Source organism: Haliotis asinina, chromosome 1 (genome assembly GCF_037392515.1).
Source record: "Haliotis asinina isolate JCU_RB_2024 chromosome 1, JCU_Hal_asi_v2, whole genome shotgun sequence".
NCBI lineage: Eukaryota > Metazoa > Mollusca > Gastropoda > Lepetellida > Haliotidae > Haliotis > Haliotis asinina.
The window spans coordinates 30808250-31075976 of record NC_090280.1 but is presented as its reverse complement, the minus strand read 5'-3'; the positions used below and the strand labels follow the sequence as shown (position 1 = coordinate 31075976).

At 39.9% G+C, this 267727-nt stretch overlaps 8 protein-coding genes across 9 annotated transcripts; 4 read left to right on the top strand and 4 right to left on the bottom strand.

Annotated features, from left to right (window-relative positions):
• The first annotated feature begins 9599 nt into the window (after positions 1-9599).
• On the top strand, positions 9600-19418 carry LOC137271812 (uncharacterized). The gene is made up of 10 exons (XM_067804217.1): positions 9600-9977; positions 10637-10987; positions 11662-11703; positions 12137-12184; positions 12812-12856; positions 14875-15250; positions 15548-15651; positions 18614-18656; positions 18849-18898; positions 19303-19418. The coding sequence occupies exons 1-10, from the start codon at positions 9764-9766 to the stop codon at positions 19416-19418; spliced, it is 1389 nt and encodes a 462-aa protein (XP_067660318.1). The 5' UTR covers positions 9600-9763.
• A 242-nt stretch (positions 19419-19660) lies between these two features.
• LOC137271802 (ankyrin repeat domain-containing protein 50-like) lies at positions 19661-22029 on the bottom strand. The gene is made up of 2 exons (XM_067804207.1): positions 20926-22029; positions 19661-19939 (listed from the first exon to the last, which is right to left on the bottom strand). Exons 1-2 carry the CDS (start codon positions 22027-22029, stop codon positions 19661-19663), a joined length of 1383 nt encoding a protein of 460 aa, XP_067660308.1.
• Positions 22030-37734: 15705 nt separating this feature from the next.
• Positions 37735-47405, top strand: LOC137271795 (glycoprotein-N-acetylgalactosamine 3-beta-galactosyltransferase 1-like). Its single transcript, XM_067804198.1, has 4 exons — positions 37735-37795; positions 38364-38579; positions 45456-46114; positions 47265-47405. Exons 1-4 carry the CDS (start codon positions 37735-37737, stop codon positions 47403-47405), a joined length of 1077 nt encoding a protein of 358 aa, XP_067660299.1.
• A 22798-nt stretch (positions 47406-70203) lies between these two features.
• On the top strand, positions 70204-81709 carry LOC137290307 (glycoprotein-N-acetylgalactosamine 3-beta-galactosyltransferase 1-like). The gene is made up of 3 exons (XM_067821129.1): positions 70204-70585; positions 77083-77741; positions 78636-81709. Exons 1-3 carry the CDS (start codon positions 70327-70329, stop codon positions 78774-78776), a joined length of 1059 nt encoding a protein of 352 aa, XP_067677230.1. The 5' UTR covers positions 70204-70326; the 3' UTR covers positions 78777-81709.
• Positions 81710-84404: 2695 nt separating this feature from the next.
• On the bottom strand, positions 84405-174483 carry LOC137290303 (uncharacterized). Its single transcript, XM_067821115.1, has 61 exons — positions 174398-174483; positions 159773-159806; positions 157944-157979; positions 154970-155054; positions 154430-154530; positions 153871-154092; positions 153087-153182; positions 151690-151823; positions 151291-151504; positions 150506-150751; positions 149990-150141; positions 149239-149437; positions 148359-148528; positions 145913-146078; positions 145346-145537; positions 143655-143828; positions 143022-143201; positions 142406-142564; positions 140635-140760; positions 139803-139994; positions 139085-139267; positions 138462-138665; positions 137881-138075; positions 136579-136776; positions 136183-136425; positions 135121-135372; positions 134170-134358; positions 133581-133801; positions 133189-133441; positions 132529-132681; positions 132120-132275; positions 127932-128099; positions 127439-127525; positions 126767-126892; positions 122453-122591; positions 121648-121781; positions 120297-120509; positions 118574-118810; positions 114710-114727; positions 112200-112333; positions 108656-108852; positions 107618-107748; positions 106498-106611; positions 105386-105526; positions 104843-105008; positions 103465-103701; positions 102376-102659; positions 101412-101547; positions 100606-100697; positions 100159-100362; positions 99475-99724; positions 98351-98441; positions 96382-96466; positions 95517-95696; positions 94741-94902; positions 93580-93597; positions 92629-92667; positions 89798-89929; positions 87236-87296; positions 86741-86905; positions 84405-84712 (listed from the first exon to the last, which is right to left on the bottom strand). The coding sequence occupies exons 1-61, from the start codon at positions 174476-174478 to the stop codon at positions 84406-84408; spliced, it is 9654 nt and encodes a 3217-aa protein (XP_067677216.1). The 5' UTR covers positions 174479-174483; the 3' UTR covers position 84405.
• Positions 174484-182834: 8351 nt separating this feature from the next.
• Positions 182835-183740, bottom strand: LOC137271784 (melanopsin-like). The gene has a single exon (XM_067804188.1). The coding sequence runs from the start codon at positions 183738-183740 to the stop codon at positions 182835-182837; it is 906 nt and encodes a 301-aa protein (XP_067660289.1).
• Positions 183741-204710: 20970 nt separating this feature from the next.
• LOC137271773 (xylosyltransferase oxt-like) lies at positions 204711-207313 on the top strand (the record flags this gene model as incomplete). The annotated part of the gene is made up of 3 exons (XM_067804177.1): positions 204711-205080; positions 206456-206583; positions 207164-207313. Coding segments are annotated over 3 exons (648 nt in total), but the record flags the coding sequence as incomplete, so codon positions are not given.
• A 3459-nt stretch (positions 207314-210772) lies between these two features.
• Positions 210773-224920, bottom strand: LOC137290316 (uncharacterized). 2 transcript variants are annotated; one of them, XM_067821141.1, is made up of 6 exons: positions 223168-223230; positions 221400-221548; positions 220174-220264; positions 216836-217126; positions 216099-216401; positions 210773-214850 (listed from the first exon to the last, which is right to left on the bottom strand). In XM_067821141.1, the coding sequence occupies exons 3-6, from the start codon at positions 220262-220264 to the stop codon at positions 214702-214704; spliced, it is 834 nt and encodes a 277-aa protein (XP_067677242.1). In that variant the 5' UTR covers positions 221400-221548; positions 223168-223230; the 3' UTR covers positions 210773-214701. The 2 variants fall into 2 exon arrangements, with proteins under 2 accessions (XP_067677242.1, XP_067677252.1); XM_067821151.1 differs by lacking the exon at positions 223168-223230 and adding an exon at positions 224877-224920 and having other exon boundaries at positions 214643-214850; positions 221400-221501.
• Positions 224921-267727: the final 42807 nt, after the last annotated feature.

Genomic DNA, 267727 nt, shown 5'->3' with positions numbered 1-267727 from the left:
TAGTCAGGAAAACATTGACAGAGTGCATAGACTTGTGCTGGAAAATGGGCAAATCACGCTCCACGAGTTAGAGGAGACCACAGGCATTTCACGCGGATCCATCGAGACAATTCTTCATGAACATCTCGTCATGTATAGGGTGTGCGCAAGATGCGTGCCAAGAATGCTTGCAGATGAAATGAAGCAAACAAGGGTCACCATGAGCAACTCCATGCTAACCAGATACAACAAAATTCTAGAAGATTTTCACTTTAGGCTTGTAACCTGTGATGAAACCTGGATCCACCACTATGATCCTGAGAGCAAACAAGAATCCATGGAATGGAAACATGTCACTTCTCCCAGGACCAAAAAGTTCAAAGCCTCCAGATCAGTGAAAGAAGATAATGGCGACAGTCTTCTGGGATAGCAAGGGCGTCATCCAGCTTATCAAAAGGAAGAACAATGAATGGGGAATATTATGCTAACTTGTTGAGACAAGTGCGACAGTCAATCAAGGAGAAGCGCCGGGGCAAGATCAGACGTGGTATTTTTCTACATCAAGACAATGCTCCAGTACACACCTCTCGCGTTGCAGCCGCTGCTGTCCAGGAATGCGGGTACGAAATCTTGCCGCATCCCCCCTACTCTCAAGACCTGGCACCAAGTTCTCAGACCTGTTCCCAAATCTTACGTGGTCGTAGATTTCAGGAGTTCAATGAGCTTATTGCTGCTACTGAGGCTTGGTTTGAGGACCAAAATGGCGCCACAGAGATGGCATCAGCGCCTGGCAGAAAAGATGGAGCAAGTGTCTTGACTCACAAGGGGACTGTGTTGAAAAATAAATGTAGTTCATACCAATATTTTGTGTTTTTCTATGCAAGGCTCAAAACTTATTGACATCCACTCGTATACCAGTACGCCGACTTCAAGGGAGTAGACGGCGCTAAGCCACCGTCGTAAATCAAAATGTACGTGAGAAGGTTGACTGTTTTCGTATTCGTGCGAGAGGAATTAGGTGAGAGGTATAAAAATCACCAATGTTTGATATCGAAGGATTCAAACCAGCGGGAACATCATGGACCACTATTTTTATTGGGTGCTGAAGGTGGAAATCGACCAAAAGGACAGGATGGGTCAGTGGCATGTTTCTCCATTGGGTATATTACTTTCTCCTATAATGCAACGGCTTGATAGGCTTTTTGTTTGCTTGTACGTTAAATGAATTCCAGTTCATTAAGCTTGACATAGTCTGAAAATTAAACTTTATACTAATAGTGGTGACTAATTTGTTTCAGGAACAGAAGTCGCAAGTGTCAGAAACTAGAAAAAATGGACCCGTGTCATCCTTTGTGTCTCCTGATCTTCATGACCTTTCTCCCTGGAAGTAAGTACAGACACTGTGCTCCTAGACAAATCTAGCTGTCAAACAAAACAGCCTATATTTTGAAACTGCAATGGTTTGCTGGGAATCAATACACACGCGTAAATGAAGATACACGCATATATTTGTGAGAAATGCCTTATGTAAGAAACATGGGGCACACTATCCCAACTAGACAGATAGATAGATAGATAGATAGATAGATAGATAGATAGATAGATAGATAGATAGATAGATAGATAGATAGATAGAGTCTGATATAAATATATCGTAACAAACTAAGTCTTGAGTTTAGATGGATGTAAAATGACTAGATGAGATTTTATAGCATTATTTACGGCACTGGACCAGGTTTTCTTATTCATAAAATGACCATTACTGACATAGTTAGCTGGTACATCGTTTAGGTTACACTCATGTACAAGTTCCAGCATATTAGATATCGGTGATTTTCTACTATATACGATGCATGTAGAACTATCCCAACACATAAAATGACCAAGACGAACTAGAAACATTACTTTAAAAACACAGTTATACTTTGCATTGCCTAACTTTCCTAATAGGTAGAGGGTTCCTTTGTCTATGTTGTACTGTAGTGGCATAATACTGAAGGCATCCAATACAACAATACTGGAAGAGCGCTTGTGTAGTCCCTGAACTGTTTTACAACTTCGAGCATTTCATATTCTTCACGAAAAGTTATTTACGTTGCATCCATAGAGGTCACATGCTAAGATTACCCTCTCCCAGATACCTGATGCAGATATGGCACCCGTGGCGAGCCACCTTCTCGTGGTGGGTGCTGGGTAGCGCGAAGAGCTCGCCGACACCCCCGTAGTGAACCCGGGGGGATATTTGGTCCACCAACCCGTTAGCCGTGGGTTGCGGCCCTGTGTCGGTGGAGTAAGGGATCCTGGTGGTTGAGGGCAATAGGAGCCTGAAACCGTGTTCCTATTGCCTAACACACCACTTTGGCCCTGACTTCACCTAGACGGGTGGTAGAACTGGCCCGGTTCTACCAATCGGCTGGTCACGCCAAGCCCTGTGCATAGAATTTATTTTTGCACTTTTAACTTATTGGGTATTAGTCCTTTTGATCTGAAATGTACACATATATCTTGACTTATTGAGTATTGGCCTTTGTGATTTGAAATGTACAAACATATATTGATGTATTACATTGCCTAGAGTCCTATGCCAGAAGGCGGTGGCTCATGGGCCAATCTGGTAATATGGGCCTCTGAAATCTGTGGTTCTTGGGAATGATGTCATGGACCGAACCAGCCTGACATTTATTCTTTTTGTTTTCATAGCTTTTCATGTCCCAATTGCTGGAGTATAACATCCCTGTAACCCTGGTGTTGCAGTTTGGTTTCCACTCCTATGTCGTCCTTGTTGACACTCGATGGCACACCTACAATATGCTGGTTCTCGTTCTACAAATAAACGAAGACACGTAGAAACAGACACAATTTCATCGTCAGGTGATGAATGTCCTGAAGTTAACCCTAATTCCTGGCCACGATTTCTGGTTGTGGAGGGAACTAACTGTACACCACTGAAGATCAATCCGTTTGTTATTTCAAAATCTATAGAGGGTATTTGTGGTACTGTAAAAATGTCACTCGTCTTCGTAGTGGTTGTCTGCTGGTCGAATGTGCCACGAAACAGTCTGTGAACTTGCTTACTGCTCACTACTTTGCTGATTCTGAGGTCACTGTCTCTCCACACAAGTCACTAAACACATGTAAAGGCATTGTCCGGGATCGCTCAAAATGCCTGTCTGACATGTCAGAGGATGACATTGTTGCAGAACTCAAATCGCAAGGTGTTATTTCTGTTAAACGTTTTACAAGGAAAGATCATGATAAAATTGTTTCTACAAATACTTACCTTTTGACATTTGCTCTCTCTAAACTTCCAGATTCTATCAAAGCTGGATATATTTATCCCTAATCCACTTCGTTGCTTCAAATGTCAGCAGTTTGGACATGGTGCCAGGTTCTGTAAGAATGTTTCAGTGTGCTTCCGTTGTAGTGAACAGCATGACGCCTCTGATTGCACAAATGATGTCAAGTGTGCAAATTGCCATGGTAAGCACATGTAATCTTCGAAGATGTGTCCAAAATTTGAGAGAGAAGTCAAAATCAATAAAATCAAGTACTCAAATAACATCTCTTTTTCAGAAACAAAAAAAACTTGTAGCAGATCTTTCAACTGTAACTCCTTCCGCAAAATCTTACTCTGCAGCCGTGTCTTCCAGTGCTCACAAAGTGGATAATGGCTGCCAGACTGCAATATCCTGGGTGTTGAACAAACAAATAAAATTGTATACCATTTCTGGTGAATCTACATCGGAGACTCAGACTGAGACATCTCCGAAGCCTGTGACGGAGACACCTGTTGTGTCCCAATCTGATTAGTCCCAACCAGCAACAATCACAGAACGTTTGACGAAAAAAGAAAGGAAGTCGTTAAAAAAGAAAGAATCAAGAACTCTGAAACATGTTGAGGTCCCAGTGCCCTTGACGGTCCCTGTGGAGGTTCATAATCCATTTGAACCTTTACACATGGATATCACTCCGCAGATTAGTGAGCGGAGTAGAAACTGTCCCAGATCTCCTGTAGAACCTCCATAATTTCTCAAAATATAATACAGTGGAACTGTAGAGGCATACGGAATAATTTTAATGATTTACAGCTTTTAATTCAAGACTTTAAACCATCAGCAATATGTTTACAGGAAACATACCTCAAATCCACAGATAATTTTGATTTAAGGCACTATAATGCCTACAACTGTTTCTCCCCTCCAGGTGCTAAGGCTACTGGGGGGGGGGGGGGGGGTGTTCCTCTATTTTGGTGAATCATGGAACTATCCACAGCACTGTTCCTCTCAATACCCCTCTTCAGGCAGTTGCAGTGCGTGCTACTCTGCATATTGTTGTCACATTGTGTTCATTGTATATTCCGCCATCATCGTCTCTGCAGGAATCTGATCTTCAGATGCTTTATGATCAACTCCCAAAATATCTTTGACAGTATCTGGACTTCTGGTAATTTCCCACCATCATGGCGCAATCCCATAATCATTCCTGCCGGGATCATACTGATCCATCTAATTACAGACCAATTTCTTTAACTAGCTGTGTTTGCAAGACAATGGAACGTATGGTTAATAATCGTCTAGTTTGGTACCTGGAAACCAACAACCTTATCACTGACATTCAATGTGGTTTCCGGAAAAATCGTAGTACCATCGATCATTTGGTACGCTTAGAGTCTTTCATTAAACATTCCATGCTAAATAAACAACATGCTGTATCGATTTTTTTCGATCTTGAAAAGGCACATGATACGACATGGAAGTATGGCATTTTGAAAGATCTCCATGATTTTGGTTTGAGGGGTCGTTTATCCCTTTCTATATCACAGTTTTTAGAAGACAGACAATTTCAAGTCCGAGTGGGGTCTACCCTGTCTGATCATTACAGTCAGGATCAGGGTGTCCCACAAGGCAGTATTTTGTCAGTAACATTGTTTAGTGTTAAGATAAACAGTTTATCAAAAGTTTTAAACGATTCAATTGATGGATCGTTATTTGTGGATGATTTGAATATTTCTTGTCGTGGGAAAAATATGCATACCATTGAGCGGCAACTGCATTTGTGTTTAAACAAGATTAATAAATGGTGTCTTGAAAACGGTTTCAAATTTTCTAAAACCAAAACTAATTGTTTACATTTTTGTAGAAAGTATAAGCCGCATAAGGACCCTGAACTGTTTCTCAATGAAACTCCCATTACAGTTGTAAAGGAGGCCAAGTTCTTGCGTTTAATTTTTGACTCACATTTAACGTTTCTACCACATATCAAATCCCTCAAAACTAAATGCCTGAAGGCACTTGACTTGTTGAAAGTTGTTTCACATTCTAAGTGGGGAGGGGATCAAGCTACCCTCTTACAACTTTATCGATCATTGATCCGTTCGAAACTAGATTATGGTTCCATTATATATGGTGGAGCCTGCAAAAGCAACCTAAAACTTTTAGATTCTGTTCACCATCAAGGTCTGAGACTTTGTCTTGGCTCTTTTCGAACATCACCTGTCCACAGCCTCTATGTCGAGGCTGATGAACCATGTCTTCATCAACGCCGTATAAAATTAACTTTACAGTATGTAACAAAATTGTGTTCCAACAAATCAAACCCTGCCTATAACTGTGTCTTTAATCCTTTGTATGAGGATTTGTATAGCAAGCAGTCTTCTCTTGTTCCACCTCTTGGAATAAGAGTGAAACCTTTCCTTTCTGCTGCTGGCATTCAGCTAGAAAATATAGCTCCTTCCCGTTTACTTTCTTCTCCTCCTTGGCAATTGGTGAGACCACAAGTTGACCTTACAGTGACAACATTTAGAAAATCAGAGACTAATGACTTACAATATAAACAAGAATTTAATCAGTTAAAAAATAAATACAATAATATAAATCCTTATTCACAGATGGATCCAAGGGTGATGGTGCAGTGGCTTGTGCCACAGTCATTGGGTCCAAAACAATCTCTTCCAGTCTTTGAATGTCATTTAGAAGTGTAAATACATAAGAATGAAGATTTTATGGATATCAACTTCTTTATGAGAGAACACAACGTTTCGGAGTTAATGCTTACTCCTTCATCAGGTGATTGAGAAAGGGATACAGAGGTGTATTTATATGTACAGGTAAAACAATAACAAAGTAACAAGTGGAATGAGTTAACGAAAGCTAGTATAAACAAGCACTGATAGGAAGCCGATAGTTAAAGATAACAATGATGGAAGCCAACGGTAATGCATTACAGTTGATTGGATATGTTTACATAACATGATTGGGGATAAGGATGGAAGCCAATGGTGATACATTACGCATGATAGGATGATGTACATAACACACGATAGGGGGTGAGCATGTTTACATGAGGGTTGGTGATGTACAAACACAAGTATGTACTCGGGTAGATAGGCTATACATGAATTACATAGATAGAATGTACACAGGTAGATGAGATTAATTTATCAATAAGTCCCAGGCACTTGGTAGGTACACTCCTTGGTCGCGGTTGATGGCTGGTTTCTGTCTCCGGATCTCGATGGCCTCTTGCAGTTTCCTTTGGCGCCAGTTGTTGTTGTTGGTAGATAGTATCCTAGTGTCCTCCCATCGAATTGAGTGTTCAGGGTTCTTGAGAATATGTTCAGAGATGGCCGATTTCTGGTCGAGTTTCCTGACTGAGGTCTGATGTTCCTTCTTTCTGGTGTTGATTGGTCTCAGCGTTTCTCCAATGTATAGGTCGCCACAGTTGCAAGGGATCTGGTAGATGCATCCTCTCGGGTTAGGGTGTTGACAGCTGGGTCCTTTACCGTTGGCTTTTAGGTAGGTCTTGATGGTCTTGCCACTGGAGAAGGTGACATCGATGCTGGCTTTGGTCTTGATGAGGCGTGATATTTGATGACTGATGGGGCCAAAGTAGGGTATGGTTACTCTGATGGGTGATGGAGAAGGTTTGGGGCGGGGTTCTCGGTCCTTAAGGGTCTTGTTGATGGTGGCTGTGACGAGCTGGGGAGGGTACCCGTTGAGTGTGGTGAATGTCTTTCTGAGGTGGTCCAGTTCATTGTTTAGGGCATCGGGGTGGCAGAGGGCTTTGGCACGTCTGGTAAGGGTGGCGATGATAGCTTGCTTGATCTGAGGGTGGTGGCAGGAGTTGTAGTGGATGTACTGGTCGGTGTGCGTCGGCTTGCGGTATACTGAGGTTCTAAGTCCATCGTCTGTGGTGTGGAGGGATACATCAAGGAAGGGCAGGTGTTGGTTGGTCTCAGTCTCCATGGTGAACTTGATTCTTGGATGTTGGTCGTTGAGGTGGTTGAGGAGCTCATTGGGGTCGTTGTCATTCGATGACAATTCGATGGGAGGACACTAGGATACTATCTACCAACAACAACAACTGGCGCCAAAGGAAACTGCAAGAGGCCATCGAGATCCGGAGACAGAAACCAGCCATCAACCGCGACCAAGGAGTGTACCTACCAAGTGCCTGGGACTTATTGATAAATTAATCTCATCTACCTGTGTACATTCTATCTATGTAATTCATGTATAGCCTATCTACCCGAGTACATACTTGTGTTTGTACATCACCAACCCTCATGTAAACATGCTCACCCCCTATCGTGTGTTATGTACATCATCCTATCATGCGTAATGTATCACCATTGGCTTCCATCCTTATCCCCAATCATGTTATGTAAACATATCCAATCAACTGTAATGCATTACCGTTGGCTTCCATCATTGTTATCTTTAACTATCGGCTTCCTATCAGTGCTTGTTTATACTAGCTTTCGTTAACTCATTCCACTTGTTACTTTGTTATTGTTTTACCTGTACATATAAATACACCTCTGTATCCCTTTCTCAATCACCTGATGAAGGAGTAAGCATTAACTCCGAAACGTTGTGTTCTCTCATAAAGAAGTTGATATCCATAAAATCTTCATTCTAATCTCTTCCAGATTACCGGATCACAGCTCTATTTTCACAGCGGAAGCAAACGTCATATTAACAGCTCTTAAATATATTGAAAGACACCCCAAACATAAACAGTATGTAATCTATTCAGACTCTCTTTCTTGCCTTCAGGCTATTGAAAATATTTCTTCCAGACATCCACTTTTAACAGAAATTATTGAACTGTTTAATAATCTTGCTACCGGCCAATACGACATTGTCTTTTGTTGGTCACCTAGCCATGTTGGCATTTCTGGGAACACAATGGCTGATCTTGCTGCCAAGGAAGCACTCAACAAATCTGTGACACCACTTTTCATTCCATGTTCAGATTATAAAGCTATCATTAGATCTTACATCCGTGACCTGATGCAGAAGAAGTGGGACACCCAAGTAGGCATTAATAAATTACATGCAATAAAACCATATGTCGGTTACACCTACTTGGGTTGTCAGTCCAGATATGAAGAGGTCATTATACGACGATGTCGTATTGGCCACACCAGGTATACGCATGAATATCTTTTGAAAAGCAAGGATCCTCCGTTCTGCATCCCTTGTGATGAAATAATCACGGTCAAGCATGTCTTGCTTGACTGTGTTGAATATTCCATCACAAGGGACAATTATTTCAAATCAAGAACTATGATGGACCTTTTTAGTAACGGAAGTTCTCATTTAATTTTTGCATTTTTGAAATAATTAGATTTGTTATCTGACTTGTAAATATATAAACATTTTATGATTGGAAGTTGAATTAGTAACTGAGATCGTTAGTGGCTGTATCCTCGAAGGGGGTTGAAGTACCGTAAAATAATTGTCCTCCTGAGAGGGTACGTAAGTCCCAAAACATTTGAGGTCAAATTTAATCTTCCATTTTTTTGTAGCTGTAGTATTTCTGTCATTTTAATTTGTGGCTAATCTTGCATACAATCTCCAGCAGCTGAGGGGATGGTGTAAATCCTTCTCTCCTTCGTTGACAGGTTATTTACTATATATATAAATTCCTCTTTTCAAGACTGTTCTCGTCATGATATGGCTGCAAGATTGCCGATGTGACGTTAAATACGTTCACTGATGCAGATATAGGACTAAGTCCATTAAAATACAATCCATTATTATGACTAGTGTTCATGAGCACTTTTCACATGCGGATTTAATAGATTTTCTGTGTGGAACATACACATTGATACATTACTGGTTTTAACATTATCGTTTGAGCATTCAAAGTGTAGAACTCTTGCATGCATTGTATTTAGCTGCCCTCATATGAGCATAGGTTTCAGCGACATCGAGAAGATTTTGCTGTCCGTTGGTAGACGAATCCATCACAGTAATGTCATCAGCAAGAAGTTTTCCAGGGCATTTACCCCATGGCAGGATTATGCCATAGTCTGAATATCCAAGTACATACAGGTCACTGATGAATGATGTGAAGAGCCGGACGGACATTACTCTACCTTGACTTACTTATTGATTACTTTGTCTGTGTGCATGTATTCATTCTTGTTCATCCTCCAAGAATGTACTTCTCTAATGCCAGATATTCCACTTCTGTGTTCTGTAACTGCAAGCCGCTAGTTAAACATCTTGTGGAATCAGTCTTTACAAATGACGATTATCTGTACTTCTCCAAACACTGAGACCATGAATACGTAGTATCTATTTTTTTCTGTATATATTTTTCAGCCCCAGGGGCAAACCTGACCGCATCACCAAGCCAAGTAATAATCGGGGGCAATAACTCAACATCTCAGTTGACTGTCAGGTGTGGGCCAGATGCACTTGGAATAGCTATATTGTATAGTATAGAGATAGGCAAGAAATCATTTAATGACTCTAAACAGCCTATCATTCAGATGGACTGGCGAAATACATCAGTAACTGTAGTGAACACAAGTCTACAACAGCGGATGACAGCCTCGGGTTTTATCACTGGAGCAACAGGCAGTATACAGTTCATCCTGACAGATTTGAAACGTACAGATGTTTCGTCCACATACTACTGCAGCACGTTTTTCTTGGCGGAGACATCTGGAACTGCTGAGGCAACAGCCAACATCACAATCAGAGGTGCATAATGTGCAACTGAATCTGAAACGTTTCATTTCCTTCACACACGCACACACACTATATGCATACACGCACATGTGCGTGTGCGTGTGTGAGAACATTGAAACATATACAAAATATGGGAACGCCCAAAAATCTATCGTCATACATAAATAACGTCGTTAGGTCATTTATACGTATACTGAAAGGTAAATGCTAGTTTTGTGCGCGTAATGGGATTTTACAAGGCATGTTGGAACGTGCTGTGAAGCAACTGATTCAATATTCGTTGAGTTTGGGCGAAATAAAAAAATGTCAAAACCAGCGGAAAACAAGTTGCATTTACCTTACAATTGATATATTTTTGAGTTTTTAATCACATTTCTTAGTGTTCTTGTATCATTTATAATTGTAATTCTTGGTCAGTATGAAATATTCTTAATTTGTCTCATAAGTGTATTGCTTGTTTATGAATATACGTGCTGATATGCGTCACAATTTATTATTGAATGCATTTAAACAATCTAAGCAGGAGCGATTGATGCAAACCAACTGAATATCTATGCACCATTTATACAATGCCCATTGCATTCGTGTATGGCTTTAATAACTGTAATGTTAATATCGGCATTCGTCTACGTCGATTGGCCCGAATGCTGATGTACACTGCTTTCTTACAGCTTATCCAGAGCATATAGAGATGTTCCCAAGTCCTGACAGACTCAGGTATGATGATGGTCAGCGCATCTCATTCAGGTGTACAGGAAGGATTGGGAGTCAGTTTGATGAGAACAACCTCCAGAACCCCTGGACATGGGAGTGGCGATCGATAGGCAATGAGTTCAGCTCCTGGACACGGTATCCCAATGACCAAAACATCACCTACGACCCCCCTACTTCATCGGCAGAATGTCAGTATACAGGGGCGTCCACACTGGTGCATGTAATCTCGAATCTAGACAATGGAAGACAGTTCAGATGTTCTGTCCTAAGTGCAGATTACAGTGCAAACAAGACTGTTTACATTGTTGGTAAGATGTAATAGTTGTTATTTTTTCACCGTTGACATGTGTTCGGTTTACGTCATTGGTAAGATTTCACAGTTGAGATTGATCGATTATACATTGCATTTAACTGGTACAAAATAAGGTTTACACATAACGAGGACACAGGTCTCTAATTTGTTGTTAAAATGTCATTACAACCGTGTTAGGCTGCATAAAAATAATTAAGTGTTTCCCGGGCACATTTGTTTCAGAAGTGAGGAGAGCGGTAGGACTTTTTAAACAATTTTGATTGAAAAAAGATACGAGGGAGATACACATTCTTATTTTTTCTCTCAGAAATAGCGTTTGGAAAGGTAATGAGTTGTAGATTCAGTCACACTTGTTGCTACAGACACACATTCATATAGTGGACAAATTGACAATTTATTTTAATGGCAATAAAAATCTGTTATGCGGACAAATAAATGTGACGCGCCGATACACGAGAAACATATTACTTGTTTTATTTACCCTTAGCTATTCTATCTCATGAAGAGCTTCATGTCTTAGTCAAATATATCGTTTGTCCACCCAATCTTAATTAAGCCCACATCTTATTAGTAGCGTGCAGACGAACCCAAATGTCTGCCGGATAAGCCATGCAACGACAGAAACAAAGGCTCATGACTACCTCCTATATGCTTTATGTCTCTTCATAGGTCCAGCAGGACCAGTTACAGGTACACCTGGACCGAATACAGGTGATAAGTTTTGCATAACTGAAACAAGTCAAGAGTGGTTCATATATGTTTACATCCACTAAATGTCTAAATCTAAGAAACGTTCCTTTTTAAAGAAACAGTTTCATGTTCTGCTTCTGTTTCTCTTCTGTCAAATCTGTCATGTCAACAAAGGTCCCCGTCTGCTACTGCAGGGGAAATAACTCTTGATGAAGTAAAGTTCATCCCAGTCATTTCAATCCTACAAGAGTTGCTTCCTATGCTGAATAACGTACTACATGTAATGTAATGTAACACCTTTTTTAAAAGTGTATGATCAGTTGTAGGCAAAGCTTTTATCAATAATTTCTGGAAAAACTGTTTATGTCAGCCTGGTACACCATTCATATTAGCAGGACAACAGCAAAGACAAAGAATCAGAACTATCTCCTAACTGCTTTATATCTTTTGTCAGCTGACGCAGCATCACAAGTTAAGTCTCATCCCGACCTGCTTCTAAGTGGTGAGTTTTGTGCAGTTGAAAGAGCTGCTTACACGAGTTGACATTGACGATCATTATAAAGAAGTCACACTGGCACATATTTCAGACAAACGCTTTTTTATACCACGACGAAGAACAATCATACAGAATGCTATTCTTAAAATGGAACGAACTCATTTATGACCTTATATATATCAGGCCTGTACTATGAATGTGTCCTGCATATGAACCTTCATGTTAGCAGCGTATATCATGCAGGTCAGCAGGAAACCAACAGAAGAGAAAGGATCAGGTGTAATTCCTTTTTAGGTCAACAGAAAGAAAGCAACAGCGGGTATATAACTTGACACTGATAAGCATTATAAAGACTTTTCACTGCCACGTATTTCAGACACTGATGATCATACGCAATACTGGCTATCTTCAGACTAAAATCTACATTTTCCTTCTTTAACATATATTTCTTATTGGAACTAAAAACTAGTGATTGTGGTCGAGTGCAGTTCCTGTTGTATCGTCTCTGTTTACAATCAGCTTGAATTTGTTATAAATACGAACGTGTGTTAGCAGTGTATGTCATGCATGTTAGCAGGGAAGCCACAAAAGCGATATCAGATCTATCTCTTAACTGCTACATATTTGTTTCAGGTCAACAACCACCACGATCAACAACTCCTGTAAATCCCTCAAGTGGTGAGTTGTGTGTGACTAGTTAATTTGCACATGTAACCAGAGTGTGATTTTCAGAAATGTCCAAAAATATTGTCCAGTTGTCTGTTGTGTTGTCCAAAAATAATGCTCTGCTTTTAAAGATATATGCCGCGATGAGTTTTGTGTGACTAGTTAATTTACAAATGTAGCCCGAGTGTAAATTTCAGAAATGTCTTACGCATTAATAATGTAATACAGTATCATTCAAGCATATATAAGCATGAGTTTTTTTGTATTTCTAATTTCCCTAACGGTGCCTTTACACAGTGCTAGCAGTTTGAACGCGTACCTATGTATGGTAATCTACCTATAGCTGTTTGCGATCAATATCACATTTTTACATTGTATTGTTCAAAAATAATGTTCTACTTTTAAAGATATATGCTGGCTAGTTTAAACTTATTTTGTGATGATCTTTCATAATATCATAATTTTACTGACCTACGTTTAAAGGAATGAAGATTTTTATGGATATCAACTTCTTTATGAGAGAACACAACGTTTCGGAGTTAATGCTTACTCCTTCATCAGGTGATTGAGAAAGGGATACAGAGGTGTATTTATATGTACAGGTAAAACAATAACAAAGTAACAAGTGGAATGAGTTAACGAAAGCTAGTATAAACAAGCACTGATAGGACGCCGATAGTTAAGATAACAATGATGGAAGCCAATGGTAATGCATTACAGTTGATTGGATATGTTTACATAACACAGATACGGGGTAAGGACGATGTACATGATTGGGGATGAGGATGGAAGCCAATGGTGATACATTACGCATGATAGGATGATGTACATAACACACGATAGGGGGTGAGCATGTTTACATGAGGGTTGATGATGTACAAACACAAGTAGGTAAGGATGTACTCGGGTAGATTGGCTATACATGAATTACATAGATAGAATGTACACAGGTAGATGAGATTAATTTATCAATAAGTCCCAGGCACTTGGTAGGTACACTCCTTGGTCGCGGTTGATGGCTGGTTCCTGTCTCCGGATCTCGATGGCCTCTTGCAGTTTCCTTTGGCGCCAGTTGTTGTTGTTGGTAGATAGTATCCTAGTGTCCTCCCATCGAATTGAGTGTTCAGGGTTCTTGAGAATGTGTTCAGAGATGGCCGATTTCTGGTCGAGTTTCCTGACTGAGGTCTGATGTTCCTTCATTCTGGTGTTGATTGGTCTCAACGTTTCTCCAATGTATAGGTCGCCACAGTTGCAAGGGATCTGGTAGATGCATCCTCTCGGGTTAGGGTGTTCACAGCTGGGTCCTTTACCGTTGGCTTTTAGGTAGGTCTTGATGGTCTTGCCACTGGAGAAGGTGACATCGATGCTGGCTTTGGTCTTGATGAGGCGTGATATTTGATGACTGATGGGGCCAAGGTAGGGTATGGTTACTCTGATGGGTGATGGAGAAGGTTTGGGGCGGGGTTCTCGGTCCTTAAGGGTCTTGTTGATGGTGGCTGTGACGAGCTGGGGAGGGTAACCGTTGAGTGTGGTGAATGTCTTTCTGAGGTGGTCCAGTTCATTGTTTAGGGCATCGGGGTGGCAGAGGGGCTTTGGCACGTCTGGTAAGGGTGGCGATGATAGCTTGCTTGATCTGAGGATGGTGGCAGGAGTTGTAGTGGATGTACTGGTCGGTGTGCGTCGGCTTGCGGTAAATTGAGGTTCTAAGTCCATCGTCTGTGGTGTGGAGGGATACATCGAGGAAGGGCAGGTGTTGGTTGGTCCCAAAAAGACATTGAAACCAGCAGAAGTCACCTACAAGACACCCTCGAGTCTGATCTCTACCACAAGACCCAGTCCTTAGCAGAGAAGACCAAGCAGCACCTCCATGAGAAAGTGAAAACTACCCACATCACCAAGTTCACCCAGTTACGTCCTTCCACCTCCAACATTCCTGAAGCTGACAACAACAACACCAACCTCAAGACAGTCATCAACCTCAGCAGCAAGCCTCTCACACCATCTCAGACATCCCTCCTTGATCAACACAGATGCCTTCATCACCAGCATTGAAAGTGGACTTCAACAACTGGCTCCCAATGGCAACGTAGACTACCTCCGACACCAGATTATAGACACCATCAAGCAAGCTCCCAAGCCCCGCCCCAACCTCACGCACCAAGAGAGACAGGCCATCACCGAACTCAAGAAGGATGACAGCATCACCATCACCGAAGCTGACAAGGGCAAAGCAGCAGTCATCATGGACACCCCGGAATTCCTCCAGCTCGTCGACAACAGCCTCTCAGACACCACCACCTACCTCAACATCAAGAAAGATCCGACGGCCAGACTGGAAAGACAACACAAGAAAACCCTGAAGGACCTCCATGAGAAGAGAGAAATCAACGACATCATCTTCAACCAGCTGAACCCTATCAACTCCCAAGCCCCATACGGAAGAGCCACCATCAAGATCCACAAGAACCCGCCCAAAGCCCGGATCCTAGTCTGCTCAAGAGGTTCAGTTTTCTACAACACCGCCCAGTTCCTCACACGTCTCCTCGCTCCACTTGGCAAAGATGGCAAGTCCTACATCAGCGACTCTTCATCCTTTGTCAACCAGCTGAAAGAATCCAACCCCACAGGCACCATGGTCAGCTACGACGTCGTGGACCTCTTCACCAACATCCCACTAGAAGAAGCCCTGGACATCCTTCGCAGCAAGTTAGCCAACCGGATAGAAGACTTGGACACCCAGCTCACCATAGACAGCATCACCAACCTCACCCGCAGCTGCTTTGACACCTCCTACTTCACATTCAATGGTAAGATATACAAGCAGATCCACGGTCTCCCCATGGGCTCACCTCTCTCTCCTCTCATTACAGAAATCTTCATGACCTCCTTCGAGGAAGCAGCCCTCTCCACAGCTCCGTTCCAGCCCCTCTGTTGGTATCGCAAAGTCGACGACACCTTCACCACCATCGCCTATGACAACGACCCCAATGAGCTCCTCAACCACCTCAACGACCAACATCCAAGAATCAAGTTCACCATGGAGACTGAGACCAACCAACACCTGCCCTTCCTCAGTTTACCGCAAGCCGACGCACACCGACCAGTACATCCACTACAACTCCTGCCACCATCCTCAGATCAAGCAAGCTATCATCGCCACCCTTACCAGACGTGCCAAAGCCCTCTGCCACCCCGATGCCCTAAACAATGAACTGGACCACCTCAGAAAGACATTCACCACACTCAACGGTTACCCTCCCCAGCTCGTCACAGCCACCATCAACAAGACCCTTAAGGACCGAGAACCCCGCCCCAAACCTTCTCCATCACCCATCAGAGTAACCATACCCTACCTTGGCCCCATCAGTCATCAAATATCACGCCTCATCAAGACCAAAGCCAGCATCGATGTCACCTTCTCCAGTGGCAAGACCATCAAGACCTACCTAAAAGCCAACGGTAAAGGACCCAGCTGTGAACACCCTAACCCGAGAGGATGCATCTACCAGATCCCTTGCAACTGTGGCGACCTATACATTGGAGAAACGCTGAGACCAATCAACACCAGAATGAAGGAACATCAGACCTCAGTCAGGAAACTCGACCAGAAATCGGCCATCTCTGAACACATTCTCAAGAACCCTGAACACTCAATTCGATGGGAGGACACTAGGATACTATCTACCAACAACAACAACTGGCGCCAAAGGAAACTGCAAGAGGCCATCGAGATCCGGAGACAGAAACCAGCCATCAACCGCGACCAAGGAGTGTACCTACCAAGTGCCTGGGACTTATTGATAAATTAATCTCATCTACCTGTGTACATTCTATCTATGTAATTCATGTATAGCCAATCTACCCGAGTACATCCTTACCTACTTGTGTTTGTACATCATCAACCCTCATGTAAACATGCTCACCCCCTATCGTGTGTTATGTACATCATCCTATCATGCGTAATGTATCACCATTGGCTTCCATCCTCATCCCCAATCATGTACATCGTCCTTACCCCGTATCTGTGTTATGTAAACATATCCAATCAACTGTAATGCATTACCATTGGCTTCCATCATTGTTATCTTAACTATCGGCTTCCGATCAGTGCTTGTATATACTAGCTTTCGTTAACTCATTCCACTTGTTACTTTGTTATTGTTTTACCTGTACATATAAATACACCTCTGTATCCCTTTCTCAATCACCTGATGAAGGAGTAAGCATTAACTCCGAAACGTTGTGTTCTCTCATAAAGAAGTTGATATCCATAAAAATCTTCATTCTTATGTATTTTCACTTCTAAATGACATTCAAAGACTTGATACGTTTAAAGGGATTTACGGAACACATGTCTGCATATTGAATTCAGAACTAGTTCTAGTCACGATGTGGTTGAAATATTTTAAGTGACTTCAAATCACTCACTTACTCAATGAATCTGCATCGCTGTTTCTTCCATCGTTGTTGCCTCAATATTTTTAGTATAATCTAATACCCACTGCTATGTTTCGTTTGTCATATGACCCTGTCTTATTTCAATATATAGGTTGAATTGGTAATGTCAACATTCTCTTCTACAAAACGTATACAGTGTTCATTGTAAGAAATAATGAGGGTACTTAACGTTCTGTTTTACGTACCATCAAGTATTCTGTCCTTCATACAGATACTTAAAAGGGATAAACTAAAATTGTAAAGGAAGATAAAATGCACATAACTTTAGTCTGTAAGTAACTGAGTCATGTCCTGGAGATTCAGTGACTGAGCGCACTGAGAAAGATGAGTGTAAACAAGGCAACGTATCATGCAAACAGGTTGATCATGGATTTATCCCTTTGTCTTGGGCATGATGACAAAAATGAGATATACGGTATTGAGCACTTTTTCCATGACCCAGGAAGACAATTGAGAGCATTCCCAACTGTCCTAAACGAACATTTCCAAGAGATTCTGTAAAGTCTGTTTGGATATTATTGACGTATGGTCAAGGCTGGTACTTAGGCTGCAAGTAATGAACATAAGGGAAGACTTTTACGTAGGCGTATTGAAAACACGGTAATTTCATCTTCCACTGAACCTAAACAAAACATTGCATCATAACAATTATCGTAATTATTACGACGTTCGGTTACAGTTAGACTGTCATGTAGCAATAGAAATACATTTTCTGCTTCAAATGACAGTGACGTGTGTTCGGGACAACCAGCAATCCTCTCTTGGTGTAGGAGTGACTATAGGCGTGTGTGTGGTGCTGGCCGTTGATGCCATCTGTCTGAGTTTGGCCTTCGTCGTCAGAGAAAAAATACTACAATGCATATCACGTAAGTACTTAAGTGTCAAATGTTTTGAGAATGTTTTACAGTCTCACGACAAAGGGAGGTATATACGTGTACGGTTGTAACAGTGGCGATCCATCATAGACGGGAATTCTCCCTTTGAGCTAAACGTTATATTTTTAGAATTATGGGAACACCAGATTCTGGACGGGAACGATATGTTGGTACGAACACTGCATGAAATAGCGAAAAAGGAATAACGCTATGTAAGAGAAGAGAGTTTGATGGCAATAACCACAAAGGGTCATAAGGTGCGGAGTCGGACTGTTGATCTGTTGCAAATGTGCCGACCCAAAGTTAGACTTATTCACGAAGACAATGCATGCGTTTCCCCACCCAGACCTCAATGATACTCTAGGGATGGGGAGCGCGGATGGAAGTGCCAATTGGCAACTCATCTGTTCATAAATCTTACATTTCCTTGTTTCAGGAGAACAGAACACGAGTAACGCAGAGATGTCAGTATTGTCAAGGTAGGTTCATCTCTTCCAGAATTAATGATTCGAAACATTCATCTCAATATAACAGACATCCTACTTGCAAATTAACAACTTGTTTCGAGTGAGATCTCACGGGGATATAGGTTTATTAATTTGGAAATAAGACAGAACTATTCTGCAGCAAAATAAGCATTTTAAAGGAAATTCATTCTTTCTTAACTGCAGTCCACAAGCTCCCGCAACAGCGGTCGCACCAGTTCGAAACCAGACACCAGGTCAGATTTCTATCAGTGTACATTATAACTACATAAGTGAACAACAAAGAAGAGCCCAATCAGTAACACTAGAAAATAATTTCTTCCGTGCTTGGTATAAAAACTAACGAAATATGATGTGTCGTTGTGATGGACATGGGGGAAAACAAAGCGCCCTTGAGCAGTTGAGCTGGCGAACTGGATATCGGCGCTGTGCAAATGTCTAGTATAAATACTAACTGTTGATTCTTCTTGAGTCAACTGAATCTTTGTCACTTTCCCATTGGCATGAATCCAAGCTTCCTCTTTTAGTCATGGGTTTGACAACGTTTATGCCAGACGATCCGGAAAAGGTGACCCATCACCGACTGTGACTGGTAAAACGACATTGTTAATGTATTCAGTATGCACATTTCTTCTTCAAGGTGTGGGCGATGTGCACGAAGTACCAGTTGACAGGAACGACTACGATGTCCTACAGAGAGAGGCTGCCGACATCCCCAACACTTATGAGATGATACGAACATACCAAAATGTATGAAACGAGGAGACAGGGAAGACCAACTCACGAAGAAAAATCTCGTTTTTCGAACATTTGACTTACATGAAACATTGACTGTACATAGACATCTCAAAATCTGAATTAAAGACTATCCTAGTTCAAAGTATCATTATCTGAGCATGTCTAAGACAGCACGGTTTCTCGTACGACAAAATCTAAGACCTCACTCAAAGACTTTCATTATGAGAAAAATCCAAGAAACTTGGGGAATACTACATCCATCAACTGGGATCAAGAGTATTTCGTATCTCTACCGTACCTGCCATCAAGTTATCAAGGATTCCTATCAGACATAATCCTTCTCTGAGATCCTTGTGAGCTTGTGAGCCATGCTGAAATGACGAACCATCGCCGACTGTTACCGGCACAACAACATAGTTAATGTTTCCTCTGCACACTCCTGCAAAAGTGTAGGTGATGGGTACGAAGTTCCAGTGAACAGGAGCGACTATAATGTCCTCTAAAGAGGAACTGCTGACGTCCCCAATACCCATGAGAAGCTATGAACATATCATGATATGTCAAACGAGCAAACAGATCGTCACATCCTGAATGAAAGGTCACCGTAGTTCAAATGAGCACTGTTTCTGTAATATTCTCAATGTTTTCTTTGCTGACAATTTCTATAAAATGTCAGCAATCATAACTATATTTCACATGTCTGTATCATGTGTATGTATTACACGTTAATATGTCGGTATCGCTTATATGTATCCTACACGTTAACATGTCCATTTCAGTTGTATGTATTCTACACATCAATATGTCTGTATCAGTTATATGTATCCTTCGCGTTAATATTTATATTTCAGTTGTATGTATCACAAACGTCAATATGTCTGTATCAGTTTCATATATCCCACACGTCAATATCCTGTATTACAGGTATGTATCACAGACGTCAATATGTCTGTCTTGCTTGTGTTTATCCCACACTTGATTATACCTGCATCACGTGTATGTATTCTACACGTGAATATGTCTGTGTCACGTGTTTGCATCCTACATGTCAATATGTCTCTATCACATGCATGTATGACACACGTCAATATAAATGTATTACTTCTATGTATCCCGCACGTCAATATGTCTTCATCACACGTGTGTCTTTGTAGTGAACAAAAGGTCACCCTTTACAGTAAAGCATCTGTTATATGTGAGCACCGTGTGACACAAGTAGGTCCACCACGTCTTGGTGTCTTCTCGCTTTCTTGACTGCTGAGTGTCCCCTTTTGTTCTTGACGTTGATGTCCACAATACTAACTGACAGTATATATCTCACTACCTCCAAATGTCCCTTAGCGCTAGCTAAGTGAAGAATGTTGTCACCCTCTCTGTCTGTGAGTGACAGGTTAGCTCCATGTTTTACGAATAATTCAACCAATCTTTTATGCCCTTCGTTTCCTGCCACCATCACTGGTGTCCACTTGTGCGATTCCCTGCTGTTTATGTCCACTGCGTTCTGAGAGAGGACATATTTCATTACATCCACAGATCCTCCATGACAGGTGTAGTGAAGGATGTTTTCATGGTCGATGTTTCTGAGAGACAGACTAGCTCCCTGTTTTACAAGAAACTCAACCAATTCTTTATGTCCCCCAATTCCTGCTAACATAACTGGGGTCCTTTTTCTATATCCTCCACTATCGATGTCCATCGTGTGCAATGACATGATGTACTTCACTACATCAAGATGTCCTTCCCAACAGGCCGGGTGAAGGATAGTATTGTGGTTGTTATCTCTGATTGACAGACTAGCTCCATGTTTTACAAGAAACTCAACCACATCTTTATGCCCCCTCTTTCCTGCTAATATAACTGGTGTCTTTCCTACAAGTCCCCCACTGTTGAAGTTCACTGTATCCAGTGAAGTGATGTACTTGACCACATTAAGATGTCCTTCCCAACAGGCCAGGTGAAGGATATTGTTGCGGCTGTTATCTCTGAATGACAGATTAACTCCATGTTTCACAAGAAATTCAACCACTTCTGTATGTCCCCCCTCACCTGCTAACATAACTGGTGTCCTTCTTTCATATCCTCTCCTGTTGATGTTCATTGTGTCCAGTGACATGATGTACTTCACCACATCAAGATGTCCTTCGCTACAGGCTAGGTGAAGGACGTTGTTGCCGCGTTTATCTCTGAGGTACAGATTAGCTCCATGTTTTACGAGTAAATGAACCACTTCTGTATGTCCATTCTGACCTGCTATCATCACTGGCGTCTTCTTGCGATATCCTATACTGTTGATGTCTACTATATCCTTTGAAAGGATGTAGTTCACCACCTCTGCATCTCCTCCAAGACTGGCACAGTGAAGGATGTTGCCACCTGTTCTATCCACAAGTGATACGTCAGCTCCTTTGTCTACAAGGAGCTCCACCACGTCTTTATGCCCGTACTCCGCTGCCAGCATCACGGCTGTTCTTCCACAACGGACTTTGTCATTAATGTCCACCGTGCGTTGTGATAGGACATATTTCACCACCTCTACATCTCCCACGAGGCAGGCTGAGTGAAGGATGTCGATACCGAAGCCATCGATAATTGTTACGTTAGCGCCTCTGCCTACAAGTAACTCCACCATTTCTCGATGTCCTCCACCGGCTACCCATATCGTAGGTGTTCTACCAACCCATTGCTGACAATTACCATCCGAGAATTTCCCCCTTGACAGGTCCCTTGTAGTATGAGTGACACATAGTGATGGAACTGTAACAGAAAGGTAATCTCTATTCAAATCTTGGACGACAGTTTGGAATGTACAAAATTCAAACTGTTGACTATTATATCCGAAACCGGGAGACCCCCTTTGATTAGGACGATTAGGAGATTAGGATGGCACAACGGTTAGGTGACAATTACGATGATTGTTTACTTCAGTTTGACTCATGCACATTAGCCATGAGTTGTAATTGTGCCTAATAGGCAGTTTCAGAATTTGGATACTTCACTTCAAGGAAGTGGTTACTTTTTCTTAGTTAACTGTATGAACTGTAGATGTGTTAAACTGTGTGACGTTTAAGTATTAATTCACTCACTCACTTTGTAAAAATTCATGACAAGTGTAACTGCACAGTTATTATATTTCAGCGCGGCACAGGGCATGAACCACCTTGTGACCGAAATGACAAAGAACAGATAATGTTAGACAGTCATAAATGAGAATGTTTGCGATATCAGAGATTTTGAACAAAGCATATTTGGGATTCCTGAGTAACTGATAGATTTTACGGATGAATGGGTGGATGGATAGATGGATGAATTATTAGCTGTCAAACCAAAAAAAAACAACAAAACGTGGTGTAATTAACAAAGGTACGTAATCATAATAATATGAATAATAAAATTAACTTAGCTACTCAAACGAATACGATACCATATACGGTATCAGTAGAAAGAAGTGTTACAGTGTTATTTTCATTGATACTGTAATCTTTAACACTAGCAGTGATTATAGAAATTAACTTAGGCAAAACCCAAGCCCTTGGTGATGAACTGCATGCATACATGTTTTGATTTGTCATCGTTGGTTCAAAGTGTGTAGGGCATCAGAAAACCCTGAACAGAGCACTAATGCTCTCAATTTGCCTATGTTTCCATTATTTTTGGCAGTGCCTGTACAAATAATTAAAGACTATATGATGCAAATCATCACGACGACTTTAGGCCTTAGTGCCTTCAGAAGATCTACCATTAACAGCTCTCTTTACGATACCTAGCTCAACTCTTTCAAGCCATTCTGGTTAAGACTGTGTTTTTATCTTTTGTATGAGGACCTTATTATAAGAAACAAATCATCATTCCTACCCTTGGAATACTATAATAAATATCAAAGATCATTGGAAAATCAACAATAATCATGGTGATCACCATCACTTGCTAATGATTCCCAGATCTACAAGGTCTTCTTACCAACTGTGGATCAAGCGACGCCCGCGTTGAACGACCTACAACAATGCTGTGAGGAAACCATGAGCTGGATGTTTGACAACATGTTGAAACTGAACAGCTCAAAGATCGAGTGCATTCTACTGGGTCCTGCAAAACGTTGCTCCCAGTACTCATTGAATGCTCTCGATTTTGAAAGTAAGAGATCATGATGTCATCCTTGATTCCGATCTATCTTTGTATGATCACGTATCTCATCTCTTGGATCTGTTTTTGCAGCTCTACTTAATATCACTTACATTAGCAATGCCTGACTATGGAATCAGGAAAAACTATCACCTTACCCCATGTAATGACGCGCCTGGACAATTGTAACTCCCCCCACCCACCACCCCCCACCCCCCACCCCCCACCCCCCACCCCCCGCCGGTGCAAACAAATCACGAACCCAAAATGCTGCTGCAAGTGCCGTCAATAGATCGGAGACGTTTTACCATATCTCTCTCGTCGTTCAGTCTCTTCAGTGGCCTCCAATCAAGAACCGCATTACTTCAAACTCCTCTGCCTCACTTACCACTGCCTGTCTGGATGCGCTCCGGCTTATCTCCCCAATCGTCTTATGCCATACAAACCCGCTAGAAACCTTCGTTCTCAGGACAGTAACTTTCTGCTTGTTCCTAGAGTTAACAGTGTTCGCTACGGCAGGAGATCATTCGCCTATGCAGCTTCAACTGTCTGAAATTATCTGCTCCAATCTCTCCGGACTTCTCTAACTTCCGATCAAACCTGAAAACTCACCTCTTTCAAATGTCTTTCTAATTGTGCTGAACTCTTTGTATAGTGTAGCGCTTTCAGCACGCTTCAGTATGGATATATGCGCGGTAGAAATGTCCTATTATTATTACTACCTGAAATTCCTGATGTTAAATTTAACCCAATTACATTTCTACCACCGATATTCAGAAGCATATCTTTAAGATTTGGTACTCGTGAAGGGGAAGAACTCCGCGGTATGTACAAGGCAACGCTAATGACTTCGATTTGACGTCCTTGTTGATGCTATGTGGTGGGTGGGAGCAGGTATGCTGAATCTTTTTCCTTTCATCATGTTACCACAGCAAGCTGATTCAACTATAAATAAGAAAAACACACCAGATCGTCCAAATGAAACTGATTCATGAAACAGTGACTCATGGGCTTGATTTCTGGCTATTGCACAGAGTTTCTGCCAATTAAACTAAAGCCTTTTTGCCATTTTAAGGGTACTTGTGGAGAAATAAGAACTATTACTCGTCTCCGTATGGGATAGCTTCTTGTGGACTGTGCACGGAGACAGGAATCTCTGAAACTGTTGTCAGTTAAAGAGCCTTTTGCCAATACTGCAATTGTTGTTTGTTGTGTCTTTGTACATAACACTAAACTCCTGTCATGGTATCCGAGATCCGAGACAGAGCTCATTATCTATCTGATATGTCAGAGGAGGACATTGCAGCAGAACCTTACGATCAGGGATTGCCAACTGTTAGGGAATTGTAACAAAAACAAACATATTTATTGCCTCACGACCGTTCGTCTCTCCCCTAGTCAATTAAACCAGGTTATTTTAACATCTCAGTGGATGTGTATATATGTAATCCATTTGGATGTTACAAATATCAGCATTTCGGACAAATCGTGAAGTAACACTGTGTATATCGTTGTGGTTATCACCATGGTTGTTCTGTCAACAAAATAGTGTGTGCTAACTGCTTCATCAATAAGCCGCCTGTTTCAACGAGAATCTAAAATTATGAAACTAAAATATGAAAAACATGTTCCATACAACGCAACATAGCTGTTAATAAATCAAACGTCAACTCCGTCAGACGTCACCATTGCTACAGTCAATCGCTCTGTTGCATCATGCTCCATTTCCCGTCAGGAAACTTGCCATGACAACATCAACTCTTGTAGCTTCAGTCCTCCAAACGTCTCCTGCAGTCACTCAATCTACGTCCGCATCTCACACAGAAATTAAGACTGAAAAAAATCTGAAATATGTCTTCACCCAGCAAATACAAATTGAACTGAGGAATCTTTTTACCCTCCAACACCAAAATGGCGGGTTGGTCTGGGCGAGGTTATCCACTATGTCAGCATTTACAGCGTCACAAAAGAAATCTTACCCTCCACACAGACAGCGGTACCTCGACGTATCTCCACACACCGGGTGTTCAATGTACAGGCCATGAGGGCGCACGCACCTGCTGGAAACTGCAACAAACATACCAGCAACATCTCGCTGTAACAAGGTGTCTTTTTCACGTTCAAAGTATATTAATCTGACATTTCGTAGTGTATATGTTCGTTTTGAATAATGGCTAAATGTCTCTAAATTGTCAACGGCTGAAGTAATGTCGTAAATCCAACTAAGGTCCATTCAGGTTGCAAAAGTACTGTAAGTGTCTATGGTCTCTAGTAAGGCGATCTACCTTTAGTTGTTGGCAACGTATGGCCTATAGTACATTTTGTATTGTGTTGTTCTCTCTTATGATATCGTTCTGTGATAACTTGCTAGTTTTATGTTAATACCTCCGATATGCTAGTAGCTTTACCGTTTTATCTATGATATAACAATCAATTGTTATCGTCACGATAAAGTTGGAATATTACCTATATGATGATGAATGTTTTGACTCACTCACTCACTCACTCATACTTCACTGTGTGGTCAGTTACAATTCCTTTAGTAGCACGCACCTGCTAAGTGCTAGAACAAACATGTAAATCCTCAAATTCCAATCCCTCGTAACGATAGTGTTCTTGTCAGTCGTATGATTGGTGTGACGTTCATGAAAGGTAGCAAAAGAAATAAACTCACAGTAACTGCACCTGTTTAATTAACTGGTCGTACACACTGACATTTGAAAACAGCTTGAAATGTCATGGTTCTTTTTGCAAATATTCAGTTTCAAATACTAATTTAATTAATCATTGTGAAAGATGTCTTTATAATTCGACATCACTTTTCTCACGTAATTTCGTGTATCTTATGACGTGCTTTCGTTATGATGTAAGCTTTGTTTTAACCGTTTTGCTTTTTAATACATAAATGCTGAACATTAATAGTTTCATATAACATAAAATATCTTACTTTGTGTCCTTGCTTTGAGTAAGGAATATATCCCTCCGGCTCGGCACAGTCCATCCAAGTCTTGCCTGGAAGATAACAAGCAAGCTTGTCAGTGTTGTATGCAATAACCAAACAGCCTCCTCTTTCAATACATATTTGTTTGCATAGTTTGATTCCAATCCCGTAGACAACGTCCAGTCCTGCCATTTGTCCACTTGAGTAGTGGATTGCGAGGAACAGAATTAGAAGGATCATTTTCCCTAAGGGTCGATGGGTCATGTCGGCAAGTTACAGCGATGAGCCAGAGCTGTTTGGATGACTAACAGTAACCATGCACTTCATTTAAAATGTTCTCCAGTTGCAGAAGGTATTGGAACTTCTTGGAAGCGATCGTAGTGGAGAATCTACAATGTCTACCTCCTGGCAAGTGAAAACTGGATCGTCATATTTCTATAAATAGTATGATAATATCTTGCTGTGCATTATTCATTGCTGGCGTTATGAGCATGCCTGGTGTGGAGTTTGGCGCTATATAAATCGGCACAGTGAACTTTACTCATTATTTAATTAATACATGTTTGAAAAATAGAATTGCTACGTAACTTTTTATCCATGGTTTGTAAAAAGTTAAATATGTGAAAATGCGTAGCTTAATTGAACAGCTGAAATTGTTAGTGGATGTATCCTGAAAGGGGGTTGAAGTACTGTTAACCTATTGCTCTGTTGCGGTATTTAAGTTCCAAAACATTCAAATAAATTAGACTTGCCGAATATTTTAAATGCAGCATTTTAAATCATGTCTACTTTTAACAACAGTCACCAACGGCTGAAGGGATGATGTAAATGAGAGTAGGGTCCATGCACGTTAAAAAGGAATCCAGCATGGTGATCTACATCAGCATACAGGTGATCTGTTTTTATATCATATCGTTACACATCATGAGATGTTTTATAGTTAAAGGTCACATGCAACGTAAAACGCAACTTTGCTGATTCTGATACCTTTCGGTATGCACTTTCCGAAACAGATCGTCCAAAAAGCCAATTGAACCTAAAGTTGAAAAAAAATCCATGAAAAAAAAGCCTGCGAAATCAGAGTTCAGACGATTCACTGTCTGCTAAGGACAATATGCAATACACAGCTTCAATCATTGACCACATGCAATTTGAACTTAACACCTCTCAGACTATACGCCATAAACAAAATATATTGATTTATGACTCGTGCCCCCCAAGTCCTGTCTCTGTCACATTATGTAAGTAGGCAGGTGTGATACTTGTACACATGGCATGTTTTTTTTATGTGTGGGGGTTGCAAACTTACTACCTCCATTTTTCTCGGATGACTGTATCTGACGGAAACTGATGCAAACTCTTGTCAGTTTCAAGTCCTGCTTTGTACTTGGACGAATGACAGTTTCCAGTAGTTTTTACACTTATAATTTTGTTTATTTGGTTTTTTTAAAAGCAGCAATGTATATTATATGTCATGAATAAGTGATAATTGTGTTTTAATTATGTTTGATGTTTTGGGTTGCATGTGATCTTTAAATGATACGTTAAAACACCATCAGTGATACTCCAGTCAGTTTTACAGTCCTTTGATGACTGTTATGTCATGAAGCCTATATTGTTGTTATATTGTTTAACAAATTGTATTTATTGTGCAAAATCTTTCTCATCACCATATGGCGGAACTACTGCCGAGGTGGCCTTAGAGTTTACCTCACTCACTCATGATATGATGGGAATCATCTCATAGGCATCTGCTTTTGACAGAGAATGAATATGACGAATGTACTCGTGGTATTTTCGTGGTATTTTCATGTCAAGTTTATAGAGTGTGTTTTATAACTCCCATAATGTATAAGTAATGACTTTCTTATCACTGTGTACACAAACTGCAGCACGCACCAGCTGTGATTTTGCAATGCAAGTATATCTATGGGAATTTTATTACTGAGAGACCGAAAATCAGTGATGACATCAGCTTTTCTGGAAGGCGCCAGGCGTGTCCTACTCTACCGATACTACCTTGACATTTACCTAAATCGGAAAATCTTTACAGCCTGGTAATATGTCTACCTTTGCTGAATGTTGCTCAGAAGTATGTATTTCGGGTAGGTTTGTTAATATTGTTCATCTACCCTCTGTTGCTGAGCCGATGTTAACTCACTCACTCTTGTGTCCATCTCCTGACCATATCTACCCATAAAATGTGAATGAATCTTCAACACTACTTTTGGTTCGGCACAAATTCTTTGTAAATCGTTCTTGTCAATGGGTCTTGATCTGCTCTTCACTATCTAGCCCACATTCCTCTGTGCACTTGAACACGGCAGGAACAGCATAACGTGTTCACGATAGATCGCAGTAAACGTGGTTACTGAAAGAAATAAGTGTAATACACATTAACCATTAATTCATACATGATAATAAGGATAAAATAATCACGCAATGTACAGCCAGCCATATTCCCGCCATCAGTCCTACTGACCAGTAACATTCACCATTACCACCATGACAGAACAGCTACATACCCTACCAACAACCCAAGAAGGCACACTTACTTACTTTCACAATCAAAACAAGCCATGTACATATCCTAACATCATTCAGACATGACAGCTACATACCCTACCAACAACCCAAGAAGGCACACTTACCCACTTTCACAATCAAAACAAGCCATGTACATACCCTAACATCATCCACACATGACAGCTACATACCCTACCAACAACCCAAGAAGGCACACTTACCCACTTTCACAATCAAAACAAGCCATGTACATACCCTAACATCATTCAGACATGACAGCTACATACCCTACCAACAACCCAAGAAGGCACACTTACCCACTTTCACAATCAAAACAAGCCATGTACATACCCTAACAGCATCCACACATGACAGCTACATACCCTACCAACAACCCAAGAAGGCACACTTACCCACTTTCACAACCATAACGAGCCATATATACATACCCTAACATCATCCACACATGACAGCTACATACCCTACCAACAACCCAAGAAGGCACACCTACCCACTTTCACAATCAAAACAAGCCATGTACATACCCTAACATCATTCAGACATGACAGCTACATACCCTATACATACCCCATCACCATCCCAGCAGACCATTCACATATCCCATCACCATCCCCAATAGCCCAGCCACATACCCCATCACCATCCCAGCAGGCCAGTCTCATACCTCATCACCATATCAACAGACTACTCACATACCCCATCACCACCCCAAAAGGCCAGACTTATAACCCCATTATTATTTCGACAGGGCAGCCACATACCTCATCAGCAGCCCTAAAAGATTGTCTTGGATTGTAATTGTACAGTGTTTCTGTTATGTAATGGGGAAAGTCTGTACAACATTAATCGAGTCACAACTTGGAAAATGGATTGAATTTAACGAATTAACATCAGAAAGTCAAGGATTCCGTCACCAATACCGATCATTCATATACCTTATGCTGATCCAAATGTTTGGGTGAAACAAATGGTCGTTTCTACTGCGGATTCATCGACTTTTACAAGCATTTGTCTGTGGACAGGAATAAACTAGCATATGTACTAGTAGAACGTGGATGTCATGGAAACGGTTCTTTCGTTACTTATAAGTATGTACAACTCATTGAAAGGCTATGTTAACGTTGGTAATTCAAGCGTGGAGTAAGACAAGGGGTATCCTCAGTACTTTTCATGCTTTCTATGAATGAATTTATCACTGGACTGTATATGTCTTTTAAGAGTGGAGAGTTCGTTACTCAGGATATAGAATATCTACTGGTATTAATGTTTGCCACATGATTCCTTTTGCCACAGGTGTTATTGGTCTTCAACCACTACTAAGGCTTCTGTTTAAAATGGGGACTAACGCTGAACTAAAGAGAGTCAAATATCATCGCAATTCGAAATGGTGGAACTCTGGAGAAACTGGAGACATGGTTCTTCAGTAATCTGCTTTTAGGAGGTTGTAACTTCCTTTAAACATCTTGGTAACGTGAATCCATCAAGATTTATTTGGACAAAGGCGTCTGGAGCGGTTGCACAACAAACAAAGTCTATCTTATAGTGTTTAGAAACGTTATGAAAAAAAGACAAACAGGAAATAACATGTTTTACACTACGACTGCTTTGTTCTCTGGTGTAGTATAACCAACCAAAATATTGGTTATTTACTATTTTCGCACTACTTTATTCTGTTCGTGTGCTTCATAAAGAGACACGGACATGCAAAAGTTCAAATTAACCTTTATTTCGGAAATTACAATTATGCAACCTTGTCACTGGCCGTAATTCCAACTACCCAGTGTCACATGTGGTCGTCGTGGACGTCGCCCTCGCAGAGCCTTGATGACCCGTTTACTTCCACTGCTCAGAATGTTGCTCACCATCTCATCCTGTTGTTCAACACTTTTATACTCCCTGATTCCATTGCTCCTGTGCCAAGTGGTTTGTGCGATCACCTGCTCATCCACCCCGTTGTCTAGAGAAGAACGAAAATACAGTTAGAAAATATATGTTATCAACTACATATTAGCAGAAATATTGAAAGAAATAATTTCAACTTTATTTTGTATCTTTCCGTTACAAATCCAATAAATACTGTCGAAAATACTAGAACGAATTTTTCGCTACGCTGAAAATAACTGGATTACTTTGGTGGTGGGAGGTGGTGGTGGTTTGCTGGGTGGGGAGGGGGCGGGGGATCAGTCATTGAACATATCCTGCAGGATGGTCGCTTACATAATGTACATGACTCTGTAGGAAACCCACCACCCCACTAGCCATAAATGTATGAACGGTCCCTACGCCTATTGCAGTAGGGACAAATGTTCCGGTTAATTGTTGTCCATTTATTATTAACATATTTGACTTCATATACTATTTACCTGGACGTCTTTCGAGCTTGAGTCTTCACGTTGAGACGTTGAGTCTTCAGAATCATGTTGTCATCTTCATGGTTGGTAGAAGCGACAACATCGTCGCCATCTGATGAAAGGTCGTAGTTGCCGATTTTCAACTGATCACCGGCAATAACTTGAGACGAAGATGTCAGTTCATCATCATCAAGAATATTGACAAAGTAAGACACGTGTTCTCCTCCATTTCACCTAATGGTTTCATGAATACAGGCTCAAAACGACAACGTGGTCGACTGGACATGAGCCACACCACCAATGTTGATACCAACGAACGTGATAACTGTGTACCCACGATAAATTCGGCACGTGACTACAGGTGTGTCGTAGTACCTCTGGTGTGCAACCAAGCAAAACTCGTAACAGCAGAAACTAAATCCCACACTGATGCTGAGTAACAAGAGAGACACAACATTATATTCTATTGTACTATGGTGGGGACGAAACTCCTATCCTTAGATTCTACTTGAAGTCCAAACAAAGAAATTCAGGGAACATCTTGCAAGACATATTGTCTTGTGTTTAATATAGAAAATACGGTTCATTTAATACACGCGCAAGCATTGTGACAAAAGTGAGTAACGTATCAGTGTTAACGTTTATTGCTATTTTTCACCTTGATGGGGAGTTATTTCTTCATTGTCGTAGTGTAAGTAAGTAAGACCCGGGTTCGATTCCCCACATGGGTACAATGTGTGAGGACCATTTTCTGGTGTCCCCCGCCGTGATATTGCTGGAATATTGCTAAAAAGCGGCGTCAAACTAAACTCACTCACTCACTCTAACTTCATAACAATTCTTGAGGGGCATTTAGAAATTGGTACTGAAGTAGAAGACAACATGGATGACAACTTCTTGTTTATTGCATATGTATGTCACAACGTTCCTTCTCCCTTCGTCAGGTGAATTAAATGAATAAGAAGCGTAAGGTGAGAGAACGAGATTTACAGACAACGGATGTATTGTGTACACAAGGACAGATTTTATACCAGCGATTAGCAGATGCGGGTGGATATAAACTTTTATAATTTCGTAAGAGTAGACAGTTTGTTGGATGAGAAAAAATGATTTCATTCTAGTCAGGTGCTAACGGTTACAATCTGATGTCAGTGTCTAATCATTATTACAAAGATATATATTTCAATCTGTCTACTTATCCATAAACTATGAAGCTTGGTATAGACGAACGGAGTCCAGTAGCATATTTCAGAAATTTTAGGAGTATATTGTATACAATTTGTAGCCAAACTTCACACCCATAGGTGAGAATATGCAAAATTAATATGTCAAATGCTTTCAAGAGTGAATCTATCGGCACATTTAAAGTCCGGACTCTTTCCAAGAGGGAGAACATGGCTTTGGTTGCACTATAAGCGAGTTCTTTAATAGCAGTTACCATCAGTTCATTTCTATGGAAAAGGATTCCAAAGCATGTGCAACCATCGCACATTTCAATTATTTGGTGCTCATAGGTAAAAGAAAGTTTGAAGTTACGTGCTAGGCTCGCCCCAAACATTACAACTTTACTTTATAACGTTACTGCAATTCAATTTCCCTAAATTAAGGAAATCCTGGTTTCTGTGTACTTTGTCAGAACCTGTTCATTCAGTCATACCATTGCACTGGAAGAACCGCGAAGGCAACGCTCGTTGAACCATTGAACCATTGAACCATTGAACCATCTGGTAATATATTTTACTGCTCTATTTCTGTGTAATGTATTCCAAACAAGATGTGGGTCCAGATGATCACTGCACATCGATTTAATAACTGTATAACTGTATTAAAGGCCCCAAGGCCGATATTTCGTAAATAAACTGTCTCCTTTTTACCGAGTTTCGCAGGCATTCTCAATTAAATCCCGTGGACCTTCTACAGAATTGCTCTCATCCCGTAGTTTTTCTATGGAACAGCCCATGACTCTGAAATATTCTTATTTTGAAGATAGATATAATACGATCGTAAAATGCACAATGTTCAAAACTTCCAAAACATAGCGCCGATACCTAATTTTGAACATTTGCCAAATAGTTTGGCGATTTTCTCCACTAGACTACGAAGGATCGCATGAAATATCAGATTGCCAGTATGGTCTACGTGCTTTGCCCGTGCAAGGCAAGGTGTCGGATGCTAGTCGCATCCCATCTGGTTTCAACAGTATCTACAGTAAATCACCAAATTAAAAGTATATGTGACATAAAATGACATAAAAATCATACTCTGTCACTCGCTATTTCTAAAACACGGTTACACGAAACACTGACACACTGATGGCTACCGTCCCTAACAATCAAGTCAAGCATTCACCTGAAAACACAATATAGGGTATATGGCAAAAAGGTTCACTGCAGTCAGTCAAGAGCATTCATCACCCACACGGGCACGCATGGAGTTCAGTGAAGGACAGCATTCATGGTCCATTACTATCTGTACATAGATCAGTGAAAGACGAGTTTGACACGTTTGACTGCATATCAGTGTGCACCAGCCTTTCCACAGTCAGATGAGTTGTAGGTTTCACACGTGTGGGCATTTTGAAACGTATCTTTCCGAGACAAAACCCCTACAATGATCAAGGAAAATATTTTCAACCCAACAGCGACATTGATGGAAAATGGCTAAATTCCATCCTGTCACACTCTCTGCTGCTGTGTTAGGTTTAGCAACAATTGCATAAAAACGTACTCTGTCACTCGCTATTTCTAAAACACGGGGCACACGAAGACCTGTGTAGAATAGGTCCTCAGCAACCCATGTTTGTCGTAAGAGGAGACTAACGGAATGGTATTGGTTGACACGTCATCAGTTCCCGGTGGCGTAGACCGATGCTCACGCTGTTGATCACTGGATTGACAGATCCAGACTCGATTATTTACAGATAGCCGCCATATAGTTGGTCGTTTGTTGAGTGCAGCGGAAAGGTAAACTCACTCACTCTAAAAATACTTTATCCGGTAATTACTCCTAATATTGATCACCGTCTTACGAAACATCCATTCAATCGTCCATTCTCTGTTTGCTGCACTATATGCCCAGGGCTTCTTACCCGTTTATAACGCACGTTTAGTGAAACGCAGAAAGATGGCACAGTGGTATCTGTTTGACATATAGGATCCCCTTATCGTTAAATAGAACCAGGCAATCGCGTTGTCACCGTCTTCCTGAATTTCAAACAAACATAACCATACTTAACGTATGTTTTCACAAGGTTTCATTCCATGATGACACATCCTCATGTGACTGAAATACTGTTCACAGCAAACCATCTCACTGATTAGGTTGGAATAATACTATGTTAAATTGGAACTGACCATTATCGAGATGCAGGCCTTCAAGTTTGATATTTCCTGACAAGTATTGTCCCAACGACGTCTAACATTCGTCGAGTAAGTTCTTCGACTGATTCAGCATATCTCTACGTACACAGCTTGTGAAATTACAGTGTTCAGAACAGATGAGACGAAATGAAAATTGGAATGTCCTTATTTAAATAACAGAACACAAATGCACGCAAACTGAAACCCGCATGTCGAACTTTACACAGCAGCATACTATCGTTATCTGGAAAGAGTTGATATATTTGATAGTGGTGAATTTCAACAAAATTATTCACCTGCGTGTATTTCTGATTACCGTCCAAAGGGATTTTACTGTCCGAACTCGCGTTCAAAAAAATTCCCGTCATAAAGCGTACATACCTTTATCATTGTGGATTTAATCTGTAGATATATCTATGACAGGTGCGTCTCAACAAGTAGGGTATGTTAGTAGTATAGGTGACACGCTGGAGCTTTTGTTTGTTTGTTTTTGTTTGTTTTGGTTTTTTTGAATGGGGAATCCTATGTGAAAGTTTTCGGAAAGTTTTCCTTTCATACTTTCTAATACTTTTCCATACCACTAAGGCATAGGCGCACGATAGATAGTATTCTAAAATTGCTGTCACTCTCTCGAAGTCTATTTCGTCCACTTCCGTTGGTAAGTTCATTTCCCCTGCGCGATGATGTACGGACTACGGCAATAGAACGCTGTCCGAGAATATATAAAAATGTACGGGCTTCCCCATGAGTCCGGTATGTCCACGGGATGATATCGCAGTTTCTCTTACTACATCCCAACACGACTTCGTCGTCGAAATGCTTCTATCATAATACTCATGATCAATTCATTTAGAAAACCTGGCGTACAGGATGCTACTGCATTGTAGATGTTATGTATCATTTATGTGTATTGAGAGATATAAAATTTAATAACAAGAACATTCCATAGCGGGTAACGATAAATCACGTGTTGCCTCACAATGCTTCGTGATTTCAATTAGCGCTCAATACCGTGACCAAAACCTCTCACGATGCGTGCATGTATTGATAAAATATGTCTTACCTCATTTTTTCCCCTGGTGTTCCATTTTCAATGCTTTGCGATTTAGATGATGGCTCAGTACCATGCCCCTGTATTATGATCCATGTCTGTGGGACATTACTTCAGATGATGGTTTTGTGGAACCTGTGCATGATAAGACTTTTGAACATGATTCTTTATTCCTTACAGCGTCCCACTGATGAAGGTATCGGCTTGTGCGTCCTTGACATTTTTGAAACGGTGGACGCGCATATAAACCAAACGCCCGGTAATTTTAAAATGCACAAATGGCATAAATAAATAAATTAATTAAATATGCGGTTTCTTACTGTACCTTTCGTTAGTTGTTGTTGAATAGTTGTGAATATGTATTAACTCGAGAACAGGAGCTTTGGTCATTATGTACAGTGATAGATAGCGGTAGTTTCATGACCACAGTCTATAGTCTCAGTCCCGGCACCAAAATGTCTTGTATATTATCATGGTTAGTTCGTGTAGTGCACTCGTCTTCTTAGGAGACATCTTTATCTTCACAACACACTTTCCGCTATGGGTCAGAACACGATGGTATGTGTATTTCAATTTGGTTTTGCAATACACACAAGTAAACAGTCCTTGATAATCTTCACCGTTTGCGTCCACTGGTAGCAGACCCGAACACGTATTACACAGGTAGGACATGCTAAAGTGAAAGGCTCTCGAATGGCGTTGTGGCACGCGTAACACTCCTCTTTGATGAGATGATGAACCCCATATAACTCTTAAGACTCTGAGAACATAAATAATTAACTACCAATATCATTCACATTTTACTGTCGTTTCAATTTCTACAGTTCGCGTGTTCTGTTCATACTACAAGACCACGCGTGTATCTGTCTATTTAAGAGCAGTCTCATTAAAATACTTTTAGCTACGTCTCGATGTCGGATGTCTGTGTAGTCTTTTCACTTGTTACCCGGATGGTCATGAGCAATGATCTGTTTATTGTACGGTTGGGCGTATGTGTATTTCGCGATAGGTAGTATCGCGGGCTGGTGTTTGCCGAACTCGGCGATCTGTGTAATTGTGGGCGGTGTTTGCTCGCCGCGGCAGAACGCACTAATTGGGGACCTCTTTTTCCCGAAAACTTTAACATAGGAATCCCCATTCAAAAAACAAAAACAATTTACCATTTATGTTTTTTGAACCGTGAGAGCCAGATTGCTTTCTGGCGTATCATGATGTCTGGATACATCATAAAATGTTTATAACTACCTTCATTAAGTTATTAAGCAAGTCCTTTGATGACTGTTAGTAGGCTAATAGTATGTTTCTACTCAAAATCATTCGGTATTGGACACAAGACTCGCAACATAAAACCCATCGTCGTTATCAGTTTGCATTAACCGTGAGTTGGTTACGCGTACTGGGTAGAAGAAGTGCGTCCGTACCAGATCACCAAACCTTACTCGTTTTCAGGTTTGCACGATATCCAGAGCTCCGTTTGTCAGAGCGCGCTGCAAAACAGAGCACGCTGCACGACGTATTTGCAAGGATTAGAAGGAGCGTAGTGTTGCAATATTCAAGTGATTAGATTATCACAAAATGTCTATACATATTTTATGTATCCAGTTGAATGAGTTGATCTTAAACTTCTGGATTGGCTATTGTTGTATAGGACGATAGGACGCCAGTCATCAGGAAAGGGGACTGATGTGTAATCAATATTTTGAATTGTGTTGGCTGATGCTCTGACTGCGACAAGAACGGTTATCTTTGCTTAAAACGCGTGTGAATAATTTACTGTGAAACATGTGAATACGTCACTCATTCACTCACCTATCCCTATCACTCACTCACTCACATGCTATGTCGTCTTGTGTTAACGCCACCGTTTCTAGAACGCCTATGTAAAAGGCATTTCGATGTACGTTCTTCTCCTTACAAAGTGTTACCAAATGATCGTTAATGTTCTGAATTGAGCAAAAGATCCAATATGGATTTGACCGTCGTAGACATCTATTTAGGATCTTCCTTTGAGGAAGAGTGTGGTTTCAGTATGTCATATCGCGCACACCTTCTAAGAGCCAAAATATACATGTGACAGTCAACATCAAGAAACTATACCAAATTAGTGTCTTAAGATATTAGGTTGCGTTGTTCACATTTAGATAAGGTCTTGTGTCCGCGTGCGAGTGTGTGTTTGTGTGTGTTTGCACAATTACACGAAACACAGACACACTGACGGCTACCGTCCCTAACAATCAAGTGAAGTATTCCTCTGAAAACACAATATAGGTTATAAGAGAAAGAGGTTCACTGCAGTCAGTCAAGTGCATCCATCTTCGACGGGTAGTCACCCACTCGGGTACAGTTCAGTGAAGGACAACATTTATCGACAATTACTGTCTGCACATAGATCAGTGAAAGACTTTAGAATAAAATGACATGTTTGACAAGTTTGACTGCATATCAGTGTGTACCAGCGCCTTCGTAGCCAGAGGAGTTGTATTTTACACAGGTGCAGGCAAAAGCCCTGATCAAGGAAAATATCTTCAACCCACCAGCAACACTGATGAAAAATGGCTAAGTGCTGTCCTGTCACTCTATTTGCTGCTCTGTTAGGTTTCACAGTGTTGGCGTCCACTTGCTTCGTGCTCTTTAAAATGGAACGTTCTGACTTTCATTTCGTCTCGTCAATTTTGAACACTGTCCATTCACAACATGTTCATTCAAGGGAGGTGCTGAATCTATCGAAAAGCCTCCATGAAGGATTTCAGAAGTCGTTGGGACAATACCTGTCTGGAAATAAGAAACTTGACGACTTACATCTCCTTAAAGGTCAGTTCAAATTTGACAATACAGTATAATAATTAGGTTATGCCACGGCAGAGTGTATTCGAGTCAGGTGTCATACCATTGTACAAGGTTTTGTTTGACTCACTATAGCAGTGTCATCAGTACTACTGAGCCGAAGCTGAGTAACATAAAGTTTTAGTCTGATTATTACGTTTTAAGTATTACAATCCACCAGGCCTGTCACATAACTCGTCACTGGTACGGACCAGTTTTAACGGGACGCACTACTTCTACTCAGTACGCGTAACCAACTCACGGTTAATGCAAACTGATAACGACGATGGGTTTTGTGTCCAATAACGAATGATTTTGTGTAGAAACATACTATTAGTCTACTAACAGTCATCAAAGGAATAAAGTACTCATATATCCAACCGTACAACAAACAAATCATTGCTCATGACCATCCGGGTAACAAGTGAAAAAACTACACAGACGTCCAACATCGAGTCGTAGCTAAAAGCATTTTAATGAGACCGCTCTTAAATAGACAGATACACGCGTGGTCTTGTAGTATAAACAGAACACGCGAACTGTAGAAATTGAAACGACAGTAAAATGTGAATGATATTGGTAGTTAATTATTTATGTTCTCAGAGTCTTAAGAGTTATATGGGGTTCATCATCTCATCAAAGAGGAGTGTTACGCGTGCCACAACGCCATTCGAGAGCCTTTCACTTTAGCATGTCCTACCTGTGTAATACGTGTTCGGGTCTGCTACCAGTGGACGCAAACGGTGGAGATTATCAAGGACTGTTTACTTGTGTGTATTGCAAAACCAAATTGAAATACACATACCATCGTGTTCTGACCCATAGCGGAAAGTGTGTTGTGAAGATAAAGATGTCTCCTAAGAAGACACACTCGTGCACTACTAACCATGATAATATACAAGACATTTTGGTGCCGATACTGAAACTTACACGACGAATATTAGACGTCGTTGGGACAATACTTGTCTGGAAATATCAAATTTGAAGGCCTGCATCTCGATAATGGTCAGTTCCAATTTAACATAATACTATTCCAACCTAATCAGTGAGATGGTTTGCTGTGAACAGTATTTCAGTCACATGAGGGTGTGCCATCATGGAATGAAACCTTGCGAAAACATACGTTAAGTATGGTTATGTTTGTTTGAAATTCAGGAAGACGGTGACAACGCGATTGCCTGGTTCTATTTAACGATAAGGGGATCCTATATGTCAAACAGATACCACTGTGCCATCTTTCTGCGTTTCACTAAACGTGCGTTATAAACGGGTAAGAAGCCCTGGGCATATAGTGCAGCAAACAGAGAGTGGACGATTGAATGGATGTTTCGTATGACGGTGATCAATATTAGGAGTAATTACCGGATAAAGTATTTTAGAGTGAGTGAGTGAGTTTACCTTTCCGCTGCACTCAACAAACGACCAACTATATGGCGGCTATCTGTAAATAATCGAGTCTGGATCTGTCAATCCAGTGATCAACAGCTTGAGCATCTGTCTACGCAACTGGGAACTGATGACGTGTCAACCAAGACAACGGGCCTTACCACCCATTCCGTTAGTCTCCTCTTACGACAAACATGGGTTGCTGAGGACCTATTCTACACAGGTCTTCGTGTGCCCCGTGTTTTAGAAATAGCGAGTGACAGAGTACGTTTTTATGCAATTGTTGCTAAACCTAACACAGCAGCAGAGAGTGTGACAGGATGGAATTTAGCCATTTTCCATCAATGTCGCTGTTGAGCTGAAAATATTTTCCTTGATCATTGTAGGGATTTTGTCTCGGAAAGATACGTTTCAAGATGCCTGCAAATGTGAAACCTACAACTCATCTGACTAAGGAAAGGCTGATGCACACTGATATGCAGTCAAACGTGTCAAACTCGTCTTTCACTGATCTATGTACAGACAGTAATGGACCATGAATGCTGTCCTTCACTGAACTCCATGCGTGCCCGTGTGGGTGATGAATGCACTTGACTGACTGCAGTGAACCTCTTTGCCTTATACCCTAGATTGTGTTTTCAGGTGAATGCTTGACTTGATTGTTAGGGACGGTAGCCATCAGTGTGTCAGTGTTTCGTGTAACCGTGTTTTAGAAATAGCGAGTGACAGAGTGTGCTATTTATGTCATTGTTAATCCAGCGTTTGAACCGACCAAAGATGTACTTTACACATATACTTTTAATTTGGTGATTTACTGTAGATACTGTTGAAACCAGATGGGATGCGACTAGCATCCGACACCTTGCCTTGCACGGGCAACGCACGTAGACCATACTGGCAATCTGATATTTCATGCGATCCTTCGTAGTCTAGTGGAGAAAATCGCCAAACTATTTGGCAAATGTTCAAAACTAGGTATCGGCGCTATGTTTTGGAAGTTTTGAACATTGTGCATTTTACGATCGTATTATATGTATCTTCAAAATATGGGGTGATGGGGTATTTGGCTGGACGGTTGGGATGGTGATAAGATATATGCCTGGTCTGTCGGGATGGTGATGTGAAATGTGTCTGGTCTGTTTAGATGGTGATGGAGTATGTGACTGGCCTACTGTGATGGTGACGAGTTATGTGACAGGCCTGGTGGGTTTTAATACGTAAAACGTAATAACCAGACTAAAACTTTATGTTACTCAGCTTCGGCTCAGTATTATTGATTACACCGCTATAGTGAGTAAAAAAAAAACCCTTGTACAATGGTACCCCATCACCATCCCACCCGTCCAGCCACATATCCCATCACCACCCCAATAGACCAGCCAAATACCCCATCACCACCCCAACAGACCAGCCACATATCACATCACCGTCCCAACAGTCCAGTCAAATACCCCATCACCACCCCAACAGACCAGCCACATACCGCATCACCATCCCAATAGACCAGCCACAAACCGCTTCACCATCTCAACAGACCATTCTCATCCCATATCACCACCCCAACAAGCCAGCCACATACCGGATCACCATCTCAACATACCATTCTCATCCCATATCACCACCCCAACAAGCCAGCCACATACCGGATCACCATCCCAACAGACCATTCTCATCCCATATCACCACCCCAACAAGCCAGCCACATACCGCATCACCATCCCAACAGACCACTCTCATCCCATATCACCACCCCAACAAGCCAGCCACATACCGCATCACCATCGTTATCCTCTGCGACGCTATCAGATTCAATGTCACTTTTTATTTCAGGCATATCTATCAAAGCAGGATCGCTTTCATCTTGGCTTTCAGGAGGAGTTTGTTTTTATTTTTGAGAAAGGAGTGCTTCGTGGAAAGATTTATATCCCCTAGGGTGTATAACATTTTGAAACAGAGGTGCCCCTTTAAAGTACTTGGTATAGTCCACCGTAAAGATGAACGTATTACGCAGTAGATCTTCCTACCTCAGTGTAAGTCTTCTCTCAATCCATTCTTGTGTTCGTCCCTGTCACTTGTACTGTTTTCTCTGCAGTTTCATCTTGTCCAGAAACATGTCGTACACCAGCTTCCAGATGCGTTGTAAACTTACATTTTGCCACTCCTCGGCTTCCGTATCAGTGACTGTTGGCTTCCTATGAGGAGGTTTGACGGCCAGACCACTGCCTTTCTGCGAAGAGGGTGGGTCGTCATAGTTACTGTCATCGTCATCACTCTCGAGTTTAGCGTGCTTTCTCTTGGGTTGAAGGCTATTGGCCGGACACCACTGTTTGATATGTCGCTGTAGATCGGGCATGTTATCTATCAGCACCCCGCAATGTCCCCAAGCCGTGGCCATATTCAATGATGTCTCACTGCTCGTGTCTGAATCAGTTTCAGTTTGAATGAGCTGATATTGAGGCAGTCTCTCTTCTTGTCAGAGGACTATCCAGAGATTCTGTTGTAGTCATCTTCTCCCTAGGCAGATCAGGTTCAGACTGAACTTTGGCTGGCTCGTTTTCCTCGTTGAGATTGACCTGCAGTCGATCCTTATCCTTGGTGGTAGGTTTTAGATGACCGAGTTGCCCATAAGCTGTTTCAGCAACGTTTTCATACACACCTTTTCATACATAGCCATAAAGTGGTCCATATGTTCGGGGAAAATTCTACGGTCAAAGAGTTTGATTTGCTGTTTATCTGAAACAGACTAACATAATGTGTGTTCAAAGCAACGTCTCTCGATTCTGTATCGTCTCGGAAACATATTTGTTTACCAAGAGAACGATCAATGCAGTGATGGGCGGTTTGAGTAAACATCCGTGAAATACGCTTATCGTGCTTTGCTTCGGCCAGAAAATCATCCAACACTAATGCGTTCCGTTGGCCACCATCGAAGTAGTCCTCGCCCAAGATATTGTAAGGAATTCCTTTTACAAAGGTCACTTGACAAGGTGCTCGCTGATGACCTGATATAAGGGTTGTCATTGAGTATAACACCAAACAATGCGGATATGTTGGCGTTGGACCAGATCATGTTGTAGCATGTGAGAGATAAATACGGACTTTCCACACCCACTGGGTCCGAGCACGAGAACACTGGAGGGAATCAGGAACCTGAACTGTTCTTGCTGCTAGTCCTCTTGGCGAGGGGAAGGAGGGTGTCTCTGTCTCTTGGGGAGAAGGAGAAGGAGGTTGGTGTCTCTCTTGAGGAGGGGCACTACCTACGGGATGGGTGTCGGTATCGAGAGGAGCGTGCATCTGCTTCCAATGTCTCTGCAGATTACCGTTTGGTGTGAAGCTCTTCCCACAGTCCAGGTAGTCACTCCCATCATGATCCTATACAAGGGTTCAGAGGGGTTCAAGCGTTCATTTATACTGTTGACGTTTCAAGTCAGCTTCGGTTCGTTTGAAAGCAGCTTTTGTCCGATTCACTGTTTCGTGGAAGAGCTGGACGGGACTGAAAACACCTTTTATAAACTGACGGTCAAAAGAAACTAACCAAATTTCTGACTGGTACCTGCGTTTAATGCATCTTCGTAATCGCTTCATCACTGTGACGTCATCAGAAGCAACATCGTTGCGTCATGTGATCAGTCGAAGAACAGTTACCAGACGACTGAGACATTATGGTATTCGTGCTTATCGACCATTCCGTGGGATGACCTTGACCCCTCGTCATCGACGTGACAGGATGAGGTGGGCCCGCACTGTGTAGCATTGGCAGAACCGGAATTGGCAACGAATTCTGATGAAGGCCGTTTTCAGTTATTCCGTGCAGATGGTCGTTTTCGAGTCAACCGTCGTGCTGAATTCAAGATTCCTTTCGGTGGTGGACGTGGTGTGACATTTGCAGAGATTTGACGATACAGCTGGTAGTTTTCGATGCAAACTTAACAGCCCAGCGTTACATTGATCAAGGTTTGCGTCCTGTTGTGCTGCCACGTTTACAGCAACGTCAGGCCCCATACTGCCAGGATTGCACAGGACTTTTTCCAGCATAATAACGCGAATGTTCTGCCATGGCCAGTTCGACCCCAGACCCCTCGACGATTGAACACTTGTGGGATCACCAGACAAATTCGTTCACGTAACCCAACACTTGCAAATCGTCAAGTCTTGGTAAATGCATTGGTAGTGGAGTGGCAAGCCATAGGAAACAACGTTATTCGGCGACTGATTAACTCTGTTAGACGTCGTGTGCAAGCATGCCTCAATGCGTATGGAAAACATACCCGTTACTGACATTGAACTGTATCTGATAATGACTCCTCTAAACTGATCTGATCAGTATAAGTCTCTTAACAAACAGCAAATTTACAAATCACAACTTCTTCATTTCAACGTCTTTACATTTCTAATGTTAACCACACATGCTGTATTTTTCCTGAATATCCTTTGACAAATGAGCTGTTGAACCACGAATAACATAACTTTTGACATTCCTTCTTGTTACTTTTTCCCCGAGACAAATGTGTATTAGTATAGTTTCTTTTGCCCGCCAGTTTATATCTGTGAATGAGCGGGTGAGACCCCAGGCTACAGTCAGTGGGTTGTCCCCCTGTTGTGTGGTAACCAGAGAATCTGACGTACTAGGGTAGGATCTTTTGAGGGTGAGAGATAATCCTGAGTTATATAATCTTCTTCACCACAATATTCATGTGAGAATACATTCATGTGCTGCGAAAAAGATTTCTTAGTATTCTATTACAAAGTTTCTGTGAGAACCTTCCTTCTTATTCACTGAGGTTTTTTGGTCAGCATTGCTGGACTTGCTCATGTGATTTGGCACTTAATCGATATGTTTAATCGATATGTTTCACAGCTGACTGGGTACTGCATACTTCGATATTGACATTTTTTATCCTTTTAGGCTTTCCCCCATGGGGTCACACTCAAACGATAACCATATCACTTCAGCGCAACTGTGAATTGTAGTATGACGGCTGTCTGATGCAGAGGTGATATACCGGCTACTATAGAACTGTGGATACACGAATCCAACTATACGCCAATGATTTCAGACCATATCTATGTACCTTAATGGTAACTGACACAAATACAATACAGATAATGATGATGTGACATGTAACAGTGTAAGGTAGAATGACCCTAAACTATCTGACATATATAGATGCATAACATTCCTAAGATCAGATGATTACCCTTGGCAACCATATGATCAATGACAGAACTTGATCGATTGAAGAACGTGATTCGGGTATGTAGTCAAAATGCCAAGCAAATCAATACATTTCATTGTCTTGGAAAACCCAAATGCATGTAATTTGCATTTAATTTTGCGGACGTCAGTTTGATGTTTTAGACTGTAGACTGTGTGAATCCCGATTATGTTGTCTATCGGGAGTATATATCTTCCACTACCGCTGTTCGAAGTTATTTGCCAAAGTAGCTCAAGAGCTTCTATGTTCTCTATTTGAACAGATAACGATGACGTATCCAAGGTTCTATATCAAAAGGAGAAAGTGCTCTGCTGCATTTTGACGTCACCAAAGAACCTAGCTGTTAAAGCACGTGTAGTTCGTGACACGTGGGCCAGGCGCTGCAACAAAGTCCTCTTCATGAGCTCAGTGACAAATAGAAAGTTCCCTACTATTGGATTAAACGTGTCGGAAGGACGAGAACATTTGACGGCCAAAACAATGCAGGCTTTCCGTTACATTTACAAAAACCACTTTAATGATGCTGATTGGTTCATGAAAGCTGACGATGATACATATGTTATCTTAGAAAATCTCCGCTTTTTCTTGACGTCCCAAAATAAATCCAAACCTGCGTATTTTGGCCAAAATATCAAGCTTTATATGAAACAAGGATACTACCAGGGCGGAGCAGGGTATGTGCTGAGTAAGGAGGCGTTGAGAAGATATGGTGAGAAGGGTCACGATCCTAGGCTGTGCAAGCGTGATGGCGGTTCAGAAGATGTAGAGTTCGGCAGATGTATGCAGAACCTGGGGGTGAGGATAGTCGAGACAACAGACGTCCTCGGGAGGACCAGATTCCATAGCTTTCAGCCTGAGGCTCATTTTGAGGGTATATACCCAAAATGGTATCGCAAGTACGTTGCGACTGGCACTAAGAAGGTAAGGCAAACGAAATGGTATATTTAAAGGGAATCTGTATATATGTCATCAAAATCAATATACCTTGGTAAACTCTTTTGAGGAGTTCGTCGGGTGAATCAACCTGCCAGCATCGGCATTATAGTCCTTCTTTGAACTGTCTCAAAAGAAGCCGTTTGTGCCGGATGTTTTAAATAAGCCGGTTCTGCACCACTCAATTTAGGTAACTACAGTGTCATGTTGGTGAAGGACACAGAGGTGAAGCATGAACTATTGTTTTAAAAAACACTAACATTTTCTCAGTGATTTTTGTAGTTACTATGTATTATTTTGTGAAATTCAGCTGACAATCCACAGCTTTACACGTGCCAGAAAAAAGCAATGACCACCTCAGTCTGCTCTTTTCGAACATAGGAAGCTAAACAGACTAAACCCAGTCTAGTGAAAATGTTTAGTTTAGGCCGCACTCATCCAGTGCTGCTTTAAGGCCGTCACCTACTTTACGATATGGGTCACTTTCGGCACATATCATCAGTATAATTGCTGGATGGCTGTAAACTTAAAAGAGCAAAACAGATTACACAAAACCATCCAATCACAGCTGTCAGAAGATTCAATCTGCATTGATGGCTAAATTGCGGATTCTAACCTGATGTAGTGTAACATGTGGAAAAGTTAAAAAAACCCATCTGTACTGAGCAAATCTGTCATTCGTCAATGGTATATATACATTCATTTTCCTATAAAAAGCATGGCCATTGGATTAAACGTCAACAGGAGAATACAACGCTTTGTTTCACGAAAATGGTTTTAAGAATCACATAACGTATGTTTCATTAATGTTTTGGAAAACGAAAGTCGGTCTTAATTTGTGTCATAATCCATGCATCAGAGGAGTTCATTTACTTTTCACAAGAGAATGGGATCATGGGTAAATTCTATGCATGTCCGAGGCAGCCGAAATCATACCAGTTCAAATATATTTTAAACATTTTTACCAGATCTTAAAACCTCAAACCTGTAACAACAAAGACACTAATGTCATCATTAGTTGAAACACGAATGAAACAGTTATAATTATGATAATTCTTGAGTAATAGTCATGGAATGAAAGTCGACATCTAAGTATTCACTGGCTCAAAGTAATGATCTCACAAATGATATGTTCCAGGGTATAGACAGCGTTTCCGACTACACCATATCCTTCCACCACGTGCCGCCACCGCAGATGTACGCGCTGGAGTTCTACACCTACCACTTACGACCGTATGGCATTGTGCACGGCACCAAGGAGCTCAACAGAAAAAACTAACTGGCTTAATTGGGACATCAGGGGATCGATGCATACGTGAAGTGCCACAACAAATGTTATTCTGACGTCTTGGTCGATAGCGTAGTTATATCAATACACTATTGTGGTGATGCAATAAAGCCCGCACTTACTTTGTATTTACCAACATTTGGCACAAATGAAAATAGGTGCTTTTTACTTATCATAGTATAGTCTTTGACATATACTCCGGAAAGTTCTTAGTGAGGTCGACTAGGCAGAGTCTAGAGGGGTCAAGGGCCCTTAGATGATGACTAGCCTTACAAGCCTGACTCTGCCAGGATCACCCGAACCCTCTCCGCTGCATTTTTCATATGCATATTTATGATGGTTAGCATGGTAAACACCGTCCTGTCCGTTACATCTCAGCAGAGTTCCTGCAAAGGGTCATGGAAAAAGCCCAAGTCTAAAACAGCTCCGCATTCTCTTCCCTCAGGGGTTTCTTGTCATATCTTCCCTGTGAGAGAAGAGAATGACAGCTCCAGGGCCTAATGGCATTCGAAACCGGTACTGGAAACCGTTCCCCTGTGTCCAAGCACCATTACTTTACTGTTTCAATTCTCTCGTGGAATGTGTGACTTAATATTTCAGCCAAGTTCAGCTCCAAACAGATTGATCAAGAACATCGTGGTCCTATGATAACTCCTCATATCATCAAGGATGTGAGGACACCTCACACTATGAAGCACTATGACAGCCCTGTACAGACAGACATTCCTGCCCTCTCGTGACTACCGGTGACATTAATCATGATAATCATCTGATGACAGCTGATGACATCAAGGATGTTGGGACCAAAGAGGCTGTCAATACTACTTTCTGCAACTGTTGTCATGGGACAATTGTTCATGCCATCAAGGATGGAGGACCCATAGAGGCTGTGAATACTACATAGTGCAACTGCTGTCCCGTGATGGTTGTTGATGACATTAGATATCAATGGACCAGTGGCATTGTGAATACTACTTTGTGCAACTACTGATACTACTACTAAGTAGTGCTTCTTGAGCAGTTGCCATGTCCACAGCCTCAACCTCAGCCTCAACCTCAATACATTTTACACCACATTTACAAACACACTGCTTCTTAATTATGAGATTTTTCCTGTATTGTTGAACGTGATTTGTGTAGCCTGAAATGATATATTTTCGACCAGAGGATTGGGTGGTATTATAGTTTCGAAATATAACAACTGCTATATTTCAGCTACCTGCTGGACTTTCATGAAGTATTCCTGTATATATTTGAAACAGTATTCAGTATTCTGTGGTAAGACGTTAAGCAGAAGGGACAATGTCAACTGATAACATGAGCTTCTACCCCGCCAAACAATTCACTCAGATTATGCTTCTGTATCAATACCAATATTTGGGGACGTTTGTGTGAGCAAGAGGAAAATTCTGGCAGGGAAAGCGTGTGTTGAGGGAGGGGTGTTCACTCCCTCACCAAAACAAATCATTTAATATACACTGTTATGTATACCTGTATCTACCTGACCTGATCACAAGATAGTAGCTCCACAGAAGACTCCAATCTAGAACTCTTGGTCTTCTTGTTGTCCCATGCTTTAAGTCTAGCACCACTGGCCACCAGGTGACCCACTCTCTAGAATCAACTCCCACTGAAGCTAAGAAAATGAAACTAAATGAATATTTCAAATCCAAACTGCTGACAACATACAGTGCCTAACTTTTCTGTCTTGAGTTGTTTGGAGAGAGCTACTGAGCAGTACTTTGGGACTGGAATTGGCACTATATAAATGTTTTCATGATGATGATGAAGAATTATGATTACAGTATCTAAGTTGCTACAAACTGAGACAAATCTATTCTAATACCGATGCATAATGATGACAGTATTGGTAGTATCAAGAGGCTACATAGTGCTCTGGCGGTACGATAATGTTGTGACGCAATACTATTAGCATAATGAGGTCACATTATAATGCAATATGATATGTAGGTAAAAACTGTGACACAATGGTGACATGATACTACAAGGCCTGTGAGGTAACAGAACGATACATTATGATAAGGATTGTAAGGTTACAGTATGACACACAACCGCAGTAGCACATGACGTAGGAATTCGGCAATATTTTTAACAGGGTTGTCAAAACTAAGCAAAAATGTAGATGTTTTTTTGTTCTGCTTGACATCGCACGAGTACCTTTCAGGTTAACACACCTATGAATTGCTTTGAAAGCACCCAAAATATAGATGGGATGTTTCCACTTTTAATGATTAATGCTGTAGCTTTGTTGACGAATTTCAGAAATATTACTGCTAATATCGAATCTGAACAAACAAATACTGTACATTAAAACAGTATCGAATGGAGCTCAAAACCCGAACTGCTAGCTTGTACTTGTCCATGTGGCCTAAACAGTCTCTTTTAGATTATCATTATCTCGCAAAATGAACTTTGAGTCTCTATGATATGTAACATGTATACTGACTGCATTATTCAACATTATGAAATATGGGATCTTGTGCTCTGACTTTCATTGATTCTTGCTTAATCAGTTAAAATCAGTTTCCCCAGAGATCTGGGTAGTGGTGCCCTTTGCAGGTATAATATCCTTCTCCACTGGGTGCCGGTGCCAGTGGTGGGTGTAGTATCCACCTCCAGTGGGTGCTGATAGGTCTGGTATCCTTCTTTTTCGGGTATCGTGTCAGTCCTTCTCTACTGGTATCCCATGTAAGTGTAGTATCCTCTGTTGCATGGTGTTACCACAAGGTGTGGTATCCTTCTCTTTTGGGCGGTGGTAAACCCTGTAGGTGTACTATCCTCTGTTGGTGGTGGTAACCCGTGTAAGTGTGGTATCCTTTTCTATTGGATGGTGGTGCCTCGTGTAGGTGTGAGACCATGACTGTGTACTTGCTTGAAGAGTTAACTTGATGGAGAATATGGACGATTTGGGCATCCCGGTTGGGGTGGCCAAGTGGTTAAAGTGTTCGCTCATCACACCGAGGATGCGGGTTCGATTCCCCAAATGAGCACAATGTATGAAGCCCATTTCTGGTTTTCCTCGCTGTGATATTGCAGGAATACTGCTGAAAGCGACTTGAAACTCAATAACTCTCTCGACACTTAACATTGTATACACATATGAAAACGTTATTAGACAGATTTAATAGCAACCAAGTAGATTTCTTACCACTGCACCATCCACTGAAACAAAAGTGTAAAATGTCATTATCCGTCAGAAGACTTACAGAGGAATTAACATGACGATGCTCTTGGCTCATAACACTGTGTCTGGACAAAGTGACCCATGTACATAGGGAAGCAATAAAACACGGTGCTCTGGCCTTACAGTCCAGTGGTCAATACAGTACGTTAGTGAGCTGTACACGTATTGAGGGTTAACTCCAGTATGAGGTTGGTGTTAAATTCATGACGCCCTGTGCCATGAATATGGCTTTTTATCTCCATCAAACTGCACTAAAATTGGTAACTAGAGGTTCATAGTGTGACATGTTTACTTACCATAACACGTTGTCAGTATGTGTGTATGTATAAAACATTCTCCGAAATTGCTAACATCTGAAGGGATGCTGTAAATCCAGTTACGGGCCATACTTGAAGCAATACTGCACGTCTCCCTGGACGCAAGTACGGTGATCTGCCTTCAATTGCTCGCGACCCATACTAGGTTTTATATTGTATTTTCATCTGTATTAAGATGTTTTAAATTTAACTACAAGGTGTTGACTTAAACTCTTAACTCACTAGTCATGTACCGTTGCTTTGGCGGAGTAGGAGAAAAGTACCGTTTATACACACACAAAGGAATTCCTGAACCAAAGAAAGCATTCCTTAGGAGGACAAAAGAAATTCTTAAGGAGCGTATGAGCAACCTTAGGAGGACAAAAGACATTCCTACAGATGCACTGAGCTGTGTACAGAATCGCTAACTCACATTCCATAGGTGTCACATAGGTGTCTATACAAAACTGAAGTCAAAAGACATTCCTGCAGTTGCCCTCAGGTGCATGCAGGTTCGCTAACTCACATTCCATAATTACGGCATTTGTCAATACACAGGTCGCCTCATCTCGCTTCGCGTTTCATACACAGTATGGTTATAATCTGTCTCTCCAGTAGTGCATAAAATTCAAACGCAAAGTATACTACTAGAACAGTGAGTTGAATTCAGGTCATAATGTAGGATGTCTCGTCTGGCATACTCATACTTAGAATTGTTTACTAGAACAGTGAGGTAAATTCAGCTTGAATCATTCAGTTTGTTTTACACTCCTAGCCGTGCTTATTTAACACAGCCAAGTGCATTCACACCTCATGCTGTCATCACATGCTTTCATAACGTATATAATGTAGGTCGCTTTGTCACTCATACAGAGTATCGTTATATAATGTTTGCTTGCTAGCAGATCAAACATGCATTTTTAGAACTGATAAACTGGGTCAGGTGACTCTATGTATATATTTTTCAAAAGTTGTCTACAAAGTAAATAGGGTCTATGCGATACAGGGAGTGAATTGAAAGAAGTGTAAATATCCAACACTTACTGAACCGAAAACTAGACTTGCAAAGTCCTTAACATTGATAAAAAGTTCATCACTTTTAGTTTAAAATATTGTTTTCATAGAAAGGAAAACAAATAATTGTTGCTTAACGAGCATATTATAAATTTACCCACATATAATGCATACTGGTATCTATCTATCTGGTAAGAGACAGTTTTATGCTTATCTGCTTAGAGATATTGTTGAGGACAAATTCAACAGATGATATATTTGGATCTTTATCATCACAGAGAAAGAGAGAAAATCAGGTAAAAGAGAATCATGGAAGAAAAGAAAAGATAATTTAATCTACAAGAAAAAGAAGAGGAACATGAGAGACAAGATAGGAACAAAGTCTCCAAAGAAAATACAGCCTGTGAAGATAAAATATGTTTCCACAACACAAGCTGTGTTGCAAGGAGCCAAAACTAAATTGAAACGAGCTCAACCAAAATTGACACATAACAAGATGGTTGGTGGGTATAGAAGACTGCTTCAGACTCATAAACCTGCTCATTTGTAGTTGGAACACCATGGAAATGATCACCTGTCCTGAATGTGGTAACACATTTACAAGAAGCGATAACGTACAGAGACATCTGAACTAATTTCATAGGTCAACACAATTGTTTACTCCTCCGCTTACTCCTAATGGCAACATAAACACTCCTCCTCCTGATCAGAACACTCAACCTCCTCCTCCCCCTAAGAATGTATGCTCACACCAGGAGAAAGAATTCAACTTTGTAATTCCTTCAAATGTTCTTGTTGTTGGACCAAACTCTTGTGGGAAATCAATGTTCACATATCATCTCCTACGAGATGGTTTGATTGAACCTCCTCCAGATCGTATTGTTTGGTGTTATATGCAATGGCAACCCTTATATCAAAGTATTAGCGAACAACTACCCCAAAAGTTACTTTTGTCGAAAACCTACCCTATGATATCACTGATGATAACTACTTTGATGCAAATTTGAGGAATGTTTTGGTATTGGACGATTTTTTGGCTCAATCAATCAAGAAAATATCTAAACTGTTCACTCAAACTGCTCATCACAAGAATGTACTGATTCTTCTTCTTGTTCAAAATCTGTTTCCAAGAGGACGAGAATCCAGAGACATTGCACTGAATGCTCATTTATGTCACCCTGTTTCATTCACCAATTGCAAAGCAAGAAATTAAACTTTTTGCTCGTAGAATCTTTCCTGAAAATATGGATTACTTTTTTTCTGTGTATGAAAAGATTACAGAAAAGCCATATGGTCACCTTGTCATTGATTTAAAACATACCACAAAAGACAGGGGCCGACTGCATGTGAACATCATTAAAGAAACAGATGAGGGAGCAAATGCTGAGTGTGCACGTGAACAGCCTAGGAAGCAGATCATTGTTGGTCCCAGCAAAACAAGAGCCTCACTTGATAAACCTGTCCAGACAAGCAGCAAAACTGAAGAACATAGCAGAGCTGATCATTACCCCTATACAGAAACAGATTCAGAAAGGTCCCATTACTATGGCTATTGCTTGTGCTGACTGTGGAGTGTTGATGAATAATGTTACAGATCTGCAAAAGCACATCAAGACCTGGTGTCCTGTCAATAACCATGAAGCAATTAGGAACCAAATGGTCTGAAATCAAGAATGTCAGTGATGATGATCATGATGATGATGATGATGAAGATGGCAATGACTCATCCTCTCAAAAGAGTGGAGGACCTGTTCCCAAGCGTCGTCGAGATCAGATGCTGCTCACCAACATGGAAGCTGAAGAGTGGCAAAATGTGGGCTTACAACACATCTGGAAGCGGGTGTATGACTTATATCATGAGAATATTCATCTCAAAAGAAAAAGGTACAAACAGAATGGTCGAACCGAGGAATGGATTGACAGAAAGATGCAACAACTGTGGGAAAATCGATTGACTAGAAGTCTGAACAGCGTTATAGAATACACCCAATACTTTAAACATGCACCTCTGTATCAAACGCTTCTAGACAGCCTGGAAGAAATGAATCCCTCTACAGGTCAAACCATCATCCAAAGTAAGATCAAACTCTTTCTTAAACCGGAAATGAAAGAGATAATGACTCGTATAGATATGCCGGACATGGAGAGTGATGCTGAATCTGACATGGTTACACAGGAAGAACAGAAGGATGGTGATGATGACCAGAGTGAGCAAGAATGAAATGTATACGTGTTGAGCAAGAATGAAATGTATACGTGTTCAGGCTATTTTCTTTGTCATTTGAATCCATGACATTGAAGGAAGAAGATGCAACCTAAACCTAGATCCAGCTTGATTCATATTTTGAAAAACATTCATAGCCACAAACGGGGTCATGTCAGACAAAGGAAAAAGATTTCACTCTATGTGAGAGGACTTGTAAAGCTGGGACCTCCTGGAGTGACATCATTACGAAAAATCTCTGATAGCAAATAACACACTTTGCACAAGGAAACGGTGTGTTCTTGTCATTCAGACATGTCGTTTAAAATTGGACATTTTCATTTAATTTGTCGCAGAGAAAGACTTTATGACATAATTGCTACTTGTACATGTTCATGTAATCAATGATTTTGTGTCTTTGAAAATCTATAAATATGCTTCATGTCAAGGTTTCAATAAAGTTTGAATACAAGGTCTTCTTGTTTGTTTGTTTGTTTATCTTGTGTCAGAGGGTGTGTGCCCAACTCATTCTTTTTATCAATAGTGAATTGGAATTACACCCTCAGCAACTAATGTATAGAAGAACATAAAACAATCGTTTGACTTCAACTAAACTAATCTTTTATTTCTTTTTTAAAAAACGTTTCTGTATATGTATACGATAATTGATACATACATAAACACATAATTACTTGTTGTCACATTGTTACACACTATGTATAAAACACAACCCATACACAAAGGCTGACAGTATTTAGAATAACAAAAAATATATTAAGATATGACATAACAATCGACAACATTAATAAGACTCCATCTTGATTTCAATCTATTTTGTTATCTTGAGCCACCCAGGGCGAGCCACCTCCTCGTGGTGGGTGCTGGGTAATGCTGAGAGCTCGCCAACACCCCCGTTGTGGGCCCGGGGGCATATTTGGTCCACCAACCTGTTGGCCGTGGGTTGCGCCCCTGTGTTGGTGGAGGACGGGATCCTGGTGGTTGAGGGCAATGGGAGCCTGCAACCGTGTTCCTGTTGCTCAACACACCACTTTGGCCCTTACTTCACCTAGACAGGTGGTAGAATTGGCCCATTTCTATCAATCGGCTGGTCACGCCTTGCCCTGTGTATGGACAGCATTTAGTTCCACAGATATTGTTCATGGCAGGTCTATCACACAGTTTTTACTAATGACCTTTTGTTTTATTGCACTGCCTAGAGTCCTATGCCAGAAGGCGGTGGCTCATGGGCCAATCTGAATATACGAACCTCTGAATTCTGTATTTCTTGGGAATGGTGTAATGGGCCGAACCAGCCTGGCATTTATTCCTTTAGTCCTTACAGCTTTTCATGTTTTTATATCTGGAGTATAGCACCCCCGTAACCCTAATATTGCAGATTGGTTTCCGCTGCGACATTGCCCCTGTTGACACTCCATGGTGGGTGGGGAACAGAGGTGTCGAATCACATTACTATGACCATGGCTCTAAATACTTTTCCTGGTTCATCAAAGCACAAGCGCCGTCATGTTGATGGTTCATCATCTGACGAAGAAATTATTCAACCTGTCACAGATTCTTGGCCGAGATTTCTCATCATTGCATCTGAAGATGGCACTCCATTAAAACTCAATCCATTTGTCGTTGCTAAAGGCATGAAAGGTGTCTGTGGCGATGTCAAGAATGTTTCACGGCTCCTAGGTGGTTCTATCCTCGTGGAATGTGCAAGGAGACAACAATCAGTTAATCTACTGTCCTTAAAACAGTTTGTTAACACTAAAGTTGTTGTCTCGGAGCATAAGACGTTTAACTCATGTCGAGGGATCATCAGAGACCGAGCTCGTTGTCTGTCAGACATGAGCGAGGATGAAATTGCAGTTGAACTAAAGAATCAAGGAGTTACGGCAGTTAAACGCTTTACCAGAAAACAAAATGATGAAGTTGTCAAAACAAACACTTATCTCTTTACCTTTGGTCTTGCAGTCCTTCCAAAATCAATTAAAGCTGGTTATTTCAATCTCGTCGTGGAAGTTTATGTTCCAAATCCCCTCCGATGCTATAAATGCCAGCGATTTGGACATGGAACAAAAACTTGTCGAAATGACACGGTGTGCTCTCGTTGCAGTGGTAGCCATGAAAGCACTGGGTGCACAAATGCTATCAGCGCTAACTGCACTGGAGAACATTTGACCTCATCCAAGACTTGTCCCTTTTTCCAGCGAGAATCCCAAATTCTTAAAATCAAATATACCCAAAATATTTCTTTTCTTGAAGCAAAAAAATGGTTCCTTCTGAGACTCCTACCATTGAATATTCAACTGTCATTTCTTCCCCACCTCCAGTTGTTAAAGTTGCCACCACCTCCGTCATGTGTCAGACATCAATTTCTTGGGTTCCAGATCGACTCCTTTTAGATGACGTTTCTCAGATATCCATGAAACAGACAGACACATCCGTATCATGTTCTCAGACAGAGTTATGGTCGGACTTCATAAATGACGTTACATCTGAACCAGATTTTCAAAACGGTAAAGATGCCAGTAGCCATACACAATTGTCAAAGAGTGAAAAGAAAAAGATAAAGAGAAACACCAGGGCTCTCCAACACGTTGATGTGCCCTCTGGGTCATCTATTGTAGAGGTTCACAATCCGTTTGAACCTTTAGTGATGGAGGTCAGTCCCACAGTCCCAAGCCATGGGAACAGACCCCACTCCCAATCAAGAACTCCAATTAAGCCTCCATGAGCTCCAATGCAGATCTGCAAAAGCACATCAATAATCTCAATGACTTACATTTACATATACAAGATTTCAAACCGTCAGCATTTTGCCTACAAGAAACCTATTTTAAAGAAAATGATCAATTTATGTACGACAGTATAATTCATACAATTATTACTCACATCCAGGGCCAAAGGCCACGGGTGGGTCTTCGATATTAGTGAGACAAGACATAATCCATAGTCCTGTTCCTCTGAATACTGCACTTGAAGCTGTTGCGGTTCGTGTGACCATGCATATTGTTTTTACTTTGTGCTCACTCTATGTACCCCCTTCTTCTTCATTCTTTCACGCTCATCTTCAAGAACTCTCCGACCAACTTCCGAAGCCATGTATCATCATGGGTGACTTGAATGGTCACAATGCCTTATGGGGAAGTACACATACCAGCTGTAAAGGGAGAGGACTGGAAGATTTTCTTTGTAACAACAATCTGTGTCTCTTTAATGACAACTCTAACACATATTTACATCCTGGAACGGGTACATATTCTTCTCTCGATCTATCCATAACAGAATCTTATCTCCTGAATGAGTTTCATTGGTCAGTCCATGATGACCTGTGTGGAAGTGACCATTTTCCAACCATTCTAAAAGCTGTCACTCCATCTGATGTTCCTCCGTGTTCCAGATGGAATTTCTGAAAGGCTGACTGGCCTTTGTTTGAAAAAATGTCTTCAAACATATTACGACCTGAACTCTTCAGAGATGTTTCTGACCCTGTGCGACTGTTTTCGGATGAACTCAAAAACATTGCTGACGAATGTATTCCAAAGTCCTCTACACATCCTCACATACGTAAACCGTGGTTTAACAATGACTGTTAGGAAAAAGCTAGGAAGGCCCGGAAAAAAGCTGAACGCTATTTCAGTCGCCATCCAACGGTGCATAATTTGAATGAGTATAAAATTTTAAATGCTAATGCCCGACGTACAATCAAGCTATAAAAAACGCCAATCCTGGCGAAATTATGTGTCGCAAATCAATTCACGAACGCCTATGTCCAAAGTATGGAACATGATATAAAGAATTAAAGGTAAAGGTACTAAACCGAGCACCACCATCTTCACAATGGAGATCAATTATTGACAGACAAGTCCGATATTGCGAATAAATTGGGCGAAACCCTTGCTCATAACATCCATTACCAACTCCTGAAACATTTACCAGAACCATACTTACACACCTTGTTAAATATATTTGATGATATTTGGACATCTGGTTCATTCCCATCATCATGGCGTGATGCCATAGTTGTGCCCATACCACAACCTGGACGTGGTCATACTGATCCCTCAAATTATCGTCCTATTTCCTTGACTAGTTGCGTTTGTAAAACTATGGAACGGATGATCAACATTAGATTAATAAGGTACTTGGAATCCAATAATTTACTTACAAATATTCAATGCACCATTTAGTCCGCTTGGAGTCATTTGTTAAAAATGCAATTATTAACAACCAACATGCAGTGTCCATCTTTTTCGATTTAGAAAAGGCATATGACACTACATGGAAATATGGTATTTTAAAGGATTTACATGCTTTTGGATTACGAGGCCGTTTGCCTCACTTCATATCCAACTTTTTATCTGACAGGCAATTTCAAGTGCAAGTGAGTTCAACCCTGTCTGATCATTATCATCAGGATCAGGGTGTCCCACAAGGCAGTATTTTGTCTGTCACTTTAGTTAGCATTAAAATTAACAGTTTAGCTCAAGTTTTAAATGATTCAATCGGTGGTTCACTTTTTGTAGATGATTTCGATATTTCCTGTTGCGGCAAAAATATGCATACAATTGAAAGACAATTGCAGTTATGTTTAAATAAAATAAATAAATGGTGTCTTGAAAACGGCTTTAAATTTTCTAAAGCAAAAATTAATTGTATACATTTTTGTAGAAAATATAAACCCCATAAGGACCCAGAACTCTTCTTAAATGGCACACCCATCAAAGTTGTTAAGGAGGCCAAGTTCTTGGGTCTAATTTTTGATTCCCATTTAACATTCCTGCCACATATTAAATCCCTTAAAGTCAAATTCCTGAAGGCACTCGATTTGTTGAAAGTTGTTTCCAACTCAAATTGGGGAGGGGATCAAGCTACCCTCTTACACTTATATCGATCACTGGTCCGCTCAAAACTCGATTATGGCTCCATCGTATATGATGGAGCCTGCAAAAGTAACCTTAAACTTCTTGATTCTGTCCACCACCAAGGTTTAAGACTTTGTCTGGGGTCTTTCAGAACTTCACCTATTGACAGTCTATATGTCGAGGCCGATGAACCATCTCTTGCACAACGTCGTATAAAATTGTCTTTACAATACATTACTAAATTATATTCTAATGCATCTAACCCTGCCTATAACTCTGTGTTCAATCCCCTTTATGAGGATTTGTATACCAAAAAGTCTTCTCTTCTTCCGCCTCTGGGGCACAGAATTAAACCTTTTATTTCTTCTGCCGGCATTGAGCTGCAAAGTATATCGCCTTCCCGTCTTCTTTCTTCTCCTCCTTGGCAGTTGGTTAGGCCACAAGTTGACCTAACATAAACTTCATTTAAAAAGCAGAAACTAATGAATTACAATATAAACAAGAATATCATCAATTAAAAAACAAATATAGCAATTACAAATCCTTATTCACAGACGGGTCCAAGGACGGTGGCGCTGTGGCTTGTGCCACTGTCATTGGATCCAGAACAATATCTTCTAGATTGCCAGATAGCAGCTCTATTTTTACTGCTGAAGCAAACGCCATATTAACAGCTCTTAAATATATTCAAAGACACCCTAAACGTAAACAATATATAATCTATTCAGACTCTCTTTCGTGTCTTCAGGCTATTAAAAATTTCTCATGTAAACATCTACTTTTAATAAAAATTATTGAACTTTATAATGATCTTGCTACTGGCCAATACGACATCGTCTTCTATTGGTTACCCAGCCATGTTGGAATCTCTGGTAACACTTTGGCTGACCTTGCTGCTAAGGCAGCACTCAACAAATCTGTGACACCACTTCTTATTCCCTATACTGATCATAAAGCTACCATTAGATATTACATCCATGATCTGATGCAGAAGAAGTGGGACACCCAAGTGGGTATCAATAAATTACATGCAATAAAACCATATGTTGGTTACACCTACTTGGGTTGTCGGTCCAGATATGTAGAGGTCATTATACGACGATGTCGTTTTGGCCACACTAGATATACACATGTATATCTTTTGAAAGGTGAGGATCCTCCGTTCTGCATCCCTTGTGAAGAAATAATCACAGTGAAGCATGTCTTGCTTGACTGTGTCGAATATTCCCTCACAAAGGACAATTATTTCAAATCAAGAACTATGAAGGACCTTTTCAGTAACGTAAGCTCTCATTTAATTATGGCATTTTTAAAAGAATTAGATTTGTTGTCTGACTTTTAAATAACTAAGTATTTTATGCTTGGAAGTTGAATTAGTAACTGAGATTGTTAGTGGCTGTATCCTCGAGGGGGGTTGAAGTACCGTAAAATTATTGTCCTCCTGAGAGGGCACGTAAGTCCCAAAACATTTGAAGTCAAATTTAATCTTCCATTTTTTGTAGCCGTAGTATTTCTGTCATTTTAATTTGTGGCTAATCTTGCATACAATCACCAGCAGCTGAAGGGATGGTGTAAATCCAGCTAGGGACCATGCAGGTAGCAGAAGTACTGTAAGTCCCCATGGCCTCTAGTATGGTGATCTACCTTTAGCTGTTGGTGATCCATAGCCTGTTTTTATATTGTATTGTCTGAATAGTGATATCAGTTTTAACTTTTCACGCTAGTTTTATTTCTTACTGTGATATTCTAGTTGTTTTACTGTCCGTCGTCGACAGGTTTTTACTATATACATAAATACCTTTTTACAAGAATGTTCTCGTCACGATAGGGCTGCAATACTGCCGATGTGACGTTAAATATCAACTCACTCACTCACTGTTATCGTGAGGTTCACCAACCATTTGAATGTAATCACAGTGAGAAGACAGCCTAAAATGTTCACTCATGCGATCATCTTCTGGTATCCACTGTGATGCACGAAATTTACACTTGAAGCAGTAGACTTTATCAGGTTGTCCTGTGTAAATAAATCCTGCTTCAGCCATGGATTTAGGTGACTGTTTCATCTGAATGGGCCAAGTCTTGAACGAAGCCAGTCTATCAGTAAATTTTTGTCCATCAGGAGAATTACGTGTCACACCAACACAATCTGATTCAAAATCATTAAAGCGTCCACACACATCCATGTTAGTAGATGTTTTCAAGTCCAACTCCTGTTGAAAAATGATCAAAGGTATGGCCTCAACTTCAGTTTTATTGAGTCAAGTACATTATACATGACTCATCACGGAATATTGAAGTTCTCAAACGAGCATAATCTTCCATTGTAAATGGGCTAACATCAATAAGTAAATAGCCATACATTTTCCCACCTACAGCATCTTGGAATGATTCAGTGAAATATTTCATTTGATCAAGAAATGTCTGAGACGCTAAAATCTTATATTCATGTGCTGAACGTGGATTAGACAGCAAGACAAAGTAATGCGTGTTCAGTGACATTGTTCTTGCATGCGTTCGCCTTTAGGCTACACACTTTGCATAATGTTGATAACTGTAATTCCTAAATGATGCGATAGTCTGGTATACAGATCTAAAAACAAAGAGCTTTTACAAATTTGTTGCATGTAATCATCCCGGACAAGTAAACATTGTTTGTCCGATTCATGAGAATAAGCTTTCAGTTCCCCTTCAGTACGCAAGTGATCTTGAAATCTAATATTGCAAACACATTTCTCAAGCTCTGAATAAATGTCTTGCCACACAACATAACAGTAAATAATCATGTGAGGTGGAGGATCAAACATGGTATTCGATTGTTTTATGAGACGAGCAGTCCAAACACTTTTACCACTAGAGGATCCTCCAGCTACAGAAATTGTAGCAGGTGTATGAAAGGGTAACAGACATTCGTCAGTGGTGACTTGCACACTTCACCAGTGTATTGTACTAGTGAGTTAAAACCTCAAATGACGTCTTTTTATACAAAGAACAACCACAGGATTTAAACTAAACTACATTTTATTGAATGTTTTCTTTCCATCATGCAATTATGACACATAATATTCATTGGCAAACAAAACAGGAAGGAGTACAATATTCAAAATAGCGACAAATATATTGAGATACAAACATATCATTCCAATTGATGTTTTTTACATCAAACTGATGATAAAAGTGGTAAAAAGTCCAGTTAGCTTAAATGTACACAACAGATAATACAGACAATACGACCCACACACATTCGAATCTACTGATTGTAAACGTATGCTACTGTAGGTGTAGAATTGAACATATGACTTTAAATAATCAACACATTCCTTGCTGACAGGTTCTGCTTGACTGTCAAACAATTTTGCTCTATTATCCTTCAGATACATGGCAACCCAGTGACGACCATCTTTACTTCTCACATCAGTATTAACAATTAAACCAACACCTCTCATCAACATTGGAGATGTAATCACAGGTAAAGCGTCTCTAGCATACACTCCTAACACATGGTTCGTAAGCACAGGATCACATTGAATAGCGCATAACAATTCTGTAGCTTTCATCTTGTTCACTTGACATACCCATTTCTGGCTTGGTCAATTTCTATCAGCGAGGTCCTTTCAGTCATGACAATGCAACTCAGTGTTTTGGTTAAGACTGCATTGGACTGAATTTCTGGTGACTTTTTTTATCATTCTCGATTGAAAGTTATTTGGATTCTTCTGCAAAGAACCTGACATACTACTGCTCTCAACAAACGCAACTGTGTATCGATGGACAACAGGATTTGAGATAATCTCATTAGTAAAGGATTCAGTAGATACAGGAATAGTGGTAGATTTGACTTCTGTCTTCACATAGGGATACAGTGCATTGTTTGGCTTCCCGTTTGTCTTTTCTTCAAACAATGTGTCATGAGCCAGAGTTAAAGCCGGGCTCACTTTCAAATAACACTCTTTAAGAGCTGCGTCTAAAATGCTTATTTTATATTTAGTATTGGCAACACCACTCATGAGACAAAACTGAGGATCTGTTCTATACAAGGTCACGTTCAGTTTTACTCCGTTAATCAAATGACGATCCATATTGAAAACATCTCCAAACCAATTCCCAACCACTGTCAACTCTTGACTTTTGGCAATGAAGTCTCCACGTTTCAACAATCCTTGATTATCACCAGCAACTGCATCAGTTGATTCAATGTCGTCATTGTCATCACCAGTATCTTCATAGAACAACTGTGATGTTGACTGAGAACTCTTGGCATCTGCTCCATAATTCAACAATGTGTTGAACATGCTTTTATAGGGATACTGATAATTTGCACTCGATACCAATTGATTTCCCAGGGAAACCGAAACTTGGGAGAACAGCTATTGTAAGAACAAGTTGATAGGTCCCACCTTCTCATTCTCAGCCAGTGAAGATGATGTAGCATCGTCATGTACCACTTTAGGTTTCACATGTAGTCTTGTTCTCTTCAAATCAATGTACTCGCTACCCTGATTAGGGATAGCAAATTCCAATGGTGACGAGTCATTGATTTGGCTTAATGGACCTACATCGTTGAAATAGAACATCTCTGTGGTTGGTGTGTAACTTGGAAGCGAAAAAATGGAGTAAGAATCTGGGGGATATTCGAAAATTTACTGCTGGATAAGAGTGCCATTGTGTTAACTGAAGATATCGTTTCCTGCAACAGGTGTGCACTTTAAAACTTTAGCTGTCTTAGAAGGGGTAATGTTGTCTGTCTGACGTATCCTCTTGGAAGTGATGATATGTTCTCCTGCAGCTCTTTTTAAAGACTTGCGACGTCTCTCTTTGGCATCTGCTTTCTCTACTGTGCTCTGAGACTCTGATGTCATTTGCAATTCAGCTGAAGGTCATTTTTCTTCTCTTTTCACTGTATGAGATGGTATTACTTTAGCTGATAATTTGCCAATGTGGTATTGTGGGTGGCTTGTACTCAGTTTCTTGAAGTAATGTTTCCAGTTTTCATAGTGAGGGACATAGAGAGGATAGTCTTCCATCTTAACTTGCAAATGGATATCTCTGTAAGTGAAGTGTTCCACTAGTCCCCCTCGCTCAAGAATGACAAGACCACTTCATCATTGGGTTTTATAACAATTTCTATGACAGGTGATTCTTTCAATACCACATGAATGTCAATACGTCTCAACAATTGTAACTGGGCATCTCCTACCAGTGAACTATCACACAAGTTGCACGGTATGTTTACATACGGGTCTTGGATTTTGTCCACATCAGTCAGTTTACCAACATTCAACTCTGTTAATGAAACAACCCAAAATCCATCAAACACTAGTCTTTGATTCAGTTTCACACGGAAATGATAGGGATTGTTGTCCTTACAATAGTGTTCTTTTGAATCTGAAGACTCGAGTAAAATATATTTCTCCATCACAAATCTTTCAACTGACTTTCTTCCACGTAAGAATCAAAGGAACTTGGCCATCCTAACCACATAAGTTTTACCTCCTCTACGTTGACGTTTCAGGATGTTTTCCACCTGCCACTCAGTGTCCTCACCTTTGCTTACTTTTTGAAGTTCTTGAGTATAAAATGTTCCTTTAATTGATTGATCATGAAAGTCTCTAATTCTGTACAAAGGTATTTCTTGCCTTTTGTAGCGATGTGCTATTTTGAACAATTCTTGAGTCCAGCGTAAATCAAGTTCTCTACTGAATGCTCTCCTCAGATATGGAATGCGAACAATACCTCCAACCTTATATTTGAATTTCTTCACTACATACTTGGATTTACTCTTGAGTTGTTTCCTCAAAGGTTTGATATATAGGTGTTGCCACACTTTCAATTCGTTGCTTTTATTGACTTGGGCTGGTGATAAGTCTGGCAGAGAGGAATGTAAAGTATGATTGTAATTCTGTACCAGTAGAGGTAATACAGAAAGGTATTCTTTGGTGTTGTTGTGAGTGAGTGAGTTTGGTTTTACGCCGCTTTTAGCAATATTCCAGCGATATCAAGGCGGGGGACACCAGAAAATGGGTCTCACACATTGTACCCATGTGGGGAATCAAGCCCGGGTCGTCGGCGTGACGAGCGAAGGTGTTGTGAGTCATATAACGCGTGATGAGCGACTTTAAAGGTCTGTTGAATCTTTCCACATAATTGCTTTTAATGTCTTCATTACGTGTGATGATGTGGGTTATGTTTTCCTTTTCAAAAATGATTCACATTCTCCACGAAACTCAGATCCTGCATCAGTACGAACTTTCTTTGGTCGTCTTGATGTCAGTATTTCTTTGATTTCACCACTGTAAGCGGCCTCTTATTCTCCAAAAGTGAGACAAAAGCATAGCGTGAAAGAATGTCCACAACTAACAACAGATATCTGATATCCATCATTCCATTTCATGTACCTTGTCATATCTGCTAAATCTGCATTAAACATTTCATTCATTGCATTAACTCTTACTTTCATCCTTTTAAATTTGTGTCTAACTGGTTTGTGTAAACTGTAAGCATCTTGCTCATTCACAAACCGTTTCACCTTCCTCAACCTGATATAGTGTTGCTTGTTTTTCTTCAATTCATCACGCAGTTTAGATGGTCCACAGAAAGCGTTTTTGTGGGTTGAAATAATACTTTTCTAATGCTTTGTTCTGCTTTAAATCACTGTTCTTCTTTTGAGAGCTCATGATGAATTGACGAATGTTGACATACACTCAAATATATACAACAAAACAAAAAGAAATGAACAAAATTGTATTTCACCAAAACACATTCTATACATAACAGTTGAACATAGCAATAGTCATACACAAGATAAGCACCAATGATAGTCATCTCACTCATATGTCTTCTGCTGGAATGCAACAACTTATACTGAGAGGATATGTCCGTGAAAGTCTTGAGTTATCATGTCATCCACCATCCCCTCTTGATCATGATAACACATACAGTTCATCAGATCCATACAACACACATGACACTGAGCTTGACCACTATGACAGTTCATATATCGTAACATATTATTATGTCGACATACACTACAATTCTTTTGAAGAGGAGTCAGTTTGTGTTCTTCATAAGGATCATCCTCTACTGCATTTGACTCTTGTTGCTCAATATCTTCCATGAGCTGATTGTAATCCTGCCACCAGTCGTTTCGGGTAGATTCAATAGGTTGACAGTCAGCTACAAGGGTGTCTGACAAGTTGACTTCACTGGAGACATCTAAGTTAACTTTAGTTGGAGGTGTAATAGGTTCTATATCAAGTGATGGTAGAGTTTAGTTGTTGTCCATTACCCTACCAAAAAAAAAAAAGAAAGGAAAAAAGATATGAATATAGAACAAAAATTGATGTTACAAATTAAATAGATAGAACACAGTCGCATGTAACACAAATATATACTTACTTTGCTTTCGTGATACTTTGGTTTCTTCACATCAGGTTGAAACAGATCATGCTCCATTGTTTTTCTGCTTCTCTTTTTTTTCTTAGGAGCAACTGTTTTCTGTGCTGTTCCGCTCTCTGAAGTTCGGTCCTCAGTAGCAGCAGAGGAGAAAGATCCTATGAGATCAGTGTAATCTGTCAACCATTTCAAGAAAGGAGGTGACATTGGTTGAAGCTTTCCTTCTAAGGCTTTGGTCTTCTCCATCATGTCCTTATAAATGGTTTTGTACAACACACTCAGTCTCATCATAATTTCATGCAGATAAACTTGACTATCCAGAATATCCTTCACTCCAATGAGGAGAGAGCAACATGTTTCACATCCACACTTTTCTGCGTCATGGCGAATATGTAAGAGATGGACGATTTTCAGCACCTTCCTGCTCCAAGTTGGTAATGAAACTGATTTGAAATAGCTAAATCGTTTGAGATGTATGACAAAATTGTATAGGATGATTTGTCTGATTGGATGCTGAGTAATACACATTTAGTTTGATTGGATAAGAGATAAAGAATGATAGGAATTTGCTTCAAGTGATTGAAATAGATGCAAATTTAAAAAGCTATGTCATTATTCGTTATAAACAATTCTTTGATAATATTTTAAATATATTAAGATAAATATTTGGAATTGTATAGAATCTTTTCAATTTAGTATTGTATAGCAGCAATGTGTATTGTGTAAATGTCACCACTATGCGACGTATACCCTCGTGGCATGCTCACGAATGGCCATTGATGCCTTGGTCCATCTGTATGACATAATCTGAAGTTCACAATAACAACATTATCGTGAGTCTTATATGAAACGCGATTATCTGTGATGGCTGGAATAGGTATGTAATACGGATGACAGTCAAAAATTAGGGGTGGCTGTCTTGTAAATTTTATCTATACACCTGGAAATTAATCAAGCAACACCCCAATTTTTTCTATTGGAGCAACTTTGAAGTGTTCTGACAATCAAAATATGCCGGGTTGATATAGTTTGACACTTTTTTATTCAACAGACGATCTCTGACAAACAACTTAAAGGGAAAAAGTATCAAGACTTTGCTTTATTGCAACGAAATCCAAATTCTTAAAACTGTCTTAAATTCATGAAAAAATGGACACAATTTACTATTCATCCACAGACGTTGTTGTCAGGTGTATTAACACAAATGTCACATGGAAAGAAAGAACAGTCATCTGAGAGTCTGCACACCGACTTTCATCAATATCTAGTGTGTCCTCCCTGCGCACGCACCACCGATTCCAGACGCCTCCTCATTCCTTGGATGAGTCTCCGGATCTGATTCTGGGGGATCCTGTTCCACTCCTCATGCAGGGCAGCCGTCAATTCGTTGAGATTATGGACTGGTGGGTCTCTCTGCCTCACACGACGGCCAATAAAGTCCCACAAATGTTCAATGGGGTTGAGGTCAGGGCTCATGGCAGGCCATGGAATTCTGTCAATTGCATTTTGCCGCAAAAAATCATTTACAGCATGCGCCCTGTGAGGTCTAGCATTGTCGTCCATAAATATGGGTCTCGTTGCCAGAGGATGGTTCTCAAAATGAGGTACCACAGCCCTGTCAAGAACCTCCTGTTGGTAACGAACACCGTTAAGGTTGCCACGGATGGTAATGATATCCAACTTGCAGTTCATGGAAATGCACCCCCATACCATAACGGAACCTCCCCCAAAGGCCACAGTCTCCTGGATGTTCCGTGGAGCCATTGCTGTGTTCCTCTGCCTCCAGACCCGAGTACGACCGTCCACCATGTGCAGCAAGAACCGGCTCTCATCTGAGAAATGGACCTTCCTCCAAGAGGCAATGTTCCAGTGCAAACGGTCATTACACCAGGCCAGTCGGGCTGCCTTATGGGCTGGAGACAGTCTGGGTCGCTTGATTGGCCTCCTTGCCCGGTATCCTGCAGCTTTCAGACGATTCCGAACAGTCCTGTTCGAGATGGGTCTCCCTGGAAGCCACTCCTGTCTCAACCGAGAGCTCGAGTCGAAGGACCTGCGCCGTACAAGTCTCAGTAAAGCTCTGTCCTCCCGGACTGTGGTCTTCCTGGGTCTTCCTGGTCTAGGCAGGTCTTTAACTTCATTAGTGGCCCGGTATTTTTTCAAAAGTTTTGAAATTATGGAATGATGTCGTCCGATTTGAGTCCCGATTTGTCTTAGAGACATACCAGCATTCCTCATGCCGATTATTTGCCAACGAGTGGCCTCTGATAATTTCCTACGTGCCATGACATTGAAATGAATGAAAAACCGAATGCAATCGACAACCTGCGCTTGTAAACACCCCAGGGAAAAAGTGCATTTTTCGAAAGTTGAGGTTAAAGCAATGCACGTGCGCTGTGCAAGCTTCACGCGCGTCATATCAACCCATGAAAAGCTCATGCTGTATGTCAATACATCAAAATTGAATAATCAATCATCAAAATTACTTCGTTAAACTTTGTTAAGTTTTTATGTGTCTTTGAATTTGGTGTTGCTTAATTAATTTCCATATGTATATTACATTACGTTTTGAATACTTGATGTTTTGTAACTCTGTACAACATAGATCGTGTAAACGCCCTCTGACGTGATGTGTAGAGCTTTCAACAATGGCATAGCGTTGCATACTTTCGAATGTATGTCGTGATTACTGTAGTATGTAGTATGTATAACGAATCTACGTATGATGTTTATGCTCTTTGAAAGCTGATCAATATCTGTAATAATTGTACCCATACTATTATCGAATGATTATGTAACAGATCATCTTGTGGTTGATGTGCATTAAACTCCTCGTTTGTTTTACTCAGGTGTTGTGTATGTTGGCATAGTCATACCTCTTGCCAAGCGAGCTAATTCCCCAAACTCGCGATTTTATATATTCAATAATTCCTTCATAGCTACATGTTCCAATTCGACTGGCGCACCTGATGGCTGCTGTTCTGACTGCGATAAGAATTGCCATCATTACCAAAGTCATGGTTTGAGAGTGAGAAACAGTTGTACTAAATCTTTTACAGCGACCGATCTTGAATGTAGGCAGACAGATGTAGATAGGTTGAATGATGACACAACTCCAATATTACTTGAGTGTGTGTCCCGTCAAAACTACAACCAGCCTTTATGGTATGATTCTTGAGCATTCCAGTGAAATATGGAATCTTCGCAAACGGTCTCGTGTTTATCAACCAACGGAAGAATGCCTGCAGGAAGGCAGCTCTAAAGCGCTATGTTAAAAGGCATGCCGCTAAAATACCATTACCGCGATACGAAATGTGACCCACAGTAAGTATCACGCAGAACTCTAAACATTGTGACCCAAAAATCTATCGCTTAATCAATAACAATACAAAATACAGAAAACGCACTCTGGTAACAATACGTATTTGTGTGGTGTGTGTGTGTGTGTGTGTGTGTGTGTGTGTGTGTGTGTGTGTGTGTGTCTGTGACTATTTGTGTTTGTGTCTGTGTCTCTCTGTGTGTGTGTTGACAATTACACGACACACTGATGGCTACAGTCAGCAGCAATCTAGTCATGTATTCCCTTGAAAACACAATATAGGTTATAAGGTAACAGGTTCACTGCCGTCAGTCAAGTGCTTTCATCTTCGACGAGTAGTCACCCACTCGGGTACACATGGAGTTCAGTGAAACAGCATATGAGACAGCATTTTATCGTCAGGTACTGTCTTTATATAGATAAAGGAAAGACCTGGGCATAAAATGACATGTTTAACACGTTTGACTGCATATCAGAATGCATCAGCCTTTCCTTAGCCAGAAGAGTTGTAGGTTTCAGACGTGTGAGCATTTTGAAACGTATCTTTCTGAGACAAAACCCCTACAGTGATCAAGAAAAATATCTTCAACCCAAAAACAACATTGATGGAAAATGGCTAAATTCCGTCCTGTCACAAAACTATCTGTTGCTGTGTTAGGTTTAACAGTGGCGGCCATTTGTTTCGTGCTCCTTCAAACGGAACGTTCTGACTTTCATGTCGTCTCGTCAACTTTGTACACTGTCCATTCACAACATGCTCTCTCAAGCGAGCTGCAGAATCTATCGAAAAGATTCTATGAAGGATTTCAGAAATTGTTGGGACAATACCTGTCTGGAAATATGAAACTTGAGGACTTACATCTACTTAAAGGTCAGTTCAAATTTGACATTACAGTATAATAATTAGGTTATGCAACGGCAGAGTGTATTCGAGTCAGGTGTCATACCATTGTAAAATGTTTTGTTAGACTCACTGTAGCAGTGCAATCAATAATACTGAGCCGCAGCTGGGTAACATAAAGTTTTAGTCTGTTTTTTACGTCTTTCCGAAGGCATCCCAACAGACCAGTCACCCCAACAGACCAGTCACATACCTCATCGCCATCCCAAATGACCAGTCACATACCTCGTCACCAACCCGACAGACCAGTCATATACCCTATCACCAACCCGACAGACCAGCCATATACCCCATCACCATCCCAACAGACCAGTCACATACCGCATCAACACTCCAACAAGCCAATCACATACCCCACCATCATCCCCAAAGACCAGTCTCAAACCTCGTCACCAACCCGACAGACCAGTCTGAAAACAGTTCTATAACTGGATATGACCTAGAACTAGTATATGAATTATATCCCACAAAACATATCGCTTGTCATCCAAATCTATGGCCCATGTAACATTCAAACCAGTTGTGACGACGTTACCAGACGACTCTGTTCCGGTTGATAGTGTACGTAAGACATCACTGAAGCGACGTACGAGACATCTTGGGAAGGGAGCCACTTTTTGACGCTGTGCAAACTGATGTAAAAAAAATCCTTTCCTTTTTCACCGTGCAATATATATTAAATGGACCCGAGAAGGAGGCTGCCTATTTTGGGATAAACTAAATGCAGGGCAAATACTTGCATCCTTCAGCTGGACTGGTCGGTAAAGAAATGACAGGAAAACAAACATAACGTGGCCTCTATAGGCAGTCGTCGGACAGCTGCCTCTCCTCTCTCCACTGTCTCGCTACGTATGACCTAGTTTACTCCCCACTGCATCAGAGACGAAATGATGAAGAATACATTTCAACAGTAGTAGTTTATTTACTCCTTGCTTTCAGTATTTACTGTTGTGGACACCATCTTGATAAGTGTAAGGATGCACCCTTAAACTACCACTCGCGTTTGCGGGGTGGCGCAGCAAGATTGGTACATAGCCAATCATTATATATGGGATATGGGACAAAAAAACATAACAAACGCAGCAACCAGTCCTCGGACACTGCTCTAAATCAGTGTCCCTTTAAAGTAGAATGCCTTCTCTTAGGAAACAACGATGCTTGCAATATCTAAAGCATGTACAAACTGGCCTGATAACAGAGCGAAAAGTGTACCCGGTTAATGTCAAACGTTTCAAGCTGAGTTTCTGAACAGTTTCTGAAGCTACAGATGACTAAACTGCAATAGTGTCCCCGTTACATTGTTTTGTCGAAGAGCTGGACGGGACTGAAAACACACGGTCAAAAGAAATTATACCAAATTTCGGATTCCAAACTTTTGAATATTTGAAGTGAATATTATTTACAGATTACATAAACATATCCCAAAAACACAACAACAACATTTTGAGCACAAGTTATATGAAAATGCACTGGTTCCTGTGAAGATCAGTTTTAACTCATTAAGGCCGAGAGCCGCATATATGCGGCAAATTAATTAGCTTCTCACAGCGAGAGCCGCGTATTGGGGGTAATAAAAAGCACCTTTTATTCAGCGAGAGTCGCATATTGGGGGTTATGAAAAGCGCCTCTAATTCAGGGATTTTACATTTTAAATTCGTATTGTACCTATAATTTCAACCAATTTAGCAGTAATGATCAAAGATTAACCTTTCGTACGAGAGAGATTTCTTTCTGTGTTAATCAGAAGAACTATTAATGTGTTTTGATAACAATTTCTTGCAATGTCGGGGGCTTATACAGGCAAATGAACACATGTCTGCGAGAAAAGGGATTATGAGATGTTGTTACAGGAGGTACTTGTTTGTTACTCGTCATTGGGAGTGAATACTAAGATACTATGCTTGCACATTGATTGAATTAACGGTGACAAGGTTACGAAACCTTCTTCTAAATTAAATCATTCATTCATTGTAATAGTTCATATAATGAATCGTAGACATAAATAGCAATATTGTATTACACTCATGTTCGTGTAGATTTGAAATAAACCAAGTTACTAATTTAGACCTAATTCATTTGCGACTATTATTAAAGTTGACAATAATACATAATCGAATATGAAGTGATAACTCTTGCATCTACTCATAATATACATATATAGTACACATAAATCATACAAAGGTAAATGGGGTATTTTGTTCAAGCTGTTTCATGCTTATTTGAAATGTGATTTTTCAATGCAGTTTACATAAGCATTGTGTGAGAAACGTTTGTATTTGATCTCTGTAATTATCTTATCCTGTGTAATGATCACTTGTATGTGCAAGGAATAGCATTATACAATATGTATGCATGTATGTTCGTATATTTTCTGCGTTAAATCTAGATGAACCAAAGCGACCAGCTGAATCTGTTATATGTAAGTCACAGACTAGCTTATTAGTACTTTCCTTAAAATATTCAGTATACACTAGCAATGTATCAGCAAAAACGCTTCTTTCATAGAGTATTATGCATGTGCGTAAATTCGTCTTTACTGCCATTGACATAGATGTTTTGAACAATTTAATCTCTCACAATGATATGAGAGGGACATCATTTGGTTTAAGTATGTCTTACATACAATGAAACGGACTGGCAAACGTCGAGACATCAAATGCAGATGTTCAAGCTGTGATGTGTTTTTGTGCGTTGACTGTTTTGAGGCCTACCATAAAGACTTGTTCCAAGGACGATAACGCTTTATGCACTAGTTGTGTTGTACAGATGTTACGGTACACCATTCTTGTCAGTTGATGGGCACAATGTGTGAAGCCCGCGTGATACTGCTGGAATATAGCTAAAATCGCTGTAAAACTAAATTCACTCATTCTCTGCAATTGTTGCATTTCAGTCGTTATTCTTTTACATGTCCAAAATACTAAGACATGTGTGTTCACCATCTGAGAACGAATACACTCATCATAGTGTCAGTCTACTCCCATATGTCTTATGTGTTTCTTTCATACATCGTTACAGTAACTGATGTTATGTTTACAATACACAAATTGTTGCATGATAGTTGATACAGCCGAAACACAACATAGCCATTGGTCAACGATACAGCCAATAATCAATCTCTACCCTATCACTTTGAGTGTCCAAACGTGCTCTTCAGAAATTAAGGCCACGCCCCATCACCTTGCCCTTCCTATGTGACAGGTTCTCACGATACGATTGGTCAAAGTATCAGCCAATATAATGAGTAACTGAGATATAATGCGTTACATTCAGGATATTTTATCCCTTCACATGACGGGAAGCTTTGTTTAGCATCGAGTAATGATAAATGTATCATGCAGTATGTATGTGTATGAATGGTGATGTATGTTTGCAGCGTTAAGTTAAGATGAACAAAGTGACAAACTATAAATATCTATATGTTCCATGTTACTTATACACATATTGATATTTTCCTTGAAATAGTCAGTAAGCACGAGCAATGTATTGGCAAAAAATCTAAACGATTATAATGCAAGCCCCCCTCTTTTTAAACTCTATTATAAATAATATATTATAATTCAGTCCATACGATGAGAGAGACAGGAGGAATATGTATATTTGTTCATCTCGTACGTACAAAGACCGCGTAGGTGTTGATAAAAATACAGCACACACTGGCAAAGGGGTATGAGAGACACAGGTAATAAATTACATGAAATGCTGTAATATATGTATTCACATCGGCCTCTTTCCCATTTACATCTTTACGACACAATTAAATAATCAGTACTTGTTTGTGAGACTAGACAGTTTCCTGTCATATCCGAGACCTGCCAGGGAAATCAGGCATGATTAGCACTAATTAGCCTCGTCGCAGCAATCAGGTAGTCAGTGAGGGGTGCCAGGTGTTGGGCAGTGGGAGCGGCTCCAGGGCTTAATGAGTTAATGATGAAAAATGTAATGCACGAGCATAACGTGATCAAAATGCTAATAGGTATAAAAACACTGCAGTCATTTTTCCAAGACCATAAACAAAAAGATTACATCAACTGCCAAGCCGAGATTAACTGCAGAAGAGCGCGAGAGGGCGATTGGTATTCTCCACCTTGGAGTCAGGCATGCTCATGTGGCAAGAATCTTTGGTTGCACTCGAATAACACTATCAAGGCTGCAGACAAAACTGAGGCAAACAGGTAGCACTGCTGAGAGGCCAAGGAGCGGCAACTTCGGTAGCTGCGTTTATTGCGTCTTCGTAATCGTTTCATCACTGTGACGTCATCGTTGCATCATGCGATCAGTTACCAGACGACTGAGACATTGTGGTATTAGTGCTAATCGACCATTCCATGGGGTGACCTTGACCCCTCGTCAGACTGAGGTGGGCCCGCACTGTGCAGCATTGGCAAAACCGGAATTGGTAACGAATTCTGATGAAAGCCGTTTTCTGTTATTCCGTGCAGATGGTCGTTTTCGAGTTTACCGTCGCGCTGCATTCAAGAGACGATTCCTTGGGTGGTGGGAGTGTTATGGACTGGCGTGACATATGCAGAGATTTATCGACACAGCTGGTAGGTGCAAACTTAACAGTTCAGCGTTACATTGATCACGTTCTGCGTCCTGTTGTGCTGCCATTCTTACAGCAACATCGGCGTGTCACGTTTCAGCAAGGTAACGTCAGGCCCCATACTGCCAGGACTGCACAGGATTTACTCCAGCATAATAACGTGAATGTTCTGCCAGTTAGGTCCACAAACCTCTCGCCGATTGAACACTTGTGGGATCACCAGACAACTTCGTTCACATAACCCACCACCTGCAAATCGTCAAGTCTTGGTAAATGCATTGGTAGTGGTGTGGCAAGCCATAGGAAACAACGTTATTCGGCGACTGATTAACTCTGTTAGACGTGGTTTTCAAACATGCATCGATGCATATGGAAAACATACCCGTTACTGACATTGATAATGACTCCTGTGATCTGATCTGATCTGATCTGATCTGATCACTTCAACAGGCTCCAATAAGTCTCTTAGCAAACTGCAAATTTACAAATCACAACTTCTTCATTTCAACGTCTGTACATTCTAATGGTAACCACACATGCTGTAAATGTTTTTCTGAATATCCATTGACAAAAGAGTGGTTGAGCAATGAATTACATAACTTTTGACATTTCTTCTTGTTAATTGTCCCAGAGAAAAATGTGTATTAGTAAAAAGTTTAAATCTCAGAGAAAAATGTGTATTAGTAAAAAGTTTAAATTTGTGAATGAGCGGGTGAGACCCCAGACTACAGTCAGTAGACTGTCTCTTTGTTGTGTGGTAACCAGAGAATCTGACGTACTAGGGTAGGATCTTTTGAGGGTGAGAGATAATCCTGAGTTACATAATCTTCTTCACCACAATATTCATGTGAGAATACATTCATGTGCTGCGAAAAAGAATTTCTTAGAATTCTATTACAACTTTTCTGTGAGAACCTTCCTTCCTGCTCACTGAGGTTTTCGGTCAGCACTGGTGGGCTTGCTCCTGTGATTTGGCACTTAATCCATATAGTTCACAACTGACTGCGTACTGCATACAGTGCTGACCGCTGTCAGACTTCGATATTGACATTTCAGATCCTTTCCCCCATTAGATCACACTCAAACGATAATTATATCAGTTTTAGGAGTGACGACTCAACGCAACTGTGAATTGTAGTATGACAGCTGTGTGTTGCAGAGGTGATATACTGATATACTGGCTACTATAGAACTGTTGATACAAGAACCCAACTATGCGCGAATGATTTGATATTTCAGACCATATCTATGTACCTTAATGGTAACTGACACATATACAATACAGATAATGTATACAACACTGGATTTGTGTATATTTCCGGCACGGACTTAGTATGTGTTTTCGGGACTTTCACTGAGCAAAGAGAGAAGAAGTCTTTTCTGAAACTAATTTTACTTTATTGACGTTTCATGAAATGTGTAATACGAAACGTGTTTTGAGCCAGGAAAGTCATGTGTCGCGATTTATCTCTGGTTCTTGTGACACCGAATTAATATCCCTTACATTTTGCTGAATGTCTTACGTTGATATCTGATCAGGTCATTTATCTCTTGGATGTGACATGTAATAGTGTGAGGTAGAATGGCCCTAAACTATCTGACATATATAGATGCATAACATTCCTAAGATCAGATGATTGCCCTTGGCAACCATGTGATCAATGACAGAACTTGATCGATTGAAGAACGTGATTCGGGTATGTAGTCATAATGCCAAGCAAATCAAGACATTTCATTGTCTTGGAAAACCCAAATGCATGTAATTTGCATTTAATTTTGCGGACGTCAGTTTGATGTTTTAGACTGTAGACTGTGCGAATCCCGATTATGTTGTCTATCGGGAGTATATATCTTCCACTACCGCTGTTCGAAGTTATTTGCCAAAGTAGCTCAAGAGCTTCTATGTTCTCTATTTGAACAGATAACGATGACGTATCCAAGGTTCTATATCAAAAGGAGAAAGTGCTCTGCTGCATTTTGACGTCACCAAAGAACCTAGCTGTTAAAGCACGTGTAGTTCGTGACACGTGGGCCAGGCGCTGCAACAAAGTCCTCTTCATGAGCTCAGTGACAAATAGAAAGTTCCCTACTATTGGATTAAACGTGTCGGAAGGACGAGAACATTTGACGGCCAAAACAATGCAAGCTTTCCGTTACATTTACAAAAACCACTTTAATGATGCTGATTGGTTCATGAAAGCTGACGATGATACATATGTTATTTTAGAAAATCTCCGCTTTTTTTTGACGTCCCAAAATAAATCCAAACCTGCGTATTTTGGCCAAAATATCAAGCTTTATATGAAACAAGGATACTACCAGGGCGGAGCAGGGTATGTGCTGAGTAAGGAGGCGTTGAGAAGATATGGTGAGAAGGGTCACGATCCTAGGCTGTGCAAGCGTGATGGCGGTTCAGAAGATGTAGAGTTCGGCAGATGTATGCAGAACCTGGGGGTGAGGATAGTCGAGACAACAGACGTCCTCGGGAGGACCAGATTCCATAGCTTTCAGCCTGAGGCTCATTTTGAGGGTATATACCCAAAATGGTATCGCAAGTACGTTGCGACTGGCACTAAGAAGGTAAGGCAAACGAAATGGTATATTTAAAGGGAATCTGTATATATGTCATCAAAATCAATATACCTTGGTAAACTCTTTTGAGGAGTTCGTCGGGTGAATCAACCTGCCAGCATCGGCATTATAGTCCTTCTTTGAACTGTCTCAAAAGAAGCCGTTTGTGCCGGATGTTTTAAATAAGCCGGTTCTGCACCACTCAATTTAGGTAACTACAGTGTCATGTTGGTGAAGGACACAGAGGTGAAGCATGAACTATTGTTTTAAAAAACACTAACATTTTCTCAGTGATTTTTGTAGTTACTATGTATTATTTTGTGAAAATCAGCTGACAATCCACAGCTTTACACGTGCCAGAAAAAAGCAATGACCACCTCAGTCTGCTCTTTTCGAACATAGGAAGCTAAACAGACTAAACCCAGTCTAGTGAAAATGTTTAGTTTAGGCCGCACTCATCCAGTGCTGCTTTAAGGCCGTCACCTACTTTACGATATGGGTCACTTTCGGCACATATCATCAGTATAATTGCCGGATGGCTGTAAACTTAAAAGAGCAAAACAGATTACACAAAACCATCCAATCACAGCTGTCAGAAGATTCAATCTGCATTGATGGCTAAATTGCGGATTCTAACCTGATGTAGTGCAACATGTGGAAAAGTTTAAAAAAAACCCATCTGTACTGAGCAAATCTGTCATTCGTCAATGGTATATATACATTCATTTTCCTATAAAAAGCATGGCCATTGGATTAAACGTCAACAGGAGAATACAACGCTTTGTTTCACGAAAATGGTTTTAAGAATCACATAACGTATGTTTCATTAATGTTTTGGAAAACGAAAGTCGGTCTAAGTATTCACTGGCTCAAAGTAATGATCTCACAAATGATATGTTCCAGGGTATAGACAGCGTTTCCGACTACACCATATCCTTCCACCACGTGCCGCCACCGCAGATGTACGCGCTGGAGTTCTACACCTACCACTTACGACCGTATGGCATTGTGCACGGCACCAAGGAGCTCAACAGAAAAAACTAACTGGCTAAATTGGGACAACAGGGGATCGATGCATACGTGAAGTGCCACAACAAATGTTATTCTGATGTCTTGGTCGATAGCGTAGTTATATCAATACACTATTGTGGTGATGCAATAAAGCCCGCACTTACTTTGTATTTACCAACATTTGGCACAAATGAAAATAGGTGCTTTTTATTTATCATAGTATAGTCTTTGACATATTCTCCGGAAAGTTCTTAGTGAGGTCGACTAGGCAGAGTCTAGAGGGGTCAAGGGCCCTTAGATGATGACTAGCCTTACAAGCCTGACTCTGCCAGGATCACCCGAACCCTCTCTGCTGCATTTTTCATATGCATATTTATGATGGTTAGCATGGTAAACACCGTCCTGTCCGTTACATCTCAGCAGAGTTCCTGCAAAGGGTCATGGAAAAAGCCCAAGTCTAAAACAGCTCCGCATTCTCTTCCCTCGGGGGTTTCTTGTCATATCTTCCCTGTGAGAGAAGAGAATGACAGCTCCAGGGCCTAATGGCATTCGAAACCGGTACTGGAAACCGTTCCCCTGTGTCCAAGCACCATTACTTTACTGTTTCAGTTCTCTCGTGGAATGTGTGACTTAATATTTCAGCCAAGTTCAGCTCCAAACAGATTGATCAAGAACATCGTGGTCCTATGATAACTCCTCATATCATCAAGGATGTGTGGACACCTCACACTATGAAGCACTATGACAGCCCTGTACAGACAGACATTCCTGCCCTCTCGTGACTACCGGTGACATTAATCATGATAATCATCTGATGACAGCTGATGACATCAAGGATGTTGGGACCAAAGAGGCTGTCAATACTACTTTCTGCAACTGTTGTTATGTGGCGATTGTTGATGACATCAAGGATGAAGGGACCATACACACTGTGAATGCTACTTTGTGCAACTATTGTCATGGGACAATTGTTCATGCCATCAAGGATGGAGGACCCATAGAGGCTGTGAATACTACATAGTGCAACCGCTGTCCCGTGATGGTTGTTGATGACATTAGGTATCAATGGACCAGTGGCATTGTGAATACTACTTTGTGCAACTACTGATACTACTACTAAGTAGTGCTTCTTGAGCAGTTGCCATGTCCACAGCCTCAACCTCAGCCTCAACCTCAATACATTTTACACCACATTTACAAACACACTGCTTCTTAATTATGAGATTTTTCCTGTATTGTTGAACGTGATTTGTGTAGCCTGAAATGATATATTTTCGACCAGAGGATTGGGTGGTATTATAGTTTCGAAATATAACAACTGCTATATTTCAGCTACCTGCTGAACTTTCATGAAGTATTCCTGTATATGAAAAATTCCCGTATACTGAAACAATCAGTATTCTGTGGTAAGACATTAAGCAGAAGGGACAATGTCAACTGATAACATGAGCTTCTACCCCGCCAAACGATTCACTCAGATTATGCTTCTGTATCAATACCAATATTTGGGGACGTTTGTGTGAGCAAGAGGAAAATTCTGGCAGGGAAAGCGTGTGTTGAGGGAGGGGTGTTCACTCCCTCACCAAAACAAATCATTTAATATACACTGTTATGTATACCTGTATCTACTTGACCTGATCACAAGATAGTAGCTCCACAGAAGACTCCGATCTAAAAATCTTGGTCTTCTTGTTGTCTCATGCTTTAAGTCTAGCACCACTGGTCACCAGGTGACCCACTCTCTAGAATCAACTCCCACTGAAGCTAAGAAAATGAAACTAAATGAATATTTCAAATCCAAACTGCTGACAACATACAGTGCCTAACTTTTCTGTCTTGAGTTGTTTGGAGAGAGCTACTGAGCAGTACTTTGGGACTGGAATTGGCGCTATATAAATGTTTTCATGATGATGATGAAGAATTATGATTACAGTATCTAAGTTGCTACAAACTGAGACAAATCTATTCTAATACTGATGCATAATGATGACAGTATTGGTAGTATCAAGAGGCTACATAGTGCTCTGGCGGTACGATAATGTTGTGACGCAATACTATTAGCATAATGAGGTCACATTATAATGCAATATGATATGTAGGTAAAAACTGTGACACAATGGTGACATGATACTACAAGGCCTGTGAGGTAACAGAACGATACATTATGATAAGGATTGTAAGGTTACAGTATGACACACAACCGCAGTAGCACATGACGTAGGAATTCAGCAATATTTTTAATAGGGTTGTCAAAACTAAGCAAAAATGTAGATGTTTTTTTGTTCTGCTTGACATCGCACGAGTACCTTTCAGGTTAACACACCTATGAATTGCTTTGAAAGCACCCAAAATATAGATGGGATGTTTCCACTTTTAATGATTGCTGTAGCTTTGTTGACGAATTTCAGAAATATTACTGCTAATATCGAATCTGAACAAACAAATACTGTATATTAAAACAGTATCGAATGGAGCTCAAAACCCGAACTGCTAGCTTGTACTTGTCCATGTGGCCTAAACAGTCTCTTTTAGATTATCATTATCCCGCAAAATGAACTTTGAGTCTCTATGATATGTAACATGTATACTGACTGCATTATTCAACATTATGAAATATGGGATCTTGTGCTCTGACTTTCATTGATTCTTGCTTAATCAGTTAAAATCAGTTTCCCAAGAGAGCTGGGTAGTGGTGCCCTTTGCAGGTATACGAGTAGTATCCTTCTCCACTGGGTGCCGGTGCCAGTGGTGGGTGCAGTATCCACCTCCAGTGGGTGCTGATAGGTCTGGTATCCTTCTTTTTCGGGTATCGTGTCAGTCCTTCTCTACTGGGTAGTGGTATGCCATGTAGGTGTAGTATCCTCTGTTGCATGGTGTTACCACAAGGTGTGGTATCCTTCTCTTTTGGGTGATGGTACCCCCTGTAGGTGTACTATCCTCTGTTGGTGGTGGTAACCCGTGTAGTTGTGGTAGACCAAATCTTTAACTAAAGATGAGTATTTAGGTCCTTATCTTGTTGAGAACTACATTGTCATGTAGAATTGTGGCAACAAACATAACTATCAGATTTTGATGTCATTAGAATCTTTCTTTGCCGTGTCCTAAAGCTCAGCAATGCCAGACAAAAATATATTTGTTATATACAATTCAAAGAAGGCTGAGCCAAAATATTCTCCAGCCATGACTCAATAATTATGGACATGTAATTCTGTTCTTGTCCAAGCAACTTCCTGTAAAATCGCTGATGCAGCATTAAACAATCTGTACTTGTCAGAGCAGTAATGCTTTCAGGAGTTAGAGCATTTACATAACAGATAGTCAAGTCTGTGAGTCACATTCTGTCAGTCCATACAAAAGAAACATATCAAATTGTAGGTTCCAGCAGTATGTCAGATTTATCCTACTACAACATATATATCTGTGACAGTGAGTACAGTCATATGAGGCTTTTAATAAAATTCCAGCAACATCACGGCAGGAGGCAGCAGAAATGGGCTTGCACACTGTATCCATGTGGGGACTCAAACCCAGATCTTCAGTATCATGTGTGAGCGCTCTCACCACTTGGCTATCCAGCTGCTCGAAAAACATATTTCAACATGGCCATATAACAACTAAAATTATAATAAACATTGTATCTATATATTAGTGAACATTATATACAAAAGGTATATTTATCACAGCACTTGGTAAAATTTTAAACTAAAAATACTAACACTGTTGCTTAAAATATCCTAAAATGTAAGTAAAAAGTCCTGTGTATAATGGCTGCAACTCATATTGTTGTATTCAACAGAACATTCATCATGCATAATTCAACATTTAAGGAGAATACAAAAATATTCCACTGAACCCGTGGACAGGCATATAAATATTGATGGAATCATTAATATATAAAACATTTGGACGGAAATGTGTCTCAATAAAAGTATCTGTCTATGCTACAAAATGGAGTAGAGAAAATAAATACTTCCAAGGTATGTACACTGAGTATGTTTTGCACTAATGTTATAAGTGTCGTACCAACTGAGACAGTCAGTGAGTGTGCCAATATTATTACAACCTCTTTGATTCACTCACATAAAGCAAAGGTGCCTAACCTATGCATAACGTATCTGTAAATTGAAGTTTATTAATATATTGTGGGGAAAAAAATAAGGGATCACATGTTTATGAAGACACCTTGGAAAAAAATAAAGAAACACTTGTCCTTTCATGTGATCCCTTATTTTTTTTACTTTTTACCTCAGTATAGTAATTATAGTAATGATCCATGTAATGTGTCAAAGTTCATCTGTTTTTCATTTCACATTTCTATTGCTGTCTACCTTCATGTAAGCGACATTATTGCCATTTATTATTGTTACTGAAAAATAATGGCAAATTAAGTGAGGCAGTCACCTCTGTAAATCTAAACACTTCAGCAAAACGTTCACTAGCTCAACATGTATACATGCAATTTGAAGCACCACACATGTCTATATCTAACTACAATCATTTGCATATATATTCCTGATGAAGAACAAAGACTCTATATACATATTTGCTTCAGTCTTCATTGATGGTATGGATTGTAAGCAAAGACAATTTGTCCAAAATGACTGCATGTTAATAAGCTTAGTAAAAGTACTACCAGTATACAGAGAGTGCTTTCCATAAACCTACTTCTAAAGTCCAGTAAAAAAACATTTGTAATAAATCAATTGTGTACATGCCAGAACACTCAGAACAGCATCATGCATATCACAAATATGCATCTATAAATTATATCAGTCCTAAATACACCACACAAATAGATATCACCACCTGAAAATATGTTCACTACATCAGTGTCCCTTTCATATTGGAGGAAACATCTTGGACACCATTCTCATTCCATATAGGGGTATGGAAAACTAAAATCGTGAATCTTCAAACAATAATTCCACTTGTCTGGAGGCAAAGTAAACCCGATTAAAGATCCAAAATGACATTTTATCATCACATACATGTTGTAAATACAGTATACAATCTTTGTAACACATTTTTCTTTCAAGAATATACAGCTATGAGTGGAAATCGCAAAATGGAAATCGCAAAGTCCTGAGTTTTGATTATTTTGCCCAACACAAAAACATGACTATAGCATGGAACATTCAAACTAAAATGTCTACAAATCCATACTGAAGAACACATAATGCCATTTGTCCACTAAACACTTTGTTATAAACAGTCTTCATTTTAATATGTTCAAACTGGAAGTGGAGTTTACATGGAACACTGTGCATCAGCCATATCAAATGGTGTCAACCAAATGAGGATCAAACCTCAATTTTGTACAACTCACGGACACGTGTGTGTGAACGGGCGTAAGTATGGTGTAAACCAATATACACCTTCAAAGTAAATCTGAGATTCTTACCAACATCCAACAGATTTCATTAATGGACACAACCCTTTCGTGTCAAATGAGTTTGTTATCGCCTCATCTAACAAAATTTAAATAAAAAAAATTAAAATGAATTTTGTTTAGAAATATTCAATAATAATGCTATATCAAACCAACAATAACACCCATTCATAGGGACATCATAATATCTTAATACTGAGCTTGATGATTAGTAAGAAATAATAACAGTTTGAGTATGTCATTTCTAGGAATTAAATCCTTTCCACCAACTTTTTATCTGTAATCTCCATCTTCATCATCAGCATCTGAGACTTGTATTTTATTGACGAACTCTTTGGGGGGAACATCGCTCAGTGTCGGCCTTTTTTTGTTGAATGCGCTCGGGGGCCGGAGGACGACACTGCCGTACGTGGTCGGGGTCTTTGCACCCCCGGCGCGGAGGCGGCTCGGGAGGGGTGGGAGGGACTTTGGGGTGACTGCGCTTGGGTCTTCATCTTTGACTTTTTTGACTTTCGGTCTTTTTTCTTGCCTTGTTTCTTGGGGGGCGGAGTTGGTGATGAAGATCTGCTTCTTAGTGACTCTGTAAATGTGCATATGTATCATCTTAGTGGTTATCTGAAATGTCTCAGCAGCAACAATGAAGTGAAAAGACAGACTATCTTCAACAATTGTTCAAAGCTGCATACTAAAATGTACTACATTTGGACAACCATTAAAATTTAGCAAACATTCTTAATTAAATGTAATAAACTTAATACAGGCTTTACCATTTAGCAGTTTCCTTATTCTTCAATCTGTATACGAGATGTTTGACAAGTTTGGTACAGTATGTATTCATTTTAAAGATGAATAATAATATAAACCATCAATCAGCACAACACAGCTGCAAAATACTTTGATCCAAAGAAGCATTTTGGCTTTCCAAAGCAGTGAACTTAAATAGTGTTGAACTGTCTTGTATCATGCTGTGGAATGCAAGAAAATAAAGTACATTATGCTTGGTGATAACATTTGTTTTGATCTGATGCAGTCAGTGCCTCTATAATAGTTCCAAAGTGCCAATAAATAAATATCATGCTCCTGGACCAATCAGTAATCTGGTCATTCATTCCATCAGTAAATAGTGAAGAGCTGTCTGGAATCATGCTGTGAAATGAGAGAAAATAAACTACACTATGATAACATTTGATTCTGTTTGAAGCAGTTGGTGCCTCTGTAATACTCCCAATTTAACAACGAATATGCTCCTGAATCGATCTGTTCATTCATTCCATCAGTAAATTACATCACATATCATGCTGTGAAATGAGAGGAACAAGAGAACATCTTACTGTGACAAAATGATGCAGTCTTGTACCTCAGAAATAGTAACACTGTGTCATGCTGTGATTAACAGACACTTCATGCCCTTACACCATGTGCTGAGTCTGATTGTGTTGTTCTGATGCAGCATTATCAGGACACGGCATCAGGTGAAACGATGCACCTCAAAATAATTGACATGATCAATGATTCATTCCATAGTGACAAGGTGCAAGAGACCTACCACCGCCGTCAGTCTCCACAACTGTCGCCCATGTCTCCTCCTCCAACATGGCCACAGTGTTTGGAGAAGGGACAGGCCGGGGATTCTCTTCTGCAGAATCGGTCGTCTGATTGGTTTGATATGTCATATTGTCCGAATCTGACAATACCCCCTCTTCATTTTGTAACAATTCCGTTTGAGAATTAATCAAATTTTGATCGACATAAGATATCTCATCGTTCTGTGAATGAGTCGACATACGACTGAGATTTGATGGTGAAGCACGGCCAAAGTGGGTTGAACTTGGAGCAACACCATTTTGTTCAAAGTTTGGCGACAGACCGTTATATTCTAATGCCTTGTTAATGAGACTATCACTGCCATGAGGAGATAACTCTTTAACTTCCTCAATTGCAGGCATTGGTGTTACGGCCCGATATTCTCCACTTGACAGATCTTTGGTTGATAATTTGGAATCATTGCCCGACTGAGAATTCTCAATATTTTTTTGTTTAGAGGTCTGAGAACTAGCCAGCAGAGAGGATGACAGCAGGAAAAAAAAAAGCAGAATAATTAAAGATCTTATTACATCGTTCTCTTCAAACTTTCTAACCTAATTCAAAATGTTGCATACCTGGGACTAATGACTGATTATAAACAAGGACTCAGATAAAAGCTTTTTTTTACTTTGTTAGTCTTTGTTTTCATGAATTTAATGGACAAATGCATTAAACATTACAGTCTATTGCTTATTGGTACTGTTGTCATTCAGATGCAACTCAGAAACGCAATAACAGATGGTACAAGTATACACTTACAATTTCTGACACATCTAGTTTTCCTCAATGATAAAATAAGGACATCATTATACTACATCCATTCATAATGACTGTTGTGTACTGCCACTCACAGTAACATTTAAACTATATGGCCAGTGATCCATCCAATCAGATGACATGGCACACTGTTAACCGTGTCACTCAAAAAGAAAAACTGCCTCACATGGCAAAAGTTCCTTTGGAACAATTCTAACCAATGTTCCCTTCTGGGTGATGTAGAGTGACAAATCTAAAGAATACTTACGTTCCATTCAGCTTCTCTTCAAAGATGGGGACCTGCACAGAAATGTTGGTCTGAACACTTCCATCCTCCGACCCTGTCTCGCTGACCAGAACCTGTTTGTCTGACTTCTCTGCTCGGTAGTCACCCATCTTGTAGCTGACAAACTTCATGTTGGTTTCACCAAACCTGGGGATATGACAGTGAATATCTGTGAAGACATTCATTTTGGTTTCACCAAGCCTGGAGATATGACAGTAACTATCTGTGAAGACATTCATCTTGGTTTCACCAAACCTGAGGGTATGACAGTGACTATCTGTGAAGACATTCATCTTGGTTTCATCAAACCTGAGATATGACAGCGACTACCAATGAAGACAATCATGCTGGTCTCACCTGAGGGATGTATATGCTCTGAAGCCACTGAGCTACCAAGAGAACCCTGATGATAATTACATCCAGGTACAACAATACATGTTTGACTACAATAAGACTCTGTAGACAGCAATATCCTACCTGTCCACGTAGTGCCACTGCGTGCCTCCCTCGGGTACAACCTTGGTCACCAGACATGGACCTGGAATACACAGATCATCACTGACTGGTTGATGTCACTTATAATGACAGTTCTGTACAATCACAAAAACATACAGTTCAAACATCACAATCACAGAGGTCTGGATTTTATCCATAAGAATTCAGAGTAAAGACATGCTTAAAAAATACTATGTTTATTAATGCTTGAAATAAAAATTTCTGCCACAAAAAATACATTCCTGCAATACATTAATTTTGAAAATTATTTTATTTCATTAAACAAACATGCAGCTGTTGTTGAAAAACTATTGAACTTCCATACACTGTGCCCAGCTATAATATCATATACTCAGTCCGTTACACAAAACACTAACATGTTTACAGGATCACAATAGGTAACACTCTTGAACCTGAACCCATCACAAAGGGATTGTATGATTGTTGTTGAGTTAAGATGAGGTTCACATTGCATCAGCATTATTTCAATCACATAGTGACGAGACCAAGTCTGCAAACTTGGACATCAAGGATCTTATGAATGCGTCAAGAATTTTGGTGTCATTGAAAAGTATTCAAATAGAATTTGAATACAGGGACAACTTGAATTTTGATAGATCTGAGTTATAATGTGAAACCCATCATATTGTAGTGTTATGAAGTAGCACTGCTTGCTCGACTTGTCAACACTTATGGCTACATGCCACTAATGTCGATTTACGCACAGTAGACAAAGTACACATGGCAACCTAACACAACGTGCTTGTCATCTCCTTTAGTTTTGTTTTTTAAACACATTTTATTCAAAAATACAATGGACTGGGCACAAGTTTTCTAACTCCCCCTGAAGTAACAAATGTCATATTTATATCATAACAAGACAAAACTGTATACAGGGACATGACTGCCCCCAATGCTGTAGGAAGGGTTCCTTATACTGGGTGTGCTCTGCTGATTAATTTATGCTAGTTCAATAAACATCTATGCAACTATGAGATGCACCCTTTCGAATTCCAATGAAACACATGTATAAGCTTAATCTAATCTACAGATATAAACTCTTGAGCAGTTATTGTGGAAAAGTGGATAGACTTAATCCCACATTTCACTATCATCAGAGAGAAATTCCACAAAATTCATTTTAGTTCAAATGTCTCTAAACATACAAAAAATTACAAAAGACAAATATGAGATGCACACCTTTAGAGTCTCTATGAAAAACATACGTAAGTTAAATGTGTTTTCTGCATTGTTTTTTGAGGAGAAGTGGATAAAGTACACCCCCTGTTGTATGGGATGAACAGGATGAATAGAACCAAATTCAGTTCAAACATCTGTAGCAGTGAAAAAATTAAGACATTGGATAAACAAGGTACACCTTTAGAGTCCTAATGAAACACACATAGATGCTCAGTTAATTCTGTTGAGCAGCTTTTGTAGGGAAGTGGACAGACTTATCCCCTACAACACTATAAAATGGACATTAAAATTGGAAAATAAAAATAAAAAACAGAATCAAAATATGACATGTACACCTTCGGAGTCCCCATAAGCATATGTGTAATCTAAACAAATTCCACAAGGCAGTTTTTGTGGAGAAGTGGATAACATACACCTGCCCTATAACACTATATTCAGAAAGAAATTCAACAAAATTTATGTAAATCCAAGTGGCACTAAAACTGGACAAATAAATAAAATACAAATTCGAAATATGAGATCCACACATTTAGAGTCCCCATAAAGCACATATGTAATCTAAGTGAATTCCATAAAGTAGTTTTTGAGGAGAAATGGATACCTCCCCCATGACACTAAATTCAGAGAGAAATTCAACAAAATGTATGTAAGCTCAAACTGAATTAAAATTGAAAAAAAAAAATAATACAAAATCAAAATATGTGATGCACACCTTTAGAGTCCCTATAAAGCAATTGTGTAATGTAAATGAATTCCCTACAGTAGTCCTTGAGGAAAAGTTGACAACGTACACCCCTCCTCCTATCATAACCTATTACACTATCATAGTCAAATTCAGCAATATGTACCTAAGTTCAAATGTCTCTAAACTAAAAAAATACCCCATAAAATACAAAAGAAATATGAGATGCACACCATTACAGTCCCATGAAAGCCCATGTACAAGTTTATTGAATTCCACAAAGTAGTTTTTTAGGGGAAGTGGATAACACACACACCTCCCTTCCACCTACTCCCCTCCTTTGTTCCTTATTAAACTATCAAGTGGAAAGTACATTCCCTGAATTGTACAGAGGGACAGACATGGAGGGTAAGCCTATGTGCCCCCAGCCATATATCATATATGGCAGGCATAAAAATCATTGACAACAGTGATTTGTGGAATGAATTTGCAAGGTCTTCAAAGAGGATGTGTATAATATACACAAGAATAAAACAACAAAAATCTTTCAGTGAGCTTAATATATCCATGTACATGTTGTCTGTCATCTATAGAACTGCCACAGCTTTAGACGCTGCAATATCAAACATTGTAAATAGCCAAAAGTGTTATAATGTACTTACAGCATCTCTCAATGACACCCCTGCAGCAGCAGCAGACGATGAGGATGATGAGGAGAAGGATTAGAAGGATGATGATAATGATGATGGCAATCAGCACCCAGTCCATGTTCCCAGCTGTACTTGCCCCAGTGTCTGTTAAATATAAAGAGAGTGACAGTGATTTGTAGGCCACTGCTAGCAATTTTCCAGCAGTATCATAGTAGTGGACACCAGAAATGGGCTTCACACATTATACCCATGTGGGGAATCAAATCCAGCTCTTCTGCATGATATGTGAACACTACCCCAACCACCTCTTCAGTATAGAGAGATAGTGAGCGAGTATCACTTTAGGCTGTTGCCAAGATCATGAAAACCACAACACAGATATAACATAATCAAGTCTGGGCCTGTCCTATACACCAACTGCCAACCAACAATGACTGATTCACTCGCATATTCACTGAATCATGTGATCCTTCATGCATATAATATATTGTGTTATTCACAATCAGTGGAAGTGATTATTGATAAATAAAAATGTAAAGCTTTACTGAATTCACTTCTTTTCCAATGTGAGATTTGCAAACGAAATTATTCACTATGTTAGTTAAAGAGGTAACAAAAAACGTGTAATTATACACATAGGTATGATAAGTCTGTACAGGTATAAGAGAGCTGGGAACATGTCATGTTTAATGAACTTACTTGGTGGTGATGATAAGTCTGTACTGGTAAAAGAGAGCTGGGAACATGTCATGTTTAATGAACTTACTTGGTGGTGATGATAAGTCTGTACAGGTATAAGAGAGCTGGGAACATGTCATGTTTAATTAACTTACTTGGTGGTGATGATAAGTCTGTACTGGTATAAGAGAGCTGGGAACATGTCATGTTTAATGAACTTACTTGGTGGTGATGATAAGTCTGTACAGGTATAAGAGAGCTGGGAACATGTCATGTTTAATTAACTTACTTGGTGGTGATGATAAGTCTGTACTGGTATAAGAGAGCTGGGAACATGCTATGTTTAATTAACTTACTTGGTGGTGATGATAAGTCTGTACTGGTATAAGAGAGCTGGGAACATGTCATGTTTAATGAACTTACTTGGTGGTGATGATAAGTCTGTACAGGTATAAGAGAGCTGGGAACATGTCATGTTTAATGAACTTACTTGGTGGTGATGATAAGTCTGTACAGGTATAAGAGAGCTGGGAACATGCCATGTTTAATTAACATACTTGGTGGTGATGATAAGTGTGTACTGGTATAAGAGAGCTGGGAACATGTCATGTTTAATGAACTTACTTGGTGGTGATGATAAGTCTGTACAGGTATAAGAGAGCTGGGAACATGTCATGTTTAATTAACTTACTTGGTGGTGATGATAAGTCTGTACTGGTATAAGAGAGCTGGGAACATGTCATGTTTAATGAACTTACTTGGTGGTGATGATAAGTCTGTACAGGTATAAGAGAGCTGGGAACATGTCATGTTTAATTAACTTACTTGGTGGTGATGATAAGTCTGTACTGGTATAAGAGAGCTGGGAACATGTCATGTTTAATTAACTTACTTGGTGGTGATGATAAGTCTGTACTGGTATAAGAGAGCTGGGAACATGTCATGTTTAATGAACTTACTTGGTGGTGATGATAAGTCTGTACAGGTATAAGAGAGCTGGGAACATGCTATGTTTAATTAACTTACTTGGTGGCGATGATAAGTCTGTACTGGTATAAGAGAGCTGGGAACATGTCATGTTTAATTAACTTACTTGGTGGTGATGATAAGTCTGTACTGGTATAAGAGAGCTGGGAACATGCTATGTTTAATTAACTTACTTGGTGGCGATGATAAGTCTGTACTGGTATAAGAGAGCTGGGAACATGTCATGTTTAATTAACTTACTTGGTGGTGATGATAAGTCTGTACAGGTATAAGAGAGCTGGGAACATGCCATGTATAATTAACATACTTGGTGGCGATGATAAGTCTGTACTGGTATAAGAGAGCTGGGAACATGCTATGTTTAATTAACTTACTTGGTGGTGATGATAAGTCTGTACTGGTATAAGAGAGCTGGGAACATGCCATGTTTAATTAACATACTTGGTGGCGATGATAAGTGTGTACTGGTATAAGAGAGCTGGGAACATGCTATGTTTAATTAACTTACTTGGTGGTGATGATAAGTCTGTACTGGTATAAGAGAGCTGGGAACATGTTATGTTTAATTAACTTACTTGGTGGTGATGATAAGTCTGTACAGGTATAAGAGAGCTGGGAACATGCTATGTTTAATTAACTTACTTGGTGGTGATGATAAGTCTGTACAGGTATAAGAGAGCTGGGAACATGCCATGTTTAATTAACGTACTTGGTGGTGATGATAAGTCTGTACAGGTATAAGAGAGTTGGGAACATGCCATGTTTAATTAACTTACTTGGTGGTGATGATAAGTCTGTACAGGTGTAAGAGAGCTGGGAACATGTCATGTTAAATTAACTTATTTGGTGGCGATGATAAGTCTGTACAGGTATAAGAGAGCTGGGAACATGTCATGTTTAATTAACTTACTTGGTGGTGATGATAAGTCTGTACAGGTATAAGAGAGCTGGGAACATGCCATGTTTAATTAACTTACTTGGTGGCGATGATAAGTCTGTACTGGTATAAGAGAGCTGGGAACATGTTATGTTTAATTAACTTACTTGGTGGTGATGATAAGTCTGTACAGGTATAAGAGAGCTGGGAACATGCCATGTTTAATTAACTTACTTGGTGGTGATGATAAGTCTGTACAGGTATAAGAGAGCTGGGAACATGCCATGTTTAATTAACTTACTTGGTGGTGATGATGTGGTTGTTCCTCCAATAAAGTCATCTGAAAACAAAACGCACACCATCCTGATGAGTTTGAACAGCATTTTAGGAGTTCTTGTGAATCAAAACAAGGCAAGATACTTTATAAATGACAACTCCCTTATTATGTCAAGGGAGATCCTAATGCTCAAAATGAGTCAATATTGGAACAACAAATAGATACATGTATTCATATTCACAACCCATTAGTCATTGTGCATATCATCTTGCCTTATAGTGTATTGCTATTTAAAGCTTTTTCGACACCTTTTCAATTATACACGTGTCAGGATGACATCACAGGAATACTCAAAGTAATGCCAATCTTGGTCATGAACCAGTTTGGTGAAAACCACAATGACAGGGAAGGTGGCAACAAACTTCAGAACATAATGGGGGTGAACCAGGATTTACACAAGACACACGCAAGCCATATGAGAAACATAAAAATGTCATGCCAAATTCAACTCAAAGCATATCACGCCACCTTGTGAGGCTCAATTATTTTGTACAGCTAACCCACATAATAACAAAATCATTCTTCACAACACAAACAGTTTGTGAGACTCTAACATGCAGCCTCACTGAAAGACTCTTTCATCTCTGACTGAAAATCTATACTCAGCCATTTTGAACAACCAGTCCCCATATTTATAAAACCATGCTTGTCAACACTAACTTCTCAAGTTTGTGAGACTCAAACATGCAGCTGCACTAAAAGACTGCATTCCCCTTAGCTGAAAATCCATCCTCTGCCAATTTTGTACAACAAATCACTTCACAGTCAAACTCATGCTTCAAAACATAGACTGCCCCTGTTTATGAGATCAAACAAGCAGCCTTACCCCTAACTAGGAATCAATTCTCCAACATTTTGTGCAACCAATCGTCTTACTTACAAAAACCATGCTTTACAACAGATTGACATACAAACCTGTAGTGGTCTGATAGACTGAAATAACCAATGGGACTGATATTAGAACAGGTCCTTGGCAAGTGTTGCTGGTCATGAAAGGTGAGCAAATGGTTCAAAGGGCAGAGTCAATGATTTATTTGATAGTTTATTCCTTACTAGCAAACAAAAACTGTCTTTGGGCTGTTAAAGATTTTTTTGACTGACTATGACAAAACCCCATCAACAAAAATATAACAGACACTTGTCATTACATTAATGATGCTTATATGTATTGTACAACCATATCTTGCAAGTGAGTTATTGGTTTATTATTCCAGTTTTAGCAATATCCCAGTAATAGATCAACAGTGGACACCAGAAATGGACTTCACACCTTGTACCCACTTGGGAATCAAAATCAGGTTTTCAACACATTCTGATTGTTTGCAGTTAAACTAATCCAACTATAAAGCCCAGTTATTTCACTAAACAGTAGTATGGATGAAACTAACTACCTAAGAATAATAGCCAGGGTGATGAACAACATCCCATGACAAACAAGGGTTTCATGACATCCAATGAAGTGAACAGTCAATCAATTTGATGTTCTCAAATCACAGGCACACACTGATTTGGATGTATTCATATACCCTTGTGTGTTTGGTTTCACTCAGCCTTTAGCAATATTCCAGCAATATGACAGTGAAGAACACCAGATATGAGCTTCGCACATAAGTCTTCAGTGTGATGAGCAAACACCTTAACAACTAGGCTACCCCATCACCCCACATTTTACAGATGTTCTAAAGTGTAAATGCAGAGAACGAGAGGAAAATTATTTGCCCAGTAAGCATTATTGAAACATTTTAGTTTTGTCAATGTTTAAATGGAATTTGTTCACAACTAGTTTTCTGATAATGAACATGAGTATGATTAAAATAAGCAAAATGTTTTAAAATAAAAATAATAACAGTTCCATTTGTATATTTGTTCACACATCTATGCACACTCAAAGTGTTTTAGCAAAGACAATCTAGAGTCAAAGACAGTTGTTCTCCAAATACCCTGACTGCTTGTCAATACTGCTCAACCTCTGAAAAAAGATTTCATTTGTGTCTGATTTTGATTAGCCTCCTTTTGATAAAGTCACTAACCAGGTTGGGCTCTGTGGCAAACATGGCATGTATACAGTGTACTTACTTCCACACTGAGTGACAGAGGATGACCCCACTGCTTCCGTGGTGAGACCCACCCCACAAGGTTCACAGTAGAAGGTCCCAGGGGCAGGCTGATAGAACCCCACGGGACACTCCTGGCACTGCCCCACAGTCAGATTGTAGAAATTGCCGATAACACATGTCACTGGAATCATAGTGAATATTGAGGTTAATGAAGCCATGTAGAAAGTTCTTTAGGAAGAGGCATGTCTTGAATGGTTTTCTGTTTTAATCAGCTTCAGTGACAAAAAAAGATTTTTCAGAATCTTGGTTATTTGTAAAAAGCTTAAGAGTAGGGTATGAATTGTTTGCTAGGATTTTGATACTCTGATTGGCTAGTCAGAGGTTTCAACTCAAGGTTACCACCTCTGATAGAGTGAGTTAAAATTCAAGGTCAAATTGGTAATATTTCAGCTATATCATGATACCTTCGAAGTTTTCAAACTGCTTAGGGCAAAATGCAGGTAAAAATTCAGCAACAGAGACCTTCAAATAAGAAATATTATTCCGCTGCTGATTCTCTCTATGTGAAGTAATATGATAGGTATGATTTCCAGAAGATTTTTTCGCAAGAATGTTGTTTCCACAGGCAGTTTCTAGTATATTTTCTAAGGTACATATTCTTGCTTCCCAAAACTATTTGACATTTCTTTTCAAGAATGTTTTTTCTAAATGCAGTTTGTGGTATATTTTAGAAGAGACATATTCTTGCTTCCAAAAACTATTTCACCCAGAAAGATAATTCATTTCCATTCTCACCTCTACACTCATCCTCTGTCTGTGCTCCAGTGTTGGGTGTCGTCTTGCCTCCAGTGCACTGCTGACATGGACTGGACGATGCTGTCCCCACCCGACCAACATCTGCCAGGTATGATCCTCTCTGACACACCACACACTTGCCTATATCTGTGTTGAAGTAAGTTCCTGGTCCACACTCAGCTACAAATACAACACAGGACGTCATGATGTTGGTCAGCCATCTGGAGGGTGCATATGTTGTTTAATGCTCACTGAGCAATAATCCAGGACTATGATGGCAGCCTATAAGTAGCTGAGTTTGGACAAGACAATCCAGTGATTGAGTAAGAAATACCTTGAACTAGACAATATAGCGAATAATCTTATGACTAATGTCACTCTCAGTATGTTGACATGCAAGCAACCAAGTTACAGAGATGGAGAACCTGGCCCCGTATCACAAAGCTATCACAGCACTATGACTGTTGTAAGTCCATGTTACAGCTTGTCATAACTTGCCAATATTTGTAGCAATTCAAACGATTTAGCATAAGCTGTCATCAGACCATGGGACCCTTGTGAGTGGCAGGCCTAAGACACAATGCCAAGACAAGAAACAATTCCAATCCAAGATACTCAAAGAAATTTTCATTGGAGTAAAGCAAATGTGACAACTTTTGTAAGATATTCAGAACGCCATTACATGACTTCTGCAACTGAATTACAAAACACATCATTCCCTTTCAAAGAATTAATGTGCCCTTGTTTGAGAGATATATTTGAAGGAAGTACACCATACGAAATTAATCAAAATCGTGATAAATTGCTGACAATGGGATTCTGGGACTCTAGGATGGGTGAATACATTTATTATCAATGGTCTTACCACAACAGTCTCCAGTGAGTTGTCTGCCGCTCTCACAAGTTGGAACATTGACTGTCAGAAATGATGAAACTATGGGAGCACCAAGCTGGGGACAGACAGATTCATTGATTTTCATATGCAGTATTTCAGGTGAGCTGGCAGTGTATCCATCATTGAAAGCCAGTGATTTCTTAGACAGTTTTGTCTATTTGTTGTTTAAGCAATTTTCAAGCTATATGGTGTCTGTTAAGAATAAAGTTTGGACCAGACAATCCACTGATCAACATCATAAGCACTGATCTATACAAATGGGAAACAATGACTTATCAACCAGGTCAGCGATTCTGAACACCTGATCCCATTGGTTGCCTTAAAGATCACATGCAACGTAAAACACAACTTTGCAGATTCTGATACCTTTCAGTATGCCCTTATCAAAACAAATGATCAAAAATGCCAGTTCAACATATGAAGTTGAAAAAATGCGATGAAAAAAAAAGCCAGCGATCCACTAAAAAGTGGTTACAACAGCTATGCTGCACTGTGCTCATAACGCATGCACAGTGAATAGGTCAGCAGAGTTTGAGACAGTATAAATAATCTACTCGTTACTTTAAAACACTTGTTGATTTTGGTAAGCAGCCTCTGTCACAGAGAAAGCTCAATGTCTGGTTTATTGACACCTGTATGTCGATTCAGCAGATACTGAGATGATTTTTGATTGGATCGAATGCAAATTCAGAGAACATGTATTTACAAAACCCAACATCTCTATATACATTCTTTATGGATAACAACTTCTTCTAGTGTATATGATTTTGTTTGGCAAAGGTATATGAATCCATACTGAAACGACGCATCAGGTAAAATAAGAGAAGCTGTTATCCACAAAGAATCTTACTTTGGTGTGACTCACCATACTTCTGAAATGCCCATCAAACAGATCACCTTTCTGTTCACACAATGAGCCCTCAGCGTACCAGCAAATGAACCAGCCAATCGGATGCTGTCTTAACACTTGAGTGCACAGCCACCTGCTATGACTGGGTTCGGTTTCCTTAGGGCTTCGTTTCGAGGGAAGTAAGCCCAAGTACAAAATATTGCACTTTTGAATCACGATTGTACACCTATAATTTTGTCTATTTATTTTTTTTACAAGCAGTAATGTATAAGTGTTAATTGTGTTTTAATTATGTTTGATTTGTTAGCTGCATGTGACCTTTAAAAATAAGCTTGATAGGATGGTCCAAGTGACCCATCATGTAACCTTTAGGTGAGCCCTTTTATATTTGGGTGTTTGAAGTTTTTAGCTAAATGTATTTTCTTAGTTTGTATGTTAATAAAATGTTTTAATAAACTGAGAATTGATCTGAAACATGTTCATTCACAATCATGAACGAAAACCCAAACCGAAAGTTAACAAATGAAAGATTTTTAGAAACACTCACTACAATATAAGAGTACTGGAAAAGTTAGAGTACTGAATGGAATTTAATTGCTTGTGAGTAATCCCGTGTTTTGTTTCATATTTGCACCACAACATTGCTACTTTTGTGTAAACAGGTGAATAAACAATAAAGCAATATTTTTTGAGATAAATACATCTGTAAATGATTCTAAGATAGTACACCATTGCTATGGTGCGTATCTACTACGTTTTCTGATTTTTTCCCATATTTGTGCATATTTTTTATCCGTACATACACCAATATGGCCCTTATCTGGAGCCCTGATGTTCACAAAGTCTTTCGCGTGATTGCAGTGAACAATAACAATATCTGCTGAATCATACTTACTATGGCTGCACTTGTATTTTCAGATATTCTGTGGCCACAGGACACAATCCAAATTTCTGTCAGTGGCAATTCATATTTTGATGCAGAACACCACAGGATAATATTCCTGTATATGTTTGAGCTGGTGGCAAAGAAGCCTCAAGTTAAATGAAGACGAAAACATCCTCAAAATGTTTACTGTTATGTCTACCTACCTGGAAGTCAAATTTCTTTTCATCAATGATGGCCACAGACAAAATCTCTTGTGGAGACATTTTCAAAGAGTTGGCATTGGTCAGAGCAGTCCTGAAAGAACAGTGTGTACATGTATAATAATAATAATAATGGTAAAAAAGAAGACAACGACATCAATATCCCCAGCAACTGCAACTGCATGAATATGTCTACTAATTATGATTACAGTGTGTCAATGTTTTGGAGTGGACAACGGCAGCACAAAAGGAGAGTAAGTTTTTACAGTTCTGCTCTGGAAAAGAACACTACCACCAAAGTCAGTCGAAACTGAACTAAGTGCCAAGCAAAATCAAAACTTATTTTACTCAGAAATCCAACCCTAACAAAAGGCACCAGTATACCACCAGACCTAGCCATGTGCCATTAGCTATGTGAAGAAAGAGTGAAAGGGTTTAAAGTTCTACTACGGAATAGAGCACAACCACTAATTTGAATCAAAGCCAAACTTGTTGTCATGGAAACCACAAGAAATAAAATTCAACCACTGGTGTAACCCCAAAAGGTACAGCTACTCACTGGGATCATGGTGAACATGACAAACATGTGTACCAAGTTTTATAAAGCTAAAGTTTGGGAGATCTGCAGCAGAAAAAGTGACATCCTTATAGTAAACAGCCTAAGTCATGTTTCCATGGAAACCACACACACAAAAAATATCTGGGGCTAATCCCCAAAAGGCACATCTAGGGATCATGCTTGATATGTGTACTCAGTTTGATGAAACTAGCATGTATAGTTAGGAGATCTGCTCCAGATAACATAACATTCTCAAGGCCACAGTATAATTCATGTTTCCATGGAAACTGGGTCTAACCCCAAAAAGGCACATCTCGGGATCATGCCTGACATGTGTACCAAGTTTGGATAAGCTACCACAAATAGTTTACGAAATATGCATCGGACAAAGTATGGCATACGCATGGACAGGCATACAGACAGATGGAACTCGTTTCTGAATCCCCCATAACTTCACCACCATCATCAAAAACCATTACTACAACACCAAAAGCAGCAACTATCACAGGCAGCAACTATCACAGCATACAGACTAACAAAAGACAGGCTATAGGCATGGGTATCTTACTTGACTGTGAGGAAGCGGATGGTAACAGCCATCCTACGAGTGTCCTGTACACATTCAGTCTGCACATTCACATCAGAACAAGTGGCAGCGTTACACAGCTCCTGTCTCCATTTGTTGTTGATGTCTGACAGTGCCCCTTTGATCTGCCTCTCAAGCTCCTCCATGTTCTGGGCCTGGAGTGGACCGGAGCAGAGGGACTGCATGAGGAAGTCCATGGTCACCACGATGTCATGCTTTGGTTCGGTGCAGCCTGTGACAGAAACAAGAGAGATATTATGTGATAGGTTCAGTAATTAAACTTCAGTCTGTGTGAGTGAGTGAGTTACGCCACTTTCAGCAAGTTTCCAACAATATCATGGTGGGGGATACCACAAATGGGTTCCACATATTGTACCCAATTTGGGAATCAAAACCGGGTCTTCGGCATGATGAGCCAACATCTTAACAGCTAGGCTACCCCAATGCCACTTAATGAATGTGACTTTCGTGTATGTAGAATATAGTGTATTGTGTACCGTTGTGCAGTGCACCTGTGTTTTGGTTGTTTTTCCATTGTTTATCCTTCTACTAAACATGCATACATAACATGAGTCTTTTTTGAGAACAATTTTCAGTGTTTGGTACAAAAATGCAACTATGACTACACACTGATAGAAAGGAACTACAGTATTCAGTGCCACTTACTGGTACATGCCGATAGCTCATAGGGTAGTGGTGTATCAGCTTCATTGTACATGCCATGGACGCCACAGCTATAGTACTTTGGACCTGGCGTTGCCATGGCGAAGTTGCTCTCAGTACACTTTACTGTACAGCGAAAACCTCCTTCTATTACTGTACATGTCTCATCTCCAAACAGAGGCTGGGTTGGCACCACACATGCTGTGCCTGCAACATACATAGAAGAGTTATGATAAGCCAATACCTGTGTCTCGATACTCTTTTGAGAGATTTATGCAGGATACATACTATAGGCCCTTGGAAGGTGAAGTGAAACAACTCAACCACTTATAAAAAGGAATCTTTTTAATCTCATTTTGCTAAATTATGTAAGCAAGTTAGTTTTACACCTTTGTAAACCTGATTATGGACACCTAGCTACTGCTACTCTGCATACAGAGTGGTACTTACGTCGGTTGTAGAGCCTGAATGTACACATGGCTGCATCTCCATCTTCATCGCTGCCAGCATACGCTACTCCATACAACCCCCACGTCAACTTGCTCCCTGAAACACAACCACTAGATCAGTCATCATAGTTAGATCAGTGTCATGCCCAGGCTTGCTAGCTAGCATGTTTACATATATGGCTGCTTGTTTACATAGATGGTAGTGGTTTACGTAGGACCTAGCTTGTTTACATAGATGGTAGTGGTTTACATTGGACCTAGCTTGTTTACATAGATGGTAGTGGTTTACATAGGACCTAGCTTGTTTACATAGATGGTAGTGGTTTACATAGGACCTAGCTTGTTTACATAGATGGTAGTGGTTTACATAGGACCTAGCTTGTTTACATAGATGGTAGTGGTTTACATAGGACCTAGCTTGTTTACATTGATGCTATCTTGTTTACATAGATGGTAGTTGTTTACATAGGACCTAGCTTGTTTACACTGATGCTATCTTGTTTATATAGGTGCTATCTTGCTTACACTGTAGCTTGTTTACGTAGGTGCTATCTTGTTTACATAGATGGTAGCTTGTTCACATAGGTGGTAGATTGTTCCTCAGCATGAGGTTGTCTATAGTTTGTTTATATAAGGGCTATCAGGTTCAAATCATACTACCTTCTCTACCTTGCATCTTCATAGTGGCACTTGTCCACATGGGTCGAAGCTTCTTCTAGATGCTAGCTTGTTGACAGAATCACAACTTATAGAGGCAATATTGATGCTCTCTGGATGCTCATGGTTTGAGTAGAGATCAAATGGCACGTACCTCCGGACACATAGTTAGCTCGGACTGTGGTGGCGCCACTAAACACAGGCACTGGCCATGTTGGGGTGGACTCGCGGGGAGGAACACGCAACTGGTCATCAGGACAAGAGGTGAGACTTGGGCTGGATGTCACTGAAACAAATTTCTCAAGATTTACAACACATCAGGACATTTTTCATTGCTACCTATTACAGTGATGCACATCACATAAATTTTCATTTCAGTACACAGACTCTCAAAGTCTGGAATGTAATTGCCAGCACACAGTGTCAGCCATCTAACCCACTCAGCCATCGTACCTTACAGAATGTAAGTTCTGTTGATGAGCCAGCTCCCCTAATGACGCTGTCATTTCTTACATCTGTCTGAAGCTTGATGTAGTCTGTTTGGCTCGAAAGCAGACTGATGAATTGCCGAGAAAGGATGTAGACAGCACAGCACAGGTTAATGAATAAATAATTAAGTCAGCATTGTGTACATGCTTCTTGAACCTGAGCCTGGTTTTCCAAAGCAATCACAGCACTACAGTGATCATAAGTGAATGAGTGAGTTTGGATTTACTCTACTTTCAGCAATATTCCATCAATATCATGACAGGGACACTAGCTTCACACATGGGGTTCTGAGGCACAATGAGACCTGATTCATCTTGGGCACTGCTGGGACAAAGGGAAGCAACAGCAAGTGATTGGACTACAATTTGTTTGTTTGTTACTGCAATCAGCAACATTCCAACCATATGATGGTCATCAGGAAATACTGTAGTGATCAACCGAAGGAGCATTTCTCTGTGCAGTTCGGATATGGTGACATGTGAAGCATGTCAGAGAGTTTGACCACCCAATCCAATTAGTTGCTGCTTAGAACAAGCATGGTTTGTTGATAAATTGAAATTCAGAACATCACAGGTAGACAAGGGATGCTGAAGATGAATTCTAACTCAGACCTTAAACTACTAACCTGTAGCTAGAGTCCTGCAGCCCTGTGAACCAGAAACACACACCCCATCAGTCAGCTCACTGTTATAGTCTACAAGACCATTGATGCCATCGATCATGTCTGAGGTGAAGCCCAAGATGGTGTCAGACAGGGTGAGGTCTTTGTTACTGTAGAGGCTTTCCCTCTCTGATGCAGTCAGTATCCGTGGCACAAGGGACAAGCGGCTTATCCTGCCAACCATCCCCAAGGACTGGTCCACAGTTCCCTTGGTTGAGTTGTAGGTTCCATCCAAAACAAGCCAAATGCTGGAACAAGACAGTGGGAGACTAAGGACAAGAACATACTGTATATGATCATTGGTAAGATGATATCCCAGGTGCGGCCAAGGCCCTAACTTGACACTTAAAATCCACACTTGAACCCAATGGCACTGTAACCTTGTTGCACTCGACAAGACATGTTGCACCTACTGCTCAACAAATAATTAGAAAAAGCAGCTGAGTTTTGTTAGTGATAGTTATAACAAAAAAGATTCTTGGTGTGATAAGAACATTTTTGTCTCCTCATAATATTTCATGATATGAACAGTCTGTGTAGTCTCTAGAGTCCCAGCTCCAAGCCAGTTCCTGTCATTCGGTGCTCCAGTTGAAGTCTGCGTTCTTCCTGACAATATTTACAAGCACTGGTCGCATGTTTATGTACATATGAGGTTGCTTGCAGTTTCATTTTGCACACGTGCAAGTTCTAACTGCTTAAACTGACCCCTGAAAATGCACATGACCAACTATGTCTTTCAAAACTATTTATGGTCAAAAGAAGTAACTTGCAACAAGAGTCATCAGGAAATCACCTTGGTCTGGTTATACGAATTTTGGTTTAGATGCTGCAATTGGATACCAAAGAAACGTTCAATGGCATTCCAGTGTTGCCATTATGTGGCACACAGACAATGGTCAGATGGACATATTTGTCACTGTATCCCCTCCTTTTCAAAAACTGATATAAAACCAGTTCACACAAGTCAAATATCCCTGAATGTACCATGACAAAAGCTTCTCCTTTGATACAAGTATGTCGCCTCATGATAAATACAAATGAACTGTTTCTTACTAAGATGGGATGTTGGTATTCCAGCCATACTGCTGCTCGTTGATAAAAGTCCCGTCAATGTATACAGACAACAGTCGGCTGGTCGATTCCCACGTCAAGACAATGTGGTGCCAGCGACCATCATCCAGGGAAGCGAAGGGGATCTGAGCCTGCCCTGTGTTGCTTGGATTCTTCACTATCACTCGGTCCTTCTCTAGCCTCAGCAACTCCTGAGCAGTGTTGTCTATAGCACTGGTGCTGAAAGGCCAAGGTCATATCAAGGTTACTTTTCTGATGCTCCTTTTGATATATGTATGACTGTTTTATATTCAGGGATGAGAATGGAAATTTTCATTTACAGCTGAAAACTAGTCGGGGGTCTGGGCGGAGGGCGGAGCCTGGTCGGGGGCCCAGGGGGGCGAAGCCCCCCGGAAGCTCCTGGGATTTTGGCATTTTACACACTAAATATGGCTTCTAAAATCAATATTAACACTGTATATATATTTAGACGTTTCAGAAAAATGACCCTGGGGATGTAAAAAAACACGGATTTCCGCGGATCCGCGGAAATTTCTCATCCCTGTATATTCTGGGAGTCTATCACTATTTTCCTTATGGCAGTATTAAATCAAAGGCATTTTCCAATGTTAACAGCATCATAGGTTCAAGAATCTATATGCTTTAACAAGTGTCAGGCTGTGCTGTGATTAACATCATGGGCATTCTACACAATTCGGATACAATGACATGTGAATACACGTTCAGCAAGCCTGGTCACCCGACCCTCTCAGTCATGTCTTATGACTTCTGCATGTATGTATGATTGCATTATATATGTTGTAGACTGGGAATAAAAATGGAAATGGAAAACAATATTAAAAAAAAGCTGACAAGTTAACCACCCGATCCATTTAGTAGACAGTCTTATGATAAGCAAAGGTTTCTAAAGACCAATTCTATCCCAGCTTCAGAGTGTAGGTAAAAACAACCAACATGCTTTAGAACAAACTGCATCGAAATGATGTTTTTAAGCAGCATTTAGAAGTTGGTATAGATGACAAACATCTTTTATGAATAAATTTTTTTTAGCCTTTGACACACAACATTTCGGCCCCGAAACGTTGTGTCAGAGATTAAAAGATTTATCCATAAAGATCTTGGTCGTACATCATAATGGTTGCAAGCACATTATCGGACACCATGCTGTCAGATTCACTTCACTGATCTCTCTGCCACTGGCACTGGTCAGCTGAACTCTTTCTTCTAAAGAAACTTCTAACTTTTCTGACAGTTTAAATAAAGTGAAAGTTGATGGAATGACTTCAGACATTGAATAGGATTTCATCCCTGTGTTTTCTTATATGAAATATATGAACACCCTCCAGGAGAAGACTTTTACCTCAGTCCATACAATGTTGCGATGATCCCCTGGGGTGTCTGGGCAGTGTATCGAACCCATACAGACAGCGAAAGAGACTGAGACCCAAACCTCTGGGGGGTTGACAGGGCGTCAACAAGGTAGGTGCTTTGCCCGGGAAATGCAACATCAAAATCAGCAGACACAGCTGAAACACAGTGGATAATGGTTGGAATTCTCAGTAACATGGCTTTTCAGGTTCAACCTTGTTACACAATGCATAGTTATATCCATGATGATGATGAGGAGGAGGAGGAGGAGGAGGAGGAAGAGGAGGAGGAGGAAGAGGAGGAAGAGGAGGAGGAGGAAGAGGAGGAGGAGGAAGAGGAGGAGGAGGAGGAGGAAGAGGAGGAAGAGGAAGAGGAGGAGGAAGAGGAGGAGGAGGAAGAGGAGGAGGAAGAGGAGGAGGAGGAGGAGGAGGAGGAGGAGGAAGAGGAGGAAGAGGAGGAGGAGGAAGAGGAGGAGGAGGAGGATAATACATAGTTGTAAGCTTCATTATGGACTTTGTGAATCTGGGATTATTACCTTTCTGGCAGGTTGCCCCAATCCTGTTTGGCTGACACTGACAAGTATAGGCATTAATGCCATCCAGGCACACAGATCCTGCTGGGCACGGGGCACTGGCACAGTCATCAGTGTTGGTCTCACAACGGTCACCACTTGTACCTGGATAAGACAAATAATAACAAAGATAAAAATGAGTGAATTTATAAAGCACTAAAATACTCCTGGCACTAAGTGTCTGCTCTAAGCACTGCGATGAGTATAATATACACAATATTTTCAAAGACTAGGAGAAAGGAAATCTAGAAGTGACAGTATTTCAGAAAAGGAATGCCCTTAGATACCATTTGAAGCTGTCTTGGGCTGGTGACAGACAGAAGAAACAGCACTGAAAAGAAGCCAGTTGACTTCAGGTCACATTCTGGAATTTGCAGAAGATCAAACTTTGCTAGCAGATCTTAGTGTTCTCTCAGAATTGCTTTATTTGCTAATACTGCATTCATCAACATACAGCCAGATGATGGTTTGTAGATAATCTTGAACAGACAATCCATTGACTCCTTATAGGCAATGATCATTATCAATCAAGTCACTGATCCAGACATATCTGTTGATATTGCTAAATATTGCTAAATGAGGTGTAAAACCCAATTGTTGGTTGAGTTGCGCTGTATGGCAAGAACAGGTTCCTGAAGATCAAGTCCAAATGTAAACATCATGGGGGCCAAATACAGCTGACGGAAAATATTCAACAAGCATGATGTACTAGGGGTGTATTCTGACCTGGATTCACCACAGAGGGGAAAAAAACAGGTTCCATTTTTCCTGATCTTTCCTAAAATCACCACAGTGAGACAGAAACAGAAACAGGGTAAGTTTCATTCCTTGAATAAAAGTGGGATTCCTATTTTGCATTCACATGCATGATCTGTTGAGGTTTAATCTGTCACCAAGAAGACACTGATGTGAGGCATTCTCCCTACCTGCGGGACAAATACATTTGGCAGACACAAGATTGTCATTACACGTTGCTCCATTCTAAAAAGCAGTCTCCCTACCTGCAGGACAGGTACATTTGGCAGCCCCTAGATTGTCATTACACGTCCCTCCATTTTAAAAAGAGGTCTCCCTACCTGCAGGACAAGTGCATTTGGCAGCCCCTAGATTGTCATTACAAGTCCCTCCATTCTCACAAGAGGTTGCACTGCACTGAGACGTCCTCTTCTCACAGTTTTCACCATCGTAACCTGAAATTACATGTAGCTGAGAGGATTCTTTGTTGCCTCTTTGAACAGCTGAAAATGTGTGCAGAAAATGTGGAAGTGATGCAGTAATCAAACATTAGAGTATGGTGCTGACAATCCCAGATCACTGGACCTGTGCATCATAAAGGGAGGCAACTCTTCCAGCAATTTTAGAGAACACCGATGACTAGGGAAGGGAGATATCAAACTTTATGTGCATTGTTTTAGGAGGGTGTTAATTTAACATGTTCCTGATTTGAGTGAGTTGTAATGATGCTACGCTGCATGGGCCCTTCCAGCAAATATGAGTGTGAGTGAGTAAGTTTAGTTTTAGCCCATTTTTTAGCAATATTCCAACAAGATCAATGTTGGGGACACCAGAAATCGGCTTCACATATTGGTGGAAATTTGAACCCTGTTACCTCGGCTCTTCAGTGAAACGAGCTAACACCTTAACCACTAAGCTACCACCAGTCACATGCCGAAAACTTCCAGTAAGATCTTGACAGGCTACTCTAGAAATGGGCTCAACACATTGTGGGGAACAAAACCACAGGATGGAAGGAAGCACTTTCCACCTGAAATGTGGAGACTCGTCCCAAAGGGAACTCCATTTCCTCACTGAACAGTGAAAGATGAACATGTTTTGCGAGGGTGAAGAAGTTTTTCCTCACATTTTCAATATTTTGCAAGTATAAAAGACTTCGTCAATTGGGATAGAGGTCTAGTAACCCGCAGATCTTTCTGCAAATAGCTTGACACCCTCTATATTTATTGTAATTGTGCATTAAGTGAGGGCATCCTCCTGAGTATCGCAACATGAATTATGGAAAATTATCGTTTCAACTCAATATATGACATATCCTCATCAGCCAATGCGCCTTTTTCAGCTGTCAGTTCTTAGATCTCGTTATTTTAGGTCTTCTCCACATTTCACGTGAACAGTACTTCCACCCTGTGGTGTCAGTTGAGGGCCCTAATTGCAGCAGTTACTGTAAGTGTCACATACCTGTACTACACTGACACGTTGCAGTGTTGCCATCATTGCGACAGCTGCTACCTGGGCCGATACATGGCCTAGAGATAGAGCAGATGTCATATACACCACTGCAGGTCAAGCCAAGGAAGCCAGGAGGGCAACTGAAAACAAAATGCCATTTAATTGTTTTGCAGTCACATGTAGTGAACGCCTTGTTCAATGATCATACTTCCATAAACTCAACAAGAAGACTAAGTCAACAATATCCCCTACAATGGCAAAATACACTTCATGAATATCACAGCTAGTTACAACTATATCAAATACATTGGTGTGTACACAGCAGTGAGTGGCATGTTTAGTTTTATGCCACTCTCAACAATATTCCAACTGTCTGTAAAGAATAGAATCTGGATCAGATATTTAATGTCACTACAGCATGAGCATCGATCTCCACAAATGGGATACACCGATAGGTGTCAACCAAATCTGTGACAACATTCCAAAGTGGAAGGAGAGTAATGAAATGTTTCAAAGTTCCCAAACTACCAAAAGGCACCAATACACCCCCAAACCTGTCTATGAGCCAAGTTTTGTGAAAATATATTCAACAGTTTTAATGTTCTGTTCTGGTCATATATAATTCATATCTGGGTCTAAACATCAAAAAGCACATCTTGGGAGCATTCTTGACATGTATACCATGTTTGAAGAAGCTAGCATATATAGTTTGTAATATCTGCTCCGCTCATGATGAATTCCTCATAGTTACAGCTTCTAGGAAAAACCGTAAAAAATATAATTCATATCTGGGTCTAAACCCCAAACAGCACATGAAGGGAGCATGTTTGATATGTATATGAAGCTTGATGAAGCTAGCATGTATAGTTAAGGAGATCTGCTCCAGACAAGATGACATCCTCATATCCATAGCCTGAGTCTTGTTTCCATGAACAACACAAAAAATGTAACCCCAAAAGACACATCTAGGGATCATCATGAGTTAATATGTGTACCAAGTATGATGCAGCTAGTATCTAACATGTCATCTTATAAAGTGTGACCTACATGCAAATGAAAGTCGTGTCTGAGTTGATGCAGGTGCCCCCGTTGATGCAAGAGTTGCTGGAACAGTAGTCAATCCTGGTCTCGCAGTTCTTGCCAGTGAAACCGTTGGGACAGCTACAGGAATAGGTGTTGCTGCTGAGATCAGTGCAGGTGCCACCATGGCGACATGGGAAACTCTCACAATCGGTATCTCCCTTCTGTAAGCAGTCACAAACACAATATGAGAAATCAAACTGGCCCAAGCCTATCTATTTTGACTACTGGTTCCTGATTTCATGACCTAGAATTCTGAGCGAGTGAGTTTAGTTTTTACGACACATTCAGCAATATTCCAGCTATATGGCAGCAGTCTGTAAATAATCAAATCTGGACCAGACAATACAGTGATCAACAACGTAAGCATCGATCTGATCTGATCAATTGGGAACCATGTGTCACCCATGTCAGCGAACCTGATCACCCGATCCCGTTAGTTGCCTCTTACGACAAGCATAGTCACCTTTTATGGCAAGCAAAGGTTGCTGAAGGCCTATTCTACCCAGGGACCTTCATGGGTCCCTAGAATTCTGAAGCTCTCTCAGTATTAAAAAGATAATAGTAAGTTAATGTTAATGTATGGCACTTACAATACTGTTAGCGTTAACAGTGTTTCGATATTCAAGGCCTTTAGGGTATTCAGGACTTGCACAACCTCATGTTATTGCTTTGCCTATCTGAAGTCTATGATAGATTATATGACATATGATAATGATGGGTAAAAGACTGCCTTGTACAAGTGGACCCTTGCATCTATTTTTCTTCATTTGGTAAGCACCGACAGACACCCTATGTCAAACCAAATTGTACGCAAACTATTGAACAGTAAAAGGTGAGAATGTATGGATGTCAAGTTCTTTACTACAAAGGAACATGACTCTATGCTCAGAGTCTGGCATCCTGTCCATAAGTTGCCTTCGAAGACTAGCACATATTGGATGCTGGGGCCCAGTTCTAAACATGACATATGCTCGTGTTCTGTTTTAAGTAATTGCGTGAGTTTAGTTTTATGCGACACTCTGCAATATTCCAGCTATATGGCAGCAGTCTGTAAATAGTGAAGATCACAATCCAGTGATCAACAGCATGAGCATCAATCTGCGCAACGGAGAACCAACGACAAGCCTGACCACCTGATGCCATAAGTCGGCTCTTACAAGCATAGTTGCCTTCTGTGGCAAGCATGGGATGCTGAAGACCTATTTTAACCTGGACATTCACGGGTAAGTTCTGTTCTAACTATGATAGGCTACACACCTAACATCACTCAGAACACCATTTGGTCAGATTGAAAAAGAGTCATCAGGATATGTCACTTTCAAAAGCTGTGTGATGGTGCGTCAATTTCATGTGTGAAAAAATAGTATACTACACCATTGCTTTTCATAATTTCAAGAGCACAAGATTTTTGAAATGAAATCCTTATAATTTGAAGTGGATAAGGTTTTGGAATTATAATCCATTTCTTTCTAGTCAATGACAAAAAAGAGTGACATGCAATAGTTATTCCCTTGAATTTTGTTCAACAACACTTCAAAATTAACAGGTAACTGCTCCTGTAAACTTTTCATTGACATTCATTAGTGCATTAAGTTTTTAATTGAACCAATAACAAGAAATATCAGTATATCTATTTTTCACTTTTGTGACAGTTACCAGTATGACACATTTGGGCTTTGTAAAAATTTACATTATTCCCTCAGAAATTAAAACAAGCAAGGCAAGAAAACAAACAACGCTTGTGGAATAGTAAGTCATAGTTTACATCTCTTTCAGTTTTAGTTTTCAGCTGCTAAAAAGTTGGAGTTGCACAGAAAAAAAGATCAACAACCAAGATATGCCTTTTAATAGGTGATCCAAGGAACAAAGGAAATGTATAATGGTATACATTTTCATAATTGTACATTACACATATATGTGCACTAATGTTCACAGTTTCATGCAAAATCATGCATCATGCAGTCTGTCCTCGTTTCTATGGCATCAAAGACTTTTCACAAAGTATCCCATATTAAAGCGACCTGAATAGAAACTTTCTTTCTTGAAGTGATTGTGGCACAACAGCTGTCATTAAACAATCTTAAGGAACAGAATGACCTTGGAAGTTAGAGTTAACAGGCGTCCTCACATAAGAACTTTAAACAACCTGTTAAGGTCCAGTGCACATATTAACTACATGTTGTCACCTGCATCTGCTTACTGGTTTTGCCCAAAAGAAAACCAATAAATATTGTATTTGCCATTCATTAACATACATCTTTCACACTCACATTACATTCAAATACAAAATTTTATAGATAATATACATCCAATAACAAAATAGTTCATCTCTAGATACCTAACAATTTAGTGCCACTTTCATCCTCAGTCTTCACCATTTGATCCAGCTAATATTTCCACAAGATGACATCCTTGAATATTGCCAAACACACTATTTCAGCGACTGTTTAACGTGCGCCATGTGCATCACCCAGAAGCGATCATATGCTAAATAGCATTCAGAATCGTTTGGGTACGAACCTTATCAAAAGATGTGCAAACATCCACTTTCGCGATTTGGCAAGCTGTGTTCTGATTGGTCGATTTCAAAGGTTACCTGACACGACCTCCCATAAGGTTTTGTCAGACTCAGTAGTGGTGTGCAAGGAAAAGTACTGAGGCTAAGTTTACTCGGACTGAGACTTAGAGCATTTGTCTGGGTCCTGTCACGTAGAAGAACATGACAACAAACATGCTAGTGACCTTAAGAACTTGTGCCTGTGACCTTTAACGTGGAAGTATCTATATCATGCAATGACTATATGCTGAGATCTTCACACTGAAGACTGTGAATACATGATTTGAAACTAAATCAATGAAGACTTACAATCAGAGTTTCCTGAAATAGAATAATATGGTAAGTCATGAATCATGAACAAACCACGTGTAAACATCATCTGTCAAACATTTATGCATCTACTACTACTTGTACCATGCTCTGTCTGCGGTCCAATGTAGTGTACTTAAGTTATACCAAGGTTTTGAGCTCTGCAGCCTTCGACAGCATCACTTAAGCTTTGATTGCTCTTTGTAATGTTACATTTGCATAGTATTACAGATTTTGCACTAGCGACTTGAGACGGTGACAGTTTCAAACAGTCTCCTAATATTAACTAAAAAATTCCTGTGCAGATTTTGAAATCTGAATGCAGGATGGGGGCATGGTACAAAGAGGTTAATTCATCCAATTACTTGAGCTTGGTCAAAATACACAACTTAATTGTCAGGATTGGTCAATGAATTTGCCTCTGGGGCTATGCGTCAACAATTATTCAATCAATCACCAGTAACCAGGTCATGGTGTATTTGTGTATTTGGACCAAGCTCAGTAATTAGATGGTGGGGGGTGGGGGGGTGCACCCCTCATCTGGATCTGCCTATGCTATGTAACAGAGGCAGCTGCACTGTCTTGGAGAACTGAGCAACAGTTCAAAAGAACACATAGGATACTAACAAATACAAGACTCACAGAGCAGTTCTTGCCAAAGTACCCATCTCTGCAAGTGCACTGATAGTCCTTGAACAAATCATTGCAACGAATGGTCCCCACAGTGTCACAAGGAAATGGCGTGCAGTCATTGTGTAAATCTTCACAGTTTTTGCCTGTTGATGAAAAAAACAACTTGTTTAACATCTTAACTAGCTATTATGCATTCTCCATTGTTATGACTTGTACAAAGCCTCTTAGAGCCCAAACCTAAACATAGACTAAATGCTAAGGTGATCTTTTCTACCTTAACATAGACCTACGAGTCTTGGAATTTAGATTGTTCTGTACAATGACAGTCTGAACTGTGTCAGTCCAAGCAAGAATACTGCTTAAATATATCCACAACATCAGCAATATTACAATCATTAATCAGTGTGGTAACACAAAAGATACAAGGTATTTTCCAAAGTATTAATTAGGTAAAAAGAATAAGACACAACACATAAAAATGCCTCTCTTACATCACTTGACTTTTTACACTAAGAACTTTCTGAGACTTTATTGCTGCGTGAGTGATTTGTTTTATGCCACACTCAGCTATATTCCAGCTATATGGCTGAGGTTTGTAAATAGCCAAGTCTGGACCAGACAATCCAGTGACTGAGAGAAAGACCATCAATCTATGCATTTGGTTCCAGTGACACCTGTCAACCAGGTCAGCGAGCCTGACCACCTGATCCCCTGATCCCGTTAGGCACCTCTTATGGGTTGCTGAAGGTCAGTTCTAAACTGAATCTTCACTGCTTGAGAACATGCTAATGGATTTAATAAATGGTACTTTAAATGCATGAATGAATTCAACCAATTTTGTTATGTTATAATAACAAAGGCGTTATTCATGTATGTGTACTTCAAAGAATATGATTCACTAATGATAATGCCAATATATTGCCTGAAAAAAGCAAATAGGTGTGTGTATGTGGGTATATATACACATACATATCATGCAAAGTTCGTGCAATTTTAAAGGTAAATTAATACATTTGAAGATGTATATTTAAGCTAAACACGTTTATGTGAACTATTTTAATCTACAGAGAGAGTGAGTGAATAGGGTCTCCTACTGATTTGAGTGATATTATTAAGTGGGAAACAACAAGTAATTTGATCTTAATCTCCTAATCTCTGACAATGACAATCATGCAATATCACGTCATCTGTAAATGTTGTGATTACTCAAATGCCTATAGGTGTGACAATATCATGAATCATTCTGACAACAAAATTCCATCCTCTCATCTTGTACAGTGAGTGATTTGGGTAAAGCCTGAGTCAGTTTTTTAGTTACTACCGCATCACAGTAAAATGTGTAGGAAATTGCATTTTGATGGGATCCTAAATTGTGATTCAAAACTATGTCCTTTAGTAAATCACACTATTCATGTAAATATAGAACATGAGAACTATTGAATTTGTAAGGGTTTACACTGCATTTAAGAAAAGTCAAAGAGATGTTCATGAAAATAGATCCAAGAGGAATATCACTTCAAGGCTTTCATCAAACCTAGAGAGAGCTTTCATCACAATAGACTTCCTTGTTATCCATCAACAGACATAGAAACAAACATGAAATGCTTAATCTATTGCTTATTGTTTAATGTCACTGTAAGCAATATTCCAGCTATATTAAAGTGACTTGTAAATAACAGTCAGGTCCAGACAATCCAGTTATGTAACTGGAATACAATGATAGGTGTCAACCAAGTCAGTGAGCCAGTCTACTGATCCCATTAGACTTTCAACAGGCATGGGTTACTGAAGATCACTTCTAACCCACTAGCATTAATCTGCATGATCCAAGTCGTCTTTAAATACTACTCTACTGTCATTCAGTTATGATTAATCAGAATATTTACATCCTCTGCACATAAAGTTAATCTCAAGAAAAAGTAAAATTGAAATCTCCATTCATTGTTTTCAGAATGAAATAATTATACAAGTATGATAAAATAGAATTTACATGTAATATTAGGTTTTCATCCACACACAGACAAGCATCAATGATCAATACAAATATTGTTAGTAATGAGCACTATGACTGTTAGAACGACAGGATCTTATCACAGACATATTCATACAACTGTTCCTTATGGCATTAGTAGAAGCAAGGAACCTTTCTCGTGTGTTAAAATGGTAACCTTGTATGACACAGCGTCTCTGACAAATCAGGTGTTTTACTCTGATGTAGTACTCAAGAATCTGTTAGATCACATTTGAGAATTGCTTACAATGAAGCAGTATTGCAAAGTAATTGCTGAGAAAATGAGTAAACACAAGTTAAAACTTTTGAAAATGTGACATTTCAAATTGGCTTAGTAAGGCAGATGTGCCTCAATCACATCACATTATCCCCAGGATTGACATAAACAAGAAGGAGTCAAGACAACCTCAGGATATATATTCAACAAGGGTCACAATGTCTACATAAACATCTATGGAGGTGAACTAGAGCAAGCACTGATGGCTAGAAGGGAGAATGTTCTACTTACCATAGGCAGAACTAGAATCTATGTACATGTAAGCAAGACAATGTTATCTTTTGAACTGTTACATAATTGCAAAGGGCAAGAACATGTTGTGGTTCTGGTAACAGTCCTTGAAGGCCAAACAGTTATCAGGTGGCGCTTAAGGAAGGGTGTGGGACTGTGACGGATATTTATTAGTAAATAATGACTGTGTAGGAAATACACATTATATAAAAAATCACACATCCAATCTCCAAATTATCATCATATCAAAATACTTTTACACCGGGTTTTACACTCACAATCACAAAACAATTTAAATTAATGGCTGGATATGAATGATTCATTACATAACAGTCTTGCGAACAAGAATATGTTCAAAACTTTTCTGAGAAAACAAGCCTTTACCGCCAACAAACCCCTCTAGCAAACCCCTGCCAACAAACCCCTGCCTGGGTGGAAACAGGTGTTTAAAAGAAATGCCATTTTTGAAATGCTATGGCATGCTTCTAAAGGCACGGGGATGCAAGGAATGGAATCACTATCACAACATGTTCTTGTTCAAGTAAGCATGCATGAGCAATTATACTACAATTATGTTATTTAGTACTTGTATATTTTGGCAGCAGTGGCTACCGTATCTTGGAAGGCAGGTTGATGCATTATGATTTTAGTTTCCATTGGGTATGAATGTGTAGTCCTTGTCTACTAATGCTCAGTTTCACTGAGTGATCTTAGCGCTAATGTGGCCATAACTTCCATACTTTAACATTGGATACACAGGAGTATCAGAAGCTTCTGTCAAGGACTACTGTGTGTTTAGTTGCTTAACTAACAAAATAACAATAATCATCATAAGCATGTGAGTGGTCTTACAAGGAGCTAAGACTATCGTTCCTATCATGAACTGGTCTCAGCACCAGGTGTCTCTGAGCTATGACTACAAGTATGCCAGCTTGTTTCAGCACCAGTTGTCTTAAACAAAGACTACCATTCTTATGTGAACTGGCTTTAGCACCAAGTGTCTCTATGCTCAGACTATCATAAGCATGTGAACTGGTTTTAGCACCAAGTGTCTCTATGCTCAGACTATCATAAGCATGTAACCTGGCTGTAGCACAAGAGTCTAGACTATTATACCTTTGCGAACGGGTTTTAGCACCAAGTGTCTCTATGCTCAGACTATCATAAGCATGTGAACTGGTTTTAGCACCAAGTGTCTCTATGCTCAGACTATCATAAGCATGTGAACGGGTTTTAGCACCAAGTGTCTCTTAAAGCTTAGACTACTATATCTATGTGAACTGGTTTTAGCACCAAGTGTCTCTATGCCCTGACTATCATAAGCATGTGACCTGGCTGTAGCACAAGAGTCTAGACTATTATACCTTTGCGAACGGGTTTTAGCACCAAGTGTCTCTATGCTCAGACTATCATAAGCATGTGAACTGGTTTTAGCACCAAGTGTCTCTATGCTCAGACTATCATAAGCATGTGAACGGGTTTTAGCACCAAGTGTCTCTATGCTCAGACTATCATAAGCATGTGACCTGGCTGTAGCACAAGAGTCTAGACTATTATACCTTTGCGAAAGGGTTTTAGCACCAAGTGTCTCTATGCTCAGACTATCATAAGCATGTGAACTGGTTTTAGCACCAAGTGTCTCTATGCTCAGACTATCATAAGCATGTGACCTGGCTGTAGCACAAGAGTCTAGACTATTATACCTTTGCGAACGGGTTTTAGCACCAAGTGTCTCTATGCTCAGACTATCATAAGCATGTGACCTGGCTGTAGCACAAGAGTCTAGACTATTATACCTTTGCGAACGGGTTTTAGCACCAAGTGTCTCTATGCTCAGACTATCATAAGCATGTGAACAGGTTTTAGCACCAAGTGTCTCTTAAAGCTTAGACTACTATATCTATGTGAACTGGTTTTAGCACCAAGTGTCTCTATGCTCAGACTATCATAAGCATGTGAACTGGTTTTAGCACCAAGTGTCTCTATGCTCAGACTATCATATGCATGTGAACTGGTTTTAGCACCAAGTGTCTCTATGCTCAGACTATCATAAGCATGTGAACTGGTTTAAGCACCAAGTGTCTCTATGCTCAGACTATTATAAGCATGTGAGCTGGTTTTAGCATCAAGTGTCTCTATGCTCAGACTATCACAAGCATGTGATCTGGCTGTAGCACAAGAATCTAGACTATTACACCTATGTGAACGGGTTTTAGCACCAAGTGTCTCTAAGCTTAGACTACTATATCTATGTGAACTGGTTTTAGCACTAGGTGTCTATATGTCCAGACTATCATAAGTATGTGATTTGGTTTTAGCACAAGAGTTTCCAAGCCATGACTATTATACCTATGTGAACTGGTTTTAGAACCAGGTGTCTCTAAGCTAATAGACTATCATAAGTATGTGAATAGGTTTTAGCACCAAGTGTCTCTAAGCTGAGACTACTATACCTCTGTGAACTGGTTTTAGCCTTAACAACAGGTGTCTCTATGCTATGCTGTATATACAAGTGAACTCATGTTATAACACCCGGAATCTCTGACTATCCAGACAATTCTGTACGCTAGTATGAGCACCATGTGTCTGGAATATGACAAAAATCTCGAATAATAAATTGATGACAGTTAGCAGATGTTAACTGAGTGCAGTTTGTGAGAGTTGTGCAGGTGCTCCTCAAATAGTGTATGCTGATACAACACCACACAGAGGCTCGTCAGATCAAATAAGAACTACAGGATAACCAATTCTGTAACCATGAACCCCTCCCTTAACAGCAAGTTTTATAGTTTGTTTGCAGTGAAAACATGCTGATGAATTTCACTTTTAACAAAAAAGTGAATGGAATAAATTGATATTAGGACAGCGAATTTTCATAATTTTACCTTGCCAATGGAACATTTAATCTCAGAATTTTAAACTTAGGATAAAAGTTGTTTAACAAATGATCATAGTTTCAAACTGCTTTATTTGTTTGTATTACAAGGATGTGTGCATCTTGAATGAAACACTGAGAACAAGCTCTTCACATCCTTCATGTGCATTTGTTTCACTGTTCAAACTGCTACATTTACCCCTTTGTAATGCAAACCAATAACAACGATTGGAATCTATGATCATTTGTTAAAGCACTTTTATCCTAAGTTGAATAAAATTCTGAGACTTCAATTTTAAATGCATGGGAAAATTATGAGAAATCACAATCTTAATTTCTTAATATTTTGTTAACTTTTTTCTGGAAAGTGAAATTCATTGGTACATTTTTACTGCAAACAAACTATAACGCCTGTAAATATTCAAATCAGAGCTCATAAACCAGTGGCTGATTGCATGATTGACAGTGATGCCATACATTCAGCCATATCAGAGACGAAACAATAGGGGTTGTCCAGATTGATGGCAAATATACTGAACAGCAAAAGCAACGCTGTTTTTGTAAAACTGAAATCTCATAAAAGTAAGCATTTACGTTTATGTCTTGTATTTAAAATCTTGACAAAAAATAAGAGTTGCATTTTTTTTGTTGTCAGGCCAGTTTGAGCCTTTTAGGTCTAAATTAAACCTTTTTTAAAATAAATTCCATAATATATAATATTTTATTAATGTTATGTAGAACAAGAAGCAATTTAAGGCCTATTTTGTGGCCAACCCTGTGGGGACGGCTGATAGCCTGAAGTTGGAATTTGAGATTCCAATCCAATCTGGCACTGCCTGTGAATCAGCTATAGCTTCAGTGAATGTATCAAAGTGGGGGGCTATGGTTTCCAATACCCTCCAAATATCAGATTAATACCCAGAGGTACAGTCTGACCACTGATCTTGCATTTCTAAAAGTAATCCTCACACCACAGAGACACCACCTACCTCCAGTGTCAGCCTTTCCAGGCTCACAGATACAGGTGTAGTCCAGGTACCTGTCAACACAGGTGGCGCCATTCTTACATGGCTGTGATGCACACTCGTCCGTCTCATGCTGACAGTGGAAGCCCTCATAGCCTGGCAGGCAGCTGCAGTTATAGGTGGACCCAATCCCCTGACATGTGGCGCCATTCATGCAGGGCAAACTGGAGCATGGGTTCTTCACCACGCACACGTTATTCACTGAAGAGGACATCAAACATGCTTCACAGATCACATACTTTTATTTCACCTAAGTTGCCAAAGTAGACTACAGGATTGAATATATTGTCCAAAGCAGCTAAGGAATGATGATTTACTTTTTTAACTGATCATGAGCAAGCAGAAATAACAGAAGACCTGTCACCAGACCTCATTTGCATATTTAATGCAGTGTGTCAGCTGGCATTATTTCCAACTGAACATTGTGAATTGCCAACCTTTCAAATACTGGTCATTTGCAAATTTCACACGTCAAGATGACATGCTTTTCTTTGCATGCTAGACCTTGCACCTTAACAATCAGAAATGTAGAAGATACCGCAATGCGTCAATGCTGCCATTACAATTTGACAACATCTCAATGTCACTGTGAAAACATAATCTTTTCTGAGGAGAAATAAAGTTGACAGAGATAATGACAAAATTCCTTCCAAGTCTGCCAGACACGATTATAGTGACAGCGAGAACTTAAATTATCAAACTTTCTAGCTTTGAACTGTCGAAGCCTAATGGAAACATTGCTTATTGGATAATGTAATTTTCTGGTTTAAATTGATATTTTATACTTATCCTGACTCAAGCTTATTATGCTTGTCTCCTTCTATCCGAACATGAATCATGAATCCCTTGAAGTGTTGATTTTATGTGATCTCCAATGAATGGAACACTTGAATCCCTTCAAGTTCCATTCATTGAAAAGGACATAAATAAACACTCACCCATGAGTAGCCTCCCTTTAGCCTGTGTATTATCAAGCAAATCGCCATGTTACTCTCCCCTTATCGGCCTAGACAACAGATGTGAGGACACCTGGGCCCCAATACAGCACCATTTCCATTTCGTTTTTGACCTTATTTCATCTAAATTTCAGCTGTATCTGGTTTTTGGTCTGTATATTTTCATTATGTAACACAATTATTACCAAATTGTTCATATTTTATGCATAGTTTGTCTTGTATTTCATCACTGTATGTTTGCTAACATTCATGAGTCAGGATAAGAAAAATAATCAAATTCATCTTGGCCTACTCTAGATAACAACCCTTGGCTGCTAATGACAAAGAGTCCATGTTTGCTGTAACAAATTTCTGAATTCATGTTAACAGAGAAACAATTTATCACCTTGTTAACTAACTTTATAACTTTCAACAGATAAACTGTTTCATGATGGAAACGTCAACATAATAAGAGGTTTCAGAATTTCTGAACTTCAGAAATTAAGGTGATCTTCCAATCTGGTTGCCATTGTAAAATACTGATTAAATCCCTGCCTTATCATTTCTTTTGTCAGCTGACCTCATCTGCATACTTATTTGATTGGCCAATGGCATTTACAGAGGTGCAAACCTTTTTGAGTTCTAAATGGTAACAATATAGTAATTAGCTGTGACAGGGTGCAGTGGTATTGCCTGATGTTCCTGATGTTAAGAAATGGCGTCACCATAGTGACCTTTGTGTCTCTGCTTACCACTCTCATATCCTAGGGCACAGACACAAATGATCCTGTCATTGATGTAGTCGTCAATGCAGGTGCCCTGGCTGCCACAGGAGTTGAGGAAACAAAGGCTGGTCCTGACCTCACACACTCTGCCACTGTAGCCAATGGCACACTGGCAGGAGAAGCTGTTGTTGCCGTTGCGACATGTGCCTCCATTCAGACATGGATTAGACTGGCATTCATCTGAAACGGGATTCCTTCATTAGCATCGGCACATTAACTTTTGTTTTACACTTCTAGTTCTGTGCTCCGTTGTTCAAAACAACATTATCTCTTAAGGTCAACCTTATCTCTAAGATTACAACCTTAGACCTTTACGAAGGTTAACCTCCCGTTGCAAGAAACAACCTTAAGTAAGGTTAACCTTAAGTTAAGGTTGATAACTAAGGTGGTCTAATGCAATTTATTATTTTATACAAGATTGAGAGAAGTTTGAGAAAGTGGAGAGACATGCTGACTTCAAGTGGTAACTAGGATTGCTTCCATTACTCCAGTGCGGGAGAGTTCAGTCTTAGTTAAGGTTACGGCTAAGGTTGAAGTCCGAGTTAAGGTTGTCCTAAGGTTGTTTTGTGCAATGGGTGTATCTTTTTCTTAAGGTGATCATAACTCTAATCTTGGTGTTTAAGGATGATCTTAGCTAGGGTTGTTTTGAACAATGGAACACTTATCAGCAATGTGCTGTTTGCAAAGTGCAATACTTCATAGACTACTTCGATCTCATTGGCTACCATTACATAAAAGTGTACATACCAATGGTGATTTAAAGGGTAAACATATTTAGTATAGTGAGGTAGTAGTCTTCAGTTTAGTAAACATGCACTAGTGCTTGAGCAATTTTGTACACATAGATATTAAAAACTTATGCTTAAAACTCACAGGAGAGGGTAACTGCATTCTGCACATGACATGCAGGAAGCAGGGGTTACTGGGGTGTCACTTACTTTGAACATAAGTTTTAGGAGGGTAGTGTCACTCACACTGCACATGCTTTTCCATAACTAACAGAATAACCTCCCTAGATATTAATTATGAACGGTCCTTAAAGTCCTTATATGCAACTGCACCCTTGAAGTAATCAAAGCAGATGGAACAAATGCTCAGCACTGCCCCTTCTTTTACTAGTTTCTGTAGAAATTACATCCTTGTGATTTATTTGTATAGCTGCCAAATATTTGAAGACAGTGCAGCTATGCCAAGGGGCACAACTTTGTATAGGCATATACTGATGTTCAAGTGGACAATCCATCAATGACCAGCTAACTGGAAAAATTTGTAGCATATACCATGATGGATGTCTGGTTGTTGTTCCTTGTCGTCTTACCAATGTCTTGTGTACAGTCTGGTCCTGTTAAGCCTGGACTGCACACACACTTGCGTCGCAGGTTGCCAGCAGCAACACACTGAGAATTGGCTGGGCATGGGTTGTCCGTGCAAGGCTGGCGGGGATTTGAACAGCTGGAAGAAAATCAGTAAATATTCTAATGTCAGTTTTAGAACTTTTAGTCACTTTGTCACGTACAGAAGTGTTACAAGCCTCACAACTGGCAGTCCTCCAATTTGGCATGCTTTCAATATTGGCACCAGAATTTGGTCTTAGCAGAAGCTAGGCAATGTATGATCATTTACATGGCCTCTTATCAAGCATCAGTCTATTCCGTATTTTGGCACAACAAAGACCAACCAAATGGCTGTTTGTACAGTAATTAATGCTCTCTAAGCAGGTATCTTGGCTCTCCTGTTGATTGGCTGAACGCGCATCAACAACATAGTGGATTACCATTATCATTCGTCAGTCGCTCACCGTGTCAAGATGGCTAGATTGGAATTAACAGAAAATTCAACAGATAAACAATTTTGATGCAATTCCTCAGCCTACTCAAAAGAGGTATTGCAGTTAGGTACCAAACTGGTAGGTAAACAGTTTTGGACATTTTGAAAAAAAAGTTAACGGCGTGTACGCCCTGTCCTTGTCATGATGTCACAAAACAACTACGTGTCTGTACACAGCTACACGTACCTGCTGCCAGTGTATGAAATTCACTGAAAGAAGGACACAGAGACTTGTATGCCCCGACCCTGTCACGATGTCACAAAACAACTACTTTTCGGTACACAGCTACACGTACCTGCTGCCAGTGTATTCACTGAAGGAAGGACACAGACACGTGTACGCCCCGACCTTGTCATGGCAGGATCCGTTGTTGCGGCAGGGGTTGAACTCACAGTCATTTCTGTCAATCTCACATCGGAGTCCTGAGTACCGACCTGATAATTACAGGAATAATGTCACCAAGAGAAGCTGGAACTGAGCACTTTGATATCCATTTTTGTAATACCAGTACCACAGTCGTCATCCAGGCGGTAACTCACTCAGAAAGGACTCACTCAGAAAGGAGCTTGTTTTCAGATGTACAGAGTATAATTTTACAACCACTTTCTGTAGCATTTTCGCAACATCATGGCAAGGAACAACAGAAATGGGTTTTACATTCATGACAATAAAAGAGATGAGACTCTTTCCTGAATCAAAAGAAATATCTGTATGACATATTGACTCTACCACAACCACCTGCCTTAACATCATTTTCACTATCACAAAAGAAATTTCCAAAATGAGGCCATAGCCTGTCTCAGTTTGAGACAGATGCATATAAAAAGGTACTGGTAAGTCAAGTCTTAAAAATGTCTTTGAGTGGCATCTTAGAAGTATAATATTGAACAAACTTGATAGATAACAACTTCATGAGTAATAAAAGACGTTTTTATCCATAAAGATCGTGCCATGAAGTAATAATAAACCCCACTGGTATGTATGGTCCACGTCAAAATTGTGAATGGCATCAGATTTCAATATTGTCACTAATGCATCTATGTCTAAAGAGTCCAGGGCATCTGAAAAACAGTAGCTGAAATATTTGGGCAAAAGTTTTAAGAGATGACTGAAAAAAAAAGTAGCACCAACATCTACGAAAAACTAAAAATTATTTTGGGCACCAAGGATATGCAGTGAAATAGGAAATGTTGTGTTTATGTTAAAATTCTTTACATGTATAACATCTTTCAGTATATATGTCAGATTAACCAATGATACCTTCAGAAATATCATTCAGACAGAAGTAACGGGCAAAAGATATGCCAAAGAGCCATACAATGGTTCAATCTAGACAGATAATACTTACAAGTAGTTTTGAACTCACAGAAAGCACAGTTTGTATAAAAGGCAATGAAGAATATTCAAACAAGCTGTAAGCATAGGCAAGATGGATCAGGAAATTTCAACAATTCAGATATGTACGCAAACACCACTCCTAGTTCATCTGAACACTTGAAAAATACAATTAAGATTGAGAAAGAACCTATCTTAGAAAGAAAGTTACATATTCTTGGAATAAACCAGTGGCTTTTTACGAGATTATGCTGGTTGCTATTACAACAATGTAGAGAAAGACGCAATAAAATACATAAAACAATACTCAAATAAACCTTAAAAGACTACAAAAGAATTTTCTATGGAATCACATTGGGGGTTGAATTTCTGTAGGGCTTGAGCACTACCAAGCACCTGTTAACTGGGCCTTTAGGCACTGAAACATATCACAAATGTTCCTTTCAGGACAACAGAAAATAACCAGAAGCTTATATTTAAAAAAAATCATTTATTTGAATATTTATATAACTAAATTAAGTTCTTTCCTGAAAGAGCTGGAGGTCAAGATGGAGTCACATATCTCTCAGGAAAAGATTAACATAGATCGAGTTTTCAGAGCTGACAGAGGACTCTGGATCAAAACTGTAGCAGGGTTATATTTCACAAAGCCATCTAAGAGCTACTGATATGTACATGACTTAAAACTGTAATATGCACAAATTTGAGCTGTCAGTAACAAGGGGTTGGAATGGAAACACAATGCTATTTAAAGCAAGTAAGGGAGTTGGGTTTCAGGCTACTTTTAGCAATATTCAAGCAATATCATGGTAGGGGACACTGAAAAGAGGCCATTCGTGTATTCAACCCATGTGTGGAATCAAACATGGATCTTCAGTGTGAAGAGCGAAAGTTTTAACCACAAGGTTCCTGACCTCCCCTAAAGTATCACTTTACCTACACTTTCAATTTAAGGCATGTAATCTTGGCATTAACAATACATAAGAGGACAATATCCATGTGCATTAAAAAGATTTTAGCTATGTCGTAATATTTCGGCAATATTATTGCAATGTAAACCAAAAATGGGCTTCAAACATTGCAACAATCCACACTTTGGTGTGAGGACTGAACACTGTAACCACTGGGCTACGGCATGCCCCAAGTTTAAATCAGCACCAGTCTCACCATTACACACCCTTCCCAAATAATGGTGTGAGTCTGTTTTGTTGCCTTTTTGTGTTGAAAGTTTGGAAACTGTAGAAACAAACAGCAAAAAATGCCAGTTACGCTTTAAACACACTGTACGTACGTGAGCAACTGAACCATCTATCGTCCCCTAAATACCCTGAAACTATCCTCGTGTACTTGAAATCAGTGTCAATGTAATGAAACTTGACAAGAAATATTGAGAAAGTCGTAATTAGGTGTCATACCTCCCCATCCTTAAAAATAGATTAAAATGGTTTTAGCACATAGATTCCTTTGTGGATTCATGTTTCATAGAGAGAGATAGAGAGAGTGAGTGTGTGAGTTTAGTTTTATGCCGCTTATAGCAATATTCCCAGATCATCATGGCAGGGTACTCCAGAAATGAACTTCACACATTGTACCCATGTGGGGAATTGAACCTGGGTCTTCAGCGTGACTAATGAACACTTTAACCACTAGGCTATAACACCACCCCTTCAGAAAGAGAGGAAACAGAGTGGGGTCTGTTGAAGAATATTTGCTTAGGATGATATCTAAGTAGTTGTCACACCACCTCTACCACTGGAAGCAGAAGATAAGGGCAGATAATGCGCATACTTACTAGTCGAGCTTCCCACACCTGTTTACACAGCAGTTAGTTTCATTAGTTGACAAAAAAATAACTGAGACAGAAATAAATAAAAAAACACATGCAATTTAAGGATATACAGTGGAACTTTGTTGAATCATGAATCCTGTTACATTTCTCATGACCAACAACTGTTTCCAGGAATGGGTATAAAAATAATGTTCACCTTAGCACTATCTATACACCAAAATCTCACAATAAATTCAAGTGACATTTGTTTCTGGCATTCACTATAAATTCAACTGATTTATTTTTGTCAAAATTTAACATTCTCCAGCTATATATTGCAGCAGCAGTCAAGTTTACACTAAATACCAATGTCCATCTGCATCTCTGAATAATGACATTGCTTCCTGAGATAGAGCTCTGCCAACTTGATTGTTTGATGCATTTGCTGATAATGCCTCATGTAATAGTAAGTCATCTTCTACAGCGCAGTCTACAAACAGCAAGTGATTGCTCGCAGCACTTAAAAAAATCTGATTCTTATATATTACCCAGACACTACCTGTTAAGTGCTAGAAGGTTCTTGTCACAGGACTTTACCCAACTGTTTACCCATTTTCTGCTGAGTGAACAGATAGCTGAGGTGAGACCACAGGTATCACATGTATTTTGTTGTTGGGCAGGCCTTAACGTCCTAAAATCTTTCAGGAGTCAAACAGTCACTCATCCAAGGTCCGACATTGTTTAACTTCAAATGATTAGTGACCTGAGCTCAGTGTACATGACCACATGCCACCACAAACCAACTTTTCAGTTTCATTACCATGGTCTCTAAATAATCTGTCAACAAGTCTGATACTACAAGTCGCACAGTGAGAATGCACTTTAAAATCTGAACTTGGATTTGTGTTACTGTTATGGAACAATTATACTTTACCGAGCAAATTAATGTACACAGTTAATTAAATGTTAGTTCAGATTAATGTCAGCATACCAAAAGTCGTTAAATGTTTGCACAATAAAATTTAATAATATTTTAAAATTACTTCTCTTTCACACCTAGCTCAGATTTTCTTTTAAATTATAGTCAATTGTTTGCTAAACGGACTGGGCGACTAAGTGAGTTAAGTTTGACACTTTTAGCAATATTCCAGCAATATCACAGCAGGGGACATAAGAACTGAGCTTCACACAAAGTGCCCATGTGGGGAATCAAAACAGGTTATAGGCATGACGAATGAATGCCTTACTCCCTTGCCCTCACTGAAAGGAACATGAGAAAACTTTCTAACCTCCATGATCTTGTCCAGACACCAACTAATGTAGATCATAGATGGTGACTAAGAAAGTAGTCTGGGTAGATCTTAAGCTGTTATTGGTTGTTTTATCAGCTGACCTTTGCACAGTCTCATTCTTTCTGCCAGTTGCAAGCAGTAAATTTATTTATGGGTAGTGCACTTAAGTTAAATAAAATGTATAAATTAAGTGTATGATAACTGCAGCCTTAGCATGACGTACTTGACAGGCAATGGCAGGTGTAGGTGAGGCCTCCCTGGTTGATGCAAAAGCCGTTGTTGTAGCAGGGACTGGAGTCGCACGCTTTAAGTTGTGTCTCACATGCAAACCCTGTGTAATCTACACAAAGACAAACAGCATGGTCAGAAGACATTTAGGGAAAACTTCCATGGATTTTTGTACAACATTATCCATGTTCACTTCATGTTATACTGAAATACTTTTGACATTGCTTCAAAGAAGTGACCTGTGAAAATCCAGGTTAGAATTGATCTTCAGTAACCCATGCTTGTTGTTAGAGGCAACTAATGGGATCGGGTAGTCAGACTCACTGACTTGGCTGACACTTTATTGTATACTATGGCGCAGATTGATGCTCATGATGTTGACCACTGGAATGTCTGGTACAGACTCAATTATTTATTTGACACCATATAGCTGAAATATTGCTGATCGGATACACCAGAAATGGGCTTCACACATTGTACCCATATTTGGAATCAAACCTAGGTCTTTGGTGTAACAAGTACCTGCTTTAACCACTAGGCTACCCAGCCTCTTTGTTCATGATATGTTCATGATATATTTTTGTCTGAGAACCCATTGGGGATCAGTTTTGAAGTCTCGAACTAAACCCATGTTGCTATTTATGAATGGCCTACTTACCTGGAGGACAGTCACAGAAGTAGTCATGGTTAACAACTCTACAAGTTCCCCCGTTGAGGCACCGGTTACTGGGACAAACTGAACTGACTGCAAAACAAGAAATATATTCTCAGAATCATTGGTATTTCTTTGATGTCTTCCGATATGAGATCCTCTGAAAGGAGACTAACTTGGTTGAACAGTAACAGTGAATTCACCAGACGCAGGTGCAAGTCAAGATACAATGTGTATACAATTAAAGAGAAGTTAGCATCCATAATATTGTGTCTTAAACATGAATACCAACATCTATGTGCCTCTCAAGAACCTGGTTCTAACAGGTATCAACACAGACATGAGTTTTGTGACAAATATATTTCAGACATGTATAACAGCGCTTCTGGGTTAAAATGTTTCAACACAAACATTAGGTTTCGGGCAAGGAGGTTTCATTGTTAAATGGGTGTCTAGACTAGGTTTCTTATTAACAATGTGTTTGTCCCTCCAAACTTACTGGCTGTGATGCACTGTGCCGACGAAGTAGCCCCAACTGATGACGTGGTTGTGATCGAGGAACACTCAAGACATGTTGTAGCTCCTGCAGATGGCTGATAGAAGGCTTTGGGGCAGCTGAGACAGGGTGCAAGTCCGGTGCTGGAGTATGTACCTGGCTGGCACCTATCTGGAAACAGCAGACCAGAGTGAGTATGGTTCTAAGTCACTTTTTAGCAATGATCCAGCAATATCATGGCATGGGACACCAGAAATGGGCTTCATACATTGTTCAATTCTGGGCATTCAAACACAGGCTTTAAGCATGACAACACTTTAACCTCTGGACTACCCATTTACATGATGTACAAATGGATACAGAAAAAAGACAATGCACCCCGAGCAAAAGGCTTCAGTGAGCTACTACTTCATATTAATATTACTGTCTTCTTACTCTTAGTATGATATGCTTGTAAATTATTGACTATATCCACATAATATATCAGTGCAATCCTTCCTAAGATCAAGACTATTTAAAGAACGAATAAATTCAATTTTTTGGTACTCTTTTTACCACTGCATATCAAAACACTTCTGGTTAGTCATAAACGGAACACCATTTTATTTTTTAAAAAACTTGTGGTTAATTAATAACAAACGGAACACCATTTTATTTTTTAAAAAACTTGTGGTTAATTAATAATAAACGCTTAAAAGTTCCTACAAAGCCTTGTGCTTCTCTCGCGTCCATAAACGAAACTTCAGACAGGTTACGTAACTCTGTCACCAGAGCCCTGCAGTGACGTCATAGAAGGAATGATTTTCAGTTAGTTGTGTAGAAAATGTGTAGGAAGCTCGTCATTTTGCTGATTTCTCAACGTCACCAAAGATATGCTGAATTGTTGTGTTGCCATCAATTGCTCCTTGGGGTTGGGTGATGGTGTCACTATGCACAGATTTCCACCGGACCCCGTAGTTTGTGCTTAAACTGGTTGTTTGTGTGTGCGAGGCAAGCACTGTGGAAGCCTGTGGTAAAAACTAAATGGGATGGTTCACCCCCTTACCACACTTCCAGGATAGAAAATGGAGTTCAAGTTTCATCAAGCTTATAAAATCAAGACTGCTTACAACACATTGCTGACCAAAAGGATTTTGCATGAATATAATGCTTTCTTCCTCAGAAGCGAGGTTGTAGTCGAAGTGACATTAACATTGCAAGTAATATTATATCAACCCCCACCCCGCTTCCATGAGTGAAATTGTTATGTTATAAGCAATGTCATGTAAAATCTTAATGTCCATCAATAACATAAATATTTTACTCCCAGTGAAAAGTAATTTTGACTTTGTAAGTCTGTGAAAACAAACTTAAACAGCATTTATCCACAGACGTGGCGCTGCCATTTTTGAACATAGTAAAGTCATGGGTTAACATCCATTTGAATTATTGATATTATGGTTTGTTTTCATCAAGTTAGAAAATCAAAAGTCACGGGTTAAAGTCAATTCGAATTATTGATATTATGGTTTGTTGTCATCAAGTTAGTTTCTAGTAGTTAAATTTGAATCGTGGCCAAAAGGATTTTGCATGACACAACCTGTAACATAACATAAGCGAGGTTGGTGTCAAAGTGAAAATACTGCACGATAAATTTCTTCACTTCCTAAATTATTTTGGTTTGTTAACAGTCACTCACCAGTATGTAGACACTTGTCAATATACGTCTTCATATATGGTATCATAATCCTAATTACTTTATAATCATACTTGTATGCATTTTGGAACTTAACAAAAAGAAGCGATCTGCAAATGTAAAACAGGAATGTAATATCTAGACATTTTAGAGTTTGCCTATATGAATCATAATTCGCATGCACGTCCTAGTGTATTTCGTCTGTATCATTACACTTCACGACGAAAACAATGATTCTGTTGAAAACTATGACAACTTAATTAAAAAAAACAATGCAAATATTAAAATTAAAAATATTAAAATTAAAGTTATAGCAGCAATGTCAGGCTGTTACCTTGTTCGCGGGAAGTATTCATTAATATCCACAAAAATGAGTGATATCGCGACGTCATACGTTTCTGATCGTCATATGTTTTTGATCGGTCAATATGATTCCCATTTATTACAATGCCGGAAAATCCATGAACAGCAGCCTGCATGTCCACAACAGGATCCCCGCTATTGGTGGGACACAAATATACTATGAATCAAAGTCTCATGCATCAACAACAGTAAAAAAATCAACAAAGGATTAATTTTAACTTGGTAATCATTAATGCAACAACTGCCTCATGATCAAATGCACAAATATCCTAAATCTTTACTCCAAAAATGCCATTAATGTTTTGCCCGCCTAGGTTACATACTACCTTACAAGATCATGTTAATGGTCATGTAACCACGCTGATTGATTTATTTTTATGGCACGCAAAAATCGGAGAATTGATTACACAAAATCGGCAATGAAATACAAAATTCATTTCCAAACAGACACTGGTGCCATTTATATTATTTTGTCTATAGGAGGCTATCAACGCAAAGAAGGCCAGTTACCGACAGTGTAACTAATGAGGATAAGCCTGTATAGTAGCTGGACGGGGAATGCTAGGGAATTACGTCTCATATGGTACTCACCACAATAAATAACACTGAAAATCTACAACCACAGGTGTTTTGTTTCTGGCTACACTTAACACCGTTTTTGAGCAGTTTAGAAAGGCAACTTCTTTATTATCTCTGCAGTTTGAAATGTTTGACAGCACAGTGCATGTTTTTGATACAATGGGCATGTCGTACTATCATAAAATTGCCAAAACTATTCAGCCAACAAAGGATCGAAAACATATGACGTCATGTCCGGCGAAACTTAGAGATTGCTTTGACAGCAGTGGCGGATTAACAATAGAAAATGTGTGATATGCATGTAAATGTAACAGTTTATGAAATAAACTTTATCTTGTCTGAAGGTAGGCCTTACGGCATTAAAAGATTGCATTTATTTTTCGTTCACGCAATATTTTATCGCTATCCGATCGAAAACCCATTATGCAAGGATATATAATTCCTCTGTAGATTTCCCAAGTGATGTGTCTTTTAACAGTCTAATATACACGAAAATGTGACGTATCATTTCAGGTCTTTCACACTGCTGTATAGTCTCACTGGTCACCCAAGATAGCACACCTGGCAACTAATTGCATAATGTGCGTCATTCTTTTAAAAAAGTAATTTAGTCAGCCAATAAAGAGCAATCAATCAATGTATTGGCGGTTAATCGTTTGAAACAAGGGTGTTGTTTTTACACAGACACAGACAAGACAGAGTGTATTCAGTACAGATTAGTAAATGTACATACATAAACACTACCTTTTGACAAATCCCCATTTAAATCCGCATGAAAGTAATTAATCAATCAGCATTAAGTGAATGATGACAAATAATGTGTAGGTTTACACCACCTAACATGGATTACATCCTGGTGACACCAAGTGATTTTGACAGAATCATCTTTGAAAACAAGGGTTGTAACTCGGAAACTAGGCACAGCAGGAGACAAAACTAAATGATAGTAGATTGTCAGAACATATTTTTCACAACAGTTGTCGCGACTTCAGGTTTGTACAAACCTCTAAACGAAATAGTTTACCCCCTCAAATGTTGATGAAATCTGCATAGACCCTCATATCTATACCTACTATTACTTCATGGAGACGCGCCGCTCTGATTGGTTGAAATTTCGTTTGCAGTTGAGAATTGTGCACTGTTGTCAAAAAGGTCGATTTAAGGTAAACAAAGATTGAAATGAACAGTTTTAATGACAGGGTTTCATTTATAAAGATGTCAGTGAGTGATATATGCATTTGCACCCCCTAGAGTATATATGATCTTTAGACATTTTACAAAATGATCACAAAAGTATGACTTGACATACATTTTCTACTTCATGTGGAAGCTAATAAAATAACATTAGGAATGAGCATCACTCAGTGATTTACCAGTGCACTATGACATGTTGAGTTGTTTAACTCACAATCTGTATATCTCATTTCAAGAAGAATTGGATTTAGATGACAGAAACCAAAATTCTCGTAACCATATCAAAATAGTAATAGCTGCTTAACTGATATTCTCTAAGAAAAGTTCCATTCTCAAGATTACTGTCACTGGCAATTACCGGTACAGACAATCAGACTTACTTTTGCAAGCAGTGCTTGAGGACTGACCCGATCCGCGAGTGACCTGTCCAGTGGTGCACGGCTGGCAGTAGGTGGTGTTGATGCTATAGGTGTTCACGGGGCACCGGTTGCATGGTGCCTCACCGGAGGAAGAGACTGTCCCTTTTGGACACACACCTAGGGGAAGAGAAAGGCAAGATAGTGGTTCTCTCTCTGTGATCTTCAGCAACCCTTGCTTGCTGTAAGAGGCAACTAACAGGATTGGGTGGTCAGACTGACCGACTTGGTTGACGCACGTGTCTCTCCCTCTGTCAATCTGTGTCTCACACTCTGTCCCATTCTGTCATTTTCTCAGTCACTGTCTACTTCACCCACCCGCAACCCATTTCTTTCTCTCAACATCATTCCCTCATCCTAACTGCAGACTTACGATAACATTCAGCCTGACTGGTGAGTCCTGAACCAAAGTTGAGGGAGGCTGGAGGACAGGGGAGACAACTAACTGATGACATCTCCCTGTATGAGTGAGGTCCACACTGACTGCACTGGCCACCACTGATTTCAAATCCAGGAGGACAGGTCACTGGAGAAAAAGAAGCATTATTGGTATCATTTGCCTAACACAAAAAGGGATATGAAATGAAGAACAAGACATACTTCTCTACATTTAAGATAGAGAACAAACACTTTTTTCTAACATGCTCTAAACATCTATCTCATCTTATGAGAAATTTCAAAATCATAGAAATCTTCCACCTGTTTCAAGCTCACTATCAAAACAAATGTTATTCAAGACACAAAAACTGAAACCTGTGGAAAATTTGTTCTAAAATCTCTGACCTTCAACTTATTCTCTTCAATGTTTTTGTCCAAACATATTAAACATAGTTTGGAATTTCAAAAAGGAATTTTCACTGACAACCCTCAACTTGTGGGCCAAAAATCATAAACATAATCATAAAAATTAAGTCTGGGATAGTACACATAAGATAGGAGGTGCTGCAATATGGCAACAAACTTTATCACCTTCAAAAGTAATAAGAATCCCGTCAGGGTAATATAAATATTGCGATTGTCAATTTGAACTCACCACATATGCTGCCAGATTCTATGACGGAAGTCCGAATTTCTTCAACACCATAACAACCTATGCCCTCTGTTGCAGCCCCATTGTACGTCCCCCTTGACGATGCAGCACAGCTGCCCAGCTGCGCAAGCTGAAGCACGCTGCTGATGATGTTGTTGCTAGTAGAGAAGATGGTCTTGATGGTGTTGACACACTGCAAGTACTGACTTGCTGAGTAGCCATGGGGCAAAAACTCCAGGTTAAATGTTCCTGTTACCTGAATAAGAGGTAAACTGTCATGTGATAGTGGCTGGGTTCAACATGTAAGCCGCCATCATCATCATCATCATCATCATCATCATCATCATCATCATCAATTTGATGATGTTATAACTGGTGATTGTCTCTGTACTTACCACACCAGAGAAGGAGGAGACAGTTACAGGGCTGTGGTTGGTCGGTAGTGATACTGTCACAGAAGGCACCTGGCCCTGACACTGGGCACTGAGGGATGGAAGAAGAGCTGCAATCTTGTTAGACAAGTCATTCTGATAAGTACTTTCACACTCAGAGGTGACGATAGTCCCGGTCACGTAGCGGAACCTTGGGGCAAAACGGTATGGGGTTCTCGTCTTGCCTACAAATATACACAGGCCATGTGTCAATGAACAGTCAAATCTTTACATACGCTAACAATATTCTTACCTTTCAAGCTCTTATGCAAAGGGACTTTGGGGTAGGATATTGTCAAACCATTCCTTCATCGTATCAATGAGTGAGTGAGTGAGTTTAGTTTAGTTTTACACCTTTTTTAGCAATGTTCCAGCAATATCACTGTGGGCAACACCAGAAATGGGCTTCACACATTTTGCCCATGTAGGGAATCGAACAAGGGTCTCCGGTATTAAAAGTGTTTACCTTTACCAGTAGACTACCTTACAGCTCCTCAATAGCAGCATTACACAAGACTTTCCACTACCCCTACAAACATATGAAGCCACTCACGGACACATCTGGGCAAAGTTGGCCAGCCTGTTGTGAAGCTACACTGGATCGTCGCTGTGATTGCATCATTCTGCTCAAAAAGTGTGTAGCCAGTGTTGCAGGTTATGGTACACTGATTGCCGACACCAGTGTTCACACAAGATTTCTGCCCATTCTCAACGTTCACAGTCCATGGGACACAAACTGGACCTGAATGAGGTAAAACAGATAATACAAAGCTGTAATGTCATGTGTTCTCTGTCAGAGACTGGAACACAATGTGGGTTTGTTGGTAAGCACAAGCATGTCAGGTGTATTTGGTAGCTGTAAGTGTAAGTTACACTGAATTTAAGAATTTTTTCAGCAATATCACCACAAGGGACACCAGAAATGGGCCTCACAAGCTATGTGAGAAGACAGCGGACATGTTCACTTGTTGTTTAACGCCACTCTCAACTACACATTGGCTATATAGCAGGAATCTGTAACTAAGCAAGTTTTCTACAGAGATCCAGAGCATGAGCATCCATCTACACAGTCGAGCTAGTCAGACAGCGTGACCCATTTTTGCCTCTTACAAGAAGAATGGGTTTGCTGAAGACCATTTCTAATGTGGATGTTCTAGGGAACACGACATGTGATAGTATCTGGTGAAACAGACTACTTCCAAGGCAACATCATGTGTATGTATCTTGAGTGCTGTCAATTTGGCAGTTATGTAACACTGGTGACTTTGTAGGAACATTTTGGTAGCTAGGACTACAAACCTTGGTTCAACCTCATCTTTTCCAGTCAAAGCTTTGTCAATCGTCCTAGAACGACAATTTCCGTGCCAAATATGATAATCAGTAGAAGCAGCATCTGACACAAGCTGGTGCCTTTTGCCCATGTTCACCTTTGGACTGCTGCCACCACCGTAAACATATGATAACTAGGGTCCCACTCCTCCTTCTCCTTGTAGAGATCACTCACCTGTCACTGCCACCTGTATGAGGCAAGTGTCTTCATTGTTTGCATCATCTCTTGCTGTCACGGTGATGGTGTGAACTGTGCCGATGCTGTTCTTGTCCAGGGACAGCTGAGTGGTGGAAAACTGCAAGCTGGTCCTGCCCATGTTGTCTGTGGCCGAAGCGAAGGTTGTTACGTCAAACGTCTGTGAGTCGAACTCATTCTGGAGCTGATAGCTGAAGGAGTCTCGACAGGTCAGAATGGGAGGCTCCTCATCTGTAGGGAGGAAAGGTGTGATATCATATTTGCCAAAGGTCTTCTGGATCCAATAAAACCTTATACAGGTTGCAATGAAAAGAGGATAATGAGTAGTTTAAGTGAGGTGATGTGAACTGAATTTTAGCCATAATATAGGCAATACACAGGCACTGACATGAGCTCAGTGCTCAAAAAAGAGGAGTGCTCAAAAAAGAGGAAGAAAGCAGGTGTGGTTTTTTGTGTGTGTATTTACATTCTGGACAAAAGCAAATGTCCAAGGACCTTCTGAAGATGTTTACTCACCAATGACCTTTACAGTGGCAATGCAAATTTTCAGATATATGAAACCAGTACCCAGATTAGAATAATTCACCTCAATTGTGACCTGGCTCACAGTCCGTTCATAATTTATGGCCAGGGGGGTGATGATGATTTTGTAGAGAAGCATGGACAATCTGAATGAGTATTTATTTATGTACAAAGTAAGTGACCCAGACCTGCATGTCATCTGCAATATTAATTACCAACCCCCACCCATTCCATAATGTTTAAACATAGTTTTTTAATATTTAATGAACGAAATTGATGACCACCCAAGTAAATGGGTATAAAATTTATGACCCTACCTATCTCCACAAAACAAAGTCGGTGACCCCACTTAAAATACTCATCACTCCCTCAAGATAAATTATGAACGGTCCCAAAGGTTTTAACCAATAACCTTGACATAGGTGGAAAGACCTTGACCTTGACAATGCACACTTTCATAATTACAGACAGTGCAAAGACAAAATCATTCACAACACCTTCGAAACTGGTAGAACTCACCAATAACCTTGACATTGATGGAGCAAGTGCCAATGTTGCCAGCATAGTCCTCGGCTTCGTACACCACCTGTATGCTCGAGGCAATGAGGGTCCGGTTTCCCCGAAAGTTGGCTGGGGACACATCCCGCCTGAGCAGCAAGTTACTGTTATCCTGTGGATTGGGGTCAATGATGGGTAGGGGGTTGAAACGCCTGACCGATCTCTCCCTGGATGGGCAGTTGTAAAAGACAGGTCGCTCCTGATCTGAAAAAAGGTACAATCAGAACATCTTAGGAAAACCCTAGTAGCTAACTGGAATTACACATAATCTGTCCACAGTGAATTAATTTTGTGAGTCCTGAGCAGTATTTCACAACCAATCCCAGAGGTCATCAAAGAAGGAGGGTATGGTTCTACCTGTGCAGGTAGGCATAGTTGCATTCCAGTGTAGGCTGCCATTCTGATAGTTATAGACACATTCCAGGGGGTAGGGGTTGGTGGGTAAGAAGCCTTGAAGCTCTCGATCACAGCGGTAATGCACCAAGCTGTACTCTTCGTATGACGTCGCCACCTGCTGAGCCCCAGGGGGTGTGCCAGGGTCCTTGCATGTTGGGCCTACAACACAAAAACATATTCATTAGTCACCTCAAGTATTTCAGTCGTAACATTTCAAATAATCTACTGCTACAGCAATCATATTATTTTAATGAAACATGCTGGTTCATCTGTCATGCAAGGATTTATAAATACCAGATTTCTTTCTGCATATTTCAAGATTTAATCATGAAAAATACATACAACTGAAACAACCATTCATCTGAAGTTTAGTTTGGGGGTATAATTTATAATTAACTTGATTAAAGGTAGATGATGCATCTGAGTTAAACAGAATATTCAGCAATGAGTGAGTGAGTGAGTGTGGTTTAATGCCGCTTTTAGCAATATTCCAGCAATTCCATGAGAGGGGACACCAGAAATGGGCTTCATACATTGCACCTATTTCGGGCATTGAACCCCAGTCTTCAGCATGACCAGTGAAGGTTTTAACAGTAATTCCACTCCACTGACCCTTCAACAATGAAGTAAGTTAGCCAGATAATTACATTATTTCTTAAGGATGCATTCATTGATGTTTCAGCCAAAGTGGCCAGTATTGGACCAGACCAGCACTGATCAGTTAGGATCCAGCTTGGGTCTGATTACAGAAAATCAACCAAGTCCCTATACCTTATCAAATGATCTACAAAGTTGCCACATTTAAGAAAAGTAAGTGGACATTAGTGGGTACCTATTCTTATCTATATTCCCAACAGGGAAAACACCGATGCAACAAAATGCAACAGGGATGCAGGACATACCCAGCAAGATTCAAGAGAGGTTCAGCAAAGACGTAGCAAGATTCAACAGAGATACAGCACAATAGAGCAGTAATGCGTATTACATGCATGGGTTGCTGTGAGCCTCCTCTAAACCTACCCAGATGAAGATCTGGGTTATAATTGATCTTCAGCAACCTATGCCTGTTGCCAGAGGTGACCAACAGGATCAAGTGGTCAGATTCGCTGACTTTGCTCACACTTATGCTGTTGATCATCAGAATATCAGGTCCAGACCTGATCATTTACAGACCACCACCATATAAATGGAATATTGCTAAGTGCAGCAATAACAAACCAACCAACACATCTCAACAACAACACATCAGGGTAAACATCCTACCTGTACATCGAAGGTTGTTGAAGTCCCACTGTCCATCAGAGCCACATCGCACATAGAAGTCATTAAAGGAGCTGGTACCTTCACGGGTGAACAGCGGAGCCTTACAGTCAAACAGAAACTGACAGCCTGTCCTGGTGCAGGAAGTAGAATAAGAAGTCGCCCCCGAAATGAGGGGGGGCTGACCGCATTCGGCTCCTACAACAAAGAGTGAGTTTGTGAGTGAGCCTAAAATGCTTGAAACACTGTCAAAGATTCAAATCACTGTTACTGGTTTGTATTACTACAGGTTAAGTGAGGTGGCTGGAACAGTGAAACAAATGCATGTGTGGTATGTTATAAGCATTAACTACCCCTCCTTGTTCTCAGTGTTTTATTAATTGTTTGTTGCCCCTTGTAATATAAACCAATAATGATCTGAAAAAACTTTTATCCGTAGATGAACAAAATTCTGAGAATGTATGTTCAATTGGCAAGGTAAAATTCAGGATTCCCAATCTTAATTTCACTTTATTCAATTTACATTTTTCTTATCAGTATGTAAGCAGACTATAGTTATAGACTCCAATTCCCCCTGTACTCACTCTCACACGTGAGGGAGGTGGAAGACACCTGGTAGGAGTTTGACTGCTTGTTGTAGTAACATGGCCGCTCCTCTGTTGTTGAGCCACCTCCAGACAAGGAACAAGTGAGCGTGAAGTAAGAAAGATACGAGATGCTACTTTGAGGTGAAACTGTTGGAGTGTTGGCTGAACCCTGGGAAACAGTCAGCTGGGGACAGCTTGCCTCTGGAAAATTAAGCATGTACATGTAATTATAGCTCCTGAAAATCCTTACTGAGTACTTTTGCTATCTTGGCAAACAGGGTAATTATGATATGAGGCTTTGGGGTTTCTGTTGACATGGTTACCATTAGCTAATGTTCCCACAAGATGACATCCTTAAATATTGTCAAAAACACCATTTTCATCGTCTGTTTACTCACTGTTGTCATGGTTGTACATACGCAGTGTGCATTACCTGGAAGCAAGCGTACGCTAAATAGCATTTGGAATCGTTCGGGTGTGAACCTTTTCGAAATAAAAAGTTCAAAAGGTATGTGTGAATGTCCACTTTCGTGACTGGTCAATCTCAAAGGTTACCTGACACGACCTCGTGGAGCGTAACGAAAAGTACTGAGGATAAGTTTACTCAGATTGACACCTACCAACACACACTGGTGCAGGAGCACTCCATGTGTTGTTGCTGATACACTGCACAGTTGCCTGTCCCTGGAGGATGTATCCGATGTCACAGATGTAGGTGACCTGGTCTCCGAAACTGAAGGATGTCTGTTTGGTTGTCACTTTACCATTGGTGATTGTCAGTGCTGGAGGAGGGCACGTCTGTTCTGTAACATGCACGTGATTGTTTAAGCCACATTATAATACTGACTGCAATGCACCTGGTTGTACTGATACAGGAGTGGTCCATTATAGTCTGACACAGGTGTGTTTCTTCTGATACAGGTGTTGTCATTTACTGTTTGAACAAATGTGCTTAATTACTGATTGTTAATGTTTTACTGATACAGGTGTGAGTATGGCCTTACTGATACAGGTGTGAGTAACGTCTTAAGTATACAGGTGTGAGTAATCCTTACGGATACAAGTGTGGTTAATGTCTTTCTGGTACATGTGTAACGCTTTACAGATACAGTGTGGTTAATGTCTTACTGGTAAAGGTGTGAGTAACGTCTTACAGATACAGGTGTGGTTAACGTCTTACTGGTACAGATGTTAGTAATGCCTTACAGATACAGGTGTGAGTAATGTCTTACAGGTACAGGTGTTGTTAATGTCTTACTACTGGTACAGGTGTGAGTAATGCCTTACAGATAAAGGTGTGAATGGTGTCTTAATGATATAGTTGTGATTATGCCTTACTGATACAGGTATGGTTGATGTGGTACAAGTTCCAGGGTTTGTTTCCAGTCTCTCCGACAGAGATCAGGATCCCTCCAAGTCCATTGTAGGTGTACAGCTGGTAGCCTGTGGGGCAGGTACAGCGGTAGCCACCAGGGAAGTTCTCACACGTGTCTGTGCAGCCACCATTGCTGTAACTGCACTCGTTTATATCTGAGAGACAAACAACAGGGTCATAGTAACAATGGTCTGCTAGCGTTTGGTTAGTAAAATTATCACTAGAAGAGTGAGTGAACGCATATGTTTTAACATGTGTACGATGTGTGTAGCTAATTTATGGTGTCCTCCGCTGTGATATTGTTAGAAATTTTCTGAAAGAGACATCAAAGCAAACTCACTTACTCACTTAGTGGAGCCAATAATACTGGCAAATATACACCAAGGGCAGGAAATTCTTCCCAGGACTTTCATGTTATAGAATCTGACACCCACAGATGTTCACCCTTTATGTGTAAGTCCTCTAGATTCTATTCAAAGACCCTAACAACACCCTGTTTAAGCATGGATACATCTGAATCAGCAAATTCGGTTGAGATATTGTGGAAACAGTTGGACAAAGCATCAAAACTTCAACCCTGAAACAGTGTATGAAATAAGGCCTGTCCAGCAACCAACCAAGACAGACTTGATTTGATGGACAGTCTAAATTTACAGCTTGCCAGCCCAGTGGTCTGGTAAAATTTTTACATCCATATTTTGGTTATCTGGTCTGGTTAAATTGATGTCTGGGTGGATTTTGACTTATTTCAGACACTGTCCTCAAAGCTACATTTGCTCTTGGAAGCGGACTTACCTTCACAGACAGCAGACCCAACACTGACTGCCTGATAGCCCTCATAACATGAACATGTAAAGCCACCATCCTTGTCTGTGCATGCTTGAGAACATCCAGAGGTCCCCTCAGTGCACTCGTCAATGTCTGGAACATGGAAGGACAGTAAGTCTCACATTAACTCACACAGGTTTAATGGATTCATTGACTGTTGCCACTAGTGAAAGGCATGTATAACAGCTGCAAAAATTAATTTCAAACAATATTTTTCAGGAAAAGAAATAGATTTATCTTTTTCACATGTGGATGGGGTACACATCAAGATGCTAAGGTGTGCCCCAAGGCATGCAACAAGATGCCAAGGTGTGCCCCAGGGCATGCAACAAGATGTTAAGGTGTGCCTCAAGGCATGCAACAAGATGCCAAGGTGTGCCCCAGGGCATGCAACAAGATGTTAAGGTGTGCCTCAAGGCATGCAACAAGACGTTAAGGTGTGCCCCAGGGCATGCAAAAAGATGTTAAGGTGTGCCTCAAGGCATGCAACAAGACGTTAAGGTGTGCCCCTGGGCATGCAACAAGACGCTAAGGTGTGCCCCTGGGCATGCAACAAGATGTTAAGGTGTGCCCGATGGCATACAAGATGTTAAGGTGTGCCCCAGGGCATGCAACAAGACGTTAAGGTGTGCCCCTGGGCATGCATCAAGACGTTAAGGTGTGCCCCAGCAGTGTCTATTCTAGAACTGAAAATCTAGGGGGGATTTGTCGCCCCCTTACAAAAAAAGAAGCGCGGATTTGGAAAATGTAGGGGGAATTACCTGTTTTACCGTCTTTCAAAGTAGTGTGGATGTACGAAAGTTATTGCAACCACCACCAGTGAAACTACTGCTCATTTTATTTTGGCTACAATAGTCACATATCATAGCACCAAGCCCATTTTGAGAGAGCCATGGCCATTCTTGCAACCATATTTTGCTCGCCTTTCGAGTTACAGGTCTCGTTAACAGACGTATCGGCCTGGGGAGACATGGCGGACACTGTTGCTTTCTCAGTGTTTTTGTGCCAAAAAAGTAAGTTATTTTCATTTTTTTGCCTGGCATCATTCACGTCAAATTACCACAAACCGTTGTAAATAAGAATTTCGTATTCATTTGTCATCTGCAACTTCAAGTGATAATATTGTCTGATTTTGAAAATGAAGCCAAAACGAACTGATGTTCTAAAAAAGATCGACAAAACTGTGTTTTGCAAGTGCTGTACACAAGCAGTGTGTTCAGAGTTCATAGTCTAACGTTGTCAATTAATTCATTAATCAAATCATAACTTCATCAAAAATTTTATCTATTCTCATACTGATATGAATGGAATTTTTCGTTTCCCCAGTGCCGATAGTGGTTTTAACCAAGGGAGGTTACTCTGTTATGTTTACATGTTGTCACTCGAACTTGACTCCGATTTAAAAAGTCATTCCTTGTCAATATAAAGCTTTTTTTGTATGTTTTTTGAAAGGTAGTTAGGGAGCAAATTACTATGCGCGACAGTTTGCGCCTTGCTGTTTTTATGAGACACGACTTGATCATTAATAGCATGAATCGCGCGTCCTAGAATAGACACTGCCCCAGGGCATGCATCATGATGCTAAGGTGTGCCCCAGGGCATGCAGCAAGATGTCAAGATGTACCCCAGGACATGCATCAAGATGCTATGGTTTACCCCAGGATATGAATCAAGATGCTAAGGTTTACCCCAGGACATACATAAAGAAATTCATTTTTATCTGGTTAAATGGACTTACTGATGCATGTTGGTGGTGTCTCAATACCGCACTTGAACGTTCGTTGTCCCGACAGCCGGTACTCAGAATCACAGGTAACTGTCACATCCTCATTGACATTGACCCCTGAACTTGGGGACAGGGAAGCATGCTCGATGAAAGGAAGGCCGCACTTGACCTCTGTAACCATGGAAGATGTGATCTTTGAAAATGAAAAAACCCGAAAACAAAAGAAAAAAACTTAGAAGTTTTCAGGGTTTTTTTCATAATTTTAGTGAAGTTTTCTGTGTTTACATTTTCTGTATTCTTGTCATTGAATTAAAATAGCCAACACTGTCATCGACCATTCTGATAAATATGATAATGAAGTCAACATGCCAGAACCATATTATCTATACATTAATGCCATGAATCAGTTCCTCCTACATTCAGCGACAACTTAAACTACTGCCTAGAATTACAACTTAGTCCAGGATTTAGTTTCCATTTTTGAATGTTTCTATAAGGAAAAATTGATCCCAATCATTTGGCAATATATCCTCCTTGGCTGTGAATAAGACATCATTGGAAAAATCATTACTCAGGTGTTTCTGTCTAATACAATTCATTAGTGCTAGAGGCGTTAATATCAACATACTTGCACAGAGTGGTCTTTGTCCTGACCACACCCCTTGGGTACAGGTGAGGGTGTCCACGCCGATGATGTCGTATCCAACAATACAGCTGTAGCGGACAACAGAGCCGTGGTCTAAGCCATTGCCCTTCAGCGGAACAAAGTTTCCATTCAAAATTGTAGGTAGAGGAGCGCAACTCGGAGCTGGAAGACAGATGGGGTACTGTATGCTAAAATGAACTTACATGGGCAGTTCCTAATGGGAATCAATAAAGGCAGTAAAATGCATATCGTAAATGGAAGTATTCTAGCTGGAGCATTGCTGAGTGCCTGAGTTAAACAACAACCAATCCAATCCACTATGAGATCTGTGAAGATCCAGGTTAAAATTGGTCACTGGTTACATGTACCTGTCATAAGAGGCAACTAGCAGGATCAGGTGGTCTGGTTCGCTGATTTGATATACACGTCATTGCATCCCAGTTTAGTAGATCAATGCTTATCGTGTTGATCACTGGATTGTCTGGTCCTCTGTTGATTATTTACATACCACAGGTATACAGCTGGAATATTGCTGTCTGCAGTGTAAAAGCTCGCTCCCTCCCTCCCTCCCTCCCTCCCTCACTCACTCACTCACAACGAATGTATACTGAGTACCTGAACATGTCGGTGGTGTCGACCAACGTCCATTACTGTTACATGTGATGAGCTGAGGCTGTATGGTGGAGTAGCCGGTGTTGCAGGTGTATGTTGCAGTATCACCACCATATAAACCTGTCACAATCACCAGGGCACCGTTGCTGATGCTGGGAGGTGAACCACAGAACACACCTGAAAAAATGCAAATAATAAAACTAATAGCTCATGACATGACACATATCCATACATGTGCATGCTCAAAACACATAGCAATACAAAATCATTCAGAGAAAGTAGGTGTAAAGAGAAAAGCTTGGGGTGGTAGCTTGGAGTAGACAGTTCACTGAAATCAAGGAGACGTTGTAGTAGACTGCTATGGACAATACACCAACGACTGATACCTACCTGTCTGACCACTCAAGATTGGTTGGTGTCAACATGAACTACCAGATTCTTAAATTCACCTGCCCAACAGGTAGTTAAAGTCAAGACATGTATATGAAGAGATTTATCATGTTTTAGGGTAATGAATCATTAATTCAAATAAATGATAAATTCTAAATGGATGATAAACTACATTGTTTGTCAAGCCTGAATTATTTGCAAACAGGTAAGTTTTGGTCAGGGCTGGCAAGATTTATATCTAACCAGTTGTGTCATCTGGCTGAAATTTGGGGGAGTTTCTCAGTCAAACTCATTGCTATACCATTTATACACCAGCAGCCCATACATATACTACTAAAATAAGTAAAGAATAATCTGATTTATCCAGATAACTTAGTCTCAGAAAATGTGGAGCACAGTGGTGTAGTGGTTAGCATGCTCTCTCACAAAAGGCACAGGTTCAAATCCCGGTGGAAACACCAAATATTTGTGATCTGGGTCACAGTTTGTGTTGTCTCAAGGCACTTCGCCCACACTGTACTCAGTCCACCCAGATGTTTAGAATGGGTACCTGAGAAGTAGATGTATGGACCTATGTGGTCACCCTTGGTAACAACATATAATTTTGGAAGGATAATGTTTGTACTAAAATAATATTGGAAATATGCTCTAAACACTCTAATTTTGTCCCTGTCATTTCCAACACACACCTCAAAGAAATGTTGTTTTCCTGTATAAATGCAATGACAACAGAATTCCAAGAATTTTGTTATTGATTAAGAGAAAAACAGTAGTCAGTAGTAGAGGAGTATTCAACCACAAAACAGTTTTTGATAAAATACGAAATTTGCAGAAAGGTCAGAAGTTTGAAAGTTTGTATGAACCTGATCAAACACATTCAACTAAATGTCAGTTTTCTTCCTTGCATGGCACAGTTGTATGCACGAAAACTTTTATTTAATCTTTATCAACTGTTTCAGTGTTAATTATTGCTCCTTCAACAGGTGGATGATGAGTAAGTGAGTGAGTAAAATCACAGTGGGGACATGAAATAGGCTTCACACACAATATTACAGCTGTATCACATCGAGGGACACCACATGTGGTAAATCAACCCTGGGTCTTCGGCATAATAAGTGAAGTTCTCAACAGCACTGCCACTAGTGCCAGATGATGAAGATTTGCCTGATGAAGGAGCAAGAACACTCTCATTGTTACATTATACTAATGATACACATGACACAGGTCACATTGCACTAATGATATACATGACACAGGTCACATTGCACTAATGATATACAAGACACAGGTCACATTGCACTTACGTGAGCATGTTGGAACAGGGTCCATACTCCACTTGCCCTCAGAACATGTCAACAGTATGCTGTTCCGAGATGACAACTCAGCCTTCGAAAAAATATATCCCACCCTACAGAAAATAGTGATCTGATCTCCATCATATCGAGCATAATTTGGTGGCTGAATTTCAAGTGTTGAGTCTATGATCAGTGGACAACCTGAAGTGTAAAATGTGCATGTTTCGTTAGTTTATGATGAAAACTCTCATACTTGCACTGACCAATTTCTAGGGTAAAAGATGTTGGTGGAAGCTCATATTTCTTAGTACAATGTACTCTCTGGACATAACATTCTTGGGTCAAACACAAAAGAAATGATGTTCAATGGCATGATCTCACTTTACATTTAGTTAAAAACAGGCAGTTATTGTAAAAACAGAATGGTTTTGTGCCACTTTTAGCAACATTCCAGCGATATCACAGCAGGGGACACAAGAAAATGGGCCTCACACATTGCACCCCTGTGTGGAATTGAGCATGACAAGCTAACACTTTAACCACTAGGCTACCCCATCGTCCAAGGAAGAAAGGTACCTGCAGTGAAATCAGCTGTGAATCCTACATCCGTCCCTGTAGCACTGGTGTACATATGGACATACAGACTGCCATCTTCTGAGTCGATCTGACCTGGGAACACTGATCCTGTGAACCCTGACCCAGAATGCACTGGGGTTCCAGACATATCATTGGCTTTATACACCTGCAGATAGAAAATAGAGACCATAAATACACTGTACTAGAAAGGGAGCATGGTTTAACTCTGCTCTTAGCAATATTCTATCAATATCATGGCGCCAGACACCAGAAATCGGCTTCACACATTGTACCCATGTGGGCAATTAGCCCCGGGTATACAGCTTGACGAGTGAATGCTTTAATGACTAGGCTACCCCACCAACACAGTGCCTCAAAAATCCCATTGACTGAGACGTTCAGGACAGGACAAGTCAGTTTTCATTTTGGGCAATCAAATAATGGTAACTTACTCGTCTGTGGGCTACTCGATAATTTATCACTTGTTGATAAATAGTCCAAAAAACATCAAACACCATGTTTCAAACTTACATCTTTATGATTATGTCATAAAAATCAGGGCAAGTGGCAAATTAGTCAGGACAGGTTACTTTCCTAAGGTCACTTGCCCTGTGACACGTGGCTTTTAAAAAATATTTTGAACCCCTGAGACTTCAGAAAGGTGTAGAGTGGAATGGGAGATTAATCGATATTCATCAACTAAACAAAGGGTATTTCTTATTGATATGTTAAACAACAGATGTCTCCTGACCTGTAAAATTGCAACATAAATTACATGCTTGCCAGTGAGTCACAACAGAAAGTATCCTCGGTCAAAACAACAATGTTATTAATCAGAGCCTTTTTTTCCAGTACAGAGTGTTATGATTCTGTGACGTAATTGCCCACATTTGAGTTCTGTAGTGGGTTTTAGATTAAAATCAATATGTGATTTCCAATTGTGGGTGATAACCAGCAATAGAAAGGTGTGTTTGTGTTTTGAATTGTCAGTCAGCTCATAATACCATGCCACACAAAGAACACATTATGACACAATGTTTTGCTAAGATGTTTTGCTGAAAGGCACCAGAAGTAGAAAGTAAGTCTAGTTAGTTTCACACCACTTTTAGCAACAGTATGACTGGGGACACCAGAAATTGCTTTCATACATTGAGCCAATGTGGGGAATCAACCCCAGTCTTTGATATGACAAGCAAATGCTGGAATATGGCTAAAAGTGGTGTGAAACCAAATTCACTCTCACTCACTCACTCACTCACTCATAGACCAATAGTTTGCTTGGAGACCTGGCAAAGTGACATAAATAACATAATTGCATACTGTAAACCAGGAAATTTTTGCGTCGAAACATTTTGCGATTGAACAGTCAATATCATAAATGTGACGATAAAATTTTGCGAGTTGTAAGACTTTGATCACTATACTCACTATATTTTATGTTATGGAAGTAACAACACCGAGGCATCACTTCACATACGGTGATTGCTTCCTGTTGTTTTGTAATGCCACACTAGCGATACACAAGTACTGTTAATAGCGGGTGTTTTGTTGTTTGCACAAGCACTTTCAAGAAGTGGGCGATTATTGGAGTAAGGGCATTCACTTGTAACATGTCATTATATCCCCCAGCTGAGAGCCATGATGCGATCCCACTAAATTCCCCTTCACCTTGTATATTTTCATTTTCGCTTATTCGGAAAATTATTATTAAAAGATTTCTCAAATAATATCTATGGTCATCTTTTCCCCAACATAAATGGTTTTCTGCTCAGTAATGGGAGGTCAAACAAAGGTCTGTACAAATAACATGTGAGGCAACGATTCATTTGATGGTGGGCATCGTTCGAAAGCTCTGAACATCAACCTTGCCAAGAATATATTCCGATTTGTAAGAAGCAATCTCATTGGATAAAAACTAGTTTCTAATGGCGCTTATTTGCCCCAGTCTGCTATAAGGATCATGAATGGTCAAAATCAAAGGCAGCCATTCAAATAACAACAATGCATAATGTTCTTGTAAACATAGATTCAAACCTAAGTTTGGGGTAAAATTATGCCATTCTGAATGTGTTACACAACATACCGCCACCTGTACAAACATTATGGACCTTACTGCATGTATCGTGCTAGGTTATGACCTGTGACAAAAATGCTTTATGCATATTTTTTAGCATTAGACATCGTGTCTGAGCATCAAGTTCGAGGTGAATTGAGAAAGCAGCTTTAAATAAATGTGACGATTTATTAATGTGACACAATAAACATGGCATTTTTCGCATTAATTTATCGCTCGCAAAAAGTTCCTGGTTTACAGTAGCTTGTGCTGTTTCCATTTTGCATATTTTGTTTTGATAAAATAAATACCATTCTATTATATTCCATACCAAACTGCAACTGTATCCTTCTTTTCAACCCAAACTAAAATTACAACCAGGAGAAGCCATACCCGTAGAAAATCTGCTCCATTCTCTAGTCCGAAGTTGGACTTAAAGGTGAGTCTGAGGGGTGTGGAGACCGTCAGAAGCCATGAACAACTAAGAATGTTGGGGTATTGTCCAGTTGTGTATCCTGGCGAGGATATTGTGCCAGATGTCGCAGAGATTTCCACGTCACAACCTAAAGACAACAGTTCACATTTATTACACATGTAGTTCGCAACTTCTGCACGTCTTTCTCATCCATTATACTTATAATGACATACACGGATCAGAGGGTGCAGGGGAGTGCAAGCCCCCTTTCTCAAAAAGCTGCATCTGTCTCTGAAAAATGATGAACTTTTGTATCAGATTCTTATCCTGTTATAAAGCATGCTCAGTCTTGCTTAAGGGCATCAACTCTAAAATAAGAATAATCCAATCTGTAGAATGATGACATGCAGATGGAGTAAACTGAAGCAGTAAAGTATGCTGCTGGGGAGATACACCAAAGGTGAAAGGTAAAGGTAAAGGTAAAGAAGCAGCAAAGGTAAAGCAGGAAGCAGCAAAGGTTATGTAAGAAGCAACAGAAATGAAGCATAGCTGAAGCAAAATACAACAGATACAATAATGGTGATTAAAGATGCAGTAAAGATGAAGCCAAGACACAGAAAAATGCATGAAGACTGCAGCAAAGGTGAAGCAAAATGTGGCAAGGTAAGATAGAGATGCAACAAGAGGCAGCAGAGCAGTAAAGGTGGTGCACGATGCAGCAGAAATACAAGGTGAAGTAAGATAAAGCAAACTGAAGCAGAGCTTAAGCGAAGATGCACCACAGTTCACGGAAGGAGGATGAAGATGATGCAGAGATGCTGTAAGATGAAAACAGCAAATTACATTAGATTGGCTCACCTGACTGATACGACAAAAGGAATCCTCTCTTGGTTCTGCTTATTTCTGATGTCTTGAACAAAACATAGAATGAGGTCCCTGTGGAGATAAGTGCGCTATGCTGTGAACCCTGTGTAATGACAGCAACAGTAGGAGATGACGGACTGTTACCATCTAGCACTGCCACACTGTCACCTTCGGCTAGGTCAATATCCAGAAACTGAAATATAGGCATAACTCATCAAAATGTAAATTGACTTAATGACTGTTTCTGGAAGTATTCTGACCAAAGAATACACTTCATCATGATCTGATAGTCTTGTATGTTACAAGGTTGCATACACTGTTCTTAAAGTAGTTTTTATTGTACATGTGTGTTATGCAGAGAAAGACAATTCTCAAACCAATCAGTACAAAATGTATGTTTCTCACTACACAAGGACATAAATATTTACAGCGGTGAGGAAAGTTGACATGAAAACATTCTACTTTGTATCTCAATAAAAAGAAAGGGGGGAGCCGACATGAAGGAGATTTGAAACGTGGTGAAAAGCATTGACAGCCTTATCATCTAACTGTTTGTATAATTTCAGTCTGTATATGGACAAGTTTTACAGATGATCAACTTTTCTATTCTGATGATACGATGTTTCGATACAAGAAATTGAAACATCGCATTACCTGAATGACAAAGATGTTCATTCATAAAGCTTGTTCTTCTCCGACTTCTAAATAATGCCACTTTAAGGAGACATTCAGTCTGGCATCTCACCTTAAGGGAGACAACTCTTCTGGTAGTTGCTATGATGGTCCATACCATGGTAGCCTCTGCCAAATAGTACACAGGGTATAGAGGGGAGTGTAGACGCTGGGGAGTCACTGTTGCATACAGGGTTCCTCCAAGGTTGGGAACTGATGGTAAGGCTGAAAATGAGAGCAAATTTTAAATAATTCTGATGTGACTTTTCCTTTACTGCAGATGAATTCTTTTTTCTTGCTTAGTAAGTCTCAGTGTACGGTATCAAAAAAGTACCATTTTTGTTGTGACATTTGTTCAGGTTCAGACAATGTGGTGTAAATATGCAGGCATGAAACAGAGACATTAATGCAGTTATCTGGGTAATGATTAAGCAATAATTTTCGTATAGCATGCTGCATGAATTCTAAACCTCTATAATTGTCTTTGTAGATGAAATATAGTTAACTATATTGCTATTGTGGTAATGATAACAAAACAATGACAACACAAACACAAAGACTCAGGGACCAGGGTCATAATTATACATACTGGTATTGCCCACTTCCTGAGGGCAGGTCTTCACATGCAGCTCACAGCACGTATCAGAGACAGGTCGAGGCATGGTGGAAAACACCTGGCAACTGCGGTTGATATTGTTGAAGACGAAGGCCACACAGGAGGGACTGTTGACACACTGTCGCTGACAGTCCTCTGAAGTGAACGCAGACTGAGTGGTAGACGACGTGTCAGCATCATTCCTGGTAAATGGCATGGACAACATGCCACAGCGAAAATCTGAAAAAAATATTCCATGGAATTAGTTTTTCATTCTCACAGTACAATCATTGATTTGCTTTTTGTGTTAAATTAACACTTCACCCATTAATGATTTCCAAGCAAAACAGACATTTGAAACTGTTCAAAATTCATAAAATGTTTCAATCACCATGACTTCCTACAAGACTACATTTATAAACATTTTTTGATACAAATATTTCCAGGAAAAATTGGAAAGTTTACACCAGACCAGAAATTTAATGTCTGAGCAGAAAATGCACAATTTTTGTACAGTTAATACCATGGTCAGTTATGCTCTTTCTCTGATATACCGCAGAGTCATTGTCATGGTTTAACAATTCATAAATGACACCATTTTTGTAATTTAGAAACCATATAATTCTCTTTGAGCATTACAGACATTAAACTGCTGGTAGTGAACCCTGACATGTACATCATATATAATTCATATTTTAAGTATTAAAACATCTTCACTGGCAACGTAAACAAACCTGACACAGGTTATTACAAACTAATGTCACAAATACCATTTTTACCTGAGTTCCAGCGAAAGCTAAATCCTCCAAATTGGTCAGAAAAATCGGAGATGAAGCGGATGATGACATTGTTGTTGGGGCTGATGATGTAGCGACTGTTGCTGTTGATTGTGGTGCCAGAGAGACGGTGAAGCAAGGTGCTTGTTGCTATGGTTCTCCCTCCCACCCATACCTCCACGAAGTCCAGGCCTTTCTCAGTTAGTAGGCTTAAAAACTGTAAGTTTATTAAACTGTTAATATATACAAATATACAGATTTTATCAAGATTTTCTTTCAATTGTTTGTTTGTTTATTTGTTGTTTAATTCAAGCTTTATGATGCCAGCCACTGAATAATCAGCACAATCATGGGTTCCTGAAGAACAAGTGACTTCAAACAAGTGACTGTAAACTGTCTTACCGATATCTGAAGCCTGGAACCAATGGCTCCCTCTATGGCCCACTGACAAGTGGTCTTCTGCTGATAGTTGTCATCACCGCTGGGATATGTTACCACTCCCTCTCGGCCAGTCAGATAATAGGAACACTTGGAATCTAGGAAACAATAGTAAAATCTCAATGTTTGTGTCCTGCCTCACTCCATAATGCATTTACTGCTTGTTATTGAGAGAATCAACAAATGTAGCTAGAAAGTCCAGGCACGAAAGAAATTGTTACAGCCGATCTAGATCTCATAGTCTCCAAGTCCCTGAACCACATCATTTTCCCAACCACTCTGCTCTTGCTGCAATGCTAAAGCTCAAAATGAAGTAAGTCAAGATTTCACTTTGATCAAGATTTGAAACCATATCCCCTTTTCACATCAAATGGAATTCTGTTTCCATCATAATTTTACACACAGTTAAAGACAGACAGGCAGTTAAAGGCAGACAGGCAGTTAAAGACAGACAGGCAGTTACAGACAGACAGGCAGTTACAGACAGACAGACAGGCAGGCAGTTACAGACAGACAGACAGGCAGTTACAGACAGACAGGCAGTTAAAGACAGACAGGCAGATAAAGACAGACAGGCAGTTACAGACAGACAGGCAGTTAAGGACAGACAGGCAGTTACAGACAGACTGACAGGCAGGCAGTTAAAGACAGACAGGCAGTTACAGACAAACAGGCAGTTACAGACAGACAGACAGACAGGCAGTTAAGGACAGACAGACAGGCAGTTAAGGACAGACAGGCAGTTAAGGACAGACAGACAGGCAGTTAAAGACAGACAGGCAGTTAAAGACAGACAGACAGGCAGTTAAAGACAGACAGGCAGTTAAAGACAGACAGGCAGTTAAAGACAGACAGGCAGATAGTAGTGCTGCATCAGTTCAACCAGACCATAATTCCATTTGATTTTTCTATATTTGACCCTTGATTCGATCTTTTTTGATTCAATTCTTCATTCAAGTAGAACCATCAGATTTTATTTAACTCTCAGAGTTGGCTTTTTTCAGCATGAAAGTCATTATCAACTTGCAAAGTCTACTAACAACAATTCTCATTGGATAATTAGCCCAGCCTCACGTTTTGCTTTATTTCAGTGGTCTCAACAGCAAGAGCTGTGTGGAAAGAATTTCAATGGATATTCAAATATTAAATCATAATAGTGATAATGGTTGGCAAAAATCGAAACTAAGGTGTCAGATTTGATTTCTGATGAATAGAACCGAATCGTTGCAGCCCTAGCGGACAGACAGACAGAGAGACAGATAAGTGATGCAGGTCATGGATGTTCTGTTGTGTAATTATACAAAATTAGACATTTACTAATAGTACATTGTAACTGAAAGCCTTGTGCATTTTGTACTTACTGCAGTTTCTCTCGTCAGAGAAGTCCCCACAGTTGTTTTCACCATTGCACATGTTGGCACTGCCGATACACTTTCCAGAATCACAGCGAAAAGTTCCTGAGAAATTGGGATCATAATAAAGATTAAACAAGATGATTACTAATCAAGTGCAACACTAACTGACTAAATGGTTAATTGAAAAGTAAGTGTTTGTAGAACTGAAAGTTATTAAGGCTGATATAATATCAATCATTTACAAGGGGTGGTGTAACACTCAAAGACATAGCCAACATTATGAAAGAACAATATTAACTATCAGTCTTTCACCTATCAAGAGTTGGTAAAGACTTGGTTATAGTTTTTCAAGATAGTTCTCTGAAATATTCAGCTGATGTTTTAGAACTGTTATGGCAACTATATTGAAAAGATATAATTCATTTGACATCTGTCATGAGGATGCATTTTTAGGACTTTATGCAGTCACTTCTGGCTATATCATAGGCGCTTGACTCAGATATATATTTGGAAGTATGACCAAATATATAAGATATATGTAGGTCATACTTCCAAATACGTATCAGTGTCGAGCGCCTGTGGGCTATATTTCTGTTCAGGCAAACAGTATAACCCAACATAAGACCAGTCTGACGTCACAGGGCACTGTGTTCTCAGTAACAAAGGTGGAAACAATCGCATAAATTACGTCACAGAGTACTGTGACGCAATTTGCAAAGCTTGTGGAGCTGAACTCGTCAGTTCTTCCATCGGTATGAACTATCACTTGTTTAAAATGAGATGGAAGTACCTGACGGACAAGGGAGCGCCTGGCACACAAATGGCATCAATGTGTCGCACTCCCCCATATACATCTTCCACGATCCGTCCTTCTGCTGCAGATACGCGCAGTCTCCTGACGTGACCTTGGGCTCGAACACCCCCCAGACCCCGACGTCTACAGTGGTTGCTCGACCGTCGCTCCAGTATCCGATGGTGTCGCTGACAGTAGAATGACCTCGTCGATTGTAACCTGAAAAATCGGCAAAACGCGATGGCTGCTTCCTCTCCACGAGTGTTTGAAACTTCGTTTTTGAAATTTTGTGCCTTACAATATTGCAGGCAGTTTGTTTAAGTAAAGTTTGGAAAAAATGTGGTAGACTATAAGCAGGTGATATATCAGTAAGGGCAGACCATTTCTTTCCAGACGACACTCTCAAAACTCAGATTAGTGACGGTGCCAAGTCTAGTTCAAGCTCCATGTCACTGTGTTTCGCCATAATGGAATTTCTACAGGGGCATGGGTACTGACACCTGTGTAAGGAATTCACCACATTGTTGGCACTGCAACAGAGCTTGAATAAATCTACCTGTCCAAACCCGTTTGACAGTGGCAGCATCGCTCTTTAGTAGGTTTCCAATTTGTTCAGTGACGTCATATCCGACGGGCTCAGCCAACCTCCCGCCATATCTGCAATGAAATATTTTAAAGACCTAGCCACAACTATAAACCTAGTTATTTATAAAATAAAGAACGATATCGATCTTGCGACGAGGGAAGTAACGTGGACTATTCTGAGGAATAAAGGCAAGACTTTTAAGGATGTTTTGAGGAAGAAGACGTTTTGGATAAGATCTATATTCTTATATTTCCTCATTTACTTCAACTCGGAAAAACATGAAACGCGATTTAAGAACAAGAATATGCCCTGAAACGTCGTGTTTCATGAAATTCTTGCCTTTGCGAGTATTACCGCTAACTGCCGTTCAAAAACATTAAACGTTCTGTTTATAATAAAGAAATTAACAATGTGTAGATCTATGATTTATTTTACCCACGTTGATTGTCTACGTAAACCACTTGTTATTATTATATCATTAGAATGTAAATAAACAAAAAAAGCACCCACCTGTTGCATGTAGCTAAGGCCTGCGTCCATGACAAAGGGGAGTCCGGCACTACGACATAGCAGTTGGCGTAGATCTCGGTCCAGTCTTAGACAGAGAAACAGACAGACAGACCATTCAAAACAAGCACTATACATACTCCACGAGGTGATTTTGGAAGACATACCAACAGTTACCTTCGTATTTGCTTTCTGCACTGAATAACATGAAATATAACTGGTCATGAATTTGTATGTGAGAAGAAATTATTTAGGAATGATGGGGCTTTTTCATTTATTAGCAAAGTATGAGCATAATATTATGCGTTAGATTTAGGTCAACCATTAGCTCGCAATCTGACAGGAAAATGTTAGGTGTGGCATTGGTTTAACAGTTATCTTCACAAAATTGGACAAGAAAACATAATGGCAAGACGTCACTCGAGATCAATAGGTCGATGACATGGTTATAAGTCTTAGACATTTGGCGTTTGGTTTCTTTTGTTTGTGTGTTTGTTTATTTATTGCTGCATTCAACAATATTCCGGTTATATATGGCAGCAGTATGTATAATCTGGGATAAAGTACTACCTCTTAGAGTCTCCCTGGTATAAGTAATCGTGGTTGGACCAGACAATTCAGTGACTGACATGTACTTAACCAACATTGGTCTACTCAGTGGGATAAAATGACGCAGTGTTTTTGCGACATGAATCATAGTGGTTCAATGTCGCTTTGAGCTGCGTTTACGTTGATATACGGAGAGTCAGCACAGCCACATTTCGGTGAATCATGAACTTAAGGTGCCGTCATAAACGCCATGTTCATGATCGCTGGGAACTTTTCATGGAAGCCAACTCCGAGGAAGGGAAGTAACTCTGTGAAGAACTGTGGATCCATCGTTTACGATCATATCCATACAGTATAAGTTTTCCATTTGTGTTCTGATTGGATTTAAAAATGTAACATTTTCAACATTTGTTCCAATATTCATCTGTGTTGAAGGATATACATGTACATACATTATTGGTGAAGAACACACTCTAAGTGAGAACAAAACGATCACAAAAGTGACAAAAACGAAACTAAAACCTATTACAAAATACCCCAAAACAATATACACCATACACCATATCTAATTGGTACAATGTCAGGCTTCTAGCCTGGATCATTAACAATCACAAGGATCGTTATAGCGTGGGCACCGACAGATAATTCTAAGGAGACAAAATGTATGGATAATACATTTTGGCTTGACAACGGTTCAAGAGTCTGTATCGAAATGTCGTACTTAATTCGTGCTTGACAACGATACAACAATCTGTATCGTACTTATCTCGTGCTTGACAACGGTACAAGAATCTTGTACGTGTATTGAAACGTCGTACAAACGAAGTGAAGAAGATTAATCCATAAAGTTTGTCTCTATTGTACTTCCAACCTGTGAAATGTCATTCAAGGATGTTACAGAAGAAATCATCATATTGAGGAAAACCATCCTACACCAATACTTCTACAAAAACAAATGTTTCGGCTTGAGAACAACTCCGTGTTTTTATGATGAGCAATTACTTACAATGATAAAAGTAATGATTTCATTTAATGACAAATTTCTTGATGGAAGTTTAAGGGGTTTTGTGGTGTTTAACTCCGCTTCAGAAATATTCCAGCTGTACATTGGGCGGCGGTCTGTAAATAATCGAATTTGGACCAGACAATACCGTGATCAGCGTCATGAGCATTGATCTACGCCACTGGGATACGATGGCATGTGTCAGGCACGTCTGCGAGTCTGACCACTCGATCCTATTACATGTACTCGCCTCTTACGACAAGCATAGGTTGCGGAAGACCACTTGAAACCTGGATGGTCAAGAGGATTAAATTTAAGTACAAAACCCACTTATGTTAAAAAAGTCTACAAAACAGCAATTCTTGCATCATGCCCCATGCTACAGAGCCCATTCCACAAAGCTTTAATAATGTTAAGATGATCTTTTCTGCAATGCTTTAACACACGATTATGATCCGCTTAGTGCTATTATAGCTTTGTGGAACCCGGTCCTGGACAATGTCTTGGGTGTCTGAAACGTGCACACATGCGTCAACAACTACGTCACATGCGTCAACAACTACGTCACTTGGAAATGCAGCTATACCACGTGAACTCACATCTACACCAACTACATGCACGCTGCAACGTCTACGAAAGGAATCCAGTTTGTCGGAGACTTGGCGTCGTGATCAGACGAAGCGTCGTAAAATCCTATTAACGTTCCTATAATGTGTTTTTCGGAGCACTTTGGTTTGGAAAGGTTCTGTCTTCGTGTTAATAACTAAATCTTTAAACGTTAAACGTCAAACGTTAAACGTTAAACGGCCCTGTATACGAACCCTGTCGCCCTTGGGTTACAGCAGACCAGTTCTGTAACTCGGATCTTGACCCGTGTCAGAAAGGGGGTTAAGTTGCACCTAGTCTAAGGTTGTTATCATGTTAGGATGACATGTGCTCCCAATGGCCATGCCGGTTACGATGGTCGTCTGTTGCGACACACACAGGGGTGCTGGTTCGAATCTCAACCTGATTTCCAATGGGAGGGAGCGAAGTGAATGATTATGCTTTTAAAGCCGCTTTAGCAATGTTCCACCAATATGACACTTGAAATGTGATTAACACATTGTACCTAAATGGGAACGCGAACCCGAGTCTTCGGCGTGCGTGACGAACGAGCATTTTCACTTTAAGGCTCCTACACCGCCTTTCACGTGGGTGTAAGAATAATAAAGATATTCTCGGAATGTTCGTCGCTCTAAGAAGCCAGTGTGTTAAGAATGGACTTAAGACGTTCGTAGGGCTAGCTACGAATGTTTCGAGACAAACTAACCCGATACTGAAGACAGTGAGGGATAAATAGGGGAGTGACGGGTTGAAGAAGCTGATATGGATACAACACCTACAGCATCACTGATCACAATGTCATGCCTGGATACAACTTACCCCGTGTTTCAGAAAGACCAGAAGGCGTAATGATAGCTACAACAGAAGCAGCAGGTGTCCAGATGTAGCTCGGGTATCTACCTGTTGTAGCTCGAGTATCTACCTGTTTTAGCTCGGGTATCTAAATGTTGTAGCTCGGATGTCTACGTGTTGTAGCTGAGTGTCCATATGTTGCAGCTCGTGCATCTACATGTTGTTGCTTCGTTATCTACATGTTGTAGGTCGTGTATTTACCTGTTGCCGCTAGGCTATGTGTATGTCATTATGTATATGTTGTAGCTGGGGTATCTACATGTTGTAGTTCGGTATCGACATGTAGCTCGGGTACCTACATGTTGTAGGTCGTGTATCTACCGGTTGCCGCTAGGCTATGTGTATGTCATTATGTATATGTTGTAGCTGGGGTATCTACATGTTGTAGTTCGGGTATCGACATGTAGCTCGGGTACCTACATGTTGTAGGTCGTGTATCTACCTGTTGCCGCTAGGCTATGTGTATGTCATTATGTATATGTTGTAGCTGGGGTATCTACATGTTGTAGTTCGGTATCGACATGTAGCTTGGGTACCTACATGTTGTAGGTCGGGTATCTACCTGTTGTAGCTAGGTCATATGTATGCTGTAGCTGGGGTATCTACAAGTTGTTGCTCGGGTATCGACATGTAGCGTGGGTATCTACATGTTGTAGCTAGGCTCTCTACATGCTGTATCTGGGGGTGTCTAAATGTTACAGCAAGGGTATCTACATGTTGTAGCTCAGGTATTTGCCTGTAGTAACTCGGGTATCTACATGTAGTTAGGCTGTCTACATATGGTGTAGCTCAGGTATCTACATATTGAAGCTTGGGTGTCTACATGTTGTAGGCCGTGTATCTACATGTAGCTAGGCGTTCTACATTTTGTAGCTTGGGTATCTACTTATTGTAGGTGTAATGGCTACATGTTGTAGGTCGTGTATCTACATATAGCAGCTCGGGTGTCTACATGTTGTAGCTGGGGTATCTACATGCTGTAGCCTGGGGTGTACATGTTATAGCTCGAATATCTATAGCTACATGTTGTAGTCTGAGTGTCTGCATGTTGTAGGTCGGATATCTAGATGTGACAGGGTATCTTGGTGTCACTGGTTATCTATTTGTAGCTAGGTATGTCACTGGTTGTAGCTCTGTATCTACACACTGTAACTGGAGTATCCACGTGTTATAACACTGGGCTGTTGCAGTTTGGGTATCCAAAGCTGGAACCTCGTGTTTCACAGGTAGTGTGGGCATTGGAAGCTGAAGCTCAGGTTTCTACATCATGTAATTCGGGTATTCATGTCACGCAGCCTAATCATCCGATCATAAATGAGGTTTTTTTATTGCCACCGATCTTGTATATTTCCGATCATAAATGAGGTTGTAATATTGCTATCGATCTTGTATATTTCCGATCATAAGTGAGGTTGTATATTGCTATCGATCTTATATATTTCCTATCATAAGTGAGGTTGTAATATTGCTAACGATCTTGTATATTTTCGATTATAAGTGAGGTTGTAATATTGCTATCGATCTTGTATATTTCCGATCATAAGTGAGGTTGTAATATTGCTATCGATCTTGTATATTTTCGATCATAAGTGAGGTTGTAATATTGCTATCGATCTTGTACATTTGCGATCATAAGTTAGGTTGTATATAATGCTATCAATATTATATATTTCCGATCACAAGTTAGACAGCATAATGCTATCGATCTCGAACATGTCCAATTAAACGAAATCTTGTATATTGCCATCGATCTTGTATAAGTCTGAGAACAGACAAGAAGCATTGTGTATACTCACCATTTGGACATGACAGCACAAGATCCTGACCGATCTGGAACAAACAAATGCCACAATCAACACCAATAATATCATGTTCGGCAGTGAGTTTGGTTGTCACTTTCAGGTTTCACCATTGTGTGCGTATTTGACACATCAATACACAGGGTAATACACTGGGTGGCCTTTATGGTCCTTGTCGTTGCAATATCTTACAAGATTTCAAATGGTAACTTGTGCACTCTGACAAAGTGGGTTCTAATCCCAAACGAGACAGTCTAAAATGTACTAGAATTTGTACTTTACTATGAAAGTGTAAACCCAAATAACATATGATACACTTCAATAGATGCTGTTGCTATGGTCACAGGAACTTGTTATCTCTTCTGTGGACAGGCTCACGTATTTTTTTCAACATCATACACATTGAATACATTTATCATGCAGATGACAGTTCGATTATCTGTTGTGTTTCCAGGTCTGAACAGCCTTAATCAATAACTACGTCAATAACACTGTGAGTATTTATTACTGGTCACACGTACGTGGGTAATTTGCACAATTAACTCTATATTAACACATGTCCGCCACTGACAGCCACGTTAACAACGAACAATATGTAACTATATGAGGCCGCTGCTGCAGTCTCGCCGACAGCGCGTTTGTACATACTTCTGGGTAACTAAAATATTTTTTTTGAAATTCTATCCATTTCAGTTTAAATAACGGTAAGGCCCTTTTTCAGGGTATTCTCATTTGCAGAAGCCCTCGGTCTGTTCTACTGTCCTCCTTCGTAGGGCAGTTAATGAAAGAGCCCGGACTTCTGCAAATGACAATGTCCTGAAAAACAGCGTTACCCTTATTATATTATTACCTACGAGGGTGAAAAGATCGGGGTTCATATTTTCATAATACGATGCCATATTAATATCACCTTGTCACGTTAGCGTGACGTCACGACAAATACCTTGACATCACGTTTCTTCTGTGACGTTACGTTCTACATCGAGCGACGAAGGGTAGTCAGCCTTTGTTTGAAAGTAGATTTGAGTTTATCTTCTTCCATTCGACGGTGATAAATGTTTGGATTGGTTTGCCTCCTACCAGAAAGATCACCAACAGTCTGTGATGATCACAGGAACGATCTAGTTCTATGACCCTACAGGGTGGAGTGTCCCAGGGGTCTAAGCTCGACCCTGTTCTCTTCACATTGTATGTGACTAATGTTGCCAGTAGCATCCATCCTTTTAATTTTCTTCATAATAGGTATGCTGACTACTCTCAGATGATGGGCAAATTCCAGTTGGACAAAGTAAAAGAAGCATTTCAACGAGTCACTAAATGTACCTAACCTGGATGTCAGCCAATATGCTGAAACTGACTGAGGATAAGTCTTTCATAGGCAAAAGCAAAGAATTGGCCAAAATAGAGGAGACATCCATACTGATTGCAGGATCGCATATACCAGTCTCTCACCACTTCAGGTATTTGGTGTCTCTCTTGATTCACTGCTTTCCATGGAAAAACAAGTTTTCCACACATGCAGAATGTGTTTTTATCATCTTACAGCCATTGGCAATATACGACAACTCACAAGAACTGAGACAACAAAGATGCTGGTCCATGGACTGGATAGCTGTAACAGTTTGTTGCAGGGTATTAGTGACAGATATCTATCGCGACTGCAAATGGTTCAAAACACTGCGGCTAGGATCATTACGAAAACCAGGAAGAATATATCACCCATCCTTAGAGATCTTCACTGGCTGCCCATCAGAGCCAGAATGCAATTCAAGGTGCTCTGTATTACATGCAGATGCCTCAACCACATCAGCCATGACGACCTTAATGACTTACTTCCTCCATATCTACCAACTCGACCTACCTCCAGTGACAGCGACTCATTCACGGTTCCATCCTAAAATCCTTTAGCTACAGAACGTTCCTTCACATCTCCCCAGTGCTGTGGAATACTCTTCGATCTGACGTCGAAATTTGTCCCACGTTGGAGCTGTTTAAGTCCAACTCAAAACACACCTGTTCTCTAAATGCATCAGACTTTTCTGCTTACCTATCTTCCAATCTTCTTATCCGCTATCAAATACAACCTCTTACAGGCTCTTAATCCTTATTTTGTAGCGCTTTGAGCAGGCTTTATGTTTGGATTGTACGCATTACAAATCCGCTTTGTTATCATTATGTTGAAGAGTAATAAACAGAATACTTAACTCGCTTCCATGAGATACAATTTTTATTAAAAGAGTCAATGACTTGGTATCAAACGCGCGAAGTCGTTAAACTTTAATAAAAACAAATAAAAATGTGTTTATTCGGAATGGCGTCACACACGAAACAAAAACAAATTGTCGACGTCATTCGACTATTGTATTTACGATAATTTTGATCGAAAGGGGACCTCAGAAGCATTAAGAACTACATATCATTAGGGGTAATGAAGACATTATTACACATGAGTCTCATAGCAATCTGACGATTCTAATGTAAGAATTAGTACATTACCATAGTTCTTGTTCGGGAAACAGAATACTTCTGACATTCGTCCCTTAATATCAAGATGACATACAAGTTCGTACAATAATCTATAGCTATGCTGCACTGATCACACTACACGTATTTCACGGTTCACGTGATCAGTTATCACAAACATGAATTGCCCTCATCTGATCGATATTCGATTCCTGTGACGATTGATATTAGGTTTACATCGAAGGAGGGATACTAACTAGGGCCAAACAAGAGACGTGCTGTTCATTATTCCTTGAATAACAACCATTTGTATCCAACACAGCATTGTGGTGGGTAAACGTATCACTGTATCGCACATATATGTATCTGCATAGGATTTATTGGAAGGAATCACTCAACTATTGAATGCTACTTTTGTCAGTCGGGTTTTCACCTGAAGAACTTCAAGGGAGCATAGTAAGGTTTTACGCTGCTATGAGCAATATTCTCAAATCAGTATCATAGTGGGGCACGATAGTGAGTGAGTTTGAGTTTTACGCCGCTTTTCGCAATATTCCAGCAATATCACAGTCGGGCACACACGAACTGCTCTTCACACATTGTACCCATTTGGGGAATCGAACCCAGGTCTTCGGTGTGACGAGCCAACGCTTTAGCCAGTAGGCTACCCCACCGCCAGGCATCTAGTTTCAAGTTTGAAGGGTATTCAGTGGCCTGTGTACCAGTCCACGAAGCCTTCGTAACAATACGACCTTTCGTAACACAACTTTATCATAAGCTTACGAATGACATTGTATTTGTTGACGGGGAGACTGAACTAAGCAGTGCATTTGTTATACTTGGATGATTACCATTGAAAACACTTCACTTATGAAACAGACAAGCTGAAAGAAGAACTCTTATGTTCCAAGCGGCAGTAATACACCTGCAATGATTTGGCGAAAGACGAAATGAATCCTTGATTATCGAGCCTTTATTTAGTGCCCTCCTCAACGGCGACATGGACCATAAAGTTGGGAACAGACGCAATGAGTTTTACATGACAATGCCTTGTCGCGAAATCTAACCATGGGTTACTGGAGATCAATTCCAACTTCACAGGGGTCACATATTAAGAAGACCCGATTATATTTCACTGGGTTCTTGGGGTAATTTCTGTGGACTGATTCTGCCGTCGGCACGTACAAATGTCTGAAGTTGTCTTGATCTGTAGGCTCTGGCTTGTGTGATTAGTGGAGGTCTTCTCAACATATCACAACCCTAAAAATGTGCCAAAAGAATGTATCCCTTACAAGTTTTCCATATGGGGTTTTCCATATGGGCTCGATTCCACGGATGGATATAGTGTGTGAAGCCCATTTCTGGTGTCCCTAGCTGTGATATTGCTGGAATATTACTAAAAGCAGCGAAGACCCATACTCACGTTTTTGAACTATTGTCCTGAAGAGAAAGGTATGGAAAGTATGAATATCGTTCTTCGTAATTGGGAGTAAGTGAGTGAGCAGGGTTTTAAGCCGCTTTTATCAATATCCCAGCAGTATCATGGTGGTGGACACAATTGTACCTACATGGGGATTTGAACTTTGGTCTTCGGAGTGACGAGCGAACGGTTTGACCACAATGGTAATTCACCACTTCCTGCTCAGTTGGGGCAAAATCACACCCGATCGCGTTAGTTTCCTGTCATGACAAGCATGGATCTTCAGGAGTCAAGACATTCTAATTGTGAAATGTTTGCCAGTGGCATTTAAGAGAACCCCATCTCTTCATAAAAGAATCGTACAGGCACATGACATACTGTCAAGCACTGTAATGAAGATGTTTGTTCAACTTCTACAAAACATTTTTGTGGTCAATGCTGTACGAACGGCAACATATAAAATTTCAGTATATTTTGATATTTTAATATCAAATCGATTTCCATGACATATGAATCGATCTGTGTGAGCGGGTTAATTGCCTTGATATATTGATTTGTTTGAATAATTTGCCAATGAGGTCAAGCAAAGAAATGACGGTAGCTTTTACCGTAAAATGTATAAATATTTGTTGTGACGGTGGCACGTTAGACACCGAATAATCCTAATCAGCGAGTGACTTCTGTATTTTGTAACCCAATTAAACCATTCAGTACGAATGGGTATCAGTTTTAAACATCTATAAAAAAATTAATCTTATTGCACATCAATGTAAAGCGAATTTCGTGTAAGGTTTCGTCGATGTTTCCCTGAATTTTAGTGATTTTGTTACGAATCACAATATTCAAGCTTTTCCATCCCAAACTATCTTCGAATTCATGTGTGAGATCAAACGATATCTCCTAGGAGAGATAGCTTTGACAGAATATGTTGTACAATGCCCCGACAATGCTATGGCGTCATGAACCTGATGACATCACAACGCCATAACATAATTGCAGTGCTGTGTTCAGAAATGTACAGTTTTCATTGAAAACACTCGTTGATAAAAAGTAAAATATCTCCGACAAGCCTCGGATATCTGTAACTTTATCAACTCTGGGTGATAGACTAGTATTTAATATAAGAAGACACTCGGGGAAGATTCTCTACATATCATGGTATTAGCGAGGTAGGAAGCCATGAGATGCATGCCCCGGGCATATACCACGTTGCGGAAACATGATCGAGGCGTACAATAAACATGAATAAGACAAAACACTACAGCGTAAAACAAAGGTTTAGCTTTCTTCAAACATAGCTTTCTGCGGCAAGGGTAGTTAGATTTGATTCTTCAGATCTCAAGATGATTACATTATTTGTTTCAAATTGATGCTGACATCTCATTAGAACTCATTTGCCACCAGTCCTGACCCGTGAAGGTCAGGGATAGAATAGGCCTTCAGCAACCCATGCTAATACCGTGATATGTGAAAGGTCGTAAGAGGCGACTAACGGGATCAAGTGGTCAGGCTCGCTGACTTGGTTGACTCTTCCATCAGTTCCCAGTTGCGCAGATCGATGCTGCTGCTGTTGATCACTGGATTGTCTGGTCCAGACTCGATTATGTACAGACCACCGCCATATCGCTGGAATATTGCTGAAAGCGGTGTAAAACTAAACTCATTCACTCACTCACCACTTACGCCGAAATTTGTACATAAAGCCCTGGAACCCCAAATCCACAATTTCAAAGGAAATACGTCCCCTCCCCCAAAACAATAATTCTCCGCCCCTAAAAATAATATCTCAGTCTGACCACAGTCTGAAAACACTTATACGCCTCAAACATAAGGTCTTAAAATATCACTAAGAAATTACTTTAAAAAGCAAAAACACACAAAAATACGACACGAAACAAAGAAAAAAATTAAAGATGTAAGAAGTGTATAATGTTACATACGAAACAAACAAACCGTTGTTTCCTACTTGAACACTGACAGTATAAGTCGGACCTTTCATTTCCTTCCTGCCTTAATTAATTGTTGCAATATTAATGCTATCGCCCAAGTCAATAAACAGGTAGAGTTTGACCCGTGCGTCATACATATCTTCAGTAACGGATTGATCTCGTTGCAGATCTCACGGGAACTTATCGACAGAGTGGTGGGTTAAAATAATTCGCTTCAAGGGGAGATAACCCTGCGTCAGTACAGTAATACAGAAAGCTTGACTCAAAAAAGGGAGATCCAGATTTAGACATTTAGTGTACGTGAGTGAGTAAGTGAGTGAGTGAGTGAGTGAGTGAGCGAACGGGTGATGATTTTTTACGTTCCTTTAGACACAATTCTACACATTGCAAAGTTTCTAGCAATTGTGACAAGCCAAACCTTTAACCACTAAAGCTAAAATCAACCCGTTCCGGATTTTATGTCTTGTATTTAACTACTTTTAGGGTGCTTGTGTGTCTGTATCCTATTCAGTCTCCTCAACATTCTATAAAAGTTGCTCCATCCAAGTGTTTTTCAGTCATGTAACAAGACAAATACGCGTTTATCAACGGAAGAGAGCCTCACCATTACTCCTGTCTCCCGCGTCTTCAATAATGCATGGCAATTTCACAACCAATTCACAGCGCAGCTTTATGTCTCTAAGTAATCAGAAGAATATCAAATATTTATTCCGCGAGGACTCAAGCTCTCGCGGTGCGGAGCGAACTGAGTCGGTGCTATTGGCATCGCTATGTAACCTTCTACGCCACACTCAACAATATTCCATTTGTATCTGGCGGTGTGTAAACAATCGAGTCTGGACCAGACAATCAAGTGATCAACAGCATGAGCATCGATCTGCGCAATTTTGATGCGAAGACGTGTCCATGCACCAAGTAGGCGACCTGACCACCCGATCCCGATAGTCGCTTCTTACGACATGCATGGGTTACTGAAGATCAGTTCAAATCCTAATCGTAGCGTGGCAATAGAGGTAATGGGAAGAAGAGTCGGATTAAGGTTACATGTTGTTTCCAGATCTGTTGAGACTTGTGTGATACCATTCATAACTAAAGTAAATCATTTTCCTAGCTCTAAACTACAGAACATTTTTTTTCCAAAAAGCTATATACACAATTGGCACGATATCAATTCGTAGATCGGTGATCATTTTGTCAATCACTCGATTAACCAACCACTCGACCGACCAGTCAGTCTGTCAGTAAGAGTCATCTATCCGCCAGCAAACAAAGTCGTAAGTTGAAACCAAACAGAAACACCCCGAAAAAAACAAGGAAATAAATGAAACTACAAAACCTGAAAACACCAAAATAAAAACTCACACTGTAGTCAAGTTTAGCTTCCATGTGAGCATCGACATGCGTAATATAAGCGTACAGGTAGGGTAGATAATGATCCACCTATAGAGATAGATTAAAATAGATACTACAACTTAACCCCTTGAACAATACCTGTACTCAAGCTTGCAACACGTGATTGACAGGGGTGTAACTGACATTCTGTGTCAGCGACACCTAACGTGTCAATCAGCATTGTCAAGGAGCCTTGTAAACAGAGTATGGTGAAGTCAGATAATGTATCACCGCTGTGACGCTGTGGGCGACTGTCAACGACAAGATCGTAATGGCATGCATTTCACTTAAGGATTTTCATGATCAGATCAGCTGTATCCGTTTTCAGACGTAACTAAACGCCGTTTGAACAATATTTTCGTCACATCAGGGAATACCATCTAAGGGTCGCAAGAGTGGTTTTACCGTCGCGAATGTATTTCTAAAGTGCGGCATTATACAACAAACCGATGAAACAGAAATCACATTCAAATCAACTTGCCAATTAACGTGCATTTGACGTGCGTGCACATCTGTTTGAGGCTCATTAGCACAGGCCGAAAGAAATATCCAAAGTCATTTGGGCATTATCTTTCTTCATGCTACAGGATTGGGTAGCTTTATCGTCCACACCCACCACTTCAGGTGGGGACTTAGCAAACAGCCAAAGCTTATTATCACCACTGATCGGGTTTGCTTCAGCCGAGAAAAACAAGACCAGCATTTATCCCATCCAGCTGACAGGGACAATGTCGATTGCTTGTCTCCAACTTTCTGGGTTTCACAAATACACACGGCCTTCTCCTGCCGCCCAGTCAGGTACTGACTTGTATGGGAGTTGAGCTGTCTTTAGCCATTGTTGTCCTAAATCCCACCACTGTTAAGAGTTTATGATAAAGTGTGCCAGCTAGTGCATTAAAGGGCACGTGAACCCTCAAAAGTGAGGTGTTATGAAAGAACTTAAATATATACAAAACAAATGCTGTGGAGAAGATTTAACACTGAGACAGTATTTAAGTCCTGGTAGCCGGCAAATTAACTAACAAGGGTTTGATTTTCTAGTGGGTATTCCACACCACTACCTTACAATAAACTAGAAGATATCGTAACAACCCCTTGCTTGTTTGGTGACAAGCACCAATACACCAGATTAGCGTCAGAATGTCCACAGACGTCCGACCTATTTGCAATAATCGATTACTTGGATATTTGTCAAGGCTGATCTAACTTCATCCTTTTTGTGGGTAATTTCTACAGCGATATTATATTGAAGAGAATCAAAAGTTTCTTTATTTTAGTATCTGTGCTGCCCGATGTAATATTCATCTATATTCCATTTGAATCAAACTAGTGATTGATATTATGAGCAACTCTGTTCTGGGTAATACGCTGCAAACTGTGCGGAACTAGTTTAATTAGGATGCCAATTATCATAAGGTTGTGTCGATGGAAATCAGCTTTAACGTGGAGTGAGTAAGTCGTTTTGTTTTGGAAATCATAGGGAGTATACAGAAAATAAATCAAGCAAAACGGTGAAAAGAAAATCAAACTGGCACGAACATTTTGTCTGTCGGGAAACGAACCTCAAACCTTAATACTTGCAGTCAAAAGTCAAAACAGAAATTAAATATCGACTGTTTCTAAAAACGGTACATAATCTCTCCTTGACGTGCTGTTCACAAGCACAGTGTACAGTGGTAATCCCACGTAATTACGTCCTATTTTCCTCACCAAATCCGAACACACACAACTAACTGCCTTCCTTCTGGTTTCTTTAATTAATGACCTTTTGTTGCTAATTACGAGAAGGTACAGGTGCAAGAAACTTATTTCATACACCACCCGTGTGGAGGCCGTCTTTGCACGAGATCACGTGATTGTTACCCCAGTAACCCTTTGTTTACATCCGTACAGGTCTGACAGTGTGGAAGTGGCGTGAGAGTTCTATAGACCCGACAGCTTCAGTGCATTGTCATGACTGTCACAACCCCGATGGGTTGAAAACAACTGAGGCCAAACAGCTCACCTCGGACTAGGACAAATGATATTGGGAAACAGTCGTGACTGTTGACAGACACATATTGTAGGAAAACTGATTTTTTTTTAAAAAAAAAACAAAAAAAACCCCAATATATAAATAGATCGAGTCACTACAGGGAAGAATAATACTGACTGTAAGTCGCATTTTTGGCTTTGGAAGCTCTCTTTATATTTCGCATATTTCAAATGATTTCTGTACATATTTCTTGCGCAAATGAACTTACATTAAGCATCCATTTGAAATATTTCGTGTACAAAATTGACAAACCATCAAAACCTATGCCAAATTCGTACTGGTCAGAACACGTTGGGCACTAGATATAGTCTTACACCTCGCTAGTGACCTCGCCATACTGTTTCTTTGGATCTGTCAAATTTGGCGTGAAACAAACAACAAAATAAACACAAAAATGCACGAATGTCAACTATGCCCATCAATGTTCAAGATTCCCTACACCGATCCGACCTTCATCTTTTTCACACAATGACCTCCTTCACTAAAACCATAAATAAAATCAATTTACTTCGCTTTAACTCGTACATTGTATTGCAAACACAATACGCGACATACAAATATCAGTTAATCTACACTCTATAACTATTTCTATGCGCTTGTGTGGCCAGGCTTAGCCCAAGACGATTGCCTTGTACCGCTTTGTTGTTCTGAAGTTCACTGAAGCGTGGCCTTCCAACTTGGGTGGAAGGACTATAACACTCCTTGTGTAAAATCCATGTATACATGCCTCTGTATAGCGTATCGGTGTAATGGGGTGTTAGAGACACCCTTTACAGAATTGTCATGTTAACTTGTAGTGATATGTTTTGCTGGCACTTACATCCACACTAACGTTTCTGTTTAAGCAAAAGATGTAGACAAGAGTTGTTGTTCTTGGATAACTGTAAACAGATAAAGCTGTGAAGTGAGTGAGTGTGGTTTTACGCCACATTCAGCAACATTCCAGCAACACCACAGCGAGGGAAATCAGATTTGAGCTTCACACATTGCTTGATAACCGTGTTAGGACCTACGCCTAAATGTAGCACTCACTGGAGAGAGAAGTCGACTATCTACAGTACTTTATTGTCCTTCATGCTTACAACTTCTAAAATGTCTCTCAAAGATGAACCGAACCCGGGTCTTCGGTGTGAAAAGAGAACGATTTAACTACTAGGCAACCCCTTCACCCTAGATATATCTTTGAAGTGATTGAGTCTGTATTTACGCCGATTTGTAGCAATATTCCAGCAATATCGCGTCGGGAGACACCAGAAATGGGCTTCACACACAGTACTGATGCAGGAAAACAAACCCAGGTTTCGGCGTGTCGAGCGAACGCTTTAACCACCAGGCAACTTCACCGCCGCTATAGTGTTGAAGTCTCCGCGTGTTTGTCTAACGCTGCTCGCTGATCGGAAACATTGTAGCTATATGTCGGCAGTTATATAGTGGTCATTGACAGTTAGGCCATACCACTGCCATTTTAGCCTTTTATGTCCAGTTGGAGGTAAAACCTGGGATATTGTTGTTTTAGAGTCCGAAGGAGAGAGTGGTAGTCTTTGAACTTAACCACAGTGTTTCATGGACGCTAAACCAAGCACTGACATTCCGAAGGTCGTCTCTGATCAAAACCACACACTACTTTGTGCTTGTTGTTGATGTTTGTTGTTTGCAATATTATGGCGGCGGACATCAGAACTGGGCCTCACTAATTGTACCCATGTGGGGAATCGAACTGTATCTTTGTCCTGACGCTTAACCGCTATGCTACAACACCATCCTTGTTACATAGAAAAGCGAGAAAGGACATCAAACTAACACGAGGTAGATGAAATATTACGTTTGGCATCTGTATCTACCATTTCCTGCAAATAATCTCTTCCTTGATCAAGGGAACACATCATTGCATAACAGGTTATCGTATTTCTGGGAAGATCGATTGTTGGTATCGTGTGGAGTTTCATAGCCCAAACATAGTATCAGTGGTGCTTGACTGAATCCGACTGAAGGATGTAATGGCGCTATGCGTAAAAACAGAGATCACCTGACGTATCAATAATTCATCAATCTTTATTGATTATCGATCAGTCTACATCGGAAGAAAACTGCGACGAAGAATTTTCATTTGAGGAGTCACTTCCCGAAACAATCGCGTAAGATTTTGTTTTAATATCGAGATAATGACACGAACATTGAAAAAATGATAATGTCGACGCTCAATTTTGGTCATATCCCGGTGCACGAGAAGATTATTCTGGGGGAAAATCCCGAAATGCAAGTAGTCATGACATGAATGCGCATTTACTGGGTAACAACTGAATCACAATGAATATCCCTTGCATGGAGTGAGTGAGTGATGTCTATGCTACATTTCTAGTGTTCCAGTTTTTATCATTACAGAGACGCCACTACTTAGGGATTCGCGGAATACGTCCATTTTGGGAATGAGACCTGGACCACCGGTGTAACGATGGCTACTTTAACCCACGATGCGTCGAGTTCGTACGTCAACGTACATTTGTTGGTTTTCGTTGTTGTTTAACGACGCATTCACCTAAACTCAGCAATATGATGGCGCTCTGCCAATACCTGAGTGTGAACCAGACAATCCAGTGACTGACATAATGCGCATCGATCAACGCAGTGGCGACATTGATTGCATCAACCAAGTCTGCGAACCTGACCTCTCAAACCCGTTCGTAGTTTCTTACAACAGGCCTAGCTATAGGTTGCTGAAATACAATTCTAACCCGGATCTTCACGGGTTCGACGTATCTATTGTTATTAGTGGGAATATAACAATTTGGTAAAAAATATCCTCGCTACTTACACGTCAGTGACAGAATAATTCGCCCAGATAAAACAGACGTCTATATCACTAACCCACACTGAAGCAATATACTAATCGATATAAATATCCAATCCTTTTTCGACCGGATCACTTAGGACGAATAAACAGGGATTCTTATATGCAAGTACATAAAAATCACCGACATAAACCCTATATATTGCATATAAACATCGAAACAAATAGATCCGGATAATAAGCAGATGGGATACTCAGTGTACAGAGAAAACAAATATAAAATGGAAGTCAGATTCGACAAGCAAGTAATAAAAGACATGTTATCCCGTGATGTCTCCGTGCCAGAGCACATGGCCCGGGTCGGATCATTAACTGTACATTATGGGTATAACACTGCCAGGAATAGTCCATCAAATACGGAGGGGTAGACGGTAGTCATTGGTCACAAAGAGTAGAACTGAGAATCTTTGAGATCACCTAAGCCAGACAGCTTATGTTTTCAGAGCCTATCGTTAAATAGTTTAGCAATATTGTTTGGACAGGTGCTCCTAAATGCCCCTACCCCAACCCTGAGAATGTCAAACGTGGATCCCTTTTAATTGTCAAGACCGTGCAACTTGTATAATATAAGTGAGCGTTTGAGTTTAGTTTTGCGCCGTTTTAGCAATATTTAAACAATATCAAAATAGGGGACACTAGATATGGGCTTCACACATTGCATCCATGTGGAGAATCGAACCTGGGTCTTCGGCGTGACGAGTGAACGCTTTACCCACTAGGCTACCTCACCTCCCCTGTACTTGTATGAACCACCGCCCTTGAACAGTATGAATAGTCATCGGGCAATATTAATTTATATTTTAGTAGTGAGTGAGAGAGAGTTTAGTTTTACGCTGCACCCAGCAATATTCTAGCTATATGGCAGCGGTCTGTAAATAAGCGAGTCTGGACCACATAATCCAATGATCAACTGAATGAGCATCGATCTGCGTAAGTGGGAACCGATGACGTGTCGCCTCTGACGACAAGCATGTGTTACGTAAGACCAACATTCTGATCCAGACCGTCACGAAGTATATTTTAGAACGCTTAATTCGTCATACTTGAACAGATAATGGAGACTTTCCCCCGTTTCAAGCAATGTTTTACAGCAGTACATTTGTAGTTATTTCAGGGTTATTTGTAGTTTGTTGGTAAATTATTAAGTTTATTTTAAAATATTATCGAAATGATATGAAAATAGTTATTATACTAGAAAACTAATACCAGTAAGTGCATATTCCTGTTATTTAATTACATCGTGTGGAATCGCGCCCGGACATCTTCTATTCTTGTATGATAAGCAAATGCTTGAATGTTCGCCACTCCACGAATGAATGTCGAGGAAACTTAAAACTTATGAGTATGCCTGTCAGAGCCCCCACCAATACACACACACACACACACACACACACGCACGCGCACGCACGCACGCACGCACGCACGCACGCACACGCACACACACACACACGGGGTTGAGGTTGAGGGTTGGGTTTGGACTCACAACGCAAGTTTATTAATCTGTCTCAGGTTCACTACACCTGCATGAGTTTATCCCAATATGTTCCCGCAGTCACTACACTACTGAAATGGGCTCATATTTCAGCCTTATTGACAGAAGAATCCGTTTTGTATTTAGTGTTTGAATAGTCGCAAGCACAGCAGTGTCAAATATCACTTTTACTCCACGCGGACTTGACGCGGCTGTCTGGACGCTCAATATAACACATTTATTCTTTCAGTGGAAAATGTGCTCTCATAGAAATTATATGTGGAAACGTGATATGAGATAACTACCATGTCTATTACGTCATTAAAGCATACATGTCTATTGCCAACAACCTGTACAAATAATACGTCTCAAAATGTGTGTAATATTTCTTGCTGTCTAACATTTTACGCAAACAAATTGTACTGAATACTGTATTTTGTCCCACGACAGACATAACAAGGAACATTTGCTCAATCGATATATCTTAGCATCTATACAGAGACATGCTTGTAACGATCAATGGATTTTTGTTCATTGACATGGTGAGAAATAACTACCGTTTGATGTGATGTGATGTGATACTCAAATACTAATGAAATATTACACAAACGACGCAGTGATTGTACTCTGTGACATGATAGTGTGATACTGTCATTTGCGCCTGCTTATATGACAGGCAATTGTCTCTATAATAATTAATAACGTTTCACACCTATGGACCCACAACTGGTGATAATGGAGTTTCTTCGCCTGTAGTGACTCTTATGCGATAAACAATAAAAATGAAGATAATATATATTTAGCTCTTTTCCGAGGGTTTGGAAATGTTCCCGACCCATGAGTCCACATGAGAGAGGTGTGACTACTTGATGATTTGGGTATACACGATGTGATGGGTCTTCTTACTGGGTTATAATATTTCGCCTGTGTGTTATACACGAAGGTCATCCCCCATCACGAGAACAGTTCACCGGAGTGTCTGTAAACATGTCATGATTTGTTTGTGGGAAGACATTAATACGTTTCATACAATCACACACTTACCGCTGCAGGAACATGAAGAAAGATTAGAAGAATTCCAAGAACAGGCGACATTTGGCCTGTCGACGAAGAACTAGGAGACATGTGAATCAATCCTACGATGGCAGAGATGAAACGATATTGCCCCTTGTCCAGAGTTATCTGTTGATCATGTACCCTCCGAAATAAATCCACTTGTATCTCATAAATGCAGCCTTTTCCGTCCAAGCGTCATGTCTCGTCTGCTTGTTGTGTTACTGAAGCCGCCATTTTGTTTCTATGAAACGCATGCCTCGTAACCTGGTCGATGAGAGTGTATTGTTGCAGCGCCGCGGTGCGGAACGGCCTACAGTTTAATACAATGCTCGGGCAGACAGTGGGATTAGGCAAGAGGACTGATCGTGTTGAAAGCACGCGTATTAACGATGAACCATGGGAAATTACTCGTTAAGAGAATGGGTGTTATTAAGTCGTAATGCGAGTCGGATCAGGTGTTCGTTAGGTCGTTGGGACGTGGTTAGGTGCGGAGGAAGTGAGTGTTTCGTAACTGCTGCTGTAGTTGTTGTGGCATTAGAGTGTTGAAGTTGAAGCAGAAACTGAGCTGAGGTGAAAATACAGAGGGACAGACAAAGAAAGAGAAAGAGAGAGAAGATTCAAAAGAGAGAGAGAAAGAGAGACAAAGAAGAGAGAGAAGAGAGAGGGAAAGAAAGGAACAGTGTGATAGAGCTGTATAATAGAGACAGGAAGAAAGTGGACACACAAGGAAAGAGAGAAAATTCGAGAGACAAAGAAAGAAAGGACAAAGGGGAGAATTAAGAGAGAAAGAAAGACCAAGGGAAACAGACAGTGTGTGTGTGTGAGAGAGAGAGAGAGAGACGGAGAGAGGGACTATATCACCACAACTTACTGAGAGTTGGAATGGATACTATGCACAGTAAACGTCACAATTCTTCATCTTTGTGTTATGTTTGACTTGATTATCGTACCCCACCAGTTAAGTGACTCATATTCACTTTTTCAAGAAAAACACAGTGCTCATGTCTGTGTGGCTACTGGTACTAGTTCACCTATCACCTAGTTATCTGTATAATGCCGAGCAACATCCAGGGTCCCATCTTTTAACGTATTTCAGAATGATGTAGCTTGACATCGAATCTCGACATTTTGTTCTCCTGGCACACGCTGTCTATCACAAAGTGTCATTTTTGTGCTCTGAAACATCTCTACCAGACCTAGACACCAAACTCACAGCCCAGAGCATCGTTGATCTCGTAAGTAAATGCTTCGGACGTGGGCCAACATGGACGTGGGCCAACATGGACGTGGGCCAACATGGACGTGGGCCAACAACACCTAGACATATATTGGTGAAACTAGTCGACCACTGGCTATCAGGTTAAAAGAACACAAAACATCAGTTCAAAATTTGGATTAGAAGTCTGCTGTATGTGAACACATCATGCACAACCCCAATCACAAGATTGTTTGGGACAACACCAGGACATTAGTTAGGAACGCCAATGACTTAAAAAAACGGACGCTCCTAGAAGCCATTGCAACCAAGCGGAACAATCCCTCAATCAACAGAGACGGAGGTGTTTACTTACCCAATGCATGGAACCACCTTATCCTCAGTGACTAATCTTTATCCAAACATCTTTACCTGTAACTCGTTAACCTAATCAACATAAGCTTGCACACCAATCAGTTGAAGTCTGTACATAAGTTGAAGCCTGTACATCTATCAATCGAAGCCTGTACATCAATTAATAGAAACCTGTATATCTTGTTACCCATTGTTATCAGTCTACTGTTATGTGTATATATACTACAACCCTTTAGTTTTATCATCACTTCTCCTGAAGAAGAGACTAGAATCTGTCTCGAAACGTTGTGACCTTGTATAATAAAGAAGTTGAACCATAAAGCACTTTTAGTTTTATCACAAAGTGGCGATCATCATCATCACCATCAACTGAGAACTTATATAGCGCAAGAATCCAGTCAGTATAACCGCTCTGTTAAAGCGCAGTAAGTGGATGTGAGTGACATGTATCAACAATGTCCTCTTAGTCTAGGCGTATGTCTTTGAGAAAACGTGGGTCATGAGACTGGTTTTAAAAGTGGCCAAGTTATTTACAAGTTTCGGTTTTGATGGAAGTTCATTCCAGAGTACTAGAGCTCTCTGGCGAAGGATCGATCTCTGTAGGTGGTGGACCTGGAAACACACAGCCTTGTCCCATGAATCTGAGACACCCCACCGGTTTCTACTCCCGGAGGAGTACCATCGGCGGTGGCAATAGTGGTGAGTCAGTTGAAATTTACATCGCTTCAACAATAATGCATCCAAGTAGCGATGAAATATCAAAAGTCTGTCTTCAAAGGACTGTCATATAGTATGTGTAGGAATAAAACAAACAAATCTTTATTAAAAACATTAATTTCTTAGATTGTTATTTAGCATATATTAAAACTAGGCTATAGTCCACTAGCAACCAATATCATCCTACCCTCAAGGGACCTCTGATGTATCTGCTTGGCAATAGAAGCTGTACTAGTAATAACCAGAATGGTGTTTGTAGTTGCAAGGAAAGTAGCGGTAGTTGTAGTGGTGTTAGTTGTAGCAGCAATAGTAGTTGTAGCAGTGGCAAGCATGCGACTGTTGTAGTAGTAGTGTTTAGTTATGCCGCACTTTCTAGTCCAGGTGTTTGACGGTGTGGTAGTAGTAGTGATAATAGATGTAGTAGTAGTAGTAGCAGCAGCAGACGCAGCAGCAGTAGTAGTAATAGTAGTATTAATATCAGTAACAGTAGCAGCAGTAGATGTAGTAGTAGTAGCAGCAGCAGCAGACGCAGCAGCAGCAGTAGTAGTAGTATTAATATCAGTAACAGTAGCAGCAGTAGATGTAGTAGTAGTATTAATATCAGTAACAGTAGCAGCAGTAGATGTAGTAGTAGTATTAATATCAGTAACAGTAGCAGCAGTAGATGTAGTAGTAGTAGTAGCAGCAGCAGACGCAGCAGCAGTAGTAGTAGTAGTAGTATTAATATCAGTAACAGTAGCAGCAGTAGATGTAGTAGTAGTAGTAGCAGCAGCAGACGCAGCAGCAGCAGTAGTAGTAGTAATAGTAGTATTGATATCAGTAACAGTAGCAGCAGTAGATGTAGTAGTAGTAGTAGCAGCAGACGCAGCAGCAGTAATAGTAGTATTAATATCAGTAACAGTAGCAGCAGTAGATGTAGTAGTAGTAGTAGCAGCAGCAGACGCAGCAGCAGCAGTAGTAGTAGTAATAGTAGTATTAATATCAGTAACAGTAGCAGCAGTAGATGTAGTAGTAGTAGTAGCAGCAGCAGACGCAGCAGCAGCAGTAGTAGTAGTAATAGTAGTATTAATATCAGTAACAGTAGCAGCAGTAGATGTAGTAGTAGTAGTAGCGGAAGATGGAATAGCAGCAGTAACTGTAACAGTTGTCAGAAGTGACTGAGTTGAGTTTTACGCCGTTTTAGAAATATTCCATCTCCATCATATATTGTGGCCATGTTTGGAGTCGAACCCGTGTCTTCGAGCGAACGCTTTAATCACAATGCTACACCACTGCCCCGTGTGCGTTAATAATGAGCGACACACAGTTACCATGTTTACAAGAGACACGCTTATAACGACCTGACGGATACAACAAATTATGTAGATCGTCCTCACCACTACCTGTATATTTCAGTCGAAATGCGAATAACATATAGATGTATAAACGTACATTCCTGTATTGATGATCTAAGGGATCGTTCCGAATTTATGGCTAAGGGTGGTAATGATGAGTTTAGGGGTGGGGTGGGGGTGTCACTACTTTTGTTCTTGGGAGGTAGGGGTCATCAACATTAAACGATTAGGCTTAAGAACTGTTTGGGGGTCATGGCTATATGACGATCTACACGTCATCAGTAATTAGACATCTCATAACAATACTTCCTACAGCAGTGTTGGTTTTTCCGTTGTTCAGACCCTCTTCGCGTTGTTCTCTCGACATGTGCTGCCTTTGGAACATGTTATTTATTTCTTTTCACGGCTCTACCTCTAGTGTTTTTCTTTTGGTTCTTGTATAGCGTTCTTGTATAGCGTATACCGCAGTATACGTACTTGTCAAACATCAAACGTAACTGCCAGGACACTGTTGGCAATTATCCGTTTGCGTTGTATCCTAAAAAAGCCTGCTCTGAAAAAACGACTGAAGCTTGCATAAAATCTCGGTTTGGAACACTGCAGACCCTGGTTCGAATCCCATCATGGGTACAACGTTTGAAGCCCAATTCTGGTGTTCCCCGCCTTGACGTTGCTGGAATATTGCAAAAGGTGTAAAACCACACTCACTCACTCACCACCACCACCACACATCTACTGCATCAATGTGTCCCAAAACTCAGCATGGCTTTTGAATTTTGATCTGAAAGAGATAAAATAACCTTTGATTCGCATGACCTGGGCCTCAACATTTGACTGTAAGCATTTCAGATTATACATTGTCTTGTCTGTAGGTTCTTCTTCATCTCATTGTTTATACTACTTATCGTTCATAGTTTCAGTTATGCCTTGTAACTTATATTGTCGAAGCGCGTGTAAAATCACAGACACTGTTAAAGTTTAATCTGTTCTCATGATGATCTTTCGCAGACAGACAGACAGATTATTTCTTTAAGTATCACCTCTCATGTAAAACACAGGGCATATATAAGCTATAATACATAATAGTATTAGTTTATGAGAGATTGTCATAAACTTTAAAATCAAAGTCACATCGGCATTATTTCAGCCATTTAGTGGCTGAAACAAGTTTTCTACTTCATCATGAATACATGTAAATCACTAAAAGCATGTCAACGAAGGACAGGAAAACCAACTATAATATCACAGACACAAAAATAAGACTATGTCTTTATCTGTAAGACTGGATAGCTGGGTGAGGCGTAAAACTAAACCTACTCACTAAACTCAATATAATTAAGAGTTCGCATTTAGTTATCACACACACACACACACACACACATACACACACACACACATATACACACACACATACATCTCTCTCTCTCTCTCTCTCTCTCTCTCTGTGTATATATATATATATATATTAATTTGAACCAAGAGATTATGATTTGGATTGCATTGTTGCTGTTACTATCATCATCCTCGCCATAAATGAATGAATGCTTGTGTGGATGTATGTCCTTATATGTAATTCCATGTGGTTGTTCTTAGCTTTTGCCGTAGTTACTCTTTTACTCGCTTGTTGCAAATATTATCTGCACACGGTATTTATCCATCCAGTTGATGACGTGGACATGGCGTAGATGTGTCGCTTTGGAAAGAGTTCAGCCCGTACCTACCTCTTTTTACATAGTAAATTTGCTCATTCTTAGGTGTAATATTCCAACGCTGACATAAGTTCATTGATTGTTCTTTTTACCTGTTCTAGGTTAGTGAATGTATATTTAGAGTGAGGTATTGATGTCAGTTTGTAATTTTGGTTTTTGATGGGGGCGGGGTTACGTGAGGGACCATAACACCTACTACATGTGTAATGTTTACCGTATCAGTGCCATGTAATATAAATAATTCACGTGTGTATTACCATGGTATTATTCACATAAAAATCAGAGAAGCTGTCATGGTAATGTGTTGACAAAAATATTTATGATTAGTTATGTATGTAAATGTGTGTGTTTAAATTTAGTATTTGCATAACTTAATTAAGTTATGCAGTAATGCGATTCGTGCCAATAATTGATTGCAAAGTTATATGGTTGTTTTACCATGTTTCGGACTTGATTGCTATAGTTGCATAGTTGTACTAAAACGTCCATCGCCTCACACCCCAATGGCTTTGTGATTCTTGCCCAATGAAGGAACTACATCTAACGCTACTACATACAAGTAGCTTAAATGCCTTCCTGTTTGAATTTATGATGAGGGCTCAGCATATATCCCATCAAGAATGGCACTAATCGCAATAATCAAGTTCTAAAACTCATTCAAATTCTCTCTTTTAACCGTATTCTTTCTATGGAACCATATCTTAGTGTTATCAACATAGTAAACTTCGCATTGCTCTTACACAGTTTCGTTGTGCTTCCCATCAGTTAAATGCTGGGGCAGGTAAATACACAAATAAGTATCCCGGCCTGTTGTAAAAGGTTTTGTGGAATAACTATCTCTTCAAGCACAGAAGTCCATCAGTGGGTCCACAACACTTTATTCGTGGTCTAAACATACAATTACAAGATCGTGCACCAACGACCAGGCAGCATCACAGAGGCGATCATCAGCCCACCCGCTGTCCGAGGGACAAGTCCCGACAAACACAAATCGATCATTCTCAATTTGTCCAAAAGGCTCGTATTCTGAGCAGGCTTTCACAAGTCACATTTACAACAGGTGTGTGGTCAGCCCGCTGTATACCGCGCCTCATCCACATTATCATCCTTCAGTGGACAACCGGCCTTTGTCTAACTGATTAAAGGAAACTAGTGACCATGATGGGGACGTGATGACAATAGTGAAGCTGCATTGATTTCACTACTATTGACATTATCTATAGATATGTTCACTTACATAAAGCAGGGAATACATAGATATCCCCGATAAATCCTGTTCCAAAATTCCAACAATATACGCCCTTTCTGTAACCCACATTTTAAGGCATATTGAGAATGAGGTAGCGATAACATTTAGGCATATACTATTTAACCTTTAGGGATAAACACAAAATGGCATAATCAGCTGGGGCTTGTTGACAGCTGACACTGACAAAAGGATATACAGAGGATACAATTCGGAAGCTGATGTGACACATTTCTTTCATTATTCTAGTGATACCATTATTTGAACACACTGACAACAAGCACGAACAACACAAGGTAAGTCCGGAACAAATGACAACTTTAAAGAAATGTCTTTCATAGATACACTTGTACGATGACAAGTGATCATGAAACAGAAAGTACAAGGTAGCATGGATGTTAGTGCTGGGAACTGGCTGAAGTCTCACAACTGAGGACTGCTTCATTACCAACAATCATCCACAACAGTTGGTTAGCGTCATTTTTCAGATGTTCATACCAAGATTGGTATTTCAAATATCTATAACATGATGCAACTTGCTACTTTAAAGTCATGAACACAAACGTTGTGGAGTCTGCAAGAAATATTCAGTCTAAGAATAGTTAAGTGTTTTAAAGACTATAAAATCTTCGGTTATTTCAGTTAACTGGACTTTTCTATCGTCGTCGCCCCACCCCCCTCCCCCCTCTCTCTCTCTGTAAATGTGTTTTACTCGAGTAAATAATTACCCCTCTTTCTATCTCTGTCGATCCCCTCTATCTCTTTCTGTTTTGCACTCAAGTCCATCAACACAATGTTGTATGTATAACACTGGAAAAAAACAGTAAACACCTCCTAATCCTCTCTCTGTGTGTCTGTCCGTCTGTCTGTCTGTCTGTCTGTCTGTCTGTCTGTCTGTCTGTCTATCTATCTATCTATCTACCAGCCAGCCTAATTGGGCTTATCAATAGCGTATTCAAAACGAAGCACATTGCAATAGCATACTGATCACAAAAATACATTATAAGCTGTTCTCAGGTACACACATTCACACTTCACATAAATGACGATCAAATCAATGTACATGATAGCTAGTACATGCTGATAAGCGACAGGCAGGGGTACAAGGTACTACTACAACGATACCTACACAAGTAGGTTTATGCTACAACCGAGAGCATACAGAAAAGGTACATGAAATGTGAACATATTGGCAAAGAAGACACTGAGTGGTGCAGGAAAACAATTAAAAGGGTTTAGGGAACTATGGCGACACTCCTGAGGACTTAGATGGTATAACAGACAGTGCTTCATGGTAGTACTTCTTTGTTTCGAATAACATTGAATCACACATTAAGCACGGAAATTTCCGATGCTTTGCGATTAAAAATCGATGGAAGGGAGATAACTCTAAATCTGTTTACCTTGTGTCGTTTCCAAAATAGCGATTCACATCGCATTCAACAGAAGTGCTTCAAACAGTTCAACATTAAATTCAGGTATTCGGTAAGATAAATACGTTGGGCTCATGTACTCTCGAGGCTTGCGTAAGATAAACAGGTATTTATTTATTTTGCTGCAAAGTACTACCGGTCAAATATGGCTACATGCATGTAATTTTGTATTTTGTTTTGGTGAATTCACATGTACGCTTTTGTCAGGCGCCATGACGTGGATCCGATATCTGCACCTCTCTATAATCTACTAAGATCGTTGGGGTAAACGTGCTTTCAAAGCATTGGCTCGTCACGCCTAAGGCCCTTGTTCGATTCTCCACTTGGATACAATGTGTGAAGCCCATTTCTGGTGTTCCCCGCCTCGTTAGCGCTGAACATTGCTGAAAACGTCGTAAACCAGGCTCAGTCATTCACTAAGACGTTTCCAAAGTGCTACTTAAGTCAGCATGGCCAACACGTCTCTGGCAGGTCTTGCAGCACATGCTCTTCATCGTCTCTCGAAACGGCTTGTACAACTTGAGGTACACCATAAACTTGATGATGTAATACGAAGAGCAGACTGCCCAGGAGACTGCCTTGCCGAACGGTATGTGAACCTTGACGGAGATGATGACGAGAACAGGGACGAAGGAGATGAGGTAGAGTATAGTCGTGAGGTGGACAGTCTGAGACAGCTTCACCTTCGACATGTTGCTAGGACCAAGGGCGGCCATGGAAGGACATTTCATGTAGGACTGGATTTTCAGGAAACACGTGGCCGCTGAACAGATGGGGACGAAGACAATGTTGACTACCAGCAGAACGAGAAACCACCAGTTGGAGGATGTCAGGTTTACGTTCAGGAAGTCAAAAGATGACTCGAGGTCGACTGCATAGAACGACGGGACAACGTAGTACAGGTTCACGATCAGGGCGTTGAAGATCCAGGAACAGCATAGGAAGGCACCGATCCGTTTCCAAGTAATCATGGTCATGTACTGCTGTTGTTTGCAGATAGCCAGGTAGAGATTTGCTGACAGGGCGCTTAAACTGTGAGACACAACGCCACTGAGACCAAACAAAAGAAGCCGAACATGGATGGTTAGTTGAATCATTGGAGGCCGAATCGAAAAAAGGAGTATGAGAACTTGAAGGACAACTTCCTGCAAGACCTCGGCCACCGCCTGGTTGATCATGAGTGCACCAGAGAAGCCCCTCAGACCAGCAGTGCTGGCTATGACAAGGATGATCAGGATGTTTCCACCAATGCCCACTCCGTTGACGGTTCCGGTAATCAATGCAGCGCCAAGGGACAACGTAGTTCCATTTTCAGCGTTCATTTGGCTGACGAATCAGTGAAATTAATGTGAAAAATATACTTAGTACAATTCTATGTTTTTGGGCTTGATGCTGTCAACTTCCAAAGAAATGTTTTTCAAATTGGATGGTTTTTCAGAAATCACTTGTTAAAAACTTGATTTGTGTCCTTAACGTTTTATGCTTGTCAGTCAGACACTGCTTGAACAGTTTCTCACACTTCTCATATGTTCAGTGTCCTTTGTGCGTTCATCTGTAATAAAAGGTAATAATTAGTGACAGTTTGGACATTAGAGTGAGAAGAAATGTGGGTGAGTCAGTGTGGTTGGCTGACGTGGCTTAGTAATATTCCAGCAATATCAGGGTGGATGAGTGAGTGATTTGTAGCGTCACTCCACACGCTGCTAAGTCCTAAGTGACGCAACAAATCTAGTAACGCATTTAGGGTGCACCGGGATTCAAACCCACGGTCGATTCCTGACGGCGCGAGAGGAAACGGTCCTGAACCGAGAGGGGGGCCTTCAGATGACCGGCCCACGAAAGCTTTTAGGGAGTACTGACTATTGCATTACGTCGCTTATAGCGACATTCCAGCAATACTGTATGACACCAGATATGAACACACTGTGGGAATCAAAGATACCGAAACATGAATCTAATTAACCTATGCAGACAATGAATGAGGTTTGATTGTCACATCATCACTGACCCGAGTTCGATTCTCCAAATGGGTACACTGTGTGAAGTCCACTTCTGGGGACCTGACGCGATATTGCTGGAATATTGCTAACAGCGGAACAAACCCATATACCTTTTTCGCTAAACACAACAAAACCTAACACTTGTGAAATCAGTAACACCAACAAGAGGGCACCTGTGCATAAAATGTACCAATATCTGAAATAAAAAGGACATGATGTCTTACGTTTGCCTACTTATCACTGCGATTTTAACCCAAATGGACTGATCTGGGGTATCATTTAATCTGACATTGCCAGGAATAAGAACGTTCAAAATGACAGACGTTCAAAATTTAGTCCATGAATCAATGGCTAAGATTTCAGAAGACACATGGCTTTAGAAAATCACTTTAGACAGTTGAAAATGCTATGGACCATCAGTACTGGCTTCAAAGTGGTATAAAACCATGAAAATCCGGCGTCGAATAGGTCTTTAGCAACCCATGCTTGCCACAAAAGGAGAGACAACTAACGGAATCGGGTGGTAGGGCTTGCTGACTTGGTTGACACATGTTATCGGATCCTAACTGCGCAGATCGATGATTCCCTCGATAAAAGGGTTTGATGTGTGATGTTTGATGATGTTCTGTTAGCAGTTCCACCCCTCGCCATACAACTCGGCTGATACTGCGATAATCTAAACACATCATTGATACCAAACGCATAATCTCATCCTTTTAGTATTGTAATGAGAGTGTGTTTTCTGTAATTTGTATCACTGATTAAGTTTTAGTTACCACTGGGTCACGGTGTTTAGTGTTTTGACTTTGAGGTGTGGGTCACATTTCGTATCACGGCAATGGTAGTTTTAGCGGCATGCCTTCTTAGATAGTGCTCCAGAGTATCTGTTTGTTTAGTTCCTTTTCCATAAAGTTCTGAGTGAATGGCGACTGCCGTATTTTTCTCGGATGTTCACGACTGTGAACCAGATATAAAGGCTGGTTGTTGTGTTGTACAAAGATCACACACGGACTTACAATCGGATTATTCTGGAGTTCTGCACCTGGTTGTCAGCATCACCTGATCTACATCACCATCGTTTGACACAGTCTGGCACACTACTGATTTTGTAAACGTGATTCATTAAGAATTTCTGCTCTCTCACTAATGCCAAGATTGTGGTGAGTTAATATTTCATATTTGTCACCCATTACTTTAGCCTTGTGACTCAATTGCATTGTACTAGAAATCTGTATTGTGATTCTTTATAATTTGCTCATTGTTTGCTTAACATATTATTGAACATTTTATACTTGTCTGTATTATATTTTGCTGGTTCAAAGGGGATTCCTTACACCTTTTGTCATGGCCATGTATTAACCGTAATAGTATATAAGGAATATTTCTAGCTGATATTACATATGGTTTAAATTATATCAGCATATTGATATTTCTCAGTCACAGTTCGATAATAAGAGAAGAGGGGTTTGCAGATTTGCAAATAAGAAAATGTGGAAAACTGTCTGCAGGGCCCGTCGTTCCCATCTCACTCAATGCATATCTTGTAAATATTTCTTGGAGGTTGGTAAATCTACCTGTAATAACATGGCTCTTGGTGATTGTGACAGACTTTCTCTACAAATTACTTATTTGACAAAAGCTTAAGGTAAGTAAATGCTGGTGTCACCTCCTGCACATGCCTTATGTTCTCTTCAAAAAGGTAGGGCATAATGAACTTTCATTTTGGATAGGGAGTGTATATCTTGTAAATATTTCTCGGAGGTTGGTATATCTACCTGTAATAACATGGCTCTTGGTGATTGTGGCAGACTTTCTCTACAAATTACTTATTTGACAAAAGTTTAAGGTAAGTAAATGCTGGTGTCACCTCCTGCATATGCCTTATGTTCTCTTCAAAAAGGTAGGGCATAATGAACTTTCAATTTGGATAGGGAGTGTAGACTTTAACAAACGTTTCAAGGAAAGACATTTTATGAACGCACCACCATTTCCCTCTGTAACCACCCCTAAACACAACGCAGTAGCCCCCATACACGTGCATAGGGCCCCATTCTTGATTTTGACGTTTTTTTCAAGTAGGTTGAGAAATTACTTAGAACCTTAATTTTGACACTCATCTTGCATTACACAATTGTTAGTGTTTGTTTCTAGTCCTTTCTTTTAAAATGAGAATCGTATACATGCAAATTACATGCCATACACAATCATCTTTCAAAAGCGACCACATTCCGAATGATTATGGTTGTGAGGAAGTGCAAATGGTGATGCACTCTCAAAGCATTAAATAATATCGTATCAACATTGATTGATTAAGATAAATCTCCTAAATATTTTTAATCGTAAATTTGAAAAAAAGAGTTCCCCCACTTTTTCTTAAGAGTATAAATACTGAAGCGTAGCAGATTTTTAATCGTAAATTTAAAAAAAAGAGTTCCCCCACTTTTTCTTAAGAGTATAAATACTGAAGCGTAGCAGATTTTTAATCGTAAATTTAAAAAAAAGAGTTCCCCCACTTTTTCTTAAGAGTATAAATACTGAAGCGTAGCAGGGCAACGGTGAAAAAATGTTTTTGGTGTCACTATATCTCCAATGTAGGACATACTATCTTCTACGAAGTTAGCATTAGTTACTAAATTGATAAATGTTTGGTTATGCAGGACGTTAGATAGTAGAAATGCACGTCAATGCATATTCAGGACACTAACGCGATGTTACTACACAGTGTTATTGTGTGTGTGTGTGTGTGTGTGTGTTACGTTTGAGTAGCGTGGACCTTGATGGACCGCTCTTTTGTGGTTTGTGTTTTCGTGATTGTTTACAATACAAGTTGACTTAACTCGGATGGAAAATTGTTGAATGCGGTGAAAAGCAATACGGAATTAAAAAAGGCAAAATGCTGTCATTATAGTTGGTTGTATAAGTGTAAGGGAATAAGTACGCATATGTGCACGCAGATTAACACTAAGTTGCAACGACCTCTGAAATATCCAGTGCATAATAGAAAAATGTAACAAAGTGCAACATCTAACAGTGAACTAACTGCAACGCGTAACAATAGACAAGTAAACGCGAGGCAGTGAAGAACAATAGTCGGTCCAACACATGAAAGTAGTTTGCAACAATTATACTACCCATCAAAAGTCTAGGCTCAGTTAAAACACTCACCATATGCTATATGTGTATACATGGTTACAACGAAGATGAATTTCTCCACCACCTTGGGTGAAACAACTGCAAACCTTATGCAGATTAATGGCACAATGGTGATTCATCAAATTGCTGAAAAGTATGTGGAAATATCGTGCATGTGAACTGCTGCGTTTCAGTGTAAGGTTTTGGTAAGAATTTGCCATTTTTCACCGAGTTTCATCATTTGCTGAACAAATGACAATAATCTTGTCAACGTTACGAATTTGTTTTACTATACATCTGTTTATGTGTAAACAGCATCTTTAAACAGTATGGAACATTTTGCAAAAGCTAGTTTAGAACAGTTAACTGAAGTATGCGGCTACATTTACACAGTGAGTCTAAACGTTTGATGGGTAGTATAGTTGAACACACAGGTCTAATGGTGAAGGAAACAGTAGATTCTTAGAGTATATGAAATACGTGATTGTAGACTCTAATGGTAAATATAACACATAACTGAATGAAACACATGGCTTATACTCTAACAGTGACTGAAACAGTTAAAGAGGAAATGGTTGCCGTGTCTGGGGGAATTAAGTTGACTATTTGAGATTAATGTATATCAACATTAAGATTAATGTATATCATGCATATCAACATATATCGAGGATCTCATACGTAGGAGATAGTAAGTCCTACGTAGGTGGTACTAAGGATCTTAGAAATCTTGGCTAGACTCCCCAAAAATACATGCACGTACGCCGATTTCTAAAGTATGGAATATAATCCAGAAAATCAAGAGTAAGGGCTCTAGATCTAGCATTCACCACCTAAAAGTCCGAAACCAGTGACTAACTAATAGATCTGATATTGCAAATAAGATAGGAAAAACATTGGCGAAATATATTTCTTCGTCAGATTATGTACCTCCATTCCAAAAGTATCAAAAACAGCAAGAAACGAAATCTATTAATTTTAATTCAGATAATGGTCAAGACTATATTGAGGTATTTTCGATTAACTCACACCCTAATGTTCTTGACCGGGCCCGCGATACTGCTGCAGGAGCTGTTAACATCCATTATTAGCTCCTGAAGCTTTTACCAGAATCATGTTTAGAGACCCTTGATGAGTCATCCCTTAAGCAACCATGTATAAAATTAACCTTGAAGCACAACAAATCTATACTGAATCAAATACTGTGTTTTAATCCTCTTTGTGAGGATCTATACACTAAATAGACTTCTCTTTTTCCGGCTCTGGATCTAAGAGTGAAACCTTTCCTTTCTGCCGCTGGGATTGTGCTAGAAAATATATCTCCTTCCCATCTGCTTTCTTCTTCTCCTTGGCGGTTAGTTAGACCTTAAGTTGATCTAACTATGACAACATTTAAAAATCGAAAACAAATGAATTACAACATAACCAAAAAGAAAATAGTCAATAAAAAGTAAATATTGTACATACAAATCCTTATTTACTGATGGATCAAAGGATGGTGGGGCAGTTGCTTGTGCCACTGTCAAAGGATCCAGAACAGTATCATCCAGGATACCAGATCATGGCTCATTTTTACAGCTGAAGCGAACGCAATATTAACAGCCTAAATGTATTTATAAACACCCCAAATATGAACAGTATATAATTTACTGAGACTCTCTTTCGTGTCTTCAGGCTATTAAAACTATTTTCATTGTCTAGTAGGTATCAATAAATTACCCTAAAACACTATATTGGTTAGACCTACTTGGGTTGTTAGTCCAGATTTGAAGAGGTCAAGATATGCATATGAATACTAGTCGTATTGAAAGGTTTCTTGACTGTGTTGAATTATCCATCAGAAGGGATAAATGTTGCAAATCACGAACTATGAAGGAATAATATAAGTTCTCATTTAATTATTGCATAGCTAAAAGAATTAGATTTGTTAACTGATTTGTAAATAGATACATATTTATGACTGGAAGTTTGAATTTGTAACTAAGATTGTTAGTTGCTGTATCCTCGAAAGGGTTAAAGTACTGTCAACGCGTGTATATGGAGAATTAGTTCGGTATTAAATGAAGAGTACGTTGATGATAACGAAGGCACCAGTAGTCAACAGGTTCATAGATGGTTGGTGCGTCGACTTGGGATCGGTTCATGATTAAGATGGGCATTACGTTGACGAAGACAAATGAATACGTTGATGAGGACGAAGGCATAGTTTAATTCGAACTACTTTAGTTGACTTCACATGACATGACAAACAAGTATACATGAATGAGGCAAACGGACTTCCAGCAATATATTATATATTAGTACATAATATTCATCAGTACATAGCGAATTAGTACATGATCACTGTAAAGCAATTCTTAATGTCGTTGACGTCCCGTGCAGCAAATATATCTATGCAGTGACGGTAAGAGCGTGATCATCTTGTCAATTTGACATCAGAAAAATAATCAAACGATCGTTGCCATGTACATTTCACATTCACGTATTGGCTACTTGGGACAGATTCAGTAAATATTTCAGAGAAAGATATTTAAATCTGGAGTCTGGCTTTGTAGTGAGGCTGAGTACCAAGTAGTGATAATAATTAGCGTCATAAAAAGTATGCATTAAACATCTCAGTAAATATTTCACATTAAAAAATTTGACACCAGGAGTCTTACTTTACCGGACCCGTGAAGGTCCCTGGGTAGAATAGGCCTTCAGCAACCCATGCTTGCTATAAAAGGCGGCTCTGCTGGTCGTAAGAGGCGACTAACGGGATCGGGTGGTCAGGCTCGCTGACTTGACACATGTCATCGGTTCCCAACTGCGCAGATCGATGCTCGTGTTGTTGGTCACTGGCGTGTCTGGTCCAGACTCGATTAATTTACAGACCGCCTCCACATAGCTGGAATACTGCTGAGTGCGGCGTAAAACTAAACTCACTCACTCTAACTTTACCGCGTGACTCAGACGGTACTGATGCCCTTTTAAGCATGATGGGCGCTCCTCCCGTGTCTATGACGGAGCGTGCCCATATAGGGTGGTTGCTATGCCCAATAAAAAATAATAATCCTACAGTGGATGCTATTCCTGTGTCGTTGCCAACGCCTGCCCATATATTGTGGGTTCTGTGCCCTAGAAAAATAAACGATAATAACCCTACTCTGACTTCAAAATTCTGAAATACTGAATATTGCTTTGCTGTTAATGTCTTAACCCTCACACATAATAGAAAAGTGTTTGTGGGAGGCTAGACCCAAGAATATCTCCAATCTGCCTTCATTCTACAGAGGTAATTTGGAGCACATTGTTGTCAAGAAAATCCATTATGGTATAGACATAAGAAGTTAGTAATGTACTGGTCTGTTATCAAACATACCTGGTTGCCCTTATCAACAATAACACATTGTATATTCTGCACTCAGTCCATTAAGTACACACAGATAAGTAAGTAATGATCTGTCTTGTACACAATATCCATCTTGAAGACGTGCTTCTGTATGAACGGAGGGTCTCCATAGTGATGGCTGTAGACAGATCTCTGTAGAAAAGACGCATGTACTTGGTAGGCTTGTGGTATCTCGTTTCTTCCTTAACCTGTATGTTGTCCATTAGGTGGTTGCTGTATGGTGCTCCATTCAAGATTGAGCGGCTTTGACGATCCATGTTGATCAAGAGCCTTGCAATCTCTTCATTTTGACTTAGAACTTGGGGAATCATCCTTGAAACATAATGTTAATGGTAGGCACGTACAGAGGTTTCAAAACCGGGAGCAAGCTAAAACGTTGATCTACCCGGATTCTAACACCATTTGTCAACACGTTCACATATGGTTGGTGCCTCGACTGGGGATCGTTTCATGATTAAGATGAACATTACGTTGACGAAGACAAATGCATACGTTGATGAAGACGAAGGCATAGTTTAGTTCAAACTTCTTTAATTGGTTTCACAAGACATGACAAACAAGTATACATGAATGAGGTGAGCGGACTTCCAGCTCAACCCCAGGGCCTTTCCTGCGAGCGGCATAACCCTGCCCGCGGCCGTCCCTAAACAGACAATCAGAATACATTCACTCACTCAAATTCAAATTCAGTGTAGATGTGAACATACATACACACACACATACACACACATACACACACACACACACACACACACACACACACACACACACACACACACACACACACACACACACACACACTGTCCTGTATAAGTTAGACTATTTTAGATTAAATTACTAGTTTTAATTGGATATCTGTGATAAAATGTCTACCTTTTTTTAGAGTTTTACTGTTCTTTGTCAAGAGGTTTTTGTTTCTGTGCCTAGTTTTCTTAATGTACAATCTAATTATCATTTTTACCCGTCACGATATGGCTGCAATATTGCCGATGTGACGATAAATATCAACTCACTCACTCACTCACTCCGTAATCTATCACTGCCATGTCCAAAGCGGGCGAGTGGTTTGTTACTGAATACACTTGTCTGTTTGTCTGTCTGTCTGTCTGTCTGTCTGTCGATGCAGATCTTGGCTATAACTGATCTTCAGCAACCCATGCCTGTCATAAGAGGCGACCAACAGAATTGGTCGGTCAGTCTCGGTGACTTGGACACAAAATCATCAGTGTTGTAAATAGTTCTAAATATGAAATTAAAAGCACTATAGTCTCAACTTTTCAAAACCTGTTAGACTTAATGTAAACTACTGTGGTGAGTGAGTGACTATTTTTACGCTGCTTTTAGCAATATTTCAGCAATATCACGGCTTGGGACACCGGAAATATGCTCCATACACTGTACCCATGTGGGGAATCGAATCATGGTCATCCACGTGCTTTGTAACGTATATTGCCGAAGTGTTTGTAAAAACAAAGACGCTGAAAAGTCACCGTGCACTACCCGTGACAACTGTTGGAAAGCTGTGCATGCGAAACAAGACCAACGTTTACCGTAAACTCCAAATACGGAGGTTTGAAGTTTCACACTTTAATACGTTATACTACATTAGACAATTTTCTAAACGGCATTATGTATTTACGTATTAAGTTACTGAAAGTGTTATTTGTAGGATAAAACACAACTGGTTATGGTTTTGAAAGTAAGACCCGAGACCGGAGGGCGGGGAGAAGTAAAACCGTGTAGCGTTTGTGTTCTTATTTCCTTCTACCAGATAGTCGACGGCTTACTTCACAACCATAACCCAGGATGAGTGCTCTGTTATACATATATTCCGTCATTTATGGATGATTATATGATCGTGCAATGAAGCTGCATAACAAGAACTGAAGTGCTATTAAATTCAATTTAATGAAAGTAGATGACTGAAGTGGTGGATGACTAAAACATGCTACTTAACTATAAATAATGGATAAATCAACCCCGGCATCTTTGCTGGCCCGGTGGCAATGAGACAGAGCGTCTGTATTATATCCTGATAGATCTATTCTTGCTAGGATAAACATAGGCACGTTAACGTTGACTATATTTCCAGTTGATTTCAAACACTGGCATACCATCTGAATTTCAATGGAAATATAGGGTTAGGATAACGTAAAACCTGGAAAGAGGTCTTACAAAACGTAAAATCTCGGAGCAAACAAAAAACTCAAATGCTGTTATTCCGGGAAATGAAGTCATGGATAATATAAACACTTCTAAAACTAGTTAAAGAATACCCAAGTGTTTCAAGTGACTAAAAGCTCACCTGTCATGTTGTGTCGCTGGTAAACTATAGTCAAATGAAAACACCAGAAGTTCTTTTGAGCAGTATAGTTAGAAGTACCGTTCAGGTTTATATGACTGATATAGAACCACATGCATAGGAACGGGACAGACAAAAACAAATCGAATGAATGATATGGTAACATTTAAGACATTACCTGACGTTCCGTCTGGTGTTCACATCTCACAACGAGACTTATCTCAGCTCCGGCTTTGAGTGATATGTGACTGATTATTTGCCACACCTTGTTCCCCATGCTGAGAAATCCTGGCACTTGCTGAGTCCAATGTCCAGCGCTCATTAAAACAGAAGAGGCATCAGATGGATCGATATCTCATTTGACGAGTTGACGCTTTGACAACTAACCTACCCCAGTGTCCGCGAGTGTTTATTGTACAAAATAATATACATACTCGCGACGTTGGTTTCATCGGTAGGGGATCGAATGGTATCAAATGTCATCACACTGTGATTCTGAATGGGACATAGACTCACTGCGGTGCCTAATGTCCTGTGCTCATTACAACACAAAGTAAATCGATACTAGTATCACATTGACGAGTTAACACATAAACAACTAACCTACCCCAGTGTCCGCCAATGTTTATTGCACAGAACTCACACTCTCTCTCTCTGTCTCACAGACGAACACAAACACACACACATACAAACACACACACACACACACACACACACACACACACACACAAACACACACATTGTCAACCCTACCATGTAACATCAGTAGTACATCCCTATCTATACTGTACCGTCATTAGCCTGCTTATATTGTCAACGTAACCCATGTGTTGTTATTCTTGTACCTTTATACCATGTACTTCCTACTTCTTCCGTTTGTATTGTTAACATGTAGGTTGCGCGCGTGTGTACGTGTGGTTGTGCGTGAGTCTCTCTGTCTCTCGTTCAAGTAGCTGTATTTGAGTACATAATGTACAGACTGATATATATTTTCACCGACTTTCACACCTTTGTTTAAACAAATTAAATATTGAGTCGTTTGCACACACATTTAATGCGCCCTCACACCCGCCCACACCTGCTGTCTTCAACCTCATCCGTTTGTCTTGTCAACATGTTGGATGTGTGTATGTGCTTATGTATGTGTGCGTGTGTGTGAGGGAGAGAGAGAGAGAGAGAGAGAGAGAGAGAGAGAGAGAGAGAGAGAGAGAGAGAGAGAGAGTGTGTGTGTGTGTGTGTGTGTGTCAGTGTGTTGGGGCGGGGCTCCAGAAATGGATTTCGCACAATGTTGGGGGTCAGCTTATTCCACTGCGTTAATAAGAAACAGGTGTTACTTGGCGGCCCGGCCTCAGTGACGACTCCGGAGTAAATGGGCTGTTGATATGTGTACGGAAAGTGAGATTCCAATTTGCCAATTCCGAGATCAATCATGATTAAATAACATAGAGTAAATGACAGGGTGTAAATGACCTGGTTTAAATGATCACCTGCAAGGACTGTCCCAGACGTTTCCGTCATGTCCCTGGAAGAATCTCCCAAATACAACAAAACTGCCTGTGTATATAGAACGGTACTCAAGCATGAAGATAACGTGAAAAATATGAATTGCACAAACTGGAAATGCCTAGATATTCAAACTTCTCTACGCTCCCATTTGCTGTCAACAGCTGCTCCAAATGGACTAACAGAATGTTAGATCAAGTATCATCATTTGAAAAAGTATACTCCCATGCGTAGACCATGAACCGATATTGTCTCTGACTGCGACGATTCCGATTTAGATGTAGACTTACTGCTTGCCAACTATACGCATTATGACATTGAACGACAGATGATGAAGATTGCTTTGGCGGTGATGACATGTCCTTCGACAGATCTGAAGATGACAAAGCTTCGTCGACCACCTCTCCTAATCATTATAAAATACGAAATCACAGAATGCTTGTCCACTTTGCAGCAACCCCTACCGGAGTAACGGGGGCTTTCGTCGTGATCATGTTACCAAGGGACACAACAGATCGGATATTACAGGAAAGCATTCAGTTTATTTAATGTATCAAAGTGAATATATGTACCATGTGAGGAACAACTAAAACCAATCTGATTTGCTAAATTATACAATGACATGCTAATGTATTTTGGAATCTTCAACATTTACAAAATGTACACAATTCTAACACATTCCCTCCACCAGTGACACTAATCATAAACTGCCACGCTAATGTATTTAGGTATCTTAAATATTTACAACATGTACACAGTTCTAACACATTCCCTCCAGCAGTGACACTGATGACAAACTGACATGCTATTGTATTTTGGTATCTTCAATGTCTACAACATGTACACAGTTCTAACACATTCCCTCCAGCAGTGACACTGATGACAAACTGACATGCTAAATGTATTTTGGTATCTTCAATGTCTACAAAACGTACATAGTTCGTGCAGTTTAGTCCCCGTTGTCAACATTAGCAAGCGGGCCGCAGGTGTTCACTTTACACTAATGAAATCCATTAAATATGTGAATGATTTATTTCAGGTCACAATTTCTTCTTTCATATTAACGGTTTACCTCAGCAAGTGCCATGACCAGACTTTCTCTATAATTTCACACAAATTATATACTGACTATCTGGGGTAAAGCTTCGTTCCAACGTTCACATAAATGTTATGTCATCAGTCAATAGGCATCACTTGAATATATCTAGACATTTTTTTATTTTATCACATCAACATCAACGTGGCTGCACTGTCAAAAACCAAGACAAACCCCCTTCAGCAGACAGGGCGGATACTCATAGTAAAGACGAAAACACCCCCGATTTCTTGCCAGCAGATGTGTACATGGAGGGTATTCTCACAGAAGTTTTACTAAAGTCTTTTTCATCGATAATGTTTGACCCTATGAACTACGCTTCATATTCCCTGAATGGCCCTTATCTTGTTGCTGTACCAAAAGAGTGTTCACAGGAATCTAGCATCAGTTCTGACCCCGGAATTCCATTCAGTTGTTTGACAAGTTTGGATAAGACTGTTCCCTTTCATCTGACAGAGAACAGTTATGGGTGAAATTTCATCAGATGCGACTTAATGAAGAATTACAATCTGACATTAACACCTCACAGGAACAGAAACAGAATTTTATGGTACAAAGGAGAAAAAAACACCAAAATATTTCTGTCACTTAGAAAATAGGAAATATATCAGCAAATCAATAAATAAAGTTGTCACAGATAAGAATGAAGAAATTACTGACAGTGATGCGATATTAAATGAACTTAAACTAGAGTCTTATAAAAAGCTGTATTCTTCTACTGAAAATCATGAGAATAATACCTATTTAGAAAATGTGATAACTCCAACATTGAGTCTCCAACAGAGAGACATACTGGAAAAGGAATTAAGCATAAATAAAATATCATCAGCAATAAGAAATATGAAAAATAACAAAAACCCCGGTATAGATGGATTTCCAATTGATTTCTTTATATTCTTCTGGAAAGAACTTAAGGTCTGGATTTTCAGATTTATTAAGGATGTATCAAAACGAAATTATAGGACTTTATTGAAGAATTGGAGACCAATTACCTTATTAAATGCTCTGTATAAACTAATAAGCGCATGTATCTCAAACCGGTTAAAACTACTCTTGATTGATTGATACACAATAACCAAACTGGATTTATTCCGGGGAGGATATTAAGTAAAAATATAATAAGTTATTATATGACATTATGTTTGAAACTAAAAAAGAGACATGTCAGGTTTACTAATTCGAAAAAAGCATTTGACACAGTTTCCAAGGATTTCATCAATTCTGTTCTAGCAAAATTCGGTTTCGGTCCAAATATTGTACGGTGGATTAATGTCTTAACATATGGCACATCCTTGTGTGTAATTCAGAATGGGCATTCCTCTGACTTCTTCTCACACCAACGGGGTTGCAGGCAAGGGGATCCCATATCTTCATACCTGTTTCTTTTTGTAGCTGAAATCTTAGGATGTATGATAAGACAACATGAATTTATAAAGGACATTGTAATTAACGATCAAGAATACTTTCGGGTCAATATGCAGATGACACTGAACTATTTCTGGATGGCACTGAGGAAAATTTGTACCCCGCTATAGACACACTTAATACATTTTACAATATGTCAGGACTAAAAATAAACATAGATAAGACTAAAGCAATATGTTTAGGCTCAAAAGATGTTAGCAGGGATATATTATGTCATGATCTGAATATAGAATGGCAAAGAGGACAATTTGAAGTTTTAGGAATTAAATTCACTCCGGATTTGAAGGATCTACGGGTTATTAACACAAAGAAAAGATTGGAAGAGATCAATAGATTACTGGCAACCTTGAGAACAAGACAGCTGAGTCTAATAGGCAAAATTACTGTTGTTAAGACATTGGCCCTCTCAAAATTAGTTCATATTTTTAGCACTTTACCTAGCCCCACAGAGGACTTTATCGCCGCTTTTGAACGAATATTTTTTAAAATTCATCTGGAATGACAAAAACGACAAGATCAAACGGAGCACCTTAGAAAGGATTATAAAAAGGGGGCCTACGTATGATATCAAGATCTTTTTTAAAGACATGAAATTATCTACTCTCAAACTATACTTGAAAAACACAAATCCTTGTAAGCCCATTCTCTTCCCACAGTGGTTACTTGTCACATCTTCCTACGTAACCTCTGTTCTAATACGACCCTTTCATGGTGCGAGTGTTCAAGACTCCAGATTGGAGGCAATCAGATTTAGTAGTGCAATCAGCGACCTTGTTTCAAAAGTGATCGTTCGAAAGATCTCGGTAATTTCCGGATGCATCGTGAAAACTACAACCTCTTCCCGAGCGCGATACTCAAATGTTTCTTCTAGACAGAACTCAGTCATGTCATTTTTGTTTCTCCACATTGCCTGCATTTGTCAAGTTGAATCTAAGTCGATGTAACACGTGTTCTGATTGGACAGAAAAAGGGAGATAAATCTGCTGTCATTTCTTGCAGCTAGGGGATTTTATGAGAACCGCGAAATATGGCCGTATTAGAAGAGAGGTTCGTAGGAAGATATGAGAAGCAACCTCTGTGGGAAGAGAATGTTGTAACCCATGCAATTTCCTTTTAAGGATATACTAAAATATGGAGTAAACTTTCAGAATATAACAGCAGTTGATAATCCTTTTTGGAAAGATGTTTTAAGTGCGTGGAAAGTATATCGTACCAAAAAAAATATTGATGCTGAGAATATTAACGAAATCTTATCCCAGCCCCTATGGTTGAATAACAATTTCAAAAACTCAAACCACATTATTAGACACTGGACTAAAAGTTTAATCTTGACAATCAAGGGCCTACGTCATGAACATCGATTTATATCCTTAGAACATTTGAAGTGCAAATTTTGTATAAAAGGCACATACCTAGATCTTGAATATGTTATCTATATTTTACCTGAATCTTGGAAAAAGACTATAAAGGAACATGGATATATAAACACAAATGACCTCGCCATAAATTCTCTCCAAAAGGATTTCATACCCCCAAGAAAATGTTCAACGGTCTTCTATGATAAATTGCTAGCTGAAAATGTTAAACCCCACAGGTGCCAAAAATGGGAAACATTATTTAACTGTATTGATTTTGATTGGTGTTTGATTTTTCTACTTCCAGAAAGAATTCAAAAGATGTGAAGTTGTTAGATTTCCCATATATGGAATGTGTATATACCAAAAAAAGAACTTTTTAGGATGAATCTGGTCGACAATACATTATGTTCTTTTGGTGATAGATCCTATGAGACCTAATGCCATGTATACTGGGATTGTGTGGAAACCAAAACTTTCTGGAAGAAACTTGAACAGTGGATTACTACACATATCCAAGCATATCATTTGACAAAAAGATTTATTTGTTTTTCTCTTTTGGGTAAGAGCTAATTACTGACTCACGTATTGCTATCTGCTAAGAGGTATATTTACACATGCTCTTTGAGAAAAAAAAACAACACAATTCCAACAGTTGATAATTACTTGAAGATATTGAAAGGCATATTTACCATCGAAGCTTTCATTGCCAGAAGAAATAATTAGGAAGATTTTTTAGCCAAATGGTTTCCTCTCGTCCATGAAATCACACCCTGAATGACCACAAATACATACCACTGATATCGATATTGATATTGATATGTGATCCACTGTTGGCTTTGTTATATCTCTTATCCACTACACTGGGATATGTGATGTACTCAACTTACTCTACCCACCCCACTTGTTTTATGTACATTTATTCTACTATATGCTGTTTCATATCTTTGTACTCACTCTATTGGGAACAACAAAAAAGATGAAAAACAACCACCTCACATGAATATCCACATCTTTACTGAATGCTTGTTGGACCGCCTAAAAGTAATTACATTTTGTCCCACTTTTTATTACAATTTGCCGCGGTGTTATTATAATTTGTCACAGTTTATTACATTTTACCGTGTTATCACAATTTGCGTCGTAACACCGTCTCTTGAGAAACATGATAAAGCACATATCAGGAACCATTCACAAACAGTCCCATCAAACTGCACCAACAATCACTGGAGGGACATGAGGCGGATAAAGAAGCATAAAGGCAAAAAGGTGCACATCTCCCAGGGGAGCATTAAAGGAACATGGCAACACAAACTAGATTGTACTGTGAGGATTATGTATTTACAATAACTGCTGTAAGATTATTGAAAATTCTGATGCTGAGTTGCTCTACAACAACTGACCCTTTCAATTCCATGTTATGCATGAGTGAATGAATGAACATGTGACCATATTAATTCTAACACTTTTGTTTCTTTCTTGGCATAGGGGTGTCATGAACAATTACCGCTACACATCTCGTCTGTGAGATATTGCCTCTGATAGGTTGCAGAGCTGCTGAACCAATAACTTTCACCCCAGAAATCATGTGCTTAATGTTGTACACTGCGGGATTGTCATTTGCTTCTCCTTTTTGCCTATACTGGCCAAACAGCTTCTCAAGTGAGTCCTGACTGAATCAGTTAATAGGTACGTAACAAGTTTTACATCTAGCTGAAGGCATATATGTAGTGCTTTCAACGTCTGATGATTGAGCACCATGCGTCTCCTTTCTGCTAATGTCATGTCTCCTCGACGCCTCATCACACTCTCCTCTCATGACTTGAAACATTCCGCAAATCGTTTACTAAATAATCCAGGTAAAGATCATGAACATCCATGTATTCCTTCTTGTTAGAATTTTGTTTATACGAATGTCACATTCTCTGTATGCTGATATGCCAGAAGCAGCAGTCTGACTCTACCCAACACCTATCGGAACACGATAGCTGTTTTTTGTCTTCAAATTTCCAAGGCAGACATGGTAAGAGGAAAACTTTGACAGAGGTTACTTGACATCAGTAAAAGTCGAAAAGAACTTGGGCAAACCAGTCCAAAAGTCATTATCACGTCCAATTCTCTGTCTGTGAACAGAGATAGATGCCATCAGTGATGGTGTGATTGCTACTGCCAGTTATACAGCTAAGTCGGAACCCTCATAAAACTGTGCTGATTTTATCACATTCTCTTCTGTCCGAATAATTGTGAAGTCTCCACGTTCGTCATACTCTTCAAATGTATTTATCAAATGTGAGTACTGTGATGAAGTATACCTGTGACAATGTCGTCCAGACTGTCATTAGGGATGTACTGGTGCAACTTGCCCACAAGGACATAAACATCAGCTGAACAGTTGTCAGAATCTTTTGATTCACCATGCTATGAGGTTTACTTGCAACTGCTGGTGGTGTTCAGTAGCACCGATGTAAAGAGCTGCCCAAGTTCCAGGTCTCTGTAGTTACAACTAACACTAAAACAAAATTTGAAATATCAAAATATAATGATACTGCGCTACTTGTCAAGATCTCCTTATAAAAATGAGAGTACACCAAACATTTGTGCATATTCATGTATGTTGTACAAAATTTATCCGTGGAGGTCCGCGTTTGAATAAGGGAATCGGATGGTCAGCCTCACTGACTTGGTTGACACATGTAGGCATTTTGGAACAGAGTGTATCGGGGTTAGTGTATCAAAGTTAGACAAAGGCCGGTTGTCCACGAAAGCATGACATTGTGGATGAGGTACGGCATACAGCAGGCTGACCACACACTTGTGAAATGTGACTCGTGACAGCCGCATCAGGATTCATGCATAGGGGATAAATTGAGAATGTTTTGTGCTTGTGGGCTGATGATCGTCTCTGTGATGCTGCCTGGCGACTGCTGCACTATCACAGAATTGTAGACTTAGACGACGAGGACTCCAGGACTTCCAGGACTATAACTTCGGGATGCACCAGACATTGGTCTCACGCATCACCGTGAGACAAGTCAGGTTATAATGTTTCTTTCTTAATAACATTAGATTATATGCGAATGGTAAAGCAGAGTCAGTTTGCCCCATGTTCTCATACCTATCGTCACATGTCAGGAACGGCTTGTCTGTGTCAGTCATGATCCACTCCTCTTTGAGATGTACTGCAGATCGAGATTTGCAACTGGGAACATCTGGGAAGTTCTGATGCCCATGATGATTCTGTTGCTGATGCTGATGGTGCCGCTGTTGCAGACGCTGACTCGGATGCTGCTGATGTTGATCATGACGATGGTGTTGCTGATGCTGATGCCGATGCAGATGTGGATGCTGACGATGTTTTCGACGCTGATGCTGACGCCGTTGTTGACGTTGATGCTGTTGCTGATGAATCTGATGATGCTGATGCTGTTGCTGATTTTGATGCTGACTCTGTTGCTGTTGACGTTGATGCTGACGCTGTTGCAGTTGTTGTTAATGACGTTGTTTACCGTTGCTGTTGCTGTTGTTACTGCTGACGCGACCACATAGCATCACATGTTTGGATGAACGTAGATGGACCTCCGGTGTGAGAAATACATATTTCTCCCAAGCTAATTCAATTACTCGATAATGTTAAAGACCAGTTATTCCATGCCAGACTGGCTCATACCTATCCTCTCCTCGACACATCTCTTAAACTCCATTCCACGTTCATCCATACTCCACCAATACTTCTCCACACATTTAGCTCATCAGTTAACATACAGCTCTGAATCAATACTGAATCATATTACTTTGTGGTTGAATCATTAATCTGCTATTAATCTCAGTATTGGCAGACTGAAGTATTTCACTTCTTAAACAAAGGACCGCTGTTATTAATCTTATCCCATTCCAAAATGCATGTACTTGCATAGATCGTTACTTGTATTACTATAAATAGTTTCTGTAGGCTGTCCCAAACCAGACATAGACGGTGTCCTTACCCTTAAAGGGGAAAACGAGAGAATTGCAATAATTTGCTGGGTGAAAGGTATAGTCCTTTTGATTTCATTTGAGACTGATGAGTTTCTCAATAACACAAAATCTAATAAATGCAGCAAAACCAAATTTTGCCCAGTCTCATTAAATCAACAGACCAACTTTGACGATTTGCCTCGAACAAAAAGGTTGTTTAACAAAGGATCATTTTTTGCTGTCACTTATCGTTATTTTTACGAGGAGAGATCACTTTCTGGTAGAGTGGCCAGGGAATCAACAAGATCAAGAAGCGTGTGTAGTGAAATTTCAATTTCCCACGAGGAATGCGCACACCTGGATAGTCCGGATACTTCCCATGCAATGTGATGCAGCGCAGTGTCAGTATATTAACGACCCGTAAAGTTCCGGTTTAAAACTGATCCTCAGTAACCCATGCCTGTCGGTAGAGACGACCAGTGGCATCGGGGATTGGGCACGCTGACTTGGTTGAGCCATGTCATCGGATCCCAGTTGCGCAGATTGATGCTCATGATGCTGATCACTAAGTTGTCTGGTCGAAACTTGGGTAGGCCTGGCACCCGGTTTGGATTTCCCACATTGGCACTCTGTGTGAAGCTGATCACTGGTATCCCCTGCCATGGTGTTACTCACTAATCAGGTCTTCCAGGTACACTCCTGTTACGGGCTCTAGTTACGCTCTACCTGCCACTCACACAATGCAGTTGATGAAGTAAATGATGACCCGATGTCCTTCAACGAACCAGCTTTGACGTGAGTGTGTTTAGTTGTACCCAGCTTTTAGCTATATTTTAACAATATCACGGCGGGGGTCATCACACATTGTACCCGTATAGTAAGCGAGCTCGACCCTTCGGCTTGACGCGTTCTTCCGCTACCGCTCTTGACAGGAAGCTGCAGTAATGGACTAAGTGATCAAAATAAAGAGATGGCGATACAGAGCTTCCCCAGTTAGTAAATAACGAATCAATCGTCCTTGAAATCAAATCGTTTGTCTACACAATGAGATCACAGGAGCGTTCGTTTCAAACCACTCCAATATATTTCATCAATAACAGGTAAGACTGCTAAATACAAATAAAACAATGATCATTCTAGTGTCCCATCATATTGCTGCAAGCAAACCATCATGCATTAACCATGAAAGACTGTTATAGGTTTGTATAAGGTGCAGAGCATGGTTGCGGGAGGGTGGATTACACAAATCGAAAATATCATTTATTCAGGTACTGACGTCGTCGGATTCGTTGCTACTAGGAGACACAGTTATCGGTGGTACAGTTATTGGGGATACATTGAACAGCAAGGACATATCTTGCACAACTACTGAAGACAAGATTCCATGCCTTCTGAGGATATAGAGAGAACAGTTACTGAGATGTGATTGAACATGTAGGATACATCTAACACAGATACTGAAGACAAGATTCCTTAACGTGTGAAGGTATCGGAGGTACAGTTATTGAGGTGAGACTGAACATCAAGACTATATTTTGGAGAGCTACTGGAGACAAGATTCCTTAACTTGTGAGGATATCGGAGGCACACTTATGGAGGTGAGACTGAAAATCAAGGACATATCCTGCACAGATACTGAAGTCAAAGATTCCTAACTTCTAAAACTATATCGGAGGCACAGTTACTGAGGACATTTTGAACATCTTTCGCATTCCTTGCACATATATTGAAGGCAAAGCTAAGATTCCCTAACTTAAGTAGCTATCGGAGGCTCGGGTATTAAGGATAGATTGAACGTCTAAGACATTTCTTGCACAGATATTGGACATGAAGACTAACGAAGATCTGTTGCGGAAGGAAAGGGCTTCTCCTTGGGGATAGGGCTACATTTGCGGAAAGGGCTAATACTGAAGCAAAAGGCTACTGCTGACTGAAAGGACTACTTCTGAGAGAAGGGGTTACATGAAAGACTGAAAGAAAGGGCTAATACTGAGGGAACAGGTTACCACTGAAGAATCGGTTGTTACTGAAGGAAAGGTCTGCTGCTGAAGGAAAGCGTAACCCCGGAGGGAAATTGTTAATCCCTCCAATTTACAAAAGCTCAAAACATTGATATAATATAATTCACTGGAAAACGCAAGTCCAACTTATGCACACAATGGCCTTGGAGTCAGCAAGGCTGGTAAGGCATAGTTACGACCCCACGCTTCTGATTATTATGGTGCTGTTGTCATACGATGTATCATCCGACGCTCTGTGTGATGAATGTTCGGTGAAACACACGGAGCTCTTTGATAACCTCGTCGTGTTTGACAATCATCTTTGGTCAAGATCGGCGCCCCACCAACAGCTTTGCTTCCGGCTTTGTCGTTCAGACACCGACTGTTTCAGTTTTCAATTCAACACTAACACCAATATTTGTCGAGGGCATGCGTCCATATTCACGTCTCCAGATCTCGTTAACACCTCGACAGAAACGGGTAACTCACTGTACCTGACGTGCAAAGGTAGGTTGTGGTGTGGCGGAAAGCATAAATCAAAGGATTGTTTGTTTGGTTGGTTCTTTAAAGCCGCTCTTCGCAATATTTCAGCTATATGGCAGTGGTCTGTAAAAAATCGAATCTGAACCAGAAAATCCAGTTATCAGCGTCACGAGCATCACTCTACGTTGCTGGGATGCCATGACATGTATCGACCAAGTCAGCGAGTCTGACCACCCGATCCCATTAGTTGTCTCTTACGACAAGAATGGGTTACTGAAGAACAATTCTAACCAGGATCTTAAAGAGCCCGAATCTTTCGTGCTCAGCCCCACTCGGTCATCGTTAGTCACAGTCATCTTGCATCGCACAAATGTTACAGTTTGTTTCTAGCTCTTATTTGTCTTTATGTTTGTCTGAAAATGAAAATTGTACACATGCAGTTTCACGTCATATATCATAATCTTTCAAGAGCGATTACTGTATATGGTGATAAGGAAGCGGTGATGCTAGCTCAAAATATTCACTATTGACATGTCATATTGGCTTTGATATATTTCCCTGGGTTTTTTTCTAATCATAAATGAAAACTAAAGTTCCGATATTGTTTGATAGTATACACTTCTAACTTTGTATCTCGTCGACTTTCTATGTGCTGAAGGGGAGAATCAGGTTGGTGCAATTTGCACCGGTGATACAGACTGCGTTGCAACGGGAACTGTCTGCCTGCTCGGAGTCTGTAAATGCAGATCCAACTTCTCTACAGATACGTGGTCATGTGATTCAAGTAAGTCCAAACTGTAGTTTCCAGTTGCTGGGTCCGTAAAACACCAAACACAAGTACATGTATATATATCGAATGTCTTCAAAAGTGAACCGGTTTTGGACAAGTTTTCCCTCTGCGGTAGAGAAACCAAATTAGTGAAAAAAATCCACAGAATAATCCAACGGTATCATCAACATGTATACAAAATATTTAAGAGATTGCTCGGAAATTATGCACGTATTGTCAAATTCGAAACAGCATTTCAAAACATGCAGTGCCACATAAACACACACACGCACACACACACGCACATGTATACATGTGTGGGTATGGCATCTGAAGTATGTCTGCTTGCATAGTGTCAAAACCGTTTCTATGTGAATAATAAATGCTAGAAGCAGAATCGAATATTCAGTGGTGACTATACCTTGAGATCATATTTGTTTCAGCAGTATTTTAGCTGTTAAATCAAATCGAGTTTGGACCAGACAAGCAAATGATGGTCACGATGAATGATACGATGACTATATATATAGGGATGATTCTGAGACATTTTAGGATACAAAACTTGATTTCAAGTTCACATGTCATGGTGCCCCAAACACAGAGCCAAACAATATACTTTTTCTTTTATAGATTATTTGGGCTGCTACAGGGACTACCCGACACGTGTTTTGCCACACCGATATTTCGGGAGTTCTATGACACCAGAAGTGTGCATTACGTACTGCACAACACAGGGATACAGACTTGCCGCTACTCAGGTATGTTTCACTTTGAAGACTGTTGAATGCGTCATTTTGAAGCGGGCAAAACCGATGACGCATATGTACTTTTGTTTTATTGCATCTTATTCTGAGATGAGAAGTCCCCAGAATTACCAGGGCCGCGGGAGTAGTCTAGTGGTGAAAGCTTCCGTTCGTCACGATGAAGGCCTATGTTCGATTCCCGCATGGAAGTATGCTTTCTTATTTCACAGATAGCATTGAGCGCCTTCAAATAGAAGGTGGAAAGTTCAACCAACTGCCAAAGACACCGTTTCGGTTACAGACAGGCATTGTGTGTCCTTAGATAGGAAGAAAATCAATTGGCAGAGATACTGTTTCGGTTACAGATGGGCACTTTTTTCCCCAGGATTTCCCAGACGTCCCGCTTATTACCAAATTTGGTTGACATTGAGTGTTTCTAGTACTAAGAGGGAAAGTTCCACCAATTTTTCGGAATACTGTTTTGCTTTGCTTTTTCATCTTAGATGGGAAGATCCACCAACTTCGAAAATCCCGAATCTGGTCACAGACAGGAATGAGGTATAATCATTATTTGTAAAAACATCTCTGTTTCCAGGCCAGCAGTCAGTGTTTTTGTGGCAACTCTATCCCAATTGGTGAAAGTCGTTATGACGAGAGCAACTGCGGACGTCTCTGTACTGGGGATGCAACACAAACATGTGGAGGAACGTGGTTTATGTCTGTGTATAGTACAGGAAACTCTTAGACTTCAACTTGTGGACAATGTGCGTCCACTTGCCATCTAATAACATCCTAGTATGTACTTTGTGAGTTAAAGAAGTTTTGTCACATATCTGTTACAGCATCTACCATTGTCTGACCCACAATATAATACCGACAATGAAAAATTAGCTGTTTACATAGAGGCTGTTGCTGGATGTCCACGCAGATCACAAAGCTGGTGAATGGCACGGCAGTAAAACGGAAGCTATGTTCTGTTATTTGCAACCACAGAACTTTCAATCCAGCTACAGCAGCAGCTGGAGGGCTTGGGTCATATCCTTGGATGTACAGCTTCTTTGTTACAACGTTTGCGATAGATGGTTAATGGTTGGTTGGTTGTTTGGTTGGCTGGCTGTTTAATACCGCGCCAAGTAATATTCCACTTGTAAAGCGACAGCCTGAAACTAATTGGGTCTGGAGCAGATACTCCAAATGATCAGCATGAGCAACATCTACCTAAATGGCCCGAGAGGCTTGATGATACGTCGAATATCAAAATGTGTAGACCCATAGAAAACACACACACACACGACGACGACGACGACGACGACGACGATCGGGATCGGGTGGTTAGGCTCGCTGAATCTTGACCACGTATCCTAGTTGCGAAGATAGATGCTCGTGATGTTGATCACGGGAATGTCTGGTACAGATTCACTTATTTAAAGCGTGGCGGCATATTGCCTGGTGCGGCGTTGGACAATAAACAGCTTCAGTACAAGTCAGGCAGTGGAAGATAGGTTCATTTGATCTTTGTATGAATGATCATCGATCTTTTAAACTAATATTGATTCTAATGAAAACGAGCGTGCATATTTATATTACATAACGACAGACTATCATTTGTACTTTGAAATTGATTTTTTTATTTGATACATTTATGTCCATGAACGTATTGTCCAATAGTTCGATCTCAAGCGGCGGTTCGTAAACAATTCAATACTTTACACTTATCATCGGTTATGTATATTGGTGTGCCATGAGTAATAAAATCGTTATCTATTGCCCTTTGTTCTATACAAGTGGTGTGTATCATTAAATATTGATCAGTAAGTTCTTTCATAAACGTGTTGTGCAAAAATGTTTTAAAATTACCTTTACGTCTTGAAAGTTGGTCTGTAAATAACTGAATTTTCCTTTTGGTGTATAAAAGGTGGCGTAATTGAATCTTCAGCTATCCCTTTCTTTTTCTATAGCTAGATTACGTAATTTTAGCAATAACATTTCGTTCCACCTGAGGCAAATACTGAAAGCGTTTCGGAATTGGGTACATAATTGACGAAGATGCACTTTGATACCTATTGGCTCAATATATTAGTGGATTCCAACATGGGTACAACGCCTGAAGTCACTTCCTGGTATGATATTGCTGGAACATTGCTGAATGCGGCACTTACAGGCGTCAGGCCGGATGAGATGGTTACAGCAAGCTGGATGCATTTTACGTCAATTTCGTAAGGTTATCACACTTGTTTCTGTGGGCAGGTTTATGGGTCAGGAAAGCTTTACCGGCCATATTTTTTAACTGGGCCTTCCTAAGCACTGAGTAAGAACATCAGAGACTAAAGAAGTTTTGAATGTTTAAGAGGTTTTATAATATAAATGCATTAATACTATTGATACAACATATATTTGAATTGATATAATTGACATATGACAAATCATTTCACTGCAAGGCATGTCCATTGTCACTGCAAATGCAGTAGATCTGCGATACAATATAGCAACCTCGCCAGTCTTGTTTGCTGATGAGTTCATTCTTCAAGGTTTGAAGTCAAAGCTCAACACTGCGGAACTGCATTTCATGGCTGGTTCTGTCCTGTTTGCATCGATATGCTGAATGGCAACTTTAGTGTTCAACTGCTCGTGCTAGTGAAAAAACACATGTTTACCGCATCTGTTACCATGATGAAAAGATGTGTATAAAGATGAACATAATGGAGAAGGTGATGAAAACTGTTCAGTTTTCTCCTATGTTGCATGTCTATCTCTCACACTCGAATTCGTTTCAGACCCATCTGCAATTGCTTTACGACAAGATATATTAGGATGTTTATATTTTGACGGATATATGTAGCCTGTAAGGCACTGCTCCTCGACTTTGATAAAAAAACATAAGACATGGGAAGGATTTTAATTTCCACTCCTCTCGCAACGCCTCGACTGAGTTCTGAGCACGCGATTGACGGCCTTTGACATTATCGCTGACATCCATCTATCATGTCCAATGGGGGAAGTGTGTGGACTCATTCTTTGTCATTGAGTTCGATGCACATGTAGCAAGTATTGTCACTGAGAGACATACTAAACCACACAGATGGACCTCTACGACATCCGTGCACAATTCCCAACCCAAAGGCCAGTTGTGACGCCAAAAATATCGGCGTCTCTAGTTGAGCAGACACACATGCAATGGGAGCGCGACAAGTAAAGAAAGCTTCTGTTAACCTGGCGGAAGGACACGAGGCTTGAGGGGCAAAGGTGAACGTTACATCAGACCGAGTACACTGAAAGCTGGATTTTTTGGAGATGGGGTCGGTATGATCTGGGATGGGATAATAGTTACAGCAAGGGCGATAATTATTGTAAATAACGGCAAATTGAATGTTCTGAGGTACCAGGAGGAGAGTTTGCAAATAGCCGCTTTACTATTATTTCATCAGAACATCCCTTGTGTGACATATCAATATGGCGTCAGGCCACACATTCATGAGCATGAACATCAGTATCTTCGTGTGAACAATGCTGACCTCTGATAGTTCGTCCACATATCTTGAAGTCAGTGAAGCGAAGGTGCCATGCCTGAAACCTTTGTCTTTCCATATAATATATATAATAATTTTCATTCTCTAAAGGAATAGTTTAACACTACTTCTGTTTGTTGTTCGCGTTTAAAACTAACTGTACAGTATATTAAAACAGATTTGGGTTTTTTTACGGATATTTTGACTTAAACCCCCAATAAAGAGGGAAAATAAATGCACTTAAACCAAAATGATGGAAAGAATGCCAAAAATCTACAAATGTCGAAACACAATTAACAATATCTGAAAATTGAAGCAAAGAGAACAAAATACAATTGTCATTCATTAATCAGTCACCCCTATGTATTCTAATGACATTAAGACAGAATTAATTGCTACGTTCATATCGTGAAAGGCAAGGTTGTAAATGACAGCAATGGAAACAGGACGGTAAAAAAGTGATTAAAATAGACATTTCGATTGCTTTGCAAAATTAGGAAACCTGTTGACTACCTGCGAGCTTCCGAGCTTTCATATTGACAGCTGTGATGCAAATATTTACCCTGACAATTATGTTTCAGATTTCCCGTTTGGAAAAGCGTTCATGGTGGAACATTTTGAACAAAACTCATTCTGCATATTTTTTTCACAACTTAGGAGATTTCCTTTGGCCATTTAATGAAAACACACAGAAAATATTGTCAACAGTTTTACTTATACAAATTCCACAAAAATGTACAAATTGCATAATATTTAGCAGCATGGTGGAGTTCAGACAGTTTCACATACAGTTGTAGAAAATATAGACATACTCGACACATCACTAACGGGTGAGTAGGTAATAGATGTCACTGTTTTAGCACCAGTGGAACAGTTCATCAATGTTGCTTATTGAAGACCGAAGCAAAACAATAAATAACAAATAAATAACAAATAATAAATAACATAGACACTGAAGACCACACTATCATACACCATTGATGATATGTCAGTTGAAACACTTGTCCATCATGTACCACATTGTATTTGTATTTGTTTTAGAAACAGATGTGTTTCAAAATTTATAAATCTATTTCATCGAGTGTAATCGTCCATATTACCTTTCTAACACTTACCCTAACCCGTGTTGGGTCCAGTACAAGATGTTTCTTGTATATGCAAAAGTGTTCCGAAATGTATACGCTTTCATTGGGTATAATGTTCCATGTTACCTTTCTCTCTAGCTAACACTTAAATTAACCTGTGTTGGGTCCAGTACAGTATGTGAGCTTATGGACTGGTAATTATTCTTCATAAGCAGAAGTGTTCTTACATTTGTACATTGGTCTCACCAGGTATAATCGTCCTCGGTGTTTTTCAATCCAACCAACTCCTACGTCACCCCGTAATGGATACACCGCTACATTACGTGAGACACATCTGAGTTATCTATATGTCATAAGGAGAACTACTTACAAGTATGCAGATCGGTGCCATCAGGCATACTCTTCCTTGTTACTTTTGTCCCTAACTCTTACTTAACCTGTTTTTTTTTATCCAACGCTATAAATAAAAATGTACATTTTTTATCAGCACAAGTATAACCCAACTTAGTGGTCTCCATTAAGTATAGTCCTCCATCTTACTTTTCTCTCTAACACTCACCTTAACCCGTGTTGGATCCAGTACGGTAAGTGAGTCTCCACAAAGGATGGAATCATGTTATAAATGGAATACAATCCAAACACGCACGCACTCAGGTCGTAATGATATAGTTTTTTTTGAATAGACTAATAGATTTAATTTACAGCATATTTTTGGTAATATAAAGTTTCTCACTTGACATACTTTAAATGAATTAAGTCACTCTTAAATGTTGAATATTATGTAAATTTCATCAACCAAATAACTATTAGAAGAAATATTTGCCTTCTCGCATTACATTCCCTTCCTTTAACGTATGAATGTGGATGCGTATTGTAGAATGTGTGAAGATGGGGTAGATGAAAATGTTATACACTTTTTTTTAGTGTACTGCTTATAATCTAATTAGAGATAGATACATTCCTGTAACTGGTCAGTTTAAATTTACTCACTAAGTATAATAAAATATTAGCTAGTAATTGCATATATGCCCTTGAAAATTGCTCTAATTACACCAAAGACGCTGAAATGTTACGTTAGCCATTTAATTGAATAAATTTGTACAGTTGCTCTTATTCCACGAAAATGTATACTCTTTTCTACATGTGTTGTACAAGGGCTGATGACCTACAAGAATGAATGAATGATATGACGGCAATGAGAGATGTTAGGCATACAGACAGTAAACAATCCATGGGAAATACGACGGATGACTGATAAGTTCTGGGCCTCACATAAAATAATTTGACCTTTTGTAAACAATTTGCATTGTGGTGATCCAAAATGGTTCTACATGATCAAGCTCTGAGACCCTTTGTCGACCCACATTTTGGTCGTCATGGAAACCATGTATTCCAGCAGGACAACGAGCGTGTCCATACTACCAGAGCAACTAAAGACCTCCTCCGTCAACACGGCATACAGACTCTTCAATGACCTGCCCTCAATCTAGACGTAAACCCGATAGAACGCTTGTTGGACGAGATACAGAAGTGGCTCAATGATGTGCAACCAAGGACGACAACTGCAGCTGAACTCTCATCGAGTGTGGGCGCGAGTTCTTATGGCCTTCATCAACCGTTTCATTCATACCATGTACAGTAGTACAATATCTCATCCACTTCATATGCAGAGGAGGCTCAATGATGTGCGACCAAGGCCGACAACTGCAGCGCATCACCGAGTCTGGGAGCACGTTCCTGTGGCCTTCATCAACCGTCTCATCCACTCCATGTACAGACGATGCAACGTTGTTGTCAACGCCCAAAGAGGCCATACACGTTATTAACTTTCGCGCCACCTGTCGTCATTTTGACTTGTGATTGTCTGAAATTCGTCTTTAAGTATTGATGATCATACATCTCAATTTTGAAATCTTTCCGACAATTAATGTTATATACACGTTTGAATTAAACTGATAACCAATTTTGCGGTTCAGTGTGTTATTCCGAGTACATTGTCACGTAGATGTTACTGAGAAAGGGAACGTACGTTCTCCTATGAATAAGACTCATAGCTTTCGTCGCTCTTTACCATTTGGTGGTGTGGGGTTTTTTGAGTTCCTGTCAGTCCTTTTAAGTTTACTACCTTATTCCGTTCCGTAAATCAATCAGGGACTTTTCCGTCGGGTTCATATCTACACGTATGTTTCATATATATTATTTTTCATCCGTTTTCTTGTAGCTAAGTCCTGTTTCCTCAACTGTTCTCATTTTACTAACGCTTCATTGCAACACATGCCGCCCATGTCAAACCTCTGTGACCTCGTGCAATATAAACAACAACAGATTTCGTTATGACATTCAATGTGAGACTCAGATAATATCAATCAACACTCGTAACATTCTTTGTAAAAATATTCAATTTGGGAATAAAAATCCACACCACGTGCATACCATATTTTAGATTATAGTACATAGAAAAGTGTAACACTGACAGTGAACTCGATTACGGTAAACACTCATAATATCAATCACTGGATTATGTGGTTTGAAAGGCTAATGGTAAACGGTTGGAATAAACAATCGCCACATGATACAACAACAAAGACAAAAAATACCATGAAAAATCTTAAAATATCAATAGAACCATGACCAAGTCGCTGACATATATAATATGTGTTATCTTTAAACATCATCTAAAGAGTTCAAGTGAAGAAATATATGTTTACATAATCTTGACCATTCCCCACTTAAACAAAATGGTCTTGGCAGCATGAGTCATCTAACTTAAATTTAACAGCACCATCTAATGACTTACAATCGTATTTCTTTGTGGTGAGACTATTTCCAATAATTTCAAACATTACTCTATCAATACCTTCAAGACATCTAAACATATCTCAAGTTTAACATCTCTAACCGGTGTTTTAGTATCTAAAATTCCATTCTGTATCTCAGATACAAGGGCATCCGCAGGAATGTATAATGTGGAAGTGGGTCAGGTCATTCAAGACAAATAACGTTCACAAACATAAATAACCAATCACCAGTGAGATGAAGAAATTGCAAAGATCTATCAATTTCGTATGTAAGTCTAATCTGCTTACCTGCATCACACAAAATACAAATAAACCACAACAGAATCAACCCGTCATGGATAAGAGATCCGCAGTTTATCTTTACCTTAATAACACAATTCCATGTGGAGGAAAACATTTTGCTGTATTCGGATGCTAATTTTAAGGACATTAACATGTGAACGTACGCGCTAGGATACAATCTATGACGTCATATGCTTCCATGACAACTGAATATTCCAAGTAGGCATAGATGTTGACAACCACATGTTTTCTCGCAATAGCTGATCAAACGCAATGACAACTGGATGAGAGTATTGTCGCCACGCATAGTAACAGACTCCTGTTCTAACTAGAAACACAATACCTATGTAGACAGTCATAACGTTGATCTGTCTGACAATCATTTAACCAGTTGTCATCATTTAATAAAGTTTGAGGAAAAATAGAACAATGCTACCTTATGTTTTGACGTGGAATGAATATTCATGGATTCATTTCCATCAAGTCAGTATCCTTTTTCCTCACTATCAAAGCAGTAAAGATTCCAACTGTGATCACTATGACGACCAAGATGCCAACGACAGATCCAATCGCAGCTGCTGTAGTGTTCTTAGTTCCCTTGCTTTCGGTATCTGTAACAGTAATGGGCTGGAATGTGACCTGGGGAACGGTTCATAGTTTATACGTTTATTATTCTCTCTGTCCCTCCCTCCCCCCCCCCCCCTCTCTCTCTCTCTCATTTGCATGGAGAACCCCTGCATATCACGCACAAATCAGTGACACCACCTGGTTCATGTGTTCAAGTCTGCAGACCCCTTACCTCCCCAATACGAAATGGGTGCCGCACCCCACCCCCACCCCCCAATTAAAACCATCACCATCTACACCCTACTCCCAACCTCTCACCCCCAACCTCTCACGCCCATCCCACTTCCAAATAAACTTCCATAAACTATGTACGGTTTCTAAGCCCCATGGAAACTGATGTCGACCCGGTGTGTTCGAATTTATATTTTACGGCATATGATATTTTGTTGTTATACTAAAAGTGAGCCAGTTTGGTTCTATACCGCTTTTACCAATAATCAAACAATATTTCGGCGTGCGAGAACAGGAACGGGCTTCAAACACTGACCGGAATTGAACCAAAACCTTCGTCGTGACGGCCGCTTAGTCTCTGAATTGACATAACTTTGAAAGATACAAATAAATCCTACTTATTTGAAGAAGGGCCTCAGTGAGGAAGACTTAGAGCTTTAGAACTGCGCACTTATTTCCTGTTATAAGTTTTCGGAGGCTTAAGAATTTCCTTTGTGTTCTCGAAATCCGTAAGAATAATTGTAAAGCATGTATACAAACGTATTATAGGCAAAAACAAACCTCGAGTAAACAAACCTCGAGTAAACAAACATATACTACGACGATACCAGACACGTAAAGATCAGTGATAACGTTTAGAAAGCTTGTAAGGGATGTATGTTTATACTGATTGCGTTGTGAAGAAATTCATTTAATTGTACCTTGTCCGTATTCCATTGTCATTCATTAGTGTGAGTGAGTGAGTGAGTTTAGTTGTACGTCGCACTCAGGAAAATTCCAACTATATGGCGGCGGTCAGTAAAAAAATCGAGTCTGGACCAGACAATCCAGTGATCAGCATCGACCTACGTAATTGGGATACGATGACATTTGTCAACCAAGTCTGTGACCATGACCTCCCGACCCCGTTTGTGGCCACTTACGACGAGTATGGGTTAATAAACGCCAGTTTTGACCATCACGGGTTATCATCCATTAACACTAAGCATGTAAATCACGTATTAGCTACAGAGCCCACATATGAGAGCAACCTACATCGGATATAATAAAAATATACTTGCTCTTTGGTATATGTGTTAACCCTCCGCAGGTAACATTCCGTTGTTGCTTGGCGCAAGTGAAAATCAGTGTCGTTTCTCCATATGTCGTGTCTGTTAGAATCAGTGTTTTGTTCGCATTTGCAGGTTGGTCTAGAGCCTCAGATGTCATCAGATGTCGTCTTGTGTTTCCGATTTGTAATGTGAAGTTGAAAGCGGTGGAACAGTACAGGTCCTTCAGGTCCACTGTAACTGACCGGTTGAGCTGCGCTGATGTTGTATCTGCGTCTAGGTCAGTGTCACTGGTTATATTGCAGGATGGAGTCTCTTGAAAAAAAAGACCAGTTATCATACACTACTTCAGTGCGTCGTATTTGCACCTTGGTGTGGGACTACTAAAAGTAACGCACACTCACCTGTAGTAAGCACAAAACATGTTTTTTACTCCGTTACGTGACTCGTATTGATACAGTTTGTTCAAACATGTTACCTTGTACATGTATACATGCTTCTGTTAAACAAGTATTGGTGACACTGGCTGCAATTATCAGTTTATGTATTACACGTAAAATACGGCGTTGACATTCCAACACATTTGGGAGAAGATATTCAAAATCTGAGATTATATTAATTATCAGGTTTACATAATACACTGTCAACTCTCACAAATTTAGAACTTTGCTCAACCAAGGTAATAGGATGAACGTAATAAATATGACATGCAAGTAGACAGGATACTATATATCTATAAGCACACTTACGAACTGCATTCGCGGTGCAATCTGACGATAGATTCCGGATGTCATCCCTACACTTCCAGGAACCGGCCATGCGTGGTTGTACGTTGTGTATGACCAGTTCGGTGTCGTTGGTGTCAACTACCGTCCCCGTGTAGCCTACAGTGCTTGTACATATCCCCCGTGTCAGATCACAGTGTGGGGCTTCTAGATCCCCCGGGCCTGAGTAGATGATGCTTGTATTTGATGCCGAGCAGAACAGTCGAGCAGAAGAACCAAGGTCAGATACCTCTGGGCACCGGAAATCAGGTTGACCTGAAACATAAGGTTAAGGTACATTACTGATTGAGTGTGGCGTAAAACCAAACTCTCTTACTCCCTCACGTTCTGAATGAGGTTCATCCCACAGGTTAAAGTTACATTTAAGAAACACCAAGTTGAAAATGGTTGGGCTCAACCGGCAATGGGCATGGTTCCCTAGAATGACCAATTATAAACAGTGTGTATCATTTTATCTCAGAACAGATTCCATGCATAGGAATTAAAATGATACAATGTATAATTAAAGTAGGGAATGCAAGATTCAAGAGCAAAATAAACATAAATAGATTAAATGAGTGAATTTAGTTAGCAATATTCCGGCTGTATGGCGGCGGTTTTTAATTAATCGAGTCTGAACCAGACTGATCAAGAGCATGAGCCGTGATTTGCGCAATGGGGAACCGATGACAGCGTGTCAGCGAGCCTGACCACCCGATCCCTTTTGTCGCCTCTTACGCCAAGCATAGTCGGATATTTATGGCAAGCATGTGTTGCTGACGGCCAGTTCTACTCAAGACCTTCACGGATCTCTTCTCGAGAATAAAGAAGCTGCGTATTACATGTTTCTTAAAAAAAACAAAGGATTTTTTTAAAAAAAAAAATGATTCATTCCCTAACTCATTGTGGCTTTCTTGAAATGTGGCTTTTTTGTGGCAGCTGGTATATTGTCAAATGTGGCTTTCTGGGCGAACACCGTTCCACTTGCCATCTCGAGCATGACTCAAGTCTGCTCAACGGTTTACACACACCTTGCACACAACTGAGCAACGCGTCCTCAACCCGAGTGTAATCACGTTGAGCACATGTGTCGCTTGCTGTCACATGCGTTTCACAAGCGCATTACTGGCTTTCTGAACCCCACTATCAACTAGTGTGGCGGAAGTGAACACCAAGATAGGGTGCCGATGCACAAAACGTTCATATCCTTACGACATTCGTAAACGTATGACAGAGTTACGATAGGTCGTAACGTTACGAACGCTTTGTGGATCGAGATCCAGGAGTGTATGCCTGATAATGTCAACATTAGTTTGATACATCTGGTTCTGAATCTTGTTGACTGATTGGCGCAGGGCAGTTTACTGGATATCATGAAATGTATATTTTTATGCTGATGCCGTTATTTCGATGCTGAAAATTTCTCTTTCATCTTTTGTGTCTTTGAAAGAGTGACATAGAAATTAAGTCCCAGTCTGTTTCATTTATACAAACTTATTGTACTCATGTGTTCATAAATTCAATACCATCACAAATGAAACGGAATGCCTAGGCTGGTACCCGCGTGGTCAGAACTACTGCAAACTAAATATGAAGTTCTGTCAAGTCCGAGGGCTATTGTGAGATGATCCCTACTGATTAAAACAAATCAAAATTACTCGTAAATAAGACATGATTTCAAATGGATAACGGGAAAATTACCCAAGTATGTGTTGAAAATGAACTGTTAAATTGAATAGAACGATGCAACTCGTTCTTGCATATGTCAAATGAATGAATGAATGAATGAATGAAGGGTATAATTTCAAAACAGGTTTTGTTACCGGGGCTTAAAAATTTTCGTATTAACTTTAAAACGCGTAGAAAGTTATGTAACTTCTAATGTTCAGCATCCTGTTATCTGCTGTGCTATTCATGTTAAAGGAATTATATAACCCTCTGACGAGAAAAACTTAAACATCCAATAAAAGTGTCGAATCTAGGGCTGCATAATTCCTGCAGTTCCCGTCAACATGTTTTAAACTCACAAGCGATTGATAAAACATTCGTTAAGGAGGAAAAACGTAATTGTAACGTCAGTTTAAGATAGAGCGTGTAGTACGTGGAACTGCGGCAGAGAACGTGTTCCACGCACATCACACAAGAGCAACCTACATGGGATAAAAAACAAAACAAAAAAACCCCCAGGCTACAAAGAATTTCCGTATGTTGTTTCAAGACATTTTCTACAGAGAACATTTTGTGAAAGTGTAAACGTAGGGAGGCGTGTTGTTTTTGTATCAAAAGGCGTTATATTTACAACAAAAAACGTTGATATTGCCAGTGGTAATGTGTTCGATATAAAGATGGAACAGAATTTGGTCATTTCTCGCTATACACATTACATTGAAACAAATAAGAAATTGGTCTTGCCAATATTGTTTAAGAGAAGCTGTATTCTGTATAAAAATAGAACATTTTGAAAGTCCTTGAGTGTAATAGCTCTCACTACATTATTATCAATGCGAGCAATCTGATCTTATCAATATTCGCCTGGGACATCGTGTATAAAGATGGTTTTCCAGTAAATAAATACGTGCAGTCTGTGCATTCTTTTTGATACTTTCATAGCAAAGGTTATAACAAATGAGAAATTCTACATGTACTTATGTTTGAGAATTCTTAACTAATTGGCTGGGTATATCTTTGATTACATTCACATCACTTATACCAGCTTCGGGTATTCTCTCCTTGGTCCACTTATAAACATCAAACAAAGAAACGATGATGTGAAAACTAGGTGAGTTAGTGAGTGAGTTTAGATTTACGCAGCACTCTTTTCCAGCTATATGGCGGCGGTCTGTAAATAATCGAGTCTGGACCAGAAAATCCAGTGATCAACAGCATGAGCATCCATCTGTACAAATGGGAACCGATGACATGTTTCAACCAGGTTAGCGAGCCTGACCATCCGATCCCTTTAGTCGCCTCTTACGATAAACATAGTCGTCTTTTTTACAAACATGGGTTGCTGAAGACCTATTCTACCCCAGATCTTCACGGCTCTTGAAGTCTAGGCGTGGTTTTACAGATGAACTCGATGCTTGTGTATTTTGTAGCTCTTGTTTCAAATTTGACTCAAATCTACCAGGCACGGGTGCCAAAATGACCACTATATACAGACAGATTCACAGCTCCATATCTTCACAATGCAGAGTACAACACGGTCGCTGGCTTATTTCGTAGTCGTAATCTTTATTTCTAAATCTAATTTGAGATTAAGAATTTGTAAAATAACCAGAAAAGAGCATTGTTCCCTAAGGCTGTAAAGGTTTATTACTTACAGATCACTGATAGATGGTTTGGGCTTAGGTGAGCTAACACGTAGATCTGGAGAATGCCGCGCAGTATTGTCTTTCCTCCATACAGCCGCATCTGTTGGCACAAAACTACTGGTCAATAACAAACATGATAGATGATAATGAAGTACGCCTGTTACGGCCATTGTTTGGTGTTTTTGTAGTTTTTCTTTTAAAATATCTTCGAATTTCAAGATAAGAAGTGTTGCTGCACGCTGCGATATGTCATTTGTTTTAACCTGTTAATGTTGTTTCAGTATTGTACCACGCCGAACAATACTCATAATACCTATCTTATCTATGAATTGGAACATAACTGACGAAGACAGATTTTGATACCAGTTAGCGCACTATAACAGCTGATCCACACATGGGTACAATGTTTCAAATCAATCAGGTATTTACTAGTGTGTCACTTTTATTGTTCCCTGTAAAATAATTCCTTTCAGATGTATTTATCATCGCAGGATATTTATGTAGCTCATATATCCAAGCAAACAGTGCATGCGCAAGGCGCTGTTTTTCTCCTCGATCAGTGGCACATTGCATTATCAATCTCAAATCCCTTGGGATCATACAGCTCTTGCAAAAATTAGGCGAGAGCTTCAGTTTCCTGTGTTTGAAAATTACAATTCCTTAAAGGAAGTTGCACAACTAGATCCCGAGATCACAACACATCCTCAGATGCCGCTTTGCGTCATATAAAACTCCAACAAAGGAAAACCATTTCTCACAGAGTAAAGTGAGTGAGCGAGTTTAGATATACGCCTCACTCAGCAATATTTCTGCTACATGGCGGCTGCTTGTAAATGATCGAGTCTGGACCAGAACAGCCAGTGATCAACAGCATGAGCATTAATCTACGCAACTGGGAAGCGATGGCATATGTCAACCAAGTCTGACCACCCGATCCTGTTTTTTCGCCTGTTACGAAACGATGGCAACAAGCACGGGAAGTCTACTTAGAATAATTAGCATTGAGCATTCTGTCTACTACAGAATGTTTCGAGTTATGCTATGTTACCACATAACTACGTAATTAATCAAAATAGCGCGGCCATGCAAAGTTCTACACAATCGAGTACGACTGTACTAACGTTGCCATAGATGCACATTGACCTGCTACTTATCAAACGAAGTGAATCAAATTTGAACGATGATTAAATCCGGAATTAGTGATAATATAATAATTTTAGAAAAAGGTCATTTACCTTTTATACCGGTTACAACTGATGGTTAAATTTGTGGCCAAATATTTGTTTTCTGCACCGTCAACCGTGATCTGACTGCCTGACCGGAACCTGCATCGTACTCTGCAAAAGGGTCTGTCAGTGAAAGTATCACCTGCCCACCTGTATAACTAACAATTTCAAACAAATTAGTGACGTCATTATTATAATCGAATATATGTTGTTTCTAAATTGCATATTACCTGAACAAACATTTCAATAATATACACCTCACGTGCAAGTCATGTATGTATATCCTTAATTTGGGTTGAACGATTTTATACAACTGCATTGCAAGCAGGCGCTATGTATCTCAGTGTTAATATTACACCTGGCCCCGATTTCTAGAAATAAACTTCATTTTTTACTCAAACTCAACTGCACTTCTTAAATGGAAAAGCCCGAATATCTTACGTAACCTAGCCACCAAATACAAACTGTTCACTATGATATTTATGTATAATATCGATTTCAGTTCATTCTGGGAAATGCATTCTCTCAAATATGAGTGAAAACGCGAACTTCAGTCAAAAGTCAAAAGTTTGTTTCGAGAAATCGGGGCCTGGTTTATGTACAACACGATAATGTCTTGAATAGAGGAATATCCTTGTAACACTTCATTGCTTAAAGATGTATGCTTTAGGTGACATGAGGTTTAATGTTTAGTCCTTGCTTGACACGCAATGCTGCAATTCAAGATGAAACCCTCTCATTAGCCATGGCAACTTGAATACGAACCAACTTTCTGTATCCCCCAAATGCCAAGAGCCTGTGTACATGTGTATGCATCGGAGTACTCGTGTGCCTGTTGCAAGGACCATATGTACATGGTTGAGGATGCACGTGTCTGTATCGTTGTATATATTTCTTTCTCTTCCTCTCTCTCTTCTCTCTCTCTTTCTCTCTCTCTCTCTCTCTCTCTCTCTCTCCCTCGACATGTCTCTGCATTGCTATAGACATCTGCCTGCAGCAATATAGATGTGTGTGTATCATTGTAGATGTTTCTGTTTGAGAGTCCACATGTGTATGTATCATTGTATGTTTCTGTTTGTGGTCCGCACCATATGTGAGCATCGTGGTACATATGCGAGTATCATGGTACGTATGTGAGCATCATAAGACATATCCGAGTATCAGCCCGCAAGTGTATGTATCATCATACATGTTTCTGTTTATGAGTACAGATGCATGTCAGATGTGAACAGATGTGTAAATCTGTCTTTTGCAGTCCACATGTATAAATCATTGTTCATATGTGAGTCTCGATCAGTCCTCATACGCATGTTTCACTGTACAGCGTTATCAACACTAGTACAACTGGTGATATCATTGTACACAAAATACACTAACTGCGTGACCATGTCAGCAACACGTCAACTAATGACAGCGAGACACACACTGCGTGGGCATATATCCTGATATATCACAGATATTGCCCAGATAAACACTGCTTCACTTTCAATATGATAACAAACAGCGATTTACAAAGAAAGCATTTGGGTGTATTATATTCTCCGCAAGTGTTCACGTGTTATCTGGGTGCACAGTTTTACCGATGCTGTTGGCTCACATACATATGTATAACACCGCATGCACACTACTCGCGATTGAGGGAACCATTTTCAGCCACGGGCTTTCAATGTACAAATGACATACTATCTGCTGGAAACATTCCTTGAAAACCCTGACTTTACCATTACACATAACATAATTCATAAAGGTAATGTCAGTGTGTAGAGGCAGTACCTACCTCGCGGAATCCTCCCTGCACTAAATTCGCTGTTGGCAAGCTGTACTAGAGAGTGGCGATAGACATGGAGAGTCGAGGGAAGTGCACATACTGCTGTGATGAGAGGGGAGTTGGGGGCGGGGGAGGAGGGGAGGTGTTGGGGGAGTCGATCGGTGCATCGTGTTCCAGTGTGAAAGGAGAGGGGTTAGTGGAGGTGGGCTTTATTCTGCTTTCTTGGGGTGGGGGGTGGGGGGGATTGGTGATTGCAGAGATACATACTTGCATGAGAATCAGATTATAATTAGTGAGGTTTCTGAAGTTATGTGGGGAAAACGTATTTGTTTTATCCCCATGCCCTTCAAAACCAAACGCGATACAGCTCGTTTTTTGTACGGAACTCGTAAACACTACTGGAGAATATAATCTATATATGCAATGGTAGGTAGATAGGCAGGTATCAAGAGGGGGAGGGGATGGGGGGTGGGGCAGTAAAAGCATAGTTATCGGATGGATAAACAGTATATTATTCAAATAAATAAATAAATAAATAAATAAATAAATAAATAAATAAATAAATAAATAAATAAATAAATAAATAAATAAATAAATAAATAAATAAATATTTCAGGCTGTTGCAGATGAAGAACCGATGCGACCTTAATGTGTCTACCAAAGTATAGATAGGTGTCTACATCAGTACGTTCAGATCAGTCGCGTACCACTGAGATGTTATCATATGGGGACAATGTGTTCTTCATTCCCAGCGTTGCCCGTGTAACGCGAGAACTATTCCGCATGTGTCTATTAACCATATATCTGTTACATATAGGTCTTTGTTCGCGTCAGCTTGTAATCATTCCCGAGCGATGGTAATGCACATGCACATGCTCAGAGAATATGCCTGCTAGCTACACACATTGTCTCTGTAAGGGTGCATCTTTCGCCGGATGGATATGGACTGATGGATGGTCAGACGGATTGATGGTCGAATGGATGTTCAGATAGATGGATGGTGGGATGGACGGAAAGATAGTCGGTAGGACGGACGGTCGGTGGATGGATGGTCGGATGAATGTTCAGATAGATGGATGGATGAGTGTTCGGATGGATGACCGGATGGATGGGTGGATGGATGTTCGGATAGATGGATGTACGACAGATGGTCGGATGGATAGTCGGATGGGAGGATGGATGGATGGATGGTCGAATGGATAGGTGAATGGGTGGATGGATGGGTGGTCGTCACCCTGAAAGAGTTGTGTGCATCATAGAGAGATGCAATAATTAGACGTATACATGTTTTCAGGAATAGCCAGGCCATCATCGGCCACGCTATAAACAATCCTCGTCCACGCTATAAACAATCCTCGTCCACGCTATAAGCAATCCTCGTGAAAAATATTCTGAATGTTGTTACAGCAATGTCAATAAATCGACAACTTTGCCAACTAGAACCACATGCTTTGCATAAATGGGAGACAATTTGCTATTCAGACACCATACCATAACTTTGTCCGGTAAAAGTAACAGCACACCTGAGATTACTGACAATGTTACTGACATTATTTCATTTATCATTATTACATCACAATCACAACAATAAGTCAGAATCATATGGAATAAATTGTTGACGTGGGTGGTGTGGTGTGTCTTTTCGGCGGTGGTGGGTTTGTGGGTCGGGGACAAGATGACAACACGATAGGGAACAATGACTGTATGCTTTCACTAACCTTGTCCTCGATCAACAAAATCCTGTCCTCTCTGTATGTCATTATAACAGTTTGAGCGACGTGCGTATGGCGATAACATGTGGAGAATGGAATGTGCATAAGGAGTATAGCTATTCCCGCATACCGCTACATCTCCGCCAGCTATATATAGAGACACTCGCCTTTCTGGGGATGCATTGTGAATGCTCTTGAATCCAAATGTAAAGTTTGCATTAATCATACTATGTTTACATACCTCTTACATACTGACGTATCGAACTTATCCTAGAAACATTGTTAACGCTAATTTGTATTGATAAACACTGTCATCTCATCTGATGTAAGTTCTGTAGACACAGACAGGGTCACGGAGTTATTTGTTTCGATAGAAATGCATGAAGAATCTGGTTATAATTGGTCTTCAGTAACCCATGCTTGTAGTAAGAGATCACTAGCGGGATCGGGTGGTCAGGTTCGTTGACTTGGTTGACGCATGTCTTACATCTTTCCAACGATCACTGGATTTTCTTATCCCGACTCGATTATTTATCTACCGCCTCCATATCGCTGAGTCAGCGTAATTACCACCAGTCAACACTATACCAACAGTGAGTTTCAGTGAGGTTGGACATGGATTCGTTGCGTCATACTGTCCGGGATGAGGTGATTATGCAATCACTGTGAGAAGCGTTATCCCACGGGGGGATTCTCATGGTGACGTCATCACAGAAGTATTTCCCAGTATCTGAAAAACAGCCAACATGATCACGAAGAGTTAAAAAGTGTGGTACTCGTGGTACTCGAAATAATTATATTTTTTGTTGATACGATTACTGATTCGAAGAATACACTGTATCACTTGGTGTACCTCTAGGACAAGATCGTGTTAAATGGCGAACTGATCTGCGTTTCGGGAGTAAACTGGTGCAAATTCCAACAGGTAAATACAAGGTACTTCTGAATACTACAATTATACACATGTTAATCGATAGTAGTTATATCATCTATAGAGGAATTTAGATGACTATATTTGTGAATGGAGACACTCAAAAACCCCACCATGTGCTTGCCTTCCCAAACCAGAATTTTGGTGCGTGCAAACCTGCCTTTCAACAACAATCACATTCTCCTGTCTTAAAAACACCATGTGGTCTATGTCGAATGAGGAGCGGTGGGGTAGCCTAGTGGTGAAATCGTTCGCTCGTCACTCCAAAGATCCGGGTTCGATTCCCTGCATGGGCACAACGTGTGAAGTCTATTTCTGGGGCGGCGCAAACGTATTCTCACAGCATATTCCAGCTATATGTCAGTGGGCCTAACCACCGACTCCCGTTAGTGGCCGGCGTGGGTTACTGAAGAGTGTGGCACCCGTGGCGAACCACCTCCTCGTGGTGGGTGCTGGGTAACGCCAAGAGCTCGCCAACCCCCCGTTGTGCACCCGGGGCCATATTTAGTCCACCAACCCGTTTGTCGTGGGTTGCGGCCGCGGGTCAGTGGAGGAGGGGATCCTGGTGGTTGAGAATAATGGAGCAGGACCAGTGTTCCTATTGCTCAACACACCACTTTGGCCCCGACTTCACCTAGACAAGTGGTAGAATGGGCCCGGTTCTATCAATCGGCTGGTCACGGAAGGCCCATCTTCATTATAATGTTTGGTCTTGGCTGTTCAAAGTCAGATTCTATATCTCTGCATCGATGAAATTGCCTAAAGTTCTTTGCCAGAAGGTGGTGGCTCATGGGCCAATCTGGTGATGTTGACCGCTGGATTCTGTATGTCTTTGGATTATTGTTATGGGCCGAACCAGCCTGACAACTAATCTATTGGACATATATAGCTATTCATGTCATATTTACTGGAGTATACCAACCCTGTATCCCTGGTGTTAGCATCCTGGAGATCCGGTGCAAATTGACACCGTCCTTGTTGACACTCCATGGTGGGTGGGGAGCAGGGGTGTTGAATTCTTATGTTATACCATGTCTCAATACAATTCACCTGCAAATTAAGCAAATAAAGCAGACATGTAGATGTGCTCTCGTCTGATGAGGAGGTCGCACCAGAGATTTCAGATTCTTGGCCACGATTTATCACAATTGCGTCAGTTGATGGAAGTCCATTGAAACTTAACCGTTTGCTATCTTAATGGGCATTAGAGGTGTCTGTGGAGATGTTAAGAATGTCACACGACTACGGACTGGTGCCTTACTAGTGGAGTGTTTAAGGAAACAACAATCAGTCAATCTGTTGGGCTTACAACAATTTGTTAATACTCCCGTTGTTGTTTCACTGCACAAGACACTGAACACGAGCAGAGGCATTGTCAGAGATGTGGAGATGTTGCTCGCTGTCTTTCTGATATGAGCGCGGATAAAATTGCTGTTGAATTAAAAGCTCGAAAATCAGTTCGCGTACGTCGATATCAAAAGTGTGGAAAATGATCCAGAAAATCAACGGCAAGGGCTCACCATCTAGTATTAAACATCTTAAAGACGGAGAACAATTATCAACTAGTAAATCTGACATTGCAAATAGACTTGGAGAAACTTTGGCCAGACACTCTTCCTCATCGAATTATGTGCCCCAGTTTAAAAAGTACACCCCCCCCCCCTCCAAAACAAGAATAGGCATCTATCAACTTCACATCAGATAATGGGGAAGATTACAATGAAGTATTTTCGATCCTCTTGACCAGGCTCATGATACTGCTACAGGAGCTGATAACGTGCATTATCAACTCCTGAAGCATTTACCAGAACTATCTATAGAAACGCTCTTAAACATTTTGGATGATATGTGGACGTCTGGAAACTTTCCCTCGTTTTGTCGCGACGCTATAATTGTTCCCATCCCTAAACCTGGACGTGATCATACTGATCCTTTCAATTATAGGCCCATTTCACGAACTAGCTGTGTTTGCAAGACCATGGAACGCACGATAAATAATCGACTTGTTTGGTACTTGGAAACCAATAACCTGATAACAGATATACACTGTGGTTTCCGTAAAAGCAGAAGTACCATCGGTCATCTGGTGCGTTTGGAGTCTTTAGTTAAGAATGCCATAATTAATAAACAACACGCTGTGTTGATCTTTTTCGATTTAGAGAGAGCATATGACACGACAAGGAATAATGGGATTTTAAAAGATTTACATGATTTAGGATTACGAGGCCGTTTGCCTCTTTTTATATCCAACTTTTTAAGTGACAGGCAGTTCCAAGTCCGAATGGGTTCCACCCTGTCTGACTATTATAATCAGGATCAGGGTGTCCCACAGGGTAGCATATTGTCTGTCACATTGTTTAGTATCAAGATCAATAGTTTATCCAAGGTTTTAAACGATTCCATTGATGGATCACGTTTTGTGGATTATTTTAATATTTCTTGTCGCGGTAAAAATATGCACACCATTGAACGGCAACTGCAGTTATGTCTAAACAAAATAAATAAATGGTGTTTAGAAAATGGCTTTAAATTTGCAAAGTCCAAAACTAAGTGCATACATTTTTGCCGTAAATACAAACCGCATAAAGACCCCGAACTGTATTTAAATGGTACACCTATCAAAGTTGTAAAGGAGGCCAAGTTTCTGGGTCTAATTTTCGACTCCCACTAGACGTTTTAGTCGCATATTAAATCCCTTAAGGCCAAATGCCTGAGGGCACTAGATTTGTTAAACGTTGTAAATGGGGAAGGGATAAAACTACTCTGCTTCACTTATACAGATCACTTATCCGTTCGAAACTAGATTACGGCTCCATCATATACGACGGAGCCTGCAAAAGCAACCTAACACTACTGCACTCTATCCACCACCAAGGTCTGAGACTTTGTCTTGGGTCCTTTAGAACTTCTCCCGTTAACAGTCCCTATGTTGAGGCAGATGGACCATCTCTTACACAACGCCGTATAAAATTATCCTTACAATGTGTGTCAAAACTATATTCTAACGAGTCAAACCCTGCCTTTAACTGTGTTTTTAATCCTCTGTATGAGTGTCTGTACAACAAACACTCCTCTCTTGGTCCACCACTGGACCTAAGAATTAAACCTTTACTGTCTGCAGCTGGCATTCAACTAGAAAATATATCGCCTTCCCGTCTTCTTTCTTCTCCTCCTTGGCAGTTGGTTAGGCCCCACGTTGACCTAACTCTAACTGCATTTAAAAAAATCAGAAACTAATGACTTACGATATACACAAGAATATCATCAGCTAAGGAATAAGTATAGTAGATATAAGTCCTTATATACAGATGGATCCAAGGATGGTGGTGCAGTTCCTTGTGCCACTGTCAATGGATCCAGAACAATTTCTTCTCGAATACCCAATAATAGCTCCATTTTCACAGCAGAAGCAAACGTTATATTAACAACCTTAAAATATATAAATAGACACCCTACATGTGATCAATATACCATCTTTTCAGACTCTCTTTCTTGCCTTCAGGTTCTGAAATCTCTTTCTGACAAACATCCACTTTTAAGAGAAATTATTGAATTATATATTGACCTTTCTACTGGCCAATACGACATCGTCTTTTGTTGGTTGCCCAGCCATGTCCGTATCTCTGGTAACACGATGGCCAATCTTGATGCTAAGGCAGCACTCAACAAATCTGTGAGTGAGTGAGTTAATATTTAACGTCACATCGGCAATATTTCAGCCATATCGTGACGAGAACAGATTGGAAATTGAAATGGGAAATGTGCATACTATAAAAAACTGTCGTCAAAGGACAGTAAAACAACTAGAATATCACAGCTACGGATAAAACTAGTGTGGAACGGTAAAACTGATAGAACTATTTGGACAAGACAAGATAAAACACGGGCTATACACATCACCAGCAGCTGAAGGTAGATCACCATGCCAGGGTCCATGGGGACTTACAGTACCTTTGCTACCTGCATGGACCCTGGCTGGATTTACACCAGCGCTTCAGACACTGGCGACGATAGGACGATTTAGCCAGAATTTAAAAAAAACAAACACACTACGACTAAAAAGTATGGTTGAGCAAAATCGACTTTGAAAGTTTTTGGGACTTACGTACCCTCTTGGAAGACAATAATTTTACGCTACTTCAACCTCCCTCGAGGGCACAGCCACTAACGATCGCAGTTGCTAATTTACAATACCATGCATAAAAGATATATTATCTATGTACAAAACATATTCAGAATTTATGTAGCAATTCTATTTCCTTTAAAAATTCAAGTATTAAATGATGATTAACGTTATAAAAAAGATCCTTTACAGTTTTCTCATTGAAATATTTATCCCTTGTGATGGCAAAATCAACACAATCAAGCAGGATATGCTTAACAGTGATTCTCTCATCACAAGGGATACAAAACGGAGGATCCTCACCTTTTAACAAGTGTTCGTGAGTATATCGCGTATGGCCAATGCGACATCGTCGCATAACAACCTCTTCAAATCTGGACTGACAACCCAAGTGGGTATAACCGATATAGGGCTTTATTCCATGTAATTTATTTATACCTACTTGGGTGTCCCACTTCTTTTGCATTAGATCACGGATATATGATCTTATGACAGCCTTATAATCAGAATAGGGTATGAGAAGTGGTGTCACAGATTTGTTGAGTGCTACCTTGGCAGTACGATCGGCCATTGTGTTACCAGAGATTCCAACATGGCTGGGTAACCAACAGAAGACGATGTCATATTGGCCAGTAGCAAGTTCATTATACAATTCAACAATGTCAGCTAAAAGTGGATGTTGAAAAGATACATTTTTAATAGCCTGGAGGCATGAAAGAGAGTCTGAATAAATGATATATTGTTTATATTTAGAGTGTTTTTTAATATAGTTTAGGGCTGTTAATATGGCATGTGCTTCTGCTGTAAAAATGGAACTGCTATTTCGTAATCTAGAAGATATTGTTCTGGATCCAATGACAGTGGCACAAGCAACTGCGCCACCATCCTTGGACCCATCTGTAAATAAGGATTTATATGTACTATACTTACTTTTTAATTGATTATATTCCTGTTTGTATTGTAAGTCATTAGTTTCTGATTTTTTATATTTACTTAATGTAAGGTCAACTTGTGGTCTAACCAGTTGCCAAGGGGGAGAAGAAAACAAGCGAGAAGGAGTTATATTATCCAGCTCAATGCCAGCAGCAGAAAGAAAAGGTTTAACTCTCAGTCCAAGAGGCGGAACAAGAGAAGACATCTTATTGTACAAATCCCCATACGGGGGATTGAAGACACAGTTATATGCAGGATTGGACTTATTTGAATACAGTTTAGTGAGATACTGTAAAGATAATTTGATACGACGGTGGCCAAGAGAAGGTTCGTCTGCTTCAACGTATAGACTGTCAACAGGAGAAGTTCGGAATGATCCAAGACAAAGTCTTAGACCTTGGTGATGGATAGAATCAAGTATTTTGAGGTTACTTTTACAGGCTCCACCATAGACAATGGAGCCGTAATCCAGTTTAGATCTGATGAGTGACCTGTATAAATGTAGGAGGGTTGTTTGGTCTCCTCCCCACTTTGTATTTGAAACGACTTTCAACAAATCGAGCGCCTTCAGGCATTTGGTTTTTAGGTATTTAATATGTGGCAGAAAGGTTAAGTGTGAGTCAAAGATGAGACCAAGGAACTTAGCTTCCTTGACAACTTTGATGGGTGCACCATTTAAAAATAAGTCAGGGTCTTTATGAGGTTTGTATTTTCGGCAGAAGTGAATGCAGTTTGTTTTAGATTGAGAAAATTTAAACCCGTTCTCAAGGCACCATTTATGAATTTTGTTGAGACAGATTTGTAACTGTCTCTCAATGGTTCGCATGTTTTGGCCACGACAAGAAATATTAAAGTCATCCACGAAAAGAGAACCATTGATTGAATCTGTTAAAACCTTTGAAAGACTATTTATTTTAATACTAAATAAAGTCACAGACAAAATACTGCCTTGTGGAACACCCTGGTCCTGTTGGTAATGATCAGAGAGGGTAGACCCTACTCGGACTTGAAACTGTCTGCCCGTTAAAAACTGTGATATGAAATGAGGCAAACGACCTCGTAAACCAAATTCATGTAAATCTTTTAAAATACCATGTTTCCATGTAGTATCATAAGCCTTTTCAAGGTCGAAAAATATAGATACAGCATGCTGGTTATTAACAATAGAATTCTTAATGACAGATTCTAATCGAACCAAATGGTCAATAGTGCTTCTGTTTTTACGGAAACCACACTGAATGTTAGAAATCAGATTATTGGTCTCCAAATACCACACTAAACGATTATTTACCATTCGTTCCATAGTCTTGCAAACGCAGCTAGTTAATGATATAGGTCGATAATTAGATGCATCTGAATGGTCTATACCAGGCTTAGGTATAGGAACCACAATAGCATTCCGCCAAGAGGGAGGGAATGTTCCTGAAGTCCAAATTTCATCGAATATGTCTAAAAGTACCTCAAGACATGAATCAGGCAAATGCTTCAAGAGCTGATAGTGAATATTATCAGCCCCTGTTGCTGTATCATGAGCTTGCACTAGAGCAGTTTGTAGTTCATGTAAGGAAAATACTTCGTTGTAGTCTTCACCATTGTCAGAGGTGAAATTAATGATTTTCTTTTCTTCTAACTTCTGGTACCTCTGGAATTCAGGAAGATAGTTTGATGAAGACGAATGTTTAGCTAATGTTTCACCAAGTTTGTTTGCAATATCTGAAGCATCTTCCAAAATGTGATCTCCGTCTTTAAGGTGTTTAACGCTTGTTTTAGAACCCTTGCCCTTGATCCTTTGTACCATATTCCACACCTTTGATATAGGTGTGCGGGAGTTAATCTTGGAGACATAGGCTCTCCATAACTTCCGTTTATTTTGCTTGAATGTACGTCGAGCTTTAGCTCTGGTTACTTTAACATTATTCAAATTATGTACAGTTGGATGTTTGCGAAAATATTTTTCCGCCTTCTTCCTGTTTTACCTAACCTGTTTGCAATCGCCATCAAACCATGGCTTACGAATGTGTGGATGCACAGAGGACTTAGGAATTGTTTCGGTAGCTATAGTATGCAGTGTATCTGAAAACAATTGAATGGGGTCAGCAATATTCTGGAACATTTCATGTTTGAGTTTCTCAGTACACAATGATGTGAATTTAGACCAGTTAGCCTTTGAAAAATTCCACCTTGATGAGGGTGGAACATCAGACGGGTTATTGACTGAGAGAAGTGTTGGGAAATGGTCACTTCCACATAAATCATCATGAACTGACCATGAGAATTCATTCAGAAAATCTGCATCTGTGAGTGTAACGTCCAAGGCAGAATAGCTACCTGTAGCAGGGTGTAAATATGTGTGTGTACCATCATTAAATATGCAGAGACTGTTGTCAGAAATAAAATCTTCTATTATTTTCCCCTTGGTATTGATAACATTACTCCCCCATAAAGGATTATGTCCATTCAAATCACCCATGAGTATGCAGGGATGAGGAAGCTGATCATACAGAGCTTGAAGGTCAGATTTCTGGAGGTTTGAAGATGGAGGGATATACAAAGAGCATAAAGTAAACGTAATGTGTAACGAAATCCGAACTGCAACAGCTTGAAGGTTAGTAGTGAGATCAACAGGGCTGTGTATTATACCCTGCCTCACCAAGATAGAGGAGCCTCCAGTGGCTTTGTCACCCGGAGGAGAAAAGGAATGGTGAGAGCTGTACTGACGTAAGTCAAATCTATCAGTCTGCTTAAGATATGTTTCCTGGAGACAGAAAACTGATGGTTGAAAATCTTGTACTAATAATTGTATTTCATTTAAGTTGGTCCTAAGGCCTCTGCAGTTCCACTGGATAAGTGTATTATTCATGTTACATTAGGTGGTAACACGGGCGATCTGTTCCTGGACCGTGGCGAATGACGTTTTTGGCGCACACGGTGGTGAGGAGTGACATCCATATCTTCCAGAAGTTGATATTTATTAAATATTTGTACCGGATTCCGTTGACTCTTTGGAACCCGATCTGACTTTTTTGAATAGTTCACTGTCTTGCTAGCATTCACGATAACAGGTGATGGTGAACGAGATTGTGGACGGCATTGTGATGCTGTTTGCGTGGAAGCAACAGTTTGCATTTCACACGTAGAATAAGTCTCAGTATTCACCCAAGTGATTTCAGTCTGGCATTCAACTGATTTAACAGTCTTAGTACGTTGACGGGTAACAGCTGCAGAGTATGACACAGTTGCAACTGGAGTGTTGTCATGTGCAACCAAACGTTTAGCCTCTGCGAAAGTAATGTCTCTTTCATGTTTAAGTTTCACTATCTGATGTTGTTGTTGCCAGACAGGGCAAGATTTTGATGAGGCAGCATGATCGCCAGAGCAAATTAAAGCATTTAGGGTTGTTTGGACAATCTAACGTGTCATGAGCAAGTTCTCCACAGCGATGACATTTCTTGCTTTTGGTACAAGATTTAGGACCATGACCAAACTTTTGACATGAGTAACACCGAAGCGGGTTCGGTATGTACTTATCAACATTGATATTGCAGTACCCTGCTTTGATGGATGACGGTGGAACAGGAACAGAAAAGTTGAGCAGATACGTGTTTAAGTTTACAATCTGACCATTTTGCCGACTTGTAAAACGTTTTACACCTGTTACACCCTGGTCTTTTAGTTCAAACGCTATCTCATCTTCAGACATGTCAAGCAGACAACGTTCTCGGTCTCTGACAATGCCCTTAGAACAGTTGAGAGTTTTGTGTGGAGACACAGTAACAGGTACGGACACGAGATGCTTAACAGCTAAGAGTGTAGATGACTGAAACGACTGATTTGCATTCAAGTAATATAAGACCAGATCGCATCTTTTTCATTGACACAACGTCAGCAGCAATGCCATAAATCGCTTTTGACAGGGCAAACGGATTCAGTTTCAACGGACCATCATCTGAAGAAGAAATCACTAAATAACGAGACCAATGGTCAGATTTGCCTTTGGAGACTGTGTCATCATCAGAAGATGAACTATCCTCTAAAGTACGTTTGAGTTGTTTTGGGGGTATCATGGTAAAGTCATAGAACTTCATCATCCCAGCTCCCCACCCACCACGGAGTATCATAAAGACAATGCTATATGCCAGTGGGTTTCCTACTGACAGCACCAAGGATACTGGGATGATATACTCCAGCAGAAGTATCAATTCAAGATCAATAAATCCACCAGATTGACCCATGAGCCATCGCCTTCTGGGCATTAGACTCTAGGTAATAACAGTTTGGTTAATGTGGCATCAATATATCAATAGATATTACTGGTCTACAAGCTATATGACAAAGGCCCATTTACAAACATTTGAAAAAGTCAAATTTGAGCAAAAACAATGACAATGCTCAGGGCTTGGCATGACCAGCCGATTGGTTGAACCGGGCCTATTCAACCTCCCGTCTAGGTGAAGTCAGGGCCAAAGTGGTGTATTAGGCAACAGGAACACAGTTGCAGGCCCCTATTGCCCTCAACCACCAGGATCCCTTCCTCCACCGACACGGGCCGCAACCCACGGCAAACGGGTTGGTGGACCAAATATCCCCCCGGGTCCACTACGGGGGTGTCGGCGAGCTCTTGGCGTTACCCAGCACCCACCACGAGGAGGCTGCCACGCCACGGGTGCCCAACAAATCTGTGACTCCACTTCTCTTTCCATACTTGCTTGACTGTGTTGAATATTCCATCACATGGGTTAACCATGTTAAATCACAAACCATGAAGGATCTTTTAAATAATGTTAGTTGTCATTTAATTATTGCATTTTTTAAAGATTTAGATTTGCTGAATGAATTGTAAATAGATAAATATTTTATGATTGGAAGTTTCAATTAGTAACTGCGAGTGTTAGTTCCTGTATCCTTGAGGGGGGTTAAAGCCCTGTAAAAATATTGTCCTCCTGAGAGGGTACGTAAGTCCCAAAATATTCAAAGTACATCAAAACGTTCCACTGTTTTTAATCGTAGAATATCCGTCTTTTCTTAATCTATGGCTAGATTTCCTAGATTGCTAACGGCTGAGGGGATGATGTAAATCCAGCTAGGGTCCATGCAGGAAGCAAATGTACTGTAAATCCCCATGGTCCCTAGCATGATGATCTGCCTTCTGTCGTTGGTGATATATAGCCCGTACTTTATATTGTCTTGTCCAAATAGTGATATTAGTTTTAACTTTCCACACTCGTTTTAAATTGTAACTGTGATATTCTAGTGGATTTACGGGTTTTTTATGAAATACATATATTCCATTTTAGTATTAAATGTGCTCGTCATGATATGGCTGAAATATTGCCGATGTGACGTTAAATCTTAGTCAGTGAGTTTAGTTTTACGCCGCACTCAGCAATATTCCAGCTATATGGCGACGGTCCGTAAATAATTTACCCACTATTCTCTCATCCATAAACCCATGTGATGCCGCACCATCGTCAAGGTGGAACAAGGCAAACTGGTCTTGATTTGAGACCTTGGGACAGAACCGCAGCTCTTTCTACATGGGTTTGATCGTGTACCGGTGTTTTCTGATGAATTAAATATGATTGCTAATGTCTGTATTACAAAGACCTCTATGGTTCCATGCATCCGTAAAACAGGTTTATATCGGCTGCAAGCAAGCTTAAAAGGCCAGGAAGAAGGTGGGAAAATATTTCTGTCGACATCCAAAAGTCCATAACTTAGATCAATTTCAAACACCAAAGCCCGTAATATAAACGCCTGTAATGGCATTCGGAATTAACCCGTGAACGTCCATTTCTAAGGAATAGAATATGGTGAATATGGTGAAGAAGATGAAGGGTAAAATCTAGTGTGTAGATTCTGTAGGATGGTGGCAATTTCGTGACGGATACGGTTGACAATGATAGGTGAAACTCTCGCCAATCATACGTTTTAATCAACTTATGTCCTTGAGTGTCAGAAATACATTTAACAACAGGAGTAGAAAAGAAAAGATTTCAACTCACACAATGTTGACGACTATAACAAACTATTTTCGTTACAGGAACTACATACCGCCTTTCTTGATAACACAAGGGATAAAATATTTCAGTGTCAAAGCAACAAAAGTTGTTCAAAAGTTTTTAAATAAATACAGGTTTTATAATTGGTAGTTTTGATTAATAACTCGATTGTTAGTGGCGGTGTCCTCAAAGGAGACTAAAGCATCGTAAAATCTTGACCCCGTATGGGAGGTAACGAAAGTCTCAAAACATTCCATGTAACATCTAACCTTACCAGATGTTTTAAACGTAGTACTGTTGTAATTTTAGAGTTTGGCTGCATGTTCCTACAATTATCAGCGGTTGAAGGGATGGTGTAAATCCAACTTGAGTCCATGCATGTAGCAAAAGCTCTGTAAGTCTCCATGCACCCTGCATGGGTGATCTACCTTCAGTTGTTGGCGACCCATAACCTGTTTGAAAAAAACTGGGTTCAAAGATCCAAATTACTACAGAGAAATTCCATTATATTTCAGTTACCTTCACGACAAGCTGAAATATGCTCAAAACTTACAGTTAATGTGAAACACAAACAACAAACAAATTCCGTGCTAAACTGTTTAACGAAAGAAAAGTTATTACATGGAAAGACAAAGTTTCAAGGTATGAAAAGGTCCACCCGTCTAAAAGAACAGCTCACCTGACTCATGCAAATGCACAAAACACAAGAATTCAAACTTGTACCTTCATGTAGACCTGACACCTGCGTTTCAACGAGAACACTAAATATTGATGAACGATCACAGGTCAGGGTAACATTGCTCGAATGAAGATACTGCTGCACATGAATGTGTAGACTGGCCCTATCATATTGAAATGTCTCTCTGTTGAGAACTAGTAAAGTGGCTATTTGCAAAATCTCCTCTTGGCACCTCATGGCATTTACTTTTCCTTCGTTCACAATAATTATCGCCCTTGCTGTAGCTGTTATTCCATCCCATATCATACCGACCCGATCTCCAAGAAGTCCTCCTTTCAGAGCATTCGGCCTGTTGTAACGTTCACCTGTGCACCAGAAGCCTCGGTCCTTCTGTCAGATTGAGAGAACCTTTCTCCATTCACGTGCCCAGGGTGCATTTTGGATTTATGGATCATAAGGGCATTTTAAGATATTTGACTCATGACTACACCTGTTCTGTGTTATGGATCAGAGATGTGGGGAACCACTAATTGTAGACATATTTAAACTGTACATTATACATTATCTGTGATGACATTTCTCAAAGTATACCAAGTCAACAACAATAACATGGTGCTTGGCCTCACTTCAATACCACTATACATCTTGATCAATAATGTACTGGTGCAGGCTGTTGCAGCTACAGACCTCTCTTTCAGGCCTGCCAAAGGCTCAAATCTATTGATGATTAAAATAAATATACCTGAGCTTGACTCATAATACAAATACCTTTTCAGTATGTTTTTGAGTTTGTATGGATCTCACAAGAAATTGGCTGTATATATCTTCAAACAACGATTTTATAGCTGTTTCTTCAATATTGGCGCTCCGCAACTGACGCTTCACTTAATTTGTTACAGTTAAGCACTTTCCGCGACAAAAGATGTAACAAATCCCCCGTGGACCAGCAAAACAGAACAAAGACAAGTCGAAAAGATTCATATGTTGTATTATTAAGGCAAAGAGTACAGGTTATACAGGCCACGAGTCAATTTCACAATACCGATTTCAATACAATAAAAATGAGACAAAACCTAAGGCAATGGGTCACAAAATATAATATAGCAAACTCACCAAAGTCTTAGTACGAGGGAAAAACAGTTCTGTAGAATGAAACACGGCGATCGGTCTGACAACAATTTCAGGCGTTGACGGATATGTTGACGATGATGTAACTCCAGTGTGTGTCACTGTACCAACACTGCAACCAGCCTTTTTATATATATTCAGTCATTTCCCGAAAGTTCGGACACATACGACCATCGCCAAAACTGTAGAAATCTCTAGCAGTCTCCCGGAAGTAGCAAATAGAAAACCAAGAGCAGATAATTTCCGGAAAACCAGAACCCTAAAAGTGTTGACCATCTATTATACGAAATGTGACCCATCAAATTATTCTTCAAAACACTAAACGTTGTGACCCAATAAATAATTATTACTTAATTAATAACAAAGCATGCAGAAAATACGCACTCGTAACAAAATGCAAATGTTATCCACAACTGAAGGAATTACTTAACGTTGAATACTACATGTCCTGCCATATGAATGGAACGTTATAGCTGTGTTCTGCGCTAACAACTTCAGATTAGCATCGGAAACCAGTCGACATACAAATAGACCCTATGATCAACGTATCTGCCTGTAAACTATGTTGAAGATTAGCTCCATGGCCTACTTGCCTTCGGTAAATATTCTGAAATAAGAAATACGTGTTTCACCCACCAGACCCACCCTCCTACAATTGAAATCTTTGTGCGTTATTTACCTGTAACAAGATAAATGATCTAAAAACATTCACCGCATTTCTCTTCATTGTATTTAAACTACGATCTATATTCACTACTACAGCTATATGACCATGTATTTCAATCGTTATCCTACATCCAGCACGTATGTATTCTTAATATTTGCTTTGTAATAACACGAGTCTATGGATGACAGCTTCTTTTTATTGTCTAAGACGACGTTTCTGGGCTACTTTACCTGAAGAAAGGACAAGAGGTAGCTCAGAAACGTCGTGTTAGACAATAAAAAAGTTGTCGTCTTATTATATTCACCAACTTCTAAATACCTCTCAAGAAACCTACTTGCTTTGTGTTGTGGTATGGGCCAATGGCCTATATTACTGAAATAGAATGTCTGTCTATAAACTGTTTCATATTGTATTGTCTTCGTAAGTAAAACAGTTTTAGATTACCATGCTAGTTTAGAAACCACCGTTGATACTCTAGTTATTTCACAGTCCTTTGATGACTGGCCATTTAACAAGTTATCATTATGATGTCTGTATGGCTGAAATATTGCCGTGGTGACGTTAAATATTTACTGACTCGTTCACACACTCATTTGAAATTGAAATTGAATTATATAATCATCTTGCTACTGGCCAACGTGACGTAGTTTTCTGTTGGTTACCCAGCCACGCTAGCATTTCTTGGAACATGATGTCTGATCTTGAAGTTAGTGCAGCACTCAAAAACTTGTGACACCAGTTCTTATTCCATACTCTGATTACAAGGTACTATTAGTTCTTATTCCATACTTTGATTAGAAGCTACTATTAGATCTTACGCAATACAAGTGGGTCAATAAATTGCATGAACTTTTATTGGTTACACGTAGCTTAGGTTGTCATTCCTGATTTGATGATGTCATCACGACGATATCGTAGTGGCCACAAAAGACATACTCATGGATCCTCCGTTTTGTATCCCGTGTGATGAAAGAATCACAATCAAGCATGTCTTGCTTGACTGTGTCGAATATTCCATCACAAGGGATAACTATACTCGTAAAAAAAGTAGGGAACCTGACCTTTGAAGTCTGGTGGAAATCCCATTGAGACACATTAAAATGAATTTCATCTTGTGCATGCAGCACCATTTCACGTTATCACCACACGCAAACACAATGCATGGGAAGCAGGTGTGCAGCTTGGGAGCCTCCTACACGTGCATGTTTTTATGAATCTTGACGTTTTTCGGGCAAGTCGATAAATCACTGTAGACAATTTTTTCCCGATAACCTTCTTGCATCTGTGCACCACACACATCTTCAGGGTCAGATCCCACACTACTGACTGAAATGTTCATGTCTTACTCCAGTCACCTATCTGAACGAACAGCTGTGCTTTGAAAGAAATCCATGTGGTGATGCATTCTCAAAACATCCATTATTATTGCTTCAACATTGATTCAGTCCCATATTTCTCCCAATTTCGACAATCCTACATTGAAAGTACAATTTCCTTACTTGTTTTGAAGAATATATTTTAAATCACGAACTATGAAGGATCTTTATAAAAAACATCAGTCCTCATTTAATTACTGCATTTCTAAAGTAATTAGATCTGTTAAATGAATTGTAAATAGATAAAGAGTTGAGACACATTAATATTTGCTTAAATGTGAAGATCATCCGTTTTGCATCATTTGATTCACAGTCAAGCATTTCCTCCTTGATTGTATTGGATGCTCTGTTACAAGGGATAAATATTTTAGTGTTAAAACAATAAAGGGTCTTTTACACAGCGCCAATTTTAATAATTGATTTTTAATAAAAGAACTAGAGTTTTAGATAAATCTGTGCTAAAACGTGTGTAAATAGATAAATATTTTGAGATTGGTAAACGTGACTTATCAAATGATAAATCAATAAATGTCTGGACAGCAACACTGTTCCAAACAGTGAATGTGCTCTGGTGATTAATTTCTACTAAACAATTTCAATAAACAATTTCAATAAACAATAAACATTCACTATCATCAGAGAGAAATTCCACAAAACATATCTAAGTTCAATGTCTCTAGGCATACAAAAGCCTACGAAATACAACAACAAAATATGAGATGCACACATTTAGAGTCCCTATAAAGCATATGCGTGTTCTAAATGACTTCCACAAGGTAGGTTTTGAAGAGAAGTGGATAACATACACATTCCCTGTAAGACTATATTCAGAGAGAAATTCAAGAAAATTTATGTATGTTCAAACTGCATTAAAATTGAAAAAATAAATAAAACACAAAATCAAAATATGAGATGCCCACATTTAGAGTCCCTACAGAGCTCGTTTAATCTAAATGAATTCCACTAAGTAGTGTTTGAGGAGAAGTGGTTAGTATATGTCACTTCCTTCGTCCCCTATCATCATAGAGAAATTCAGCAAAATGCACCTTAGTTCAAATGTCTCTAAACTTACAAAAAAGCCAATAAAATGCAAAAACAAAATATGAGCTGCACACCTTTATAGTCCCAAGAAAGCCCGTGTATAAGTTCTTTGAATTCCACAGAGCGATTTTTATGGAGAAGTGGATAGAGTACATTCTCTGTTTCCATCCATATATGGTGGGAGCATAGAAAGTATGGAAATGGGAGTTATAGACCCAGAAAAACAGTTCCGTATTGCAACAGAATACTAGTATATTTATGTGCTTCTCCCTTCTAATAGTTATGCCATCTTTGAAATGTCAACACCACATCTGGTTTGCTGGTACATTGGCCTTCCAGTGTGGAAGAGTGAATAAAAAGGAATTCACAGTCACTATCATGTTCCTATGATGTTCAATTTGTTCACATTCAATAGTGTCTGACGTTAGATGGGTTGTTTCATTTTTTCTTAACGTAGGTGTAGCTTCAGCTTTTTATAATCGATTGGGATCCAAACCAACTCGAAAGCCTTGGATTTGTGTATTGGATTTGTGACTGAAAGGAAGTGGACTGACTATTCAAATCCATGACCATCTTCGACTTTCTGTCCTGAGATCACACTGATGCACCACTGTGTTCAAGTTTGTTCTAACAAAAGCCGATTCGTAATGATTTCATACATTGTCAACTGCAAATTTTAACCCTAACATAATGCTAAATGTCACTGATCCTATCCACGCTTTTAAGAAGCATAAGAATTATTTACAGAATCAGTTTGATTCATATATATACTGTTACGCTGAACGTACTTATGATCCTTTGCAGACAGACATTTAATTATAGTCATCTTGTTCTCATGGCCGATGCGATATAGAAATTAAATTCATTCACTCATCCAGCACCCACTTATCAACGTCACATGCAGTTGTATTTACAACATATTTTAAGTAATGACTTGTTCAAGCATGTTTTTAATCCTCTCATTACGGAGTGGATGGGAAGCTATTTCTCTGATAAAATAGATCTTGAATTTGCAGATGATCTAATATGAGCCAGACAAACAAAATCTTAATACAATCAGGTTAGTTATCGACAAGATTGCAATCATTTGTCTGTTGTTTAACTCTGCTGTCGGCTTTGTTGCAGTTTCATGTTGGTGGTCACCACAATAAAGCGATTAACACAAGAAGCATTGATTTGTGTGAATAGGTTATGCTGACAAAGATCCCGACCATGGCGTTCTGCAAATCAGTTATTCTAAAACAGATATCAAGATGCCTTTACTTTTGTCATTTTAAATTTTGGCTAAATGTTCCTACAAATGCTGAAGGGATGGTGTAAATCCAGCTAGGGTCAATGCAGGAAGCAAAAGCACCGTGAGTCCCATGGACCCTCGTGACTAAAACTAGTTCTAAGTTCATAATATATACATAGAATTTGTAAGCCCCTGTCAATGAGTGACTGGCCCACAAATCTGGACAAGCCTACCTATTTTGACTACTGGTTCCTAACTTCATGGCCCAGAATTCTGAGTGAGTGAGTGAGTTTAGTTTTACGCCGTACTCAGCAATATTTCAGCCATACGGCGGCGGTCTGCAAAATAATCGAGTCTGAACCGGACAATCCAGTGAACAACATGAGCATCGATCTGCGCAATTGGGATCCGATGACATGTGTCAACCAAGTCAGCGAGCGTGACCAGCCGATCCCGTGAGTGCTGCGTAAAAATAAATTGACTGCCTCAGGGACTCACTCTTTCACAGTATGTGTTATGCTTTCTTCATATTTTCTTCTTCTTTTTGCTGGAGGACGATCTACTAGCCTATAAACAACAGGCACCGCGAGGATGTCTGGCTTTGCGACAACCAGTTGTGCTGAAATATTACGATTTAAGTCAATGAAGTCAGTTTGAAAAAATCTTTGAAAATGTAAAACGTATTTCATCGGATCTATCTGAACAGTGACAAGTAATAGTGTACTTTAGTCAGTATGTCCAGTCTCTATTAGCTATCATGGAACACATTATGGTTACTATCCAATCAGATTTATATGTTTAAAACTTTTAAAGTGGTGATGTCAGACAAAACGACGAACGCCATTCCCCAAAGAATATTTTGTCGACAACCCAGTGACCAACAGCATGAACATCAGTCTGTGCTATTTGGAACCGATGACATGTTCCAGCCAAGTCAGCAAGTGACCACCCGGTCCCGTTAGTCGCCTCTTACGACAAGCTTAGTCTCTTCAAGTGGCATGTATGGGCTGCTGAAGACCTATCTCATCTCACATCTTAAAGGGGCTGACGAATGTATCAACGATAATGTATCGGAATATTTTGAAACAATATTCTGGATATTTGAGCCTACAATGCTTTATATGGGGAATTAACATTTAAGACTACCCTGTTAATTTTCAGTTGGTATGAGGATATTACCATGGAATAAATTATGGATATATAAGGATATATAGGGTGTCATAAAAGGAACGCATTATCGCCCAGTTTAAAACTAATCATTGAGAAATATAGTCTTTTGCAAAGCCGACCTTTCACATATTTCGAGTCCCCATAATAATGTTTTAGCAGTATTGAAATTTCGTGGAACGACACATGATCTGTAGCTACTCACAGCTGTGGTCAACCAGCAAGCCCTCGACCCCTGTTGTTGGTATTGACTGACCCGATTGTATAAATCCACAGTAGGAACATTGATAATATCACAGTTTTTATGAAGATGGATTTGCAGAATGTTTCATGAAATCCGCAATCATCTGATGCACTGTGCAATGAGAGTTTGCAGACAGAACCTTTCACATTGAGCAACTGACAATTTGCATATACAAATATTGGACTGTTGACACCTTTAGCAATGATACCCCAACTGTTGTATTTTACATTGCTGTTGGTCTCAATGTACAGAGTAGATGTGATCGGGGACATGTCTGTAATGAGAAAATATGCACAGCAACAGCAATGTGATCATGGTACACCACTTGCTGACTTCAGGCCATACGGGAAATTACAGTGCCTCTCTAAATGTTTGAGCTTAGCTGGCTGTAGTATTGTACGATTCCATCCAAAGGAGCTGAATTGCAGAACATTGAAGAGTGTACAGTCTGTCCAGACAAAGAATTCAACGAATAGCCAAGATTGGATTTGTTGGAGGAACACAAGTTCTGTAAGTATATTTGTGTTTCCCGTAAACATGAAACATGTAAGGTATGGTTATCAGACACTGAGATAAACTATAATTAATGGGGCCCAGGAAGAAGGGATGAATTGTGTACCAAAACTCCATAGTCGGGCGCAAGAGACATTAGCACTGGGTAACCTCTTACCCTGGGCTGACACTCCATGCCAAAGGAACAGTTTGGCTGCTGAAAGAATTGGACAATATCGTTTTTCAGTAAATAGCATCTCGACTATGCTTTGCCAAGACAGCATGGGCTCAATTCTATTTTATGTATGTATGAGTCAGTTACAAATTATTGTCAAATAAGAAATATTTCAGCCATATCGTGACGAGAGTGAGTGAGTTTAGTTTTACGCCGCACTCACCAATATTCCAGCTATATGGCAGCGGTGTGTAAATAATTGAGTCTGGACCAGACAATCCAGTGATCAACAACCTGAGCATCGGTCTGCGCAATTGGGTGAGTGAGTTACTGTTTAACGTCACATCGACAGTATTTCAGCCATATCGTGACGATAATACAATTCAGACAATACAATCTAAAAACAGGCCATAGATTGCCAACAACTGAAGGTAGATCGCCATACAAAGGAGAATGGGAACTTACAGTACCTTCGCTCCCTGCACGGACCCTAGCTGGATTTACAACATCCCTTCAGATGTTAGCAATTTAGTCATATCTAGCCACAAATTAAAAATACCCATATACTACGATTAAAAACAGTGAAAAGTCTAAACTTACATGGAATGTTTTGGGACTTACGCACCCTCTAAGGAGGAGAATAATTTGACAACACTTCGACCTCTTTGAGGGTACAGTCACTAACAATTCAATCTAAACTACTAAATTACAACACTACTCTAAACTACCAATAATTAAAATGAAAAATATCTACAGAATATAATAATGAAACTTCAGTCATGAAATGAATTTCTTTTAAAAAACCAATGAGTGAGTGAGTTAATGTTTAACGTCACATCGGCAATGTCTCAGCCATATCGTGACGAGAGCATTTAATTCTGAAATGAAATATATGTATAGTATATAAACCTGTCAACGAAGGACAGTAAAACAACTAGAATATCACAATTTCAATTAAAACTAGCATGGAAAGTTAAAACTAATATCACTATTCGGACAATACAATATAAAATCAGGCTATAGATCGCCAACAACTGATGGTAGATCACCATACTAGGGACCATGGGGACTTACAGTGCCTTTGCTACCCGCATGGACCCTAGTAGGATTTACATCATCCCCTCAGCTGTTAACAATTTAGACACATCTAGCCAAAAATTAAAAATACACATATGCTACGATTAAAACCACTGGAAGTTTAAACGTACCAAAAATGTTTTGGGACCCTCTCAGGAGGACAATAATTTTACGGTACTTCAACCCCTTTGAGGGTACAGCCACCAACAATTCAAGTTACTAATCCAAACTTCCAATAATTAAAATACATCTATTTACACAACAAGTTTTCCAAATTCAACCAAAAAAATCAATTTCTTTTTAAAAAACAATGATTAAATGAGATCTAACGCTGGTAAAAAGATCCTTAATTGTGTTAACTGTAAAATACTTATCCCTCGTGATGGAGAATTCAACACACTCAAGCAGGATATGTTTGACCGTGACTGTGTCATCACAAGGGATACAAAACGGAGGATCCTCACCTTTCAATAGGTACGCATGTGTATATCGTGTATGACCAATACGACATCGTCTTAAAATAACATCTTCAAATCTGGACTGACAGCCCAAGTAGGTGTAACCAATATACGGTTTTATTTCATGTAATTTATTTATGCCTACTTGGGTGTCCCACTTCTTCTGCATCAGATAACGGATGTAGGTTCTAATGCTCGCTTTGTAATCAGAGTATGGAATAAGAAGTGGTGTCACAGATTTGTTGAGTGCTGCCTTGGCAGCAAAATCGGCCATTGTGTTACCAGAAATGCCTACGTGGCTGGGTAACCAACAAAAGACGATGTCGCATTGGCCAGTAGCAAGATTATTATACAATTCAATAATATCAATTAAAAGTGGATGTTTACATGATAAATTTTTAATCGCCTGAAGACAAGAAAGAGAGTCTGAATAGATTATATATTGTTTACGTTTAGGGTGTCTTTGAATATATTTAAGTGCTGTTAATATGGCGTTAGCTTCTGCTGTAAAAATAGAACTATTATCTGGTACGTACTGCACCATCGTCTTTGAAACCATCTGTAAATAAGGATTTGTAATTGCTATATTTAGTTTTTAATTGATTATATTCTTGTTTATGTTGTAATTCATTAGTCTCTGATTTTTTAAATGTGGTCAATGTTAGGTCTACTTGAGGCCTGACCAACTGCCAAGGAGGAGAAGAAAAAAGACGGGAGGGAGCTATGTTTTCCAGCTGAATGCCAGCAGCAGAAAGAAAGGGTTTAATTCTATGTCCTAGAGGCGGGACAAGAGAAGACTTTTTGTTGTATAAATCCTCATAAAGGGGATTGAAAACACAGTTATATGCAGGGTTAGAATGATTAGAGTATAATTTAGTAATGTACTGTAAAGGTAACTTTATACGGCGCTGCTCAAGAGAAGGTTCATCAGCCTCAACATAGAGACTGTCAATAGGTGGAGTTCTAAAAGATCCAAGACAAAGTCTCAGACCTTGATGATGGACAGGATCAAGAAGTTTAAGATTGCTTTTGCAGGCTCCACCATAGACGATTGAGCCATAATCAAGTTTAGAACGAACTAGTGATCGATAGAGATGGAGAAGGGTAGCTTGATCTCCTCCCCATTTAGAATTTGAAACCACTTTCAACAAGTCAAGTGCTTTCAGGCATTTAGTTTTAAGTGATTTAATATGTGGTAAAAATGTTAAATGCGAATCACAGATAAGACCCAAGAACTTGGCTTCCTTCACAACTTTAATGGCCGTCCCATCTAGAGATAGTTCAGGGTCTTTATGTGGTTTGTGTTTTCGACAAAAATGTATGCAGTTAGTTTTCGATTTAGAAAATTTAAATCCGTTTTCAAGACACCATTTATTAATCTTGTTGAAACACAACTGCAATTGCCGTTCAATGGTATGCATATTTTTACCACGACAAGAAATATTAAAATCATCCACAAATAACGATCCATCAATTGAATCGTTTATAACTTTTGATAAACTGTTGATCTTGATGCTACAAAGAGGGACAGACAAAATACTGCCTTGTGGAACACCCTGATCCTGATTGTAATGATCAGACACGGTAGAACCCACACGGACCTGGAATTGTCTGTCATCTAAAAAGTTGGCAATAAATTCAGGCAAACGACCTCGCAAGCCAAAGTTATGTAAATCTCTCAAAATGCCATATTTCCAGGTTGTGTCATATGCTTTTTCAAGATCAAAAAAGATAGACACAGCATGTTGTTTATTAATTAGTGCGTTTTTAACAAATGATTCCAGTCGCACTAAGTGGTCGACAGTACTTCTGTTTTTACGGAAACCACACAGTATATCTGTTGTGAGATTATTTGTTTCCAAGTACCAAACAAGTCGATTAATTATCATGCGTTCCATGGTCTTGCAAACACAGCTAGGTAATGAAATCAGACGATAATTGGATGCATCATGTCCAGGTTTAGGTATTGGTACCACTATGGCATACGCCATGGAGGAGGAAAGTTACCCGATGTCCAAATATCATCAAAAATACTTAGGAGAGTTTCCAGACAGGATTCTGGTAAATGTTTCAGGAGTTGATAATTGATGTTATCAGCTCCTGTAGCAGTGTCATGAGCTTGGTCAAGAGCAGTATGGAGTTCATGAATAGAAAACGTTTCATTATAATCTTCCCCGTTATCAGAACTGAAATTAATAGTTTTCTTTTCTTGTCGTTTTTGATATTGCTGAAATTTAGGTGTATAATTTGAAGAGGAAGAGTGTTTAGAGAGGGTTTCTCCCAGTTGCAATATCTGATTTATCAGTAAGCAATTGATCTCCATGTCTAAGATGATGGACACTAGATTTAGTACCTTTACCTTTGATTTTCTGGACCATGTTCCATACTTTTATTTTGGATACATAATTTTGCCAAGATTGGCGTTTGTTCTGTTTACAAGTACGCCGTGCTTTAGCATTTAAAATCTTAAATTTATTTAAATTATGCACCATGGGATGGCGACGGAAATAATGTTCTGCTTTTTTCCTTGCCTTCCTAGCTTGTTTGCATTCATCGTTGAACCATGGTTTTCTTATGTGTGGAACTACAGAGGACTTTGGTATACACTCATCAGCTATGGAATTCAGTTCATCAGAAAAGCATTTAATAGCATCAGGAACGTCAATAAAACGTTCAGGTGTAAGTTTTTCAGCACACAGTGTTTCATATAAAGCCCATTTAGCCTTTTAAAAATTTCGTCTTGATGGTGGAGGAACATCCGATGGAATAATAGCTTTTAATACAGTAGGAAAATGGTCACTTCCACAGAGGTCATCGTGGACTGACCATTCAAATTCATTTAGTAGTTCTGAATTTGTGAGTGACAAGTCAAGAGCAGAATAGGTCCCTGTCCCAGGGTGTAAATATGTGTTGGAACTGTCATTATAAATACATAAATCATTGTGAGAACAAAAAGCCTCCAACAATTTACCTTTAGTGTTTGTATTTACACTACTCCAGAGTGGGATGTGCCCATTTAAATCTTCCATTATAATACAGGGCTTCGGGAGCTATATAGCTTCATACAGAGCTTGAAGATCGGTTTTGGCAAGCGCCGAAGACGGTGAAATATAAAGAGAGCATAGCGTAAACGCTACATGTAAAGTAATTCTCACTGCAACAGCCTGCATATTAGTATTAATTGAAACAGGGCTTTATATAACGTTTTGTCTGACTAGAATGGATGATCCGCCAGTGGCTCTATCGCCCGGAGGTGAAAAAAAATGATATGCATTAAAATGACGAAGGTCAAATGTATTTGTGTGTTTTAAATATGTCTCTTGGAGACATAACGCTGAAGGTGTAAAATCTTGGACTAATAGATGTAATTCGTGTAAATTAGTCCTCAATCCTCTGCAGTTCCACTGTACAATATTATTGGAATAAACTATCTTTTGGGGGGATTTATTGGGGATCTACCCCGCACTCTTTTGGAGGGCGACAAGCTATGTACCCTAGAATAGACGTTTTCAGAAACGTCCATGTCTTCAAGAGACCCGTACTTATTGAACAACTGAATTTTGTTCTGTGACCCTTTAGGAGCTCTGCCACTTTGTTGTTTTGAAGCATCAGACTTTGGCTTCGGTTTACTTTTCACCGTTTGTTGACTATCAGCTGTAGATTGAGACTTTGAGTGTGACTGAGATGCTGATGTGTGATCAGAAGAAGACTTTGAGGTATTAGGAAGTGATTCCTCAGTCTGTGATGATATAGCAGTGCACAAATGCTGTGGAGAATCGCAATTTACACCGCGTCCATATTTCCGACATTTAAAACACCTTAGAGGGTTGGGGATGTAGGTATCAACTGGAATGTTACAGTAGCCTGCCCTCACTGATTTGGAAGCATTAGCACATTGAAAAGTAAACAGATATGTGTTCGTTTTGATGGTTTCATTGTTTCTCCTCGTTGAAAAGCGCTTGACGTAGAGTACACCTTGATCCTTCATTTCAGATCCTATATCAAGTTCCGACATATCTTCAAACAATCGGTCCCGATCTCTAACGATGCCTTTGCTTGAGTTCAAAGTTTTGTGTGCAGAGACCGTGACCGGAATGCCCAAGAAAGATTTGATGTTCAGCAAATTAGTTGCTTGTTGCTTTTTCCCGCACTCTACAAGCAGGGCACCTGAACGTAAGCGCCTTATGTTCTTCACATCCCCTGCAATACCTTCAATACCCTTGGATACCCCAAAGGGGTTCAACTTCAAGGGTGTCTTGTCTGGAGTCTCAATCACAATGAAACGTGGCCAATACTCAATCGATGCAGATGGTCTATGGTCAGTAGCAACAGGGTCAGTGTCAAGTGGACGTTTTGGTTTTTTGTTGGGTTTTCATAAGCCATGGTTAGTTTATTTTGGTTCATCATCTGAGCTCCCCACCCACCACGGGATGTAAAGTAAGCGGGCCTCCAGCATACAGCACCAAGGATACCCGGATGATATACTCCAGCAGAAGAATTAAAAGATTAATAATTCCACCAGATTGGCCCATGAGCTACCGCCTTCTGGCATAGGACTCTAGGCAAATTTCAGAACAACATATTTCAAAATCAAAAATGTTTTAGATAATAAATCCAAATCCAAAGGTACAACAATTCCAAATGACATGTGTGCATTGATAAATACAGAAAATACTCCATGCACAGGGCTTGGCATGACCAGCTGATTGGTCGAACCGTTCCCATTCGGCCACCGTCTAGAAGTCAGGGCCGAAGTGGTGTGTTGAGCAGCAGGAACACGGTTGCAGGTTTCCATTGCCCTCAACCACCAGGATCCCCTCCTCCATCGACACGGGCCGCAACCCACGGCAAACGGGTTGGTGGACCAAATATCCCCCCGGGTCCACTACGGGGGTGTCGGCGAGCGTTGCCCAGCACCCACCACGAGGAGGTGGTTCGCCACGGGTGCCACTGGTATTCATGGTAACTAACAGTAAATTATATGAAACACCTGTCTATGAAAGACAGTGTCATAACTAGAGTATTGCAGGGACGAACTGATGACACTAGAATAAAACATAAATTAATGTGATGAAAGAAGACAATACGACACATGGTGGTCAGCAGGAACTGTACTAGTTGTGATATAACATCGACAGCACTAAATCAATCAACTCTAATATTTGGTTTAATTTAACTTTAATTACATTACACTTTCTTACCTTGCTAATTTTCTATAACATTCAACCTCTGTCAAATCTGCTGCCTTAATGGCACAATCACTAACTGACTATCTCAAGGCGTGCAGCCTAATCAACGTATCAAAACGAAGTAACTACAATTTCACTCCGATCCCCGCACGTGGCGACAATGCATGCCTTTTCATGCTCAAGTGCTCTGCAACGTAAGCTGTTGTCAGGTCAGGTGTGTTTCTGCGAACTGTTTCCAAGTACACAGACTGAGAGGAAATAACCTGCCTGATAAACAGAACAATGACTTCTATGAATAAACCATGATGAAGATACATTTGTGTGGACAATGCTTTTGTCCACACTGGCTATATACATCGTCAACACCTGAAGGGTGATCATCATCTGAGGAACCATGGGGAATTAATTACTTTTGCTTTCTGCATGGGACCTAGTTGTAGTTACACCATCCCTTCAGCTGTTTAGACAAATTTAGCCAGACATTTAAAATACATACATATTCTACGAATATTTTGGGACGTTTGACAGTACAGTAATTTTACAGTACTTTAATCCTGATTAGAGATACAGCCACAAACAATCTAATTCAAACTTCCAATTCATAAAATATCTATCAATTTACAAAACTGTTTATTGATCTTTTAAAACGCCTTTTAAAAATGCAGTAATTGCATGTAAACTGATATTATTGAAAAGATCCTACATTGTTCATGATTTCAAATAGTTATCATTTGTGATGAATTATTCATCACAGTCAAGCCAGTCATGCTAGGTCTTTCATTTGAAGGGATGCAAAATGGAAGATCCTCACCTATGAAAATGACATGGTCGCATGATGATCTCTTCAAATCTGGGCTGACAACCCAAGTAGGTGTAACCAGTTTAAGGTCTTTTAAGGTTTTACCTTGTTTATTTAATATATTTGCCCAGTCATGTGAACCATGTCAGAGAGTGCCAGTTTGTAATTTAATATTACATTACTCAATATTGTATGTCTGAAGGCAGTGGGTCATGGGACAATCTGGTCATGCTTGTCTCTGAATTCTCGAATATGCTTTCCTGAATTGAATCATCCTGACCAAGGTACAACGTGCGCACAAGTATACTGTACATTTTGTAAAGGCATTTTCATTTTCCAATCTATCAGCCAACCAGTATTCCAATTACGACAAATCATTCATCCTTTAGATGGCATGACCCCTAGCTGTCGTTTGTCTCATTTGCTATAAATAAATACAGATTGATCTCCAATACATTGTCAGCAATATCAGTCATCCGGGGACAATATTGACATATTGCTTCCAGTGTGCACAAGGTTCCCCAGTCAGAATTTCACCTCGTCCCAAGCTGCCTCCATGTTTCGAAGAAACATAACTTAAAACAGATCAATCTCGAAATTTGTCAGTACAGTTCTTGACATTTTGTGTAACCACACTGTCCTGTGAACATGCGTCAGTCGCTCTTTAACTACCAGCGATGTTAAACAGCTGCAGTGAACTTTAATGTGCTGTTAATCCTTTATGGGCCATCAGCATGGTTCAGTCACTGGCCATCCCATGAATGTGCCAGCGGTGGTAAACATCCGCTGTATTTATAAGTCAATTATAATCAACAAAGACACATTAATGACCAGCCACCAAGAGTGGCTGGTAATCAAGACCACATTGCATCCAGGTATAACGACTGACCAGGAGGATACATGTGGGACCATGGCCAGACCGAAAGACAGAGGTGAACAAGAGGAAAACAAGAGGAGAACCAGGGCAGCCAAAGAGATGCAACCAGTGACAGAACAGCTGTTGGTAGCAGCAGTCCTGTCCAGTCAGCTGAGCCTCGTCGTACTCATGTCGTCATTAAACGAGTACTAAAATTACACTTTGCTTCTTTGTGATCGTTTTTTACCCTGTTGGACTGTAGAGGAATGGGTTCTTGATTTGGTGCTGTGACCTGGATCCTCCTTGATGAAGACTGCCTGAGGGAAGAACTCCACTGAATTCAGCCGCACCAATGGTTAAGTGGGTGGGTTTTTTTCAAATTGCTTGAACATGGCTGGACAGGAGTTTGTTCAAGGGTTAGCCAATCAGATTACAGACCGATCGCGAAACTTATCAACAGCGGTAGGAGTGACAGTCATACCAACGACAGTAGATACATTCAAGGGGGATCCAAAGAGGTATAGAGGTGGATAAAAGGTATTGAGAAGTCATGATCTTGACAAGTACTACTGACCAACAGCAAAAAATAGCCTACCACTGTAGCGCAGGTCTGCTTACTGATGTCATCCAGTGGTATCTGAATAGTAATTCAGCTGCCACGTGGGAGGAGTTAAAAACGGAATTCAGAATCCACAACATGCATTCATGTTGTTGAAATCCACCTAGGTTTAATCTGAGACTGTGTGAACGCCAAAACACAAATCGCTTCAACTCTAATATCGGGATGAGAACCAACACAGGCAGCGAGGAAGAATATTCTATTACAAGTGTCACAAGCACAGTCACAGAGCTAGTGACTGTCAGGCAACACAGGGTCCTGTAAATGCCATAAACCAAGGGCAAGGGTTCCCCAAATAGCAGAGTTAATGTTGGTGTTGCAATTAGCACGGCCATTTTTAACAAAACTGTCCAGACAGACTGAGAGGGAGTTCCAAGGGTAAGTTAAACTAGTCAATTTTCCTCAGCGTGAAGCCACTGGGGAAGAAGACAAACCAGAAAGTCTATTCCCTTAATCTAGCTGGCAGACCAAATTCCATTGTTGTTGGGATACAGAAACAAAAAAATCAGATTCTGGTTGTTTCTGGTGCCAAAGTTTCAATGATGCATAAAAGGGTTTTTGATTCATTAAAACTGTTCAAGCAGAATAAGAAAAAAGATTGTATCACAAGGTCTTGGGAAATGTGGAAGTAGACTTTAAGTTGGGAGCCACATACTTTATGTAATCGGCAATATGAAGAGAAACATGATTTTAGGCCAAGACTGGCTTACACAGGCAAGAGTAAGAGTTTATTTTGATCTAGGCAGTTTAGGAGTGTTCCCCTAGAAGAAGATACCCACATCTCATCTATTGTTTTACTAGCAGGACTTGTTACTATTAAACATCACAGTAATAGCAGATTAAGGGCAAAGGTTAAGAACAGACCAAGTAACGATGCTGGCAATCTTTATCAGATGTCTACAATTGGCACTTCTTACTTACAGAATGAGCCATTACTTTTCCTTAGTGTTTTGTTGGTAAGGTTAGATGAAAATACATGAAAATACAAGTATTCCTGTTAGTATTCTGGTAGTTAATAACACCAACAGATCCATTAGAATTAAGCAAGCTTTTGTGTTGGGCAAAACTGAAAGTGTACTGATTGAAAACATAATCGGATTCAAGGAACTAGTAGGCCCGGTTGTCTTGGGAACAGTTGAAGAGACGATGTACCTAGTGAACATAAGGACGTCATATAGGAACTAGTAGGATAGAACATGGATCCTTTTGCTGAGAGCGATCTAGTCATAGGTCAAACAGACACAGTGAGAATGAATATAGATACTGATGACCATCACCCAACCCCCTCATCCGACAAAAGCCCTATTACACTCCATTAAATAAGCGTCAAATAGTGGACTAAGCCATCAACAAGATTCTGGAAGCTAAGATAATACAACGTTCTACGTCCCCTGGAGTTTTCCATGCATTGTATTGTCAGAAAGGATCGCAGCAAACGGTTTTGTGTAGATTTTCAAGCGCTGAACAAAATCACTTGACCCTCTCCCCATGATTGATGACATACTTATGCAATTAGGAGATGCAAAGTACTTCACTACACTAGATTTGAAATTAGGATATTGGCAAGTGCAGATGGATCAACAGGATAGTGAAAAGACTGCTTTGCCTGTGACAGAGGATTATGCGAATTCTGGGTGATGCTATTTGGCTTATGCAATGCACCATGTATTTTTATGGAGCTCATGAATGTTGTCTTAGAAGATTTAGAAGCTTTTGCAATTGCATACATAGATGACATTCTCATCTTCTTGAAATTAACATCATGTCAAACGTATGGAAACCATATTCCAGCGAGTACAACAACATGCATTGCAACTGAAAAGTGCAAAATGCACTTTTATACAAGATGAAACATAATACGTGGGAGATTCTTGTCAGTCAACAAGGAAATAAACCTGATGTAAAGAAAGTGGAAGCTATCTGCAAGATGAGTGTACCAACATGAGTCAAGGAGGTGCGAAGTTTTATTGGGTTGTGTAGCTATTACCGAAGGTTAATCCCAAACCTTTCAAAAATTGCAGAGCCGATGATTCGGCTAATTAGGAAGTATGCCAAATTTTCCTGGACAGAATTTGAATGTCTAAATAACAGCGTCACGATTGTAATTGTGTTAATATACCCAGATTCCTCCAAACCGTACATACTGTACACAGACTCAAGTTGCATTGGTCCCTGCCTAGATCCATCGGGATGTTGATACAAGAGGTAGAAAAAACTATTCTCTTCTTGTCACAGAAAATGACAGATGCTCAAGGACTCTGGTCCACCATTCAGAAAGAAGCATTTGCAATACATTATGCCTGCCAAAATTGGACCATTACCTGCATAATGTCAGAACGGACCACAAGCAATATCTTTAAGAATCACCTACACAGGACAAGAAGGTACAGCTATGAGCACTAAGAATTGCAGGCTATAAGTCCCAAATTGAGTATATTGCAAGGATGACTAATACTTGTACAGATTTGCTATCGAGAGTAGCAAATCCTCAATTCACCTCAAAAAGTAGTGTTGAAAGTGACATCGAAATTGATGGACAGGAGAATGGCTTCAAGATGAATGTCCCTGACTCAGGTAAGTTTCAATCCAAGGATTGTGCAGGTTGTCAACCAAAGGCTGACAGGATTCAGAAAATGGCAAGAAAGGCCTAAACATGCTGAAGGAACAATCAGGAGATGACACCATTCAGAGCATAAAGACACAGTTACAGAAAGTGGGAATGAGGCAGTTCTTATTCCCCATTCATAAAATAAAATGAAAAGTCAAAAGAATTATGTCTGAGCATTTAATACACACAAACTGAAACGAAACAGTAAACCCAATGAAAAATCCCTACACATTCACCAATAATGTGAATGCTAAGACTTCTTTGTAAATGTCGTCACGATAATGGAAGCTAATTCTTAATACTAACTTAACTGTCACCCCCAGATTGGTACCCACTGGCAGCATTCAACTTATTAACACTTTCGCCAGCTATTTCCATGAAATGCACGGGATATTTCAACCCACGTGCATGTACCCATAGGGAAGGATGCATTCGGGTGCGCTGATCCAGGCTAAAAATAAAAACATTTGTTACCTTCTGTCCAGGAAGGTCAAGGACATCAACACACTGTTAAGAATCATTGAAACAAGTGCATAATAAGTTTTGTGAACCATTTTAGTGGATGGACAGCAGCATATGTGGTACCAGACAAAACTGCAGAGATGGTCACCCACCTGCTTATTGAAGACATATTTTGGTGATATGGGTCTCTTCTCCAGATAATGACTGAAAACAGGATGGAGAATGTGAACAGTGTAGTCAGGGATACTCTTGCAGCCTTATGTATAAATCACCTGACAACTTCTTATTACCACCCCAAGTCAAACAGTAGAGTTTCTTGCCAAGAAACTTGAGACCAATCTCTACTAAACTTTGGTTGCTATCAGGTTCAATATGTGCGAATCATCAAAGTTCTCCCCATTTATCCTGCTGTACAATCAAGATGTAGTACTCCTAGTAGCTAACCTGCTTCAGCCATGAAGGAAGTATACAGGTGATGATGAACATAAGATTGTTCTCCAACAACTGTCTTTCGTACTGGTCCATCGCAACATGAGGAAAACTAAGAAGAGACAGGCTAAGTATGCTGCCAGAAACAGTAAGCCAAACATTATCAAGGTCGGCGACCCAGTATGCTGCCAGCTCAATCAGAGAAAAAGCAAGCTGCAGAATAAATGGAAACCTTTCTATTAGATTGTAGATATTACCTGCCACATACATAATCCATAGCCAAGTCAATGGTTCCACAACCAAGCATCTGCGTGTAGCATACTTAACAGAGTGGGATATTCCAAAAGACCCTCAAGGTAAACCAAGGAGAAAAACCATGTATGTTGTTATCATCTGAATCAAGCTCTGATGACTCAGATACAGGAACCACCAACCAATGAAGAGGATTGCTAGACATTACTGCCACCAGCTTTCTAACTCAGAAGGAGAGGAGGATATCCCACTAGCAGGTTTTGGTACTGGAACAGGAATTCCATTACTCCATGAATGAGGCATTCCCCAGACGTCCATATTTGACCAAATATATTTAAAAGTGTCATCAGACATGGTTCAGGCAAATGTTTTAGTAGCTGGTAATGTATATTATCATCACCAGTGGCAGTGTCATGAGCTTGCTCAAGAGCAGTATGTAACTCATTGTAATCTTCACCGTTATTTGATTCGAAATTAAGACTTTTCTTTTCCTGTTGGTTCTGATATTTCTGAAACTCCGATGATGAATTTTTGGCGAGAGTCTCACCAATTTCATTTGCAATCAGGAATTTAGCGGTAATTAAATTATCACCATCTTTTGAGATGGTGAACTGAAGATTTTCAACCTTTACCTTTAATTCTTTGAACCATGTTCCATACCTTGGACACTGGTGTGCGTGAATTAAGTTTGGAGACATAATTCCTCCAAGATTGCCGTTTGTTTGTTTGAAGGTGCGACGTGTCTTCGCATTGAGCACTTTAAATTTGCTCAAGTTGTGGACAGTTGGGTGGCGGCGGAAATAATTTTCTGCCTTTTTCTTCGCTTTTCTGGCTTGTCTACAATCTGTATTAAACCAGGGTTTTCGTACATGTGGGGTCATAGAGGACTTCGGTATACAATCATAAGCTATTTCATTTAAAACGTTAGCAAAGGTTTGAATGGGATCAGTTATATCTCTGAAACAGCCAGGGCGCAGTTTTGATTGACAAATAGTTTGAAATAAAGACCAGTCAGCCTTAGAAAACGTTCCATCTTGTATGTGATGGAGAAGCAGATGGAGTTATTTCGGAGAGGATAGTTGGGACGTTATCACTTCCACAAAGGTCATTATGAACAGACCAATCAAATTCATTCAGTAAAAGAGAATCTCCAAGACACAAATCCATAGAAGAGTAAGTACCACTTGCAGGATGCAAATATGTACTTGAGTCGTTATTAACTACGCACAGATCATTACTGGAAATAAAATCTTCAACTATTTTCCCTTTGGTATTAGTATTAGTGCTTCCCCAAAGTGGGTTGTGACCGTTTAGATCACCCATAATAACACATGGCTTCGGGAGTTGATCATAGATTGATTGAAGATCAGTCTGTTGAAGTGCAGATGAAAGTGGAATATAGAGAGAGCATGATGTAAATGCAACACCGAGAGTAAGTCGCACTGCCACAGCTTGGAGAGGAGTTTTATGTATAACAGGACTGTGAGTAACATCCCTCCTTACAAGTGTAGAAGATCGTCCAGTGACCCTATCACCAAAAGGGGAAAAACAATGATAGGCTGTAAACTGGCGCAAAGTGAAATTATCCGTCTGTTTTAGATACGTTTCTTGCAGACAGAATGCCGATGGTGTTAGATCCTGGACTAATAGTTGTAGTTCATTACAATTATTCCTAAGACCTGTACAATTCCACTGTACAATCAATAGTAGTAGGTTGACTTAGGGAATTAATAGGGGATCTTCCCCTCACTTTCTGCAAGGGCGACAAGCTATGCGCCCTGGGATAGGAGTTTTCGGACACTTCCATGTCCTCTAGTGAACCGTATTTATTATATATCTTTATTGGTTTTTGTGAACCCTTTGGAGGTCTGCCACTTTATTTCAGTGATTGTGTTTTTGGTTTATGAATACTTTGAACAGTGTTTTTAGAATTGACTTTAGTTCGAGTTTGTTGGGTGGACTGAGATAATGAATGATAACGATTTTGGGGCATCTACAAAGTTAATATTTTGGGTAAACTTGATTTTTTGTCATTTCCATTTGTTTTTTTTCCTAATTGAGCAGTCTTTTGAGAAGGAAGAATGATTTCCTATACAGTTTGTGCACTTCTTTATGTTACTAGTACAGTCTTCTGTAACATGGGTAGTTTCACTGCAGTTATTTGTTTTGTACACTTGTTAACGCCGTTGACATCTAAAACATCTCAAAGGATTTCGGATATAGATGTTGATGCACATGGTCGCTGTTCTCCAACATCATCGCGTGGACGTTTTGGGGGTTTTTTGGGGGGTAGAGGGTGTTTGGTATTCCATGTTAAGACACATTTGTTCATCACCCGAGCTCCCCACCCACCACGGAGTATCACAAGGACAATGCTAAAAACAAGCGGATCGTGCAGCACCGAGGATACCCTGGTGATATACTCCAGCAGAAAAATTAAGAGATTAATGATTCTACCAGATTGGCCCATGAGCCATCACCTTCGGGGCATAGGACTCTAGGCAAAGTTCATAATAAACATATCAGAGTCAAGTCAATTCTTGTTCTATGAATAAGGGTGCCAAGACCGTAAGTTCAACAATTCCAAATAAAAATTCTGTGCAGTTACATAAAATCCATGCACAGGGCTTGGCATAACCAGCTGATTGGTTGAATTGGGCCCATTCAACCACCCGTCTAGGTGAAGTAAGTGCCAGTGGTGTGTTAGACAAACGGAACATGGTTAAAGGCCCACTTGCCCCACCCAACCCACGGCAAACGGATTGTTCAATTCGGACGCTTCTTGCGACCAGCAATGGGGTGCTATGGACCTTGCTGACCCGGGTCCACAAGGGGGTTGGCGAGTTCTTGGCGTCACCCAGCACCCACCACGAGGAGGTGGCTCGCCACGGGTGCCAAATTGATCGCAATTTCCAGAGATCGCAAAAATATGCAAGTGCGGCTGCCACAGAAAACGATGAGAGCAGGACTTTCAGCTTTGATCCATTTGTATAACGTCGGATGGATTTGAAATGTATATCCCCACCCCAAAATTAAATTAATCAGCTTTGATAGATTTTATGATTTGTTGAAAGACTTTATGATTTGTTTTCGTGAGGATCTCTTTTTGGTGATTATAAGTTTGACTGACGTGACACACTGACTGACTGAGTAAGTGAAAGAATATTTAACGTCAAATCGGCAAGGTTTCAGTCACATTGTCGCAATACAATTGTCTGTGACACTGACTGCTATGCTTTGTTCTATCATGTCAAGGTGGTAATGAGTTCTATCCCATACAGCAGATAGCAAAGGTACTGTAAGATCCCAAGGACCCTGGTATGGTGATCTACCTTCAGTTGTTGGCGGTCTATAGCCTGTTTTCATATTGTATCGTCCTCTGTTGTTAACTTGTTTTAGATTTAATTACTAATTTTAAAGATCTGTCTGTGATAGTCTAGTTGCTTTACTGTCCTTCGTTGACTGATTTTTTACCATTCTCTATTATGTATGATATTAATGGTTCTCGTCACGATATGGTTGAAATATTGCCGATGTGACGTTAAATTTTAACTCACTCACTCACTATATCTTACAATTCAACGGCACGAGTTCAATGTCCTGTACACAGAAATAAGGTGAGGTAGCGTAATGGACAAACGAAACATGATTACTGGCTTCTCAGCCCTAAATTACCCGAATGTCGTCCTCCGCAGACAGCGGCTTTGGTGGCATTCATTTTTATTTTTATATATTTATTTATTTTCTTTCTTGTGTGGCCTCTTCAAACTAAAACTTACAGGTTGAAGTGACCTGTGACCTGGGCTACTGACAGAAAATGATAACTAATTACAACTAAGAATGTGTCAGGTAAGTCACCAGTGTGATTACTACAAACAAAATCCCATGTCCAATTCTGACTGTTCAGAATGAAATCTTCTTAGACTTGTAAGACGTGACCCCTTCAGCAGTGCACCTTTTAACTTTTAACATAGAATTGTTGGACGTCTTATCAAGCTCATTCATTCATTTTACAGGTTCCCTGGTCCGAGTGTCAGCAAGGAAGCGTCTACGTGGAGTCTCGAAGGGGTCAAAGAAAGTGTGTCCAAAATGGTATGTTCTTGTTGATTTGATAAGTGCGACAAGGCATTTGGTCAGCGGTAAATAAACACGTGAAGACGCTAAAAATTAAATGGCAGTACTAGTGTATTAAGACACAGAGTGTTAAACAAAAATGTTGAACCACTCGCTGATCGCTGCCCCACTTAACAGTTTAATTCCCTGATTCCGCAAATACGGTGTTTAATAGCCCTTCAACAGCCCATGCTTGCCACAAAAGGCGACTCGTAAGAGACGAGTGACGGGATCGCGTGTTCAGGCTCGCTCACCTCGTTAGCACATGTCATCGATTGTCTGTGGTGCTGACCGATGCGCATGCTGTTGATCACTGGACTGCCTGGTTCAGACTCTATTATTGACAGACTGCGACCATATATCTGGAATATTGTTGAGATTACAACTAAACTCACTCACTTGAAACTACTTACCTTAAATGACTTAGTTTTGAATATAAATATTATCGTTTGTGTGGTGTACGTGTGCTATACGTTATTCGTGAAAAAATAATTTAAAGGTTTAACTTTATAATGATTTCGTAGCGCACCCCATGTGCTGGCGCACAGAATTGAAGGTCCCCAGGGTTTTCATTGAAAGATATCAAGTAAAGATGCAAGTTGTAAGGATGATTGGTGACTTTTGACAACACGACAGGTTGTTAATGAATGATCGCATGAATTGGTAAAATCTGCCACGGTCTGACTGATATTGAATTTGAAATAATGTACATTATTAAGGAAGGGAACCGATATGACTTGGAATGTGTCACTCTTCTTTAAGTATATACCTGATGAACCTTACAGCCCTCCGCTTCCTTGCACCTATTTTTTTGTCCTCTACCCAGTGTCAGTTGGTGAGGCCAGGAGTTGACCTAGCACTGAGAACACTTAAAAGCTTAGAACGAAATGAATTACAACATAAACAAGCATTTAATCAACTAAGAAATATAAAACATATACGTGTTTATGTATAGATCGATGCAAGAACGGTGGCGCCGTGGTTTGTGCCACTGAACTTTCAATTTGGATGGGAAGTGTTTGTAAACGTTGACAAATGTTTCGAATACAGACATATTATGAACGCGCCACCAGTTCCCTCTATTACCACCCCTAAACGCAACGCATGCATAGGGTCCCATCCATGATTTTGACGGTTTTCCAGAAGATCGAGAGAATGCTTTAGAATATTAGAATATTAATTTTCACACTCATCTTGCATCACACATTTGTTAGTGTTTGTTTCTAGTCATTTGTTTTTATATGTAAATCGTACACATACAACTTACATGCCATACACCAATCATCTTTCAAAAGTGACTACATTCCAAATAATTATGATTCCAAGGAAGTGCAAATAGTGATGCACTCTCAAAACATTCAATAATATCGTATCACCATTGACTGATTCCGATAAATCTCCTAAATATATTTAATCGTAAATAAATTAAGTTTCCCTACTTTTTTTAAAGAGCATAATATCTTCTTCAATACCGGACAACACTGCTCCCTTTAGAAAACCAGGTACAATAATAAAACATGTCATTGGTTGTTTGTGGTTATGCTTTTGATCGGTACTAACATTTTGTTTCCAGCTGTACAAGAAACAGTGCAAAGGAGAGGGGGGGATGCTAAAGTACTGAACATAACATCACAAGGTAATATGTTACACCTTTATAATGGCGGGTGTTTTTAGCCTGAAAACAACTCAATATGATCATGATAACATGGCTAAGAACATGTAGAGAGTGTTAGTGGAGAGGAGAAAATTAAATATTAGAATGAGTGAGTGAGTTACTATTTAACGTCACATCGGCAATATCTCAGCCATATCGTGACGAGAACATATAACAATGAAAAAGATCATATGTACATTATAAAAAAACCTGTCAACGAAGGACAGTAAAACAACTAGAATATCACAAATGGGATTAAGACTAGTGTGGAAAGTTAAAACTAATATCACTATTCGGACAACACACTATTAAAACAGGCTATAGATTGCCAACAACTGAAGGTGGATCACCATACTAGGGACCATGGGGACTTACAGTACCTTTCCTTAATGCATGGACCCTAGCTGGATTTACACCATCCTCTCAGATGTTAGCAATTTTGTCACATCTAGCCACAAATTAGAAATACACATATACTACGATTAAAAACACTGGAAAGTCTAAAAGTACATGAAATGTTTTGGGACTTATGTACCCTCTCAGGAGGATAATAATTGTACAGTACTTCAAACCCTTTGAGGGTACAGCCACTAACAATTCAAGTTACTAACCTTAACTACCATTAATTAAAATGCAACTATCTACAGAACAAAATAATCAAAATTCAGTTATAAAAACAATTTCTTTTAACAATCCAATAATGTTAGTGTGTTAAAAAGATCCGAAAGTGTTTTTACATTGAAATATTTATTCCTTATGTTGGAGAATTCAACACAGTCAAGCAGGATGTGCTTGACCATGGTTCCCTCATCACAAGGGATGCAAAACGGAGGATCCGCACCTATTAAAAGTGTTCATGAGTATATCGCGCATGGCCAATACGACATGGCCGCGTGATGACCTCTTCAAATCTGGACTGACAACCCAAGTAGGTATAACCAACATAAGTTTTCATTGCATGTACTTTATTTATGCTCACTTGCGAGTCCCACTTCTGCATCAGATCATGGGTATAAGACCTAATAGTAGCTTTATAATCGGTGTATGGAATAAGAATTTGAGTTTGAGTGCTGCCTTAGCACCAAGATCGGCCATTGCGTTACCGGAAATGCCTAGTGGCTGAGTAACCAACAGAAGACGATGTCGTATTGGCCAGTAGCAAGTTCATTATATAATTCAATAATTTCAATTAAAAGTGGATGTTTACAAGAAATATTTCTAATAGCCTGAAGGCAAGAAAGAGAGTCGGAATAGATTATATATTGTTTACGTTTAGGGTGTCTTTAAATATTTTTAAGAGCTGTTAATATAAGCATTAACTCCGAAACGTTGTGTTCTCTCATAAAGAAGTTGATATCCATAAAAATCTTCATTCTTATGTATTTTCACTTCTAAATGACATTCAAAGACTTGTTAATATGGCGTTTGCTTCTGCTGTAAAAACAGAGCTGTTATCTGGAATTCTAGAAGATATTGTTCTGGATCCAATGACAGAGGCACAAGCTACTGTACCACCGTCTTTGGATCCATCTGTAAATAAGGGTTTGTAATTGTTATATTTAATATGTTTTAATTGATGATATTCTTGTTTAGATTGCAAGTCATTTGTCTCTGATTTTTTAAATGATGTTGATGTTAGGTCAACTTGTGGCCTAACCAATTGCCAAGGAGGAGAAGAAAGAAGACGTGAAGGCGATATATTTTTCCAGTTCAATGCCGGCCGAAGAAATAGATGATTTAATTCTGTGCCCAAGAGGCGGAACAAGAGAAGACTTTTTGTTATACAAATCCTCATAAAGCGAGTTGAACACACAGTTATAGGCAGGGTTAGATTCATTAGAATATAATTTAGTCATGTATGGTAAAGACAATTTTATACGACTTTGTGTAAGAGATGGTTCATCGGTCCCATCGTAGAGACTATCAATAGTGACGTTCCGAAAGACCCAAGACAAAGTCTTAAGCCTTGATGGTGGACAGAATCAAGAAGTTTAAGGTTGCTTTTGCAGGCTCCATCATATACGATGGGGCCATAATCGAGTTTCGAACGGACCAGTGACCGACATAGGTGTAAGAGGGTTGCTTGATCCACTCCCCACTTTGAGTTGGAAACAACTTTCAAGTCAAAAGCCTTCAGGCATAGTTGTAAGGGACTAGGATGAGGCAGAAACGTTAAGTGGGAGTCAAAGATTAGGCCCAAGAACGTGGCCTCCTTTACAACTTTAATGGGAGTGCCATCTAGAGATAGTTCTGGGTCTTTATGTGGTTTATATTTTCTGTAAAAATGTATACAATTAGGTTTGGATTTAGAAAATTTAAAGCCGTTTTCAAGACACCATTTATTTATTTTGTTTAAACACAAATGCATGTTTTTTTCACGACAGGAAATATTAAAATCATCCACAAATAACGATCCATCAATTGAATCATTTAAAACTTTTGATAAACTATTTATCTTTATACTAAAGAGTGACAGACAAAATACTGCCTTGTGGAACACGCTGATCCTGAGTGTAATGATCAGACAGGGTAGTACCCACACGGACCTGGAATTGTCTGTCATTTAACAAGTTGGCTATAAATTCAGGCAAACGACCTCGCAAGCCGAAGTCATGTAAACTCTCGTAAAATGCCATATTTCCACGTAGTGTCATACGGCTTCTCAAGGTCAAGAAAGATAGAGGCAGCGTGTTGTTTATTGATTAGTGCATTTTTAACAAATGATTCTAAACGCACTAAGTTATCAACAGTACTTCTATTTTGACGGAAACCACATTGTATATCTCTTATAAGGTTATTTGTTTCCAAGTACCAAACAAGTCGATTATTTATGATGCGTTCCATGATTTTACAAATGCAGCTAGTTAGTGAAAATTGGTCGATAATTGGACGGATCGGTATGATCACGTCCAGGGTTAGGTATTGGTACTACTATGGCGTCACGCCATGACGGAGGAAAGTCCGATGTCCAAATATCATCAAAACTATTTAGAAGAGTTTCTAGGCAGGATTCTGGTAAATGCTTCAGGAGTTGATAATGTATGTTATCAGCTGCTTTAGCAGTATCATGAGCTTGATCAAGAGCAGTATGGAGTTCATGAATAGAAAGAGTTTCATTATAACCTTCCCCATTATCTGAACTGAAATTAATAGTTTTATTTTCTTGTTTTTGATACTGCTTGAATTTAGGTCCATAATTAGAAGAGGAAGAGTGTTTAGCGAGGGTTTCGCCTAGTTTATTTCCAATCTCTGATTTATTTGTAAGTAACTTATCTCCATGTTTAAGATGATGGACAGTAGATTTAGTACCTTTACCTTTAATTTTCTGGACAGGTTCCATACTTTGGACATGGGTGTCCGAGAATTTATTTTGGATACATAATTTTGCCAAGGTTGGCGTTTGTTCTGTTTAAAAGTACGCCCCGCTTTAGCATTTAAAATTTAAAATTTATTTAATTATGCACCATAGGATGGCGACGGAAATAATGTTCTGCTTTTTTCCTTGCCTTCCTAGCTTGTTTGCATTCATCGTTGAACCATGGTTGTCGAATATGTGGAACTGCAGAGGAATGTGGTATACACTAATCAGCTATGGAATTCAATTCATCAGAAAAGCATTTAATAGGATCAGGAATGTCAATAAAACGTCCAGGCTTAAGCTTTGCAGCACACAGTGTTTCATATAAAGCCCAGTTAGCCGTTTTAAAATTCCGCCTTGATGATGGAGGAACATCAGATGGAGTTACAGATTTTAGTATAGTAGGAAAATGGTCACTTCCACAGAGGTCATCGTGGACTGACCATTCGAATTCATTGAGCACTTCTGAATTTGTGAGTGACAAGACGAGAGCAGAATAGGTCCCTGTAGCAGGGTGTAAATATGTGTTGGAACCATCATTATAAATACATGAGTCATTGTCAGAACAAAAGTCCTCCAACAATTTACCTTTAGCGTTTGTAGTTACACTAACCCAGAGTGGGTTGTGTCCATTATAATACAGGGCTTCGGGAGTTGGTCATATAGAGCTTGAACATCAGTTTTTGCAAACGTCGAAGACGGTGAAATATAAAGAGAGCATAGTGTAAACGCTACGTGGAACGTAATTCTCACAGCAACAGCTTGCATAATATGAATAAGTGAAACAGGGCTTT

Excerpts from the sequence above, each read along its gene's own strand:
- LOC137290307 (XM_067821129.1), top strand. The coding sequence starts at position 70,327 with ATGGCTAAATTCCGTCCTGTCACAAAACTATCTGTTGCTGTGTTAGGT. Across the intron at positions 70,586-77,082 it reads GGACTTACATCTACTTAAAG|ATAACGATGACGTATCCAAG; the intron begins GTCAGTTCAAAT and ends CTATTTGAACAG. Across the intron at positions 77,742-78,635 it reads TTGCGACTGGCACTAAGAAG|GGTATAGACAGCGTTTCCGA; the intron begins GTAAGGCAAACG and ends GATATGTTCCAG.
- LOC137271795 (XM_067804198.1), top strand. The coding sequence starts at position 37,735 with ATGGATTTGACCGTCGTAGACATCTATTTAGGATCTTCCTTTGAGGAA. Across the intron at positions 37,796-38,363 it reads TGAGGAAGAGTGTGGTTTCA|GTTTCACAGTGTTGGCGTCC; the intron begins GTATGTCATATC and ends CTGCTCTGTTAG. Across the intron at positions 46,115-47,264 it reads TTGCGACTGGCACTAAGAAG|GGTATAGACAGCGTTTCCGA; the intron begins GTAAGGCAAACG and ends GATATGTTCCAG.
- LOC137290303 (XM_067821115.1), bottom strand. The coding sequence starts at position 174,478 with ATGTCTCCTAGTTCTTCGTCGACAGGCCAAATGTCGCCTGTTCTTGGA. Across the intron at positions 128,100-132,119 it reads CTCAAGCACTGCTTGCAAAA|ATAGGTGCCAGCCAGGTACA; the intron begins GTAAGTCTGATT and ends TGCTGTTTCCAG. Across the intron at positions 87,297-89,797 it reads GGGTGTCATTGAGAGATGCT|GTCCATGTCTGGTGACCAAG; the intron begins GTAAGTACATTA and ends TGTGTATTCCAG.
- LOC137290316 (XM_067821151.1), bottom strand. The coding sequence starts at position 220,264 with ATGCGGCTGTATGGAGGAAAGACAATACTGCGCGGCATTCTCCAGATC. Across the intron at positions 216,402-216,835 it reads TTGCACCGCGAATGCAGTTC|AGACTCCATCCTGCAATATA; the intron begins GTAAGTGTGCTT and ends TTTTTTTTCAAG. Across the intron at positions 214,851-216,098 it reads GTTAACACATATACCAAAGA|ATACCGAAAGCAAGGGAACT; the intron begins GCAAGTATATTT and ends TTACTGTTACAG.
- LOC137271802 (XM_067804207.1), bottom strand. The coding sequence starts at position 22,029 with ATGGTGGAGTTACTTGTAGGCAGAGGCGCTAACGTAACAATTATCGAT. Across the intron at positions 19,940-20,925 it reads GTCATGGAGGATCTGTGGAT|CTTCTCATGGGTATTGGGGA; the intron begins GTAATGAAATAT and ends ATATGTTCATAG.
- LOC137271784 (XM_067804188.1), bottom strand. The coding sequence starts at position 183,740 with ATGAACGCTGAAAATGGAACTACGTTGTCCCTTGGCGCTGCATTGATT.
- LOC137271812 (XM_067804217.1), top strand. The coding sequence starts at position 9,764 with ATGGACTGGCGAAATACATCAGTAACTGTAGTGAACACAAGTCTACAA. Across the intron at positions 12,185-12,811 it reads TCCCGACCTGCTTCTAAGTG|GTCAACAACCACCACGATCA; the intron begins GTGAGTTTTGTG and ends TATTTGTTTCAG. Across the intron at positions 12,857-14,874 it reads TCCTGTAAATCCCTCAAGTG|ATGCCTTCATCACCAGCATT; the intron begins GTGAGTTGTGTG and ends TGATCAACACAG.